Source organism: Erinaceus europaeus, chromosome 11 (genome assembly GCF_950295315.1).
Source record: "Erinaceus europaeus chromosome 11, mEriEur2.1, whole genome shotgun sequence".
Classification (NCBI taxonomy): domain Eukaryota; kingdom Metazoa; phylum Chordata; class Mammalia; order Eulipotyphla; family Erinaceidae; genus Erinaceus; species Erinaceus europaeus.
The window spans coordinates 64,879,866-65,168,223 of NC_080172.1; the positions used below are offsets into that span (position 1 = coordinate 64,879,866).

General features: G+C 44.4%; 1 protein-coding gene across 3 annotated transcripts; it reads left to right on the plus strand.

Annotated features, from left to right (window-relative positions):
- The first annotated feature begins 29,233 nt into the window (after positions 1-29,233).
- LOC132541384 (potassium voltage-gated channel subfamily D member 3-like) lies at positions 29,234-227,745 on the plus strand. 3 transcript variants are annotated; one of them, XM_060201883.1, is made up of 5 exons: positions 29,234-29,802; positions 34,356-34,409; positions 35,916-36,106; positions 36,634-37,811; positions 227,182-227,745. In XM_060201883.1, the coding sequence occupies exons 4-5, from the start codon at positions 36,706-36,708 to the stop codon at positions 227,369-227,371; spliced, it is 1,296 nt and encodes a 431-aa protein (XP_060057866.1). In that variant the 5' UTR covers positions 29,234-29,802; positions 34,356-34,409; positions 35,916-36,106; positions 36,634-36,705; the 3' UTR covers positions 227,372-227,745. The 3 variants fall into 3 exon arrangements, with proteins under 3 accessions (XP_060057866.1, XP_060057865.1, XP_060057867.1); XM_060201882.1 differs by lacking the exon at positions 35,916-36,106; XM_060201884.1 differs by lacking the exons at positions 34,356-34,409; positions 35,916-36,106.
- Positions 227,746-288,358: the final 60,613 nt, after the last annotated feature.

Sequence of the window (288,358 nt, forward strand, 5' to 3'; positions counted from 1 at the left end):
AGGAACCCTCTCCCGGGGTTCCTTGGGGCCGGGCCAAGCAGGCCCCCGAAATTAACAGGACTCATCCAATTCTCTTGGCGGGGGAGGGCTAGAACAAACCAATGTAAAGCATATGACACAGGGCCTTAGGGTAGGGTTGAATTCTCAGCAAGGAAGACCTAAGAGAACAAAATAAGACTTAGGCCCAGGTGCTCTCCAGGGGTGGAGAAGCCTAACCATGCCTGAGTCAAAGGACAAGCAGCCAGATTAACTAACTCCAAGTCGCCAAAATCAGCCTGGTTTACTGTATGGAAACAAAGGCCTATTTCTAGCACCAAGGAAAATATTCAGTGGAAGTATCTGGTATGTGTGTATGCGTGTGTAGAGAGACAGCACTTCAAAGACCACTTACATCCAGGCTCCTGAGGACATGATGACTTCAGATTGCTCCCAATAAGGATTTTCTATTCCAGGGCTGGGTGGTGGCACACCTGGTTAAGCACATGTATTGTAATGTGCAAGGACCCGGGCTCGAGCCCCCGGTCCCCACCTGCAGGGGGAAAGCTTCATGAGTGGTGAAGCAGGGCTGCAGGTGTCTCCTGTCTCTCTCCCTCTCTATCACCCCTTCCCTCTTGATTTCTGGCTGTCTCTTTCCAATAAATAAATATAATAAAAAATTATTTAAAATGGAAAAACAGATTTTCTATTCCATACCAAGTTACAGATTTCAAACCAATGGAGTCTCAGGAGAGAGGATAGAGAGTGGGGTTCCAACCCAAACTACACCCTGCCCCATCATGAGGCTAGGCCAAGTAGTATATCTTGCAGAAGAGGATACCACTTACAGAAGAGGGAAGTTCCTTCCTCCCAAACCTCCTCATACCGCTGTTAGGAAGAATATGAGTTGGTGAAGTTTCCTTGGAAAAAAATAAATTAGCAAGGCACTGTCAGCCATGTTTGCCTGGTGTGTGTAGTCTCTTACCTCTTACTTTCCAAAGTTGATTTGCCACTTTGAGGACTTTCTTATCCTTTTCCTCGATTATCCATTTCTTGTTTTTTCCTCCTTCACTACCTCCAGTGGGAACTTCTGTAATACCAAGATAATGAGACAGAGTGAAGGGAAAAACCACATCACTCAAGATTGCTTTATTGTTGAGGTCAGGCTCAGGAAAAAACTAGTATGGCCATGGGCCTTTTGGAATATAATTAAAATACGCCTAGTAGCTATCTTCAAAACAAAGACCCCAAATTTTCATCTTCATATTCCAGCCTTTAGGTTCATGATTAGTCAACAATTTGTTTGGCTTTATATGTTAACCCTTTTTTCAGCCACCAGGTTCCAGATGCTAACATGATGCCAACCAGAATTCCCTGGGCAGATGACCCTATCATGTGTCTTGGAGCCCTGCCTCCCCAGAGCCCTGCCCCACTAGGGGAAGAGAGAAACAGGCTGGGAGTATGGATTGACACCCATGTTCAGTGGGGAAGCAATTACAGAAACCAGACCTTCCACCTTATGTACCCCATAATGACCTTGGGTCCATACTCCCAGAGGGTTAAAGAATAAGAAAGTTATTGGGGAGGGGATACAGAGTTCTGGTGGTGGGAATTGTGTGGAGTTGTACCCCTCATATCCTATGGTTTTTGTCAGTTTCCTTTTTATAAATAAAAATTAAATATAAATAAATAAATAGATTACTCTGTTGTCATAGCATCTCCCAAATGGTGCCAGGGTTTGGCTCAGATCATGCCCATGGCAAGATGTGCATTCTACCCAGTGAGATATATCTCTGACCTTCATCAAAGGCTTGAGACTGGGTGCTGGTGCACCTGGTTGAGCCTACATGTTACTGTGCACAAGGACATAGGTTTAATCCCCGAACCGTACCTACAATGGGGAAGCTTTATATGTGGTCAAACAGGTCTTCAGGTTTCTTTCTCCTTCCCTCTCACCCCTTCCTCCTCTCAATTTCTATCTGCCTATATAATTAAAAAAGGAAAAGTGGCCACTGGGAGCAGTGGAGTTGTAGTGCTAGCACTGAGCTCCAGCAGTAACCCTGGTAGCAATAAAACTAAGCAGGCAAGAAAACAAATAAATGGACTTGAAATGGTAAAAAAGGACATTTTAAAAAGGGATATTTTTAGATCATATAGTGTTACTTTAAATGCATCCTTTTCTAGGAAGAAAAAGTTGATCCAGGAACCTCCCCATGTCCTCTCAATATCTCCTTATAGCTTGTTCTTATTTGTATGCTAAGTCCAAAGTGTTTTTTTCCTTGTCTCTCTACCCTTCTAAGTTCCTTAATGGTAGGGCCTGTGCCTTCTTAAAGCAGTATTCACAGTATTTATTATTGAATATGTGATGATATGAATTATACTATAATTTCGAAATTTATCTTATGTTTGTAAATATTCTTAATGTTCTTGAGTCCTTGAACTCATAAAGTCTCAAAGCAAGAACAAAAAAATTATGAGTATGGTCTTGGGAGCCCACCAAGTCAAGGAACCTAGTATAATATATGCCAACTTGGAGTTACTTGCTGATTTGATGCTGAATTTATGCATGAGGGTTATATTGATAAGTCAAAGCATTGTGAAATCATTAACCATTTTCCAAATAAAATATTCAGTTAATGTAAAAAAATTGTTTTCATCCTAGTTGTTTTATTTATATTATAGATTAATTTAGATAAGTTACTTGCTACTTGCTTTTTTCATAATTTTTTTATTGTCATCAAACATATTTTGGGGCTTGGTGTCTGCATGATGAACCCACCACTCCTGTTGCAAAAAAAAAAAAAATATATATATATATATACACACATACATACACAGAGAGAGAAAGAGATAAATTGGGAGGGGAGAGGGAAATAGAGGGAAAGAGAAAGATACACCTACAGCACTGCTTCACCACTTGTGAAGCTTTCCTTCTGTAGGTGAGTACCAGGGGCTTGAACCTTGGTCCTTGGACATGGTAATATGTATGCTCTGCTGTCCCCATCCTGTTTAAGCTCCCATTTTGGCACCTAAAAATGGGGAAGAGAGAAAATCTCTGGATGGCAGTTTTGGGTCAACAAAATAGCTCAGCTGGATACTGTGTCTGCTTTGTCTAGTGCATGACACCAACACCAGCACAGCACTAGGGTAAGTTTTGCTGCTGTGGCATCTTTCTCCCCCTCTCTTTCTCTATCTCTTTTCTATCTAGAAAAGATACCCTGGAGTGCTGAAGCTTCAGTAATGACAGAAATAAATACAATTTATAAATGGATAAAAACTTTAACTGAATAAGTCCTCTTCTAGATATGCATCTTCAGATATATCCTACAAATACACTTGCCTGAAAGTTATCTATTGCAGAATTATTAGTAAAAGTTAAAGACTGGAAAGACTTAAATTGACTTCTTTTTTTCTTTTTTTTAAATATTTATTTTATTTATTTATTCCCTTTTGTTGCCCTTGTTGTTTTATTGTTGTAGTTATTATTGTTGTTGTCATTGTTGGATAGGACAGAGAGAAATGGAGAGAGGAGGGGAAGACAGGGAGGAGGAGAGAAAGATAGACACCTGCAGACCTGCTTCACCGCTTGTGAAGCGACTCCCCTGCAGGTGGGGAGCTGGGGTTCGAACCGGGATCCTTATGCCAGTCCTTGTGCTTTGCGCCACCTGCGCTTAACCCGCTGCACTACAGCCCGACTCCCTTAAATTGACTTCGTAAGCAAAACTAATTAATATACTAGAATACCATTCAGTCACATGAAAAATGATGCAAGTATATACAATGATATCAAATAATCTCTAAAATATATTAAATAAAAAGGCAAGGTGAATAACAGCATATAAAGAAAAATTTCCTTGTAGACACAGGAGAGAGACAGCCTGCGTGTATGCATTTGCTTAGAAATGGAGTATAGATGTATATTTCTGGAAGTTTTCTCAAGGAATCCGTCATCTTTGGTTATACCAAGGAAAGAACTTGGATGGCTGGGGACAGAGAACTTTGTACCATATTGACTTTAGGACTTTTTGAAATTTCTTTTATTGCCACCAAAGTTATCACCAGGGCTCAGTGCCTGCATTACTCTGGTGGACATTTATTTATTTTTTATTTGATAGAACAGAGGGAAAATGAGAAAGGAGGAAGAGGAAGTGAGGGGAAAAAAAAGAGACACTTGCAGATCTGCTTTACTGCTTGTGACACTTCCTCCCTGTAGATGAGGACTGGAGGGCTTGAACCTGGATACTTATACATGGTAATGTGCACTCAACCAGATGCATCACTACACAGCCTCAACCTTCTGAAATTTAAATCTTGTGAAAAGAAATTTTTTAGAAGAATACTCAAAGGGGTGGGGGGAGAAATGGAATAACAGTCCCAACCCACACACTTACTGTTATGAGAACACACACAATGGTATCTATAAAAGTATATATCAGCTGTAGGCTGTGATGCCACAGGGAAATTTGATACCACACTCTGGCCTGTGTTCACCCCTCCTCTCTGCATTGGAAATAAATGGCCTTTTTCTTCCTAACTAAAAACCTGTTCTGATAACCCATAGCAGAATCACAGCACAGCTTAAATATTTTCACTTTCCATTGCCAGAAGTTTCTAGTGGGGGATTGAAGGGGGCAAGTTTCTCCCAGAAGGGTCCAGGATTGAGTTCAGAAGGCACCTGTCATTTGGATCTGAGACCTCAGGTCTGCAGAGCTCACTCTTCCCACCTCACAGAGACCATGCTTCATGTTTCAGCTCATACACAGTCTGTGCTGACTGGAAACCCAGTGGAGGGGGGGGGGGGTGGTGTAGGAAATATCATCTTTGCAGCTTGAAGAATTTCCTTGGTCTCCTTTATTCCCCTGTTGGTTCTCTTTCTGAGGTTTTTATTGCTTTAGAATAAGGAAGGAGATTCCACCCTAGGGAACATAATGGTGGGCTGCTGACCAGGGGTAGCAGTATTTCAAATAATGATCAGACTCAATATAAAGCACAGTGAAAAGAGCTGTGGACTCTAAATCTCTTCCCCAGAGACACCTAGAATCACACCACTAGCCATTTATGTGCCAGGCATGGCCATCAAGGTACAGATTCTTCCTGTAAATTTACGTTTTCCTAGGAAGGGAAAGAATTCTTTGGAAGAATTCACTTAATAGAGCATTTATTCAGTGGTTCAGTAATAATTGAATGTTTTTTTTCATGCCAGGCACTACTTGGATTTATAGACAAGTAAGATAATCATTGACCTTTATAATCAATATTATAGGAATAGTGATGAGGGTGATAGCTAACACTTTCTGAGTGTTCATCATGTGACAAGCTCTTTGCATACATTTGCATTGCATGCTAATAACAAATTCAGGGCAAAGGCAGGTATGTTACTTTCACTTGTTGGATGAGGACACTGAGGCACAAATGTTTTAAGTACTTTATTGTCTGAGACCTCAAAGAGGGTTATACATAATTTTATTACTATTATTATTTATTTACTTTTAATGAAAAAGAGTGTGAGATAAGAGCACTGCTCATCTCTAGTTTAAGGTGGTGCTGGAGATTGAGCCTAGGACTTCAGAACCTCAGGCATGGAAGTCTTTTGCACAACCATTATGCTGTCTCCCCAGCCCAAAACATAATTTTTTCTGTAACAAATACTTGTGTAGAAAGAGAGCAGACAGAAGTTGAAGATCTGTATGCTATGTCCCTGTGGGGCACAGAAAGGAAAAATAATCTAGAAGGAGGTGCTAGACTATTCTGTCCTGGGGATGATGGGCAGAATTCATGCCTACACTTGATTTAGAGGCCAAAAGCCACCAGTCAAGAGAGTGGTAAATAGTATAGAAATTGGCCAGAGTCACTCATGAACCAGGTAAACAGGAGAAGCCTGGGACCCAGGCATCGTGGAGAACAGGGGAAGTGAGATAAACAAATCCATCTTTGGAAGCAGTATGGATGTTGAGAGTGCCATCAAGAAAGGACAAAGGATCTGGCTATAGGAGTAGTCAGCCAATTTGGGAGTGAGACAAGAGCAACCCACAAAATCCTAATCCACACTCTGAATTGAGTCCAGCCAAAATGAATGGAATTGTACAAGATTTGGACCTGGTTGAGTGTCCCTAGTTGTACTAATTCCTGGCCAGAAGATGAATACAGCACACTACATTCAGCCGGGTCAAGGGACAAAGATCACCAGCCTCTCTCTCTCCTCGTGCTGACTCTGGCCATGAAAAGGAGACTGTCTCTTCTTCAAGTGCTCCCTGGGACATGGACTAGAGTCCTGAACAATAAATTCTTCTGCTTTCCAGCATCCCTGCCAGTTCTGCCTGACTGAAGAGGACACTTATGAGGAAGCCAGCCTCCTTCACTGTGGGCTGAATCTTCTAGGAACTGGGATGCCTGGAATTTTGAAGCAGGAAGAGGCTGAGGGTTGGGGCTAAACATGGGCACCCCTGTCACCAAGTCATAGTCAAAACCAGATTTGCAGCCTTATTCCTGAAACCCTCATTCAGGGTCTGGGAGAGGAATGGGGTACAAAGATGAGCTTTAGTCTATTTTAGAAGAAAATAGAGGCTGTTTTTTTCCTCCCCTGATTAGCATTTTTATTGTGTCCCTCCTATTTGCTTTGCCTGCTCATAATTAAATACTGCCCATGGTGTCTCGTCTATCTTAGTAATGTTCTCCTGGACACCAATGAATTGGATTTTCTTATGGACTCGCTCCACTGGCAAAGAATAAGGCCTGAGTTTTGCTTGCCCCCACCTCTGCCTTGGCAGGGTGGATAAGCCCCAGAAGCATGTCTAACACTGAGTTCAGGAGCCTTCTCACAATGTCTTAGAGCCTCTGATTTGACTGTGGGAGAAAAATGTAAAAGTACCAAGTTTTCTTATCCTCAGAGCAAAGCCCTTAAGAAATTAGGGTATGAAGTGGCTGCCTGTGTTCTGCTTGGAAAGCTGTGTGTGTGGGGGGGGGGGGGACCCAGGGCTTGTCAATAGCCCTAGAAGATTGGAAAAGAAGGAGAGGGAAAGTGAGGGGGAGGGGAGGGGGAGAAGAGAGGGAGAGGGAAAAGGAGGGGAGGGGGAGGGGGAGGGGGAGGGGGAGAGGGAGAGAGAGAGAGAGAGAGAGAGAGAGAGAGAGGAGTGAGGGTCTCCCAGATGAATATTTTGGCCATGACTTCAAATGAAACTCTGAGACTAGTTCTTCTAAGCTCTGTATTCCTCTCTTTTTAAGCCATCATCATCATCTTCTTCATGTAACCCATGGTCATGACCATAACTGGGACCCATCAGATCACCCCCCTCCCATTTCTACTCTCCCTCAGCCTGCCATCTCCTTGTCAACTTCCAGCTTCTCTTTATTACTATCCCTGCCACTTCAGAACATCCAACCATTCTATGTCCAAAGAGTTACATTACATTTCCAACTTTTCTTCCCCCTCTGCTCTTTAATCAAAGCCCAGTTTTCTTCTCTAGGCTCCCATTTGGGCCATGATAAGGAGTGGCTGAAGTTGACTTTAAAATGTATCAGGTGTGAATGTAGCAATGTAGACCATAGATTCAGAGTGTGGTACCTAGACCAGCATCATCAATTTACATTTGGGATCTTGTTAGAAATGCATATCCCCAGGCTCCACACCAGACCTGGTGAACTAGGGACTCCATGGGTGGAGCCCAGCAATCTGTGTTTTGAAAAGACCCTCCACAAGCACCCAATCACCTTGGAGAGTCACTGTGCTGGATAGACCAGCTTCCCAACACTTCTAGCAGTCTTAAGTCTGAAGCACAGGTATCTGTGTGCTCAGCTCCACCAGCCATGGACACCACTTCCCTTTCCCACTTTCCTGAAGGCCACCTGCCCCTGAGAACTCTCCCAAGAGGTGTGTTTGTCTCCTCTCCTGACCCTGCTGGGCCTTCCCCCACTGTTCTCTTTTCCCACAAAGTCAGCTGTCACCTCCAGGCTGATGATTCTTGTGAGTTCTTTTCTAAGGAAGAGCTCTCTCTCAAGTGCTAGAAATGTACTTTTCTTTTCAAGTGCAGGTATCTGACCTTGACTATACTAGACAACCTCCTTTCCCAACCCAGAGCTCTCCCAAGATGATGGCTCAGGCTCTTGGCTTTAGTCCATTCCCAAAACCAGCTCTTTGCACAGAGACCTTTCTGGCTCTTCCCTTGTCACCTACACACTCTGACCCCTACTGTACCCTCCCCTCCCCACCCCACCCCCACAGACAGCCAGTCTCCAGGCAACAGAATCTGGGTTCCCTTGCCTTGAATGGGTCATTCCTCACAGCTAGCTCAATAACCCTCAGCCCCAACTTTCCATTTCTATCTGCCTTTTTCGCTGATACCAGAGTTGATTTGCTAAAGCACACTTGAGACCATGGCCTTCATGGTGGAACTCCATGTACCCCTTCCATCACCTGGCCTTCCCCACTCAGCTTCCTGCCACAGTCCTCACCTAGTCTGCACTCCCACCACCAGGTTGCTCATTTTCACACCTCATTGCTTTTTCTCATGCTCCTGTCTTTACCCAAGAAGACTGCCTATCTCAAAAACTCCTCCTCACCCTAAGTAGTGACTCTGCATGCCTGCCTAGTGTGTACCCTTCCCAGATACCCCATCCCTCCTCTATCAGCTCTTATCTCTACTGAGCCCTGCTCTTGCCTTAAACACAGGACACACCCAGTGTGGTGCTTATTTGCCTGCCTTCTTGGGTTGTGAGGTTCACTGAGCCTCAAATCTGAGCACAGTTCCTGGCACACTGTTGCAGCTATTTTAAATATTCTCTTCTTGATTGCTTCATGCAGTTATTACATAAAAATCTGAGACCAGCAAACATGAAATCACCTCTAGTTGACTGGAAACATCTTTGTCCCTTTCCTCACCATCTGGGCAAAGTTCTGGGAGACCAGGGGAAGGTCTGTAACCCCACATGCCCCTCAGGCAGCTCTGTGACATTGATCTCCACCCTGGTCTTAGAGGTCAGTATTCCTCCTGCATTAGACTGGTGGCAGGAATGAGTATGGTCAGCCCCACGAGCCCCTTCTGAGGAGGGACCAGTCTGCTTTCAGCTCAGACTGGTGAACATTTCCCCAGCAAGAGGAAAGTCTATCATTGAATTACACAACCTCCACCCCAGACCTGGATCTGTGGGCCATTCTCATGAAATCTTAAACTGGGAGCCTTATGGAAATGTATTGACAGAGGCTTTTCCTGATGTGCTGGATGCCTAGGGAGACTCCTCTGTCCAGAGACAGCAGCAACACCTAGAATATAATCAGCACCCACTCTTCGCTGGAAGAGTGACATTGCTGAGGCATAAGGATGTTCAGCATGCCTCCCTTTCCCCACCTGTGTTCTTGCCTCTGTATGCTGATGGCTTCCAGAGTCACCAAAGAAAGGAGGAAGAAGTCAGAGAGTGAGATGGAGGGAGACTGGGAAGACATATTTCTCCATGGTTCTCCCCTCTGTTCGCCTCTGAGCGGACCCTTTGGCTTAGGAAAAACACACAGGCTTCCCAGGCCACCCAGATTTTCTCCTCAATGCCCTCAGACCTGTTCTCATGCCCTCCTAGACTGCAGGCAAAAAGAGGTAGACAGCCCAGCTAGGAAACAACTTTAAGTGAATTCAATTACCATAGCAACCAAAACCACCAGAATGGAGATTAGGCTCCAAGCAGCAGCCATTCAGACATCTGAGAGAGGCAGCAATCCAAAGGCCAGGGCTGAGGGCAGGGGGCCAGTTGTGGAGGTGGGGGCTAGGAGCATGCCTTGTTGATCTACCCAGTACCCATTGCACTCCCCTACACTTCCTGGAAATCTTCAGAGCTCTAAGTCACTAAAGAGCAGACATCTGTCCCTGCCAGGAGCTAGAGAGGCCCTGGAGAGGTGTGGAGGCTGGTCTTGAAATGGCTTCCCATTTCCTAGTGTCCTTTCATGCAAGGACAGCTGTTCTGCACACTCTGCAGACTAAGCATTAGGAGTAGGAGCTCTAGAGTCAGACTAATTTCAAATGCTAGCTATCAATCACATTACTGACTTTCCCATGCCTTTTTTTCCTTCTGCTACATGGGGAGGATGGTATCTATTTCATAGGAGAACTGTAAGCACTAAAAAAGAAGAATACTTATAAAGCCTGAGCAGAGTTTGTGGCACACACTGCATTCCAGGAAAGAGTTTGTTGTCATTTTATCCTTGCTGTTGATTTCATAAGGAGGAGGAGGACTCCAGACTCCACCCCTTACTTGCCCTTACCTATTTCTTTGCTGTGAGTACCACCTTTGCCAGGGAGGGTGCCTAACCTGAGCCATGGGCAGAGAAGAGTTTTAGAAAGCTAACAAGCTGGGGTATAGTAGTCAGTCCCTGTGGTACTCCACAATCCAGTCACAAGCCACGGGGACTTCACAGTCCACCCAGAAAAGCTTTCTGCAGCCTTCATCTGAGTCCACCAGCTGTGGTAAACCAGGTTGGACAGCCCAGGGTATCTCAGGATGGACAAAACATCAGATGGCTAGTGGACTCATACACTTACTCATTTTATCTTACAGATTCAAAATAAGACCTTTGGCACCCCTGACCCCAAAGCCAAAGTCTACCTTCCCTGAAGATAGGTCCTTCCTCTGTGAAATGGAGATAAAAATAATGGTCAACTGCAAAGAAGAATAGGCCTGCTCACAGAGAAGCTCACAGAACTGCAGGTCTTATTTCTAGTATGTCATGTGATTATCTGGAGGGTAAAGGTGGTTCTCCCTGGTGGCATAGAGACTTGGGACTGAGTCTAGGGGAGGGTGTATCTGGCCCACTTCTAAAGATGCACTCATTCACTCCACTAGCACTTTTTTTTTAAACATTAACATACCAGAGCTTGTGCAGCTACTGGGGAGGTCAAGGCAAATCATACTCAGGAGTTTATCTTGGTACTGAAAAAGACATAGGATAAAGACTACAAAAGGTGTTATTTGATGGGAGAATACTTGTGGGAAGGGGGCTTTCATCAGAGGGAACCAGCATCTGGATTGGACTAGAAGGAAAACTACATTCTGCTCCATGGGGAAGGAGGGACTTTGCAGGCAGAGAGAACAGCAGGTGCAAAGAGGGAGTGTGGAAGGGCCTGGTGTGTCTGGAGGAGGTGAGAAGTTGAAGGATGATTGTGTGTGTGTGTGTGTGTGTGTGTGTGTGTGTGTGTGTGCGCACGCACGTGCGCGCACATGTGTTTGCATGCTCCTTTATGCACGTTATAGATAACAAGAGAAAGAAGCATGGCAGGATATAAGACTTAAGAGTGAATCTTTCCTATTATATCTCAAGGAATCAGCAGGTTCTCTAAGCCTCTAGATACTGATCCCTGCAATGCTGGGCTTTGCTCAGCCATGTTTTATGAATTAATTCTTCTTTAAGGGGCAGAGTTGTTGAGCATGCTCTCAGGAAACCCTAGCCTGTTTCTGATGTTCTGAATTGTTCTCAAGTCTGAATTGGCCCTAGCTGATATTCTCTTCCAAGCAAACACAAGCAGTTCTGTCTGTGACAAAACCACAGAGAACTCCAGCCACCTTTCCCTCCTAGTAGAGCTACACCTGTTTGCCCAGCCAGCTCCACCTTGTACCTCCTGCTTTAGACTGGCAGGATATTCCAGCCAGGTGGCACAGCCTGACTTGGAGCCTTCTTGTACTGCTTCATATCCAACCAGTCAGAATCCTGATATATATATATATATATATATATATATATATATATATATATATATATATATATATATCTCCACAACATATTTCCCATTTACCTTCTCTCCTCCATCCCCAGTACCACACTGCCCTCACTAAGGCCTGCATTATCTCCAGGAATATTGCAGCAGCCTACTAATTGGTCCCCCTGCTTCCCATCTGGTCCACCTCAAACCCAGCCTCAACACTGCTGGGTTGGAGTGGATTTTTCCAACATAGATCTGACTATGCTAAGCATCTGCCTAGAGCCCATTTGTAGGTCCCTGTGGCCCACAGGGCAAAGTCTAGCTCCCTGACTTGGCTTTCCAGACTCTGCCCCTGTTGTACTTTGCCTCTCGCCTCCCATCCAGGCACATTCTGAATGCATCTGTGTCCTGCTAGCTCTGGTACCTGGTGTTCATGTCATCTCCAGCAGAGCATTTCCCCTGACCCCTTAGGCTGAACCAGGTGCCTCCCTCTGTGTTTTTCTGCCTCCACACAGACCCTCCTGTCACTCCACATCAGCTCTGCATGCTGCCTCTGCCCCTCTACTGAAAAATGGGAATTGAGAGAGCTCTACCCTTGAGTTTGTGTACATATAGCTTCTTTTCAGGCTTCTCTGATCCATAGATGAGGCTTATTAAGCCTCAACCTCTATACAGAGTGCACACCCATTGTCTGTCTGTCTGTCTGTCCTCTTTAAACAGCAAGCTCTTAGAAGCAGGGCCTGAGCCTATCTTGCTCACAACCACAAGTGCAGCAGAGCAGGTAGCAGGTGGTCAGTGAGTATGTTACATAGACAAACAGTTTGATAAGTGTTGAACTAATGTTAGAGGATGAAGATCTCCAAGTTCCATTATATGTACACTGAATGCTACACTCTAGAGAGGGCTCCCTGTTAATATTTAGGTGTGATGAGGGACAGAGAAGACAAAGTGTACCTGTGTGTCCTGAACAAAGCTATATCTGTAGCTGAATTTTCCATTCAACCCAGTAGCATTCACACAGGGTGAAACAGAATGTTAAATGCATCTTCTTAGAAGGAAACTATTCATAACTTTCCCCCTCTCATGTCCCTCATCACCATGCTACCTTTTCAAGTAGGACTGTAATTTACTAAGAATGTTTAATATCTCTTTTTGTCTACTTCAGGAATCTGCAGCACAGAATCTATTGACATTGAGCCTGCATTTGTAAATTCAACTCAGACATTAGTTTGTGATGCCATGAGCTTACCATTTTGGGAATTCCAGTCTGTCTGGGCTGCATAAGTGCCCCACAGAGACATTGAACAGTGTTTGCTCACTTAAAAATACTGAACAGAGAATAATCTAACTTCTAGTATGTGTTTGCATTTGTTGTTTTTTTTCCACACTGAGCCTGGCTGTCTCCAATCTTTATGACTCTGGACATGATTTAACACACACACTTAAAAATGAGAGAACAACTTCTTAAATTTGCAGTAAATGTATTGTTCAATAGATTTGATTTACTAGCCATGAGCCACAGAAAAGCCACCATGACGATTTATTGTGATGTCTCGGGAGTTGGCGTCCATTGCCTCTATCTACTCTGATCCCCCTAAAAGTAATCCACTGAAGGGAAGACCCATCTTGCATTTGGCATCAGCCTGGATTATGAGTGCCACATTCCCTATTCTATAGATAAGTTCTTACTTCCAGATGCAAGACCATAGGCAGGTGGGGGAGGGATACATGATCCATTAATTTGTTCTGAGGTTTGGTTAGGGGTCAGGGAGCAAAGGTCTCTAGGCATCTCTAGGCACAGTTTGTAAGAGATCTGTAGGGCTTCACTTGTTTCCATGATGACTTTGCAGAGAAATTGAATGGGCAGAAACCTCTCTCTCTTTCTCTCTCTCTCTATATATATATATATCTCTTTCTCTCTCTCTCTCTCTCTCTCTCTCTCTCTCTCTCTCTCTTTCTGTGTGTGTGTGTAGGAAGAGGAGGAGGGACCAAAACTCATAATTTAGGGGGATTCAAAGGATCAGTCTCTAGAAAAGAGCTCCACAAGATAGTCTCTGCTTGACTTCAGGTGTGGAATGACAACCCTTCAGCTTCATCACATCGGGTGAGACCTTTCCTTTCATAGTATTCTCTAATTCCATTCCAGGTGTTCCACTCCCCAATAAAGTCCCCAAACCTAGATATAGTCCAGGTCCCCTGAGATAGAGCATATGTTCACACGTGCCCATAAACCAGGGAAAAATATATACCTGAAAGCAGAAGTACACAAGAGTCTGCAGGGAATACGTCCCAACACTTCATCTGCACTATTCCAGTCTTTAGGTCCATGGTCGTTCAACAATTTGTTTGGCTTTGTATGTTAACTCTCTTTTCAGCCACCAGGTTCCCAATGCCAGCACGATGCCGTCCAGACTTCCCTGGACAGACGACCCCACCAATGTGTACTGGAGTTCCACTTCCCCTGGGACCCAGCTTACTAGGGAAAGAGAGAGGCAGACTGGGAGTATGGATCGACCAGTCAATGCCCATGTTCAGCAGGGAAGCAATAACAGAAGCCAGACCTTCCACCCTCTGCAACCCACAACGACCCTGGATCCATACTCCCAGAGAGATAGAGAATGGGAAGGCTATCAGTGGAGGGGATGGGATATGGAGATCGGATTATGGGAATTGTGTGGAACTGAAACCCTCTTATTCTATGGTTTTGTTAATGTCTCCTTTCTTATTTTTTTTAATATTTATTTTATTTATTTATTTATTTATTCCCTTTTGTTGCCCTTGTTGTTTTATTGTTGTAGTTATTATTGTTGTTGTTGTTGGATAGGACAGAGAGAAATGGAGAGAGGAGGGGAAGACAGAGAGGAGGAGAGAAAGATAGACACCTGCAGACCTGCTTCACCGCTTGTGAAGCGACTCCCCTGCAGGTGGGGAGCCGGGGTTCGAACCGGGATCCTTATGCCGGTCCTTGTGCTTTGCGCCACCTGCGCTAAACCCGCTGCGCTACAGCCCGACTCCCGATGTCTCCTTTCTTAAATAATAATAATAAAAAAAAAGATAGTCTCTGCTTTTGATTTCTGAAGCAACTGTTTTCATTAGCAGGGTGAAGGACCAAGGAAAATGTAGATGAAGGTGTGGGGGACTATCCCCAATTGAGGGGTAAATCAATTCTCCTGGGAGAAGTATTTCCAAGCTTATCCCTGCATGTAGACATAGCTAGGCAGAGGTGGAATGTAAGGCTAGAGTTCCTACAGAAGGAACAGTCTGAGAAACGTTCAGGGGAAAAAGAAAAGCTATGGTGTTTAGAGAGCTAGACATTTTGAATATGACATAAATAGAGGTTCATGGGACTCAGTAATAGAATATGGAAACACAGAAGTATGCAATGATTCAATAAGAACTGCAACACATTATGGCACTTCTAGTTAATTTTGAAGGCAGCGGAGATCTACAAGATTTCAACCAAGAACCAGTATGGTTGGATTTGCATACACACAATCATTTTTTTTTTTCAGAGCATTTTTCGGATCTAGATTATGGTGGTGCTGGGGATTGAACCTGGGAACTTCTGGCACTTCAGAAATGAGTATCTGTTGCAATAAGAATGTGCTATTTCCACAGTCTTCATGCTGCTTTAAAAAAATATGGCTTTGGTTATTATGTGGGAAAAGCACTAAAATCCTGGCTTCTTTCATTTGCCCTCCATTTTTGGAAAATTCCCTAGACCAGGAAGCACACCCCTGGGTCCTCTGCTCATTACTTGATGTCCCACGCTCAGAACAAGGTGAGATGAAAAGCTATCCTTGATCTCTGGAGACATCATCCAAGGAGACAGTGCAAAGATCCACTCAAGGACCTGGGTTCGAGCCCCCATTCCCCACCTGCAAGGGAGACACTTCACAAGTGATGAAGCAGGTCTACAGGTGTCTCTCTTTCTTCCCTCTATCTCCCTCTCCTTTCTCAATTTCTTTTTGTCCTATCGAATAAAATATAAAAAAAAAGGAAAAAGAAAAATGATGACTAGGAGTGGTAGATTCATAGTGGTAGATTAGTGCTGTTACCAATCTCCAGCACTAATCCTAGTGGAAAAAAAAAGAAAAAAAAAAGAAGGAAGGAAGGGAGGGAGGAACATGCAAGGCTGCTCTGCATTCTGTATACTTTCATGGGACTGGTCTCTATCACCTTAGTCAAAATTTAGTCACATGACCAAATGTAAAGAGGCTGAGAAATGTAATTTAACTATATACCCTTGTAAAAGAAGGGCTGAGTTTTATCGGTATCTAGTCAGTTTCTAACACAGGTACCTACTAGTTGTATGTTCTTAGCCCTTTACTTTCTTATCTGTAAGATGTGAATAAAGAAAGAACTGGTAAAAATTAAAATAAGAATTAGTAAAGGCAAATGAAATATAGCAAGTGAAGCACAAAATACAGTTGAAATTCATATCCATGACTTTTATTCTATTTTTTATTTCTATTTTCTTAATGGATAGAAGAGAAAGAAACTGAGAGGAGAGTGGAAGGCAGAGAGATAGACAGACAGACCTGCTGACTCACTTCATTGCTCCTAAAACTTCCCTCCGTCAGGTGGGAGTGGGTTCGAACCTGGGCCTTGCACATGGTAACATATATGCTTAACCTGGTGCACCAACACCCATCCCCACCTTTATTTCTTAAAAGCCATTTACTCTTTTATTGTTAAAGTCTTTTAAATGCACATAACATGACATTTACCGTCTTAGCCATTTTAATGTGGCATTAGACTCTTGTACATGAGCTATATCACCATCTCCCAGACATATTTATTTGTTTGTTTATTTATTTATTTATTTATTTATTTTAGAAAGACAGAGAGAGAGCAATGCAGATACCACAGTACCTGTCTACCATCTATGTAACTCATCAGTTCCCCAAGAGAACTGATGCTTCCATGTGGTATAATGTCTTCGTGCATAGTAGCACACATGCTCCACTAGGCGAACTACCTCCTGGCCCCATAACTATTTTCAAGTTTATATGCAATTTCATGATATTAGGTACATCCACATGTTTGTACAACCATTACCATATCCCTTTCCAGAATTCTTTTCACTTCAAAAATTTGAAATTATGTGCCCATTAGCCAACAAGTTTCCCATTTTTCCTCCCTTCAATGACTATGATTCTTCCCTTTTGATTTCTGTCTTACCTCAGTTATTTGGCAGCACTGTATAGCCTTTTATGCATGTTTATTTCTCCTCAAAGATAGAATAGACTTTGCCCAGAATTCAGTAAGTCCTTGAGCTTGCTTAACTTGGGAATTATATCCTCCTAGTCAAAAGTTCTCAACACCATGAGGGGAAAGATTTTTCACAGCAATATATAATTCTAAAAACATTTATAGATAGAAGTATATGATATTTGGCACATAGTTGAAATTATTGAGGGTAGTGGTGAGTAGGAGTATTGATAAAGCAGGACTGATACTGAATAGGTAACTATCAAAGCTAAGTTATACATACACAGGGGCTATACTATATAGTATAGTTTTCTTTTATTTTGTGTATGTTTGAAACTTCTCATGATAAAGAATTCTTAAGGACCAATAGGTGTATGGGAATACTACTCAAAACACTTCTGAGCTTGTCTGACCTTGGAAGCTATGGCCATGAAAATCTTTCTTTAAGGAAATTTTGCAGAGAATTCCAGTAACCTCATCTGACCCTGCAATATGGGAGCCATGACTGGACTGTCTTCATTTACTTGTTGACTCACAAATGCCATGAAACAGTTTCCAGCTGGATTTCTCACAAACCCAGTGAGACAGAAGCACCCAACCTCATCCTGGAGCTCTAAAGAAAAATGTACTTGATGGTTAGAAACAGAGATACACAGGGGCTAGAAGGAAGGAGCCTTGATACTCAATAACTGTCTGTTTACCAAGAAGAGGTTGTATTAAAGTATGGTACACAAATATTTTGCTGTTTTTCAAAGTCCAGAAAAATGGTTTTATTATTTTTTCTAAAGCACTGTTTACTTATGAATGAGGAGGAAAAGGAAAGAGAGAGAACCAGAGCACCACTGGCACATAAGATGCCAGTAATCAAACTTAGGACTTCATATTTAAGAGTCCAAGGCTTTATCCACTGTGCTTCCCAAGCAACATAGGTTTTATTGTCTATTTTCAGCCTTTCAAAAACATTGTTGCTTACAGTTTCAGCAGTGTGGCTAATGTTTGAGTGGAGAGTGATTCTGTGGAGTCAGAATCTCCTGTTGTCTGCTCAGTCTCCTCTATCACATTGATGGAGGCCTATGTCCCACCCCAATTGCCCACTCTATTGTACTGTTTTGGCTCAAGAACCTTTCCTGCTAAAATGCAAATGCCACATCTCAGAACAGCATAGTAACTTTTACATTAGTTGAAATGATTTAGGAGTGAAGCAGTGACACACATGGTTGAACACACATATTACCATGTGCAAGGATCCTACTTTGAGCTCCCCACCTGCAAGGGAGATACTTCACAAGCTATGAAGCAGGTCTTTCTCTCTAACCTCTCTATCTCTCCCTCCCTGTCAATTTCTTCTTCTTCTTATTATTATTATTTGTATTATCTTTATTTGTTGGATAGAGACAGTCAGAAATTGAGAGGGAAGGGGGTGGTATAGAGGGAGAGAGACTGAGAGATACCTGCAACACTGACTCTCCACTTGCAAAGCTTTCCCACTGATGCTGGGGACCAGGGTCTCGAACCTGGGTCTTTGCACATTGTAACATGTTCACTTAACCAGATGTGCCACCACCCACCACCCACCACCCACTCCCTGTCAATTTCTCTTTTTATTTTCAAACAAAATAGACAGAAAGAAAAGAAGAAAGGAGGGAAGGAAGGAAGGAAGGAAGGAAGGAAGGAAGGAAGGAAGGAAGGAAGGAAGGAAAGAAGGGGGAAAGATAGCTACGGGGAGCAGGAGATTTATAAATGTCAACACTAAGCCCCAGCGATAACCCTAGTGGCAATAAAAAAAATAAATACACATACCAACAAATAAATTATTTTTGTCAATTCTTGCTGATGAATATAGAATGGAGGGAAATAGGTAGTTGAAGTTCTAGATGGCAGAAAAAGGATGCTCCAAATTGGAGGGAGGAACCAATTAGAAAAAGTGTCTAGAGACAAACTTTTCTGATATTACACATGCCCACAAGATCTCCACTAAAAACAATTGCCACTAGTAAAGAATGTAAGTGACCTGTCTAAACTTCTTTGCAAGCACTACAGAGAAACTAGATAGAATTTGAAAGAACTACTTTTGAATACCTATAAAATCAGTTCCAATATCATTTTAAATGTTTTGTTATTAATAGCTTATTACAGATTGTAAGATTACAATGTATAGTTCCATACCACACCTACCCCAAAGTTCTGTACCCCCACCCCCACCAGTTTCAATATCATAACAATCAATGTATGTGTTTATAATTGTGTGTGAGCATGCTATACGCATTATTTAATGCACTTACAAACTCAATGAGTCGATGCCGTCTTTAATATATATATATATAATATTTAAAATATTTAAATATATTTGGATTATTCTCTTAATATGTTGGATTTGACTAGCCAAGATTTTGTTGAGGATCTTTGCATCAATGCTCATCAGGGATATAGATCTATAGTTTTCTTTTTTGGTGGGATCCTTCCTGGCTTTGGGGATCATGGTAATGTTAGCTTCATAGACTGTGTTTGGGAGTGTTCTGCCTTCTTCCATTTTCTGGAAGAGTTTGAGGAGGATGGGTATTAGCTCTTCCTTGAATGCTTTATAAAATTTATTAGTATAGCCATCCAGACCCAGGATTTTGTTCTTGGGGAGGCTTTTGATTACTGTTTAAATTCCTGCACTAGTGACTGGCCTGTTAAGTTTATTCACTTCCTCTGTGTCAAGGTTGGCAGTTAGTATGACTCTAATTTCTCCATTTGGAAGACTCCATTTCTTCTAAGTTGTCATGTCCATAATATTTTTGCATAATCCTTTGAATCTCTACCTCATCTGTTGTAATATCTCCTCTCATTTCTGAGCAATTTTACCATAACATTCTCTTTTACTCTTGGTGCGTGTAACTAGTGGTCTATTTTTTTTTAACCTTTCAAAGAACCAGCTCTTGGTTTCATTAATCTTCCTGATGGTCTTTTTGTTTTCTATTTCATTGATTTCTGCTTTGGTTTTGACTATTTCCAGTCTCCACCTGACTTCTAATTGGTTTAGTTGGGTTGTTAGATAGTTTACTAGATATTTATCTTTTTTATTAAAATGGGCTTGTATTGCTATGAACTTCCCTCTAAGGACTGCTTTTGTTGCATCCCACAGGATCTGGTAGCTGGTTTCTTCATTTTCATAATTCTTAATTTCTTTTTGAATCTCTGAAATGATCCATATATTGTTCAGAAGCATATTGTTTACTCTTTAAGCTTTGGGGTAATTTCTTTTCCTTTTTTGGTTGATTTCTAGTTTCATTATAATTTTGATATTTGCACAATTGTTTAGACTGTCTTCGTGGCCCAGAATATAGCTGATTCTTGTGAATGTTCTATATGTACTTGGAAAGAATATGTATTTACTACTTTTGGGATTAAAAGTTCTACATATATCTATTAGGTCCATTTCATCTATGGTTTCATTTAAGATCACTATTTTTCTATTAATTTTTTTTCATATGTTCTGTCTTTTGCTGTAAATAGTGTGTTAAAATCTCCTACTATTATTATGTTGTTGTCAATGTCTCCTTTAAGTTCAGTAAGTATTTGTTTTATATATTTAGGAGCACTTGAGTTTGGGGCATATGTATTTGAGATGATTATAGCTTTCTTTTTTTTAAGAAAGTATTTATTTATTTATTCCCTTTTGTTGCCCCTGTAGTTATTATTGTCGTCATTGTTGGATAGGACAGAGAGAAATGGAGAGAGGAGGGGAAGACAGAGATGGGGAGAGAAAGAAAGACATCTGCAGACCTGCTTCACAGCCTGTGAATCGACTCCCCTGCAGGTAGGGAGCCGGGGGCTTGAACCAGGATCCTTACACCAGTCCTTGCGCTTTGCGTCATGTGCGCTTAACCTGCTGCGCTACCGCCTGACTCCCGGTTAATCTTTTGGATTAATCCTTTAATGATTATGCAGTGTCCCTCTCTGTCTCTTATTACTTTCTTTACCTGAAAGTCTATTTTGTCAGAGTACAGAATAGCTGTCCTTGCCCTTTCTGTGAGTTTTTAGCTTGAACATCTTGCCACAGCCTCTTATATTCAGTTTCTGTTTGTCTTTGGATGTATGCTTCCTGAAGATATATAATGGATGGATCCTATTCTTTAATCCATTTAGGTACTCTGAATCTTATGACAAGTGAAATTAAGCCATTCACATTTAGGGTGGTTATTGATAAATTTGGTTTACATATGTCATCCTAATTTTTGTTTTGAGTTTGTTTTAAGCTCTTGATTCTTAATCCATTTTTTTCTGTCTTTTGTGGGGGTGAGTTTATGTGGTGACTTCCTCAGTGGTTTTTCTTGTGCTTTATGTAAGTCTCTGTTCCCTGATTTGTTTTGTGGTTACCATAAGTGTGATAAGTAGCATTCTGTATTTAGAGAAGTCTTTTTAAAGTTGATCTTTATTGACAAATATTTTATAGAGCTGTTTGTCCTTTAACTCCTCCCCTATTTGCTTTTTGTTCTTTCCTATTTTATTGTGTTCTTACTCTTAGCCTACTGCTGTTCACTTCACTTAGAATGTATATTCCTTTGCTTCTTTCTTATAAGGTGCAGTCAGTTGTAGAAAATTCCTTTAGTTTTTGAATATTTGAGAAAACTTTTATTTCTCCCTCATATTTGAAGGATAATTTTGCAGGATACAAAATTCATGGCTGGAATTATCTATCCTTTAGTACTTTGCATATGTCATTCCACTCGCTCCTTGCCTCTAGGGTTTGTGAAGAGAAATCTGATAAAAGGCTAATAACTGCATTTGTATGTAACAACTCCTTCTCCTTCTTATTCTCATTCTTATTCTCTTCCCCCTCCTTTTTCTTTACCATAGCGCTGATCAGCTCTGGTTTATGGTGGTGGAGGGAACTGAACATGGGTCTATATCCACAAGCATGAGAGTATATTTGCATAACCATTATGTTATGTACCCCTACCAAGTAACTTCTTTCCTTTCCCTAGCAGCCTGTAAATTTTTTTCCCTTGTCATTGAGTTTTGATAGTTTTACAATAATGTGCCTGGATGTTGGTCATTTTGAATTTATGAACTGGGTTATTGGTCTGCCTCTTGAATAAGTATGTTCTGAGGATTACCTAGGTGAGGGAAATTCTCACCTAAACTTTCTCTGAAAATTATCTCTGGTCCTTTGACCTGGTCTTCATCCTCAGATATCCCTATTACTCTTACATTCAACCTTTTAATGGAGTTTGCAATTTCATAGAGAGTTGCTTCATTCTTTCTAAATATTTCCTCTCCTTATCTTTGAATTGAATGAGTGGACTATCTTTTAGAATGGAACATTTTTCTTCTGCATATGTGAGTCTACTTCTTAAGCCATCTACCGGAGCATGCACTGCACTCAGAGTATCTTTCACTCCCTGAAGTTCTGCTTCAAGTTTTTCTTTCTTGTTTCCTAACTGCTTAATGAATTCTTAAAGTTCTTCTTTCAAACTTTGAAGTTTCTTAGTGAACTCTATTCTTAATTCTTCTCTTTTTGTGTCTTTATTCCATAGTAAAATGCTCTTTCAATTCTTACTTAGATTTTTGGAGAGTTTCCATAATGAGCTTTCTATAGTCTGTCTCTGATGGTCTTTCTCTATCTGTAATTTCTTGGAGTTCCTCTGTTTTGTTTCTATCTGTCCAAAGTGGCATACTTAGTTGCTTGTTTCTATTTCTTCGCTTACTATTGTACTGATTATTGCTGGCCAGCAGGTGGTGTTATTGTTGTGATCCCTAGCTTTCTCTTTGTTTATATATTGAGTGGCACAGGGGCTAGGGGCTGGGCATAAGTGTTATTTATTTATTTATTTATTTACTTTTGTGTTTTTTGTGTTGCCTCTATATAGTTACTCTGTATGATTTTGATCTGTAATCACACCTCTAGGGGTTGCTTCTGGGCTTTATTGTGCTCACATAAGCAGGACAAACAGCCCTTTAGCAGTTTGGCTATTGTCACTGGCAACTGCCACAAATTACCTTCCTTTAAGTTTAGGCAACCGACTGAACTTCTTATAGTGGTGGGTGTTCGTTCTCCTCCCCCTCCTCCTCCTCCTTCTTTCTTTTTGGCATGTTCTTGCCTGAAATTCAGAAGTCTATAACCCCTGAGTCAAGGATTACAATATAGCAAGCTGTTTTCTCTCACCACCAGCTTGCAGTTGCAGGTAGAGGCAAAAATGACACTGAGCTGTGTTGCCCAGAGCGAAAATGTACATGTTTGCCTACAAACCCACACCCCTTATCACTCCAGCTATTTGCACAAGCACCTACCTGTGGCTGCAGATGTCTCAGTTGTAGTTGCTGGCTTTGATGAGGTCTATTGTTGTAAATTTTGGGGGAGAGGGGGATCCTTTCTGTTCCACTATACTACATGCTCCATGGTCATGCCTCCCAGAAGTCTCCAGGTATGTTTTCCACTGACCAAATTCTGGCTGTTTCCACATATGTGATATTTTGGAGACATGGCAGACATTCTACCAGAAAGGAAAGAAAAGAATTCCCAGAAAGCCAGTCTGGTTCAAGAGTAGAACACTGGCAGGATCTTCAGGCAGCATGGAGTGAGGTTCACTTTGTAGATCCAAAAAGGCTCTTTTCATCTAGATCAGCCAAAAATTGAACACCCTTGTCCTTATTCTCTGTCATCAGACCACTGCTTAAGATCAGATAAGATCAGGAGATTGACCAGTTGACAAATACATTACTTGCAGTTGCACACAGTTAAGGGAGCCATATGACTGAAAGTTAAAATAAATTCTAAATGCAATTTTTTGAGTATCTGCAATGTGCACTGAAGTAGCTGAAATGGTTAGACAGGTGGTTGACTTTAATGTTTAATACCAGGCAGGAAGCCCCAAGTAAGCAACTATAAACTAAATCTGAGACTTGTACAAAGAACTAGGAGGAAAATCCTTGGAGTGAGGGAGGTATGGGGGTGGGTGTTATAATACTTATGTTACCTTTGGTCTAGGTCTTAAAGGCTAGGAGCTGAGCAGAAGTTTCCTAGTAAGACAGACTATAATGAAAAATGGCAGAGGGCCTTTCTAGAAGAGGCATATACATAGGTGTAAATATATGAGAGGCTATGATTTGGTCAGGTAACAGAGAAAATATCTATATGCTAGAAACAGAGATATGTGTGAGTTGGAGGAGGAAATGCCAGAAAAGAAGTGAGAGGTGACTTGACAGAATAGGATGTTTTAGAGGAAATGGTTTCTGCAGAAGATTGAAGAGGACAGTGAGATGAGGCAGAGGAATGCTAGTGTGCTAATATGGAGATGCACAGAGAACAGTCTAGGATCAGGGAGAGTACAGGAAAGTAATGTCTGTACCTGAGTGACTTTGAATCAGGTAGGCTATCACTAACTCTCCAGAGAAAAGGACAAAAGAGGAAGCAGAGAATACCAAGGACAGAGCCCTGGGAGGCATCATCAGTACATAAACAAAAGGAATCACCAGGGGAGAATGAAACAATCATTGCATCTACGAATGACTTTTTTTTTTTGTCACTGCAGTTACTACTGGGATCAGTGCCTGCACAATGAATCTACTGCTTCCAGTGGCTTTATTTATTTATTGGACAGAGAGAAATTGAGAGAGGAGGGAGATATAGAGAAAGTGAGAGTGACACATTTGTCGTTCTATTTCACTGCTCATGAAGCTCCCCCACCTGCAGGGGGGTGAAAAGCAGGAGTTTGAACCCTGTTCCTTGTGCATGGTAACTTGTGCTCTCAAATGGATGAGCCACCACCCAGCTCCACAATGAGTGGCATTTTGTCCTCTGCCCATTCTTCAAATTGTCTCTAGCTAAAAGCTGAATAAAAGATGACGATGATGATGATGATGATGAAAATTTTATTCCAGTACTTGTGGTTCCCACTCATTTACTTTTTGATTTCCTCTTTTTCTTCCCTCTTCTTTCACTTACATACTCCCTCTGAGGGATGTTTTGATGAACAGAAGGCTCTCTCCCCAAAGCAGTGCCCCCCCACCCCGGTCTGCATCAGTCAAAGCAGGCATCAGATTGGTAGTAAGTACCCTATGAGGACTTTCAGAAATTCCAGTGGAGTCCACCAACTTTGACAACTTCCCATTTGTCACAACTAGTCTAAGCATTTTTGACTAATGAGTTGACTACCTCAGCAGTTATTGACCTTTCATGTGGGGTTAAGGCTGTAGGGAGTGAAGGTTTCCCCAGTCCCCTTGGGAGAGACTCAAACTATCTGTTGGTTGTGAACTTTCAGGGTCATCACTTCTGGGTTATCCTTACCTGGCTAAATTTAACAGTGTGAGATGAGAACTAGCAGGTAGTGCCCTGGTCTTCTGGAAATGGGAGAAAGCTCCTCAATAGATGCAGCACCATCGCCTACTCATCTTGGAATACAAGGGAAAGACACTACCAAGCTCTGGTATTCCTCAGGAAGACTTCACTCTGAAGAAAACTCAGTAAGTACAACCCCAACCTGAACATGTTGGGCCCTTACTCCATAACCTATGTAAAGAAACCAAAGGTGAGTGGGGCCAACAGAGCTAGATAAAGAACATGTTCTCTCTGACTGCTGGAGCCATTCTACTCTAGGAGTGAAAAGCCAGCAGTCTGGTGGGAAGGGGGTGAGGGTTAGCAAGAAGAAAGACTCATATCTAAAACCTGAGATGCTTCTCCATGTACCAACTACTCTGAGTTTTCCTATCTAAAACAAGGCTTGAAATGTTTTGTTTCCTTTGGGTAGTCTTCTTATCCTTAGTCCTTAGACATGAGTCCTTATCCTTAGATATGAGCCCCTAGATGTGTGGCCTTGGAGGAGTCACTTCACCCTCTCTGTGCCTTAACTAAATGATAGAAGAACTCAAATGGCTGATAAACAAAAGTTCATATGACAAGTTATAGGAATTAATAAATAAATTAATAAATGATAAAATAAATTAATAAATGATAGGGATTAATGGTAGAGTCAAAGGAATAGGACCCCTAAGCCCAAGGGAAGACTTGAGGGAGAAAGTGGGGGGGTCACTCTGATTGAGTCTCTCACTGGAACCCAAGTTCCATAAATCCCAGCTTCACATGAACGAGTGAATAAAGGAAAGGAAGGTGTTGGGACTTATTCTTCCAGGTATAAATTCTGCCCCCCCCCACACACCACAAATGGTCCATGGGCTTCTAACATGATCCAGTACTTTCCTTTCCCCCATCTCTACAGCTTTTCCTTAATCTCTCATCAGACATTTTCCTTTTCTGAGGCTATAGGTATCAACTCTCACAGTGTGGCTGTGGCTTGGCATTTTTATTGTTACCTGCAAGGGTTTCTGTCTGTCTGTGTCTGTAAAATCCAGCCATTTTATCTTTCTTCCAGAGAGATTTCCTCACACTTCTTGATCACACCAATCATACCCTGAAAAAAACAACAATCAACAGCTATCTTGTACTTCCCATATTCCAGATACTGTTCTAAGTACTTTATCTACAATAATGATCCACATGATTTCTTGCCATTTTAAAAATGAGAAAAAATTAAGGCACAGAGAAGATAAGTTGGTTCCACAAGGTCACATATAGCTAGTGAACAGCAGGAACAGAACTTTTTGTGGCCAAGGTACATATCACACTAAATGCAAAAATCTTGCAACCCTGAGAAGTGTGGCTCTACCTTCCAAATGCCACCCTGCCATGGAGGTAAGTTGCTCACATGTGGGATCACAAGCAGGGAAGGAGGAAATAACCCTTGTACTTTTAGGTACGGTTGAAAAACCTGAGTCTCAGCAGAGCAGCCCCAGGAATTAGTTTTGCAGACACACCACACCAGCCTGGAATGTCATAGCCACAGGACTAAATAAGAACCTTCATGTGTGCACAGTTTGGAGAGGGAACACACACACACACACACACACACACACCAGTCTTCAATAAGCTCACCATCTTTAAACATAAAGGGTAGCATGAAATATACCAAGTGTATTCTCTCTCTTTCTCTCTCTCTCTCTCTCCACACACACACACACACACACACACACACACATACACACAGCAGAGTGGCTGAACAAATGTCTCTGCTGGTGACAAGTGGAGGAAATCGAGTGCCCTGGAAGCTCCTGACTTTCAGTTCCTATTTAAAATGTCTGAATTGGGAGCATCGACAAGCTCCCAAATTAGCTTTTTAAATAGAAGCTGAGAGTTAAAGAAAAAGCGGCCGTGTCATGGGGGAAAAGCAAGTGAAAATCCCGGCCAGGCCAGGCCAGAGGCAGAGGGGGGAGGGAAGGCCAGCTGATGCCTGAAAGATGCTCTGAAGGGCTGGGAGTGGGTGTGAGGGACGCCATGGCCAGAACAGTGGCGCCTGGAGCTGCCAAATCAATGAACTTTTTTCTTACTTTCTCTGATTTTCCAGGTCACCTGGGTCTGAGAAAGGCTGGTAAATAAAAATCACAATGGCAAGACTAGAAAAGCATACCTTTTTTATTTTCTTCTATATCTTATATAGAGAAGGCTGTATTCTAGAACATAGTCTCAGCTCCTTTACTGAGGTGTAGAGACATCCACTGGGGAGGCATGGTGCCATGTATAGGAGGATGTGATGAGGAAGGTTAAAATCAGTGTCCTGTCTTCAAACAGGTTTACAAGGCCCAGGAAGCCACAGCTGTCCCATGAAGTGGGACCTCCCTGGAAGAGGAAATTGCCTCCACCTTAGTGTCCCAGGAAGCCCCAGTCTCTGTGTCGATGCAAAACTGAAGTGGGGCTGCACAGGAGTTCAAACCCAGGCAGAAATAAAATGCTGGGTCTTAACTCTCCTGAGTCAGTCATTGGCTGGAGGACAGGAAGACAGGAGGACAGGAGGCAAACAGTTATCCCTGGACCTGGCACCCAGAGTCCAAGATCTCCCAGGGATCAAGTGAGTTGGGTTCATGTAATTGTGAGAAATTTAGCTCGTGTCCAGGAGAAAGGACAGAGAGAGGCAAGCAGGAGCAGTGCCAGGGCCTTCCCTGAATTCTTCCCTAGTCTGCCAGGGAGTGGCAGTGTTGTTAATCATTATTACTGTATGCAAATCAGTATGCAAATCTCACACTCTCTGGGACTTCTGGCAAAAGCCCACACCCACTTTGGGAAGGGCCAATTGTACACATTTCAGACTGACACACTGAAGGGGACTTTGGGGGTAGTGGGAGAAGGAAGGCCTTCAAGTTGCCAGAAAGGAGCCCACAGGGGTCTGCCCACAATTTCAGACTTCCACAGTGGGGTCTTCATCTGGGATTGAAGTCTCACTGGAGAAAGCCTGTACTCACTGGGAAAGCTCCCTACCCAGTCGTCTATAGCACTGCCCTTTCAGGCACACCCTCCCCTTCTACACACTGTGCTTTTCCCAGGTCTTTGTCACAGGCACATGCCTGCCTCCTCACACTCAAAACTGGGATCGCTCAAGCCCTGCCTTCCTGTCCCTGCTGAGGCGGGACCCACCTCCCCTCCAGGGTGCCAAGCCGAGCTCGCCTGTTGGTTCACGAGGCCAGAGACACAGGGAAAGCTGGAGCCGCCGGCCGGCATTGTCCACTTGTCGTACCCCAGAGTGCGAGATGTTCGGGGGCTCCATCCACCCTGCCCTGTGAACATTAAGGTCCGCTGGCTTCCCATCCTCGGCGGAGCCACAGGACAGAGGGCGTCCCTGGGCTTGGAGAGGGCTGGAGGACAGGGCGGGGCTGGATTTGAGTTCAGGTTCTCAAGTCCAGCCGGACTCACCCACCTGGGTACCGGCTACACGTGGCGGGACAGGAGGGTGACTCCTTACCTTGGGGTTGTGCCCCGCGCTCCAGGAGCTTGGCTCTTAACTGGGGGGTAAAGGCAGTGCACGCCCCCTCCCCCAACCCACACACCCACCCCCAATCTCCAGACCCTGCTCGAGGAGCTGAGAGCCCAGGAGCCGAGAAACTTGCGCGGCGGCGGGTTCCGCGCAAGTGGACAGTGAGGGAGACACACCCGGCGAGGTGTACGGGGCACCCCACGCTCGATCCCCGTGGTCGGGCACACACACACACACCTGAGTTCACGGTTGCGCCCTGGTCCCTGATCCGCCCCCGCGCCCCCAGCCCTGCTCGGCTGGTAGCTCACCCCCTGCCCACCCTCGCCGGCACACGCGCTTACACCCGCGTCCGCACACGCCGCCACCTCCAGGCACACCCTAGGATTCCTGCACTCGCCAGAGACGCTCCGGCTTTGCCTCGTCTCCCCGCCCCCAGGCCCGCTTGCTCGCGCCCCTCCGCGCGCGCACACACACACACACACACACACACACACACACACACACACACACACCACCCATCTCTCTCTCTCTCTCTCTCTCTCTCTCTCTCTCTCTCACACACACACACACACACACACACACACACACACACACACACACTGACACTCGCGCGCGGAGTCACTCCCCCTCGCAGCCCTCTCCCCGGGCCCCCTCCCGCCTCCTCCTCGCTCCCTCAGCTGCCAGGAGGCCGGCGGGCGCTCCTTGGCCTGGCCTGGAGCAGCTGGGCGCGCAGGGAGCTGAGGGCGCAGCCTCGCCGCCTCCCCCGACTCCGAGCTGCGCCCCGCCCGCGCCCCCGCCGCCCTCCCGGAGGGAGGGGAGCGCTCCAGGCAGCCGGGGGCCCGCGGGCTCCGCTCCGCGCGGCGCCGGCAGCGGCGGGGGCAGGGAGCGAGCGCGGAGCCCGCGAGGCGGGGAGGAACGCGCTGCCGAGCTGGGGCTTGAGCAGCGGCCGCGGCGGCGGTGGAGGGCGGGCTCAGCGGACAAACGGACGCAGAAAAGAACCAAGAGAGGCGGCTAGCGAGCAAGACTTGGCCGCCCAGGAGGAGCCGCTCTCCGCACTGCTGGGCGCTCGGAGCCTCCTCGGTCCCCGGCTCCGGGCCATAGTTGCCCTATGCGCGGGGCCCGGAGCCCGGAGCCCGGGGCTCGCCTCGCCGAAGGTAAGAGGGACGAGACCGAGACTCGCGGAGCCAGCAAGTGCGAGGAGCGCGGCTCCCACGCCTGTTGCTCCAACGACCCACGCGGCACCCTCCCACTCGCGCGTCCGGGTGGGTGGGCACTGGGGAGCCGGAAAGACTGGGGGTGGGGCTTGAGCCTCGGGGGAGCAGGCAGCCGGCCCGGGGGCGTCGGTTCCCTGAGGCTCCAGAGCCACCTCTGGAAGGCCAGGAGCTGTGAGGTTTGGGGGTGGGGGTGTGAACCTCTGCCCTCTTTCCATTGGCTTGCGTTCCTTAGGGGGTGCCAGAGGCTGCGCCCTCAGCTAAGGCGGCAGGTGGCGAAGGCTCTCTGGGTTCCCCTGGTTCTTTGTGAGGGAGGAGAGAAATGTCTGGGTGTTGCAGCAGTGAGCCGGCTGGGGCGCTTAGTAAAGTTCTCTGGCCCCTGACAGTCAGGGGTGTGCAGGATGTGCATAGCTGCGGTTGGGCAGTTGGGCTTGTCCCCACCCTGTGGGCTGGAGGGAAGGTCTCAAAGTGACACCTGAGACCAAGCATTCCGCCCTCTTCTAAGTGAGAGTGAGGTTGGCAGGGACAGAAGGAAAGGAGCAGAGAAGTTACCTGTAATCAACTAGAATTCCTGCAGTTGCTTAATGTTGACTTTTGAATCAAGATGCTCTGCCTATATTCCCCTGGCAGTCCTGATATGTCAGCAACAGGCTGGGATCTTAGACCTGGGATCTTAGAGCAAAGGCCCTGTTTCTTAAGTGAGGTCATCTCAACTTTCTTATGAACCTAGGTACAGTGTGATCTGTTTGCAAGACCAAATATGGATTGCTGTAAGGTGTCTGTCGCGTGCTGCATAAATAGATGTGATGGTTCTACTTATTCCTTGCTTATCATTACTTAAAAGGAATCTGAATGTTCCGTGTCTGCAGAAAGGGAGTCTGGGAGTGCATGATTCTGATGCAAAGCCTGGGTACATTTCCCCCATGTGAATGTGTTGGCACACAGAACATGATGTATTTATTTTTCCTTGTCTCTACTTGAATGCAACAGAATGCAAGTACACAAGGGACCCCCAGAGGAAGAAAGATTAGTAGCTTGTTCCCTCTTGCTGTTGAGGAGGCTGGAGAAAAAGAGAGTTCAGGAAAGTGCCCTGGCCAGCCTAGGAGTGGCACTGTGGGAGAAGCATATCTCTCCCTGTGTCCCAGGCCTCCGCCCTGAGGCTCCCCAACTGGGCATACTGTCTGATTCCTGTCAGCCCACACAGACCCTGTGGGCACAGAAGAAAGGCCTTGTACCACCAAGATGCTTCCCTGCCCCCAGGCTGGCCCGTTTTAAGCTAAGTGACAAGTTAGACTGGGAGAAGTAAGTTTCCTGAGAATGTACCCTGAACACTGCAGACCTTGATGGTGTGGCCCATGCCATTTCTTTATGCTGCCATGATCCCTGACATTTTTTGTTGCCACATGCCTGTGTTCAGATTAGTTGTCAACCCTCAGGACAGGCTCTCTACTCACTTTACCTACTTTTGGTTCTCATCTATTTAACTGGGATGACTGTTTATTTTATTTTATTTGTTTATTTATTTTGTCTATATAGCATGGGGAAATGTGTTTCCCTTTTCCAGGAATGTTTTTCGTCTGTCATTTCAGCACTCACCTGTTTACACTCTCTTTTTCAGACTTGCCCCCTCCAACCCCCATCTCTCCCACTGTTAAAACTCTTCTGCCAAAAACAAAAATAGCTTCAGAGTTTTCATTTGTAAGGCATCCACGTCCTAGTAAAACCTCAGCATTTGAGGCATGTGCAGTGCCATTGGCTGGAAATGGGGCCGCACTGTTGTGCTTGTTGTAGGAATCCATACCAGGCCAGCTGTAGGAGGCACTGGGGCCAATCAGGGGGCAGTGCTGCAGGAAAAGCCAGGTCACAGCTGCAGGGCTGTTAGGAGGGCATGACTGGGGTGGGGGGGATACAGCTGAGCTTGATACCTGGTGGAACACTTTTCTTCCCTTTCCAAACACACACACACACACACACACACACACACACACACACACCAGTGTAACTGCTCTTTTTGTTATCATTTATTGGTAGAAGGTGGGGAGAGAGGTTTTGAACCACCTGAGATAGCCCAGAGCTTGCTTGACCTTCTTTGTGAAAATTGTTCTGGATTAACGCCTAGATAAGCTTTCTTTTGCTTTGAGGGCAGAGGCTTTAGTGATAGAAAGTACTGATTTTTCCTTCCCCAGCTCACAGTTGTTCATCTGAAAGCAGTTTTAAAAATATACAACGTTCCTGGAGAAGTAGGTAGACCTAGGACAGAAGAATTAAAGTGGTGGCACTAGGTTTGGCAGGAGTGATTCCAGGCATCAAAGCTCAGGAGTCAGAGAGGAATGACAACAGGAAAATGGAAGGGGAAGGACATCATTTCTTGGGTTGTGGAACTGAATGTCTCACCCAGGTAGGGTGTGACAAGGTCACTCCTTTGCCACTGGAATCCTCCAGCGTCCTGAGTTCCATTTTGAGGAAAATCAGGGACATTAAGGGTCACAGGACCCCTGGCCTCCTCTACTCTCCAGTGTGCTGTGTGACCTAGCCTTGGACTGCCTTAAGTTCACAGTGATGCAGGTTCTATGTCTTGTCCTGGTTGAGAGTCCCACCAAGAACTTGCAGAACTCATTTTGCTAGAGGAAGAACAAACTAACTCCATCTACACAGCAAAAAACCTAGGTGCACAACTTTCTGCTTTGCATGGACAATGGTCATGAAGAAGCCCCAGTGAAACCTGAGCCCTTGAACACAGCTTTCTTGTCTAGTAGAAGCAAGGATTATTTCAACCAAGCAACTCCTTGCCACTTTCTTGTCCAGTTCCCTCATTTAGGAAATCAGGGTTCTAAGCTCTCGAGGAGGAGGTAGCTTGCTTCCACAAGCTCAAGAAAGGATTGGCACTGGCATGCAAGGCTTCTGGAACCCTGCTTTTGCTGTATGGGAAAGGAGTGGGAAGAATCATGCGAATCCTGCTCTGTGCTATGGGGCACACAAAGATCTGGCTGCACCTGGGTCAGGAGAGTCACTGGCTGAGGACTGACCAGTCTTCTGTGTGAAAATCATGAACTCCTCGAGATAGGTTTTGTCCCCTTATACAGTTGAAAACTGTGGTACAACTTAAAATTGACTCTCCATAGCTGACGTTTTCACATTTGTGAATTCAACCAACTGACAATCAAGCAAATAACTAAAAAAAAATAATAATCCACATGTAAGTGTGTAAGATCAAACCCACATTGTGCCAGGTTTAGACTTGAAATTTAGCCACATAGAAGGAAACTTTCAGAGTCTCAGCTGTTTTGTGGAGATTTTATAGGCGTTAATGTTCATGTCACATAATTTGGGGGGGGCTAAATTAAATACTTCTGCAAAAGTGCCTAAGACAGTGCCCAGAGCATTGCTAGTGCTCAGTAAGTAGTAACTATGTGCATTTGAGGAATCCTTGGCCATGTTTAGATAATGGGATTCTGTACCCCCACCCCTACTTCCCTTTATTCTTAGAAAACCTAGCCCAGTGTGTGCAGATTCTCCTGGAAACCCAGAGGGAGTATCATGAGTTATGAAAGTACATTTCTCAATATAAAATGCACAGGATGTGTTCCCAAACCTCCTCTCAGTAGCCTGTGGATTACACACTGCCATGGCTGTGCAACCCCCTGTTTTTTCTTCAGTTCCTGTAATCAAGAGCTCATCAGGCCTGTGCTTTTTTCTGTCTGGAGTGGTGACATTTATGAGGAATGTCATTGTGACTCCTGTGTCTTCTGTTAATCAGCTTTTTACAGGGTGGGGTGGGGATGGTAGAGGGGAAGAGGCACTACTCTACTTAATCCACAGAAGGGGAAACTGAGGTAGAAAGCAGCTCTTTGAGAGCTCAACTGAGAGCACAGTGAATTCAGGTCACTTAAGCTGAATGATTTTGATTTGGACATGTCTTCAGCAATTCTTGTCTAGTTGATAAAGAGAATTTCCACCCTTAAAAGCCCCTTAAAGATATCATCAAGACATGGAGTAGAATCAATTTCATGCAAATAATGGCTATAAAAATAGGATTCCCACTTTGAGCACCTCCAATTGTAGTGCACTGTGCTATCTCCAAGTCATATAAAAACTGAGACATCACAACCATATCTACCCTTAAGGAACTTAAGTAGAATGGGGGGCAGTTGTTTGGCTGTGTCCTTGAACTCACCCACATTTAGATTGCCTGGGTTTCAGTCTACTCACCTACTTTTCACTTCCTGTACACTCACACTTCATCTTCCTCACCTACGGCATAGGGACAATAGTGATGCATTGGTTGAGGTAGTTCATGTAAGCCTGTCATACTGTGCCCAGTACACAGTCAGACTTTAGAGAATATCACCTGCTATCCTTCTGTTAAGAAGAAGCTTGAGCAATAGTGTGGTGCAGTGCCCCAAGGCAGGTGGTATGGGCAGAGACTGCCTGAGGTGGGATCCCTGTGCTGCCCCTTTCTGACTGTCAGCCTGCTGATTTCATGCTCTTCTTCCTAGGGCTGCTGTGAGGATTACAGGAGATGATTCATTGGAGTCTGTGCCTGGCATAGAGTAAGTGCTCAATTACTGTTAGCCAGAATTATGAACAAACCACACAGAAAGTGTCTCTGATCCAGGCCAGAGGGTGGTAGGTGCTTGAGAAGAGGGAAAGCCTTCTGAGAGCCCAGAAGGGGTGGGGGGAGAGGAAGGTCATCCCAGAAAGAGTAAGGAACAGGTGGGAGTCTAATAGGAGGAATGAAGCAGAGCCCCAACAGAAAGAAGAGTGTCAGACAGGCCACCCACAAGGCATATGAAGAGCAGGTCTGAGGTCTTATTGCTAGAGGCAGACATGGGCTTATGAGATCCTGGAATGGTAAGATAGGACATATGGAATTTCTAGAATGATCAACCAAAGCCTTTGGACTTGCTTTTGTAGGCTGTGGGGAAATACTGCTTTAGGGAGATTGCTCTGAAGAGAATAGATTTGGGGGGACCAGGAGAAATGGTTTGGGAATTGAGTAGCTGAATTGAGTTCAGTGTGGGAACTGAACCTGAGGGAGTTAGCATCTTAGTGAGGAGAGTTAGAGTTGTGTGATTTCTACACTCTTTGGGTGGATTAATGAGGAAGACAGCCAAGCTGACATGCATGAGGAGGAAGATTAAGTTCATGTTTTTAAAGTACCTATTTCTGTTTTGGAAGGTGTGGAGGGAGAGCCAGAAAATCACTCTGTCATAGGCATTGCTGGAACTCAGGACTTCAACACTTTTTGGCTGCAGATTCATTTTAAATGTGTCCAGTTTCAGAGCATCTAAGTGGAAAAGTAGAGTGGTGGCTTGGGAGCAAAGGGAGGTAGAAATCTGAAAATGCAGAAAAATCTGGAATTTAGGAGAAAGAAGTAGGTTTGCAGAGAAAAATGAAGACCAAACTCATGGAAAAATGCATCTCTGCCTAGTTCATTTAAACCTAGACTCAAATCATCTGAATTGCAGATGGGTCCAAATATTCAGTAATTCAGAGTCAGGATTGGCTCTCTGTGATCAGTTCAAGATTTGTGAAAATGAACGTGTCAACCCCAAACAACTCCCCACCGCTATTACATGTGTTTCTGTGTCACCACATGTCTCCCCACAGATGGTATACATTCAGGGATTGCAGAGTCATTTCACTATCATCGTTAAAAAGCCAGATTTGGGAAGGTAAATCTGCTTCCCTGAGTTAAAAATACTTCCCCTCTCCTCTGTGTCATTGTTCTCTTCATCCCTGCAGGTGATTACACAGTGCTTACACAGCAGGTCCAGACTACTGTGGGGGAAGTGACAAGGTGGCCTGTCTCCCTGAGGAATTTCCCAGTGGTGGAGTGGGGCCAGGTGAAAGAGACAGGGCTGGGAATTGTTATGTAACTTAGGGAGTTCTGGCTGGTGGGCAGATGGAGGCAGGAGGCAAGGAATCTGGAGATGACTGTGAGCATGGATCAGCTCCCTCTGGGAAAGAGAGGGACAATGCATAGGAGGCAAGTGAACCAAGAATTCAGCAGCCCCTCTACAAGGTGAGCAGTGGCTTCTCCTGCCTCATTCTAGCATGGTGCCTCAGGACACAGTGGTGCATGAGGTGTCTGTGCTGGTGTCCCAAAGAAAGACTATTCCTCCAGAGACACCCTTCTTCACTGGAGTTTGGGACAGAACTCCACCAAGCCCAGGTCTGCTTATAGATACTTACCAACTCAGAGTCATATCCAGATGTGAGCAGCCCCCCAGCCTCCTACTCACTGGTGAGGAGGAGAAAAAGTGTGTTAGCCTGATCTCCTTTATTCCCACCCCATTCCTGATTACCCTGGTGGGTACAGCATGAAATAAAAATTAATGTGTTTATCCCACTTTTAAATTCGTTTAATGAGGACTCATTTATCCTCTCCCAATTTAAATTCGTAATAACGCCATAACCTTTCAGAGATGATGATTACCTGCCTCTCCCCAGACCTCTTTTGCTTCAGGAAGAAGCTTCTTTCCCTCCCAGTGTTCCTGAGCCCTTTTGGCATTTGACAGTTTGTCAGGCAGTCAGCAACATCTGGTAGATTCCACACTGATGCTCTGCCCCAGTGCCCAGTGCCCTCTCTACAAGGGGAGGACCTGAAAGTGTCAAGTTCCTTTTCTTTGGTGGTGATCTTGATTTAACCGATTTGCCTTCAAGTCTTTCATTGTTTTGTTCACCAGTAGACCTTCCCTGAATCCCTTTGGTTCCCTGGGCTTCAGCCCTGGGTTCACAAAGCTATCTATGCTCTCTCCTTCTGTCTCCTAGGGGCCACTGAACTAACTCCAAGCTGGTGTGCCAGGTGTGGGCACAGGGGCCAGCCCAGGAGCTGGAGTCACCATGGCGGCGGGAGTGGCAGCCTGGCTGCCTTTCGCACGGGCGGCAGCCATTGGCTGGATGCCTGTGGCCAACTGTCCCATGCCCTTGGCCCCGGCCGACAAGAACAAGCGGCAGGATGAGCTGATTGTCCTCAATGTGAGTGGCCGAAGGTTCCAGACTTGGCGGACCACGCTGGAGCGCTACCCGGACACCTTGCTGGGCAGCACAGAGAAGGAGTTCTTCTTCAACGAGGACACCAAGGAGTACTTCTTTGACCGAGACCCTGAGGTCTTCCGCTGTGTTCTCAACTTCTACCGCACAGGCAAGCTGCACTACCCACGTTACGAGTGCATCTCGGCCTATGATGATGAGCTGGCCTTCTATGGCATCCTCCCAGAGATCATCGGGGACTGCTGCTATGAGGAGTATAAGGACCGCAAACGGGAGAATGCCGAGCGCCTCATGGATGACAATGACTCTGAGAACAACCAAGAGTCCATGCCATCGCTCAGCTTCCGCCAGACCATGTGGCGGGCCTTTGAGAACCCGCACACCAGCACCCTGGCCCTGGTGTTCTACTACGTGACGGGCTTCTTCATCGCTGTGTCTGTCATCACCAACGTGGTAGAGACGGTGCCGTGTGGCACTGTGCCGGGGAGCAAGGAGCTGCCATGTGGTGAGCGGTACTCGGTGGCCTTCTTCTGCCTGGACACAGCCTGTGTCATGATCTTCACAGTGGAGTACCTGCTGCGGCTCTTCGCAGCCCCCAGCCGCTACCGATTCATCCGCAGCGTCATGAGCATCATCGATGTGGTGGCCATCATGCCATACTACATCGGCCTGGTCATGACCAACAATGAGGATGTGTCGGGCGCCTTCGTCACGCTCCGGGTCTTCCGTGTCTTCAGGATCTTCAAATTCTCTCGCCACTCCCAAGGCTTGCGAATCCTGGGCTACACTCTCAAGAGCTGTGCCTCAGAACTCGGCTTTCTCCTCTTCTCCCTCACCATGGCCATCATAATCTTTGCCACTGTGATGTTTTATGCCGAAAAAGGCTCCTCAGCCAGCAAGTTCACAAGCATCCCCGCCTCCTTTTGGTACACCATTGTCACCATGACCACCCTGGGGTAAGTCACTGCTTGCAGGCAGATGAGAACAGAGCAGAGGGCCAAGTGGGCATCAGGCTCTGGATGAAGTTAAGATGGAGCAGGGGAGGGCGGAATTGCTTACCAAGCTGGAGGAGCAGTGAGGATGTCTGGCCAGAAGAGGAAGGCACAAGAGTAATTGGGGGAGGGGGTATTTTCTCCAAATTGTCTTTTGAGGGCTGGAACATGCCTTTTATAAAACACAGTAAATGAAGTCACTGCTACTTTTCTCAGATGTGCACTGGGGGAGGTGGGTAGCATGGTGTGTAGTGATGCTGCAGTTTTGTATTTGTGCATGGGGAGGGATAGGGCAGTTACAGAGGAAGCAGCCTGCAAGAAGTTGTTATAAGGGGTGGGGAGTCCAGATTCCTATTAACTGAAGATACTTTTTGGGGATCCTTCTTTTATTTCTTCTTTGTGTTACATTTACCAGCCATATCTTCTACTGCCTTACTGTTTTTACTGTTCACCCTTGATGCTCATGGGTTCAGTGACTTAGAGCAGACTTGGTCTCAATTACTCTGAACTTGGATTTCCTGCAAATCAGTCACATGACTTATATTTTTCTAGCCAAAGGAGGAGCAACCTGGCTTTCTTGGCCTGCCTCTGTAATTGAATGGCCCAGCCTACCTGGATGATAAGGAGATGGTTTGAATGGTTTGTGTGGTCAGACACATAAGCAGCAATAGCATCAGAGGGAGGTAGAAGCACTCAGTGGGGGTTCATGGGCAATTCCCTTTCTTCCATCTCCCTGAAGTCCCCTCTCCAGTGGAGGTCACATAAATCTATTTATGATACTGGGATGTGAAGCATTCCCTCAGAGGAAGGGGACTTGGTTAGGAGATTATAGTCTTCACTGTAACAGGATTAGAGCCAACGAAGGCAACTTTATGGAGACACACATTTCTTAGGGGTTTCTGCTCCAGCCATCAGAAGTCACTGAGGCTAATGCAAAATCCCTTCACAATTCATCCACTGGCTTTATATTTGCTTATGCCAGGAAGCATTATATTGCTGATGGGGAATTCATGAAGCTTTTTATTTGGTCTTCAATTCAGTTGGTGTCATCCTGATGATTAGATTTTTCTCCTGGCCCAAACCCTGTGGTGCTGGTGTCAGTTTTCCCAGAGTGCTGTGTGCGCTTATTGGGAATGACTTGAAAAGGTGATGGGACATTTTAAAATGATTGCATTTGTCATTCTGCCATACCAGAGGGAGTAACAAGAAGAAGAGAGCACAAGGTGTCATTGTCCATTTGTGAAGGCCACGTTTGATGGGGGCATTCCCTTGACCTCTTATTTGTCTAAGAGAAGTTGCACTGCCCTTTCTGTACACATGCACACACACACTCACATGACAATCCCTCCCAGAGTGGGTTAGAATGTCTGACCATTTGACCTTGTCATTCAGATCTTATCTTTACTGGGTAAAGTCAGAGATGCTAACTTGGGGTATGCGGTGGGGGGATATATAGGGATAAAATAAACTGAGGAACTGTGCACTACTTTCAGAAGAAGATGTCACATTTTCCCCCCTTCACTTACCACAGTCAGGAGCCTCCTGGTCCCCAGGTCATGCTTCTGAATACCCAGTGCCCTCAGTACCCATGAACAGGACTCTTAACATCAGAGCAATGCCTCTGCACTGCCATGGGGAAAAAACTAGGCAGAGGGATGGGTGTTGGAAATAAAATGGGGTTGTTTCAGAGGAACTCAATGTAAACTCCAGTGGCCTCCTGCCCATTACTTTTTATTAGTACTATAATAGCATATGTTTGTGTCTACTATGTGTCAGCAGTGTGTTAAGCTCTCTAAGTCATTGCAACTGCTCTATAAGGTATGGAGAATGCTCTCCAACTTGAAAGTTTCAGAAGGCAAGACCCAGGGAGGGGCATTACATTTTTGCCTCCTTATAACTGAGAAGGAGCAGAGTTGATTTCTAAATACCAACCAGGCTATCTCCAGTGTTCTTTCTCATTCACTCATCACTCCACTTGTTCCCATGCCATCAGGGAACCACAGACCTTCAGAGTGATTTACTTCTCTTGTATTATGTCCTCAGGGTCTCATAGTCTAGACATATTGCTATTTGAGAGATCATCAAAACTATGGCTACTATATTCCAGACCCTGTACTAGGCATATAGGAGTTTTATAAATATTTCTTCCTTATGAGTTTAAATGAAGCCTTTGAAATTAATGGTTCTTTCATAGCAAAATTCAGTGTTTTTCTGTTGCTAGAAATATTAATGATTTCCTTTAGAATTCATCCTTTGGATCAAGGGGCAAGTATAAGAAACAGACTATCTTGACCTCACCTCTCCTTTTTTTTTTGCTTCTTTTTTTTTCCCATGGTTAGGGAGGGAGTGGCCAGAGCACTGCTCAGCTCTGGCTTATGGTGGGTACTGGGAATTGAACCTATAATGTTGGTGGCTCAGGCATGAGGGTATTACATAGTCCTTGTGCTCTTTTCCCAGCCCTCATACTTAATTTTCTTGGTGGAGAGCAACAGGATTTACCCAGAAAATGAAAGCTAAGAGGAAGGGAAAGATACCTGCAAAGTGGGGTGGAAGGTCCTATGAAGACTGTAGGTCCTGAGTAGGCTCCTCAGGCATCAGAACATCTAACTCCTGGGAAGAGAAACTAATGGGCAAGAAAAGAAGCCTTTAGTTGTAATCTCAGATAAATAACAGGAAAGCAGGCTTTTTATTCCCCTCCACCCTGACCAACGCTGGATTGGGTTTCTTTGACTTTGACCTGAGTTGGCACTTGGAACCATTACCAGGCTGATAGCTCAGCTATACATAGCAGATGCTTGGCAGAATGCCTTTTAATGGATGGGTCAGTGTGAATGGAATGATTCCTCCATTTGCTTCATCTGATATTCTTCTCAGGCCCTTCCAGACCTGCCTGTCCTCTCTCTTAGATATAGAATATGTGCTCTGTCCCAGCCATGGCCCTCTGGGAGAGAGGAGGGAAGCCTCCACTAGATGTCTGGTCCATTTCCTGGTGCTCTGGAGGATGGTGGGTTAGTCTCACTCTTGGTCTGGAAGTCTTACCAATTCAACCCTAGGAACCTTTATTTTCCCTTGGCTGGCTTCTGTCCTGAATATCCTCACTGGATCCTTGTAGACTTGCTGACCATTCTAGGAAACCCATTTTATTCTTCCTCTTCACTTGTATTTGAGCTCCAAGCCATAGAATATGATAGTCTGGCATGTTCTACATTCTATCTTCTTGCTACTAACAATTTCCAGCAGATACTGTGTTCTTATATCTCCAGACCCTCTTCACCTTCATCCTTCTCCGAATTCTCATTTCCAGTCTTGAGAGCTGGCCTTCTGCAACTTTGCAGAGCAGGGCTGGCAGGGAAGGCCCCCTTGCCCAACACCCCCTGCCCTAGTGACTATTGCTCTTCCAAGTGCACCTGTCACTGATTAACTTCTGAACTCACAACCGATGCTACAGATAAAATAGCCCTCAAGTATCTCACTAAATAGTGGGAAAGGATAACACAGAACTTCTAGTATTAAATAAGGTGAGCATATCTATTTTGGGGATGTACTTGTGTTGCAGACCTTTCCAAAGCAGATTTTGAGTCTAAGTTTTTGTATGACTTTGCCAGACATTGTGGTTGACCTAGACTGTTGGAGCCAGTCTGTGGGTGAGACTCAGGTGGGGTGTGGGGAAGAAGGAGCAGTCTGGAGGGAAATCTGGCTCATCAGTACCCACCAGCACTGTGGAGACCAGTTCTAGGTCTGGCTGGTATGAGACTCTTGGGTGTCTTAGGGAGGGGAAGTCGGGCTTGAGCAAAGTGCGGAGTCACAGAGCTCTGATGAGCTGGCCCGGCCCACCACTGCCTATTTGGCTGGGTTATGTAATTGAGACCGACAGCCTATCTGTCACCCAGTGCCCTGAGATGAGAGAGCTTTTGACAGTGTCCAAAAATCACTTTAACGAAAACAGAATCGATTTTTTACTTCTTCCAAGCACGAAACAACCTCCAGGTGATTTGCATTTCCCTATAAACCATAATCCTGGAAGCTGTCTGCCTGAGGTCTCCAGAGCTGAGAGCTGGCCTAGGAAATCAATAAAGACACACCACAGAATGGGACACTTGCTGGGGCTCCCTCAGTGTCAGAAGTGAAACCAGCTCTAGGTCTTTTTTGTTGCTGTTGTTAACCTTTCAGTTCCCAAAACTCAGTTCAGTGTCTATGAGGCACAGGCTGAATGAATTGAGACTCCCCAAACAAGAGACAGTGGGAGAGTGTCTATCAGAAAAGAGGTCTTTGCCCACAGTTTTTTTTTAAAGTTATTTATATCATTTATTACATTTATTAGAAAATTTTCATGAGACAGAGAAAAAGAGAGAAGCCAGAGCACCACTCAGGTACTTCACAAAGCTGAGGATCAAACTGGGAACCTCTGGCCTAAAAGTCTCATGCTCTACTAGTTGAACTATTTCCCCCAACTTGCATTCTTCCTGTAGTTCCAGAGACAGCCTCTTGCACTGCTCTGGTAGCTGCCAGCTCCCATTATCCTTGAGAATTCAGCTCCACACCATTTTGTCCCTGAAGAAACTGGGTGGCTCTCAACTCCTCTCTGTCTTGTCTATTCCTACCTTGGGTTAATGTTTTCTAGGTATGTGAGCACTTCAAGGACTGATCTCTCTCAAAGATCCTAGCATGACCCATGTCATTTCCATTTTATTATTTGCTAACCATCTCCTGGCCATTGTGAGAGACAACGAAAGTGCTGTGCAAATGTTAACTAAATTGTCCTGTCAGATAGGATATTTGTAGATAGGGCAGAAACAGACAGACCAAGCTGGGCAGTTTCTGGTTCTGACATCAGCCTTAACAGGCACCGTGTTTTCTTGCAAGGGATGTTGCAATTTTGGACTCCTGGGCTGTTCTCTCACTGCAGACTCTGAAGTCTGAGGAGCAGATAGGGAACCATAGATAAACTCCCAATTTTGATGTTTTCCTCCACTCAATTGTTTATTCAACAGATATTTGGATACTTCCTAGGCACTGGGAGTATAGCAAAAAGAAAACAGATAGGTTCTGATCTATAGAGCTGCTTGTGGAGAGGGCCAGACATCAAGTAGTTAAGCAGATACATTTTACCAGGCACTGATTCACACTTCAGAGAAAAGTACATCTAGAGGCACAGATATAGAGTGTGAGTTTGAGAGGGTAGTGGAGCAAGGGAGAGTTGCTGCTTTGTCTTAGTAGATCAGGATGGGCCTCTCAGGTGATATTCAGTGGAGACCTGAAGGCATGTGGAGAGATTAAGGAGGAGTATCCAGGCAGAGGGGTCAGCATATGCAGAGGCTACCAGGCAGGAGGAGACCTCAAAGTGTTAGTCTTGTGATAGCAAGAAGGTTCTGGTGGCTGAGCTACATGAGCAAGTACCAAATAAAGGACACAGAGAGGGAGTAGTTTGTACAGGGCCTTATGATCACCACAGGGACTCTGCACTTTGCCTTTATCTTCTTGGAATGGGAAGCCAATGGACGGTTTTGAGTACACTTTATTTATTTATTTATTTTTAATGGGTCCCTCTGGCTCTTAGGCAGTGAATACCTTGCAGGGGGAGAACCTACCATGATCATGATCATCTAGGTCATCGGTGATGGTGTCTAGGGCAGAGGATGGGGACAATCTGACATATTTGAAGGCAGAGGCAGTGGAGAGTATGAGCTGCCTGAAAGGCCTTCTCAACTGAAATTGTCACCAGTGCTTATAGCAGGGAACTGGCCTGGAAGGCAGTACTCAAGATCGCCTCCATTCTGGGAGAAATATTTCACATGTAAAGGCCTCTAGACCGTGAGGATCAGAACAATCCAGACCCAGGCATGGAATAAAAAAGCTCCAAAATCTGGCCATCTGAGAGCAGTGCTGGGCTGGCAGTGAGCAGGAGCACCTGCTTGGAGTTCCCAGATGGAGGCTCCCCTTCAGTATTTCCCAGCACCTGCCCAGGGTTGGGAACAACACACACCACTGTGGTGGGTAGGGGGTGGAGGGGTATAGGGGTCCTTGCTTCAGCTCAGAAGCTTGAAAAGAAAGGTGCCCTGAAAGTCAATGGTTTGGGTCGTTGCTTCAGGGAAGGAATGGGGTGCAACAGAAGGTATTATTATTTCTCTAGGGTGGAAGGAGTCTTTCAGGTACTTCCTACCCAGGGCATTGCATGCCTTCACTCTTAGGAGCCAACATTTCAGATTGCTGCAATTTTTGGCAAGGGATTTCCAGTCTATTGCCCATTTCACAATTCTCTTCTGGTATTTCTCAAAATTGATCTCAAAGCCCCCCTTCTCCTTCTGTTTGGTTTTGTTTGGATTTCCCTCTTCAAACACACCCGTAAACACAAACATGATTCTTCCTGAGGAACAGCAATTATTCTGCCTGAAAATTGTGTAAATAAAAGGCAGTCTGGCCCTCCCTCTCCTCAGGGAAGGACAGAGGCCCACAGCAACTTCTCACATATTTAATCTTTTCCCTTATCTCATCTGGGAGGAAAGAACCTCTGTTCTAAGCCACACAGGGCACTTTTCCGTATACCATCAGGCCTAGGAGCTCTTCTGGGGCAGGGGGAGGGGAAGCAGAGACTTTTGGCTGGGAGTCTTCCCACCCTCACCTCTTCTACTAGGACAGGTGGCCCTGAACACAGTTTATGCCTTCCAGAAAGCCAAAACTCTATTCATACAGCTTAAATGTCCACCCTCTGGTGATGGTTAAGTCAGTCTTTGTTTTTTGTTTTTAATTAGATAGAGACAGAGAGAAATTGAGAAGGGAGGGAGGAGACAGAAAGGGAAAGAGACAGAGAGACACCTGCTGACCTCCTTCACCACTTGTGAAGCTTTCCCCCTGCAGGTGGGGACCAAGGGCTTGAACCCTGGTCCTTGCTCTCCACAATGTGAACGTTTAACCAGGTGCGCCACCACTGGGCCCCAAGTCAGTCTTTCTGTTCTGACAGAAAGTGGCATCTCTTTTGAAAGTGCAGAAGAGGCCTCAGCTCAGTTCTAATGGGGACTTGATTATGCCAAGAAGGAAGGAGTTAGCATAAGGACTTTGAATATCCACAGTACTCATGCACAAGACTCAGATTTCAAGATCCGGAGCTCCAGTCGTGCAATCGGTTAGTGCGCGGTGCTTATACAGATTTCAAGATCTGCACCATGGACTCAGGTTGAGTCTCATGCCTCTGCCTCATGCCAGCCTACTTTTCTGGAGCCAGAACCCAGGGCTTTTCTCCCTAAACAACCCCCCCCCCCAGCTCAGCGTGAAAGCCGGGTGGGTGGGACGGTGGGGGCTGGGAAGGGAAGATAACTCAGCCATTGCTGACCATAGCTGGATGGGAGAGATTGCATCTAGCTCATATAATCATATTCCAGGTGTCAGAACTTGAATGAGTGTCATTAAACTGAATCAGAAAAAAAATCGTTTTAATACAAGTGCCACCTCACACACAAGCTAGTTGATGGAGAGATGGATGAGGCTTGGGATGCCTCCTTTGTAATGTGATGCTGTAAAATCCCATCACCTTCATTATTTCCCACTGAGCCAAGGCATCGTAATACCCATGAGTAGCAGAACAGCTTGAATTTAATATACAGAAAGTCCAATCAAACAATAAATGGATGGGACTATATAAAGAAACCATTTTCTGGGAGGCTGGCTTCATTCTCTGGGATTCAGCTCCCTGACACATGAAATGTGCATCAATTTTCTCCAACTAATGCAGCTGCCGAATCACCACGTGTGATATTTGTTTGCTTCCAAAGTAAGAGAGGGGAACTTTCCCTCTTACATTATCTGACTATCAATGCAAATTGCAAAGGCCCTTTTCTGTGATTTGCATCCAGTGGTTCCTGGTTCCTGATGCCAGTAAGTCTGGAAGCACAATCTTCCCCCACTCAGAACCTTCCTCAGTCTCAGTGACACTCTGTCATCAAGTTTAAACAAAAGCCAATTCTGGGGCCAAGGAGACAGACCTCTAGGTAGTGCACCACACTTTTATGTTCCAAAGTATAGAACTTCACTTCCTGGCACCACCATAATCCTAAGCTGAGCAATGCTCTGTTTTTAGTCAGTCTTTCTCTCTCTCTCTCTCTCTCTCTCTCTCTCTCTCTCTCTCTCTCTCTTTCCCTCCCTCCCTCAACCCCTCCCTCCTTCCCTCTCTCTTCTCTCTCCTCTCCTCTCCTCTTCTCTCTCTCTCTCTCTCCCTCTATCTCTCATTCATATATATGATTGAAAAGACCTACTATTCTGGACACCATACTGGCCTTTCAATAGGCTAGAATGACTCTACCCTTGCAGTCATTTGGGGAAAAAATGATGAACAGACAGCAGAGGCAGTGCTGGTACACTCTAAGGACCTACAAGGTGCTGATTGTCTTTTCTTACTCTTGAGGTCACACAGAACAGACCTTTCATACAAACTTGATTCCTACACCAGCACTGCCCTCTGACTCCCCTTCAGTTCCTGGTACTCAACCAGGTCTTGAGAGACTGACAACGCAAATAGCTATCTGATCAGCCACAAAGAATCTGGGGAAAAAAATCAGCTCCCTGAAAATTGCACAGTGCACATCAAGGAGTGGTAGAAATAACATTTTTAAACTTATGGTGTGGATCCTCTCTGCCATATTCTTCCCAAGGGCATGGATAACTGAGAATTAACCCTAGCAGTAGGCTTATAGCTGCTTAAAAGTATCATTAGTTTATTTTTACTTCTTTCTGGTCACACATACTTAAGCAGAAAAAATAAGAGAATTAAAACAAGTTAAATGATAGCAAAACCATGGGCAGCACAAATCTTGATTCAATTCAACACTTATTTTTGAGCACCTGGTATTTGTGAGGCTTCCCATGTGGATATGGAAATAATTTAGACCTGGGCCCCCTCCCTAAGCAGTTTACAATAGAGCAGGGGATTTGAGAATGTGTATGCGCACACCAGAGCAAATGGGACAGGTGCTGAAATGATAAGGAGGAAGTACTTGGCACAGACTGAATGCTTAGTAAATATTTGCTGATGAATGAATGATTTGCTTCATGGAAAAGGTGACATTTCAGCTAGACTGGCAACAGTGGGGAGGATTTTGAGATGCGGAAATGGGAAATCCAAGTAAATTGCAAAAGGGCATGGTGCTTAGAGAGTTTAACCAATATGCTGCCTTGCTAATGTTTGGGGTCTAGAAGGAGAAAAAGAAATGCCAAGAGATAATCAGGAACTAAAGGTATGTAAGAAAGGCAGAATATTAGGTTAAAATATTAGGTTAAAGCATTAGAGTACCTCTAAGGGCTATCCCAGTAGTACATTGATTGGAAAGACTTACTTGGCAGTCGGCTTCTGAATGAAAGTTAGAAGGAAGCCCTTGGACATGGAGGAGCCAACCAGGAGTCTGATCCAGGTAAGAGGTTATGAAGGGCTGCCCCCCAGAACAGTTGCAGTGGGAAAGGGGTGGGATAAGAGTGGGAAGATACCAGAAGTCACAAGTAAGTCTGGAATTGTAAGACTGATCGTTAGAAACCTAAAAAGCAAACATTAGAGGAGGAACAAGTGGCCAGAGATTGCAGGGAAAGGCAGAGACCATGAACCCGACTGTGGTGTTTAAGCTATCCCTTTGGAATGACCCATCCCAGATAGAAAGGTGTGTGAAACTTAGCAGAGAGAAGGGGACCCAGATGGCAGATTGTAAAATCATCAGATAAGCAGGCACAATTGAGCAGAAAACTGAGAAAAACGTGAAAGGAAGAAAAGGAGAAGACCTTGGGAAACAGGCCAGCCTCATGTCCATTTCTCTCTCCCTGCCTCACTTCAGCAGTGCTGGTATCACCGGTGAATGACTTTGCCTAAGCTTCCATTTGTTCTCTCTTATTGGCCTGCTGAAGTTCCCTTTCATTCTGTGAGTGCACCAAAGCTAAAAGGTTGTATTAGTTTTCTGAGTAAAACAAGGTCTTTGCTTTTTTTTTTTTTTCTTCAGTCTCCTACAAAGATAATTAAAAAAAACATCACTGACCCAGGAAAGCAAAATTTGCTTTGGGGCTTTGCTTTAGATAACAGATTCTATACATTGGCATGTAGCTAGGAAGTAGGTCTAAATAGTTACATTCCTGCAGCCATCTGTGCCCAAAAAGAATGAATTTGAGTGGCATTGTCTTGCTCCTAGCAGTGTGACCCTTGGGAAGAGCTCCCAGGTACTTAAGATACTGCTAGCTCCTCTCATGGCCTCTGCCCTATAGAGGAAGCTCACTGGGGTTATCTTCTGCTTGACTCTTCACGTTGGAGACTCCCCTCTGCGGTCCTCAAGCATGTGAGCAAATGGAGAAAGGGATGGTTTGACTGCTTGGCTGCATGGATCAAGCTGTGTCCTGTGAGGAGGACACAGGCTGCTGGAGGGGATGTAAAAGAGACTTCTCTGCTGGAGGGGGTGTAAAAGAGTCTTCTCCCTGAGTTCATAGTAATATCACTTGATTCAGACTGAGGGCCTCAAAATCTCTTAGCTCCCCTGCTTCATAAGAAGCCTCAGATCAGTAATAGAGATTCCCTGTGCATACAGCGATATTTCTGAGTTCAGTGAGGTAAGATGAGTAAGTGAAGGGCAGACAAGAGTGAGGGGAGGTTGGAGAAGACAGAAATCAGGGGTGATTTTCAGAGGAGATGGCAATCAATCATTCACCAGATGTGGGTCTAGTGCACCAAGCAGATTTCTGGGGGACTGAGGATGTATTTATGAACTGAACAAATTCTCTGGAACAGAGGAGCAGAAGACAACCCAGTGGATATATAAAAGGAGAAGGTTGAAGTAAAGCCTATTGTGTGGAGTTGTACCCCCTCCTACCCTATGGTTTTGTTAATTAATCCTTTCTTAAATAAAAAAAAAAATTTTTTAAAAAGAAAAGAAAAGTAGCTAAAGGTGGTCAGTCAGTGGAGAGTGAGGCATTTGCCTGTCATTGATAGTCACTCTAGCTTTCCCCTAGTGAGAGCACATTCACTGGTTAGGAGTCAAGAGGGAGAGTCTGGTGAAGTAGCTCATGTGGTTAGTGTGCTACTTTGTCATGCGCACCACTAAAGTTCAAGTCTGGGCCCTATTGCACTGAATGAAGCTTCAGTGCTGTGGTTTTGGCATCCCCCCACCCCACCCCCCGACACTGAGGTCCTACCATCCTCACAACAGCAGAACAATAGCAGCTCCCGTTATGGAGCTGTTATGATGCACAATGTATGTATTAACTCTATGTTATCCACAGGCAAGTCCTTATAGAACTCCCTCTCACCATATCAGAAAGATATCATTCTTTGTGTGTGTGTGTTAGCTGAGGAAACTTACTTCTGCTCAGTAGAGGAGCTGGGCTTCTCACTCAGTCAAGCTAGGAATTGACCTTAACCCATCAGCCACCACCCAGATTTCCACCACAGAGGCATTTCAGAGAAATCTCCTTCCACGGCCTCTGTCCCCAGATGCTGAGACCAAAGACTCTTGAGTCTATGGGAAAAGGTGAACCAGTGGACACAGGATGGTAGTGAGGGAAGACCCATCACAAAAGGCAAGGTGAGTTGGCTCAGAAGCTTGGGGACACAGGATGTCTGGGTGGACAGTGACATGAACAAGGTGACAGCAGGGAGGCAGGGAGTGGGTTTAGCTACAGGTGAAGCACCTGATGGACTAGAATGAAAGAAAACCAGAAGAATGGAAAGGAAGAGAAGGAGAAAGAATGTGAAACAGTCTAGTAGTAGAGTTTGTGTAAAAAAGAAAGAAAGAGAAGGAATGATAGTGTGTTGCTTGACCATGTACATGATCCAGGTTTGAGCCTGGTCCCTACTGCATTAAAGAAAGTGTTGGTGGGTGGTGTTTTCTCTCTCTCTCTCTCTCTCTCTCTCTCTCTCTCTCTCTCTCTCCAAAACAAAATCATAGGAGAGAAAGGAGGATCAACTTTATACTATGAAATTCTTCCTACTTAAATATTTTTCAGAACTTTTTATTATTATTGTTGTCACTGGGGCTTGACCACTCTAGGATGAGTTTATCAGATAGAGACGGAGATAGAGGAAGAGAGGAGAGAAAGACACCTCAGCACCAAACCCCCCCCCCCTGAAAAGCAGGAGCCAGAACCAAACCTTGGTCACACATCTGGCAAAACAGGCACCCTTCCATATGAGCTACCACGTAAATTTTGTAAATCTTATGCCAGGGGCATGTTACAGTGAACAAGGACCCAGGTTTAAGCCTCTGGTCCCCACCTGCAGAGGGGGAAGCTTCACAAGTGGTGAAACAGTGCTGCAGGTGTCTCTCTGTCTTTCACCCTTTCTATCTCCCCCTTCCCTCTTGATTTCTGGCTATTTCTATCCAATAAATAAATAAAGATAATAATAAAACCTTTTTAAAAAGACAAAAAATGTGCCATTTCTGTCTGCAGAGTCAGGGCCCTGACTTTCAGCTGGCCCCCTCCTTCCTTCTTTTCCCTGGCCTGCTTTTCTTCCAGAAACTGCTAGAGGTTCTTTTCAGATTTGTGTTTCCCAGGGCTGTGACTCCCTTCCACTCTCCTTCCCTCTCCAAGAGAAGCTTCCTTCTGGTCCAGCAAAGAGCACTGTGTTAATCAGATCTCTTCCTGTAGTCCGACTGGCATGCTTGTAGTAGTCTGAGGAGGGCTTGGGGGTTGTGGTGAAGTGCTGTGCCCACACTTGGCCCCTCACTCATCATATTTGGCTTTCTGAGTATTTTCATGTAAGGTCAGCTTCTCCTCCATGAAGCAGAGGCTGTGACACCCATGGCCTGAAGTGGTACCTCATGCTTGAGCTACCTCACATGGGCTATAGCTACTGTGGGGTCTTGGAAGACCAAAAAAAAGACCACTCGATTAGGAGCTGCAGGTTGTGGGGCTGTATGACCTTGGGCAAGTCACTTCCCCTTTCTGGGTTTCAACACCCCTTTTTGAGTGATAAGAAGTTGGATACAAAATTTTCTCACTGGAAGTCAGGTGATAGCTCAGCAGGTTAGGCGCAGGTGGCACAAAGTGCAAGGACCTGCGTAAGGATCTCGATTCCAGCCCTCGGCATCCCCACCTGCATGGGAGTTGTCTCACAAGTGGTGAAGCAGGTGTGCAGGTGTCTATCTTTCTCTCCCCCTCTCTGTCTCCCCTCCTCTCCATGTCTCTGTCCTATCCAACAACAACGACATCAATTACAACAATAACTACAACAATAAAATAAGGGCGACAAAAGGGAATAAATAAATAAATATTAAAAGAATAAATAAATGAAACTGTGATATTAAAAAAAAAGTCTCGGGAGTCGGGCGGTAGCACAGCGGGTTAAGCGCACATGGCGCAAGGCACAAGGACCGGCAGAAGGATCCCAGTTCGAGCCCCTGGCTCCCCACCTGCAGGAGAGTTGCTTCACAAGCGGTGAAGCAGGTCTGCATGTGTCTATCTTTCTCTTCCCCCTCTGTCTTCCCCTCTTCTCTCCATTTCTCTGTGTCCTGTCCAACAACAACAACATCAATAACCACAACAATAAAGCAATAAGGGCAACAAAAAGGAATAAATAAATAAATATTTTTTAAAAACTGAAAAAACAAAAGTCTCTCGCCCTCCAAATGAAAACTGATATTCACAACCTGGAGAGCCAGCCTATATATATACACATACGTTTTTCCTCATTTCTATTTCTTCACCTTTAAAGAGACAGAAATCAAGAGTCCTTGACTAACAGATGAGTAAAAGATAAGGAAAATGTAATATGCATATGCCATGAAATATTACTTGGCCATAGAAAGGACATCTTGCCATTTTCAGCTACATGAATGGATCTTGTGGATGTTATGCAAAGTTAAATGTCAGAAAAGATAGCTCTGTATGCTCGTTCTCACTTAGATGTGGAGTAAAAAAATTTTAAAGATGGCAGTTGGGTGGGCAGGTGGTGGTTCACATAGTACTAAGCACAAGGATATGTACAAGCCCCCACTCCCCACCTACAGTGGAGATGCTTCCCAAGTGGTGAAGTAGGTCTGCAGGTGTCTGTCTTTCTCCCTATCTACCTTCCCCTCCCCTCTTAATTTTTCTCTGTTCTATTGAATAATAATGGAATGAATTTAAAAAAGGAAAAAATGGCCACCAGGAGCAATGGATTCATAGTGCTTGCACCAAGCTCCAGCAGTAACGCTGGAGGCAAAAAAATAATGGTGGTTTCCACAGGCCAAGCAGGAGAAACCAAAGAAACAGGTTAAAAGGTATGAAGTATGAAATTCCAAGTATAACATCAGTAAGCTATCAGATATAATGTACAACATGATAACTATAGTTTGACAATACTATGTTGCATATTTGACAGTTGCTAAAGGAGTCAGTCTTAAACATTTTCATAGTGGGGCTTGTCAGTGGCACACCTGGTAGAGAACATATATTACAGTGCACAAGAACCCAGATTCAGGTCATTGATCCCCACTTAACAGGGGAGAAGCTTCATAAGTTGTGAAACAGTGCTGTAAGAGTCTCTCTTTCTTTCTTCCTTCCTTCTTTCCTTCCTTCATTCCTTTATTCCTTCCTTCCTTCTTTTCTTTTTTTCTTTATCTCTCTCTTTCTCTTTCTTTTCCCTCTTCGCTCTCAATTTCTGTCTCTGTCTAAAATTAATTAAAGAATTAATTAAAAAGTTTTCACATCAAGAAAAAAAGTGACCATGTGATGTTAACTGGACTTAAGTTAGAAACTATACAAATGTTCATTCAACCATACAAAAACCTCTGCAAGTATCATTATGTCCTATACCTGCAAATAATATAATATTTATACCAATTCAGTCTTGCTTTAAAAGGATAAAGAATCCTTGGCCAAAACAGTCACAGAAATTCTAGTCTGCAGAGTGGCTTGGAAGATACTGCTTGGAGACTTCCCTAGAGAGCTTCAAGATACCTAACAGATCAATATGACACAGGTCAGGGTCAGAGAAAGACAACCCTTGGTTACCCAGTACTGTTTGGAGAGAGTAGAGAACTGTGAATTCAGCTCCTTGGGCATGTCTAGAAAAGCTGGGTGAGAGAAAGCATAAGACATAAAGCATGGGACCTAGGGATTGTTAAAGTATGACACTAGGTAGTTGGTGGTTTTGTTTTGTTTTGTTGTTGGCTTTTTCTACATGATCACTGCTCAGTTCTGGTTTATGGTGGTGTGGGGGTTTTGAACCTTGAACTCTTGAGACTCAGGCGTGAATGTTTTTTTGCATAGCCATTGTACTATCTCCCCTGCCCTTACTTAGGTAGCTCTTTAAGTACTATGCATCCTAGATCTAGTGTCTGCTTTCCCCATAAGAACTGTAACAACCTCCTCAGTAAATAACAGGTTTTCATGGGCATTCAGGGGGCTGTGTCTCCTTTTATCTGCAGGTCACTTCATGCTTCGTAAGAGTTCATGAGCTCAACCCTCCTCTGTGTGTTGAACACCTTCTTGCTCCATATTCCAGGTGGACAATGACTTTTGAGAATCAGGAAACAGTTACAGGAGGCAAGTCTAATAATGGTCAGGAAAGTCAGTAGAGAGCCCAGTGACAACAAAGCCCTAGGGCACCTGTCCTGGCATAGTCTTGGGGTAAATAAGTCACAGCTGTGGCTGATCCAAGACCTTCAGAGAGGGGTGGCTTCCTGGGTGAGTTTGAGGGTCAGTAGAGTCCTCATCTCTCTCATGGCCTCCTTCCACACCACTTCTCCTGACACCCCCACTGAGGATTGACTTCCTTTTAAAAAAAATATTGTATTTATTTTAATGAGATAGATACAGTGAGACACATACAGATAGGGGGACCAGAACACCGCTCAGTTCTGGTTTATGTTGGTGCTGGGGATTGAACCAGGGAGCTCAGAGCTTTAGTCTTTTGCATAACCATTATGCTTCAGCCCCAGGGGTTGACTTCCTACTTGTCACACACTCAGACTTGATTTCTTTCTCTTCCCTTGTTGCGAATGGCCCTTCCCTTCTCCACTCCAATTAGTTTATTGCATGAGTTTCCCACATGAATGCAGGGGAATCTATTTATTGTCATTAAAATCCACATGTACAGCAATATCTTGAGTTATTTGGATGAAGCCAACCATTAAATGATCACAGAGGACCAAAGAGAGGGTGAATGAACATCTGAGCCATTAGCATCTCATAGACTTTCTTCTTAATGTGCAGAAAGGATGAGGAGTGGAGAGAGGACTGCAGGGTGGTGGCAATTCAAGGGGATGAGAACAATGGAAATGCAAGAAGGAAATAAGTCTTCTCTCTGGGTGGCTTTCTGCCTCCCATCTCCACCACTGAAAACCTTGGTTCAAATCCATTTGCATGAAGGAACTCCATGCTCTGTAGGGTCAGACCCTAGCAATTAGCAGAGAGCCTGGTATAGAACAGGAGCTTAACAGTCAGATACTTTCCCATCACTGACTAGACATGTCCTTCCAACTTACCTTAGATACAGGGAGAGTCACCTGTGTGGGTGGGCCAAAAAAAATGGAAGCTTAAAACTTTAGTGGTCCGGGAGGTGGAGCAGTGGATAAAACATGAGGTCCTGAGTTCAGTTCCTGGCAGTACATGCACCAGAGTGAAGTCTGGTTCTTTCTTTTTTTTTTTTTTCCTCCAGGGTTATTGCTGGGCTCGGTGCCTGCACCATGAATCCACCGCTCCTGGAGGCCATTTTTACCCCTTTTTGTTGCCCTAGTTGTTGCAGCCTCGTTGCGGTTATTATTGCCATTGTTGATGTTGCTTTGTTGTTGGATAGGACAGAGAGAAATGGAGAGAGGAGGGGAAGACAGAGATGGGGAGAGAAAGACAGACACCTGCAGACCTGCTTCACTGCCTGTGAAGTGACTCCCCTGCAGGTGGGGAGCCGGGGACTCGAACCGGGATCCCTACCCCGGTCCCTGCGCTTTGCGCCACATGCGCTTAACCCACTGTGCCACCGCCCGACCCCCAAGTCTGGTTCTTTCTCTCTCTCCTCCTATCTTTCTCATTAATAAATAAATAAAATATTTTTCTAAAAAAATTTAAACCCAAAAGGATCAGACAAGCTTGGTGTAAGGCTTATGTGTTTCATGATATGGGGTGAGTAAGGATATGCCCTAATCTGGAGCAGATTGTAGTACTAGTGCATTTCCTGCCCTTATAGGTCAGGGCCAATTGGGATATTGGATCTTCTCAAACTGGAGAAATCACAGGAGAAACAGACCTTCTAGGAGTGTGCAAATCCTACAAGAAGGATGGCTTGATAAGCCAAAGGGAAACTTTTCCAAATGAAAGCTGAAGGAGAGACTGGGAAACAGGTACCATGGTGTGTGTGTGTGTGTGTGTGTGTGTGTGTGTGTGTGTGTGTGTGTGTGTGTGTGCATTTGCATGTGTGTGAGAAGAAGTGTGGTGTGGGATAGGAAAAAAGTGTTCACATGGAATCCTACACCTTAGTGGACACTGAGAAACTTTTAGATCCTTGTTATTTTTGCCATCTAGAGTTCCTTCTATGTTTGAAAGTCTACTTCCTGGGAGGTAGTCCTTCCTCTTTTTCTTAATTTATTTATTTATTATTGAATAGAGAGAGAGAGAGAAACTGAGAGAGGAGGGGGAGATAAAGAGGGAGAGATACAGAGAGACACCTGCAGCCCTGCTTCACCACTTGTGAAGCTTTCCCCCTGTAGCTGGGGATCAGGGGCTTGAACCTGGGTCCTTGTGCACTGTAATGTGTGTGCTTAACTAGGTGTGCCAATGCCTGGCCCCTAGTCTTTCCTTTTTTACCAGGAGCTTCATTCTAGTTTAAGGATTAGGACTTTTGATCTTTAGATGAACTCCTCAAACATTCTTCTCACCCCCACCCCACCTTCTTTTTTCTGGAAAAGTACTCTGCTTGAAGTATCCAGAGAAGATTGATGGGGAGCTTGTCTCTGTGAATCTGACTTCTCTAGGGACCTTCTATGAATGAAGACCTAAGATCTTTTGCTTTTTAAGAACTGTGAAACATATCAAATATACGAAGAAAAAGATCTTGTCATCTTTCAAGCGACATCTGTAAAATCTCCTTACACCCATAGATGTGAATGCCTCTTACTATCATGGTAGTGCTACTAAACGAAACTGATGTTATAGGAGTGACTTTATTTTTATTTGGGGGAGGTGTGTGTGTGTATGGGGGAAGAACCTGTCTTGTGAATACACAAAGGTATATTTGTATACTTGCTCCATAAAGAAAACACAGTTCCGCTAAAACCCTTTTTTATTTGAGTTGTTTAAAATTAAACCAGAGATCAGTTGCTCAAAATTGGATTGGGAATCTTGATTATACAAAAACATCTTGAGAGGGGTAGGGTGACATAAGCCTGACTGTGGGTGCCCATCTGAATCCACTGTTGCCCATTTCCTTTATCCATTCAGCCAACATTCCTGTTGTGCCGACCATGTAAACCTGCTCTTAGGTTCACATGAAAAGCTCACCAGGTCACCAGGCACAGACAATGAATCACATGTACTAGAACAACACCAGTAATTATGCTTCATGATAGAGTTAAAGACTAGGCACCACAGGCAGAGGAGGAGAAATGTGAAGGAGACAGCTATCCTGTCATCATGGACTGCCAGACACCTCACCCAGTGGAAAACCCTATACACCTCCTTTCCCCAACTTTGCAGAGCAAGAGTTGATTCTGTTCTCCATCCTTGTGTCTACTTCCTCATAATAGTTGGCATTTTAAAATATAAACCTCAAGTCTACCTAAGAGCAACTTATTTGAATCTGCCTTTCCAGCTCCATGTCTGATGGCTGTCTCCTTCACATCCTCATTTCTCACAGTGTGCTCACCTGACCATGCTCCTCTTGCTCCTCTGAGGCTAGTCAGATGCTTGAGAAAGAAAGGTGCTACTGTCACATCTCCCACAGAGTCCTGGAGGCTGAGGCTTCTAAACCCCTGTGCATGCCTGAAACCCAGCTTCCCACCTATAGACTGTAGTGTCCCTGCTGTTATATTTCCCGACCTAGCTGCCCCCATTGTTATAACCAGGAGGCGATTTCAGAGGCCCTGAGTGGTGGGTAGGATCAAGCAGTGAGAGAAGGGATTTATTGTCCTTTTCCCCCTTTACACAGAAGACTCATTTCTTCCAGACCTTCTAGGGTAGCTTGATGATCTGAAGCCTTTTCAGTCTAGGCACTTTAACTTCAAAAGCCCCCCTAACCATTGCACTATACTGCTATTCTCATAGTCCCATTATTCTGGCACTTTCGTCAGTTCCCTTGTGGGCCTCTGTATCAGTTAGTTCTTACTGCATAACAAACCACTCTAAGAAACCAAAATGTCTTCTTTCCCAGGATTCTGTGGCTGGTTGGGTCATCTGTTGGGCTGAACTGACTCAGCTGATCTCTCGGGCTCACTGTGGCTTTGTTGGGGATGGATGGCCTTGGCATGGCCTCACTTCTGTATCTGACAGCTGGCTCGAGACCAGCTGGGGAAATGGGGATGGATGACTTGGCTTTTTCTCTCTCATCTTGCAGACTAGCCCAGACCTTTCCCACAGTGGCAGCCACAGAATCCCAGGAGCCATAGGAGAAGCTGAATCTCAAAGCACAAATACTTTTTAAGCCTCTGTGTATGTCATATCTGTGTCCCAACAGTCTAAGCAAGTCACATGGGCAGCCCAGATGAAAGGGCAGAGAAATCGATGTTACCTTTTGGTGTGAGGAACTGCAGTGTTGGATTCTGTGATGTTCTGTGATCATGCAGAATGAGAAGAACTGAAGGCCATTTTTGCTGGCATAAGGAACCTCACCATAGCTACATGGACTCAGTTTCCTAGTGCATGCAAATGGAAGAGGTATGGACAAGCGGGGAACCACATAAACCATTACCTACTCCAAAACTAGAGGAATAACTCACTGGTTAGGATGTCTGCTTTCCCACTCATGTGGCTCAGGTTCAAGTCCTGACACCCCATAGGAGTTTCATGGCACTGGGGAGTCTCTAGTTCTGTGTTGTCTCTTGATCTCTTTCTCTATCTCAATTAGTAAGTGACATGGGAGCACTGAAATCATACCCTAACTTCCCCCTAAATTATTTTCACATTGTTTCTACCATGCCAACATAATGTCAGAGGTTTCAACTCCCTGACGATGGCATATGAAGGAGTCTCATGAGTATTGACCTGTGGAAGACACTGAAGAGAATGAGTTTTCCTCTCTGTGGCACTTTCTCCTGTCCTGGAACCAAAAGAGAGGAAACTACAGGCTTTTTCATTCTGAGACTTAAGATCACTTCTGGAGGCCTGGCCTGGCTTCTCCAAAGTGATAAGTGTGAGTTTATGAGGGCATGGGCTCCAAATACAGGCCGGCGGGTTCATCCCCCACCTCTGCCACCTCCTTAGAGTGTGAACTAACTCAGATCCACTTATGAGTCTGCATTTCATCTTTGTGCAAATAAGAATTGCTGTGATACTTAGAATGAATGAAGTATATGAAGTGCGTAAGTCAACATCTGATATATGTGAGTATCTGACATTAGCCACTGTGCAGTTTGGGGTGAGGGGAACTCTTGGCCCTCAGACCCAGCCAGGCATGGCGAGATGAACAGAGCTGTCACTGGTAAATAACTCTTGGCTTGCCTAGCAGTACCAGATGGTGTGCCAACAACTTGGGCCAAGGGAGATCAGGGTAGAAACTGCAGGGATAACAGAAGTGGGACTCTGGCTGCCTAAGGGTTAGACTGTGGGAACCACTCACATTGGTAAGGAGGACTCTAGGTGAATCCCTGTATTATCCATAAGAAAGCTAAGATGGCAGCCCTTGGACTGAGACAAGCAACACCCATGGTCAGACCAGTACCGGTATCAACTCATTTTCCAGCTAATGCTTGTCTTTCTTTTCTGTATGATCCAGAATCTTTTGGTGTCTCCTTTAAAATATCCAGCTCCCTAGCCTACCACCCTGTTGGATCCCCACCCCGCCCCCATGCCAGGACTTAGTCAGCACAGAGGATCCTTTGAGCAGGGATCTTGGCACATACTGGAAGCTATCTGGCAAGAGATGGGCCTTCTGAGAGCAGCTGGTGATCCTGCACTACACAGAGGGCAGCCCTGGCTTCCAGACACCAAGGAAACAGGAAAAAGACTTGTCTGCAGCAAATCAACCTCTATCTTTCCTTTGCCTGGAGCCACCTGGAGTGAGTGAGGAAAGAATTGTCAGGGCACTAGTCAGGAAATTAGACACATCTAACAAAGACTAGGAAGTGTGGTGCCACCCAGGGCAGATGGGGGTGAGGTGGCTGCTCCAGCACAATGGCCTCACTGGCATCCACGTTAACTTTTGGAGGGATATCTGAAGACACTCCTGAATGTTTGATGAGAGTGGGTAGACAGGCCTTTGTATGGCCAGCAAGCACCCTGGCTGCTGTCCCCTGGCAGCAGCCAAGTAGGCCAGACTCTAACCCAGTTTCCCAGGCAGAGAAAGCTTCACTATCCATAGCTTCTCCTCCCTGGGAGGGTGACCTGGGGGTCTGATATCCATGCTTCCACTTAGCTCCAGGGTCTGATATCCATGCTCCCACTCAGCATCAGGGCCCACACCCTACTGAATTGGCAGGGAAGAGGGAATGCAAGACATGGCCCAGGGACCTTCCCTAGAGTGAAAAGTGGTTGGAGGGAGTTCCCCCAGTTACTCACTAACACCCCCCATCAAGGCCCCAGGCTCCCCTCAAGCTCCTCATTAAGAAATAGAAAGATAAGAGCTGATGAAAAAGTGCCTCACAGACAGTCTGTTCTGTTCTCTCCCCATGTCCCTGGAGATAACAGTTCCTTCTCATCTTAATACAAGAAGGGGGTAGAGAGGGTGTCTCCTCTGCAGTTGAGGCCGTTTTTGTACATGAAGTTATCTATACTCAGTCAAACCTCTCTCCCTATCTCAGCCGGGCTGGGGGTCCTGGGGGGGTTCCCCCTCAGCACCAGCATATCTATGCTTCCAGCTGTCCCCAAAGATCTTCCAGCATCTTGGACACTTTTTGGGCAGGCCAGGGAAGGGAGGTTCAGAGAGCCATGCTCTTGCTAAGCCTTCTGACTCAAAGGATGTTACAGTGAGGTGAAGAAGGAGCACCCTTCCCAGCTGGTCTTAGGTTCCTGCGATGTCTCACCCCCTGGAAGGCTGGTTTCTCCATCACGGTGGTGGCTGAGGACCAGGAACTATCCTCCTTAGGCTGCTAAGTAGGACTTTTTCAGGGACTGTGGGGATCAGCTTTCTTAGCAAGAAAGGATTGTTGGTTTGGGGGGTTATTTTCTTTGTGCCCAGACTTCAAGCCCCAAATAACTAAAGATTGGTAGAGCCCTGGAGAATTTGTTGGGGAAGGGTGTCTCTGTGAAGCCAGCTTACATAGAGGAGACAGATCCTAACAGCAGAGGAGAACAAGAGAGAAGCCACTAGGACTGTATGGTTGTGGAAATATAGAATCTTGGGAATCTGAGGAAGTGGCCCTCTCTTGGTGTTTGACTTTACACCTGCCATAGAGCCCTGTGCCCTGCACCTTCAGGCAGAAACAGCAAGGATGTAAATGATGCTTTTCATTTGTTCATTCATTCATTCATTCATTCATGCCTACCTCTTGAGCTTGTCACAATTCTCAACAATGGACAAGGGACCAGATGTTATTTCTGTCACTGCTGGTCTGAGAAAGTAGGTGTCAGTGAAGAAGAAGAAAGTATCTGTGGCTGTGTCCACAGAAGCCCCTGGAAATTTCCAACCCCTACCACCTTAAGGAATGGGAGAGAGCCTTTCCTGTTGAAGGCAGGAAGTGGTAAATGTTGGGAGTTAATAGGAGGACCCAGGGCAGTGGGAGGGTGCACTGCTCATCTCAGGTCCTCCTAGTGGAGGGTTTAAATGCGGAAGAATTGTGCTGTGTCTTCCTCCATGTTTACAGTTGCTGTGTGTTCCTGGAAAGATGCCTTCATCACTTGAGTAATTACAACTAAGAAGGCTGAGGGTTTTGTGGTGAGATTAGAGGGAGCATTGAGCATGTGAAAGTGCAGTCCACTACTGACCACTTCCCTTTGAGACACAGAGTCAATAGCAGGGAAGAAATGTATCACAGCCATAAAGATCTCTGAGCCTCCACTCAGCAGAGCCATCCTGTAGCCCAGCTTCCTCTGTGAGTGTGTGTGCAAGTGTGCTTCCCTTCTCCTGTATGGACCTGCCATGGGGTGATAAAATAGAACACAATGAGTATCATTCTAAAGCAATTACAAGCAAACTGCATAATGGCAGAGCTGGAGAACACGGCATATGGCTTCGAGCAGCCACTGTGTGAGAAATAATCAGGAGATTGCATCCTCCCCTCCTCCACTGTCCCAAAAACCTACATCAGCTTTATGTTGAGGAGGGAAAAGGCCATTAAAGCCCCCACAGCCCTCCAGGTGAATGCCAGAGGCTCTGGGGCAGAGATCAAGGATTGTTGGGTGACACTGGTTGCCAGAACAGGGCCAGACAGAGGGGCCTGCCAGGTGCAGAACCATAGGAGAATGGAGAGCAACAGGAGCACTCCAAAATCCCAAGCTGACCATCCCAAGTCTAAACAGCTTTGGGGAAACATGGAGACTAGAAGCTGAATGGTACTATGTTCTTATTTCATTTGTGCTAAATGCACTGAATAGCTCTATTTCTCACTCCCGTTCCAGCCTCTTCCTGCCCCCATATCCCTGCCAGCATGCTTCTCTAGGTATCTGATTGCTGAGTGAGGCTGGCAGGACCTCTGGTCTTTTAATGGCCAACTTCTATTGTTCCAGGGGACTGGCTCAGCTTGTGGGCACTGCTGATGGAGGCCCGAGGCTCTTACCTTGTACTATGTGTAATACCCAGTAGGTTATCTGGAGCAGTCTATCTTTGGCACCCTGGCAAGGTATAACATAGCCTGATCAGATTCAAAGCCTTTATGCAGGTTGGGTTAGGTAGGACCCTCCTGCTGTCACATGCTCAAGATAAAAATGGTTCCCTGGCTGAATTTGTACCTCTGTACACATGTGTGTTCTGTATGTAGGTGGTTTGGGGAATATCTACTGCAGGCTTTCAGGTCACTAGACAGAGCTCACCAGACCAAACGATCTTTATTCATGTCCTCACAAAAAGTCCCAGTGACCCCTGCTATCCCACCACATGTGGGAAGATGCCTAGGGCCACCTCAGCATGTTTACAATTCATAGGAGACTTCTTTACTTCATCCTCCCTGCCTACAGGTGTGCTCCAGCAGAAGTGGGCAAGCTGATTTTGCAAAGGACCAGAGGGTGAATATTACTATTTCAGGCTTTGTGAGCCACCATTTTCTGTTGCAGTTACTTGGATCTGTGGTTTTAACACAAAAGCAGCCACTGACAGACAGTAAATGAACCAGCAGGGCTGTGTTCCTGGTTTACTGAGAAAAACAAGCTATGGGACAGATTTGTTTCGAGTGGTGGCTTGTACCAGTTGTAGAGGACAAGAGTGACACCAGGATGTAACCTCTTTTTTTATTGTTGTTGTTTGTTTGTTTCTTTTTCTTCCAGAATTATTACTGGGGTTCTATACCATCACTACAAATCCACCACTCTTGTCGGCCATTTTTTCCATTTTGTTGAATAGGACAGAGAGAAATTTAGAGAGTAGGGGAAGGTAGAAAAGGAGAGAGAAAGACAGACACCTGCAGACCTGCTTCACTACTTGTGAAGTGTCCTCCCTGCAGGTGGGGAACTGAGGACTCAAACCTGGGTCCTTGTACGGGTCCTTGCACTTAGTACTATGTACACTTAGCTGGGTGCGCCATGCCTGGCCCCAACTTCTCCTCTTTGTAGAAGCCCTCTTTCTTTTTTTTTTTCTTTCAGAGTTTTTAAAAAATATTTATTTTTGATAGATACAGAGAGAAATTGAAAGGGAAGGGGGAGATAAAAAGGGAGAGAGCGAGCACTCATGAAGTTTTCCACTGCAGGTGGAGATCAAGGGCTTGAACCCGGGTCCTTGCACACTATCATGTGTGTGCTCAACCAGGTGAGCCACCACCGGCCCCAGAAGCACTCTTTCTCAAGAGATCCAAACAATGCCATGCTTTAAAGTGGAGTCTCAGCACCAATGTTCTGGAACCTGCCACTTCCTTGGACCGGTGTCCATGTACCCATTTTGCACTTGGAATCTTATCATGCAGAACTTGGGTCAGAAGTTCATTTCCTTCCACTCACTTCCTTTATAGATGAGAAATTCTAAGCCATGAGAACTGAGGCTATTTGCCAAGTCCAGTTTTACTCAGAACCTGGGGAGGTCAGGGCAGACCTCTCCTTTCTCCTTGCCAGTCCCTAGCCCACTGGGCTCCAGAGAATGGCTGAACAAACTGAACCCTGCAACAGGGAATCACAGACTGGGTTGAGCAGCAGAGTACCAGGTGTGGTCAGTGACTATGGGGTGAGGTATGGGGAAGGGCTCTGAGGAGTTGGGGAGAAGTCCTGGAGAAAGAATGCTGCCAATTTCTGCAAAAACCCAGTAGGTGTAAGGCTAATGGGGAAGAAACCCAGTAAGTGCTGGGCAGAAGAAGCATCATAGTTAATGTGCTTCCATCTGGATCTTCTGTCCTTATAATCCGAGGATTTGGGAGCCCAAGGTCACATGTCCAGTTCTCTCAGACCATATCTGAGTACAGCAAATTAAGGTGATCATAGCCACTTTACAGCTGTTAATTCATTTCTTTTCCAGGGAATCAAGGACCTGCCAGGTCCTCAGTTCCTCAGTTGTTAGGAAGGGCGAGGTCCCAATGCAGAAGGGCAGGGCATTGGCATGTCTTTATGGCAGAGAGAGGGGGCCAGGAGCAGGAAGCAGCTGCTCTATATCCTGAGGCCTCTGCCTACTCTCCCCCCAGGAAACCAAGCCACCCAGTGAGTCACCTTCAGCTTTGGTTGACATGGCAGTGTGGGTGGGGTAGTGCTGGGCACAGGAGCCGAACCCAGGCCTGGTGTCTGGCTGCACCTGCCCTTGAAATTAGGAATGCTGTGTGTCAGGAAGTGAGAGAAGTGGGGCTCGAGAGCCTGGGCCAGGCCTGGAAGGGCTCCCGGAGGATGCTGAGCTCACAGCCTAGACCCTCCAATCAATAGGGCATGGCTATTTATAGCCTCAGCCTGGGAGAAACTTAATTATGATCAAAAGGAGCTATTTAATATCGTGCTTGCTGAAGACGCAACCTCTTGTCAGTGGAAATTAATCAGCTGGCTGTCGTGGGCTCCTGCCCCTTTGGGTCCTAGGACTGAGGAGCTGCCTGGTGAAAGCTGGGATGGCGCTGTCCCAGAAACAAAATGGCTAATAGCATGAGCTCCCTCACAGAGCCTTCTGATGGGCAGGACCCACCCCCACTCCCTCAGGGCTCTGGATGCACAAGATCCTGTCTGTATTCCTCGGAGAAGGAAGAGAGGATAAGGTGAGAAGGATTCATGACCATATCTGAGTCTGGTTTCTCCTTCAGAGTAGTACCTAACTGCTCCAGGTACCAACTTTACTACCCTCTTCAGTGTTCCAGCATTTTCATTTTTCCCTAAGTGGTTTTGAAGATTTATAGATGGATGAATGGATGGAGAGAGGAAGAAAGGGAGGACAATGCACCCACACTTGCATATGCAGTGCCAGGGACCTCTTGCATCCAAGTTCTGTAACCTGCCCGTTGAGCAACCTCCCTGGCTACTATCCTACACATTTATACTATCTTTGAGGTTCTCAGTGCTACTTCTGACCTGGACAGAAATGGCACCTCCCACTGAGGTCACCTTTGTCAGTGCCTGACACAATGTAGAGGGCATTTAGCAAATGCTGGTTACTTATCCATTTGATTCAAAAGCTAAGGGAATGCTTTCCCTCCCTGATGATTGATACAGGGCCTTATGTGAAACTGAGATTAAAGAAGTCTACTGGGCAGGGGAAATAGCATTAGTATAGTAGTTATGCAAAGAAACTCTCATGCGTGAGACATTAGAGGTCCCAGTTCAATCCCCTCAGCCCCCACACACCACCAGCACAAGCCAGGGTTAAATAGTAAAAAAAAAAAAATCTAAAAATTTAAAAATACAATCTACCACCCACTTAGACCAGGTTAGTGATGCTGCAGTGGGGAAGCTTCATGTGTGGCAAAACAATGCTGCAGGTGTCTCTCTTTCTCTCACTTTTTAAAAAAATATTTTATTTATTTTATTTTTGGGAAAGATGCAGAGAGAGAGAAAGAGAGAACCAGAGCACTGATCAGCTCTGGCTTATGGTGGTGTGGAGGATTGAACCTGGGACTTTGGGGCCTCAGGCATGAATCTGTTTGTATAACCATTATGCTAAATAATTAAAATTATTATTATTGGTATTATCTTTATCTATTGAAAAGAGACAGCCAAAAATCTAGAGGGAAGAAGGCTATAAAGAGGGGGCAGAGATAGAGAAACACCTGCAGCCATGCTTCACCACTCGTGAAGCTTTTCCCCTTCAAGTAAGGACCAAGGACTCTAACCCAGGTCCTTGTACATTATAATATGTGCACTCATCCAGATGCACCGCCACCGGACCCCACTCTTTCTCTTTCCATGCCTGTCTCCTTCCCTCTCCATTTCTCTGTCATATCAAATAAAAAAAAAAGAGAGTGAGAGAGTGAACCTGTATTTATGGAGGAGACTTCCAGGGCAGCCTTGCCCTGCATGGATGCATGGGGAGAGGATGAGGACCCATTTACAAAGCAAAGACTCCTAGCTATGAGGCAAGCAGGCATCTCCCAGGAAGCTGCAGGAGGGTATGGTGTCCCCAGTCCAGTTAGGGAATAGCTCTCATCTCCTTTGTACCCCTGACCTCAGAAGCCAGAGATAGTGACTACACCTTTCCTGGACCAAATTGTGTTCTCCAAGAATGCCACAGTGTTTCAGGCCTGAGCTGCTCACCTGGAGGCAGGTGTGCCCTAGCTGACTACAGTGTTGGTCCAGCAGTGTCTGTCAATAACTTCAGCCTTCCCTAAGGATGTTCATACCTCCTAGCTTTCATGCTGTTCCTGAGCCCTGAAACATTCCACTCCTCCCTCTTGGATCCCCTGCTGTCTTTCTGGAGAGCCCTGTGCTCTTGAATAGGTTTTCTTTAACTTTTCTTCAGTTTCCTTCTTTCTGTCCTTAAGAACCATGGTTCCTGATGTCTCCTCCTTAAGATGCCTTCCCAGCCTGCATTAAATACAATAGCCTAACTCCAACCCTGCTTAATTTTTCTTATTAGCACTGATTATCCTCTGACATAATTGTAGATGTCTAATTTGATTGTCATCTGGCTTCCTCCTTGCTCGAGAATATGAACTCCACTGGGATAGGGAACTTTGTTTTGTTCTCTATTATGTCACCCAGGCCAGCATGTATCAGTCATACGTTAAAAGCAGTAAGTAAATTATTACTGAATGAATGAATGAATGTTCTACTTCCTCATCCTTGGACGTTCCTACATTTAAGGGTATCAAGACAGATACCTCTGCACCTTATCCTATCCATTTACCCTCTACTACCCTTATAAACTATTTTCATCTTGATTACAATTGATTCCCAGTTCTAAAGAAATTGGAGGGCTCATGCACAACTTCACCCCATAGAAACCTATGGGCAGGAGGTGGAGGTGAGAATGTGGTGCTGGGAAAGGCATGTGGACAGGTAGATTTGAAATCTGTTTAGACCATTCATCAGTTGTGTGGCCTTGGGAAGGCTAGACCTGTAGTTGTGAAGATTGGATGTATATAAAAGCTCTGATGTGGTACCTGCACATAGTAGGTGGTAAATATACACAAACTATCATAACTGTGGGGCTGGATCTAGGGGTGGAAGTGAGATAATGTGATGACATGCCTGTGCTGGTCTGGGGAGGTAGGGGTCACCCAGATGGAAGCAAGTGCAATGATGGAAGTGAGCAGAAGTCAGTGTTGTCAAATGGCGGGTCATCAATGCGTTAGTGGGTCATGAAATTAATTTAGTGGGTCACAGCCAACATTTAACAAAGCTTAAATAGAGCAGAATAGAAATATCACAGTGAAATCCAGGATTCACACTCATAAGGAGGGGCAAACATTCTTCCTTTGAAACTTTTGTTTCCAGTTTATATATCAATATATGGATATATGTGTGTGTAATAAACATGTGTTTTGTATTTTGGGTCATGGTGAAAATCTTTAGAAAACACTAAAATCAGGTTTGTAGGAACCTTTGTTCTTTGGAGTCAGGAAGAATTTCTGGGAGGGAATGACCAGGGAATGAAAGAGATAGGGAGATAGCATAATGATTATGTAAAAAAAACTTTCATGCCTGAGGCACTAAAGATCCCAAATTTAATTCCCAGCGCTACCATAAAGCAGATGAGTTCACAGAACTCTGAAATAATTAATAACAAAAATAATAGTAATAGCAAGTTATAGGCAGCAGGAATCACCTGGGATTGACAGGAAGAAAGAAAGGAAGAGAGAGCAATTAAAGGAACAAGAGAAATATTTTTTCACTATCCCCAAAATACGGCAAGTCTCGTCCTAATCCCTGCCTTTCTTGTGGTGTCCTCTTTTCTCTCTTTGTCAACCTCCCTTTTCTTTATTTTTTCTTTTCTTTTTCTTTTTATTTCTATTAGTGATTTAATAATGATTAACAAGATTGTAAGATAACAAGGGTACAATTCCATACAGTTCCCAACACCAGAACTCCATGTCCAATCCCCTCCCCTGGTAGCTTTCCTATTCTTTATCCCTCTGGGAGTATGGACTCTGGATCGTTATGGGGTGTAAAAGGTGGAAGGTCTGACTTCTGTAACTGCTTCTCCACTGGACATGAATGTTGGCAGGTCAATCTATGCTCCCAAACTGTTCCTATCTTTCCCTGTTGGGGTAGGGCTCTGCCTAAGGGAGGTTCCAGGACACATAGGTAAGGTTATCTGCCCAGGGAAGTCAGGATGGCATCATAGTAGCATCTGTAGCTTGGTAACTGAAAGGCAGTAAGCTATAAAGCAGGACAAATTGTTTAATAAACAGGAACCCAGAGGTAGGAATGGAAGAGATGAAACTAGGGGTCTTTATGTGGGAAGAAGCTAGGAAGTCTATTTTAGGTAAGTTCAAGAAGCTCATGGCTTTGGTAATTTTTGCCTAAGCTGGATAGTTAACATGCAGGTAGACTAAAAGTATTGTCTGGGAAAATGGTCAGGGTTTAGAATGAGGCTAGAAATCTGGATTAGGAAAAAGAGTAGCTCCTAAACATGAGGAAAGTATATTTATATCACCTTTCCAAGCCCAGCCCAGCCCAGCTCAAGGCTCTTCCACCAGGACTCCCCACTGGATGAGTGTCCTCAGAGCCTCAACATTCAGCCTTAATGTTCTTGTTCTCTGCATTTCTGTCTTAAGAGTTTTCACTTCATTTGTACTCATAGTGTCTCCTGTGAATGTCCTTATGATCACTCACTGATGGGTTTTGTATTATCTCCATTTCACAGAAGAGAAACTGAGGGTCAGGGAGAGTCAATGCAGGCCTAGAGTCACCTCTTTGTGCATGACAGAATCTGAACTGGCACAAGACATGCTGCTCCCAGACAAAAGCATTTTTATTAATGCCCAGTTGGCCCGTGAATACCAATACTTACACTGGCCCTTCTGCCCAGTTTTAACCTCCTGCTGCACAAAAACTGTGCTTTCATTGTGCATCTTTGTGCAGAGCTGGACACCTGGGTAAGACCTAAAAATGCCTGCTGTGGCTTTTCTGTCCACTTTGGAATAAGATGTTAGGCTCCAAGGAGAGGCACACTCTAGTGTCAACCCTTATACTTGTGCATTTGGTTGTTTTTGTTTGTTTTATTGCTTTTTTTTTTTTTTTGCCATCTGCACTTCCCTGTATGCCTGCCCCACCTCCTTCTCTTGCCTCCCATTGTCCTTCTCTGCACACTTTTCTTGAGTTCCTGTCTCAGCTCTCCTCTCCCCCTCCTTCCTCACCTCTTCTTCCTCCTGTCCTGGTCTTGTGGGGAAAACTTACCCAACCCTGGCCCCAGAAGGAGCACGGAGGGTTAAATGGGTCCAGTTCCCCTGAGGGAGACTAGTTCACTTGCAGAAGAGGGAATGTCAGAAGGACCCAAAGCACAGATTTATAGGTTTTTAAGTCTCTCTGGGGAAATGCCCTGTGTTGCTGGAATGGAAACTCTCCAACCTGGGGAAAAAAATAAAATAAAGTAAGTGGAAATGCTCAAAGAATTGCCCAAAGGCAGTGGGGAAGGGAAGAAATAAATTTTACCTTCCAGTGTGAACCAGAGTGCAGTGCTCCTCCTGGCATCTCCTGAGGCCACTACCTCCCTACACCTCAGGAGCTGGCTCTCTGCCCTGGTGAATCACCCATACTGGAGAGTGATCTATTTGCTGCTAAGCACTCTGCCTGTCTGTGGGTGCTTTTGCAGGAGCTGGAGTCATTTATAGATGGGAGAGGCACTCATCTCTGGCAGTGAAACTTTGTGCCCAGCACCAGCATTGAGATGGATCTTTCTGTAGATACCGAGCAGGTGAGGGGCCCAGAGCGCACCTGTGGCAGAGGCAGTCAGTCAAACCCTCCATCTGGTGGATGTGGTGGGACAGACAGTCTCTCCAGAGCAGGCAGACAGGGCTGACCTAATCCTCCTACCCCAAGGCAGGCACACAAGGAGCTCACAAATGCTTAAGGGAAGAATAGATGGTGAGCAAACAAGGCTTCTAGGAGGCCCAGCTGTCACCGTCTGCCCTTCCTTCTTGTCTGCTTACCCACCTTTCCCCTCTTATATAGACAGATACAGCCTCTACTATACTCAAAACAAGGACTCTAAAATGAAACAAAATCATGCAACCAAAAAATAGTCATAATCAAATAGGGCAATTCTTGAACAATTGGTCTACCACTATAGGTCACTCATTAAGAGAATATACAGTGACCCAGGAGGCTGTACAGTTGATATAAGCTTTGGACTCTCAGGTATGAGGTCCCAAGTTCAATCCCTGGCATTGTATGTGCCAGAGGGAATCTCTGGTTCTACCTTTTTCCTCACTCTCATAAAAAGAAATAAATAAACCTCAGTACACCCAATTTGGAAACCTCAGACAAGTGACAGAAAACTCCCATAGTGAATGCCCTTTCTCTTAGTTCTTCTGACAGTGCTATGATCTTGACAGCATTGCCTCAAGAGCACATGCTTTTATGTGTCCGAAGGCTGGGGTTTCAGTTCTGTTTTCCCTGATAGCTACCTCTCTAAATCTTAAATTCTTCAGCTATAATATGAAAATAGGGTCACTTTGATAGTGCACCTGCTTGTCCATGCACACAATCCAGATTGAAGTCCAGTCCCCTACCAAACACTGGAAGAAGCTTCAGTGCTGTGGTGTCTCTTTTCCTCTCTGCCTATCTGAAAAACTCAATTGGAATGGTCAAGCCCCTGTGATAACAAAAATTCATGAGCATAGGAACTAGCAAGATAGCTCACCTGGGAAGATGCCTGCTTTGCAAAGTGTGTGACCCAGGATTAAGTCCCCACCCCACCCCCACTGCACTAAAGGAAGCTTTGGTGCTGTGATATCTCTTCTTCTCTGTCTCTCCATGGCTAGCTGAAAAGATCAACTCCAAGCAGTGAAGTTCTAGTGACAGAAAATACATTTTAAAAGTAAAATTAAATGAGAATAACATAAATAACACAGGACTTAAATGGGAATGGAGATGGTGCTTGAGAAAGTATGTCCTATGCTGGAAAGCGCTATGTAGATGTTTTCTTTCTGCCTGTTTTGTCTCCCCTCCTGAAATGTATGTACTGTGAAGGCAGGAAGTTCTTTATGTCCCTTTCTGCCTTTCCAGCACCTAGAACAAGTTATGGCACATTTAAACCACTCACATGATGAATTAATTAATAGATGAATGGCTGGTCATCAAGAACACAGGAATCAGACAATGCACCTGATCTATGGACACCACCACCCAGTTTGCTCTGGGAGAGACGGACTCAGCTACACTCTACAGTGTATCTGCTGAGCTCGACAGTCTCTGACTCATACAGCCCTTCTTGCATACTTGTTATTGATTATTGACTGAATGTGCAGACTTTCTAGAAGGCCAGCTGTCTCTCTGGCTTTGCAAATCCGCCAGGCTTTTCTGCACAGGGTGGGGCATGGGGACAAAGAAAAGCTCTGACAGGTGGTTCATAAGCCCTTGGCAAACACAAAGAACAACATAACCTTACCAGTTCCCACTTCTCGGTATTTAATAATAATCAGCTGGGCTCTAGAAGAGAATTACAAGGAGGATGTGTTGTTCTCAGTTCAGTGAGGTTAAATAGGGAGGATTCAGACCATCACTAAGCCAAGGGAGTCTGGGGACTAGACTGAGCACCTGTAAGCCTTGGGCTGGAGACCCTGACCAGGCACCAGGGAAAGGCTATCTGCTCTTTTCTGATGATGGTAGGAAGCATCTCTCCCAACTTGCTTATTCACCAAGTAGACAGTGACCACCAGCTCTGCCCCCACCCTATGTTCACTCAGTGCACTGGTGATTTGGCACTCTGTGCAGTTTCTATCTAATGTTCCAGTCTCCTGTTCTTAGTCATCACATGAAGGCCAACTTAGAGGTGGGGGTTTATGACGCCCCCCAGGCCTTTCTCCCTCATACCTCCCCCCCTACACACATACACACAACCTGATCCTCCATTTCTCCTTGGTGCCCTCCTTGGTTTGAGCAGGGGTCCTCCATAATGTCCCTATGTTCTGACGCTGTTCCATGGGGCTGTTTATTCAGAGCGACAGAAGCCCTGTGCAGAGTTCTTTACTATGTGCTGAATCCTGGGCTTAGTGCTGTACACAGATGAGCAAATTCACTTCTCCCAACACCCAACAGGAGGGGTCATGGTCTCTTTTCTTAGATGAGTGAAACAATTTGTCCAAGGACAGGGGACCAGGAGGTGAAGTGATAGCATCAGGACTCCAGTTTAACTATCTAGCACCAGAACTCCTGCCCTTAGCACCATGTATTATGGGGCCAGCATTCCATGCTTTGGAGGACCTACCTGCAGTGCAGGGAGGAGGGTCCCTAGGAAATGTCATTATTTTTTTTATTTTTTAAAAATATATATATATTTTTTTTAAATATTTATTTATTTATTTTTGTTGGCCTTATTGTTTTATTGTTGTAGTTTTTTCATTTCTTTATTGGGGAATTAATGTTTTATATTCAACAGTAAATACAATAGTTTGTACATACATAACATTTCTCAGTTTTCCATATAACAATACAACCCCCACTAGGTCCTCTTTCACCCTGCTTGGACCTGTATTCTCCAACCCCACCCTAGAGTCTCTTACTTTGGTGCAATATGTCAATTCCAGTTCAGGTCCTACTTGTGTATTATTCTCTTATCATCTTGTTTTCCAACTTCTGCCTGAGAGTGAAATAATCCCATATTCATCCTTCTGTTTCTGACTTATTTCACTTGACATGAATTTTTCAAGGTCCATCCAAGATCAGCTGAAAACAGTGAAGTCACCATTTTTTATAGCTGAGTAGTATTCCATTATATATACCACAACTTGCCCAACCACTAATCTGTTGTTAGACACCTGGGTTTTTTCCGGGTTTTGGCTATTACAAATTGTGCTGCCAAGAACATATGTGTACACAGATCTTTTTGGATGGGTGTGTTGGGTTCCTTAGGATATATCCCCAGAAGAGGAATTACAGGATCATAGGGTAGGTCCATTTCTAGCCTTCTGAGAGTTCTCCAAACTGTTCTCCACAGAGGATGGACTAATTTACATTTTCACCAGATGCAGAAGGGTTCCTTTGCCCCTACAACCTCTCCAGCATTTGCTGCTATTACCTTTTCTGATGTATGACATTCTCATAGGAGTGAAATGGTATCTCATTGTTGTCTTGATTTGCATTTCTCTGACAATCAGAGACTTGGAGCATTTTTTTCATGTGTTTCTCAGCCTTTTGGGTCTTTTCTGTGGTGAATATTCTGTCCATGTCCTCTCCCCATTTTTGGATGGGGTTATTTGTTTTCTTTTTTTTTTCTTTTTTATTTATAAAAAGGAAACTGACAAAACCATAGGATAAGAGGGGTACAATTTCGCACAATTCCCACCACCATAACTCCATATCCCATCCATCCCCCTGATAGCTTTCCTATTCTTTAACCCTCTGGGAGTATGGACCCAAGATCACTGTGGGATGCAGAAGGTGGAAGGTCTGGCTTCTATAATTGCTTCCCCAATGAACATGGGTGTTGACAGGTCAATCATACTCCCAGTCTGTCTGTCTCTTTCCCTAATGGGGCAGGGCTCTGTGGAAGTGGAGCTTCAAGACAGATTGGTGGGGTTGTCTGTCTAGGGAAGTCTGGTCGGCATGCTAGCATCTGGAACCCTATCCAACGATAAGGTTGTTGTTGAGTTTGGAAAGCTCATTATATATTCTGGTTATTGGCCTCTTGTCTGATATATGACATGTAAAAATCTTCTCCCATTTTGTGAGGGGTCTCCTGGTCTGGGTAGTGGTTTCTTTTGCTGTGCAGAAGCTTTTTAATTTGATGTAGTCCCATAGGTTTATGCTTGCATTAGTCTTCTTTCTTACTGGATTCGTTTCATTGAAGATGTCTTTAAAATTGAAAAAAAGAGTTCTGCCTATATTTTCCTCTGATAGTTTCTGGTCTAACGTTCAAGTCCTTGTCCACTTGGAATTTACTTTTGTATTTGGTGAAATACAATGGTTCAGTTTCATTCTTTTGCATCTTTCTATCCATTTTTCCAACACCATTTGTTTAAGAGACTCTGTTTCCCCTATTTAATAGTCTGGGCACCTTTGTCAAAGATTAGATGTCCATAGGTGTGGGGACTTAGTTCTGGGTTCTCAATTCTATTTCATTGGTCAGTGCGTCTATTCATGTTCCAGTATCAAGCAGTTTTGATGACAACGGCCCTATAATGCAATTTGAGATCTGGGAGTGTGATGCCTCCAGTTCTGTTCTTTCTTCTCAAGATTGTTTTAGCAATTCTAGATCTTTTCTGGTTCCAGATAAACATTTGTAACATTTGTTCTATTCTCCTAAAAAATGTGTTTGGGATCTTGATGGGAATAGCTTTAAATTTGTATATGGCTCTGGGTAGTATATTCATTTTGATGATGTTAATTCATTTCTAACCCATGAGCATGGAATATCTTTCCACTTCTTTTTGTCTTTTTCAATTTCCTTGAGTAGTGCCTCATAATTTTCAGTATACAAGTCTTTCACTTCTTTGGTTAGGTTTATTCCTAGATATTTTATTGGTTTTGTTGCTATAGTAAAAGGAATTGATTTCTGGATTTCAACTTCTAACTTAGTGTTTGCATAGAGGAATGCCACTGACTTTTGAATCTTAATTTTGTAGCCTGACACCTTACTGTATTGCCTGATGATTTCCGAAAGCTTCTTACTGGATTCCTTGGGTTTTTTCTATGTATACTATCATGTCATCTGCAAATAGGGAGAGCTTGACTTCTTCTTTTCCAATCTGTATGCCTTTAATTCTTTGCTCCTGCCTGATTGCTATGGTAAGAACTTCCAATACTATGTTGAATAGTAATGGTGATAGTTGGCATCCCTGTCTAGTATCTGATCTGAGGGGAAATGCTTCCAATTTTTCACCATTGAATATGATGTTGGCTGCAGGTTTGCTATATATAGACTCCACTATCTTCAGGAATTTTTAATCTATTCCCACTTATTGTTGTAGTTATTTTTGTTGTTATTGATGTCATTGTTGTTGGATAGGACAAAGAGAAATGGAGAGAGGAGGGGAAGACAGAGGGGGAGAGAAAGATAGAAACCTGCAGACCTGCTTCATCTCTTGTGAAGCAACTCCCCTGCAGGTGGGGATCTGGGTGCTCGAACCGGGATCCTTAAGTCCCTGTGCTTTGTGCTATGTGTTAACCCCTATGCTACCACCCGACTCCCAGGAAATGCCATTCTAATTCCCCCAGCCTTCTGCTGCTGGGCTGCTCAAAGACTACAGAGGTTAGAGCCCCAGCAGCTCCCAGCTCTGCAATGGTGAGGAAAGGACAAGTTTGAGACCTGGTTGAAACCTGAATGGCTTTGGACTTCCCTAGGTCACCCAGTCTAGCTGCCAAGCTGTTCATTCCCTACCGCACCCCCCACCATGTGCTGTAATTCCAGCTTCAGGGTTTATGGGTTGTGACTCTTTTTTTTTTTTTCACCTCCTTTTTTTCACCTTTTCACCTCCTTCCAGCCTCTGAGAGCTTACCAGGGGGTGGGAGTGAGGGTGGTGGTTGATAACTGTTCCTGCCTCACAAGGTTGTTATGAGACTTCAAGGGAATTTTATGTGTATGCCAATTTCTTACTACAATATCATTGTTTTAGACAGACAGAGAGGCAGAAAGCAGAGAGAGGAAAAGCGACAACAGCATTTCAGATTTCTTCAAGGTGGTGTGGGCTGGAATCAAACCTGGGTCAAGCTTATGGCAATGCAGCACACTATCCAACTGAGCTATTTTGCTGGCCCCCAGTGCAACACTAAAGCTGATGGTGCTTCTTTGGTAAGAGGCAGCTGCGGAGGGATGTGCCCTTGATCTGGCAGGCTGAACCATGTGCCTTAGGCTGCTTCAGTGATCCAGGGTAATTCTATGTATGGTACCCCAGAAACCCCTCAATTGCTTCCCAAAACAGAGCAGATTCTGGTATGCCTTGCACAAGGGCATCAAGAGTGGGGTTAAGGGAGTCGGGAGGTAGCGCAGCGGGTTAAGTGCAGGTGGTGCAAAGTGCAAGGACTGGTGTAAGGATCCCGGTTCAAGCCCCCGGCTCCCTACTTGCAGGGGAATCACTTCACAAGCAGTGAAGCAAGTCTGCAGGTGTCTATCTTTCTCTCCCCCTCTCTGTCTTCCCCTCCAATCTCCATTTCTCTCTGTCCTATACAACAACAATGACAACAATAGTAACTGCAGCAACAATAAAACAACAAGGGCAACAAAAGGGAATAAATAAATAAATACTAAAAAATTTTTGAAAAAAAGAGTGGGGTTAAATCCAGTCAGGTGTCCACTCTGGTGGTGGGATCCTTGCTCCAACAGAAGGCCAGAAGTGGCCCTACTATAGCATCACTATCTTGTGTCATTGCCTATGCCCTCCTGTCTTACATCCATTCTCAGTCAAATCTTGTTCTCCTGAGAGCCCAGCATGTGCTAAGAGAAGTCTTGTGACTCAGAATCCAGCCCATGCCTGCCTGTCACAAAGCCTGTTGAGGACTCTGTGTCATACATGGTACTAGACCAGTCCCATTGCCCTGGTGCTTGTAGCCAAGTCGGGAGGTGAACTCACAGGCAGAAGGTACCATGTGTTGACATATGCCAAGAGTAAGGCAGGGTATGGCAAGGTGCTTCAGGGAGTGGATTGTGGTTTTCACCCCAGGCCACCCATCATGGTAATAGGCAAAATGCCCATATGTATTTTCACCTCCTTCCCCCTCAAAGTATAATAACCTTTATGGGACATATTCATGTTCAAGAAGGAATAATGGCTGAGGTCCTTATATACACCAACACCATAGGAGAGATGCAGTTCTCAGGAGCTTCCATGCAGGCAGCTGAGGGTGGTGGGGAGTCAACCATAAGCAGATGTCACAGAGGCTACCTGTAGGCCCAAGTGGTAGGCACAGAGTACCAAGGAGTGGCAGCTGGGGTTCATCCAGTGCCCAGGTCAGGGAGGCTGTGTCCACCCTTGGCAGACAGCAGTAGAAGGAGTGAGTCTCAGGTTTCCTGAATTTCTACTAAGTTGCTTCTCACACTGCTACAATTAAATTGAGCCCTTGGCCATCACAATAGCTCCACTGGCTAGAATGCCTGCTTTGCCATGTGTGTAACCCAGGTCTGAACCTGGCCCCCACCTCACTGGAGGAAGCTTAGATGCTATGGTCTCTTTCTTCCTTCCCATCATTCCCCTCCTCCTCCTTCTCTTTCTCCCTCCCTCCACCCCACCCCCCTCTCCATCTGAAAAAGTTAGTCCAGAGCAGAGAATCCCAGGCAAGGATAAAAAATGCCCTGATCTTTCACTCATTGAGAAGCCAGTAACAATAGCACAGTCTAATAATCAGCATGCAGAAGCTCTGTGTGGATATTATAGGGCCCACATCACATCTCCCACCCTCCACTTCTCAGGCTCCCACTGGATTAGGTCCCCAGGAGATACGGATGGACAGAGGGACAGAACCCCTCCACCTGCCATTGCACCGTCCCCTTCCACCTGCAGAGGCAGCCAACAGCTGGGTTTTAATAAGGCTCCCCCCTCCTCTTTTCTATTTACATAATAATAAGTCTAATAAATAGTTGTCGAGAAGATGGATGAGCGCCCTGTCTTTATGTTTTCCTGACAGATTTTGTCCTTTATGAAACCTGCCAAAGAGAGGCTTTGCAGAAGCTAATGAAAGGTAATCACTGTGAGGCCTGGCTGAGTTTAGTTTGGAGGAATTGGAAAGAACCTGAAGTGTGGAGTCAGAATTTCTGGGTTTGGATCCCAGCCATGCACTCCTGGCATGCTGGAGCTTTCTGAACCTTGGTTTTCTCCCGTAAATTAAGGTGAATGACACCTGCTCTGCTGGCCATACAGGGCCGAACGAAATGTGAGCAAGGGAGAACTTTGTCAATTCAAATACATCTGAGGGCCTGGAAGACACCTGGATGGCCCTGGCTCTCTCCATTCTCTTCCTCCAGGTTCTAGGCAGGCCAGGTGACACAAGAGACATGGGCTGGCACCAAGTGGAGGAAGGGAACGGGCATCACAAATCTGAGCAAGCATGGCATACCTGGGTTTGAGTCCTCACTCTACTCCTGTCTTGCTGTGTGTCTTTGGACTATAAGCTCCCCCTCTCTGGCCCTCAACCTCCTCTACTCTTGAGAAATGAGTTTTCATGGGTCAGTGGTCAGGTTTTCTCCAGCTGTGACTGCCTCCAGACGTTTCTTGGGGGATGAAGCGGTGCTCTGTGCCTGCAGTGCTGGTGTGGACCTGTGGGACAGGTGAGGCTGGGCATGGTGCTGTCTACATAAAGAAACAAGCAGTCATAGGTCGGGGCCTGATTTCCTCTGCTCCATGAGCAGCCTCCTCTGTCTGGGACTCAACTGGGGTCTGTGGCTACATCTGAATTCACACTAGGGGCACAGCTTTCTCCCTTCTCCTCTAGAAAACTTCCTCCAGCCAGCCTAAAACTTGCCCTCTGACTGTCTCCCATGCCCAACACTTACCTTTCTAGGATTTCCTCCTGGGCCCTGCTTCTTCCCAGCAGCCTGCTCCCTTCCTTCCTCAGAGCTCGATCATCTTCCCCATGAGTGCCCTCTTGTTTCATCCCAGCTTTTCCAACTATGTGACTGGCTAGAAGTGGCATCTGCCTCCACAGCAGAAAGGTAGCAGGGAGGCCGAGCTCCGGGACCCACTAGCTGACCTTGAGAACATCAAGTACTGGAAGCCCAGGCCTCCTCTAGGAAATTCTCCCTTGACTAAAAAGGAACCTTTGCTCCCTTCTTGCTGTATTTTCTTCCTAATGCCTTTCATCCTAGTTTGGGTTCTCTTGAAACAGAGCCTGAGACCAAGTCTTGGGTACCCAATGTATGCAGGTGATGAGATCAGGCCATGGGCAGGAGTAAGACAGGAAGAAAGGCCACTATTGAGTGGAGTAGGAAGGTTGGTGCTAGGGTCCTGGGGGCATTTGGGGCATAGCACCTCAAGAACCCTGAAGGACCTGTGTAGGTATACTCCAAAGTTGTCACCCCCAGGACACACAAGCCTGGAATCCTTGTCACCTGTCTCCCATCAGTAGTGTCCCTGCAGCTTGGTGTCAGAGAGAAAGCAGAGAAACAAAGGTATCCTACCAGTGTAGTGTTGCCTTCTACTACGAAGTGTTGAGCTGAGAGGACTTGGGGGATAGCGAGACAGTGTCCCATAGTCAGCAATACTAGAGGCTTTGCATATTTATCTTGCCAGTGTCTTCCTCCCTGGACCCTACACAAATAGAAACTACTCACTGCCATTTTGAGAACTGTGTCTAGAGCAGAGTAGACTCTGTAAATCTGTGTTTGAATGGATGACTATCCAGACAGGTTCAAAAGAAGAGTGCACATTCAGTTCTTAGCATATAACTTGGCTCACAGTAAATACCCAGTAAACCCTCGGTACTTCCATGAACACGATGAACAGCATAATTCACAACCTCCATGGCCCAGGTGGGCAAAGGGAAGAAATATTTTAACTCACACCTCCCAGTGCCCAGCACACATGGGTTGGCCCATACCCAAGTCTCTGAGAATTTAGAGATTGATGCCAGGCCAAATGGGCTGATGGGTACTGGCAGCTGATCTTGGCTCCTGTCTGGGGCCTGGGGTCTGTCTGGCCCTCCACCCACATGACCCCAAGTGGGCTCTCTGGTTCCACCCTAGGGAGCACTTGTCCTTGATAACTGTGTATCAAAGGAGAGCCGTTGCCCATGTCAACAGCATTTCTGATTTGTTGTCAGAAGCTGTAGACCATTTCCTCTCACAAACAGGGAGGCAGTGTGCTTAGAGGTCCCCATTCCTGGGGCTGGGGCATCCCCCAGGAGGACTGGGGGCTGACAGAGCCAGCCTGCCCCTGGTTGCCTGTCATCTGCTGGGGATTACAATGCCATTTGTTCTAATTCTTGTTGACATTTCATTTCACACGCTATTAAATGAACCTCTCCAGAAGGAATGGGAGAGAAGTTTGCTTTAGTGGAAGAGGAAAAGTAATGTGTACTCTAAGCTCAAACAAGGCCCTGATTTATTTCCATGATATAAACCCTAGTCAGTCTTAAACCAAGCCCCTCATCCCTGTATGGGAAGCTGGGATGAGGGTGGGGCCTGGGCACCCCTAGGTTATCTTGCTTGGAGGCTCTGTCTTGTATCACTGTATAAAGGGCTTCAAGCAAGAAGAGTCCCCACAGACAGTTCACGTCAGGCCTGATGCTTGCTTGCCCTTTATACCAGGTTATTTGATTTCCAGGGAGCCCATAGTTAGTGAGGTAGAGTGTGTGCCAGGCTTATGGGTGAACTTGGCTGGCAGTTCTGCATGAGCTCTTTCTCCTAATTCCCAAACCAACAGCAAGAATGCTTTTTTTTTCTCTCTCCTTTCTTTTTTTATTGGGAAGTTAGTGTTTAACAGTATAGTTGTTGGCACATGGGTTCAGTTTCTCATCTAACCAAAACACTGCAAACTACTCTCACCTCTAAATTAGACCCATCATTATGTATCAGGACCTGAAAGTCCCTGCTTCCCCTCTCCCTCTCCCTTTCTTTCTCCCTGCTTTCTGTCCCCAGAGTACTTTGCTTTAGTGCAATAAACCAAACCAGTCCAAGTTTTACTTTGTTTCTCCTTTCTATTCTTGTTTCTTAAGTTCTACCTATGAGTGAGATCATCCCATATTCATCCTTCTCTTTCTGGTTTATTTCACTTAACATGATCCCTTCAAGCTTCATCTAAGATGAGGCAAAGAAGGTATAGTACTTCTTTGTGTATATTTGCCACAACTTTCTCAGCCACTCGTCTGTTGTTGGACAGAATATTCACCAAAGAAGAGACCCAAAGGACCCAAAGGGCCAGCAGACATATAAAACACACACACACACACACACACACACACACACACACACACACACACACACACACACACACACACACCTCTGGTAAACTAACTAGTTGGAGAGACTCCCTGAATCAATCCAAGTGTCACTGTGATCTTGACGCATTGTAGAGTGTCTGTCTTTCCTTCCTTTGTTCAAGTCAGGTCATACCTCTCCTTTGCTTTGGAACTTGGTCTTGCTTAAAATGAAAGCCCATCCATAAACTAGGGCAAAATATATACTTGAAAGCAAAAGTACACAATAGTCTGCAGTGAGTAGCCTCTAACATCTGCACTATTCCAACATTTAGGTCCATGATTGCTCAACAATTTGTTTGGCTTTGCATGTTAACTCTCTTTTCAGCCACCAGGTTCCAGATGCTAGCATGATGCCGACCAGACTTCCCTGGACAATGAACCCCACCAATGTGTCCTGGAGCTCCGCTTGCCCAGAGGGAAAGAGAGAGAAAGGCCGGGAGTATGGGTCAACCAGTCAACACCCATATTCATCAGGGAAGCAATTACAGAAACCAGACCTTCCACCTTCTGCATCCCACAATGACCTTGGGTCCATACTCCCAGAGGGATAAAGAACAGGAAAGCTATCAGGGGAGGGGATGGGATATGGAGATCTGGTGGTGGGAATTGTGTGGAGTTGTAGTCCTCTTATCCTACGGTTTTGTTAATGTCTCCTTTTTTAAATAAAAAAAATGTAAAAAAAAAAAATGAAAGCCCATATCCCCTTTGTCTAGAAGTTCCTACTCTTTCTCCACCTCCCCACCAGCTAAGAAGCTCCTTGGCCAGGACCTTTGCTGTGCTGTCTCTTCTCCCTTCAGCACTCCTCCCCCAGGGACTCCTTCCTCTAGCCCACTTCTTAGTACTTCCCAGAACATCATTCATGAGTTTTGCTTCTTTGTCTTTTCTCTCTCCCTCCTTCCCTCCCTGCCTGTCTCCCCCTACCTCTGCCTGTTCTGCAGGGCACTCACAACTCTGACACAAGTTCTGAGTGTCATGCCTACACACCCTGACCCTTCGAATACAGAGACTGACCTATTGCTTGCTGTGCTATTCTGGATCCCAGCCTAAAGTTGCTGAATGAAAGGCAAGTCTCATGCTCTTACATGCATGTGAGAATGTCTGGCAGAAGACATGATTAACGGAGAGAGCTCACCCAGGAGGGCACCTGTGTGCCAACCACATAGGAGTACTTCAACACTGGGGGTAGCTTCCATGCTGTGGTGCCTCTCCTTTACATCGAAAGAAAGAAAGAAAGAAAGAAAGAAAGAAAGAAAGAAAGAAAGAAAGAAAGAGAAGGCAGAATGAGTCAACAAACAAACATATCTGAGACCCAGTCAGACCTGACATGAGGCAAACCACTCCCTTTCCATGGATAACCTTATCTGTAACAGAGTGTCCCTTCTACCCCTGACAACAGAACTGTGTTCTTTTGTGAGGTCTCAGTTCCTGTAAGAGCCCAACAGGCTGGAGTAAAATGGCCCAGTAGGTAGGGGTGTGGTGGGGACAGGAAGTGCACCTCTAATGTTGGGGAGGGGATGGGGCCAGACTAGAGGGACTTTGGACTCCATATTTTGGACTTTGGACTTCAGCTTCATTCCAAAGACCACAAGAGCCACTGAAGGTTGACCATGGAGCCAATGACATGAATGTAGGGCTCTGGTTAGAATGACATGAGTGTAGGGCTCTGGTTAGAATGACATGAGTGTAGGGCTCTGGTTAGAATGCCTGGGCAGGGGAAGCAGGCTGGAAGGGTGGGGAGGACTGTTAGTCTAGACTGCCCCCTCAGCTATCCATTCAGGCCTGCCCCAGGGCTTGGACAGGGAGGCTGGCCTGGTGGCTTTGGAGCTAGGAGTTGAGTCCCCTTTTTCTTTACTGATGCTGTGATGGGCTGGAGGGCAGAGGAGGCCTGCCCCATGCACTGTGGTTACCTCTTATTGTTGCACCTGTAGGTGGATATGCTGTCAGTCCCAGAGCCTGCCTCTAGTCACAGACTTGTTATAATAAGTGAAAAAGGCTCTGAAAGGGGTGAGCACTGGTGTGGAACAGCCAGCCTGCCTTCCGGGGCAGCTGCTTGCCTTCTATTTATACAGCAGATATCCTTTTCATCCTCCCAAAGCCAGTCTGCACTGCCTTCAGCAGGGAGAGGGGTGACCTGGGAAGGCCTGGAGGAGAGAAAAAGCACTGCCCCTTGGACAGCACTGCCTGGGGATGGAAGCCCAGGGGAGGATAGCCACAGGAGTGTCTGCCTTCAGGAACGGGATATCCTGAGTCTCTGAGAACTCAAACTTACCATGTCTATGATGTCCTTGTCCCATTCCTCCCCTTTCCACCTGCTCTTGCTTGGCAGATGAGTTGTTCAGGAGGGAAGCCCAGCTTGCCATTTACCCAGCCTGCCTCTGCCTCTCCCCCTATTTAGCCCCTTCAGTATTTGCCTAAGTCTGATTGTATCTCTAAACTAGGTTGGCCATCTTCACCCTCTGCTCTTCACTGCAGACCCTTATCTCTCAGCTCATGTTGATCTCCCAGCCTTCCTGTGGGTCTCCCCCTGCCTGTCAGCCCTTAGTGCACTCTGAGACTCAGTCACTAGTCATTCCTGCTTAGAGTGACTCAAACATACTAGGCACTTCATGAACTGGAAAGCCCATGTTGTGGGGAGAGCACTGGCTTCAAATCACATGGTAGTTCTCTAACTCATACCAGAATTAAAAGGTGCCATGATGATGGAAAAGGAAGAGGGCTGAGTGTTTGGCTCTTAGAGATCTGACCCAGTAGAGGCAAAAAGTGGGCAAGTTCTCCTTGGATAAAAGACATTTAGCAGGCCTAAAGAGTTGTCATGTACTAAGTAGTGACCATTATTTACACAGTGATTGAACTCCTTGGCAAGGTGGTCTCGTCATCCTTTTATTCTTAACTATTCCCTTACCACTCCACTCTCAGCTCTTTTTTTTATTATTGTTATTTATAAAAAGAAATCATTGATAAAACCATAGGATAGTAGGGGTATAACTCCACACAGTTCCCACCACCAGAACTCCATATCCATGCCCTCCCCTGAAAGCTTTCCTATTCTTTAACCCTCTGGGAGTATGGATCCAAGGTCATTGTGGGATGCAGAAGGTGGAAGGTCTGGCTTCTGTAATTGCTTCCCCACTGAACATGGGTGTTGACAGGTCGATCCATACTCCCAGCCTGTCTCTCTCTTTCCCTAATGGGGTGGGGCTCTGGGGAATCGGAGCTGCAGGACACATTGGTGGAGTTGTCTGTCCAGGGAAGTCTGGTCGGCATCATGCTAGCATCTGGAACCTGGTGGCTGAAAGGAGAGTTAACATATAAAGCCAAACAAATTGTTGATTAATAATGAACCTAAAGTCTGGAATAGTGCAGATGAAGAATTGGGGGGTCTCCATTTTGTAGATAGCTAGTAGGCATATTTTAGTTATATTCCAGAAGGCCTGTGGCTATACTAGTTTTTTTTTTTTCCCTGAGCCTGAAATCTGAAATGCAGGTGGATCCAAGTTATTGTCTGGGTAGATGATGTCATGGCTGCATAAAGAAACAGAAAGCTGGACCAGGGAAGAGAGTAACTCCCAGATATGGGAAAGGTGTATAGATATCATTGACTGTAAATCCCATCGATTTGATGTGATCTGGGGCCCATATTCAGCTTAGGAGCCTATGTGACCTCTGCATCCCTCTAGATCTGAGCTCACATTCTTTGGTCATGAGTAGGAACATTCCATGCTGCCCCAGTATCAACTCATCTTCCTCATGTGTAGCATAGAGTATGTTGTCCATCCTCCCTTCAGAGGATGGAACATTCTCTACCGTTATTGATCCAAGTTGAGGGCAAGGTCCTATGGGGGACCCAAAAAGGGGTCTGCTTTGTTGTTCCTGATAGAAATGACCAGTAACAATGGAGAGAGGGATTTATTTGAGATCTAGGCCCATCATGTCTGTTTGGGAAGCTCAAGACTCCCTGAATAGGGCCCCAGCTCTCAGCTCTTTTTATAAGATTAATTTTGGGGAGAGGGAGGAGAGAGCATAATGGTTATACAAAAAAAACTTTCATGCCTGAGACTATAAAGACCCAGGTTCAGTCTCCAGCACCACCATGAGCCAAAGCTGAACAATGGTCTGGACTGTCTATCTCTCTCTCATCAAAACAAATAAAATATTTTTAAAAGATTAACAGAAGAGAGAGGGGAGTAAAGAATAAGAATAGCACTCCTACACATGTGATACCAAATATCAAACTCTGGACCTTATGCTTTTAAATCCAACATTATAAGCATTTCACCAGTTCCCAGGCTGCCCAGCTCCAACTAATATCTTCCTCCTTCAAGACTGGGACCCCTCCTCCAGGAAGCCCATCCAGTCCTCCAACTCAACCTTGTAGTCACATCCAAGTTGTCATGTTTGTATATGTTCATGGGTCTGCTTCCTCCATTGGACCTTTATTCATCCTGTGAACCCTTTGTTTACCTGGTGTTAGCCTGTAACAAAGACTTGTCAAATATTATTACACTGAACAGCCTAGACCAAAAAGCACACCCAGGCTGTCCTAAAGTGGTCACTTGTCTTACCACACAGGCTCCCAGCCCTAAACTGACAGCAGCCCCAGGCCACAGACACTGTTCAGACAGCTTCTTCCCATCTCTTTATCATGATACTGCCATACAGTGTGTGTGTGTGTGTGTGTGTGTGTGTGTGTGTGTGTGTGTGTGTGTGTGTGTGTGTGTGCCTGTGTGTGTGTGCTTGTGTGTGTGTGTGTGCCTGTGTGTGTGTGTGTGTGTGTGTGTGTGTGTGTGTGTGTGTAATTGGCAAATTGAAGAAAGCCACAGAAAGCACAATTTATCAGGATAAGATGTTTCCATGTTTTCTGCATGAATTATACAGAGCAGGTCTGCACTGTGCATCTTGCTATTTTTATAAGACAGTCTTGCAGAGTTTATTTTCCTTGAGCACATTTGTTGGGATAATTACATAGGGGTGCATGTGTGAGTGCACAGATAATTGAAAAGTGGAGTGGGGGTGCTCAGAGCCAAAGACAGTCATTCCGTTTGCTCTGTGGTTTGGAATTTAGAAGGAACTGCTAAGACTATAGGTCTACAGTCAGACCTTGGGGAACCACTTGGTCCTTTTCCACACACCTGACCAGGGCAAGTTGGCTTATCAGTTTGCATCAAAAAAGTAGTGCTGCTTTTTTGAGGGACTTAGCACAATGCCAATTACACAGAAGTTTTCAGCACACAGAGCTGACACCAACTTCATTACTATCATTATCTTTGTTGCCATTTTAATTATTATTTAATATCTCAAGATTATTATCCTCAATTATTATCCTCAAGTTGTCTGCTCGTTGTGCCCATTATATTAAAGATTTGTATCTCCCAGGGGGAAAGGAAGGACATGTTCTCTCATTCTCTCTGAGCAATCACAATCAAATAGAGACATAATGTTAAAATGATTTCAGAGCCAGGGAGGTAGCTCAATATGTTAGAGCATGAAATTTATGTATCTGGGACCCAAGAGGTCCTAGGTTCAATTCCTAGCACCATCGTATGCTGGAGCTCAATGGTATTCTGATCTGTCTTCCTCTGTGTGCCTCTCCCTCTGTTTCATAAAAGTAAATAAGTCTTTAAAAGAAAATGTTTCATTCCTGTAGCTATCTCTTTACATAAATGAATAAAAGTAGGCAATTTAGTTCTCTGGGAGTAAAGGAAACAGGTGGTTGCACAAATAAGCCAAAAGCCAGCTCCTCAGTCGACTGAGAAATCTTCCTGCAATCAAGCTGGAGAGTGTGAGGTGGGCTGAGCTGGACCAGCTTAAAAGGCTTTGTTTGATGAAGTACCTGAAGGACCGTATTACAAGGTGGCTGCATGAATGAAAGGGTCCTGTTGGCATGGTCTCCACAGATGGCATTTCAATAAAGGTCCTTCTTGTGAATTTTAGAAATCTACTTATAGACCTAGGTTCTGTGTTTTTGCTGCCCTGATGATAAATGGATTTGGCTTTAAGTTTGGTGCCCTCCAGCAATTCCTTCATGTCTAAGTTTGAAATCATGAATAGGTAATACTTATCAGCCAGCTGTCCTGATACATAAGCAAAGAATAAGAGTGACAGGACTTGCTGGTGGCTCACCGAACCAAGTGCACACATCACCATGTGCAGGGTCTCAGGTTTGAACCCCCAGACCCTATATGCAGGGGGAAAGCTTCATCGGTGGTGGAACAGTGCTATAGATGTTTCCTCTTCTCTCTACCTCTTTCTGTCATGCAGGCGCCAAGACCTAATGATAGCCCTAGTGGACTATTTTTGTTTGCTTTGCCACCAGTGCCTGCATGACTCCACTCCTTCTAGTTGACATTCCTTTTCTTCCCTCTAGATAGATGGTGAGAGACAGAAGAGACAGAGAAGGAGAGAGAGGGGTACACAGAGAAATACTACAATATCACCCCATCACTCATGAAACTTTCCTTCTACAAGACCTCCCATGTAGTGGCTTGAGGCTTGAACCTGGGTTTTGCACATGGTAACATTGCACTCTGTCACATGAACTACCTGCTTGCCCTGCAAGAACTGTTAAGGGAACATATAGCATACACTCAGACTGAGTCCCATTTGGATCAGTTTATGCCTCTGGCTCAACCCTCCCCCATGGATGGAATGGGCTTGGTGTCCAGAGGGTGGTGGGAGTAGGCAGGCTTTGCTGCTCCAATAAAGCAGTTCCTCCCTCCTATGTCCCTTGTGACACTTTCAGATCATCCTCTTACCCCAGCAGTGGCCCAATTACAGGACTAGAAAACACTGATTACTGGGGAAGATAGCTATGATTATGCCATCCTTCTGCCAGGACAAAAGATAATGTCCACCTAGGGTCACAGAGCCAACAGGAGCTTGTGCACCAACTCACTCTTCTCAAAGCTTCCCAGCCCCTCTGGACAGCAGGGTGTGTGGCATGGGTGTGTGGGCTGTTATTTCCATCTAAGTCTAGATTGGCCAGTCCACATGCACCAGCTCCAAGGACCAGCCAGAACAGCACAGCCCTGACTCAGGATCTTGCTCTCCCCACTCACTCAGCCCTCATATGCTGGTTGCTACCTCTTTTTTGGCCCCAGCATTACTCTGCAACCCATTTAATCCTCACCAGTTCCCCCTCTCACCCAGGGCCATATGTGTTCAGAATGAAAACCCACCTTGGCAGCTGTCCTCAGAAGTATATAATTAAGAGGGCAGATCTATTTCTGAAAAGTCATAGGCATCATACTCATAAGAGCCAAACTAAAGGAGCTCTGAATGATCCCCACCCTCCAGGGACATGAACAATGAGAGTTGACTGCATTTGTCAGAACCAGGGATCCTTAACTCTGGAAAGTCAAAGCAGCTGCCACTCCCTACATGGAGAGGAGATTAACATGGAAGTCCTCAACACCATTAGTGCCCACCACTCCATTCTTCCTCTGTCTGCTGAGGCACTAAGCAACAGAGGACAAGTTGTATGCATGCCTAACTTAGTTTCTTCCTCTGCAATGTACTTATACCCCATGAGATTGTTGTGACATTGAATATAAAAATCAAGTGGTGGCTGCAAAATTGCAAACCCACAGAATTTACCAATAACAACTTTATTAGTTTTCTCCTCTTTTCTTTTCCTTTGTTTTCACTTTACTGCTCCAAGCCAACTTTTTCAGACAGAAAGAACCAGAGAAACGATACCACATCACTGAAGTCTCCCCTAGAGCAGTGGAAACCAGGTTTAAACCTGGGTTCTGCACATGGCTAACCAGGTACACTGTCCAGGGGAGCTATTTTGCAAGTTCAACTTTGTTTTATTTTCTGAGAGCAACTACAGAGATCAGTCTAGGCTTTGGGCACTATTTCCTTGAGTATAGGAGAGCTACTGAGACAAAGAAAACCTCAAAATATACTGGTGGATTCAGAATGAAGACTTGTCCATGTCATGTCTCACTTCCGTTATTGGAGAATGCATTAACCTAGTCCCCACTGGGTGAACTCTGTGCCCATGAAGACCTGCTGTGCATATGTAACAACAACAGGAACAGCAGCTAGCCTTGGTAAGCACACACCATGAGACAGCAACAACTTGTGTGTGTGTGTGTGTGTGTGTGTGTGTGTGTGTGTGTGTGCCACCAGACTATTGCTGGGACTCCATGCCTGCACAATTCCAGTACTCCTGATAGACTCTTTCTAGTTAGATAAAGGGTGAGAGACATAGAGAGATAGAGATAGGAGAGACACTGAGACCATGTTTCACTGCTTGTGAAGCCTCCTCAGTACAGGTGTTCCTGTGTGATGGCCAGGAGTCTGAACCCAAGTTTGAATGCACAAAGTGAAGTATGCATAATAATAAAGTAATAATCTCCTGGTCACCAACTGTCACTCTTTAGTGGACTTAGGTTCTTTCTTTTTATTTATTTAATATTTATTTACAAAATTACAAGATAATAGGAGTAAAACTCTGTACCATTCCCACCACCAGAGTTCTGAACCCTCAGTCCCTCTATTGTAAACTACAGCAGTTCTCCCAAGGTTGCAGTTGTGGGTTAACCACCACTTCTATAACTATCTGTCTATAGTTGACCCTTTTTTATTTTTTTATTTATTTATTATATATTATATTATTATATATTAATGACTTAATATTGATTTATAAAACTACAAGATAGCAGGAGTACAATTATATACTGTTCCCACCACCATACTTACCTTCTCTTTTTAAGGTCCCATATTCTATTCCAAGGTATACATACACCTATTACGACATCCAAATGCCCTTCCCTTTTTCCTCTTCTCTCTCTGAGTCCTGATGGCATTGGAATTCAGAGCCCCCTGGATATTTTCCCTGTTATTCCCCCACTCCCACTGCAAGTAGATCAAAATTATTTTGGGGGTGCAAAAGGTGGGAATTCTGGCTTCTGTAATTGCTTCTACACTGGACATGGGTGTTGGCAGGTTGATCCATACCACCAGCCTGCTTTTATCTTTTCCCAGTGAGGCAGGACTCTAGAGAGGTGAGGTTCCAGGACACATTGGTGCGATTATCTGCCTAGGAAAGTGAGGATGGAATCATGATAGTGTCTGCAACTTGTTGGCTGAAAGGCAGCAAGATATAAAGTGGGACAAAAATGATTAATGAACAAGAACTAGAAAGTAGAAACAGAAGAAATGACAATAGGGATCTTGGGGGGGGGGGAAGCTAAGAAGTCCATTTTAGGCATGTTCCTAGGGGCCCATGACTCTCATAGTTTTTGCTTGAGTTTGATAGCTAACGTGGAGTTGGATAAAAATATTATCTGAGAAGATGGTGTCATAGTAAAGGGCTAGAAAGTTGGGTTGGAGTCAAGAGTAGCTTCCATTCTTAAAAAAAACAAATCTATGAATAAAACTGTTTACCTTGTTCGTCTGACACAGGGCCCATTTATATATTTATGTTTATGTTTATGTTTAGCACAGGAACCTGTGTAACCTTTGAATCCCTGTTGGTCTGAGCTCTCAGTTCACGGCCACAGCTGAGAACATTGCAGGCTGCATTCACTTCAGGACCAGTCTTCCTCTAGTGGCAGGGCAGGATAACCCATTCTCCCTTCGGAGACTGGGACAGCATGACTTAGGTTCTTTACACATCATGCAGATAGATCCTGGGAGGCTGGTGCTATTGTTGCCCCCAGATTGTATGGAAAGAAACTGGACCGTGAAGAAATGTTCTGACTGGGGTCATGTGACTGGTGTATGCCAAAGCCTTGTGTTTGATCATATGTGTGTAACTCTAACTGCATCCTACTGAGGGGCTTTGAGGAAGTGAGAAAATGTACTTCTGAAACACTTGTAAACCAAAGTTACCTAAAAACTAAATAAAGTTGTTAATTTTTCAAAAGCTGGGTCATGGAGGCTACTCATGCTACTACACATGTGCAAAGCCCTCAGTTCATTCCCTGGTACCATGTTAAACTGAGGGGGGGGATATTCAGAGTTATCTATGTGAATCAAAGACATCCTGAAGGTCCTTAAAAGTGGTGGGAGGAGGCAGAAAAAGAGGGCAAAGTGAGAAGGACTTAACCTGCTGTTTCTGCCTTTAAAGATGGAGAAAGAGGGGGCTGGGTAGTAGCACACTCAGTTAAAAGTACATAGCACCATGCAGAAGAATCCCAGTTTGAGCCCCTGCTCCCCACCTGCAGGAAAGATGCTTCATGAGCAGTGAAGCAGGTCTTCAGTTGTCTATCTTTCTCTCTCCCTCTCTATCTCTCTTTCCCTCTCAATTTCTCTCTGTCCCGTCAAATAAAATTAAATAGAAAGAAAAGAATGGCCATCAGGAACTATGGATTTATAGTGCCAGCACTGAACCCCAGCAATAACCCTGGTGGCAATAAAAGGAAGAGGAGGAGGAAGAGGAAGGGGAGAAACGGAGAAAAGAGGAGAAAGAGACCACAGGTAAAGGATTTTAGCCCAAGAAGACCCATTTCATACTTCTGACTTCCAGAATATAAAATGAGCCAGTTGTGTTGTTGAAACCTTTAACTATATAGGCACTTGTTACAGCAGCAGTAGGAAACCAATACAGACCCTGAGCAGCCCTATTGGAGCCCAGCAGTTCCTGCCTCTATGGTACACCTGCCATGATCCTAAATCAGGTTCGCCCATTCTCATGTTTGGGGGGGAGTGCATCCTAGAGAAGAAGGAAACCTTTCTCCCATGAGACAGAAGATGGTTCAGTGCTGTTGCCCACAATCATCTAGTCCTAAAGTAATGACAGTCATAATAACAAACACTGACAGATCTCCATGTGCCAGGCAGTGCCTCAATCCTTCATATTGTACTACACCATAAACTCATAATATATGTGGTAGTTTGTCGTTTTACTTCATTCTGCAGATGGAAAACTAAAGTCCAGAGAAGTTAAGTGGCATATTCAAAGTCATTGCCTGGAAGTTCTATAGCTAGAATTTCATCCCAGGGTCTAAAATCTTAACACTGAGTATCTATGTTATGAAAATAATAAACCCTCATTTAAAAATTTTTTTAATATTTATTTATTCCCTTTTGTTGCCCTTGTTGTTTTATTGTTGTTGTTATTAATGTCATTGTTGTTGGATAAAACAGAGAAATCAAGAGAGGAGGGGAAGACAGAGAGGGAAAGAGAAAGATAGACACCTGCAGACCAGCTTCACCGCTTATGAAGCAACTCCCCTGCAGGTGGGGAGGTGGGGGCTTGAACCAGGATCCTTACACAGGTCCTTGAGCTTTGCGCCATTTGTGCTTAACCCATTGCGCTACCCACCCGACTCCCTAAACCCTCCTTTTTGTGGGACCCATTCTTGAAAAGGAAAGTCTGCATTCAGGAGGAACTCTATGTGGTTTAGGGGGCTTGGAAGAGTCTCCGTATGTCCTATTGATTTCTCTTGTTTATACTGGGATATATGAAGGCACTGTAAAGCATTACTGCAGCTGTAAGGTTCAAAGATATATATAAGGAATTGTCAGAAAACTGGGGAAGATAACTCAGTCTGTTAGCACCAACTTACATGCCTGAGATCCTAGATGTTGCAGGTTCAATCCCTAAAAGCACCTTATGCCTCCTCTCTCATCATAAGTGAATAAATCCTAAAAAGAATGAGGAGGAGGAGAAGAATTTTCAGAGAAGTATCTTTCTCTCCTCACTGCACCCAGTTCCCATTCCCCCCTTGTCCTTACCCCCTCCTACCTACCTTTTGCAGTTACCAGTCTCTTAAGTGTCTGGCTTATCCCTGCCTATATTCATTTTGTACATCCCTCTATCCTGTGCTTTCTCGTGTGAGGGGTAGCAGACTACTCTAGCACACCTTGCTGTTGAATGCAGTAGTACATACATTCGGGAAAGTTCTCTGACAACGTGTGGGACTCAGCTTCCACAGAGGTGGGGGCTGGAATGGGCCTTCTATAAAGAGCCCCCTACTTGCAAGTAACTCTCATTCTACTATAAAACAAAACAGATTTGTCAAAACATTCTGGATATGTGCCCCTGAGGGGCCCTCCTTTCAGATGTGTCTGTCCCTTTGAGAGCCTTAGTGCCAACCCAAAGACCAGAATCCTCATATTGGAGCAGATCGATTGATTGATTTCCAGAGGAGTTTTAAAGCCATTTGCTCAAAACTAAATAAATTAATTAATTAAAGATAAGTCCATTGATTCAGTTACACAATCATGCAGAGTTAAGCCAAGGCTCCTGCTTCTCTTGTTACACTGGGTGGTCAGTGGTGCTGTATGAGAAGTGTTTGCTGAGTAGAGCCAGAACTCCATGGGCATCAAGAGAGCTAAAGAAGCAGGCAAGTTTCCCAGGGGGGTTAAAGGATATAGCAGCCTGCTGACTCCTTTCCTGCTCCCTTGCTTGGTCACTGAGGTGTGTGTCCAGGTTTAATAATCCCAAGATTCACTGGCTAATGTTAGGGAGGTTTTGATGTTACTTGCCATCTGTTTTCTTGTTTTATTTTATTATTTAATTACTTTTAAACTTTTGCATTTTCTGAGAGCACTGCTCAGCACTTGCTGGATTTTGGTGGTGCTAGGGATTGAACCTGAGAGCTTTGGTGCCTCAGGCATGAAAGTCTCCCTATAACCATTATGCTATTTCCCTGACTTTCCATTTGCTGTGAATCCAAAACTCAAAGCCCAGAACAATTTATTGTTTGGGGAAAAAAAAGCTAAATGAATTTCATCCAATCACTTTGCTTTGTCCTGCATTCACCAACCTTTCTAAATCTGCCTACCTAATTAGCTTCTTCTCCTAACCCAAAATATGATTAAATCTATATTAAAAATATCTGTGCAGAGTAGCTTCAGACACACCTGAGCATTTTCTAAATTTATCAGAGGACAACAGGCCCCAGGTTACTTTAATTGGGTACGGGACGGTTGCAAGAAGACATTTTAATTTGGATTTCCAGAGCGTCTCCTACCTTTAAATTGCGTAGCAGAGGAAGGGGGAGCTTAGTGGGGCCCGTTCATAACTGCCCTCCCTGCTGACTGAGCTGGGAGCTGAATGAACAGTGTGTGTCTGCTGGAGGAGCAGCAGGGGCAGGAGGGGGTGCTCCCACTGGGCTCCAGCTCTCCTAGGGGGAGGGCCAAACTCTGCAGTAGGGCAGGTAAGGCAGTGTGGGCTACAGGCAGCTTCTTCCTCACCATCCCACTCATACTGGGAGTCCTTGATAGCTGGTTTGCTTTCCAACTCCTAGAGGTACTTGCTCAGAGCAGATTGTCAGGTGTGTCAGTCCCTTTGAGAGTCAGTGCCAGCCCAAAGACCAGAATCCTTGTATCTTAGCAGACTGATCAATTTAGTTCCAGAGGAGTTTTAAAGCCATTGGCTCAAAACTAAATAAATTAATTAAGAATAAATCCATTGATTCAGTTACACGATCATGCAGAGTCAAGCCAAGCCTCCTACTTCTCTTGTTACACTGGGTGCAGTCAGTGTGCCTTATGAGAGGGGTTTGCTGAGTGGAGCCAGCACTGAGTAAAGGAATGATTTAAACCTAGTAGGTTCCTCTTTACTGAGAGATACGATGTGTGTGTGTGTGTGTGTGTGTGTGTGTGTGTGTGTGTGTGTGTGTGTGTGTGTTGTGTGTGTGTTATTTATTGTTGCTGCTAGGGCCTCACTGCTCCAGGTTGAATTTTTCAGAGACAGAGAAGAAGAAAGACACCATAGCACTAACGCTTTCTCTACTGCAGTGGAGGTCGTCCTTGAACCTGGGTCATATGCATGGAAGAGCAAGTACACAATCCAAGTGAGCTGATTTACTAGTTTCTTACAAGGAGCTTCAACACCTTCATCCATTCTATCTAGCACTGGCAGAAGAAGGAAGCATATGGGAGTCGGGTGGTAGCACAGCGAGTTAAGCGCACATGGCGCAAAGCGCAAGGACCATTCAAGCCCCTGGCTCCCCATGTGCAGAGTAGTCGCTTCACAGGCTGTGAAGCCAGTCTGCAGGCATCTCTCTGTCTCTCTTCCTCTCTATCTCCCCCTTCTCTCTCAATTTCTCTCTGTCTCTATCCAATAACAAATAAATTTAAAAAAAAAAAAAAAGGAAGCATCTGGAAGCCACTGGAATACAGTCTGTCTTGCTGGATGGAGAGCAATTTACTGGGAAGAGGGAGGGGAGGGACCCAGTCGAGAACAATGGAAGCAGCCAGGCTGCACAGTGTACAAGGGTGGCAAGGCCTGGCTGGTGTGAGGCTGACTGGCTTTCCCTCAGGATTCTCCACTCACTGCTGGAATCCTTACACCAGGTGCTTGCCACTGATTTTCAATTTGCAAAGCAAAACAAATTTGCATTAAACGGAAAAATCCACAGGAAAGACTGTTTAGTTTTTGATGCAGCTGCTGCCTGTTCTGATTCCAAGTTTGTAGGAGGTTCTGTTAACCCTGGTGCCATCACAAACTTGTCCTCTCTCTTCTGAAATAAGGACCTGTCTACTCCTCTGGTTCCAGACCTTGTGCACCTCCCACCCCACCCCTACCTAACTGGAAGGGAAGCTGGAAAGTGCAGGAAAGGAAGACTGTTAGGCCCAATCTATAGTGGTATTGTTCCCATGTGCAGTTGTAGAGGAAGTTTATGATGACTGAGTGAGGCCTGCCCAAGGTCTTGAGGGCCAGGATACCAGGGGTCCCCTGTGACTCAGCACCACTCCCACTGGCCTCTGCCTGCTGCCTTCACCACCTCAGGGCTTATGCAAAATTCATTTTTAAAATCATTCTGTTGTGGAAATGATTTATTAAATATAAGACTGTCATTGTCACAGATGTATAGTTTTACATTTCCCCATGATAAGTTTCAGCACACACACAACCCCCCACCAACCTGTCCTCACCCTTCACCAGAGGAAACTGGGTCCCCACTCTTTTTTCACCCCCTCTTGCCTCCTCCCTTCAGAGTCTTCAGATGTCCTGCATTAGACCAGAGCCACTTTAAGTTTCACCTGTGTTTTTTAAAGATAGTGGCAGAGAAAGTAGAAAGGCAGAGCAAGTGGAAAAAGACCACAACACCAAAGCAAAGGACTTTAGGGAGGAAGAAAGGGAAAGGGACAGGATGAAGGGACCTTGGGATCTTGTTTTGTCTCCTAGGCACCAATCAAGAAGAAATGAAAGGCTATGCCTATCTGTTGAAGACTATCACTGTAAGTGATTAACATACCAATACATTTTTAAAAAGAGAGAGAAGGAAAGAAAGAGTGGGGGGAGATAGCATAAAAGTTATTCAAAGGGACTCATGCCAGGGGCTCCAAGGTGTCAGGTTCAATCCCCACACCACCATAAACCAGAGTTTAATTAAGGAGGAGGAGGAGAAGGAGAAGGGAAAGAAAGAAGAAAGAAAGAAAGAAAGAAAGAAAGAAAGAAAGAAAGAAAGAAAGAGGGAAGGAGGGGGATGGAGGGAGGGAGGAAGAAAGAGAGAGAGAGAGAGAGAAATAAAAAAGGGAAACCACAGCACCAAAGCTTCAGTGCAGTGGAAGGCGGGATCTAACCTGGGTCCCACACCAACCCTTCCTTGCTTTCTTTAAGTCCTACTTATGAGTGAGATCATCCGTGCAGTATTTACAAAATGGAATGCTGCTCAGCTGTAAGAAACTATTGCATCTTCTCTTTTGTTACCACTGTAAAGGGACTTGAAATATGTTAGGAACAGTTCATTTTGGTCTCAACTGGTGCTAATATAATAGGTGGTTCATGTGTCCCCATACCAACTAATGGTGTCTTCTGCAGCCCTTCTATAGCCTGGGCCCTGCTTTGGTGGCAGTGCACTGTGTCACTGACTCTACTGCTTTCCTTCACCAAGGACAGGGGAAGAACTGTCTGGGAGACCTTTAAGAGCAGGGCAACCCTCCCTGCCCAGGCTTGGGCAGGGGGAGCAGAACATCACTCCAGGGCCCACTTTCTTCTCTGCACTGTGTCCTCCTCCTCTTCCTGGTCACTCATGCACTTAGCAAGTATTTGTTAAGCTTTTAGTGATATATTATTCTAGTCATTGGGGTATAAAGCAATGAAATAAGTAGAGTAAAAGCTCTGCCTTCATGAAGCTTCTAGTCTACAGTGGCTTGGCAACCTAGAGAAGCTTAAGTTAAAAAGGAATCTGTCAAGGCTAGAGAGATAGCTGAGCCAGATGGTAGTGCACCTGGTTAAGTGCACACATTATAGTGCCCAAGGACCTAGGCTCAAGCCCCTGGTCCCCACATACAGGGGAAAAGCATGGTGGTGAAGCAGGGCTGCAGGTATCTCTCTGTCTCTTTCCCTCTATCTCTCCCTCCTTTCTCAATTGCTTTCTGTCTCTATCCAATAAATAAAAATAAAAAAAAATTAAAGAGAGAGATAGTTCACCAAGTAGGGCCTTGTCATGCATATAGCCAGGGTCAAGTCCCCAACACCACAAAGGAGTTGCTGTGGCACTAGAGGAAGCTCCAGTGCTATAGTGACTCTTCCTATCTCTTTCTCTTTGTCTCGATCTATCTGAATGAATTAAAAAGCAGCCCAAAGCAGTAAAAAGAGGCATCATATCAGGTGGTAATAAGTGCTGTCTGGGGGAAATTAACATAGGACCAAAGGTTGGGGAGTAACAGGCAGAAAGGCCTTTCATGTGACTGGCAGTGAAAATCATTCTGACAGGTGAGCTGCAGGAAAGAGAGAGATAGAGAGAGATGGCCATAAAGTGTCTGGAGGAAGAACAGGCAGAGGGAGCAGCAGTGTAGGCAGGTCCAGGGGTGTCTGAGGACCTTCTAGGAGGCCAATGAAGCAAAAAAAGGAAGAAGAAATGGGATCAGGAAGGTGAGAGAAGTTGAACTTGGTCACATGGCATCTTGGAGGCCACAGGTCCTAGGCCTGCCTTCTGGTCTCCAGAAGTAGTGGCCCTGCAGACCTGTTTCTGGGTCCTGTAGTTTCCATACTATTGGCAGTGCTCAGAGCTCTGGGATAGGAAGGAAGTCAGCTTTGGGCCACTTTTTGAGTTTTGGAGCTCAACACACTTGGGTGTTTGCTTTTGGCTACCTAGCAAAGAAAAATAAATGTCAGGCCAACCTGGCAGCCTGCAGACTGAAGATAGATTATGCTAAAAGAGCAGGTTTTAAATCAGAGAACCTTAGTTCTGGACCTGTGTGCTCCTGTCACCAGCCATGTGATTGGCTATGTCTCTTAACCTCTCTGGGATGCTAAGTCCTTGTCTAGCAAACAGAGGGTGGGAGGGGGGCTAGTGACTGTTTTCTACCTCAGAGATGTTTAGAGGCTTCTATAGGAAAAATTACACATAGTATAATAATCAGGCTGTCCTAAGTACTTATTAAGTCTTTGTCTTTTGAGGGGAGATTAAGGGAGTGAAGAGAGATACATATTTAGAAAAGAGTGTAGTCAGTAACACACTTGGTAGAGACCCATACATTCCCCGTGCACAAGGACCTGAGTTCAGGGCCCCAGCCTTTCACCTGTAGGGGGAAAGCTTTACTAGTGGTAGAGCAGTGCTACAGGTGTCTCTCCTTCTCTCTATTTCTTTCTGTTTCTCACCCTTTCAAAAAAAGTGGCCATGGGTAGGGGTTGAGTTGTAATGCACAGCAATAACTGGTGGCAAAAGAGAGAGAGTAGAAGTGGAGAGGGAGGAAAGAGGGAAAAAAGAAAGGGAGAAACAAAAGAAAAAGAAAGAATTGATTGGTAAACCACCAAGTGTTTTCCAAGGGGAACACTTCCCAAATCAAGTCAGCTTGCAAGAGTTAGAGTAAGTTATGTTCCTGACCAGGTGGCCGTCCAGCAGTGACTAGGGGGTACTTTGCTGCCTACTCTGCCCTGATGGGCAGGGATTCAGAAACATGACTTCTGTTTCAAGGAACATCCTTCTGAAGAAAGCCAAGCAGGGAGGACTGAGGTTTCACCCAGTCTGTCCAGGCTGGAAGGACCTGGGCAAGCCACATCCCCAATTTTTGGAGAGTGAGTGCAAGGGGCCACAAGGGGCCTGTCTTGTGTCTTTCTATGGGACAAGCACCACCACAGAGGTGCAGTAGAAAGGTCAAGTTACCTGTTACAAGGTTACCCTCCAGTTCCCAGCTGTGTGATCTGGGGTGTGTCCTTAGGTTCATACTTAGTAGCAGCAGGTCATGAGGCTTAAATGATGGGCTGTATATAAAGCACTTCACAGTGTCTGGTGTCCTGTATGTAATTTCTCTCTGGATTATAGCCTTTACAACCACTCCTACTGCTACTTCTGCTGTTGTCCTCATGTACCCTCTAAGAGCAGTGTGACCCACCTTAGTGTCCCCTCCAATTCTATCTAGGGATCTAATATGCTAGGGGAATCACAAACCACAGAGATTAATCACACATGAACCATGGAGTATTAAAGTTAAATAAAATTCACTGCAAAGTTGCCCAGCTACATTCCTAATGGTATGCATAATTGTCTCAGCACTGCACAATAATTAGGCATGAATGGTAAGCTAGGCATGTAAATGAAAATAATTAGTATATGTAATAATTAGGCAAAGAAGGCATTTTGGGGATCATCTGGGAGGCTGGAGGAGAGGCTGGAGCAGGGTAGGAAGGATTCCAGGGCCTATGTGACAATCGTGGCATCCCATCTGGGAAAACTACTTCCTTTCTCAGATGACACCAGGAACAGACCCCACCATCTGTCTGTCCTAGGTTCTAATATTAGGATCTCACAAATTACTTAGTTATTCTCCAAAGTCTGAGCCTGTAACAAGAGCATAAAAGATACATCTATCTTCCCATGGGGTCTGTGATATCCAGGTGGGAAATTCAGTGCCTAAATTAGGGTCTGGTCCATGAAAGGCTTCAATGTATATCTATTGAATGAATGAATGAATGAATGAATGAATGAATGAATGAATGAATGAATGAATCTACAAAATAACTTTGAGTATGTTATTTGTAACTGAGAGGCAGTGGGAGATAGGAATGTTTACAAGGGAAGAAGAGAGGAAGCTAGCAGAGTGTATAATTGACTTTTAAAAGTCCCTAGAACAAAATGGTTGGACTTTTTGAAACTAACTGCTTGAGTGTGATTCCCTGTACACTGAGCTATTCTGTCCCTCCATTTGTTGAGTGACATAAATTGAGACAGATTATTACAAAGACTGAATGAGTTAGTATCACTAATACATGTGATGAAATATGTAGCCCAGTATAAGGCACATTGTCAGTGCTCAGTAAAGTCATCTAATAGCCATCTTTATGACCTTTGATATAAACACTGTTGTCACTAACACCTAGTCACATTGCTTTCTGCAACTTAGCAACAGAGAGATGGGAAGATAGAAGGCAGCAGCCAGAGGCAGTTGTGACACAGAGTCCTTAGCAGAGGGCAGGACAGGGAGCTTGAATGCCTCTAATTCAGTCTTCCATCCCCAGAGAAAATGGTTGTGTTTACTGGATGCCATGTGTGCTGAAGCCTACCCCAGAGCTGGAGAACATGGCAGTGCACAAGAAAGACCAGGGCCTGACCCTCTTGGAGCTTACAGTACAGTGGGGGTGATGGTTTATTCATGCCAATGCCACACTCAAATGCTGAGTGACAGGCAGAAGGTAGTGGGGAGCAGAATAGAAAAACCAGGGATGGGGTGGACATCAGGAAAGCAAACTGATCAAAAAGAGAGTGGAAGGGTCTTAATCTTTGTATATTGTGTACATGCATGTGCATGTATACTCACTTTGTGACTTTTTTGTGATAACGTTTTTATTTATTTATTAACATGAGATGGGGGGAGGAAGGAAGGAAGGAAGGAAGGAAGGAAGGAAGGAAGGAAGGAAGGAAGGAAGTTTTTAAAAAATGAACTAGAGCACCACTCTGATGCATGTGCTACCAGGGACTCAGCTTGGGACTTCAAATTCTGAAGGCCAACAATCAAACTGCTATACCACCTCCCAGGTTGCCTGTAATGAAGTTTGAAATCCCAAGCCAGCCAGAAGCTTCTTTCTCCCTACCCATGCCTACCCTGGGCTTTCTCAGCACTTTTGATATTTTTGTGCTTTATAAATGGAAACAGGTGTGAAATGAACCACTCATAATCACATCACTAGGTAATCAACAGGTACTAGCCAAACACCTACATAAAACCAAGGCAACACTTTACGAAAGGATCATTGCTAGCATTTGGGGTGGGGGTGGAGGGTGGGAGGGATATTACCAGTGTAAGACTTTACTTAGTTTATTATTATATATACTTGCTTTAAATCAGGAGCTCTTAATCTCACTTTTCAGATTAAGCCAAGCAAACAAAACAATAAAACGAAACAAAAACAAACAATCAAACAAAAACTGAGATACAAACATTTAAATGACCTCTCCAAGGTCAAGCAGTTAGAATCCAGGTTTATTGTATCTGACTCCAGAGCCTGCCCTGTTCCCCACTAAAAAATGCTGATAAAAAATAAATAGAAAAAGAAATAGCTGTAATACTCTGAAAGTTAAATGAGGGATTTGAGTGAGTAATGCTGAAAGGCAAGAAAGCAGGCTCTAAATTCATGTTCCTAGGGTGTAACTCCTAGGGTCACTGGCTAGCTGAGTGACCTTGAACAAGCTCACTCTCTCTATGCCTTGAACAGTGGGGGCAGTAACAGTCACCCCTCCTAGCATTATTGTGAGTGTCCAGTGAGTGAGCCTTCTTAGAGCACAGTGCCTGCAGAGCAAGTCCCATTCATGCCAGCTGTTGTTCCCAAAAAACATGGTTACTGCCCTGTCAGCAAAGTCAGTTGACAGGGTAAAAGAATGTGGTATGAGCCTAGGCAGGGGTCAGGATCTGACTCCTGGAGTGTATGTAACCCCCAAAATCAGGTGGACCCTCTCCTTCTCAGCACCAGAATATGACTCAAACCTCAGCTCAAAGCATATCACTGAAAGAAAGAGATGATCTCATCCCTCAGAGAAATCCATAGATACAGCCAGGACACAGACCTCTGTGTGTCACTGCTTTTGTCCTCACCCCCTACCCCACCGCCATCTCCATGTAGGCACACATTCTGGGCTTTCTGAGTAACAGGACAGAGATGAAAGGGTTCACACAACAGGTGATACAAGTATGGGTGACACTAGGAGTGAGGAGAGAGACCTAGCTGCCCATCCTTTGGTCCACCCAGTTCCTTACTACCCAAAGGACTACAGAGAAGGGAAGCATTTGATGTAAACTTGTGCCATGACCAACAATCAAACTGCTGTGCCACCCCCAAGGTTGCCTATAATGAAGTTTGAAATCCCAAGCCAGCCAGAAGCTTCTTTCTCCCTACCCATGCCCTACCCTGGGCTTTCTCAGCACTTTTGACACTTTTGTGCTTTATAAATGGAAACAGGTGTGAAATGAACCACCCATAATCACATCACTAGTAATCAACAGGTACTAGCCAAACACCTACATAAAACCAGGTCTTCATGCTGGTCTGGGATGTGGGAAGAGGCCAATTAGCTGGAGACAAAGCCATGAAGACCCCGGTCTGAGCTGTCTCTCTAGCTCCCTACCCACCATGCTCCTTTGCTGAGCACATCTGTGCATGGGGTCTCCCTTCTCTCCCACAGTGAAGACTGTGGATAGGAAAGAGGGTGCCTTTGTCCTTCTCAGAATCAGAGCCAGAAGCAATATGCTTTCCCCTCCAGGGATATTAGAGTCAGGTGCCAGGGAGCCCTTGTCTGGAGGGAAGACAGGTCAGGCTGTTATTTCTCAAGTGCATCATGTCCTGAAATAGCCAGATTTGCAGAAGCCTTAAGTGCTTTGCTCCTCCTAAACTCAACCAGAGTGAGGGCCCTATGGTGCTGACTGTCCAGTCTGACAAAGTCTTCTAAACACAAGGTGCTTATGGCCATTCTGCAGGGATGGCCATACCACTGGGCAACCCCATTAACTTTAGTCAGCCTGTGGGTTAGTCTCCAGTCAGAACAGAAAATTCCCATCTGTATTGCAAACTAGAAAATGCTTTAGAACAGCCTCTGCAAGCCCGATAGAATCCTGGTCTCCAATTCTGAGCTGAGTGTTCAGCAGGACCTAATGTTCCCTGGAATTTCATGCTCCCTGAACATCCTGTTTATTACTTTATTGTAGCACTTAATGTACACTAGTGTAATTATTTGTTTATATGTCCACAATCCTCTACTGTGGGCTCTGCAGAGGGAAGGTATTTGTGCACTTTACCTATTTCTCCAGGAGCCTGAGAAGTGTATGTGTGAGTGAAGGGAGAAAGGCAAGTGTGTGGCCTTCTGTGCTGGTTTTGCTGCGGGTAGTCCCTGGCACATTACAAAGAGAAAGCTGGTTAGAACTGTGAGTGTGGCCCTTGCCACCCTTGAACACTTTTAACATCAGCAATCGTTCTTTTTTTTTTTTTTTTTTTTTTTTTTCCCTAGAGCACTGCTCAGATCTGGCTGCTGGTGGTGCAGGTGATTGTACCTGGTACTTTGGAGCCTCAGGCATGAGAGTCTTTTTGCATAACCATTATACTATCAATCCCTGCCCAGCATTCCTGTTCTTTATCCCTCTGGGTATGAACCAAAGACCTTTATGGGATGCCTGAAGGTGGGAGGTCTGGCTTCTGTAATTGCTTCTCCACTGGACATGGGCTGGGCGTTGGCAGGTCAATCCATACCCCCAGCTTGTTTTTATCTTCCCCTAGTTTTTTTTTTTTTTCTTTCTTTTTTTCCTTTAGGGTTGTCTCTGAGGCTCAGTGCCTGTACTACTAATCGACTTCTCCTGGCAGCCATCTTTTTTCCATTTTTGTTGTTGTTGTTGCTGTTATTGTTATTATTGTTGTTGGATAGGACAGAGAAAAATTGAGAGGAGGGGAAGACAGAGAGGGGAAGAGAAAATCAGACACTTGCAGACCTGCTTCACTGCTTGTGAATCAACCCCCCTGCAGGTGGGGAGTGGGGAAGGGGCTCGAACTGGGATCCTTGAGCCAGTCCTTGCTTGCACTTCACACTATGTGTGCTTAACCCGCTGCACTACCACCTGACCCCCCTCCCCCAGCAATGATTCTTGAATCACTCCATGACTTGGAATCTCAAGTTTGTGCCTCTGCTGAAGCACAGAGCCCCCACACTATCTATCCATTCCCCTCTGACTGGTGGTGTTGGTAGCAATGCTGCTACATCCCACTTCTGTCTTCAGGAGGAGTAAGGCAAGCAGAGGTCATTTACCTGTGTGACAAGCCCCTCCACCTCCACTGAGACACTCAGAGCCTCTGAGGAGGCAGACAGGTCCCTACAAGTTTTTCATTGACACAGAAGCATGTGCCTCCCTCTTAGCTAGATATACAGAAATACATTTCCAAGATGTTGACCCAGGTGTTATAAACCAGAGATTAAACTCCTGTAGATGAAAGTGAAAAGGTCACACACATACATGCAGAGAGAAGGGGGTGTGGGGTGGGAGAACTGGTTCATGCTGTTCCTCTCACAGGCCCTACTGCTCAGGTTTAGTCCCAGTTTAAGAAGCTAAGGTCCTAGACTGGGAGTCTTGATGGGTTAGAGATCTGAAGCTTGTTGGGGAACTAGAGAAAGTCAGTCATTTCTGTCAGGGAACTAGAGGATACCAGTCAGTTTTTGTCAGAGAACTAGAAGTCAGTCATTTCTGTCAGGGAACTAGAAGAAGTCAATCATTTTTATCAGGTAACTAGAGAGTCATCTTTTTAACAAGGAACTAGAGGAAGCTAGTCAATTTCTGTCTGGGAACTAGAGGAAGTTAGTCATCTTTGTCAGGGAACTAGAAGAAGCCACTTATTTCTGTCAAGGAACTAGAGGAAGTCAGTCATTTTGTTAGGAACCAAATTAAAGTCAAGACATCTTTGTCAGAGAACTAGAGAAAGTCAGTCATTTGGGAGAAAGTGGTGCAAAGGAAGAATAAGGAATGATCTGATAATTCATGTTTTTTTTTATTTATGCCTCCAGGGTTATTGCTGGGGCTTGGTACCTGTGCTGTGAATCTACTGCTTCTAGGGGTTATTTTTCCCTTTTTTGTTGCCCTTGTTGTTACCCTTGTTGTTGTCGTCATTTTTACTGTTATCATTGCTGTTGTTGTTGGATAGGACAGAGAGAAATTGAGAGAGGAGGGGAGACAGAGAGGAGGAGAGAAAGACAGACACCTGAAGACCTGCTTCACCACTTGTGAAGTTACCCCCATGCAGGTGGGGAGCAGGGGGCTGGAACCAGGATCTTTTATGCTGGTCCTTGCGCTTCCAGCCATGTGTGCTTAACCTGCTGTGCTATGTGCACTTAACCATGTGTGCTTAACCATGTGCGCTTAACCTGACCCCCGGAATTGATGTTGCTTTTTAGACTCAGTCGTGTACTGTATAATCAAATGGTACTAACTGCACTGACCAAGGGGAGTAGTGGGTAGCCTTCTTGGAACATACCCTGTGTCTACCACTATCTAAGCTTCCTGTTCCCCATATGTACTCCCATGAACCGCCCTCTCTCAACTCTCCCACAGTGCTTCTTGAGACCATATCTGAGTCAGAGGTTCAAAGAAACCCAAAGAATATTCTTTGGCTTTTAGGAAGACTAAGCTGTAAGTTACCTTAGAGATCATAATTTCATCCTGTTCTTCTAATAATGTGGAGACTGAAGTTGAGAAGTGAGGTAGTTTGTGTGTGGTCACTCAGCCAGTGAGTACAGAGCTAGGGGAGAAGCGAGCTTGTTGATTCATAATCCAGCATCCACAAGGACCCTGTGGGGATGACCAGGTCAGTGTGCGTGACTGGCTTATCTCCAGACAAGATGCCTAAGGTCAGGGACATTATCTGTTTCATTTATAGAGGCAACACTCAATAAATATTGATTGGCTACTTTCCATCTCCATTTCATCCATTCCCCACACAACTAGCACATAATGTAGGGACTAGAGTTGGCAAGAGCTCACCTGTACATTGCACTTACTTTCTCATGTGCACAACCCAGGTTCAGGCCTGCCTCCTCTACACTGGAGGAAGCTTTGCTGCTACAATGTCTTTCCCTCTCTCCCTCTGTCTCTCTGTCTCTGTTACTGTCTGAAATAGTTGGCTTTGAGTAGTGAAGCCCCAGCAAAAACAAAAAATAAAATAAAATAAAATAAAATAAAATAAGGAGTGTTCTATAGATGAGCAGACAGGCGTAAAGAGATCACATAACTTGCCTAAAGTTGGGACCAGGCAGTGGTGCTATATGCATAGCACAGTACACACTAACTTAGTTCTCCTATAAAGACATGCTTTTATTGTCCCCTTCATAAGGCATGGAAAACTTAAATTTCTTTCCCAAAGTCACATAGTCAGTAAGGAGCTGAGCCAAAATTTGAACCTAGATTTACTGGTTCAGAAAAATTCACTCTTTAAAAAAAATTTTTTTATCTTTATTTATTTATTGGATAGAGACAGTCAGAAATCAAGGGCAGGGGACAATAGTGAGAGAGACAGAGAGACACCTGCAGCCCTGCTTCACCACTTGTGAAGCTTTCCCCCTGCAGGTGAGGACCAGGGGCTTGAACCTGGGTCCCTGAGCATTGGAACATGTGTGCTCAACCAGGTGTGCCACTACTCGGCCCTGAAAATTCACTCTTATTACTATACTACACACATACAGTGAACATTTGTTGAATGAATGAATGAATGAATGAATGAATGAATGAATGAATGAATGAATGATAAGGAGTAAATGCTAGTAGATCTCTGGGTATGCCTTTAGCACATGATAGGCTGACCTGTAAGAAGTATTCCCCCTTCCACCCATGACTAAATCACCTTTCCTGAAAGTACAGTTTGAAAAATCACTTAGCTGTGCTGCCACTGGCTGGAATTTCAGTTTTACCTTGAATTCAAGGTGGAGAGTCAAGATAGTTCCTCTTAATATCTTCCTTCCTCCCTTTCTGCCAATGCTACCCTGCTCATGAATAAAAGATACCGGCTCTGGCCATGGGTTCATAATGGTCTCTCCTTCCTTTGTGTTCATCTTGGACAAATTAGACCTGCCTTGAAGCACTCTTGAGCTGCAAGGCAAAATAGCAGGAGACAGAAATGTCTACCAAGTGGGCTTTTTAGCTGCCTCAAGTAGAGAATACCTGTGACTACTAAAAGAACTTTATTATTATTTCTTTAATGATTACGGCTTACCCAGAAGCACTTCTTGGCTGTCATCACCACCATGATGCCTTAAATTTAGGTATTGGAACTGGAGATGATTATGCTGTGCAAAATAAGAGATGAAAGATAGCCACCAAATGGTTTCACTCATTATGTGGAATCTAGAAATCTGATTTAAATGAACTGGCCAAAAAAAAAGATCCAAACAAAACAAAATCAAGGAAACCGTAAGACTTATGAGAAGTATGGTGAGAAGTATGGTGGTTATCTCTGGGAGATGGATGGGTGGGGATACAGAACTTTGATGGTGGGTGTGGTGTGGAACTATACACTGTAATCTTACAATCTTGTAACACACTACTAGTAACAAATAAAAAATATTAAAAATAAAAGGAAAAAAATAGGCATCCACATTCTCTCTCCAGGAGCTCAGAAACCTGCTTTGTTTTGTTGATTTTTCTAACAGGTCTGAGAGAAGTGAGGCCAGGATGTTCCTGAAGTTCTAATTCAAGAAGGAAATGGTAGGCAAATGGGCAGTGGCTCACCTTGTTGAGTGCACATGTTATCACGCGCAAGGAGCTGAGTTCAAGTTCCTTGTCCCCTCCTACAGTGGGGAAGCTTCATGAGTATTAAAGCAGGGCTGCAGGTGTCTCTCATTCTCTCTTCCTCCACACCTCCCTCCCCCCTCTCAATAACACAAAATAGAAAAAGACAGTTAAAATGTTCACTGAGAGCAGTGGATCATTGTGCAGGCACCAATCCTCAGTGATAGCCCTAATGACAATTTAAAAATCATAACATAAAAAGAAGGAAAATCAACTATGAAAATAAATAGTGACTTCCCCAACAAGGCTTGGGAGGAATCATGGGTTTGGTGGCACTGGGAAGGGAAAATATCTTTGAAGGGAAAACATCTTTGGGAACAGTAGTGAGATGAGTACTTGAACCTTTTACTAGCTTTGCTCCTTGGGCAAGTCATGGAATCCTAGCTGTGCCATATATACTACCTGTATGGCCTTGGCCAGTATTCTGTAACTCATATTTTAAAATCCAAGTTCAAACAAGGGAAACAGGGAATTTCATGGAGAGAACTAATAACTAGGCAGTGAATTGTGAGGAACCAGATTGGGATCCATATGCAGGAAACCACCACTTGGGGGTTGAGGGTGGCTGCATTACAGGAGTCCTCCCCAGGGCATTACTCAGAAGAAGGTGGAGGGAATTATGGAGACTTGTCTGGAGAGGAACACCACATACCACAGAGAAGGGAGAGAGAAATGCTCAGGCTTTTCTTTTCCTCCTGCCCTCCAATTTTCTGCTTGCCCCTCTCATGGGTTGAATCCAGCTTGAAATCTATTGGTACATGAGCCACTTGGTTAACCACGCGTGTTAAGGAAACAAAGATATGACTCTAAGGCCCAAGAGTATTAGGGCTAGTCCACTAGTCCTTGCCTGGGTTTCTTCATCTGTAAAATGAGAATGAGAGTGACTTTCCCACCACGTTATTGGAATAATTATATGAGCTAATATGTGCAAGTCTGTCTGTGCATGTTGTATTGCAACTGTTAAATGATGAGAACACTTAGTTTCTTTTTAGCACTGATCAGCTCTGGTTAGTGGTAGTGTGGGGGATTGAAACTGGTACTTCAGAGCCTCAGGCATGAGAATCTCTTTGCATAACCATTATATTGCCTACCCCTCTCTTTCACCTACCCCCTCCGCCCACTGAGGACTCTTAGTTTCTAAGACCCTCTGATTCTTTCCTGTATAATTGTATAATTAACTAAGTGTGCATTGGATGTATGACCAGGTGTGTGTGTGTGTGTGTGTGTGTGTGTGTGTGTGTTAAATGCTGTACTTCCCATGGATAGAGGCTGTATTCTCAGGAACAAGTGAGGAAACAAAGTATAGCAGGCCTTGGCATTCATTAAAGAAACCATAAATATCATAAACTAACAGATATTGTTGCGGGTAGGCACAAGGAATACGAGATGCAGAAAAATGTGAGCGAGGCATAGACTGATGACTAAATGCTAGATTTTTCAGTTAAGTAATTTTTGAAATAATTTGTAAATGACTAGCAAGATTAAAGATTTTGCTCAAAGAGATGTAGACCAGACTTTTTAACCAGCAATCCTGTTTCCCTTCTTTCTCATTCCCCTCCTTTCTCTTCCTTATCTCCACCCTGCTTTAATGAGTTCTGAGTATCAGTGTGATTGGGACTTGTACTTCCATATTCTGGTCATTCTGATTATTTCTAGAAACCCATTTCCCAGCCCTCTCTCCTATTCTGTGTCACGGGCTGCATCTCCCATACTCCCTGGCTGCCTAGTACCCAATTAGGTTACTGGCAGAAACCCCTTCCCTCCCATTTCAGTAAATGGTATTTCCATCAGAGCTTCTTGGACCAGCAGAGATGGGGGTCTTTGAACTATCTGGCCCACTAACCTCTGAAGCATAAGTTCTATGAGCTGATGATGTGGTTTAGTGACTGTTCTAAGAACTTTTGTGCCACAGGGTGGTGAAATCATATTCCAGTGAAGGCTTTTTCAGCTGCAGCCTTATGGCAAGTCCTCAACCTTTGTGAGCCTTTTTCCCTCAGTTTGGTTTACCAAAATGATGAGAATGACAAATGATAAGACTATTACAATGGGGTGAGGGGGAATCCCTACACTGTTGGGGGGACAGTTATTGTAGTGGCTGAACAAGAAATAAAAGAGCACCATGTGAAGAGCACTTAGCAGTGTGGCATATACTAGGCATTTAATTGTGTTCATTTTCCTGGTGCTTGCAGGACACAGATCCTTCTGGGATTCTCAAGGCTGGATATGTCAGCAGAGGGCCTGACAAAGACAGCATCACAGATAGGCAGGGCTTGGAATTGAAGGGGCTGAGTAAGAAGGATATTTTGCAAAATCTCCCTCCTGAGGCTGAGAGAAGGATGGGGTCAGAGTGTTATGATAGCCCCAGTGGCAATGACCTGTCTCCCCGGAAAGGAGCCCTGGAAGAGGGCTGTGAAAATAGCCCCAACATAGTCACAGAGAGGAAGGGCCTTCTGTTAGCACATGCTGGGACACACACATGTACACATACCACCCCCATCTAGGTGATGTGACACAGGGGATCTTCTGTGTGAGGGCTGGAGTGGCAGAGGACAGGCAGGTGGAAGTGAATGGAGTGGGAGGAACCCAGGTCCAGCAGAACACATTAGCCATAGGTCAGAGGCACCGGGCGGGGGCGGGGTGGGTTCCAGATACCCTCCTAGCTCACTTTTGGTGTGGAGTGTTCAGCAGCAAGAGCCAGCTTCAGAAACAGAAGAGGGAAAGAGGGGAAAGCACCCAGCTTGGGGAGGTTCAAGTGCTGCCAAGCAAGCTGGTACTGGAATTATTTGCAGTCCATATGCCAATTTGCTTTGTCATTGCCTGGCTATTTTTAGAAGCCACTGGCGTATCTAGGAAACCAGAATCTGTTGACTATGTTTCTTGGGTGTGGGGAGTGTGATTTTTTTTTTTTTTCTCAGAGATGCTGAAGGAATGTGTGAGGTCGGGCTGTGTGAAGGCAACCTCGTCCTCTTCGTGGCTGGACTTCTGTGTGGATGGCGCCCACTTGGCCTGGTTGCCCACTGGCCTGCTTTCTGCACACTTGGCTCTGTGTCCATGGTCTGGCTGACCTTTCCCAGATGGAACATCAGCAGGGAGTAACAGCCTCCATTTTAGCTACCAGCGTGAGGGGCTGGTGGAGTCCCTCCCTCCCTCATGGTAGGCATTTGCCCACTGGCCTGGGGGCTAAAATGTCCTCTGTTTTCTGTCCCCAAGAGGACATGGAAATAGGAGAGGGAACAGTACAGTAGTAGTAAATGGCAACCTGGGCATATAGTTCATCTCTCTGCATCCAGGTAGACTCCGTCAAGGTCACTGTCATTCATTCTGAATGTAAGAAAGCAAGAGCCAAGTGGCACTGGTGCCAAATCAGGTCTGATGGTTCAGCAATGCCATCTCGAAAGGGAGAAAGATGGCTGTTGCTTTCAAGTTCTTTGATAAGACCGTGGCTGAAAGCTTTCCAGCATGGGCTTGACTGGAATTTACACTGTGTGGTTTTTGTGTTTGTTATGTGTGTTAATCTGCCTAGCCTGCTTCAGAGGTGTCACTGTCCAATTGGGATTAGAGACATCTTGGTAAAGGGCAAAGTGAGGCAATTAGATAAGATCCACACCCTTCACTTAGGCCTTCCAGACCTTATCCATGAAAGCCCTGCCTACATTTCTCCTTTGATTCATTCAGAGCATCTAACACTACCTATGTTTATCTTATTCTTGATTTGAATATGTATTTACATCCTGATTCTCCATGTAGAATATTGTAGTATATTGAAGACAAGGAATCTGTCTTGTTTACTGCTAGCTATATCTCTTATATCTAGCATAGTTCCCGGCACATGGAAGGTGCTTTAGAACCTTTGCTGATTGATTGAATAAATGGATGAAAGGGACAAGGAGGTATCACAATGATTATTCAAAAGACTTTCATGCCTTTCATGCTGGAGACTCTGATATCTCAGGTTTAATCCTTAGCATAACCAAAAGCTAAGGCTGAGTAGTGCTCTGGTTAAATAAATAAATAAATAAATAAATAAATAAAATGAATGAGCGAGTAAGTGAGTGAGTGAGTAAGTGAGTAAATGAGTGAGTGTGTGAGTGAGTGAGTGAGTGAGTAAGTGAGTAAATGAGTGAGTGTGTGAGTGAGTGAGTGAGTGAGTGAGTGAGTGAGTGAGTGAGTGAGTGAATGGGGTCTGGTAGTCAAAGGAATCCCCAAGCACAGCCTCTTGGGACTAGTGTAACTTCACACTGGTAGGTACTCTCTACTGATTTTATCTTCTCTTCCCTACTCCCCCCATCACCCCCCAACACACACAGACACATATATACCCCAGATTTTGGCTCTACTCTTACTTAGCTGCCTCTCTCCACAGTGTCTTCTATGGAAAACCTCTTAAAAGGGAGAAGTAGTTTCAATGCTAGGTAAAATCTTCAGGGCCTTACCCATCTAGAGAAATCATCTCCTGACTCCAAAAAGTTGGCCTATCCCCTCCAAGTGTGGTTCACCATTCACTGGCTCCAGCCTGGATAAGCAACCCCTCTTAGTTCCTTTCAGCAGCAAGGAACTGCTAATGTTGGTTAATGTTGGTTGCTATGCCTGGGCCCTGTTGGACCACACAGTTTCTTCTGAAAACTACTTTCTGTCACTCTATGCTGATTTGGTAGCAGCTTCCCTCTGCCCTCCCCAGAATTCCTGTGAACCCCACTCCAAGCACCTAGGACTTAACCAACCCCCACAGCACTTACATTGATGTATTGGAAGTTTCTATTAGTCATTCACCCACCCTCTGCTTCTTAGTGGTGGAGGTGTGTGTGTGTGTGTGTGTGTGTATGTGTGTGTGTGTGTGTGTGTGTGTGTGTGTGTGTGTGTGTTGTGTTTCTCTCTACCTAGCACTTAGCTTGCTGGGGCTCACATGGAGTGGCTCCAACTGGGGGACGGGGGGAGGTAAGCCTCTGAACCTCCCTCATCAGCTCTAGTGGCTGCGTAAATTAGAAAGAGACATCAGGGAACATTCTGGTATGAACATTCGTTTATGTGGAGAAGGGTACAGGCCTTTATACTGAGTAAAACAAAGAACATTTTTTTTTAATTTTTTTCTTTTTTTTAATCTTTTTTTTAATATTTATTTTATTTATTTATTCCCTTTTGTTGCCCTTGTTGTTTTATTGTTGTAGTTATTATTGTTGTTGTCATTGTTGGATAGGACAGAGAGAAATGGAGAGAGGAGGGGAAGACAGAGAGGAGGAGAGAAAGATAGACACCTGCAGACCTGCTTCACCGCCTGTGAAGCGACTCCCCTGCAGGTGGGGAGCCGGGGTTCGAACCGGGATCCTTATGCCGGTCCTTGTGCTTTGCGCCACCTGCGCTTAACCCGCTGCGCTACAGCCCGACTCCCTAACAAAGAACATTTTTCATGTATGACAGACATTACAGGTTTCTTAAAGGTCAGCTTGCCCCTATGGTAGGGGTCTTGTATGACAAGAATTAATGAAATACATAAAGGTCAAAACGATTAGTCTCCATGATACAGGCGAGTTAATTATCCAAAGGTATTTGAGAGAAGCATAGGGGTTAAACCAGTAAGGTGAGGTAGAGAAGAAAAACAAAGCTTGATGTTAATCACAGATATCAAAGCGCACAAGGAAATACAATATGGGGACTCACTGCCTGTTATTGGCGGGGGTGTATGATAGAGTGTATTCTCCTTTATTATCAAAAGGTGAAATGGATGTGTGAACTTTGAGTGAACCCTCAAGCAGGCAACCATTTGGCCTGCTAGCAGGGGGAACTAAGTGTGAGAGGCTTGTAGGCTTTCTGTGAGCTTGAGAAACTAACAAGGAGAAACTGAGTCTGGAAGACCTTTCCCTCTTGGCTCATCTCATAAGGAGAGAGGCTAAGAAGTGGGGTGTCTTTCCAGACCTCCATCCAAAAATGGGAGAGCTCCCCTAAGCTCTACCAAGCTTTCGCATAGTCCCACATTAGCTCAGTGCCTATAAGTCTGTAACAGGCTAGAGAAATTTCCTTCTCTCCCCAAGACCCATTCACATCATTCCATTTATATCATGCTTTTTAAACCCTATGTTTTTAAAAGTTTGTAATCTCCTTCCAACAGTCACCCAGATCACTGATCTCTCAGATTTTCTTTTTCTGGTCTCATTGTTTTCTCAGACAATTGCTACCATCAGATGGACATTTGTACAGCAGTTTCCACTTTGCAAATTGGTCTTCTTTTGCATAATAATTTCATCAGATCTACTCCACCTGTTTTTCCTCTGGGCTCCAATCAAGTTGGAGTCTCTGAACATTGACTGAGCATTTTTTAAGTGCCATGATTGGATTTGGGTATTATATGTTTTTGTTTTCTGAACCTCATTGTGGGAACCCTGCCAAATGTATGCAGTAGGATAAACTTACAAATTAGAGGAGGCAAGTCTCCAGGGTCCATATTCCCAGTGCCATAGTGTGCCATCCATATTTCAGTCCACTCATATGCCCACCTAGAGTGACAAGACTCAAGTACCCTCTGCAGCAACAGGATAACACCTTCTATTACTGCTTGTCAAATGGGAAAGGAGGAAGGTGTAGTGGTCTGGGTTAGACCCCTCAGGACTAGATCTCTTCTTCTACCTCAGGTCCCCTATCCTTTCCAGGTTCAATAAAAGGTGATCTAAATTTTTGACTAACAAAGGTCTCTTTGGGGAGAAATGTAGATGTGGCTCATTTCCTCCTGTCCTGCAATGGCCAGCAGACTTCTCCACACAAACACTACAGCCAGAAGAGAATAGCAAGGTATCTATCAAGTGCTCAATGAGAAAGGCATTCAGCCAAGACTAGCTGTAAGTGGGATTTAAGTTTTGTTGATTTCTCAACTCAGATTAACTCAATAACCACAATTTCCCTATGGCAGCTATCCTTTAAAGAAGTTGCACAATATTTCCACAGATGAGCGTAGAATCTTTAGGTAAAGACTATATAGTGACTTCTTCATTTCAAATCCATTTGTTTTGTTTCTTTTCCTTGCCTTTCTGTACAGGCTAAGACTTTCAGTACATTCTTGAATAAAATGTTAGATAGACATGCTGAAAGCAAACATCCTTGCCTTGTTAGCAGTCTAAAGACATTGAATCTTTCATAATTAAGTAAGATGTCAGCTATAGGCCTTTAATAATTGCCTTTTATCGAGTTAACAAGGTTTGTTGAAAGTTGTTTTTTTAGCTGTAAGTGGGATTTATGTTTTGTTAAAAGCTCCTTATATGAGTGGTGGGAGTGGTCCTTTGTGACTCCACACACACACACACACACACACACACACATTCTATGGTGAGGGTCCTTCTGAGTCTGTGGGTGGCTGCCTACCTACCAAGGGGATCATTGCCAAGGAGATGCTCCAATGTGTCTCCTGCATAGAATTCTGCTGGATCACTTGGATAATACATGTAAAAACCACTGATTATAAAAATAAGCTGGCACTCTCCCCAGTCAACTAGGAATACCAAGGGAGACCACCTGGCACTGCAAGAAGACAGTACTGGAGTGACTTCACAAACCCACCAGATCACCGGTGAGTGCAAACACGTGTGGCTTGTGGACAGAGAGGAGCCAAGGGAGACATTGTGTGGTTGGTGGCAGTCTGGCTATTTACCAGTTGTGACACAACCTCCAGTCTGCTTTGCCAACAGGGAGACAGATGAAGGGAGCAAAGGACTCCCCTGAGACTCACCAAATCCATTTGGACTGCTGTTCTCTGGCATCACCCACAAGATGGCACGACTACAGCATCCCCCAAAAAACCAATAATGTGACCTGGCACGATCTGAAGAACCTGATTCACAGACTCCAAAGGACAGAACTTTCCTACTTCCCTTCTCTCACTCATCACTCTCTGCCCTTCCTGCTTCTGCTTCACATGTCACCTTTTGGTGGTTTCAGTTCACTTTCTACAGAAAAGCAAAATTCTGTTGGCTGTCTTCCCTCATCAAGATAAGATATATGGTGTTTCTTCCCCTGGTCACTGGCATTGGACTGATGCTTCTATCGGACTTGCTGGTACACCTCTTGGACACTCCCTTTATACTACTGGACTTCTAGAGGACTTACTGTAGCAGTCCATGGACTTTGCAGCCAGCTGTCTTGGGACTCTGAAACTCCAGATCAGCCCTCTCGACCCTTGGCCTATCAGGCCCCAACTCCTCCACCTATCAGGCAGGGCCCCCTTCCACCTATGAGGCAGCCCCACTCCACCTACCAGGCCTCTCTTCAGTCTCCTGCTGTCCCTTGCTACTCTTACTTATCGCTCCCTATCTTATTCCTGTTCTTTTAAAACACCTGCACGATATCATTCAGGTTTCTGCCCCAAAGGTCTCTGTTCACCCCTACACTACTATTCCCCTGACAGAAATGGAGTCTTTTACAGACATTGACCCATTTAACTATGGCCATTAGATAATAGTAAGAGGGAGATGTTGGGAAATTGTGAGGATATGGTTTAGCTTGGCAGGTCTTGAACCTGAGGGGTGCATCTATCCTGTTAGTCTCTCTCACTACAGAGAGGTTGAGCAAGGAGGGACATTAGTAACCCCAAAGGTGTGCTTCATCCTAACAGACACCCTGCCTCACAAAGCAGCCCACATTCCTGATACTATGGCCATTAGATAAAAAGAAAGGGGGAGATGTCGGGCATTAAGCCAACCCCCCCATCCTGCATTGCTGATAGTATGACCTATTTACATAATCATTGTTTTGCCTGATCTACCTTCTTTCTACCTTGAGATCCGCCCTGCCTGCAGGGCAACATTAATCCCACCTGCTAAAACCCTCGCAACAGTTGCTAAGAAAGTGTCCACCTTCCCAGCGTGCTTTTGCCTTTCTCCACCCCCTTTCCTAGCCATTTCCATTTCTGACTTGCAACTTCCGGTTTTATCCTATAAAAGCCACTTCTGTTTCTGGTTTCTCTCTCTTCCACATCCCGACCTAGAAGAGGGCAAGTGTGCAGGGAGAGGCAGACGCCGGCCGTTGAGGTTTTTGGCTCCACGTGGCTTAACCCACTGCACTCACACCCAACTCTGGGACTCCCACATGAATAAAGATTTGTATTGCTACCACCACAAGCTTGGTTCCTGGATCATCTCTGCCACCTGCGAAGCTATCCCGGCTAGATGGAGGTATGAAAAGCTTCTTAGAAAAGCAACAGTTGAAAGAATCAACTATCACCAACCCTGCCCTGAAAGGAGTTCTGAAAGGTCTCCTATAAACAGTCAGACCACCATAAATAGGCCATATATCAGAAATCTCTAAAACTCTACAAGAATGGCATTAAAATATCTTCAGTCTTTGATATCAATAAATGTCAAAGGCCTGAATTCACCTATTAAAAGTCACAGAGTAGGAAGATGGATCAGAAAACACAACCCAACAATATGCTGTCTATAGGAAACCCACCTAACTCAATAAGACAAACACAGACTCAAAAAAAAAGGATGGAAAACTATCAAACAAGCCAATGGCCCACAAAAAAGAGCAGGAACAGCTATTCTCTTATCTGATATTATAAGCTTTAAAATAAATAAAATTTAAAAAGATAAGGGTGGACACTACTTAATGCTCATTGGATAAGTCAATCAAGAGGACTTCATAATAATTAACATATATGCACACAATGAGGAGCCATCTTAATACATCAAACGTCTACTGAAAGAGCTACAGCAATATATTAACAGCAACACAGTCATAGTAGGGGACTTCAGCACCTCACTCTCTCAACTTGACAGATCATCCAGGCAGAAAATCAATAAAGACATGAGGGAGCTAAATGAGAAGATAGATTAACTAGAACTATTGGACATTTTCAGAGTCATTCATCCGAAGAAACTGGAATAAGCATTTTACTCAAGTCCACATGGGTCATTCTCAAGGATCGACCATAGGTTAGGCCACAAAGACAGCATCAACAAATTTAAGAGCACTGAAATCATCCCAAGCATCTTCTCAGACCACAGTGGAATTAAACTAACACTTAACAATCAACAAAAGATTAGTAACAGTCCCAAAATGTGGAAGCTCAACAGTACACTTCTTAACAACTACTGGGTCAAAGAGGAAATAAAGGAAGAAATCAAAATGTTTCGAAAGTTCAATGAAAATGAAGACACAAACTATCAAAATATTTGGGGCACTGCTAAGGCAGTACTGAGAGGGAAATTCATAGCCATACAAGGAAACATTATGAAACAAGAAAAGCACAAATAAACAGCCTGGTTGCACATCTTAAAGACCTAGAAGGAGAATAATCAAGGAAAACTAAGGCAACCAGAAGGACAGAAATCACTAAAGTTAGGGCAGAAATCAATAACATTGAAAATAAGAAAACCATACAAAAGATCAACGAAAGTAAATGTTGGTTCTTCTTAAGAGTGAACAAAATCAACAAAACTTTAGCCAGACTCACAAAACAAAAAAGGGAGATGACCCAAATAAATCAGATAATAAATGAAAGTGGAGATATCACAACAGACACCACAGAAATTCAACATATCATGCAAGGCTTCTATGAACAACTATATGGCACCAAGCTAGAGAACCTGGAAGAAATGGATGATTTCCTAGATACCTACCAACTTCCAAAATTATGTAAAAAGGAACTAGATAAAATGAACAGGTCTATCACAGCTAGTGAAATTGAAAGAGTTATCAAAAATCTTCCCAAAAATAAAATTCCTAGACCAGATTGTTTTACAAATGAATCCTACAAAACCTTCAAAGAAGAACTAATACCTCTACTTTACAAAGTCTTCCGGGAGATTGAAGACTCTAGAATACTTCCTTCCAGCTTCTATGAAGCCAATATCACTTTGATACCAAAAGCAGACAGGGAAACAACCAAAAAAGAAAACTACAGACCAGTATCTCTGATAAACATAGATGCTAAAATACTGAACAAAATTCTAGCCAACTGGATACAGCAGTATATTAAAAAGATTGTTCATCATGTCCAAGTGGTGTTTATCCCAGGCATGAAAGGTTGGTTTAATATATTTAAATCAATCAACGTGATCCACCACATCAACAAAAGTAAGACCAGAAACCAAATGGTCATATCAATAGATGCAGAGAAAGCCATTGACAAAATACAACATCCATTTATGATCAAACCACTACAAAAAATGGGAATAGATGGAAAATTCCTGAAGATAGTGGAGCCTATATATAGCAAACCTACATCCAACATCATATTCAAAGGTGAAAAACTGGAAGCATTTCCCTTCAGATCAGGTACTAGACAGCGCTGCCTATTTTCACCATTACTATTCAACATAGTGTTGGAAGTTCTTGCCATAGCAATCAGGCAGGAGCAAGGAATTAAAGGGATACAGATTGGAAGAGAAGTCAAACTCTCCCTATTTGCAGATGACATGATAGTATACCAAGGAATCCAGCAAGAAGCTTTTAGAAATCATCAGGCAATACAGTAAGGTGTCAGGCTACAAAATTAACATTCAAAAGTCATTCCTCTATGCAAACACTAAGATAGAAGAAGCTGAAATCCAGAAATCAATTCCTTTTACTATAGCAATAAAACCAATAAAATATCTAGGAATAAACCTAACCAAAGAAGTGGAAGACTTGTATACTGAAAATTATGAGGCACTACTCATGGAAATTAAAAAAGACACAAAGAAGTGGAAAGATATTCCATGTTCATGGGTTGGAAATGAATTAACATCAAAATGAATATACTACCCAGAGCCATCTACAAATTTAATGCTATCCCCATCAAGATCCCAAGCACATTTTTTAGGAGAATAGAACAAATGCTACAGATGTTTATCTGGAACCAGAAAAGACCTAGAATTGCCAAAACAGTCTTGAGAAGAAAGAACAGAACTGGAGGCATCACACTACCAGAACTCAAATTGTATTATAGAGCCTTTGTCATCAAAACTGCTTTGTACTGGAACATGAATAGACACACTGACCAGTGGAATAGAATTGAGAGCCCAGAACTAAGCCTTCATACCTATGGAAATCTAATCTTTGACAAATCCGCCCAGAATATTAAATGGGGAAAGCAGAGTCTCTTCAACAAAAGGTGTTGGAAAAAGTGGGTAGAAATGCCCCGACCAGCAGGGCGGTGAACAGGGGCTAGGAACCCAATGAGACCTGAAATGATAGGGACAAGAGACACGAAGGAGAGCAAGTCAAGTTTCTGATCAAGCTCTAAAATTTTATTGAGAATACAGGCATTATAAGGCTTTGGGGAAGGAGAGGGAATGCTGGAGGAGGGGAAGGGGGAGCAAACTTCAAAGCGGAATGTTCCTTGCAACAAATGGCAGGAACCAAACTGTGTGTTGACTCACTTGTGTTGACTCACTTGATTACTGATAAATGGTTTACCTAAGGGGAAATGGCCTGCCCAGGGGGGAATTAACATTTGTCTTGAGGGGTTCCGTTGTCTAAAAGCTTATCATCTATAAAGCAGAGAAATGGCTCCTGGCATAGAAACATGCAGAAGAATGAAAGTGAACCAGTATATTTCACCAAACAAAAAAGTAAATCCCAAGTGGATCAAAAACTTGGATGTTTGACCAGAAACTATCAGATACTTAGAAGAAAATATTAGCAGAACTCTTTTCCGCATAAACTTTAAAGTCATCTTCAATGAAACAAATCCAATTAGAAAGAAGACTAACACAAGCATAAACCTATGGGACTACATCAAATTAAAAAGCTTCTGCACAGCAAAAGAAACCTTTACCCAAACCAAGAGACCTTTCACAGAATGGGAGATCTTTACATGCCATACATCAGACAAGAGGCTAAAAACCAGAATATATAAAGAACTTGCTAAACTCAACAAACAAATAACCCCATGCAAAAATGGGGGGGGGGGACATGGACTGACTGAGCAAATTGTGGTATATATACACAATGGAATACTACTCGGCTATTAAAAACAGTGACTTCACCGTGTTCAGTTCATCTTGGATGGAGCTTGAAAAATTCACGTTAAGTGAAATAAATCAGGAAAAAAAGATGGATATGGGATGATCTCACTCTCAGGCAGAAGTTGAAAAACAAGATCAGAAGAGAAAACACAAGGAGAACCTGAACTGGAATTGGTGTTTTTGCACCAAAGTAAAAGACTCTGGGGGAGGGGGGAATACAGGTCCAAGAAGGATGACATAGGACCTAGTGTGGGTTGTATTTTTATATGGAAAACTGAGAAATGTTATGCATGTACAAACTATTGTATTTACTGTCGAATGTAAAACATTAATTCCCCAAAAAAGAAATGAAAAAAAAAAAGCTCCTTATATACATCTGGTGATATAATAATGTGGACTTTCTTTCTCAGTCACTTGATATAACAAATTACACTGTAGAGTATGTATACAGTTGGTACTATTTCTTCCCTAATAATTTGGAGAGTTTAGTAGTGAAGTAATCTGTACCTGAATTTTAAATATAGAAAGACTTATAACTAAGAATTTAATTGATTTGTTAGACATAGTCTTTCAACGTTATCTGTTTCTTCTGAGTGAGCTGTTCTAGTTCCCAAGTTTGATGTCTTTAAAGAATTTTTTTGTCTACATTTTGAATTTATTGGCATGAATTTGCTTATAACATTCTCATTTATTTTTTGAAGTGTACAGAAACTTCAGTGAAGTTCACTCTTTCTTGTCTGATATTAGTGATTCTTTTTCTTGATCAACCTGGCAGTTTTCAATAATTCTCATCTTTTTAAAGAAAAAGCTTTTGGCTCCATTAATCTATCCTTGCTTTTTTGTTTTCTACTTTTGATTTTTTTATCTGTATTACTTCTTTCCCTTTCCCTCCATTGCTTCTATTTTTTCTAGTTCCTTAAGGTTGAAACTTCAGTAATTAATTTGAAACTTTGTATTTTTAGTATGAGTATTTACTGCTATGAATTTCTCTCTAACTACTAGCTTTAGCTGCTAATTTTTCTATGTGATCTTCATTTCTACTCAGTTCAAAATATTTTCCTATTTCTCTTGTGACCTTTTTTCTTTTTCATTTTATTTATAAAATGGAAATATTGAGAAAACCACAGAATATGGGTTACATTTCCACAGAATACCTACCCCCAGAGCTCCATATTCAACCCCCTCCCTTGATAGCTTCCCTATTCTCTATCCCTCTGGGAGTATGGACCCAGGATCATTGTGGGTTGCAGAAGGTGGAAGGTCTGGCTTCTATAATTGCTTCTCCATTGAACATGGGCATTGGCAGGTCAATTCATACTCACAGCCTGTCTCTCTCTTTCCCTAGTGTGGCAGGGATCTAGGGAGGTGGGGTTCCAGGACACATTGGTGGGGTCATCTGCCAGAAAGTCAGGTTAGCATCATGGTATCATCTGGAAACTGGTAGCTGAAAAAGAGTTAAGATATAATGCAGAAGAAATTATTGGCTAATCATGAACCTAAAGGCAAGAATATTGCAGATGAAGATTTAGGGGCCTCCATTTTGGAAAAAGCTAGTAGATCTATGTTACGTATATTCCAAAGAGCCCATGACTTTATTAATTTTTGCCTGAGCCTGACAGCTAATACGCAGGTGGACCTAGGCTGTCGTCTGGGGATATGGTGTCATACTTGTAAAAAGCACTAGAAAGCTGGATCAGGGAAGAGAGTAGCTCCTCAATATGGGGAAAGTATATAAATATTGTTAACTATAAACCCCACCAATTTGATCTGGGGCCCATATTCAGTGCAGGAGCCTATGTAACCTCTGAGCTTACATTCTGTGGCCATAGCTAGGAACATTCCAGGCTGCACTAATTTCAGGACCCATCTTCCCTGGATAGTAGGTAGAGTATGCTGTCCAACCTCCCTTCAGAGAATGGAACATTCCCTACCATTGTTGAACCACATTGAGGACAAGGTCCTATAGGGGCCCACAAAGGGGTCCATTAATTTGTTTCTGATGGAGATGATCAGTAACAGTGGCTAGATGACGGGCATTAAACCAGCTCCCCCTGCTCCATGCTGCATTGCTGATAGTATAGTCTATTACATAATCATTGTTTTGCCTGAGACCCGCCCTGCCTGCAGGGTATTGGCTAATCCCACTGGTTAGAGCCTTTGCAACAGTTGCTATGGGAGCTTTCTACCTTCATGCTCTTTTCTCCAGCCCCTCTCCTAGCCATTTCCTTTTCCTACTTGCCACTTCTGGTTAAAGATATATATAAAGGTATTGTCTCTGATCAATAAAGGCATTGCATTGCATTCCCACTCTGCCACAAGTCCCTGGTTCCTCTCCCACATCACTGAGTAAGCAGCAGCCCAGGTTAGCTCAGGTTGAGTTCTCTCCAACCCAGAGAGCATGGGCCTAGGAAGAAACACCCTCACACTAGCCCAGCATTCTGGCTTTAAAAAAACCTTTTGATTATCCTGGTAATACAGAACATCTGCTTTGGGGTGTGGCTATACCAAGTATTATCTCACAGATGGAGAGAGAAGTGGAGATGGTCATAATCCCTTTTGTGGAGGTATTTTTTAGTAAGGAGAATAAAATGAAATTATAATGATAGTATAATGATACTGGTTTAATGCCCGACAGCTAGAGGGATCTGTTAGAGGTCTAGGCCCATCATGTCTGTGTGGGAATCCCAGGACTCCCTGAGTAGGGCCCCAGGTGATGGCGTGGCCTTGTAGTGACTAAAGAATAATCATTAAAGCATGCCAGTCTCTTGCCCTTATTTAGCTTTTGTAGTCCTTACTTTGTCTGACAAGGTTAGCTTTGGAATGATTGGGGGATGTGTAATAGAAGGTAGGTGAGGAGGGTATCTAGGTCTAAGTAGAAACTGTGGCATTAGGTACTTTAAGGTGTCTTTTTAGTCTTTGTACTTGCTTGCTTCATTTATTGGCTCACTGCAAACTATTGTGCACTTTTGCTTTAAGGTATATATTTCTTCCTAACTTATGGATACATGTATGTATGCCCTATCTCATGGACCCTGGTCTATATCTAGGTTTTGAGGTTTTGTTAAGAAGTATACCACCTGAAATGGAATTGAGGAGTCCTGTGAGAAAGGAAAGGTCTCACCAGAGTAATGAAGCTGAAGGGTTGTCATTTCATGTCTGACGTCTCTGGAGGACATGGTCCAAACTGAAGCATGCCAAGGTGGTATTGGTTGCATTGGTTAGGCCGGGATGAGCAGATGTAGTATCAATTGGTATGAAATGAAAGAAGCATGCAGGAAAGTGAGCCCAGACCTAGAGGTTCCAGGACTGGGAGATGTATGGGCTTTATAAAGAAAAGGGAAGGTTCGGGAGTCAGGTGGTAGCTCAGTGGTTAAACACAAGTGGCACAAAGCACAAGGACTGATGTAAGGATCCCGGTTCAAGCCCCCAGCTCCCCACCTGCAGAGGAGTAACTTCACAAGCGGCGAAGCAGATCTGCAGGTGTCTGTCTTTCTCTCCCCTTCTGTCTCCCCCTCCTCTCTCCATTTTTCTCTGTCCTATCCAAGAATGAAGACATCAATAACAACAATAATAATAACCACAACAATAAAACAAGGACAACAAAAAGGGAAAATGAATAAACAAATATTAAAAAAACGAAAGGGGAAGGTTCCTGCTGTCTTAGGGTTTAAGAAGGGAATAGATAGTTATTGCTATAACCAAATTATTTGGCAACTGGGTTAACTTTGAAAATCCATTGTTAGGATTTGCTATATCATACAAGACCTCACCATAATTTATGTCCTTTTATGCTATTTACATATAGTTGTATCTTATAAAGTAACCACCAGTTGCTTCTGTTTTCCCTGGTGTAAGCTTTTAGGAAATTCAATATTTCAAAGAACAAGTCATTATTAGAAATGTATTGACAATTTGCACCCACTGTTAAAATTCAATCTGATTACCAATTTGAATTCTTAAGTGCTTAGATTGAAGGAACATATACTCAGCCTATGGTCTATGCATCAAAAAGTTTGAGGCATTCAATTCGTTTTTGCCCTCTCATATTAATTAAATACTTATTTGTGAGACTCTAAGCTAATAGAAGTGTATATTAACACCATCGCCACCACCAAAGGTCTTTGTCCCTCCCCCCCTACTCACACACAGACCCTTACCCCAAGTGAAGCTGAACTTCTACCCTCACCTTCCACCCAGAGATTTTTACTTTGATGCCCTACTCCAAACTCAGCCATCTCCTGTTTTAGTCACTTTCATATCTTGTATTCATTGCATCATTTGATCATTTGAGTCATTTACTATTAATTTTTCTTCTATTTATTAGCCCTTTTATTCATCTTACCATTTTTTATTTTAATGTATTTATTTACAAAATGGAAACACTGAAAAAAACCTTAGGCTAAGAGGGGTACAATTCCCACCACCAGAGCTCCATATCCCATCCCCTCCCCTGATAGCTTCCTATTCTTTAACCCTCTGGGAGTATGGACCCAGGGTCATTATGGGGTGCAGAAGGTGGGAGGGAGGTCTGGCTTCTGTAATTGCTTCCCCACTGAACATGGGTATTGAAAGGTCAATCCATACTCCCAGCCTGCCTCTCTCTTTCCCTGGTGGGGCAGGGCTCTGAAAAAGTAGAGCTCCAGGACACATTGGTGGGGTCATCTGTCCAGGGAAGTCCAGTTGGCATCATTGTAGCATCTGGAACCCCAGGCAAGACTGAGGCCCTCTTACCATTTTTTTAAATTAGTGATTTAATAATGATTGACAGGATTGTGGGATAACAGGGGTACAATTCCATGCAATTCCCACCACCAGAGTTCCATATTCCCTCCTCTCCATTTTCTATTCTTTATCCCTCTAGAAGTATGGACTAAATATCTTTATGGGGAGTAGAAAATGGCAGGTTTGGCTTCTCCACTAAACATGGGTGCTGACAGGTCAATCCATTCCCCCACCCTGGTTTTTTCTTTTCTTTTTTTTTTTTTTTTTCCTTTCCCAGTGAGGTTGGGCTCTGGGAAGTTGGTGTTCTAGGACACATTGGTGAGGTCATCTGCCTGGGGAAATCAGGTTGTGTCATGGTAGAATCTGTGCCGGGGGCCAGCCCGAGCATGTTATTAGGGTCCCTGAAAGATGAAGGTCATTGGCAGAATGAGGTGGGAGACACGTCAACTGTTTCAGGAGGAGGAGAGAGGCATCTCCAATTTCTCTTCTACAGGGCTTTATTACTTATACATTTTCACCAGGATACAACATGTGTCAATTCATTATTTTTGCAGAATTCTTTACACAATTGTTTACCATAAAATTCATTTCTTATTTTAACAGTTAACTTATTTTTCTTGAGCAAGCTTCTTGGAATATCATGAGTTTTCTGTAAAGCATCTATTGTTTCTAAAAGGTCAGTTTCTGTGAAAAAAATTATCTTGTTTAGCTTGTCTTTGTTTCCTGGCAAACACACACCTGGGGGGGGGGGGGGACTTGACCTTGCTAGTTTCTTTTTAGATGGTAACTTATTAACCTCAACCTGCTTGCCTTTAGTGTAAACCACATGACCAAGGTATTCATCATAGATACTCATAAATGGAAGAGGGGGGTCAGTAGGTGGAGGTAATTGGTATGGGCCCTTCCACTTTGGGGGAGACTACAATCTATCACCTATTCTGTAAGCTACCCAAGATGGCCCTTGTGCTGTGGGAATAACCCAAGGTTCTTGTTCTCTTGTATCTATTTAGCCAGTTTGGTTCTGTAGTAGCCACAGGCTGGGGAATAAACAGCTCTTCCTCTGTGAGCTTTTTGATGAGTGCAGTAGATTCTGCTTCTAGTCCATTTTTGGTCTTATTATACTCACTGCTGTAATTATTATTATTATGTACTTCCCTTGTAAGGTTCTTATGATTAAAGTAGCCAATAAGTCCCCAAATTATCATTGTGATCATAAGCAAAAGGATGAGTAGCTTCAATTTTGTCCAAGATTTCCCACTTTGCAGGCAGCCTTAGTCTACCCAGACTTTGTCAAGCAGTAGACTTGACTTTGCCTCTGCCACATCTGCAGTTGGGTGGCTGAAAAGCATTAAAATATAAAACAGAACAAATTGTTTCATAATCATATAGCAGATGAAATTTGGGATCTTCATGTTAAAGAGGAGCTAGGAAGTCTATTTTAGGTATATTTCAAGGGGCCCATGACTTTACTGATTTTTGCTTGAGACAGACAGCTAATATGCAGGTGGGCTAACACTATTATTTGGGAAGATGGCATCAGAGTTGAGGATAGGAATAGAAAGCTGGATCAAGGCAGAGAGAAACTCCCAAATGTTTGGAAAAGTATATAAATTCTGTCAACTATAAACCCCATTGATCTGATGGGGTTTGATCTAGAACTCATATCTATTCATATTTAGCACAGGAGCCTGTGTAACCTCTGCATCCCTGTCAATCTGAGCTCTTATTCCACTTACCATTATTATTTTTTAATATTTATTATTTATTCCATTTTGTTGCCCTTGTTTTATTATAGTTATTATTGTTCTTGTTATAGATGTCATTGTTGGATAGGACAGAGAAAAATAGAGAGAGGAGGAGAAGACAGAGAGGGGGAGAGAAAGATAGACACCTTCAGATCTGCCTCACCACTTGTGAAGCGACTCCCCTGCAGGTAGGGAGGCAGGGGCTCGAACCAGGATTCTTACACTGGTCCTTGCGCTTTGTGCCACCTGCGCTTAACCCGCTGCACTACCGCCCAACTCCCCACTTACCATTATTTTTATTATTATATGCCAGACCTGTAAGTTTTACTTTCCAGGATGCTGAATTCCTTCCTTCCTTCCTTCCTTCCTTCCTTCCTTCCTTCCTTCCTTCCTTTCTTTCTTTACCTCTTTCTTTCTTTCTTTCGTATATTGTTAAATAGTGTTGAACTTTGTTCTCATATACAGTTAGGTTACTTAGGATCAGTCTGCTCCTTTAAAGCTTGTATTTAAGCTTTTCGGGGGGAGGGGGTGTCTGGAGCTGCCTTTTAGAGCTGCTACTAACAAGATATCTTTCTGAGGATCCACCTGAGACTTTGTACACCTACTATAAAGTCTGTTCATGGAAACACAAGCTCTTCCAAGACCCATTTCAACTCTGGGAATTGTTTAACCTAATTCATTCTGCTGGGTTCCCCTCCCCCACCTCACTGCATTGTATTCATTGTCTATATAAATCAGTATTTAGCCAAAGATTTAAGGACACCCCTTTCAGATATCTAGAACTCTTTCCCATGTTCTGTCCTAAACATGCTAGGTAACTCATCACCTTGAACTCTGAAGAGACTGGCCTCCAGATTCTTTGAACTACAGACTGAAAACCAGTTCTAGAACCAACAAATAGCTCACTTGGATAGTGGTTGCTTTGCCATGTGTGTTACCAGGTTCAAGGCCAGCCCTCACTGCACTGAAGGAAGCTTCAGTACTATGGTCTCTCTCTCTCTCTCTGTCTCTCTCTCTCTTTCTCTCTCTCTTTCTCTATCTCTTTTTAAAATAAAGAAGAGAGAGAGATAGAAGAGAAGAGTAGGAAAGGGAAGAGGAGAGAAGGGAAATGAAGGGAAATTTAGCTGCAGGTGGAAAGGTAGAAAAGTGAAGGGTTCCCCCTTATTTGAAACTCTTCTCTCCAAGATCATAGTGCTGTCCAATGTCTGGAATTGCTAGTTTTTCATACTTGATATGATTTTCAACTTAGCTAAGTGATAAGGGGGGGGGGGGCAGGTGGTAGCGCAGAGGGTTAAGCGCACATGGCGTGAAGTGCAAGGACCAACGTAAGGATCCCAGTTTAAGCCCCTGGCTCCCCACCTGTAGGTAGGGTCGCCTCACAAGCGGTGAAGCAGGTCTGCAGGTGTCTATCTTTCTCTCCCTCTCTCTGTCTTCTCCTCCTCTCTCCATCTCTCTCTGTCCTATCCAACAGTGACAGCAATAAAAATAATGACAACAATAACGATCAACAACAAGGGCAACAAAGAGGAAAAAATAGCTTCCAGGTGTAGTGGATTCATGGTTCAGGCACTGAGCCCCAGCATAAACCCAGGCAAGAGAGAGAAAGACAGAGAGAGAGAGACAGAGAGAGAGAGAGAAGGGTAAGCCCAGTTCCTATAGCTCTACCATGATGGGGAGCAGAAGTGGAAGTATGTGCTTTTATTTTTGTTCAGTTTTTAGTTCTCATCTGCCATCTATAGTAGATTACCCCATCCTTAAAATCAAGGGTAATCAAGGGTCTTGCCTGTCTTGCCTGTCTTGCTCCCTTCTATACACTAGGTAGCTAGCACCTGGTCTACAGAGTTGGTACTCACTAAGTACTATGGAATAAATGAATAAATAAGTGATTGACTAATCTTAGACTGAATGGAGCTCTTGCCAATAAGGAAAGAGAAGGCATTCAGTCTCTCTTATAGTATTCCCAGCTTGTATTTATATAATCTCACCTGACTGGTAGCAAGTCTTGGGGTCTCCAAGCTCTCCCAAATAATTCTCTTTTTTATAATTTTTTAAATTTCTTTATCCAAATAATTCTCTATCTACCTACCCTTGCCTATATCCTGCATATATTCTGCACCTTTCATGCACTCTCATGTGTGAATACCAGATGCAACTTTTTTTTTAATATCTTTATTGGGGAAATAAAGATGACAGTAAAATACATAATTTGTACATGAGTAGTATTTCTCAGTTTTCTGCGTAACAGTTCAACCCCCGCTAGGTCCTCCTCTGCCACCGTGATCCAGGACTGGAACCAATTCCAGTCCAAGTGCTGCTTAGTGTTTTCCCTTTTGATTTTGTTTTCCAACTTCTGTCTGTGAGTGAGATTATCCTTTTGTTTATGACTTATCTCACTTAATGTGATTTCTTCAAGCTTCATTTACAATAGGGTAAAGAAGGCGAATTCACTGTTGTTAATAGCTGAGTAGTATTCCATTGTGTATATATACCACAACTTGCTCAGCCACTCATCTGTTATTGGACACTTGAGTTGCTTCCAGGTTTTGGCTATTACAAATTGTGCTGCTATAAACATAGGTATACACAAATCTTTTTGGATGGGTGTGCTGGGTTCCTTAGGATATATACCCAGGAGAGGAATTGCAAGATCATAGGGTAGGTCCATTTCTAGCTTTCTAAGATTCTCCAGACTGCTCTCCAAAGGGACAGTTGCAACTTTGTAATACCCAGTCTGCTGTCAGACTTCTGCACTGAAACATACCATTTTAATCCTGCACTTTCAAACTAGGAAGCCAATACATTATAGAAGTCAATTCCTTTCCTCTGGCAGTCATGCAAAAGACTTGATCTCCTTTTACTTTAACCCAGGATGGAAGTAGGAAACTGTCTGGTCTGAGTTAGGGCCATGCAGAAAGAGGAGAAGGGGGTTAGGAAGCCTAGAACTTGCATAGAGAGGTGCCAGGTTTGATCACTGGCACCGATAGATAGCCAGAGCTGAGCACTGCTGAGAGAGAAGGGGAAGGGGGAGAATCATCATCAGCTGGCATATTACAATTTCCTGTAACCTCCATGATCCCTGCTCTATATTTGTGGGGATAATATAATGGTGGAAAGAGAGCCAGAATTCTCTCTCCATGGTCCCCTTACAAAGAATCACAGGTCTATTTTACATGATAACAGGGGAATTGATTGAAAATGATGTTCATGTCCACATATACATAATTTTAAATATTTATCTTAATGGCCAAATAAACTAATTTGGATTCTCTCACTCCCCCCCCCCCCACTTTTTTGATGGAGCATAAAGATCTTGCTCAATGTAGAAAAAATGGCCAGTTCTTTAGGTCTCTATCTCTGCAAGATAAAAGGGTCCTTCTCAGGAGCTCCCTAGGCTGATCCTAGTCATCTTTTAGAATTCATTCTTTTCAATACTAGAATTCATTCCACAAGCATGGCACCATACACTTGGTGACATCTAGGTCAGCTAAAGCCTGTGGCTTCCTGGGATATGCCGAGGAAGTGGAGATGATGGCGGACTGCTTATCAGAAGGGTTTCAGGCCGACAGGTTGTCTAGCCACCCTGCAGGAGAACGTCTCCCCTGGGACTAAACTGCTGTCATTTCAGGTAATTGGATTCCTGCTCCCCAGCAGGATAGACTCCTGTAACCTTTAGGATTAATTGCTCCAGTCAACCTCAGCTGCCTTCTCTGGCTGGCTGTCTTCCTCGGTCTTGATCAGAAAGCTTCAGGGGCTCAGAGTCAGGCACTGGGCATTAGGCATTGGGACAGACCTTATACTTAAGGCAGAGATTTCTTGATCTGAGCCCTGAGAGATTTCCCATGAGCTCTTGCAGAAGCACAGTGGCAGGTGCTGCATTTCACCTTCAAGGAAAGACTTATTCTGGGTTATCAGTCTCCCTCAGGTGCAGTGCCAGGAGCTTTTTACCAGACAGTGGCCAAAATCAACAGCTATTTGAAGGAGGAATGCCAAGTGTCCACCTCATGTCTTCCCATGAGAGAGTGATAATGCCTCTCTTCTACCTAAAGGTAAAAAAAAAAAAGGGGGGGGGTTAAAAGTCAATGATCACAAGAGGCCCCAGTGAAAAGTCATCCAGAGCACAGGACCTGAATGCGAGGAATAGGGTGACACTGCAATAGCACCATCTTTGATAGTATTGAGCATCTGTGGTTACCTGTAATAATCAGAGCAAACATCTGCTGAGTACGTACCATGAAGCAAGTTCTTAGCCCATATAATCCTTACAACAAGCTCATGGATAAAGGATGTGGTTTTATGATCCCTCAGCTCATAAAGGAAAAAGCCAGGCCTAAGAGACGTGAATGACAGAGCAGTCACAAACATGCTAATTTACAGGTTCCTTCTAAGCATAATGTGTCTGTTACCAGAGCCAGGGTTTCCCCACTCAGGTCTCTGAAGGTCTTGCCAATACAACTTTTCTATTTCTTTCTGGGCTGGGGCTGGGGCAGTGACATTGGTACCACTAAGGTTCTGGAATCTTCCACATATCTTTGCACAGAGAAGATTTACCCTCTGTAACTTTATGAGAATCAAGTGACAATTACAACATTGATAGACCTTTTGCTCTACCTTCTCATGTAGATCAATAGTACATCCACCAGCAAATACACATTAACATGGACTCTGTACCTCAGTCGATGGGGCCCACCACTGTGCTCCCTTAATAGGATCATCCTCTTCCACTAACCTTTTTTCCATGAGACTCTGGCTGTTGGCAGTGAGCAGTGCGTCATTATGAGACTTTCCTGGAAAGCCTGATTGGCCACTCATTTGTTTCCGCTGCCACCTCCCCACCCCCCCAGATGGCAGTGGATGTTTCCATGACAACGTAATGGGAAGCAATCACACCTATTGTGGGGCAGGAATGTTGACTTGCATGAAAGAGCATGTGTGGGGCTGGGGAGGAGAGGAGAGAAAAATAAACCTTCTTGTGCCTGGGAAGAAAGGAAGTTAATTCAGAATCAGGAGCTTGCCTTTTGAATTTTAAGTCTGCCTCCTATGCAAACTTTATTTGTGTGATCTGGGAGGTGGTGCAGTAAATAAAGTATTGAACTGTCTCAAGCATGAAGTCCTGAGTTCAGTCCCTGGCAGCATGTGTACAAGAGTGATGTCTGGTTCTTTCCTTCTCTCTTCTTAGCTGTTTCACTAATAAATAAAATCTTTAAAAAAAAAAAAAACTTTGTTACTTATTATGTCACATTATTTTCCTACTGACACAGTCTTGAAAAAAAAAAAAGTGTGGTGTCCAGAGAGCTTTCTAGGCAGGTAGAGCATCAGACTTGTATGCCTACAGTTCCTAGTTTGATCCCTGGTGCTGAATGCACCAACCAGAATGGTGAACTAGTTTGTCTCTCTCTTATGGGGAAACTGTCTCTCATATGTAACAGATAAATAGATAAAATAAATCTTTAACAACAACAACAAAAAAAACTAAATAAGGTCAGAGATATATCACAGTGGTTTGTACACCAGACTTTTATTTCTGAGGTCCCAAATTCAGTTACTGATACCCATATAAGCTAAACTGAGCAGTACTCTGATCTCTCTCTCTCTATCTATCTATCTATCTATCTCACTAAGATCAATTAAAAATAAATATTTTAAATAAATACATTTTTAAAATTTAAAAACACAGAACTTTTTAAGCAAAATTTAGCCTCAGAAATGAGGAACTCCTGCTAGCTTTAATTTATTATTGTCATTGTCATTTTTCCCACCCTTCCAACTTCTCCCTTTTTATCATGCATAGCAGCAAATCTATAAAAAAAGGTTGGAGAAGGCAGTGGATGGCATTTCCATGATAACCAAGGAGAAGAGCTCTAATTTCTTTCTTTCTTTTTCTTTTCTTTTTTTTTTTTTGAGGCTAATAACAATAATAAAGTGTTGAATTAAGTCAAAGACTTAAGCTGTTGCTCCATTAAATTGAAAAGTTGCTAGGACAGTGCTGAATAGAATCTGGATCAATGCTGGGGACTTTGGCAGGGAAGGGTAGCTAGCAAGGAGCAGGAAGAAGCTCCAAGGACTTGGAACTGGAGCCCTGAGCAGGGCCAGGAGACTTTGCCATGGTGAAGTTCAGTTCTGCTGCCACCACTGTTGAGTGTGGGGAAGTGTCAGAGTTCAAGATCCAGCTCCCAGCTTCTCTTTCTGGCTCTGGCACTTATAAGTATAAACTTGAGCAAGTGATTAGCCTGATGATATATTGCCTCAGTCTGCATAGGAAATTATTAAAAATGCTCCCTGTTAGCTGGTTTTTTCTTCAGCCCCCAAATACTACTGTTAACCTGAGTTTTAGATCTATTTTTGATAAACAGTGATTTACAAAATTGTAAGATATCAGAGATACTTTTTCACATCCGTGTGTGTGTGTGTGTGTGTGTGTGTGTGTGTGTGTGTGTGTGTAAATTGTCACACCCTCCACTGAAGCTCTGCACTCATCCCTAGAAACACTGTAATTCTCACAAAATCTAGTTGATAGGTTGCTTATTTTATTTATTTATTTTTGCTCATTCATCACTATAGTTATCTGCAGTCCAGGTACAGTTAAAATCAACTAGTAGTTGTCTTTTGCCTATTATTTCATTCAGCATAATCACCTCTACTTCTAACAATTTTGTCCTAAATGACACAGTATCATCTTTTTAAATTGCAGAGTATTATTCCACTGTGTATATAGTTCCCATAACTTCTTTATTTTCTGTGGCTTAATAATGACTTACAAGATTATAAGATTACAGAGGTATAGTTCTACACTGCACCCACCACCAAAGTTCTGTGCCTTTAGCCCAACAGTAACCACTATAGTTCTTACAGAATTTTAGAGATGGTTTATCTTCTCCTCCTTCTTCCTTTTGAAAGTTTATTTCAGTTCTCCGTATTCTGCATACAAGCAAAACCATTTTATAGTTGTCCTTCACTGCTTTACTGACTTCACTAAACATAATCACCTCCAGTTCCATCCATTTTGTCTTGAAGGACACAATATCCTCTTTTATAATAGCCTGAAGTTCTTTTATTTTAACATTTTATTCTTTTATTAATGAGAAAGATAGGAGGAGAGAGAGAAAGAACCAGACATCTTTCTGGTACATGTGCTGCCAGTGATCAAACTCAGGACCTCATGCTTGAGAGTCCAATACTCCATCCACTACACCACCTCCTGGACCACACCTGAAGTTCTTTATCCAGTCCTCTTTCAATGGGTTGTTTCCGTTCCTCTCTGGCTGCTGTGAATAGTGCATCTGTGAACATAAGGGTGCAATAAAAGTGGTTCTTCACTTTGGCTATTCACTAGAATCACTCAGGAATCTGGGGTGCCACCTTGAGGGACACCTATGTAGAATTGAGCATTGCTGGTCCTGCACACTGACTGTGGGTTCTGACAGCTGCTGGACCACAAGTTCCTGAGGCATTTGAAGCACTGCATGTGTAACTTCCTGAAAGCCAGTCACCACAGTCACCTCTGACTGCCTAATATGCCTCTCCAACCCCCTGACACAAAATCTGTGAATCAGAGCAACCCCCAGTGTCTCCCTGCTGTCACTCATGTCACAGGTTCTCTGTCCAGCATCTGGGGAGCTTTGGGTGTCCTCACCCAGTATGGGATCTAGGAAACTTGATGTGTCTGTCCTTTCTGTCACTGACTGGAGAGTCCTTCCTCCTACAGGACTCTGAGCTCCTGCATCTGTGTATGAAATCAGAGGAAAAGTATTTCCTGCCAGGCTTGTGACAATCAACTCAGATGCTGGCATAAATGGTCCTGTGGTTTTTCTTCTTTTCCTGCTGTCCAAGCATTCAGGATCTGAGTCTCTCTCTGTACATGCTACTCTGTGCCTGCTCAGGTACGGCACCCAGCGCTGTGTGCTGTGGTCATAGATGCTTATTCAAAGGGTGTGGATAGAGATAATGAAGACCTGGGCCTGCTCTGGAACGTGCCTCAGAAAGCCACTCAAAGAACAAGACCACGCAGTTTCTAAATCAGTCACTGGGGCTGGTTTAGCATGAAAGGCTCTGATGAGCTGGGACTGATTCATCCATTCTTGGTATTCTAGGGAGACTCTCAGGAGAGGTCCCAGAGAATGTTGTGGACTTCCGGCATGAATAACACAGCCTGCTTCCCCCTCTGCCACCCACAGGGTGCCCAACTCTGCAGGGGGTCTGGACAGGAAGCCACCAGCCAAAGGGACAAGCCTGCAAGAGTGGACCAAGTGTATGTCTGTGTCTGCCTCCCTGCAGTCAAGCTCCTGTGCCCTCCACACTGGGTTGTGTGAGGTCGCCATGGTGACTTCCTGTCCCATCCCACCCCCCCAGGATGTCAGGGCACTATCAGAGCCTATCAGCAGCGGCAGGTGCAGATAAGGGCTTTGGAACAGGGGTGGCTGTCATGTGCAGCCTGCGGCATTGATTCTTGCCTATGCTCATGCCCAGGGAGGATGAAGGAAGCTGGGGGAGGAGGGAGCCCTTTCTATATTTAGCTGCTGCACTGGTACATCCCAATGGACAGCTTTGAAAGAGGCTAACTTCCAGCCCAGCATGGGAAGGCTTAGCATCCCCCAATTAGGTACAGCCTTCATGGAGTTGTTCTGCCCATAGTGAGGGTTTTAAAATAGGTAAAAAATAAAATAAAAGGAATGCAAAAGGCAAAGTATAACAAGGCTAAATTGATTTATAGCAATGAGGGAGCATGCCCCTAAACAGATCTTCTGCCTGGCACCTCAAACCCCATCTTTGAAAGGAACTGGCCTGGAAGGGCATTGTAACTGGAGCATCAGAGAATAGGGTTCTCTTGATGATGCAATGGTCGGTTTGTTCCCTGAGATGCTGCCCAGAGAGACAAAGCCTGTGGGCAATGGACTATTTGCCCCTGAGATCTTAGATAATGACACTTAGGAGAGGCTTCACCTTTGGGAAGGGAGCAGGAGGTACTGGGGTCAGTGGAGATTCAGGTTAATGGCCTTCCCACCTGGGGATTTGTTCTGAGTCTTCCCCCACCACAGCCCTACCAGGACAAACCGATAGGGAGCCAGCACACCAGGGAAGCCAGGAGGCCAACATTATTTTTGTGCCTGAATTCACCAGATAATTGTTTGTCCCTCACTTTGCTTCTGCTGCCCAGGCTGTGACCCATCCAGTGGTCTGGACCAAGTTCCATTAGCCCCAGGGATCTTACAGAGAATAAGCACAGGAGAAGTAGAAGCTCTGGTCTTCCAATGTACTGAACTCTGAGGAACAGCATCATGAAAAGGAGACCAGACAGAAGCAGAGATGACCATGCAAAGGAGCATCATGGGAGCTGGCATAGAGGTTGCACAGTGAACAGTCAGTGGGTTTAGGGAACCATGTTTAAAGGCAGAGTAGCCCCCTGGTTCAGGACTTGCACCCCCCGCCCCAGCCAGTCTGTGTGGGCAATATCTAGTCAACTTGACATTCTTCGAGGATTTCAGCAATAACAAGTATGGAGTTCAGTGCCAAGTTCACAGTCACAGTTCAGGCTTTGCTCTAATATGGCAGTAGATATGAATTGCCCTGCTGTCAAATGAGCAAGTTAAATCTTTGACATTGTCTTCCCTGATGCCTTCCCTCTTCCATTCTGAGCCTGAGGAGAGAAGTAGTCTTGAACTGATTGGAAGTTTCTCAGGATGCAGTGAAGAGCTGCAGTATCAGATTAAAGAAGCTGGAACATTTGCAACAGCTTCGCACTCTTGAGATGTCTATGTTCTTGTTCATGACCTACCCCTCTCACCTGTTATGTGTTCAGTTATAACTTTTACCTTGTGGAATTAGGTAGGCACCCAAGAAGACCATAGGAAACAGCCAGGAGCTAAAAATAGCACTTCTTTTCTGTTGTCTGATGGTTACTGAGTTCTAAGGACAATGAGCAATATAGAGTATATGTCACAAATTGAAGCCAAAGAAAAAGCATCCTACCATCCTCTGGATATCCCAGCCCTCCTCCAAAAAACATTGGGTGCAAGAATCCCTTCTGGCGTTTATCCATCTTTTGTGAGTTTCTGTATTTTGTATCCATATTCCTGCTGATATGTAAATATGTTTTAAAATATTTGTCAAGTAGGCCTGCAAGATAGGTTACCTGGAATAAACGTGTCCACTTTGCTATACTCAGCCCAGGTTTGAGCTTGGTCCCCACCACACTGGAGGAAGCTTTGGTGCTTGTGGCCTCTCTCTCTCTCTCTCTCTTCATCTGAAAAATGTCAGCTTTGAGCATTGACTACAAAATAAAATTTATGGAGTATCTGCTCAAAGCTCTGCACTATGCAGCTTTCTAAAGTGTGTGAACAATGGGCAGGAAAGTATATGAAGACAATAGTCCTATTTTTTTGTATCATGTATCACTGGGAGATTCCCAAACCCTTGAGCATTTTAATGCTTGAGAAACTCTAGCACCAGCTGGGGTATGAGGATTGATACTGGGCTTTATCACTGCCTAGTGGAGTGGTTTGAGGCACTTAGCTCCACTTCCATTTAGAGGGTCTTTAAGTCCCCCTCCAGTGATGACAGATGATTCTCATAGAACATGGGGACCAGGCAGATAAGAACCAAAATGGAAGGGATTAGGCAGTGGAGCACCTAGTAGAGTGCATAGGCGGCAGCAAGCATGAACTCTGGGGTTTAAGGCCCCCAATTCCCACCTATAGGGAGGAAGCTTCACAAAAAGTGAGACAGTGCTACAGGTGTCTCTCTCTTTTTCTTTTCTTTTTTAAATATGTATTTATTCTCTTTTGTTGCCCTTGTTGTTTTATTATTGTTGTTGTTGGATAGGACAGCAAGAAATGGAGAGCAGAAGAGAAGTCATTAGAGAGGGGGAAAGAAAGATAGACACCTGCAGATCTGCTTCTCCACTTGTGAAGCGACTCCCCTGCAGGTGGGGAGCTGAGGGCTCGAACCGGGATCCTTATGCCGGTCCTTGTGCTTTGCACCAGATGCGCTTAACCTGCTGCGCTACCACCCAACTCCCGTCTCTCTCTTTTTCTCTCCCTTTATATCTCCCCCTTCCTTCCCAATCTTTCTATGTCCTATAAAACAAAAGAAAGAAAGAAAGAAGAACAAAGGGAAAGAGAAAGAAAGAAAGAAAGAAAGAAAGAAAGAAAGAAAGAAAGAAAGAAAGAAAGAAAGGAAGAAAGAAAGAGTGGGAGAAAATGGCCACCAGAAGCATGGATTTATCCTGCAAGTACTCGCTGAGCCCCAGTGATCACCTTGGTGGGAAAAAAAAAAAAAAAAAAACAGCAGGAGATACTGCTCACAGGTCAAGAAATGAGGTGTAGTTGAACAGCCTGATCCTCCAACACCCAAGGGTCCCAGTCAAGAGGAAGTTCAGCCTGGGTCTATATAAAGCCATCTCCTAGAGAAGAGGAAGCCTTTTTCCTCACCTCTTCTCCTGGAAATATTGTGAATGAGCCTCCCTCCCTGCTCTCTGAATTTGCTGATCCCTTTTAGCATTTATTTTCCTGACCCATTTTTATTAGATATCTTTCTCCAGTTTGGGACCAGCTCCACTAATTCACCATATTTATCTCAGTATCCCCAGTGCCTAGCTAGGGGCTTGTCACTGCAAAGCAAGTTGGCTAGGGATATTTGTTGAAGAAATAAATGGAAGTTTGGGGCTGGCCTTTAGAATGCAATCTGGGTCTTCAGCTCAAGCCTGAAGGCTTTTATGCTAATGAGTGTTGATCTTGCCTCTCCAACTAGAACTCCTTTAGGAGGGTTTCTTGACTTCTGCATCTTGCATACAATCTCTTCCCTTTCTGGCACAAATGAGTGCTTAATATATAGTTAAAGGCAATGGAATGGAATACAACATATCACCCTTGGGCCTCCAGGGGCAACTGCTTAGATTCTTTGGGGCTTGTCACTATTTAGCCTTAATTACCTGATTTTATATTAGCTCTGGGAACCAGTCTGACTGAATGATAAGATTTTGCTCCAGGATAATAGCTAACAATAATAACTTCTTTATTTTGAATGCTTAATATGTGACATCGCCATGATAAATGCTTTACTCTCCTCATCTCATTTAATCCCACTAACAATCCTTCTGTATTCAGCTGTGCCTCCTTTCAGCCAATATTTTTGAGCAACCTCTGTCGGCCAGGCATAGGGCACATAGTGGTGCACAAAATAAGCACAGTTTTGTTTTCCTCATTTCACAGCTGAGGAAATGGATTCAGGGAAAATTTCAGTATCGTGTCGGTGACCACAAAGCTTGCAAGTGGCAAAACTGCAGGGGCATCATCTTTTTCTCTCCACTGCATCAGAGAAATGGCGCCCACTCTGCAAGCTCAGACTTGCTGGTAGTTTGCAGGGTGGAGGTTGCTATTCCATCCTTCTAGAAAGTGATAGCACTTTGCACAAATAGCCTTGTGGCTGGTGGACTTCCTTGTCAGCAGTCCCTGAGATGCTCTGTTAGTAGGTAGACAAAAGTACGGATGTGCTCCTGTACCCTTTCTTCAGAAACAGTATCATCCAGGCTTTCAGGAGAGAAATTAAGAAGTTTTCTTCCTGCCAGAGGTGGCATGGGGAAGCAGGAGGCTGTCAGGGGAGGGCAGAGGAGGATCGGTCTGGAAGAACTTGGAGGAGATCTAGCTTAAGTGACCAGCTGCAAAGTCAGAGACTTTGATGACTCCCTGCTCTGGGTCTGTTTGGACAGAGTCCCTGGGACTCACAGGAACTTCGAACGGGGCCCAGGTCAGTTCTCTGCGCCATTCTTCCCACTACTGAAACAAACTCCACTGAAGTGATGTTTCTCCACCCATGAAGTCAGGCAGCTGATACAGACTATCTGGCTCTTCTGGTTCCCTCTACCCTCCTTTGCCACCCTCCACTCCCCACACCCAGCTCAGGTCTGACATCACCAACCCAGGTTGTGATACTGGAACAGCTTATTGCAGCTTGGCCTCCCATGCCAATTACATGTGCTAGACCTGCTGTGGTGGGCCTAGGTGGGCAAGAAGACTTTCTGAGGCAGGGAGTGTGCTCTTTGTGGTCATTTAGGAACTCAGTAGCTCTTTCTGTGAGCATACAACTCCTGTCACTTGCTGTGATGGGCAAAGGGCTGGGCCACTCTGTCCTCCCATACCCCAGGCCCAAGTCCAGGCCAAAAAGTAGAACATAAATTCTTTTTCAGTTCATCAGACTAAAGAAAAGGAGACAGAGGATGGATGGAGAGTAGCTGGAAGGCGGTGGCTAATGTTTGGCAAGGGCTTCCAGTGGCCTTGATCCTGTGCCCCAATATGCTTGCTTTACTTAGTCCTTCAAATGAACTGTCTCACCATCATATAGATGATGCTCCCTGACACCCTGTTGCTGGGGAGTTTGGAGAGGAGAGGAAAGTATTCCTGCCTTTTGGGAGGAAGATTATGACAGGCACTCTCATTGGTCACAGGTGACGGAACCTGGGGATCCTTGTGCTTAAACTAAGAAGCTGAAGGATTGTACTTTGTGGGCAGGGGAGGAGAGGAAGTGGTCCCACAACCCCAAGGGCTGGAGGCAGCTGTGGGCATTCATGGGGAGAGTGTTGCCTGGAGCTTTGTAACATGCCCCTGCATTCACCTACATTGTGGCCTCAGCTGCTTCTGGTGTCTGCCTGTCCCCTTTGGCCCTTCCCTGGGAGCTCTTGAAGAACAGGACCTGGGCTTGGTTCACCCCCAAAAGCCCATACTCAGTGAGAATTTGACTAAACTCACACATACACTGGTCATAGTACCACTCTACTCCCGAGTCCAAATCACAGGACACAAGTCACCTTGGGCAATACCCCATGCCAGTGACAAATAAACTGTCCTGGTGCTCAAAAAACTCACAGCCCCCAGAGCATATTCACACACACACACACACACACCTCCCACTGCTGCCCTCTACTGGTCCCTTCTGCCCATGATCATGAATGGCAGCACATGTCCAGCACTTCATGTGTGCCAGGCAAGGGGAGCCACCCGCTAGGATATGGAGAGGTGATGAAGGAGCAGTTAACTGCCTGGTAGATCCAAAGAAACCTTATCCAAGCAGGTGGTTTGGGCTTTTCTGGAATTCATTCATTTTTTTTTTATTCCCTTTTGTTGCCCTTGTTGTTTTTATTGTTGTAGTTATTATTGTTGTTGTCATCATTCTTGGATAGGACAGAGAGAAACGGAGAGAGGAGGGGAAGACAAAGAGGGGGAGAGAAAGACAGACACCTGCAGACCTGCTTCACCGCCTGTGAAGCGACTCCCCTGCAGGTGGGGAGCTGGGGTTCGAACCAGGATCCTTATGCCGGTCCTTGTGCTTTGTGCCACCTGCGCTTAACCTGCTGCGCTACAGCCCGACTCCCGAATTCATTCATCTTTATGTCCTGCCCCCCAGTGTGTAATCAAACTAAGGAATGACTAAGATAATGAGAGTTAAGATGACTGGAGTCCTCTCTAGAGTCCAGTCCACACAGATTAATTTATGGGTCCTCACAGCACACAAAGAGCAGGCTTGTGGACTCTGTATAGTAGATGAAGAAACCGAGTCACAGAGGATAAATAAAGGCTCTTGGTGTCATTGTCATGTGTCCCAGCAGGCTGGGACATAAATGTAGGCAGTCATGTCTCTATGGCAGATCTCTCAGGATACCTGAGGAATCTAGAGGCTGACAAGGGAGGTATAGAGAGATGTCTTATGGAGGAAGCAAGGCTATGTTCAGAGATAGGGACCACTGAGACCCCAGTGTATCTGGTAAACTGAGACACGCTTGGAAATAGGAAGTTTTTCCCTCACACTGTCTTGTGTTTAGCCACCCTTCAGATTCCACTAGGAAATGCAATACTGAAGTGCCTTTCTCTGTCTTGGGACCTGGTAACTGGGCCTCAGGGCTCTTTGCATTCCTGCCACCTCGCCTCTAGAAGCATACATAAACCCATAGACCTGCACCTATCCTCACCTCCCTCTCCCACTTGCAGATTATCTGTCCTGGTCCCATACCCCAGACACCTCCCCCCAGACCCATCTGCCTCCCTCCCAGCTCAGCACACACCTTCCAGATCTGCAGGCAGTGCCCCACACACATTTTCCCTGATCCCCATGTTTCACCCCTGTAACCTCCAGCTATTCCTTCCCTATCTACTCAGGCACATGTCCAAGTCTCTCCCACATGCCAACCCTCCTGTGCACGCACAGATGAGGCCTGTATACCACTACTTTGCAGGCATACTCCCCAGAACCACCCCATTGCATTCTTTGGGAGCAGTAAGAAGAGGCCAAGGCAGGATCCAAATGGACATTTGGGGCTGTGGTCTGGGCATTCTTCCAAGGACTTAGGGTCACAAGTTTTCTGGGGAGAGGAGACTTTGGAGAGAGCATATTGTGGAGGGGAGAAGACCCTTTCATTCTCTAGATGAGAAACACCAGGGTGGGCAGCCAGCCTTGAGGTAGTGATTCAAGCCAGAGGGGCTAATTGGTTGTCACAGCTGAGACGGTGTTCACCCCAAGACACTGCTTAATCCTCCTGCACTTGCTAAGTATGGAGCATGTGCCAGAGTGCTGTCTGGTGGGAAGTCACAGTGTGTTGATGGGGGCAATGATAGTAGTTACTAGTCCTTTTAAAAATATGCAGAGATATATTAGTGAAAGAAAAGAGTGGGGAGAGAGAACCATCACTATCACATGTAAATCTTGGGGCTCGAACTCAGGACCTCATGCCTCCCAAGCTACAGTAGTCACTGATCCTGTGTGCCTGAATCCTATCACCCTCACACTTGAAACATATTCAGTCTCTAAAGGACCCAAGAGTGAGGTGTCAGCAGTGTTCCTCCTCCACCCACATTTGCACAGCCAGGAGGAGCCAGTATTTAGGTCCAGGCAGTTGGGGAACCCCTGTGAGCTGCTACTATATGATGAAACCTAAAGGGAAGTTTACCTCCTCCCATCTTGACAAGACATGTTAGAGTTTACAGAGTTTACAGAGCATCTCAAAGTCACAGTATATTTAACACACACACACACACACACACACACACACACACACACACACACACACACACACACACACCCATGAACCTGGCAGGCAGCTGAAGCACACACTTCACAGTCCCATACAGACAAGGAACAGGGCGGCACTTCTGAACTCAGTGCATTTCCTTGACAGGAAGAAAAGGCAATGGGAGTACTCAGGCCCCACTACAAGGCCAGCAGCACAGCTGTGGTTTCTGTTAGCACTGCTTCTGCTAGCCTAGTCTTTCTGGGTCTCAGTTTGCCCATCTGTAAAGCAAAGAAGAACCCTGTCTACTCCTGGGGATGGCCAGAGAATCGGTGACATGGCATTGAAAGGACAGGATCTGAAGTAGGAGTTGAGAGCTGTGACCTTTCTGTCCCTTCCAGGAGCCCCTGTTACTTCTCACCCAGCCTGCCTGAAGAGAGGGCTCTATACCTACATGTGCCACTCAGAAAGGGACACCCAGGCTACTTTGACCCACCTTCTCCAGGGAAACCTCCTTGTCCCCCTGAGCCCATGTCTCTCCAATGTCACAGGCAGGGACACCTGCTTCCCAGGCCTGTTATGAGGAGCAAGGAAGGAACATGCAAGGTGCATCTGTCCACACAAGGCACTGAGTCCAGGTAGACACTTCAAATGCTCCCTCATTTTTATCTTTAGTCCTGAAGTGTTGGTGCCTGAGAGGAAGACAGAGATGCTTCCTGAACTTCCTCCTCCTGGCAGGGGACCAAGCTTTCTTCGAAGAAATGCTTTCTACTCGAGCTGTGGCCCCAGATGGAGACTAGTCAGAGCCTTGCCCCTGGGAATCCCTGGGAGGGAGGTGAGGACACAGCCAGGATCCTCCACTCCAGCCAACTCTGGGCTGGGGGAGCTGGCAACCTGGCCTCGTCTCCCCAGCACTCAGGGCTGCTTCATATTCAGCCCAGGGCCCTGCACCCCCTCCCAGGAAAGACTGAGGAAGGCACCAGAGCATATGGAAGAGGGGTGATGGCAGACCCCACTGAATAATCCAGGAAGGTGACTGATTCAGGGAACATGCCAATTCACTCCTGGGGCCTGATCACTGGAACGTAGCTCCCTGGGGATGAGAAAATGAAAAATATGACTAAACTGTCCTCCCACACAGGCTGTCATTAAAACAGTGCTCGGTATGTCAAAGATATTTTTGCTTCATCTCCAAATAATTTGTTCTTCCAACTTAACAAAAAAAATTTTTTATTTAATTTTTATTACCCATCTCTCCACTTCCCATTGGGTGTGCACTTTGCTCCTAGAGACCAGGGGAAGTCAAGCTGTGTCTCCTCCCTGCCCTGGCCCTGGCCCAGGAGCCCCATGGCCCAGGTAGAAGCTCCCTTTCCTCTGCACTCTTCCTCCCCACCCTCTAAATCCCTCCTCCCTTGTTCTCCTCCTCCTCCTTCCTCATCCTTGATCATGTTTTCTCCTCCTCCCTTGTCCTCCCCTTCTGCCCTCAGTTTCCCACATCTTCCTACTTTCTTCTTCCTTCCAATCTCTCCTCTCCTTCCTCTGCCTTACCCCCTCTTCCCCTCTTCTCTTCCTCCCTTTTCCCTTCCCTTTATTTCTCACTCTGCTTCCCTCTCCTCTCACCCTCTCTCCTCCTCTCCCACTTTTCCTCTCCCTTCCTCCTTCTCTCCTCTCTTTTTTCCTCCTCCTCCTCTGCCTTCTCCATCTTCTCCTCCTCCTCCATCTGTTCTGACCCTGGTTCCTGCTCCAGGAGCCACTGGAACACATCATAAAGGAAGGACATGAGAGCACCACAGCACTGCCACCACCCTGTGCAGACTGTACTGCTCTGCTGTGCTGTTGAGGCATATATCAAGGCCATGGTTTAGGAGAAAGAACTGTCAAGCGATCACAAGTCCTGTCTCTTAGCCAGGGACTATCTTTTTTCCCCATGCACTTAGATGAATGCAGGCCTGATGACCCTGAGCCAAGCCTCCACCATGTCATCTCAGCCACTCCAGCTAGTAGTTTCTCACATTGCACCTGCACAGGCCTGTCTGATCACCCTTATTTCTAGGGAAAGTAGACAGAAGAGCACATGATGATTAAGATGAGCTGTGAAGGAGGCAGAGCAGCACAGGGTGGAGAGTAAACATCATGGTGAATGGGGGCTGGAGTCCTAAGGCAAAGGCATGTTTGTTCTTCAGAGAGCTGGGCAGAGAGAGAAGACAGCCACACAAAGTCTGAGAATGAGCTGGGCACATCTGAGACAGAAGGCTGCCTGGAGGCAGTGCCGAATGAACGAATGGGGCAGAAAAGGGGAAGCTTTCCATGGACTCTGGGCCTTGGCTCACTGTTAGGCCAACGAAGAAGGTAAATGTTCAATATAGTGGCAAATTGTACCGAAAAACAGACAAGATAAGAGTTTTAGATGAAGTTATTGAGGAGTCAAATTGAGAACTCCAGCCCAGAAGGGAAGCAGACCTGGGAACAGGCCTCACCTTGCTCCAAGAAAACTCTCCCAGTGATTGGATTCTTGTATAAGTCTGATGAGAGATGGCCCAGTAGATAGGAGTGTTGGACTTATAAGCGTGAGGTCCTAGGTTCAATCCCTGGCAGCACATGTGCCAGAGTGGTGCTCTATTTCTCTTTCCTTCTCTCACTCCTTCTCATGAATAAGTGAATAGATAGAAGATGGATTTTAAGTACCCCTCTTATCCTATGGTTTTGTCAGTGTTTCCTTTTTATAAATAAATAATAAAAAAGTGATTCATACATGTGAAAGAACTCCAACTCCAATACAAAAGAAAATTTTAATTAAAAAGAGAAGGAGGAGGAGGAGGAGGAGGGAGGAGGAGGAGGAAGAAGAAGAAGAAGAAGAAGAAGAAGACAGATTTTATATAGTTATGGGTAAGGGGGGCTTATATAGTATTTTTAGGAACTCAACAAGGTAGAGTATGCCAGACAACAGCACACGTCCTTTCCTGGCACTGTCCATACATGAGGCAACCAAGCAAGATCATTAATGTTTTCTGTCTACCTGTTTACCTGTTTACTGTTTTAGGAGCCAGGGGTTGAGTGTCACAGGTCTCAGGGTCAAGCATCATGAACTGGCTGATCCTTGTGTGTCCTCAAGGCTGAGGAAGACCATGTCTCAGGTCACTGTGCCCCTGCTCCTTCACTGATTCAGGAAGTTGGGGTGCAGACTCTTCACAGAGCCAGAACACTTAAGTTCTGGCTTTTAACTCACACACCAAGAAAGATGGTGATTTCAGTCTGATGTCTTTGACAATGCATAACCCCCTTTACAGAGCCAGTGGAGGATTGAAAGTAGCAGTATGATCTGACTTTGCTTATGTTCAGAAGCTAACTCTGGCTGCTGTGTGAAGTGTGGATTGTGTGAAGCATGAGTGGAGCAGGAGGCCCAATGAGAAGGCTGATCACAGAAGCCTAGTGATGGTACTTACAGCTTTCCCCCTCTCTCCTGTTCTGCTCCCTCCTTTAAACTGCAGGCTCCTCACACCCATGTCCAGAAGCAAGCAGTTGATTCTCATCTACCCAAGTCCAACCTGACCACCCAAGTCAGTGTACCACCATTTTGCCACCTGTGCAAAGGTAGAAACCTGTTAAAAGGTGGTCCACCTCCCATGATAGCTTCACCTCCAAGCATATCTGAAATCTGCCCCTGTCTCTCTGTGGCTTTGGTAAACCAGACTACAGTCCCTCGGCCCTGAGTTATTCCCTCTGATGAAGTGAGGCTGGCATGAGTATGCTAGCCTTAGACTGGTTTTTGCCAGAGAAGAGATGGGCACAGCATATGGGCACAATGCACTCTCTGGGACTTCTAGCTTACCTTGGCTGTGAAGGAGACTTCATTTACTTGGGACCTTCTTTAAGACTTAAAGTATTTTACACCAGAAAGTGGTAGAGTGGATAAGGTACTGGACTCTTAATCGTGAGGTCCAGAGTTAATTCCCTGCATTGCATGTGCCAGAATAATGCTCTGGTTCTCTCGCTCTCTCTCTCTCTCTCTCTCTCTCTCTCTCCCTCCCTCCCTCCCATCTTGGGGTCAGGCAGTAGCACACCTGGTTGAGCACACACACTGCAATGCACAAGGACCCAAGTTCAATCCTCGGGTCTCTACCTGCCAGGGGGAAGCTTCACTAGTGGTAAAGTTGTGCTGCAGGTATCTCTTTTTCTCTCTATCTCACCTTCCCCTCTCAATTTACCTCTGTCCTATCAAATAAATGATTTTTAAAAATATTTAAGATATTTTTTAAAATATCACATTGCTTCCTTCATACCAGCTCCCCACCAATGTACACCTAAATTTTTTCAGCTTATCCTCCAAGATCTGCCTCCCAAGAACCCCCAGTTCAAACATCCCGTGGGAAGTGGGTCAAGCCTTCCTACTTGTTCCACCCCCTCACAACACCTCCTGAACACCTTCTCCCCTTGTTGTTGTCAAACTCTTGGTTATCTTTCAGCATAAATGTCAGCTGCTCAGCAAAGTGTCACCGGAACCTGTGTCCTGGGTAGAGCTCATGGTTCCAGCTCACACTGCACTGCCATACTTGCTTTACTGGCCTGTTGGCCTCTGATTCACCTCCACTCCTCTAGGACATGGTAGATGCTCAGAAAGTTAGTGTATAGTCAGTGAAGACAGAAACTAATCTATCCTGGTGGACAAGGCACTCCCTGGAACAGGTGCCAATTCATTTGTTTATTCAGCAAGTCTGTGGGGAGAGCTTTCTGTGAAGTGGGCTCTGTCTTCAGTTCTGGAGGTACAACTGTCAGTCTGCAAGACAACGTTTCCTGTATTCAGAGAGCTGGCCTGCAGGTTGGGGGAACAGGTAGGACACGGATAGGCAACTCAATCAGTAAGTGAAGAGATGACAGACATGATAAGGAACAATAAAGTAGGAGGTGAGCAGGGTTCTGAAGTGCAACAGTTCAGGGGTTAGGGTGAGCCAGAAGGAGTCAGGAGGCAAGAGAGGTTTTGGAGGGAGTCTGATATATTTGGTCCCATCTCTCTTTCCTGCAGGACTTCACTCCAGCCAGTCTCCCTTCTCTCTCCTGTAATGCTTGATTCTCTTCTTCTAACGGACCATTCTCATCTGTTTTGACATCCTGTTATTCCTTCCTGAAATGCCACCCCTCTCCCCAACATCCTAGCTCACAGATCTCCACTTTTTTGCTTCTTTTTGCAGGAAAGCTCCTTGAATGAAAAGTCTGATTCATTTCCTCCCATCCTTTTCCTTTAGAAGTTGACAAACATTTATTGTGTTGCCCATGGCCCTTTGCAGAATAGTCATGATTTAATTCTTATAACAGGTCTGTGAAGTAGGTGGTCTCACTTAGGAGCTGGAGGGAAAGAGGTTAAATAAAAGTCACATAACTTGTAAGTGACAAAGCTGGGATGCGAACCCTGGCTGACTGTTGCTTGGACATGAATTCTCAATCACTGTGCTATGTGAACTGGGTCGGTCCTTCATCCTTTCCCCCAGATACACTGACACCCCTGTCATCAGACCTTATCTCCCAGCTTCAAATGCTCTGTACATGGAGATGCCCCTATGCATAATTCTCTGCAGGTCTCTCTCTATCCAAACTCCAGATTTATCTATCCATTTTAGTTCATCTTCTCTTCTCTAGTTGGGTCTGAAATTCCCTTCCTGCTAGATTTGCTTTATCTATATGTTTATTTTTTCTTTATTTACTTATTTGCCATCAGGGTTATCCCTAGGATTTACTTTCTGCACAATTTTGTCACTGCTTGCAAGTCATTTTTGGTAGAGGGTAAGAGTCAGGGAGAGGGAGAGAGAGACTGTATTTCTCGTGGAGCTGGGAAACAGGGACTTGAACCTAGGTCTTCACATATGGTAACTTGTGCATTCTGCCAGGTGAGCCACTACCCACTCCTCCTGACTATCCATATTTTCAGTGGAGGGGAGGATTTATCCTCTCAGGTGCTAAAGGCAAAAGCCTCAGAGTCATCTTTGGCCCCTCTGCCTTACACTCCACACCTCATCTGTCAGGCAGCCTTGCTGAGCCTTTCTCCTGTGCAAATGCAGAGCCTTACCACATCCCTTCATTAGGAGAAGCCACTGCCATCCCCAGATGCTGTAATATCCTCCTAACTTCTCTCTCCACTGCACCCTTGATCCCAACTACTCCATCACAGTGGTCAATGTCCCCTTTTAGAACTTACATCAGACCCTGCTCTCCTCTTCTCAAATCCCCGTATTATCCCCGGAGACAAAGCCAAGGTCTGCACTGTGAACTCCAGAGTCACCCCCAAGCTGTTGCAGCAGCCTTTCCAGTGCACACAACTCCCTCCAGGTCCATCCCACTGGGGGATTTTGCCCTCAACTCTCTCTGCTGCCTGAGGGGTTCACTCCTGAGTGCCCTCTCAGACTCAGGAAGGAGCCTGCGCTCTCAATCTTCTACTCCCTCTTCTTTAGCTGCTCTTTTCTCCATAGCATCATCATCTTCTAATACATAGTGTGGTTTCACCTATTTAAGTCAACCACTCTTTCCTCGAATGTGGGTTCTATAGGAGAAGGGAGCACCATTTTAAGCTCTGAGAAACATCTCAGAACCTAATAGATTCTTGCTCCATAGATGCCTAGTGAACAATTATCTAGGTGCAGGCCTTCCAGACAGGGGAACCTGGAGGTTCTGGGGTCCCGTTTTCTTTCCTGTCTACCCAAGTCCACTCAGGGTCTTTGAGTCCATCATGAGGCTGGCATTTCCAGGATAGTGCCAAGTTCATTATGACAAGCCTGTCCTAGCCCATGCTGAACAGAGTGGGCTGCAGCTGCAGCCACACTGCTTACCCAGACAGGCTCCTCGCTGCCCTGACCTAGAAAGGTGATGGACTGGACTTTGAAAACACAACCAGGACACACCCAGCATCAGCCAATCCTCTGCCAGTGATGGAGAGATGGGTTATGAGGGGACCTGAGACAGCTGAAGGGATTCTGTTCTCCAGATCCCATGGAGCATCCATCTGTCTGTCTCTTTAATGTGCTTTACCTCTGCTGTGCTGCTTTTCCTCTCTTAAACCCACATGGAGCTTTCTGTATCTCTGTCTTTGAGTTTCTCTGCATATGGGGCTCTGTCTTATTGCTATGGCTTTTTCTCTGGTCCCCTCTGTTAGTCTCTTTGCTGTGGCTCTAATCTCTACCCTTCCTCCTCCTTTCCAACTCGCCTTTTTGTCCTCTTTCTGTCTTCCTCTTCCTCCTATTTCTCCCCTTCCTCTACTATACTTACCTCCTCCAGACCCCAGTCTGGCTTCTTTTCTTGGCTCCAGCATCTAGAGGTCTGACCTCTCTGTCACCTGGGAAATCTCACATATCTCCCTGTTCATGCCAGTTAGAACTTTTACCCATAACATAATTGGCTTCTGGCCTGAGCAGAACCCACTGACAGTCCTGCCCTCCCCACCTCTCCCCTCTCTGGAGCTTTCTCAGTTGATGCCTCTGACTGACCCAGCAGCCTGTCCCACCTTATGGCTCACAGCCTTTACCAGGACCTGGAACACTTATCCATTCTCTGGGGCTGACCCTGAAGTTGGGTCTATAGTTCAAGATCATTCTTCAAGTCTTCTTCCTGCTATTCTAAGTTCCTTGTAAACAATTTCCTTAGGAGCCCCCATCCCCACCCCTAAGTTATAAATCAGTTCCTTCCCACTGAGCATGAGTTTTGCTCATCTTTCTCTTTTACAACCAGCATGTCAGATAACTTTATAAAACTTAACACCAGACACTGGTTTATTTGCTTCAATTCGGGCAGCTTTAAATTTGTCTTGCTGACTCTTTCTCTTCCCAACCAGTAAATGTTCACCCCCTGCTACTCCCTGAGAGAGAAAACATAGGGTGCTTGAGGGATCTGTTGCCCAGAAGGAGGAGAGCCATTGTTTAATTTGGAAATACTGTTAAGTACTTGAAGGCATCAAAGCAAGTCTGGCTGGGCCTCTGATGAGCTTGAGAAAGGGGGTATATTGATTTTGCTCAATGCTCTCTCCCCACCTCCTTTCTTCTCTAGAATGACAACCACTGTTTCATCCTCTATTTTTGTCATTCTCCCTTCCTATCTCTGGAAACATTCTTTCTTTTCCATCTTACTCCCATTGGCCAGAAAATACTTTTTTCTTTTTCTGCTACCAGGGTTATCACTAGGGTAGGGCTCAGTGCTGTACAACAAATCTACTGCTTTCCAAGTGCATATATATATATATATATATATATATATATATATATATATATATCAGAGAGAAATTGAAATAGGAGGGGATGGTGGCATGCCCAGTTGAGTGCACAAGTTATCCTATGCAATAACCGTAGTCCAGGCCTCCCACCACTATCAGCTGGGGGTGGGGTGGAGGAAAAAGTTTTGTGAATAGTGAAGCAGGCCTGCAAATGTCTCTCTTCCTCTCTCCTCCTCTCTCTCCTCTGCTTTCAGTTTCTCTGTATCTGGAATAAATAGTAAGTAAATAAATTTTAAAATGATAGAGAGGAGGGGGAGATAGAGAGGGAGAGAAAGACAGCTGCATACCTCATTAACCATTCATTAAGCTTTTCCCTACAGGTGGGGACTGGGGAGTTGAACCCAGGTCCTCACACAGAGACCATACTTTCTTAGAGGGCTGTTGAGCACTTAACTATGAGCATGTTCATGTGAGCTGGAGATCCTAAGAACATGCTGCTTTGGCCTCCATGCACAAAAGGAGCCCACTTCAGTCCTTCCCACTGACTCACTTCCCTGTCTGCTGGTACCACCCACCTCTGCAAAGTCCAGCTTTGTCCCTGGTAAAAAGCAAGTAGGAGCCAGCTTGCCATCTTCCCCCATTCTGGTCCCACTCCCTAACACTGTCATATACACAGGGTTTACCTTCTTAGAAGACTTCCATGCATTAGGCATTCGACGAGCCTCCTCAGCTTGCTACAGGAAATTTTCAAAGCATCATGGCCAGACAGTATCTAGTCTCAGTTGCCTGTGATGGATAGCTTACTATCTTGAGTAGTTTACTGGTCAAGAATATGTGTTTGGGGGCAGGGAGGGTTGTCCTGCTGATCCACCAATACTGGTATTGTCACCTTCAGGCATATTTGAGTAACCTCCAGAAGTCTCAGATTTCCCCTTTTTAAAATGACAATGAAAAAAAAAAAAGCTGCTGTTAGAGTGTTGTGAAAAGTCAGGGAAATGGTAGGGGAAGGTGCTTATCACAGTGCTAGATGCTTTGTAAGTGCTCAGTAAGTATTAGCTGTTTTATTATTATCTCACAGGCAGCCCTTGCTTGGCTCCAAACTGAAACTGGCCTCCCAGTAAATTGAAGAGAGGCTGGTACTATATTCTGGAGCGACATAAAAAGCACCTAATCTCTCTTGCATAGCACAAAGCTTTGAGTGTTTGAAAACAGTTTTTGTGTTTCTCCTAAATCTCTCTTCTCCAACTTCAGGATCACTCCTTTCCTGACCTATTCCTCATATTTTCCTCCAGTTCCTTTGGCTTCTGGCTCACTGTCCCTTGTATACTCTTGTCACTAGCTTCCCCAAAATGCTGTGTGCAAAAGTGAAGGTATAGCTGTGATTTTGGCCTGATGTGTCCAGAGTACAAATGGGATTGTATTGCCCCTGGCCTAGATGCTATAAGTAGCCAGTGTCTTCCTTCATGCCTGCTGGTGTGTCTTTGGTGACTTGGTGACCTGTGAAAAACTAATAACTCCTAAATTTGCATAAACCTGTTGATCCCAAGGCAGCAAGATAGCTCACCTGGAAGGGTGCCTGCTTTGCGAGGCATGCTACCCAGGTTCAAGTCCTAGCCTCCATGGCATCAGGGGAAGCTTCAGTTCTGTGTGTGTCTCTCACTGTTCCTCTGTCTCTGTTTTCTACTATCTGAAAAAGAGGAGTAAAGATCTGACAGCAACAAAAGGTAATAATAATAATAATAGAAAATACTTTAAGTCTCCATCTTTTCATACTCACTAGATTTAATTTTTTTTAACTAGTGCAGCTGTGTCTGTTCAAGGCATTATATTTGACCTCTACTGTAGGTTGAAGATCTGTTTTTACCATCATTATTTGAATAGATAATACACACCAAATTTAGGAGAAAAGATGTAACAGGGTAAACTGTGAAGAGTACCCACGCCATCCTTGTTCTCCATCTGCCCAACCTTCCTATGTTGGGAGTGACCAGGCTCTTGGTTTCTCATGTTGTCCTTACAGAGTTCCTTTATGCAGATACAGACCAATTTCAATAATGACTCTTACATTTCACCTACTTTTTTATGCAAACAATAGTAAATGGCACTTATTGCTCTAACTCTTGCTTTTTTCACCTGATGACACCTGAGATCTGTTTGGATTTTAGTCTCTTCATCTGTATATTTTCAGGTCTACAAGACCTGTGACATTTGCACATAAAGTCAGCCATGTCATCAGTGTCTTTAACAAGTCTTTTATCTTTAACTCCAGGTTGTTTACAGCAACTTCTGGAAGCCTGTCACCACAGACATGTCCCAGGTTGATGTCCATCCATGAATGGACATTGTTATGCACTGTTCTACCAGCTACGGGACTGACTGACTAGCTTGAATCCTAGCCCATTTTACTCCTTCTGCTGAAAGAAAATGGGCAATTTGTCAAATACCTCACTAAAGAATTGGGTATATTTAAGCTTCCTGATTTATCAGTCTAGAACAGTGGTTCTCAGCTAGGGAAGATTTTTTTCCCCTAGGGGGACATTTGACAATGTCTAGAGACATTTCTGGTTGTCATAACTAAGTGTATGTGTGGTGGAAGTGGAGGGAAATGTTACTGGCATCTAGTGGGAAGAGTCCAGGGTGCAGCTAAGCATCCTATAGTACATAGGGTAACCCTCTCACATCCTCTCTCTCTCTATCTCTCTCTCTCTGCGTGTGTGTTGCACACATGGACACACACACACACTCAAGAAACATTATCAGAGTTGTCAATAATACCAAGGTTCAGATTGATGGGGTTTACAGTCAACAATATTTATACACTTTTCCCATATTTGGGAGCTACTCTCTTCCCTGATCCAGCTTTCTGTTCCTTCTTCCAGCCATATCATCTCCCTAGATAATAGCACGGGTCCACCTGCATATCAGATGTCAAGCTCAGAAAGAAAAAAAAAAACACTAATATAGTCATGGGCCCTTTGGAATAAAACTAAAATAGGCCTACTAACTATCTATAAAGCGGAGACCCCCCCCCCCCAAATCTTCATCTGCACTATTCCATCCTTTAGGTTCATGATTAGTCAACAATTTGTTTGGCTTTATGTTAACTTTTCTTTCAGCCACCAGGTTCCAGATGCTACCGTGATGTCAACCGAACTTCCCCGGGCAGACAACCCCACCACTGTATCCTGGAGCCCCACTTCCCCAGAGCCCTGTGTCGTATGCTTTACATTGGCTTGTTCTAGCCCTCCCCCTCCAAGAGAATTGGATGAGTCCTGTTAATTTCGCGGGCCTGCTTGGCCCCGCCCCAAGGGACCCCGGGAGAGGGTTCCGGAGTCCGAGAGTTCCTGAGTTCCCCAGTGACAGAGTTCCTGAGTTCCTGAGTTCGAGAGTTTCAGGGTTACAGAGTAAGAGAGAGTTCCAGTGTGCCAGAGTTTCAGAGGGTTCCCGAGTACGAGAGTTGGAAAGTTCCTGAGTTCGAGAGTAAGAGAGTGCTTGTGCCGCCGCAATGAGACAGCAGAGTTCTGTTTGGTGATTAGTTTGTCTTAGTTTATGAATCGTTGTTCCTGAATAAAGAAATACATACTCCCAGCCGTTGTCTCCGCGTCTCTGTTACCCGCCGTGAAGCCAACCTGCCCAGCTAGAGCCTACGAATTTTAACAACAGCCCTGCCCCACCAGGAAAAGAGAGAGACAGGCTGGGAGTATGGATCAACCTGTCAACACCCATGTTCAGCAGGGAAGCAATTGCAGAAGCCAGACCTTCCACCTTCTGCACCCCATAATGACCCTTAGTCCATGCTCTTGGAGGGATAAAGAATACGAAAGCTATCAGGGGAAGGGATGGGATACAGAGTTCTGGTGGTGGGAATTGTGTGTACCCCTCTTATCCTGTGGTTTTTGTCAGTGTTTCCGTTTTATAAATAAAAATTATTTTTAAAAAGTAATGCCAAGGTTGAGAATCTCTGATCCACAATTTTACCAAAATAAATAAATAAAATCAATGTGATTTTTTTTCTTTGCCATTATGGTTATAGCTGGGATTCAATGCCTACATGACTCCACTGCTCCCAGCAACCATCTTTTTCACTTTATTCAAGATAGAAGGTGAGACATAGATGGGGAGGGGATATACCACAGCATAGCTCCACTGCTCATGAAGCTTCCCCCCACAAATGCTCCCATATGGCTGTCCAAGGTTCAAACCCAGGTTCTCATACATGGTGATGTGTGCACTCTACCAGCTGAGCCACAGGGCATCATAATAGTTGTTAATAATCATCACATTTTTAAAGTTACAGTAGCTTATAATTCTCCTTTTGTCTAGAGATTCCTTTGACTACATGTAATCAGGATTTTTTAAAAATTTACTTACAAAATAAAAATATCTACGAGGATAAGAGGAGTATAATTCTACACAATTTCCACTACCAGCGTTCTGTATCCCATACCTTCGCCTGATAGCTTTCCTATTCTTTATCCCTCTGGTAGTATGGACCCAGGGTCATCATGGGGTGCAGAAGGTGGAAGGCCTGGCTTCTGTAATTGCTTCTCTGCTGAACATGGGCACTAACAGGTCGATCCATGACCCCAGCTTATTTCTATCTTTCTCTAGTGCGGTAGGGCTCTGGGAAGTTGCAGTTCCAGGGCACATTAGTGAGGTCATCTGCCTAGGGAAGTCAGGTTGTTGTCATGGTAGCATCTGCATCTTGGTGGCTGAAAAAATTAAGATATAAAGCAGAACAAATTAATCAGGAAGCTAAAGGTAAAAGTATAACAGATGAAATTTGGGGTCTTCATGTTAGAAGGAGCTAAGAAGTCTATTTTAAGTATATTCCAAGGGGCCCACGACTTTACTAACTTTTGTCTGAACCCAACAGCTAACATGCAGGTAGACCAAAGGTATTGTCTGGGGAGATGGTGTCAGAGTTAGAAACAGGACTAGAAAATTGGATCAGGGAAGAGAGTAGGTCCCAAATATGGAAATTACATATGTAAATATTGTTAACTGTAAACCCATTAAGGAATCAGGGTTTTTTTTTCCCTGCAGTCCCCAGATGGTAGGGAATGACCTTATGGGGTATAATTTCCTCCAGGGATGCCCTGTTCTGTAAAGTTATCTTAGTATGAGTGTCTCCTCTATAGTATGTCTTCTCTTGTTTGCCAAGATGGCTCACACTCCTGTGATGGCTTCTTTCCTTCCAGTGCCCCCCCCCCCCCCCAAGCCAGCCATGGCACAGAATCTAAGGAAGTAAGGAAGTCTCACAGAAATGTCCCTGAAACCTGTGTAAGAGAGCAGCTCTTCTCCACTTAATTATTTAATTTTTAAAGCATTTTACCTATTTACTAGTGAGAAAAAGAGACAGATTGAGGAGATAAGAGATAGAGAGAGAGGGAGAAAATCATTGTTGGGGTACATGTACTGCTGAGGATTGAACTCAGAACTTCATGTTTGAGAACCAAATGCTTTATCCACTGAGCCACCTTCTCCTCCTTTTAAAGGTCCCCATTTTCCAAAAAGGATGGGGTCATTTTTCTCAATTGAGCACCTCAGAAACCTTGACAAACAGGGAGAAAGAAATTCCCCATATTTCTGTAGAAGTTTCTTTATGTTTTACTTATTTAATTATTTATTTATAAGATAGAGACAAAATTGAAAGAGAAGGAAAATGGGGAGGGAGAGAGAAAAACACCTGCAGCACTGTGAAGCACCAAGTTCAGTCCCACAGAATGGTGTTCTGGTCTTGCTCTATTTACTTTATCTACCTATCTGCCTACCTACCTATCTATCTCTTTCTCTGTGTGTGTCACATAAAATAAATAACATTTAAAGAAGAATTTTGGTGTTCATCAGAGCCCAGAGTCCTATATTTCTGTCACCATATACACAAAAACCCTGCTATGTTCAAAGTGCTATTAGACCTTACTTATTCAGGGATAGATAAATTATGAAGAATTTACATGAAGCAGCCTATACAGTGGGGAAAGCACGAGCTTGGGACAGCTCTGCATCTGAATCCCAGGGAGATGGTGAAACTGCTAATTGGACACGATACTTAATGCTTGACATGTCAGTTTTTCATTTGTAAAGATGGAGATATCAATAACTATCTCATGGCTGTGAAAACAAAATGAGAATAAGCATCTGAAATGCCTTGTGTAGAGTAAGAAGTCAATATTGCATTTATTATTAAGTACTCCAATATCCTTGTGCAGATGTTAGACATGCAGAATCTGATAAGCACTAAATAAAGGCACAAACAAAGGCCTGAAGGATCAAAAAGAGTTACTGAGGCAGCTAAAAGTATCTGTTAGAACACTAAACTTGGAGAATCAGTGGAAGGCCAGTCCTAGACTCCCTCCTCCATTACTCAGTAACTGTATAAATGCAGATACTTTGCTTCTTTTCTTCACATCTATCTTTTCCATCTATAAAATGGAAATAATAAGACCTGCCCAAATGACAGTACATATCACAAAAATTCTTGTGTGCAGGTTAGTGTCAACCAAGGAGACTTCTTGAAACTTGGAGCCAAACCCTGAGGAATGAGGAGGATGTTCACAAGGGCACCATAAAAGGGCCAAGAAGCCCTCTTTGGTTGAAGTAAGAGCAGAGAATCATGAGTGTGTGTAGAATTCTCCGTGAGGTTAAGAATAATTTGTGTATCATACAACCCTTCATCAAGTAATCTGACTTCTGTAACCTCAATCTCTTCTGTAACCACCTGTGAGGAATCACTTGCAAGGTAGATGTGAGTATTTGATGAAGTAATGCATGAAAACATTTTTTCAGTGGCTAACATGTACATCTCAGGTTCCTAGAGGGCACCGACTGTTAGTATTGAGGCTGGAAGTTCCACTGGGCTTGTGATTGAGGGCCTTGTATACCAGACCAGGGAGGAGGCCAGTTATTTGTGCAATGAGACTCCATTACCAGCGTTGCACTCAAGCTATTTCAGGCTAACTCTTGCCAATAACACACAAGCTAGACTAGCAAGGAGTGTGCCTAGAGTCAGAGAGACTAGTTGTCCCAGAAAGCTGGGATGCAGTTCAGCTTTGACCATTTATTATATTTGCTTTGGACTCTGGCACACACAACAGAGGTTGTGTGTGGCCTCGGGCTTAACAGCTGGGCTGGGCAGAGGCCCTAGATGGAAATGAAGTATCCCCGGGCCCCTCCCTGCTGCACTCTCTTCCACCACCCTCACCAGCCTCCCTATGACAGCTGCGGTTCCCACCCCCAGTCCCTGTTTGGAGCAGTGATTAATACAGGTTTAAAATAATCTTTTCTTCTCCCTTTGTCCGCCCCCAGCACAGCCGCTGTTCTCCCCTCCCCCACTCCCCTTGCTGGCCACACCTCAGTAACCGCTTCAGGGCAGCTTGGGGCCTGGGCACCACCAGGGCTCAGCACTGAGGATCCTGCAAATGCCATCATCCCATGAAGGCCCCAGACCCAGAGCAGACAGCATTTTGGGACCTGCAGGCCCTTAGTGTTGGACTCTGCAGCAGGCTCCTCCACAGAGGTCTGGGTGCAGAGACTCTCCTCACTCACACTGGCCCCCAGAAATTCAATGGGCCCCAAACTGACACAAAAGGCCTGTCTCCAGTGTGGCAAACATGGCTTTATATATGGACTCATTTGAAAGCACCCCATGCCTCAGTTTCCTACCTGGCCCTCTAGCTTCTTTTTCTTCCCAAAGAACTGTTTTTCATTTCCTCATGCATGAGTCCTACAGGGGGGACTTAGACTATGCCATTTGCGTTAAACAGAAGAGAAAAATGAAGAGCAGAAGTGCCCGGTGGCTTCCCTGAAGGTCAGAGCCTGAAGCTGAAGACAGGAGCCAGCCCCCAAAGCAGCAGCCATTCTGTCCTGAAGGCAATGCCCATCCATCTGCCGCACCCCCCCCCCAAGGCTATCATTCTCACTCTTTCTGATACTCAGGGCACTAACATCATTCCTCACTCCTCCTCCTACAATAACCCTCAAATAGTGCTCCCCCACAGACCCCTGAGGCTCTAAACCTCATCCTCTGTTTTTGTCTGGTTCCAGCATTGTATATTTGTCCTGGAGGTGGGGAGGGGGGACATCTGAACACAAATAAGACAAAGTAACAGGTAAAAGATCATAGTGGAGAACATTGCAATGCCAAGTGTAGCTGAAAGGGATTCAAAGATATGTGACCTAACTATCTTATTTATAGATGGAGAAACTGAGGCCCTGAGAAGGAGAGAGGCCTGTAGAGCTACCACACATCAGTGTAACATTGGACTGACTAGGGTCTCCTGCTCCTGTCTTGGGCCCCACCAGGTCACATGAGGTGCAAAGGCTGCCACCATGGTTTCATGGCTTCTCCCCTCTCAGTGACTTTGGAGATGGCATAGCACAGAGAGAATTTATTTCATCAGCCCACAGTATGCAAACTCATGGGTGAATAGTTCACTTGGATAGTGCACTGCTTTACCATGTGCACAAACTAGGTTTGAGCCCAACACCTTCCACATTAATGGAAGCTTCAGTGTTGTGGTCTCTTTCACTCTTTCTCCTTCTGCCTTCTCTGTCTCTAAATGAAAAATAAAATAATAATAATAATAATAAAGGAGGAGGGTTACTCAGGAAAGAAAGAAACATATAGGTGATGGGGCAGTTGGCCCAGAGTTTAACACAAGGCAAGCCCCAGGTGGGTAGGTATTTTGTTGGGGACTAAGGGTACTTGATCCCTTGTGGCTTAGTCAGATGGTGGGGGAGGGCAGGAAGGCAGGAACCCAGGAATCTGCTCCTCAGGAGAAGGAGACAGGGGAGGTGGCAGCCAGGGGCCAGTGCAGAAGGAGGCTGTGGAGCAGAGGGGCTGGGACCACATGAGAGCTAGCTCTTCTTATTAAAAAAAAAAATAGCGGTTCATTCTTTACATTTGGAATAAAAAAAAACCTATTGTAATTACTTAGCAGTGGGAAAGCAATTTCCAAGCAGCTTTATTGTTCTGCTCCCCAACCAAATGTGCAAGGAAACATCCACCTGGGAATAGCAGGAGCGAAGACACACGGCCGTAACTATGATATTTAAATGTTTCCACAGTAGAAATTTCAATAAGGCTTAAATGAACCATAAGTTGATTTCTCTCAGGATTCTTTTTCCCTCCTCCTTCTTTATTACTTAAGACTTTGTGCTCCTACCCGGCGTTTATATGGCACCAGCAAAGGAGTCCCAGCAGGAAACTTCAAAACTTTATTTGTTGCCATTCAGAGTGCCTCTTCCCTCCATCTACCTGAGACATCAGCAGGGTGGCCCAGAGGCCCCTGGGTTCTCACCTCAGATCCCCAAAATGCCTGGGTAGATTCTACCCAGACTGGCTTAGCTCATCTTGACCTCATAATCTCACTTTCTCCTTTTGCAGTGTTAGTTTTCATTTATAACATAGTGAGAGTGGGTTAAGTTTCTGTCACTCGATTTATAAGCCCTTGATGAAAAAAATCATGTTTCAAGTAGCCTCCTGCTAAGTCTAGGTTGAGTTGAGGCCTTGTCGTGGATAATGTCTGAAATCAGAATGACTCACATCTTCCTATATTATCTTCACATGTATAATTTTTAGAGTTATAAAGCAAGGTGGGGTGAACAGTAGCACACCAGGTTGAGTGCACATGTTGCCATATTCAAGGGCCTGGGTTCAAGCCCCCATTCCCACCTGCAGAGAAGAAGCTTCACAAGCAGTGAAGCAGTGCCGCTGCTGTTTCTCTCTCATTCTGTTTCCCTCTCTATCTCCTCTTTTCTCTCAATTTCTCTCTGTCTCTATCTAATAAGTAATAATAAAATTTTTTTTAATAATTGAAATATTTATAAACTTCTTGATTCAAGGACACTAGAATAAATGAATGAGGGGTAGCTTGTAGTGGTAATTTAGAGATCAAAAAGACAGTTTTTTTTTTTTTTTTTTTTGCAGTGCACTGCTCAGCTCTAGCTTATGGTGGGCCAGGGCCTTTAGAACCTCAGGCATGAGAGTCTCTTTGCATCACCATTATGCTATCTACCCCACCCCAGAGACAGTTGTTTTTTTTTAATAGGAAACTGGTCAAGACAGCCCCCTTGGAGTGAACCATGGTCTTCTCTGGACCATATTTGCATCTGATCACATGTGTATCAGCTTCACTCTGCAAGGCTGAGCTCAAGCATGTTTGACCTCTCACACCATCTGTTTCTTTTCAGCTCTGCAGCTTATGCAGAGCTGGGAGAGATCAGAGCTCTGCACATGGACTTTAATTTCAAGTTTTGAAAAGCAAGCCATATCTAGGAGTGTCTGGCCAGAGAAGTACCTTCTTTCTGAGTTTCTGCTCAAGACTTCATTTCAGAGGCCATTAGAGTAATCCCTGGGAGCTGAGAAGTAAGGATGTAAGTGTACTGATGCAGAATCTTTGGTTATATGCAGAAACCCAACTCATCCATCTCTGAACCAGGTCCCCACCAATGCATATTTATGGTATTTCTATTAGAGTTCTCCAGAGAAACAGCACCAATAGGATATTTATTTTATAAGGAATTGTCTCACACAACTATAGAGACTGAGAAATCTCAAGCTCTTTAGTAGGCAAGCTAGAGATTCAACAAAACCAACGTGTAATACCAGCCTGATTCTAGAAGCTCAAGAACCAGGAAAGCTGATGGTATAAGGCCAAGAAGGCCTTGAGTGTGAAGAATAGAAAGAACTCCTGTTTCAGCTCAAGCCATCAGACACAGGACATTTCCCTATAATGTTTGGAAGGGTCAGCCTGGTTTGTTCTACTTAATTGGATAAGGACCACTCACATTGGGAAGGGCACAGTGCTTTACTCATTCTACCAACTCAGATATTCATCTCATCCAGAAACACCATCACAGACCCAGCCAGAAGAATGTAGCCAAATACCTGGACAGTCTATGCCCAGATAAGGTGATCCATCACAGTGCCCCTGCCTGTGTGCAGCCAACTGCATTCCCTAACCCTTGACCCCCAGCTGTTATTCTAGGAAGCAGGACTGTGAGGAGAGTGTTTACAGCCTCCCATTAACTCCACTAATGAGACTGCCCTTTCTATGGACCTCCCACATCTGTCATCCTTGGCAGCCAGCTGTGCAAGTGAAAGCAGCAGTAGATGACAGTGGGAGAGCCTCTGTCTACTCCTCACCCCCTTCTTCTTCTCCTTAGACTTCACACTATTAGAGTTATGGAATAGAAACATCAGAGGTAGACAGAAGAGTCCTACCTTGTCAGTAACCTTGGACTTAGTGCTCAGGACAATGGTAGAGTGGAAGTGGAGTCCTCCAGTCTCCCATTTGCTCAGCAAGAGAGCTTATGCTGACTAGAAACCTTGTGTCTTATTAGGCATAATAAGGCCATATTGTGGCTGGCAGGAGGGAAGCTCATTTCACACTCTAGGAAATGGGATTCGGCAGAGAGACAGGAAAAGGTTTCACGTGCATGCTTCTCTGCCTGCTAGTTTGAAAGTTGGCAGTGGCAACAAGCCAGAGGAGCTTAGTGCTAGCTTCCCTTTCTAGAAACTGAGCAGTAAAGTAGCCCTGAGGCTTAGATGGGGCCTTTTGTCCCAGAGTCTCCTCAAGTGACTTTTGGGAAGTCGCTCAATCTCCTTCCATGCCTTATCTTCCATTCCTCACTGAGTACCATTTACTCCCCCAGTTACTAAAGGTAATTCAGAGTGACTTTGTTTTGATTCCCCACCCCCTAGGAATACCACCTGTCTGGTGTGTGTTCATTGGTCCACATGAACTAAAAGTATTACTGAGCACTGGTTTGATGGGTTTTCAATCCTTTGTGGCTATAGGAAAGCTTGAAGCCCAGTAAAGTCCTCATCCCAAACCCACTGAAGATCACTGGCACTTTAAAGAAGGACATGTAAGCCTAACACAGTGCCTGACACGTTGTAAGGGCTTTTCTAAAGGTGTTTGATTTAGTGATGGCTCTGAGACAGGATCTTATTTGTCCAAGTAGATGTGGAGACATACTAACTGAAGATAGACCAGTAGGGCAGATCCCTGGGAACCAGGCCTAATGGAGTGAGGACAGGGCGTGGTCTCACTTTTCCCACCTCCCTTGCTCTAGGCAGAGAGGCTCAGTTCCATAGTCCCCTTTATTCCCCTCTACAAATTTTCTTTTGCTCTCTCTTTCCTTTCCACTTCTCACCTTGTCTCCCTTGTCAAGAAGAGAGTCAAAAGAGGGAGAACAAAACTTGTCTCTTTACCTACCCCTGATTTGTCTGAAAACAGTCACTAACTCTCAAATCACTTAAAAAAAAAAAAAAAAAAAAAAAAACCTCAAAATAAGGCCAATGACTGCCTTGGAGCAAGGTGACTCTGCCTGGTTTATTTTTACTTAGATCAGAGTTAAATCCACTCCTAACTCCTGGGTCCCACCAGCTAAAATCAGGATAGGCAGCCTGAAGTAAAAGTATCAGATAGGTGAGGTTGTAAGATAGAAAACAAACTTGATGCAAAGAGGGCCCAGGGAGTGAACTGGCCACACTGAAGCAGGCCCTGAGGGAACAACTATCTCATAATGGGACATTCACAGTCATGGTTTGATCATACTGGAGCTTATCTTAAATCCAGTTCCTTGGGATTACAGACTGCCTTAGCTGAAAAGGACCATTTTACAGATGTGGAAACAGAGGCTTAGTCGGGAAAAGAGACTTGCCAATGGCGCAGCACAAATCAAGAGAAAAGGTCTGAGCAGCTGACACACCCAGAAATGCCAGCTGAGTTGGACTTAGCCTGTGGGTCATCTGGTTGATGTAAGGAAGAAACATTGAGGACTAGTTCCTCACTGGTGGGACAATGATCCCTGACTGCTCTATCTCCATCAGAGAAGGCAAACAGCAGACAAGCTCACTTGCCCTGTTTTTCCTGCTCCCTCCACAAACATCCATCAGCCAGAATTTCATGTTGAATGGGGCTGTGAGGAACTTCAAGGCCAGGATTATTACATTTTGTTCATTACACTTCTGCCAGAGAGCTAAAAATACCCTCCTGGTGGTTGCTAAGTGCAAATCTAATGGTTTTCCTTAGAGGAAAGAATGGGATTCCGGTTTTTCTGAATCTGGAAGCTCCATGTCCAGGGAAATTGAGACAGAGAAATTGTTGGAGCTGGTTGTATAGCACCTTCTGGGGAGGAGAAGCTGGGGATAACCCAAGAGATACTCCCCCCGCCCCCACCCCCATGGCAGAGAAATCACCAGGGATGGTGCACTCAGGGGTTATGGCTACAGATGAACTGGAACCTCTGCAGAAAATTGTCCCCAAGCTGCAGGCTCTCCTTGCCTGATGTCTGGCTTTTGAAACTTTCATTCTTGAAAATCTCTTTCTTTCACTTTGCTTTTGCACAAGGTAGAAAAATCTCCATAAACAGGACCTACAGCCTAGATATTCTAAAGGGAAAGAGAAGGGTTGAGGGAAATTGAGCAGGCCCTAAGGAACAGCATACCTGCCTCCCTGGAGACTGACAATGGCCTGATATCTGGTGTCTCTCAAATGATATGATAAATTACAAACAAACATTGTGAAACAGAGCCACCCAGCATGGAGGAGGTCTACTCCTCTTACCTGGCCCAATACTCCTGACTGAAAACAGAAACATTGGATTTTTGGTTTTGGCTTTTTGCCAATACATCAGAATTCCTAGATCCCACTAGGAGACTTGGTTTCCCCTGAAAGGCTTTTGTGTGTGTGTGTGTGTGTGTGTGTGTGTGTGTGTGTGTGTGTGTGTAGGGGGGGCCAAGTGGTGGAACAACAAATTGAGAGCATACATTACCATGTGCAAGAACCTAAGTTCAAACCCCCCACACCCCACCTGCAGGAAGGGAAAATTTCACGAGTGGTGAAGAGCAAGTGTTTCCCTTTTCTATCCCTAGCTACCTTTCCTTCTCTCAATTTCCCTCTATCCTATTACATAAAATAAAAAGAGCTGAGGAGAAGCATAATGGCTATGCAAAAAGACTTTCATGTCTGGGTATCCAAAGTCCTAGGTTCAATTCTCAGCACCACCATAAGCCAGAGCTGAGCAGTGCTCTGAGCAGTGCTGAGCAGTGCTCTGGTCTCTCTCTCTCTCTCTCTCTCTCTATCTCTATCTCTCTCTCTTTCATTAAAAATAAATAAGCTTAACTTAAAAAAAAAAGAAGCAGGAGCTGAGCAGTAGCATAGCAGGTTAAGTGCACATGGAACAAAGTGCAAGGATTGGCATAAAGATCCTGGTTCGAGCCCCTGGCTCCCCACCTGCTGCAGGGTTGTTTGCAAGTGGTGAAGCAAGTCTGCAGGTGTCTATCTTTCTCTCCCCCTCTCTGTCTTCCCCTCTATATATTTCTCTCTGTCCAATCCAACAACAACAACAGCTATGACAACAATAACAACTACAACAAGGGCAACAAAAAAAGGGGCGAATGGCCTCCAGGAGCAATGGATTCATAGTGTAGACACTGAGCTGCAGCAATAACACTGGAGGCAAAGAAGAAGAAGGAAGAGGAGGAGGAGGAGGAGGAGAAGGAGAAGAAGTAGAAGTAGAAATAGAAGAAGAAGAAAGAAGAAAAAGAGGAAGAAGAAGCTACTTAGGGAGGTCCAGATCTATAGCTTTTGTCATTTCCTGGAATATCTCTGATGCCCTGACTTTGGGACATGTAAGCCCACATTGCCCTTAGCAACTGAAGTGTTTTCTAGGGACATTTGATTCATACCTGGGTGCTACTTCCTTGGTTCCATCCTTTGGATCACCTTGGACATTGACAGTCAGAAGAATGTGCCTCCCTAGCTGATAAAGGGCCCTTTGAGATGAGCTAAGAGTTGGGTTGGGTAACAAGGGAAGCTGGCCTGGAGCAAGGTATTTGAAGCAGTGTTTCAGCAACTCACACAGAGGGCCCCTGGGGGTCTAGTTAAATTGATTAGATGTTGTGCCCCAGTGTGATCCATGGAACTGGGGAGTTGGGGGGTCCTCTTGTTCATTCTGTTCAGAAAGTACTAAAGAGCTCACTCCCTTGCTCAGGCAATGCTCACCAATGCAAAACCCATAGTAAACCACTTTCTTGGAAATCAAGAAGTTTGAAAACAAATCATCATGTGTAAAAACTATAATATGGTACTCAACTCACTACATTTGCCTCCAGAATGCTGTTTCCTGCCATTGTAAATCAATCCTGCCTCCCCAAGGTGGAGACTGGCCTCCTAGGTGGAAAACAGGCATTTGCAAAAGAGTGAACAGTCTCCCCCTACCCACATCCCCTGTCCCCCCAAAGAACTTCTAGAAGTGTCTCAAGCCAGGCAGCAGCTCAGTCTCAAGGTGACTATTTTGAAAAAACAACACACTTGAACATGTGTGCTCTAGGACGTTTGTTACGACAGCATGTGGCCCACAGCTCCTTCTCATTGGTCCACACTGAGCAGAGGAGTGATTAATTCCAAACAGGATATCACCACAAAGTTCAGTGTTGTCTGACTTCCAGTGTGCATATGATATATAGATATTGTCCATATCTCACAGCCTGTTTGCCTTCCTAATTATGCTTTGCTTGAGCCGGTATGGAAATGAGCTGGCCGGCTGTGCATGCACACCAATTAATGGCTGGGTCAGGTTTCTTGGAAGCTGTTTGAGTCTGTGGAGCAGTGGGGGAATTTCTCACAGGATTTCACATTTTCTACAGACAGCATGCCCAGTGTGTAATCCACCTGGGTATGTATAACTGAGTGTTGGCTACAATCAGTCTCGTTAGCCACCCAAGAAAGAACCCTACTTCCACCTCCCCATCCCAGCCTGTCCTCTCATTTTCCATTATCCCCTGCTTGTGCCAAATATTTCATGAATCCTGAGTACCCAGCACCAGCAGCTGCCAAGCAGGCAGCTTTGCACCAGTGGCAAGGGGGCAAATCTATATTCACATATTAACCATACTGCCCAGTGAATTTCAATAACTTGGAAATGGGCGTTCAGCAGCTGGGAAAGAGAAGGCATGCTAAATGCTCAGAACAAGTCTATAATAAGCAGCTGGTTAAAAGATAGCCTCTCCAGCCAGATGCCCTGTGTCTGATTGAGGCCCTGGGCTAAGACTGCAGCTGCCCATGAAAATACATTGGAGCCTGTCTCCCCAGGTAGGCAGGGCAGTGTATTTCTTTTTCTGTGGAATGGATCAGGCCCAAGCAGACAGTCTCTTACTCATACATAGAATGTCCAAGCCAGACTTCCTTCTGCCTCTAATCCTCTACTCCCAAGGATGTGTGTAGGGCTCTGGCTTGAGACTCTTTTCTTCGGAAGTCTTTACCCATTAATTCCTCCCACTTGTCACATAGGCATACATACCTAGTTTATATGCTGTTTTACAGACGGCCTAAGGAAACCTGTGCCTACTCTGTCCTGGTTAGGTTTGTCTCTTTGAGGGCAGTATCTGATTTTTATCTGAGTGTTCTCATTCTTTGCATCACCAATCCCTAGCCCCAATTGACATACCTACCAGACAGGGCACAGGGAAAGTTCAAGGCAGGACAGGCCAGGACACATCCCAAGGGGACATTGTCTTGAATGGATGGTCCAGGGCTTGATCATTATGCTTTCTCACAGCCTCCTAGGTACTGGGAGCCAAAGAGACATATGCCATAGCCAGAAACTGATCTTCCAACTCCAGAAAAACAAACACAACTTCAAGGGCAGGAGCAATCAGAACAGAAACAAAATCTGGGCTGAAGGACCCCAAAAGTATGAAGAGATAGTTTCCACCAAGTAAGAGCAGTGCCTAACACTGTACCCAAGCCAGAGTAAGTCCAATGTGAATGAATGAATGAGTGGGGAAGAGGATTCACAATAACCAGATTGTTCCCTGAAACCAAGGGAGCATCTGCCTTTATAAAACCAGCGATCCATACTCAGTGGATATGTGAGAACAGACAGGACTACTTGGAGCCTCAAGAGCAATCAATGCATTGGTAATTATTTGCCCTCTCATGGTCATTTTTCGAAGAATCTTGACTAAAAACACTAAAAAAAAAAATGTGTTGTTGATTTTTCTGGCACTGATTCCTTGTCTCCTGTTATGTCTTCCCTTACTTCCTTTCATTCACCCTGAAGTTGTGCAACCCTCTTCCTAAAAAGACAAACACCCTTCCTTCTCAGAAAGGAAGACCCAGAGGGTTGGGTGGTAGCACAGTGGGTTAAGTGCAGGTGGCGTGAAGCGCAACGACTGACATAAGGATCCTAGTTCGAGCCCCCAGCTCCCCACCTGCAGAGGAGTCGATTCACAGGTGGTGAAGCAGGTCTGCAGGTGTCTGTCTTTCTCTCCCCCTCTCTGTCTTTCCCTCCTCTCTCCATTTCTCTGTCCTATCCAACAACGATGACATCAATAACAACAACAATAATAACTACAACAACAATAAAACAATAAGGACAAAAAAAGGGGGGGAAGCAAATTTTAAAAAAAGATGACCCAGAGCTCCACAAGACCCTGTATTTCTGTCTCACTTGTATAGTTCTCTATGTTTCTGTCCATAACCTTATGAGCATTTTCACCTCAGCAGTTCCAAAGCTTGCCTTATTGAGCATAATTCCATTAAATGATAGTAGTAAAAAGGTTTACAGTTCCAATAATTTTAGAAAACAATTATACTACTAGACTGGTAGGGGCTGGGTGGTATCACACCCAGTTGAGTGAACATGTTACACTACACAAGGAACCAGGTTCGAGTCCTCGGTCCCCACCTGTAGGAGGAAAGCTTCACAAGTGGTAAAGCAGTGCTGCAGGTATCTTTCTGTCTCTCTTCCTCTGTATCTGTCCTTCCCCTCTCAATTTCTGGTTGCCTCTATCCAGTAAATAAAAATATTTCTTTTAAAAAAGAAAGTCGGGCTGTAGCGCAGCGGGTTAAGCGCAGGTGGCACAAAGCACAAGGACCGGCATAAGGATCCCGGTTCGAACCCCGGCTCCCCACCTGCAGGGGAGTCACTTCACAGGTGGTGAAGCAGGTCTGCAGGTGTCTATCATTCTCTCCTCCTCTCTGTCTTCCCCTCCTCTCTCCATTTCTCTCTGTCCTATCCAACAACGACAACAACAATAATAACTACAACAATAAAACAACAAGGGCAACAAAAGGGAATAAATAAATAAAATAAATATAAAAAAGAGCTCAACAAAACAAAACAAAAAATAATAATAATTAGACTGGTCTTCAATGCAGAGCTTCCTGATCTTTGAGATACTAATCTGCACTCCTAAAAGGGCAAAGACCACAGTTAGCCTCAGAGACTTCTCGGTTCGGTGCTTCTTGCTGAATCAAGGTCCTACTGAATGCAGCTAGACAGTCAGTTTTATCCCTGAAGTCTGATCACTTCTCAGGTGCCAGATCCAACACTGATGCTCAAGTGCTAGCCCTTTCTCAGGCGGAAGTGATACTCCAGATCAGGTGCCAGGCCCTTTCTTACCCTGCTCTTCTGAGCCTCTGGGCATAATTCTGTTCCAACATTCCCATTTTCTTGATGCTTTGCCCTTCCTCTTTTGGTCTTGCCCTTCCTCTTTTGGTCTCTCTCTCTCTCTCTCTCTCTCTTTCTCTCTCTCTCTGAGTGTGTGTGTGTGTCTCACTCCCTCCCTCCCTCTCCCACTCCCTTTCTGTTACTTGTCTCCTGTTGCACTACAGCTCCTCTGCCCATTGCACCTCTGGTTCTTCCTTTCTCTCACACATCATGAATTTAGATTGTATCCAGAAATCACTCCTAGGCTCTGTTTTGGCTCTCTCCCAATACTCTTTTCTTAGAAAATCATATCCATTTTCAGAGATTTATTTAGTAACCTCGGGCAAGGCAGAAGGCACTCAAATTAATTTATCATCTCTCACTTCTCTTCTGGACACCATACTATCCTCCTTTCCAATCAGATACTGGACATTCAGCCTTCATTCCCATGGCCCCTCAGAATCTCTGTATCCAAGGCAGTCCTCACAGGCTGAGACCTTTACTCTCGGTCTCATGTTCCCTGGTTTGGACAGTGACCTTTCCCCAGCTCAGATTGATTCCTTCCACTTCTCTTTTCACTTTTCTCTATCTCCCTCCCTCCCTTTCCCTCTCTCCCTCTCTCCTCTCTTAATCTAAGCAGGTAAAATCTTGCTTTGTTGAATAACTGATCAATCAGTTACAAAGGTCACCATGCATGCACAGACAAAAGAGGAAAGCTTTGCTCACTGACCTTATCTTCCTTCTTGGCCAGGAGCCACACTTCACAGTGTTGTGTGCTTCCCTGGTTTCAGGCCTGCAGGTATCAGCCTGACCTTCCAGGAGCTTCTTGAAAGCTATATGTAATTTCAGTTTGTGTATGAGTTCCTTGAGAGTCTGCTTGATTTTTAATCTTTTCCCTTTTATTCCCTTTTATATAGAGTCCAATGCATGTAGTGGTCAGTTTTCATAGATCCATCACTTACATCTTCTGAAAAGCTGGTACAGAATTCTCACCCTAAGCATCCAGCTTGCCTTCTTGGGTTATAAGCTGGCATAGCCTTTTGCTTACTGATACTTATGTGTTTGCCCTTTCTCAGGCCAAAGTTATGCTCCAGAATCAAACTTGGGGATCAAACTTTGATGAGCTTCCAAGTCTGTTGCTGGGAATTGGTGGTGGTGAATTTCTTAGCCTCCTTCAAATTTAACCTGACATTTTTATTACAGTGCAGGGTGCTGGCAGTGAGCCCCTTCTGAAGCCTGAGCACACACACATGGCTGTGGCCACACTGGTGACCGGCCCTTCTCACTTCTTGCCAGGTTCTGCCAGCGCTGTTACACTCTTGCTTTGAACTATATTTCCTTGTCTGTTTATTTTCTTCCTTTTCCATGATTCTCTCCTATTTGTTATGCCTTCACTGCCTAGACCCCTACAGCAATTCCTTTTTTGTAAGGTGTATTTATTTAGTGAAAAAGAAAGAAAGACTAGAATAGTGTTCTCTCATATGCAGTTTATGGACTCAAACTAGATTCACACTGAGCAAGGAATGTATTCTACTTTCTGGGCTACCTCCCCAGCCCATTATAACATTTTTGGGGTGGTGTTATTATTTTAAGGTGGTGGTGGGAGGTCAGGACTTCATGCATGAGTGACTTTACTGCTCCCAGAACAAGTTTTTTTTCTTTTAGATAGAGAGGGGGGAGAGAAACCCATAGAGACATCAGAGCACTAGAATTACCCAATACAGTGGCACAACCATGTGATGCCAAGGCTTAAACAGGGCACACTCCCTACCTGGTGAGCTATCTCTCCAGCATGGAGAGATAGGTTGGTGTCATGGTAGCATCTGCAACTTGGTGTCTAGAAAGCATTAAGATATAAAGCAGAACAAATTGTTTCATAGTCAAGAACCTAAAGTTAAGAGTATAGCAGATGAAATTTGGGGTCTTCATGTTAGGAGGAGCTTGGAAGTCTATTTTAAGTATATTCCAAAGGGTCCATGACTTTACTAATTTTTGACTGAACCCAACAGCTAACATGCAAGTGGGCTGGGAATATTGTCTGGGAAGATGATGAGAGTTGTGGATAGATTACAACCATTCTTTTTTATTTATTTATTTATAAAATGGAAACACTGACAAGACCATAGGATAAGAGGAGTACTATTCCCACCACCAGAGCTTCATATCCCATCCGTGCCCCCTCCCCCATAGCTTTAACCCTCTGGGATTGTGGACCCAGGGTCATTATGGAGTGCAGGAGGTGGAAGGTATGGCTTCTGTAATTGCTTCACCATTGAACACGACATTGGGAGGTACATCATACTCCCAGCCTGTCTCTCTCTCTCCTAGGGGCAGGGCTCTGGGGAAGCGGAACTCCAGGACATATTGGTGGGGTCATCTGTCCAGGGAAGTCCAGTTGGCATCATGGTAGCATCTGGAACCTGAAAAAGAGTTCATATATAAAGCCATACAAATTACTGATTAATTATGAACCTAAAGGCTGGGATATTGCAGATGAAGATCTGGGGTCTCCATTTTTGGCAATAGCTAGTAGGTCTATTTTAGGTATATCCCAAAGGGCTCATGACTTTATTAGTTTTTGCCTGAGCCTGACATCTGATATGCAGGTGGACCCAAGTTATTGTCTGGTGAGATGGTGTCATGGCTGGGAAAAGGGCTAAAAAGCTGGATCAGGGAAGAGAGCAGCTACCAAGTATGGGAAAATCATATAAATATTGTTGACTGTAAACCCCATTGATTTGACCTGGGGCCCATATTCAGCGTAGGAACCTATGTAACTTTTATATCCCTGTAGTTCCAAACTTGCATTATGTGGTTATTAGTAGGAACATTCCGAGTTGCAGATTACAACAATTCTTAACTGGCATCCCAACCACAGCACATCTTACTCTATGCTTTTAGAATACTTTCTCAAAAACAACTTTTTCTCATCAAAACTTGTTTGCAAACATTTCTCCCTTCCATTTGCTAAACAAAGTTGAATCTCATGAACTTTTAATGATACAGTCTCAGTTATATTTCTGAATTGCCATCCAGGGCTCTCTTCACGGTTGCCCACTGACCTTCTCAGTGAGCTCCATACATACCCTGCCTTTTCTTCCCCATCTCAATTGCTTTTTCCTTCACAGAGTCTCAGTTCCTTATGCCAGAGCTTTCTGTTCCCTCCTCTGGTCTCTCCTACTGTAGTTATATTCCTTCAGATTGGGACCCATGTCTGACTCATCTCTGATATTCTATCTCTCATATGATTTCCATGAGGTAGGAATTTAATAGCTGTTGGTTAAATGAGTGAATAAATTGATGGATAGGCTAATGGTCACCTCCTTCCTCTTTTAGTATTTTGCTTTCTTTCATCAAGTATAGTGCCATATACCATCTTAGACAAGATGTGGCACCCTGTGGCACAGTTCTCACTGACTTACTTGACTGCTATTCCAGTTCTTGGACTCGGTATTACTCCTCTCCTGAGAAAGCTCATAGGACAATGCTTGGTACATAGCAGATGCTCAATAAATGTTACCCATTATTCTTCCACTCATACACAGCTAGATTAATATCTTTATGTCAAAGCATCCTTAACATGCTTAATGCCCATGTCTTCAAAATGGTACCAATATCAACCGGTCTTCTAATTAATGTCATAAGCCTTTATTATCCCCCATTAATTTCCTTCAGTGTCAAAGTGACCACCTGCCCTCCTTTTTTAAAAAAATTTATTGGGAGATTAATGTTTTATAGTCAACAGTAAATATACAGTTTGTACATGCATAACATTTCCCAGTTTTCCACATAACAATACAACCCCCACTAGGTCCTCTACCATCATGTTCCAGGACCTGAACCCTCCCCCTGACCCACCCCAGAGTCTTTTACTTTAGTGCAATACACCAACTCCAGTCTAAATTCTGCTTAATGTTTTCTCTTCTAAACTTGTTTTTCAACTTCTGGATATGAGTGAGATCATCCCATATTCATCCTTTTGTTCCTGACTTGTTTCACTTAACATGATTTTCTTTAAGCTCCGTCCAAGATGGGCTGAAAATAGTTAAATTACCATTTTTAGTAGTTGTGTAGTATTCCATTGTGTGTATATATACCACAAGTTGTTCAGTCACTTATCTATTGTTAGACACCAGGGTTGCTTTCAGGTTTTGACTATTAATTGTACTGCTATGAACATAGGTATACACAAATCTTTTTAGATGGGTATGTTTGGTCCCTTAGGATATATCCCCCGGAGAGGAATTGCAGGATCATAGGATAAGTCTATTTCTAGCCTTATGAGAGTTCTCCAGACTGCTCTCCACAGGGATTGGACCAATTTGCATTCCCACCAGCAGAGCAGGAGTGTTCCTTTGCCCCCAAAAACTCTCCAGCATTTGTAGCTGCAACCTTTTCTGATGTACAACATTCTCACAGGAGTAAAGTGGTATCTCATTGTTGTCTTTATTTGCATTTCTCTGACAACCAATGACTGGGATGGTTTTTTCATATATTTGTCAGCCTTGCAGATCTCTTCTATGTTGAATATTCTGTTCATATCCTCTCCCCATCTGCCCTCTTAATTCAGCCTCTGTCTGACTCTGTGGCAGTGACTCTGAAGTCTGAGGTCAGAATGCCAGCTTTCAATATTTCTGCCCATTGCCCCCACACAAGGTTCATACAGCTGAAATCTTCACAGTGAAACCTGTGCCCATAATCTTCCAGAGAATTATGAACCTTATTTGTGACAAGTGAATTTAGTATCTGGGAAGAAATATAAATTCATAAGAGTAACTTCTCCTGGGATATAAAATTCCCACGGGCTCTGAAAAATAAAACAGACAGTGGCTAAGAGAATGGACTTTGGAAAATAGGCAACTGGATCAAACTATATCATAATCAGGAACAAATCACAACAAGGAAAAATTAAAGATACCCTAGATACTTTAATATCTGAGATTTAATATAGTTGTTACATAGAGGATTAGAAAGCTGGAAGAACAAAGCCAGAAACAATAAATTCAGAAGCAGCAAACATGACTAGGACAGGAATAAGGAAAGGAACTTTTCAAGGCCTAGAACTCAGCAGTGCATGTGCACAACCCTTGGGACAGGAGTACGTCTGGATGCTGCTTGTCCTCCCAGGAATATAGATACTGGTGCCAGAATGTCGCAGAGAGTCAGTGGCTAGAGCCAAGAGCCTCTGTGAGAGCCACACTATCAGGAACAGGTCAAAACATGATGGGAGGCCCTATAGAGTGCAGTTCAGAACAGAAAGTGGAAGGAAATGTAACAGTGAGGAAATTACAGGCACAACCATTTGTTAAGTTTGTCCAAACCTAGGTCCACCACTGGCTGGCTATGCATTAATCTGTAGGAATTCCAGTTCCCTCATCAGTAAAATCAGCCTAACACCACCTCATTGTAATGTCATTAAAAGACACAATGCATCTAACACTCCTTGACATAGGGTCCCAGACATAGTGGCTATTCACTATGTTAGTATCACTTCTCTCTTCTTCCCTGACTGGGCACTTAAGATCACGAGTTGCTTGGAACCTGAGGTGTGAGCTTCTAGTTTGTTGCATGCAGATGTGATCTGGAGTGCAGATGGAGAGCAGAGATGAGTGAGAGCTTGGAATAACCCAAGGCAAGATCTGGTTCAGCCAGATTTGAACTCTGATCCCATCTCTGCTTCCTGACTATTCAATGGCCTTTGTTCAGTTCTACTCTTGGTTTCCTCTATTTTCAGTCATAAACACGAACTTCCAGATCTCTGGAAGACTATGTGGACTAGGACATATGGTCACATACTAAGCATCCTATAGTGACGTGGTAATAGAAGTCTTTGTGACAGAAGTGGTTGGTAATGCTGTGACAAAAGTTGAGAGTTCAGGCTGCTAGAAAATCTGGAGTGAAGACTTAGAAGAGTCCATTCCTAGGATTCTTGGGGGTTCTGCAGGCTGGAGCAAGGGAACTCTATGAACTCTGCTTTTATGTCTGATAATTCTATTTGTATATTTACAAATATACAAATGAGCTCATTGTATAGGGCTCTAGTCTATGAATGGCAAGACAACTTTTCAAGTGATTGATATTAAGGCTTCTGATTTTAATCAAGTACTTCTGGCGTCCCTGCTGTGAGAGTCCTAGGGTAGAACATGTGAATTTCAGAAGGGTGTCTAACCTGGGGCTTTTGCGTCAAGGTATCCCAGGTTCCAATCCTTCCCACCACACCCTCAAACCATCTAAGTTGCCTAGCCTCAGTGTTCTCAACTATAAAGTGAAAATAGTGCCTCCAAGGGTTGTTGCTGAGTTTAAATAAAATAGCATGTGAAAAAAATGCTTTTATAGCATGTTTTGCATGTGGTAACCACTCCATAAATGGTAGTTATTATTGCGGTCAGCCACTTAGAATAATAATAGGGATTGCTTATTGGTAGTTTTGTGTGCCCAGCACTTTGCTAAGTACTTTGCATACCTTATTTCATTTTCATCTTGTAATGGCCCATTGAGGTATGTATGTGCTAGATTTGTGCTTATGTGACAGATGAAATGACATAGCTTAAAGCAATAAGTAGCTTCCTCAAGGTCAGTTTGTGTATGTTGGTCAGAGAACTAAAAGAGAGCTGACATGATAGCTGGTTCTTTTATTTACTAAAGCAGTGTCTTATGTGAATTTAGGGTTTTAGCTGAGTTCAGAGAAGGGTTCCTTCAAGTTTTCTTACAAAGTATCCATAATTCTCCTCTTCACTTTCACTAAGTTGTCTGCAATGCTTTCTCTGAAAATATGCTCTTTGAGTTTTTAAAGCATTCACTCTTAGAAGTGCATATAACTGTAGAGTATGAGAGAGGGAATTAAGTCTCAAAAATGTAATGCTTTAGCAAAATATGCTTCTCAATTTGGAAAAAGCTATCCAGTTAAAAGCATAGACCCCTGTCCCTCCAGTACCCCACTGCCTGGAAATGGCATGTGGAGGGGGCCTCCCTTGGGAGAAAGGGGCATTCTGAAGCCTTCTAAGACTCACATCCCTCCAGCTTCACAGTCTTACCCTTTTATTATCGAAGATTGGGATGCTCTGCATATTTGGAAAATATCCAAAGAATTTTTATCTCAAAATCTATCCAAGAGAGTTTTCTATTTTCAGTAAACTCTTGTGCAAGACCTTCTAATTCCTAGAGGGACTATATTCAGTTCTAGTTAGATCAATAGCCACATATTGAGCACAGATCTGAGGACCAAACTAGATAACATACATTAACTCACTGTGTTTCTGTCCTGTGGATGAATCTACCAGATGAAGGACAGAAACATATACTATAGGGTGGTTGAGAGTGGCCATTGAATGCATTGCCTATTATGGATTGAACATTGTTGTTTACACATTTTGCTTAATCAGCTCAATAGTAACAATCGCTATCCCCTTTCTACAGATGAAGGAACAGAGGCAAAGAGAAGTTAGGTGACTTATGCAAGGCTACACAGGCAAGTAAGTGATAGAGCCAGGATATTACAGCAAGATTTTTTAAAACAATCAAGCCCACATAGGAATCTTTCCATGATTTTCATGTAAATGATAGCAGTGCCCTTCAAGAGACTTCCTTGGGAGGCCACACACTTAATTGAATGGTGCTGGCATTGCTGATTTGTTGTTGAATGCCTTTCTGGAAATGGCTATTAGGGTTGGTCTAGGAATTAACTAGGAAAGTCAGCCTTAATATATTACAGTCATACCTTGTTTTTGACCCAAAATAACGTTGCTCAGCTTCTCAGCCACAGTGAGTGTGTGTGTATATGCATGTGTGTATTTAAGGAAACAAATAAAATCAGAGAAATAATGCAGAAAAATAAAATGGCATTTTCTTAGTTTTTGCTACAAACATAAAACTACCATAAAAATAAAACCTATTGCAATTTTAAATATAAAAATAATAAACATATTTCATTTCAGAAACAATGCATACCAGAGCCAGCAAAATAGCTCACTTAGATATTTCAGTGCTTTGTCATATGTGCAATCCAGGTTTGACACCAGCCCCACCACATTGAACAAAGCACTAATGCTATTCTCTCTCTCTCTCTCTCTGCCTCTCTATCACTATAAAAAAAAAGTGTATTCACATGGTCCAGGTGGTGGGGCACCTGGTTTAGCACACTTGTTACCATGCGCAAGGACCCAAGTTCAAGTCCCTGGTCCCCAGCTGCAAGTGTGAAATGCTTCATGAGTACTAAGACAGTGCTGTAAGTGTCTCACTCTCCCACTCTTTCTCCCTCTCACCTCTCAATTTCTCTCTGTCCCTACCAAAAAATAAATAAATAAAATATTTTAAAAGTATACTCACCAAATGATTGTTATTAAAAACATAATAAGTGTCTTTGAAGAAACTCCCTTCCCCCAAAATTCCCAAACTATTTTGTATAGTAACAACATAATCAGAAAGCACTAAAGCTTCTAGTCTCTACTATGGGCATGGGATCTTGGTTTAAGATAGGTGTGGGGGAGGGGAAAACCCCAGGGGAGCAATGTCTTGCAGACATCTAGCCAGCTATCATGGGGAGATATGAGGTTTTACCTATGTGCCAACAACTGTACTATAAACAATGAACCCTCCAATAAAGGGGGGATCTTTTGGAAGTATCATCTCTATGTATCTTTAAAGATTCTAATTTAGGGGGCCAGGTGGTGGCGTACCTGGTTGAACGCACATGTTACAATGCACAAAGACCCAGGTTCGAGCCCCCAGGCCCCACCTGCAGGGGGAAAGCTTCACAAGCAGTGAAGCAGTGCTGCAGGTGTTTCTGTCTCTCAGCCCTCTCTGTCCCTCCTTTCCCTCTTGATTTCTGACTGTGTCTATCCAATAAGTAAATAAATAAAAACAATTTAAATTTTTTTAAAAAGAAAAAAGATTCTAATTTAGTCATATCTAGGATTACTTGGGCCATGTCCTATTAGCAAGAACTTGCAGTATTTTAGTTGATCGTGATTCTACAAATATATCTTTTGGATCATTCTCTGTGTAGCCTGATTCCTTTTATAATCATTTAACTGTAACCAGAGCATAGATTTCTCCCCCAACTCTTGCCCTATTTTAAGATACTTAGAATAAAATAAGATACTCTAATCAGTACCCATTCCCAACTATGGTTTGGCTTGAGTAACATGAGGCAAGATATTGGCAGCTCTTTGAACTATTGTATTAGGAAGTTATTAAGTGTGATTAAATAAGAAAATCTGTGTTTAAAAAAATAAAAGAAGAGGACTGAGCAGTAGCACAGCGGGTTAAGTGCACATGGTGCAAAGCACAAAAAACGGTTCAAGGATCCCGGTTGGAGCCCCCAGCTCCCCACCTGCAGGGGATAGCTTTATGGGAAGTAAAGCATGCCTGCAGGTGTCTGTCTTTCTCTCCTCCTCTCTATCTTCCCGTCCTCTCTCAATTTCTCTCTGTCTTATCCAGTAACAATGACAGCAATAACAACAATAATAATAACAACAATAAACAACAAGGGCAAAAAAAAAAAAGGGAAAAAATGGCCTCCAGGAGCAGTGGATTCATAGTGTAGGCACCAAGCCCCAACAATAACCCTGATGGCAAAAAAAAAAAAAAAAAAAAGATTAAAAAAAAAGAAAAGAAAACATGTTTTATATGCATTAATCTCTTTGAAATCAGAACTCAAGGGTTATATCTTTACTCACTCTACCAGTCTCAGCTCATTCAGCATCTCCTGAATACCATTAATTATATGAAGTCAAAGATGACAAATACCAACTCTGTGAAGAAGCTTTAAAAATGTCATCTCCAAGACCAGCATACATATTTTATATGGTCCTGGGATATGTTATCACTGTTACTGAAGCTTACCTTTCTCTTCTTTAAAGTTATCCCTGTGGTAGAGACGTTGCTTAGCACATAGGGAATGCACTTTGCCATCTAAGAGCCGCTGTGAATCTTTCTTGAAAACCATTGTTTTGAAAACAACTTGACCTTGCTGAGTTAGGAGTTCCTCCTGAGATGCTTTTGTGGTACCATGGACTGTCATTGGAAGGCAAATACAACAGCAGCCAGAACTGACTAGAATCTGGAGAGAAGATAGGTGTATTAGGAAAGTCTTTTCAAGCTATTTGAAAGGGAAGCATGATTATATTAAAGGAAACTCTCCATTTGTTCATCATGTTTATGGTGCTTTCTTTAGCCTTATAAAACCAAATAGCTGGGTCCTAGCATGACCATCAAAATTTAAATTTTCTAAAACCAAAAAAAAAAAAAAAAAAGAAGAAAGAAGAAAATTTTCAAAGCAAGTTGTATACACCATTCATATTTGTAAGATAGGGAAATTCATACCTGTGGCTTCTCCACTGGCCCTTCTACTCCAAGGTCCTTCCAAAGTAGAAGATAGAAGCTATCCTACAGACAGAAACCTTAGGGGTATGTTCCACTTGCTCCTCCCAAGTTTGTTCTCTGGGTCTAATGAATATGCTATTTCTGAACTCTTTTAAGTGAGTGTCACATGGGATTGAGAGAAGATTTTGTGTCCCTCTTCTCAGCCCAGCCATCCAGAAATCCACCACTAGCCCTCATACTATCCAGCCTCGCCACATCAAGATGGAACTCATTCTCTGAAACCCTGCCCTGCTTCTTCTAGTCCCCAAATTAATTGAGGTTCTATCCCCTCATCTTATCATCTAAGGCTAAAGCCATCTAGACTTCATTCTGTCCTCCCCACATACACCTCTAATTCCAATCATAAGCAAATCCAGCCTAGCCTCAAGATTATCTCTTCAGTATTTCTCAAATCAATTTCCCCTCCCTATTCCCACTGGCATTTTTAGTTACTTTTCATAACTTCTCCCCCAGATCATTTCAGTTGTCTTTGAGATACTCTCCCAGCTTCCTACCTCATTCACTTTCTAGTGAAACCTTTTTAAAAAAAAAAAAATCTTTAATGCAATTGAATTCTGTTTTTCCCCACTTAATATCTCCCCATTATTAGCAGAATTTCAAGTTCAGTTTCATCATGACCCATCAGGGCCTCCGTGAACCCCCTTCAACCTGCCTCCTCAATCTTATTGTCCTGACCCTTCCCCTTGCAACCTTCCAGAACAAATGAATGACTGTTCGCTAAAGCACATGCTATTTACTGCCTCAGGTGTTTGCATTTGGTGACTTCTCCTTGGAAAGCCTTTCCCTTTGTCCTTCCAATAGACTCCCACTCATCCTTCAGGACTCAGCTGGGAACATCCTCCTTGAGGAAACTTCCTGCTTCCTAAACTCTTCTTTTAAATCTGACCTTAATGACTAATTTCTCATCTTTCCTATCTCAACTATGAATTGACTGCATCTCAAATAAACACAGTATTCACTATCTAACACATAATTGGTGGAAAAAAATTGACAAAAGGATGAGCTTGTAGTTAAATAGTCTGGGTGACTTTGAACACATCACATAACCTTTCCAAGGCTTAATTTTCATTGTCTATATAATAAGCATAATAATGCTTACCTTACAGGCTTGTTCTGTGGATTTTGTGAGATTAGATATGGAAAGCACCTAGACCTGCCCAGCTTACTGCAGCAGCTCAATAAATGTAGTCTTCTCCTTGTTCTTTCTCTTCCACTTTCTTTTCAATATGATTCCATTCTAATCAAAATAGGCAAATGCAGAGGAAAATCTCAGATCCCCAATGCCTGAATAGAGGTGGTCACCTTTTGTCTATGAGGTAGGAACTGTATCCTCATATGTCAGTTTCTTACTTTACCCAAGATCAGCCACCCCCTCACCAGCATTTAGAGAACAAAGGTCTGGTCACAGTGTACAGTGAAGACTTAGTGTGAGCCAGGCACTCTTCTATCTAATATATATATTCAACTGCACAATGGCTCAGAGGGTGAGCTGTCAGTATCCCCATCTTGCAGATGATGAAACTAAGACAAGTGAGGTTAAGGCCATCCAGCTGGTACAGCTTACAGCCAGCATGGAAGACCTCAGCACCTTTTCTCTGAACTCCTATGTAATGTGCCCAACACTAACTGTGGATGCTATGAGAAGTCTCAGTCCCAGATTCATTGAGCAGCAGATCCCTTGGTTCCTGGGATATAGTAATATGGCTTATAAACCTCCTATGCTAGTATTTATGATAAGCTCCAGTGGCCCCATTTCTTAGTTTATCTGTTTGTATGAACTATTATCATTTTTAGTTCTTATATTTATCTTTGCCTTATTTTCCCAAGTCATTTTTGTTTGTTTAGTTGGTTGATTTTTGTTTTCATTTTTTATTTGTGGTTAGCAGTGGGCTACAAGATTGTAAAATTATAAGTTACGGTTCCATACCACACCCACCACCAAAGGTCTGATGATAACTGCCATAGTTTTCACAAAGTCTCAGCGACAGTTTTTTTACTTCTGGGAGGGGGGACTATTGTTATTGTTTGTACTTTTATGTGTTCCATATGTGTAGAGATTTAAAACATGTCATTGTCATTCTTTGTTTATTATTAAGATGGTGAAGGGTCTCCAAAATTATCAAGGATTTGGAGCCATTATTATTCAGCCCAGATGCTCTGAGTTTGATTTGGTTTGGTTTGGTTTGGGGTGTTTTTTCCAGATCAAGTTTTGAGATAGCAAAATAGCTTACTTAGATAGTATGTTGATTTGCTATGTGCATGACCCAGGCTCAAGTCCAGCCCCACCTTATTGAAAGAAGCTTCAATGCTGTGGTCTCTTTCACTCTAACTCTGCTTCTCTGTCTCTATCTTAAAAAAAAAGTTTTATAGAAACATAACTACTGTCCTCCACCTACGTAGTTATTACCTGTGGTTAGAACTCCTGCTCTATAGAAGGAGTTCTTTTTAAAATATATTTTTTTTTATTTAATTTTATAAGACAGAGAGAAGTTGAGAGGGAAGTGGGGGTAGAGAGGGAGAGAAAGAAAGACAGAGAGAGACCTACAGTGCTGCTGCACCACTTAAGACCCTGCTCCTGTAGGTAGGGACTGGGAGGCTTGAACCTGGGCCCTTGTGCACTTAACCAGATGCACATGCACCTGGTCCTAGGGGGAATTCTGGGTAGTCATATCAGAGGCTTCATGGCCTACATATCTGAAATAACTACTGTCTTATTCTTCCTACAAAAAGTTGGCCAAGCCTTTCAGCTAGTAGTGCTTGTAGCTAACACCCTCTCCTCAAAGCTGATTGGGAAGATCCCAGTGACCCCTGGGGTTGAACTTCTTCCTTCTCAGCCAGTGCTCATACCAGCAAAATCTACTCTTTCCATTCCCAGCAGGCCCAAAGGAAATACAGCACCTCCTTCTGGCATGTCTATAGGTAGGTGCAGTATGCAAGGCACCAACTCTATGGAGCTCTTTGAGCTTAATTCTTTCCACTGGTTTGGTGGTCTCTGGTCTGACTTAAGCTACAGGAGCCCAGATAAAGTGGCAGAGAAGCACCATCAAGACAAATTTCCTGACCCCACAGAGGCTGCCAGAGGCGGCCAGCTGATGAATGGCAGAGGTAGAATTTCTCAGTTGCCATCTAATCTATGCCTAGGAAATAAATTGCTCTTGTCACTGGTGTCTGCCCCAGCCCTGCAGGGCCCTCTTCCCTGCAGAGCCCTCTCTGTCCCCAACCCCTTGCCAGCCTAGAAATGCTGCCTCAGGACAGGGAGAAGGATGAGTGAGGAAGAGAGAGGAACAGCATGTTCTGTCTGGTCCCTGTCCTATAGGCAGCCTCTCTCTAAGATCAGAGCAGGAGTGAGCAGCATGCAAACTGGGACCAGCTGGGAATCTGGGACCATTCTTGGGACCTGGGTTTTTTAATCTATCAAAATGAGAAGGCTTTAAAAGACATCTCAGAACCCTTACTCCAAGTTCCTGAGGTTGTCATAAAGAAGAGAAAGGGAAAAGATTTGCACAGTTGAAGGCTGGAAGAATCCCGAAATCGAGAGTACCTCTGTGTGCCAAAATATCTGATCTAGGAGTTGTAACTCATCTTCATTGTTCCTCAGAGTATGGACTCAAGTCTGGGGTTACTTAGGAACCCTCATCAATAAAGGAAGCTTCTCCTCAAAAAAGGAAGCTCCATTATTAAGTGCTGCCAACACCCACCCTTCTTCTCCACCCTTCTCCCCCACAGCAGTTCACAATGCACTCTTGCTTGACTAGAGCCAGAGCACCCATCAAAGAACTGACGGGTTTATTCCATGAAGCACTTTGGAAATGAACAATGGTGATATCAGAAGAACTTTTCTCAGGAATAATAGGGAGACTTTTTTATTAGGACCTAAACCCTCACAGAGATGTCCAATAATAGTTGAAGAAGTCAAGGACAGGTGATGGTGGTGGAGCACACATGTTACCATGCACAAAGACCTGGGTTCAAGCCCCAGTTCCCCACCTGCTGGGTAGAAGCTTCACAAGAGGTGAGGCAATTCTGAGGTATCTCTATCTTCCTCTCTCCCTCTTTATGTCCCCCTCCCCTTCTCAATTTGTGTCCCATCAAAATAAAAAGAAAACAATCAAGAAAAAAAAGAAGATGAGGACAAATGTTGACTGAGATAAGGACCTACAACCTTCTCTGCATGCATGGAAGGAACTGCTTCCACTATCAGCCAACATCTTGTCAATCCTGGAAGACTTAGTGGAGGAGTTGGTATTTTAGAGGTACCTGAATGAGAAAGGAAGCCTCATTTGTCTCAAGGCAAGAGCAAAGAATGGGTCACGTCCCTGCTGAGGCAGACATAATCACAGACTCATCCTAGAAACTAAACTGGAGCTGTCACTACAATTTCACAGCTGTGACTTGAAGGTGATGGGGTTGGGGAGGAAACTCAAGAGCATAGGTCATCCATTAGCAGCGTGGATAGTACTAAAACCCAAGCCAGGAAGGGGAGTAGGACAGACCTAGAAGCTGTGTCTGTGCTCCAGATTCCTCTCCCACTCCCAGATGCCTCTTCCCCAAAGAGCTAGATGCACAGTTAGTGATTTAGACCACAAATAGTGCTGTTGGAAGCCCCAGTGTCCATTAACTGCCTAACAAGTATCAATCCAGGACCTCAGTTGCTAGAAGCAGATAAACTACTTCTCTCTGAGTTACTATTCCCTCATTTACTAGATGGGATTCACAATAGCTACTACTTAGGGGCTGTGTGTGATTTAAACAAGACATCGTGTTCAAATTAGCTTCTGGCACTAAGTAAATGCTCGGTAAATTCATTGATTTGTTGGGTATTTTTTTTTAAATGCCACCTTATTGCTGGTGCCATTCTGGTAAATATGGCTGATAAAACCTAGGACTAAAAGCAGTGTCAACCCCAGCTGAATGTAAAACAGAATGGCACCAACAATCTCCAGGATTTCCCTTGGCCATCCTGGTGGATGAAAGGCTTTCCTTCACCGAAGAGGCTGAGGGGAAAGACTGCCCCACCTCCTACCACCCTAAAATTGCCAAGTGAAGGGCAGAGGTGCCCCAAACTCTCAGCTGACCTAATAGCGCTGATTCCAGGGCTGCTATGAGGAGTGAGTGTCTTTCTGCATGTAGAGCACTAAGGGCAGCAGCTGGCATGTAAAGATTTGATAAGCAGACACTCCTATTGTTTAAGAAGGGCCCAGCTTTCATGCAAAGAAAGGGCTTTGTGGTGCCAAGGTTTCTGTGTCCCTATTTCCATTAAAGCATGAAGTTGCCATGCATGCAAGGAAGAATGCCTAGCTGTATCTACAAATTCCCTTTTCCAGAAAGCACTATCCACTGCGAATGTCCATGTCCAATGGAGAAGTAATCACAGAAGCCAGAACTCCTACCCAAAATCAATTTTGATCCATACTCTCAGTGGGGGAGAAGTGACAGGAGGAAGAGGGAAAGAAGGCTCTGAACTTCTGCTCCATCAGGTCCCAAAGAGAGAGGAGGAAAAAGAAGGGACATTTGGATATAGTAATAGGGTTATGTGTGGTTTGGAAGGGAAGAGATGACTGGACTTGGAAGGAAAAGGGGGAAATTATGTACAAATGTAGACAGATAGTTGTAGAAATAACAGTTAATCCATGTCTGCAACCTTAGGAGAACTGCTGTGGCTTGCAATGGAGGGACTTGGGATTCAGAACTCTGGTGGTAAGAATGGTATGGAATTATACACCTGTTGACATGTAAATTTGTAAATCAATATTAAATCACTAATAATTATTTAAACATTAAAAAAAGACATGGGAGTCAGGCGGTAGCGCAGCAGGTTAAGCGCACATGGTACAAAGCTCAAGGACCAGCGTAAGGATCCCGGTTTGAGCCCCCTGCTCCCCACCTGCAGGGGAGTCACTTCACAGGCAGTGAAGCAGGTTTGCAGATGCCTATCTTTCTTTCTCTCCCCCTCTCTGTCTTCCCTTCCTCTTTCCATTTCTCTCCTGAGGAGCCTGAGGTGTTTTATCAGGGCCCCTAGGGAGTTTAGAGCCTGTAACAGCAGCGAGTCCCAAGGAATGATTTTTAAACCAGAGACAGATGTGATCAATTTGTTTTCTATTGGGAAGTGGGCTGTCAGCTCTGGTGGTTATAGCAGGTGACACTAATAAGTGCCAGTTGAACAAAGACCTGAATGGAGTTAGCCATGTTAGTACCAGGCAGAGGGAGGGGTAAAATGCAAAGGTTGTAAGGCAGAAGTGTGCCTGACTTGAAAAAGAGCAGCAGGGAAATCTGTGTGTCTGTGGTAGAACTAGCCAAGGGAAGGAGTAAGTGGGACTCAGAGTATTATTCAGCAATAAAAAGAATAAAAAAGGAAAACTGGGAAATGTTATGCATGTACAAACTATTATATTTACTGTTGGATGTAAAACATTAATCCCCCAATAAAGAAATTTTAAAAAAGGATGATAGTGTGTCCTTTGGGATAAAGTGGACAAAAATGCAGAAAACTGTGATTAGTGAAGCAAGTAAGGAAGTAAAGAAGAGCTACAGTATGGTTTCACTCATATGCAGAATGTAGAGAATTGAGTATAAATATGTGAAAAAATTGCCAGCCTATATCTAAGACTGACAAGAACTATAGTAGTTATCTATGGAGGTGAGGATGGGGACACTGATGGGAGTGGTAAAAAAAAAAAAAAAAGAACTATAGTGGTTATCTGGAAGGTTGGAGTGTGGGGATACAGAACTTTGGTGGTGGGTGTGGCATGGAACTATACATTGTAATCTTACAATCTTGTAACAAACTATGAATAACAAAAAAATGTTTTAAAGGAGTAAGCAGGGAGGTCAGGAGGTCAAGGGGAAGTAGATCAAAAGGGGTTTGTTGCAGAAAAAACAGTCATTCTAGTTTGCCTAGTGCTGACAGGATCCTGGAATGCATGACTTTAAGTGCTGAAACCAATAGGACCAACCTATCAGTCAGGGCAGACACAATCCTTAGGACCCACCCTGTATCCTCAGGCCCAATAAAATATTTCCGTTTTATTTGGGTAATTTTTTAAATTTTTTGTTGTCAATAGGGCATAACTGCTCCCAGCCACTTAGAGAGAGAGAGAGAGAGAGAGAGAGAGAGAGAGAGGCGCCACAGTATAGAAGCTTCCTTAAGTGTCCTTAAGTGTAGTAGGGGACTGGGTTCAAACCTGGGTCATGCTCATGTCAAAGCAACACACTATCCAACTGAGCTATCTTGCCAGACAGATTTTTTATTCAGAAGAAAAACAAGCATGATAATAATTAATCTATAATAAATCCAATTTGAATTTGTCCTTACATTGACACTGCTATAAAGTTTACCCTTTTTTTCAGTATTTTTTAATATATATTTTGTTTCTTTATTGGGTGGAGAAAGAGGAAAATCAAGAAGCAAGGTGGTGATAGAGAGGGAGAAAGACATCCGCAACACTGTTTCATCACTCATGAAGATAGTGGTGGAGGAGGTAGAGGAGAAGAAGGAGAAGGAGAAAAAAAATAAATCTTGTAACTGGAGGGGGTTCTTCTAAGTGAAATAAGTCAGGAGAGAGGCAAATACTGGATGAGTTCATTCATCTGTGGGCGATAAAGATACAAAGCAAGGGAACCAAGTGGAACTCCAATAAAGCCTCAGGTTCAGAGTAGAGAGGCAGCAGGCCTGTGCTGAGGGCATTGGCTCATTGGTCATGGGTGTGTTGTGGTGACATAGGTCTGAAGAAGTATTAAACTGTATTCTTGATAGATGTGCATTGTTGTGAGTCCATGCTCCCTCAGTAGGGAAGCGGGCAAGAGGGTAGGGTGAGAGAAAAGAAGAGGGAGTTGGGAGGGGGGAAGGCTGCATAAGAAGATGAAGAATTGGGGGTCGGGTGGTAGCACAGCGGGTTAAGCACACATAGCGCAAAGCGCAAGGACCAGCATAAGGATACCAGTTCAAGCCCCCAGCTCCTCACCTGCAGGGGAGTCGCTTCACAGGCAGTGAAGCAGGTCTGCAGGTATCTATCTCTCTCTCCCCCTCCTCTCTCGATTTCTCTCTGCCCTATCCAACAACGAACGACATCAACAACAACAATAATAACCACAACAAGGCTACAACAACAAGGACAACAAAAGGAAAAAAAAAGGCCTCTAGGAGCAGTGGATTCATGGTGCAGGCACTGAGCCCCAGCAGTAACCCTGGAGGCAAAAAAAAAAAAAGATGGATTATTGTGGAGGATAGTCAGAGTACGCCTGTGTGGACAGGTATGTCCACCTCAGCTGAGGAGAGTAACCTTTACCTGGGAACGGGATCATGCTGAGAGTTCTGAGGTAACCCACTGGAAAACAGGATGAAGAAGGTAGCTGGGGCCCCTGGAGGCTTGGACCAAGTGGTTGAAAGAGGTTGAGTTGGCAACAACACCACAATGTTCATCCAACAGAGGGTTGCCAGCCCCCCCCACACACACACTCCCTCTCTCCATAAATGCTGGATATTTACTTCTTCCTGCTGTCCTGTTGGCAAAAAGGAGTCCCTGGAGTGCAGCCAGGAGAAAAGGAGGCAGACAGCTCACCCTGAGTTGGGCCTGGCATCAGCCCCAGGAACACTCTGTCTCCTGCAGGCCCCCAGGGCCAGGCCCCCAGCCCCAAACATTCAGAGAGCCCAGGCATAGTAGTGCCTGCTCCTCTGCTCCTCAGCCCTTCTTCCAACTAGACACCTCCAAGTCCAAGGGATGCCCCCTCCTCTGTGCTGAGCTGTGGAGTCACCAGGGAACAATTGTAAAATGAAAATGATGGAAACCACAGAAATCATACAGGGCTGCTGTGAATTTTGACCAAGAAATGGATGTAGGGAATGCTATGTTCATCTGCAATTTGCAGAGGAGTTGGAGAGAGGCACCCAGGAGCTGGGTGGAGGCAGAGAAAGTTAAAGAAGGGAGAGAGTGGTTGCACAGTAACAGGAGACCTTGGCCCTACAGCCGTGAAAGGTGCATGAATAAGCATGACCACCCTCGGACTCCTAACTGCCTCAATTGTGCTCTGGTTAACAAGGTAGACAGGCCCCACCCTGCTTACACACTCATCCATGGTGCCCTGGACTGGTCTTGTCCTCTCCTGCCCCTGCCTGGCCCACATCCCCTTGCTCCTAATCTTGACAAGCCACTTGGGGCATGGAGCAAGCCCATATAGCCAGCACACATAGCAAGGATTACATTGAGTGTTTCCCCTGTCATCCTGTGTGACCTCCACAGATACCCCACTTCAGGGGCAGCACAGTGTCTGGGAGGACGAGAGCAATCTCACACACAGATGTCCAGGTCTGCAGAAGTCTGGGATCAACTTGTGTGGGTCTCATTTCTGAAACTACAACTTCTTCCTCTTCCTCCTTCTCCTTCTCCTTCTCTTTCTTCTTCTCCTCCTCCTTTTCCACCTCTTTCCCTCTTTCTTCTCCTCCTCCTTCCCTTCCTCCTTCTCTTCCTTCCCATCCTTCTTCTCCTCCTCCTTTTTCTTCACTCATCTTCCTCTTCCTCACTCCTGACCTCCGCCTCCTTCTTTCCCTTCTTTCCCTTCTTCTTCTTCTTCTTCTTCTTCTTCTTCTTCTTCTTCTTCTTCTTCTTCTTCTTCTTCTTCTTCTTCTTCTTCTCCTCCTTCTCCTCCTTCTCCTTCTTCTTCTTCTTCTTCTTCTTCTTCCTCTTTTTCTTCCTCTAGCTCCTCCTACTCTTCTTCCTTTCTTCCCTTCCTCCTCCTTCTCATCCCCCTCTTCTTTTTATTATGGCTATAGGTGCCTGCATGATTCCACCACTCCTAGACACCCCCCTTTTTTCTTTCCTCTATATCAGAATTAAGAACTATTCAGCCCTCAAGCCATATACAACTCACAAAATCATTTGATAAATTCCAGTTTTTTAGTGATAATTTTGTATTTTCTTAAAATGATGTTGTAAATAAGCAAATGGCCATTGGAAGGAAAAAGTTTTCCTATCCCAGCTCTAGATAGAGGATGAGAGGCAGAGAAGGAGAGAGAAGAAACACCACACTACTACTCCACCACCCATGAAGCTTTCCTCCATGCAGGTGCTTCCATGAAATGGCCTGGAGGGGAGTCGGGCGGTAGTGCAGCAGGTTAAGTGCACATGGCGCAAAGTGCAAGGACTGGCTTAAGGATCCTGGTTCAAGCCCCCGGCTCCCCACCTACAAGGGAATCGCTTCACAGGCAGTGAAGCAGGTCTGCAGGTGTCTCTCTTTCTCTCTTCCTCTCTATCTCCCCCTTCTCTCTCAATTTCTCTCTATCTCTATCCAATAACAGATAAATAAATAAATAAAGTTAAAAAATAAAAGATTAATAAAAGAAAAGAAAAAAAAAAGAAATGGCCTGGAGTTTGAATCCTTGTCCTTATAACACATGAGTGCACTACTGGGTCAGTTATCTGTCATTCCCCTTATTTCTGGAACTTAAAAACATCTGTCTGCATTAATCAGTATCAGAATGGACTGTGGAAGCCATCTGCCATCTGACTTCTGTTTCTGAGAGGTAGACATTGACTCCCCTAATTCCAGCAATCTGCTAAGAGGTCCCAGGAGCTTCTTCTCTGTTGTGTGAACCTTCTCAGGCCCTCCCAGCTCAGCCCAACTGGGTAGCCATTAGCTTAAGACACAGACTCTTGCCTCAAAGAAAATCATTAGAATGCAGCTAGGGTGTGGAAAGTAATTATGGGCTGGTGATTGGAGTCACCCTGAAGTCTCCATGCTCAAACCTGCCTTCCTTTGATCCTTAATGGGTGGGTGAAGTTGGATCATGAGTACCAAAGACTGTCATTAAGGGTGGAGACATTAAGGGTAGATTTGCCCCAGTGAGGGGGATGGAGTAGCTTGGGTAATGGGAGTGGGGAGGGGGGTAACACATGGTGTCCTGCAGCACAGCAAGAGTGAGGATCAGCCCCAACTTGGAGACCTTCACAAAAAAAAAAAAAAAAATATATATATATATATATATATATATATATATAGAGAGAGAGAGAGAGAGAGAGAGAGACAGCAGAGGGAAAAGCAGTGGTCTCCCTGTGTGTGTGTGTGTGTGTGTGTGTGTGTGTGTGTGTGTGTGTGTGTGTGTGTGTGTGTGTGTTGGGGAGAGGGGTGGTCCAAGGTTTCAGTTTGGGGCTGACCTCAGCCTGGTTTCCCCCAGTGGCCTCAGAACCTTGACTTTACATGGTGTACCCCAAAGATGGTAAGAGCAGCCCATCAGGCTGGCCCAGAGACTAGGGAAATAAGGAGAGGAGTAGAAACCAAGGATGCAAGCAGACAGTTTTGCCTGCTACATAGCACCAAGGGGCAGAACAGTCCCCCAGAGATGTGAGCAGGAGTGGGGGGTGGGGTGACCAGGTCTCCAGGTGCAGTAGAGTATGCTCAGTGCACAGTGTGGCTTAGATTCTCCCCTCAAACAGAAGGTCAGGGTCACAGCTAACCAGCTGGGCAAGCCAGTCAGTATCTTAAGTGATAGTTTGAGGCCTTAGTTATCTCCAAGTGGAGGAGGCAACACCAACCTGGAGATTAATAAATGATGGCATTGTAAATGGAGAATCATTTATGTCTGTCTTTGTCACAGGGGGACACCTCTTTCTGTCATTCCATACCCAGCCCCCAGACCCAGCCTCTGTGGGGGCAGAGTTATTACTAGACCCCTTCTGCCTTTCTCTCTGCCTCTGAGTTCAGCACAGCTGCTTGCTAAGCACCCCTCATTGCAGCCCAGGAGGAGACCTAGTCATGACAGAGAGCATCCCCTGAGAGCCTCTATCTTCTCAGGGGGCCTTGAAAGCCCACCTCCAGTGAGGAATGCCACATGGAGCAAGCAAAAATATAGGGCAATGATTGTTTTTTCCCAGTGTAAGTGTATCTCAAATACTTCATGGGTCATGCTTTTGCTAAAAAAAAATAATAATTCATGTCTATCTAGAATTCAGGTTTAACTCGACATCTTGTAGTTTCCCTCACAACCCTGCTTCCAGCTGAGAAGATAGAGGCTCCCAATAGCAACCTGATACCTCCTCTGGCAGGTGCAGCCATGCATGCTCAGTTATGATCTTCTGTGAGCTGTAGCTGTTCTGTTGTGTAGGAAGCATCTAGGACCTCGTGTTCTCACAGACCTTCTTTGAGTCTCAAGAGCCTTTAAGCAATGATCCACTAGATAGATGTTTAGTGAGCATCTATCTTGTACCTGGCACTGTCCCCAGCTCTAGAGTTAACTGTGGTGAATGTCAGGCTCTGTGCTCAACTCTAGAAGCTAACTGTGTAATCTTCTCAAAAACCCCAGAGAGTTCTGTCTTACAGAAGAGGAAATTGAGGCTTGTGAAGGTCAACCATTCACTCACTCCATCACCAAATATTTACAAGCATGTGCCAGGTGCCAGGCACTGTTCCAGATGTGAGGAGCTACAAGCAAGACAGATTAATTGTGCTGAGCTCATGGAGTTCCTACTCCAGCCGAGAGGAGAGGCAGAAGACATAGTAAACTCCACATGATGTACACAGCTATGCATTACTGAACAGCAGATGTAACCAACAGTGTTACACCAGATGATTTTATCCTTGCACAAACATGACTTTGTCATAATAGAAGTGTTATGGAGTTATACAAGGCTAGATGGTATAACCTACAACATGTTTAGGCTGCCTGGTGTCACCTATTGAGACCACTATCATAGACGTGGTGGCTGTAGTGTATGTGAAAAGGTAAGTATGGCTAGGGAGATATCTTGACAGCAGAGCTTAGGACTTGCATGCACAAGGCCCCAGGTTCAATCCCCCATACCATGCAAACCAGAGCTGGGAGGAGCTTTGTGCCAGTGCATCTCTCTCTCTCTCTCTCTCTGTCATAAAAAATAAATAGAAAAAGGATAAAAATAGAAAAGAAAATTTAAGGATAAGTGTTATTTTTTTAATTTATTTTTTATTTAAGAAAGGATAAATTAACAAAACCATAGGGTAGGAGGGGTACAACTCCACACAATTCCCACCACCCAGTCTCCATATCCCATCCCCTCCCCTGATAGCTTTCCCATTCTCTATCCCTCTGGGAACATGGACCCAGGGTCATTGTGGGTTGCAGAAGGTGGAAAGTCTGGCTTCTGTAATTGCTTCCCCGCTGAACATGGACGTTGACTGGTCAATCCATACTCCCAGTCTGCCTCTCTCTTTCCCTAATAGGGTGGGTCTCTGGGGAAGTGGAGCTCCAGGACACATTGGTGGGATCTTCAGTCCAGGGAAGCCTAGCCGGCATCCTGATGGCATCTGGAACCTGGTGACTGAAAAGAGAGTTAACATACAAAGCCAAACAAATTGTTGAGCAATCATGGACCCAAAGCTTGGAATAGTTGAGAGGAAGTGTTAGGGAGCTACTCACTGCAAACTCTAGTGTACTTCTGCTTTCAAGTATGTATTTTGCACTAGTTTATGGATACATGTGAACATATGCTGTCTCTCACAGAACCTGGTCTGTATCTAGGTTTTGGGACTTTGTTAGAAAGTGAACCACCTGGGATGGAATTAGAGAATACTATGAAAGGAAAGGTCTCACCCAAGTAATGAAGCTGAAGAGTTGTCATTCCACACCTGAAGTCTCTGGACACAGTCTGAACTGAAGCATGTTGAGGTGGCAATCATTGCATTGATTAGGTTGCGATCGGCAGATGCAATATTATTTGATATGGATTGGGAGAGGCATGCAGGAAAGTGGGCCCTATCCTAAGGTTCCAGGACTGGGGAAAATATAGGCTCTATAGTGGAGATGTGAGGTTCCTGCAGTCTTAGGGTTCAAAAAGACAATGGATAGTTAATGTTATCATCACATTATTTGGTAATTGGGTTAACTTTGAAAAGTCCTTTTGTTAGGGTTTGCTATATAGTACCCAGTATCTTGTATATAACTGTGCCATTGGTTGCTTCTGATCTACTTGGTCTAGGCTTTTGAGAGAGTCTGCATATCAAATACACAGCCTATATATTAAAAAGACTCAGTCTGTGTTTTAAAAACTTCGAGACGTACAATTAATTTTCCCCCTCTCATATTAATTAACTAGTGATTTATATGACTACACTTTACTAGGAGTGTACATAAACACCATTCCCACCACCAAAAGACTGTGTCCCATCCCACCCACCCACCCCCCACCCCCCACCCCCATCGGTCCAGGAAGCTGCATGTCTACCCCTCACCACAGGACTTTTACTTTGGTGCCCTACTTTCAATTTAGTCAGATCCTGCTTTTAGTTTCCCTTTCAATTCTTCTTTCTCAACTTCTGTTGCTGAGTGGGATCATCCCATACTCATCTTTGTCTTTCTGACTTAGCTCACTTAACATAATTCCTTCTATCTCTGTCCAAGATGGGTCAGAGAAGGTGGGTTCATTGTTCTTGATAGCTGTATAGTATTCCATTGTGTATATATACCACAGCTTTCTCAGCCACTCATCTGTTGTTGCTTCCAGGCTTTAGCTATTATGAATTGTTCTGCTATGAACATAAGAGTACACACCTCTTTTTGGTTGGGTGTTATGAAGTGTTATTTTTTTTAAAGTAGCAAATGAGGCTAAGGTGTACCAGTGCTGGGAGTGATGATCCTAGTTAGGATGATCAGGCTGGCAAGATAGTTCACCTAGATAGTATGCCTGCTTTGTCATGTGTGTAAACCAGGTTCAAGCCCAACCCCCAATGCACTGAAGAAATGTTCAGTGTCATGGTGTCTCCTCTCCTATGTCTCTCTGTCTCTGTCTCACTCCATCTGATAAAGTTGACTTGGATTGGTGAAACCCCAGTGATGATAAATAGTAAAGCAAAGGTCAGTAAACAGTAAACAGTAAAGCAGAAGTCAGAGAAACTTCCTACCAAGGATCTTGAACAAAGATATGAAGGAAGTAAGAACAGGACAGGAGAGGCAGCTCCATGGTTGTTAAGTCTAGCAGCTGGGCTCCTAATCACCACGTATTTCATATATTTATATATAATTTATTTATTTATAAAAAGGAAACACTGACAAAACCATAGGATAAGAAGGGTACAATTCCACACAATTCCCACCACCAGAACTCCATATCCCATCCCCTCTCTTGATAGCTTTCCTATTCTTTATCCCTCTGGGAGTATGGATCCAAGGTCATTGTGGGGTGCAGAAGGTGGAAGGTCCGGCTTCTGTAACTGCTTCCCCACTGAACATGGGCATTGACAGGTCGATTCATACTCCCAGCCTGCCTCTCTCTTTGCCTAGTAGGGCAGAGTTCTGGGGAATCGGATCGCCAGGACACATTGGTGGGGTTGTCTGTCCAGGGAAGTCTAGTTGGCATATTTCTGCCCATAGTCCTAGATTGAGGACCTTCATGCTCCCTGCCCCTCTCACATACATTTACCCTGAAGGTAAATGTCACTATCACACACTTCCATAGAGGAAAAATGAAATGATTCCCAAAGCTGAAATGTCTTGGCTAATATACAATGCTGTGTCTCCCCTGACCTGGTCTACCAAGTATTATTAGAAGCATGCCCATCCCAACATCTGCATGGTCATGCAAAGCTTATTCAGCTTTTTGAGCCTCAGTTTCCCCATCTGAGTAGGGTCTGTGGTAGGACCTGCCTCATAGTATTACTAGGATTAATCAGTGAACAGTTTCTCCCCCCACCCATTTTTTAAGTTTATTTTTATTTTCTTAATTTATTTTATAAAGAAGATGTTGGTTTTCAATTTATTTTCATTAATTTCATGTTAGAGAGTTTCAGAGAGAGAGAGAGAGAGATGTCAGAGCACCATTCTAGTACATACAGCACCAGGTCTTGAACCAGGAGCCTCAGGCATGAGAGTCCTTTGTTCTACCAATTAAGATATTTCCCAACCCTGGTAGTGCAATCTTAATGCTGGGCTGATTTAGCCCCCTCCACAGGGGCCCCAAGGCTGAGCAGCAGAGTGCACAGGACCTGGGGAAGGAAAGGATGCCCTGGGGAGCAGGATGGGATGAGGCGGAAGCCATGTAGAGAAAGCCTCACCACAGGCAAGGCCACCTGTGAAGGATGGGATGAGTGCAGGTCGCTTAAGCCTAAGTGGTGCGACTCTGTGATTGTAATTACACTGGTTTGAGGGTATGACTGAAGCAATTTCATGTTTCCTTCAGAAGCACCAGCTTATTCTTTATGCACGCACAGCAGCTAATTGCATCCCAGAGAGTGCTCTCCGCCTGCTGGTCTGGAGGTGCGCTGCCATATGCTTGGCGTGTGCGTAATTAACCCAGTGCAGCTGCACTCCCCTCTGTCTCTACTATGGATGCATCTTCACTTCCACTCACAGGCAAGAGTCCTGCAATTCATATTTATTAGGATGATCATGCCTAAAAGAGGTGTTGAGGACAGAGCCTGGCAGCAGTCCTCTGGGCTGGCCTCTGCAGACATGGTCCCCTTCTGTCTCTCAGCCTTCAGGGCATGATGCAGAACTGTGGGCTGCCTCAAAAGTGTGGAAGCTGTCTTCCTGGCATCTGTAATTCACTGAACCTGAACTTGCTTGGCTGCCTTAGCCTACACCTTATCCCTTCCCCCACCCCGCCACCCCCAGTACACTTCCTCCCCCATGAGAGCGATGAAGATACTTATTTCTAGCACCAGAAACAAGGACTGGGACACAGTGGGCACCTGACTAATATTGGCCAAAGATTATTGGGATGGAGAACCAACAAGATAGTCCACTTGCAGAGTGCACTTGCTTTGCCCTGCAAGTGGCCCAGGTTCAAGCAACTGCGCTGGGAAAAAGCTTCAGTGCTGTGATTTCTTTCCCACTGTCTCTATCTGAAAGTTGACACAGAGTAGTGAAACCTCAGCAATAACCAGAAAAAATTAAGGGAGGAGGGAGAAGATGAGGAAGGAAAAGAAGGAAGGGAGGGAGGAAGGAGCCTAGGGAGACAGCATAATGGTTATGCAAGAGGCTTTCATGCCTGTGGATCTGAAGTCCCAGGTTCAATGCTCAACACCATCGTAAGCCAGAGTTGAGCAGTGCTCTTGCCTACCTTCCTCTCTCTTCCCCCTCTCTCTCTCAAGTAAAAAAATAAGAAAGAAATATAGAAAGAGATGGCAGGTGTGGATGGGAAGAGGACAAGGACAAAGAATGCTCCATTTATCCTCTGGGGTAGAAACCCATGCCTGTGATCCACATGCCCCAGGATCCCCACAAATAGTCACTTATCCAGAAGAAGACAGCTACAGTGACTGATGGGGCAGGCACTGTTGAAGGAATAGAGACAGAAACAAGAGAAAGCTATGAGGAGCCACACCTAGAAGCTCCTCATCTCTCTAAACTTCCCTGGCACTTCACTGTCTTGGGCAAATAGGCAGTTACTCTTGGTAAAGCTATACTGTGAGAATTCAGTCACCTTATCTCACAGCAAGGTCTCCACTGAGCTGTGAGCCATATTTTGACCCCCAGCCAAAGCCCCCTCCTGGTGATGATTCACTCCATATGCAGACAGTGAGCATAGTGTGATGCCAGGTGCCCTGTTGGATGCTAGGATAGGAAATACAAAGACAAATGGGAAACACACTCAGTCCCTAAGGTATGCATGTCTACTGGGGAAGACAGAAACATAAACAGTTGCAATACAGAGGGGTAAATACCACACTGCAGGCATATTGACAGAGATTTGAATGCAGAGATGGGGGTGACTCAGTTTGTCAGGAGTTGGTGGCAAGTTTGTTGAAATTCTTTTTGAATACAGATGAGTTTGTCAAGAACCATAACCATAACATTTCCTTCATGGCACAGTGCTATTTGCTCCCTTCTATATTAAACATTATACTGATTCTAGCTGACTCCTGGCTCTAGACCCAAGGGCCCTGCCCTCTAGGAGGAAAAACTCACATTGCACCCATTTACCCAACAGACATTTATTGAGCACCTTCTGAATACCATGTTGGACCCAAAAAAGTACAAAAATGATTAGACAGGGCCAATAGTTTGCCCCTGCAGGATGATAGACAAAGAAAATGTATTATAAATCAGTGGAATATGTCTGTCATAAGGAAAATATCTGAAAGGTGTAGCGCCAGCAAGATAACTCACTTTTATAGTGCACCTGCCTTGTCATGAACATGACCCAGGTTGGAGCCCAGGCCTGGTGCACTAGAGGAAGCTTCAGTGCTATATTGTCTTTCCTTCTCTCCTTTTGTCTCTGCCTATCTATCTATCTATCTATCTATCTATCTATCTATCTGTCTGTCTGTCTATTCTATCTTAAAAAAAACCAGTTAGCCTGTATCAATGAAACCCCAGCAACAACCAACAATTTTTAATAAGTAAGAAAAATAAAGATATAAAGAGGAAGAAACAATTAATTATGTGGAGTATGAAGACTAGCAGCTCATGGAAGGCTCTTTGGGGATGATTTTGTCCAACATGGGTTAAAAAGAATGATTGGGAGTTCCCAAGTCAAAATGGTATATTATAAGGTCAGAGGTATAATTATAAAGACAGTGGTTGGGCAGAGCAGCAGCTTGGCAGCAGTACAAATTAGAGCTACACAGAGCATCCCAGTATGGACCACAGGTCTTCTCCATGCCAGATGACTGTCCTAGAGAATAAACCCTCACAGGTTGCAACACATGAGAAAAGTGTACTGAGCTCAGTCTTAGAGACTGTGTCTTGAGTTCTCTGTGGAAATATGGAGGCAGCAAGCCTCCAGCTCTCATAGAGCCTCTAGCCCAGTCTCTGGGCTTCCTATGAGTTGAAAACAAGCATAGAAAGGGCTGAGTGGTCCTTATTCAATGGAGAGCGCATATTACTGTGTTCAAAAGTCCAAGATCAAACCCCTCGTCTCCATCTGCAAGGGGGATGAGCTGTGGAGCAGTGCTGCAAGTATCTTTTTCTCTTCATCTCTCTCTCACCATCTTTGTCTGTCTATCTCTCTGTCTCTCGTTCTCTATAAAAAAATGGTTGCTGGGAGTGGTAAAATCATGCAGGCACTGAGCCTCAATGAGAACCCTATTTGGAGGGGGGGGAAGACAGATAAACAGGGGAAGCTAAATTCATTTGGTGTGTTGACTCCCACTGAACCAGCCACATCAGAATCAACTGAGGGTCCTCCTAGCACACAGTTCCATGCCACAAAGAAGAGCCTGTCTATTCTATGGGGAAGTGAGGCTGTGGGTCAGCTATGAGGGAGTTCTGACAGTGCTCAGCCTCCATGGATTCCTGAGGAAGTTGGGGCTCAGGATCTATGTGCCCAGCACACTGGGCAGTAGGGAAAGGGCTTGCTATTTTCAGATGGTTTAGGTACTGATGATGCTATTCTTAGTGCTCAGGCAATTTGGAATTCTCTAATTAGGGAGCAGGGGACAAGCCTTCATAGAATGATAGGGGACTTGAAATTCTACACAGAGCCTGTCAGGATTGTGTAGGGAATGATAGCATTCCTGGGAAGTGTGTGCTTGGAGGAAAATCAGACATTTTGCAGTCCTTCAGAGAAAAGGACAGAAGGGCTAAGAAAAGGGGAAAAGGGCTAAGAGTCAGTAGGAAGGGACATGGGGAGATGGCAGAGGTGTTGTGGAGTTCACTGGTTGATTATAAAGACTAACACTGGTGGGGGAGACAACACAATGTTATGCCAAAGATTTTCATGCCTGAGATTTTGAGATCCCAGGTTCAATCTCCAGCACTACCAGAAGCCAGAACTAAGCAGTACTGGGGGGAAATAAATAAATAAGAGGAAGAAGAATAGGAGCAGAGGTAAAGAAAGAAGAGGGGGAAGAAGAAGAGAAAAGGGCAGTATTGAGTTGGGTACAGTGGCAGCTACTGGGGAGGTTTCTTGGCAGACATGGAGGATCCACAGAGGGAAACCATCAGGAATCCTGTAACAAGGAGACAAGAGAACCAGACAGAAAGCATGACCTCCAAAAAGATAGAGAGATCAAAGAGGAAACCCAGAAGAAATGAAAGCAAGTGAGAATGCAGGTCAGAAGGTTCTGAGGAGAATCAACACAAAGAGGCTGTGGACTGAACAGGACCCAGCAAAGTCAAAAGACATCTCCAAATGTCTTTGGACCCACTCACCCCCTGAAATTCAGTGGTCAGGCCATGCAACCCCCTCTGTCAAGTCCTGAGCTTGGGAGCACATGGCCTGGAGTATGAATATCTCAACAACTGACCTTGGAATCCTCCAATCCCCCTGCCTAGAAATAGGACACTTCCCAGAGTTTGGCTGGGGCTGTCTGTACAGATGGCACAACCCAAAGAAGGAGAGGGACTGAGAGGCATGAGGCCAGGCCTGAAGCCACAAGTGTCCTACTCAAAAGCCAGGATTCCTTGAGTCTTCAGGGGACAAGAGCCCCACAAGGAGCAGGAGGGCAGGAAAACAAGTCCTTATGGCTCCAGTTGTTGGTGTCTCTTTGCAGGTGCAGCAGCTTAGCCAGCAGCTGGCCAGCCAACAGCCTCTGTCTTCTGCAAAGGTTCAACCAAGGGGACTCCTCCCCCCCCAACACTGAAGGGTACAGATTACAGACCAAGGGGTGCCTTGTCTCAAGCAGCTCACACACAGCTCACTCCTCAGTAAGTCAGCAAGTGATTGTAATGTGCACTCGCTCAAGAGGTTTGCTGCTTCTAGACAGTGTTCACACCCGATCAATATGATGCCAGTCTTCAGGTCACCTCACTGGCCAGGAATAGACATGGGCAGGGCCACAATCACCCTTTTGTGTCCTTCCTATGGATTATTCTCAGAGAGACTGGGAATGGGAGGAGAAGCAGGAAAGAGCAAGGTGTTGAGGACAGCCTGCAGCTAGGCTGGGGTAGCCAGCACTTCCATGGGAGGCTTGTTCTGCATCCTGGGCTGCATTTAGTGTTTATGTGGCTCAGCTCATGTCACCCTGGTCACCTACCCTCCTGGTAGGAACTTAGACTCTGGGTCTCACAGACGGGACTGTGGAGAGATAGAGTCACTTTCCTTGTTTCTCAGGAGAAAGGGGAAGCAGGACTTCTGAGGACTAGGCTGACCACAGAAGCCATACCTGTGAAGTGAACCCATGGGGGCTTCTGGGGCACAATGTCTAGGGAACAGAATCCAGGGTTTCTATGCCCTCTGTGTCTGACTTGACCATATGAGATCCTGGTATTTTGTAGCTCTTCCAATAGCCACCTTAGAGTTAAGTCAAAGGCCAACAACTAGGCAAAAGAGGATAGGAAGGAATCTGGATGTGGAGAAAGAGGTGTCTAGCCTACAAAACTTTTCTCTGTGAAGTTTCACTTACTGGAATGTAGAAGGTTTCATTGAGAAGTCAGGCAGTAGTGCAGCGGGTTAAGCACACGTGGTGCAAAGCACAAGGACCAGCATAAGAAACCCGGTTCCAGCCCCCAGCTCCCCACCTGCAGGGGAGTTGCTTCACAGGAGGTGAAGCAGGTCTGTAGGTGTCTATCTTTCTCTCCTCCTCTGTCTTCCTCTCCTCTCTCCATTTCTCTCTGTCCTATCCAACAACAATAAAACAAGAGCAACAAAAGGGAATAAATAAATATATATATATATATATTTTTTTTTTTTTTTTAAAAAGGATTCATTGATACCACCATTGCCACTACTACGCCCATCACAACTTGCTGAGGATACTCAGTGCCTTGGGTCAGGAGACCCACAATTTATTTATTTATTTATTATTTATTTATTGCTACCAGGGTTATTGCTTTGATTCAGTGCCTGCATGGAATGCTTCCACCATCCTCATAATTTTTTTTTCACTTTTCCTTTTTGCTAGAGAATGAGAAACTTAAAGAGAGAGGAGAAAGAGAAAGAGGAAAGACAACTGCAGCACTGCTCTGCCACTTATGAAGCTCCCTTCTGCAGGTGGGGATTAGGAACTTGAACCCAGGTCCTTACACATTAGGGCTACTGGAAAACAGGAAGGCTGGTCAAGGGAGTTGTCACAGATACAGCAAGGCTGTGTGAATGCCAGGGCATCAGCCCAAGTCAATCTGGGGCAAATCATGTGAGCTTCTCCTCACCTAAATTTACCATAGCTCTCCCCTTTGTTGCCCTGGAGCTCCTGCTTGCAGTTTCAGGACATGCTGCCCTGCTTGAGGGAATCTGGAGGACTCTGCTTCCTCTGTGCTCCCTCCCCAGCTGCTCCAACAATTAAGCCCAGGACAGCCATTAACTAGTAGTGAAGGGCCTGTATTGATTAAGGATAATTATATTTACTCTTGAGCAGTGTGAGGCCTGGTAGGAATATTTTTTTGTTAATTTGCTGCTGCTTGGCTTCAGGAAAGAGAACTGATATGCCAACCCTCACTTAGGTCACCCCCTGCACACACACACACACACACACACACACACACACACGCACACACACACACACACGCACACACACACGCACATACACTTATGCACGCATGCACATGCATGCCCTCATTGCTGTTCAGTTTTTGCAAATGCTCATCAAAGGCCCACAATATTCTGGAATGTCCTTCCTACCTCTTTTATTCTATACAAGAATGTAAAAATGGTTGAAGGAGGTTTATTTTGTTTTTACCAGAACACTGTTCAGCTCCGGCTTATGATGGTGAAAGGGGATTGAACCTGGAACTTTGGAGCCTCAGGCATGAGAGTCTCTTTGCATAATCATTGTGCTATCTGTCCCCACCCCTGGCTATTTTTATCTTGGCTAAAGAGGCACAGTGGAGAGCAAAATACAATCCAACAAAAACATGCACAAACCAAAAACAAAACAAAACAAAACCGCTGACAATCCATTTCCTTTGGTAATAAATATATTTTTAAAAATAACCTGAATTCGGGGGCCAAGTGGTAGCACAGCAGGTTAAGCACACATGGCACGAAGCACAAGGACCAGCATCAAGGATCCTAGTTCAAGCCCCCAGCTCCCCACCTGCAGGTAAGGAGTTCTGCAGGTCTGCAGGTGTCTATATTTCTCCCCTCCTCTCTCGATTTCTCTCTGTACTATCCAACAACAATAACAACAACAACAACAACAATAACAACAATAATAACAACAACAATAAACAACAAGGGCAACAAAATGGAAAAAATGGCCTCCAGAAGCAGTGGATTCATAGGGCAAGCACCAAGCCCCATTGATAACCCTGGAGGCAAAAAAATTAAAAATAAAATTGAAAAATAACCTGAATTCTGGTAGCTGGCCAGGTGGCTCCATAGGTAAAGGGCTTACATGCATGGGCTCTAAGTTCAGTCTCTAGTACCACATTTTCTGGAGTGGTATACTCATGCTCTCAAAAAAAAAAATTTATAATAAATAAATATTTTTTTAAATATTTTTTAAAATATTATTTTTTAAAATAAAGATCTGAATTTTAACAGAAAGGCATGCAAAGATGTCTCTCCTTCCATCTCTGTGAAATAAGACACCTGAACCCTGAACATTTGGCCCTGACCTCCCATCACCAGATGGAGGGTAACCACCTCCTGGTTCCCGGGGCCCTCTGGCCCTGCCCCTAACAGTGATTTTGTCATTTTTCATTTTTCTATGGCCTAGAACATGCCTGCTTCTTGTCACCTGGCTGTCAGCGCCTGCCTTCAGTGAGGCCACACATGCTGGACTGTCCCAAAGCTGGCCACAGCTGACGGTACAGAGGCAAGAGGTGGCATCCATGACCTCAGATAGCTCCCATTCTGGCGAGGGAGATTAGAAAGAACACCACAGATACCACCCAGGCTGTGGGTCCAACTGCCTCATTTCTGAGAACAAGGACTCCTTGAAGACTCAGTTTTCCCTTGTCGAGGTTCAGATGACAATAATGCCTACTTTCCTCTTGTGATAGACAGCGTATGTGAGTGCTCCCCGGTGCCTAGCATGTAGCAAAGGCTCAGGAAGTGATCGATCGTAGCTGTGCTTGCTGAAAGTAGACACTCCCATAGAATCCTCCTAAGAAGCTTAGGAGGGAACGGAAGCATGAGAGCACATCACTTAGCTGAGGGCACACATAAATTGAGATCCAACCTCAGGGGAGAGGGGAGTTCTTGCCCAGATACTTACCCACTCTGCTTCTGTCACCCATGTGGCCTCAAGTGACATTAGCTCCCATTCTTTGATGACAGAAGCAAAGAGCATTATGGATGCAGAGAAGAATGGTGCTTTATATAATTTAAGGGGATATGACATTGAGGAAGGATTCCTGAAGAAGGACAAATGGCATTTTACTGGTCAAAGGAATGATGTGTTCAGATGCTCAGAGAGAACAAACGCCATGTGTTCAGTGAACAGCAGATATTTCTATTTGCCTGGATGATAGTGAGCATGACCATATACCCCAGTTTGCCTGGGACTGTCCTGGTTTACACCTACTGGCCCAGCTTAGTTATAAATAGTCCCTTGTGCACATTCAGACAATCCCCGTTAGGGTGACAAGTTACAGGGTCACGTTATCCTGAGGTGCTTGGAAGTAGCAGGCAAGGCAAGGAAGTGCTGGGGAGCAAAAACAGGGCTTTGCTAAACCTCCCCTTCCCTACCCCAAGGATTCTAGTTTCTTTTTCTTTTTAGTTTTTATTTTATTATTTGATAAAACAGATAGAAAGAGACAGAGAGAGAGAGAGAGACCTGAAGACCCCTTTTACTGCTCATGAAGCTTCCCCTCTGCAGGTGGGGACTGGGGGGCTTGCACTAGGATCTTTGCACTTGGTGACTATGTTCTCTACCAGGTGTGCCACACTCAGCCCCTCTTTTTCTTAATTTGCCTTAGTGATTTAATAGTGGTTTATAAAACTGTAAAATTATATGGAAATAGATAGTTCCATACCATACCCAGCACCAAAGTTCTATATGGAGAATTCTCAACAATTCAAAATAAAAATACCGTATTACCCTCTCCAACATGTCTTAGAATCTCACCTCTCCAGAGCCCTGCCCCACTAGGGAAAGATAGAAATAGAATGGGGGTATGAATCGACCTGCCAATGTCTATGTCCAAAGGAGAAGCAGTTACAGAAACCAGAAATCCCACCTTCTGAACCCCAAACAGAATTTTAGCCCATACTCCCAGAAGGGGAGAAATGTTAGGGGAAATAACTAGAGGGCTTTGAGCTCCAATTCCATTAGGACCTGGAAAAAAGAGAGGAAAAAAGGAAGAACATTTGAAGGTAGCAATAGGTGTAAGTGTGACTTAGAAAGGAAGGAAAGGCAGGAAAAAAATGGGCAAATATATATAAATATAGATATAGATAGTTACAGAAATAACAGTAAACCCATGTTTGTGACCTTGAAAGAACTACTACAATTTCTTTTTTTTTAATTTTTTATTTAAGAAAGGATTAATGAACAAAAACATAAGGTAGGAGGGGTACAACTCCACACAATTCCCACCACCCAATCCCCATAACCCACCCCCTCCCATGATAGCTTTCCCATTCTCTAGCCCTCTCAGAGCATGGACCCAGGGTCGTTGAGGGTTGCAGAAGGTAGAAGGTCTGGCTTCTGTAATTGCTTCCCCGCTTCTAATGGAAGGAATGGGGACACGGAACACTGATGGTGGGGATGGTGTGAAACTATACCCCTATTATCTCATAATTTTATATATCAATATTAAGTCACTAATAAAATTTTTTAAAAAGAAAGAAATACCGGGGCAGGGTGGTGGCACACCTGGTTGAGAGCACATGTTGCAATGCTCACCTGCATGAGGAAAGTTTTGCTAGTGGTGAAGCAGGGTTGCAGGTGTCTCTCTGTCTCTTGCCCCTTTCCCTCTAGATTTCTGGATGTCTCTATATAATAAATAAATAAATATTTAAAAAAAAGAAATACCTATGATCCAGAAGTACTTCTCCTAAGTATTTATTCAAAAGACATGGAAACATTAATTCCAGAGGGACAAATGCACCCCTATGCTTATAGCTGCATTATTCACAATAGCCAAAGAGTAGAAGAGGCCTAAATGATAATCAACAGATGACTGGATAAAGAAGCTGTGGAATATATATTCAGTTGAAACTTATTCTGCAATTTAAAAAATAAACACATGCTATTGTGTCCTTTGGTATAAAATGAGTGGAATTGGAAGTGATTGTGCTTGTGAAATAAGTTTGAAGGTGAAAGACAACTACCAAACAGTCTCACTTACATGCAGAATATATACAACAAAAATGAGCTTGCAAAAAGAGACAAAAAGAAAGCCAAACTGCAACCTATGTTTAAGACTGTGTGAGAACTACAGTGGCTGGAAGGATGGAAAACAGAGCCAAGGGCTCTGGTGTCATTCTGAAGGACATAAGGAGCCAGTGAGGCATGGATTATAGAGATACAAGGCTGAGGCCACCCACACCTTCAGGATGAAGGTCCAGGAGGAAGATGATGCTGATGCTTAAAGAATGGTATCAAAGGTTTTGCTTACAGAAAGGTGATGGATTTAGTAGGGAAGAGCGTGAACTCCAGCACTCAGCTCTGGGTTCAAATTATAGGCTGGCCACTTAGTTATATAACTATGGGTAAATGCTCTTATCTCTCTGTATCCCACTGTCTTCATCTCTGAAGAAGGTACAATAGCAGAACCACCTTACAGGGTGATCCTGAGCATCCTACAGCATTAGTCTTCAGAGAGACAGTTGGAGCAGCATGTGGTGGGCAGTGACAAGACCAGAATGACTTGGTCTCTGACTTTGGTCACCCTAGAGGCACCCCTTGAAAACATGGGATGGCAATCCTTGTGTTGTACCTTGCATCACCTGTTCCTGAGTAATGCTGCCAAGTTCTGGCTTTGAGAGGTGATACCAAAAACATGACCAGACCTACCAAAGCCCACATTCATATTGTGCATGAAGCTAGGGGTGGCTAGGGCAGGAGAGAAGTACCCTGAGGACTGGGGAACCTATAAGTTGCAGTGGCCAAAAGGAGTCCATGAGGCAATCTCATCATAAAGGAGAAAAACTAGATGAGAATTGTTTCCTAGAAGCCAAAAGAAAATTGCATTCCAAAAGATAAGAAAAGACCAGAGAGACAGATCACCAGGTAGGAAGCCTGCTTGTCATGCCCACAGCCTAGGCATCAACCTCAGTACCAGACAGGAGGTGCTACAACAGCAGAGGAAGCTTCAGTGCCATGTGTCTGTCCATCTCTCTGTCTCTCTGACTAGAAATGCATCCCAGGGAGGTGAAATCAAGCCCCTCAAAAAGTAAATAAATAAATGAAAAGGAGGGAGTTAAACTCCTCAGCAGTGTGCATTGCAGTAAGGCTTGGAGGTTCAGAGGTAGCCAGCGACCGCAGGATTTATCTGTGGAGTCACTGGTGAGCCCGGGTGGCTGCTGACAACAGAGTGAGTGGAAGCCAGGAAGGGGAGAGGACCATTTAGAGATTGCTTTAAAAAGCTCAGCTGCAAAGGAAAAAAAGTGGGGGGAGGCAATGGCAAGGAGGGGGGGTCCAGTGCCCAGAGAGGCATGTTTGTCTTTAAGGAGCTCAAGAGAGAAGAATGGAGATGGAGAGGTTGGAGATGTCAGATAAAGGGATAATTGATGGAGCAACGTCCTTGGGGAGACAGGCAGGGATGAGGTGCTGAGAGGACGAGCGGGATTAGCTCTGACAGGAAGAAGTCTTCCTTCTCTCTCTCTCTGAGATGGAGAGAGCGAGATAAGGATGAGTGGGGACATAGATAACTTTGGGGGAGGGAGTTGCTGAGCAGGGAGAGGCCCATGGCACCATCTTCTCTAGGACATTACAGACTTGTTTGAAGCAAAAGGATGAGGGAAGAAGGCTTGAGGGTAGAAAAATATTTGGAAAAGCTGTGTGCTGGTGAAAAGTGTTTCTTGAAGACAGGTAGCAGGCACTCAGAGGCTGGAAAGAATGCTATTGTTAGGTGTCCCACTAAGACCCCATTGTCTCCAGAAATGAAGACAGGGCTTGGAATAGAGTAAGATCAGATGCTGGGGTTTTCAGTGAGCAGCAAGTTGAGAGATGAGAGATTAGCAAAAGTGGCAGAAGTATGCAGCTAGCTTTCAAGAAACAAGATGCTTCTTAGAGGGCCAGGTTGTAGTGCACCTGGGTGCTCTATTGAGCACCCATATTACCATGTACAAATCCCTATGGCGACTAATCCCTAGCACTGCAAAAACGGTATCATCTGTTTTCCATCTACACCATGCCTCAGCCTCGCGTGAGCTTAATGTGCAGCTTGGTGGTACGAGAATCCGGCATGAAGCCCAGCCAGTCTATCTTGGCGTTACTCTCGATCGCACTCTGTCATTTCACTCTCATAAAAACTGCAGCAAAGGTGGGCGCGAGGAATAACATCATTGCAAGACTGGCCAGCTCCTCATGGGGCGCGAGTGCTTCCACACTACTATCATCATCTCTGGCATTATGCTATTCCACTGCAGAATACTGTGCCCCAGTATGGTTCTGTAGCCCCCATGTCCACATGGTCGATTCCAAATTATATTCCTCCATGAGGATAATTTCTGGAACCATCCGTTCCAACCCGGTTCCATGGCTGCCAGTTCTTAGCAACATCGCCCCGCCAGATATTCGTCGGGATGCGGCATCATCTACGTTGATTTCCCACGTCTACACTCGACCGGACCTGCCAATATATGTGGATATCTTCACCCACCCTGTCCAACGCTTGACGTCTCGTCACCCAATCTGGTCCCCTATGCCTACACTGAACTTCTCTGTTCCAGTCTCTTGGAAACAGAGTTGGCAGTCAGCTGAGATAAAGAACAAACACCTCATCACAGACCCCTGCAAGCGTCAACCCGGCTTTGACCTAGCACGTTATGATTGGGCCCTCCTCAATCGCTATCGAACAGGCCATGGCCGGTGCGCCGCTATGTTCCATCGCTGGGGAGCCAGAGACGACCTGAATTGCCCCTGCGGCTACAGACAGACTATGACCCACATAGTCAATGACTGCCACCTCTCCAGATTCAAAGGAGGTCTCGAAACTTTACATCAGGCTCAACCTGATGCTGTTGACTGGCTACGGAAGAAGGGCAAACGCTAGAAGAAGAAGAACCATGTACAAGGACCCAGGTTCAAGCTCCTGGTCCACACCTGTAGAGGGGATGCTTCATAAGCAGTAAAGCAGTGCTGCAGAGGTCACTTTTGCTCTCTCCCTATCCCCTCTTCCCTCTTGATCTCTCTATGTATATGTCCAGTAAATAAATAAATATTTTTAAAGATACAGAGCATTATTTAAAAAACAGACAATGGGGGTGGATTTTGGCATGGTTTTGGCTGTCCTAGGAACAGGAGCTCCTCCTAGAAGGGTCTTCAGGGATACAGTAAACTTAAAGGCAAAGCCTGTGCCCAGTCTGCCTTCACCTCATTCTCCTGCCCATCTGGCAGGTTTCATGGGTCATTTCAAAATCTTTGCTAGCTGGCTGGCTGGCTGGCTGGATGGATGGATGGATGGATGGATGGATGGACATCCCCATACTGAATGACACTCCCACCTGCATCTGTGCTTCTTGCTCTGTCTCTTGCATCTCTTTTCCTTATGTGATGCTGCCAATCCTCTGTGGATGCCAACCACATCCCTTCTCAGAGCTGAAAGATGAGTGGGAGAGGAGGGCTCTGCCACTCTAAGAGCATAAACTTCTCAATGGGATTCACCTCACCCCTTAACTGTCTTCATCCTTATTTCCCAGATGAGCACCAATGGCTTGGTTAGGGAACCATGAGATGCAGATGAGAGGTTCTTCCCTGGTCCCTGAGGGCAGAATGAAACAAGATGCCCACTCATGCAAAGAGGCCCCAGTTCTTCTGTCCTCCACATTCACCCAGACTCCCACAAGGGCCAGAAACAGATTGGCTTTATTTTTAACTCTCCTATAGGCCCCTGAGCCCTGTCCCACTTCCTGAAAACAGAGCTTGGGGCACGTACCATCTGGCCATATTGGAGGATCTGGGAAGGCCTTGCCTTATCAAACCACCACTCATGTTGAGGAACCATAGGAATGACCCCTCTCCCTGGCCACTTTTCCAGGCCAGGAAGTTTTTGTGGTGGAGCTTCTGGTAGGAGTGGAGTCTCCTGGAACTACACTTGGCCTGTGTCCTGTGTCCTGTGTCCTGTGCCCTGTGCCCTGTGCCCTGTGCCCTGTGCCCAGTACTCAGGATCTTATGGGATCTTCAAGGGCTTTTTGCTCTGCAAGCCCCAAACTCCATGTTATTGAGGGCTGCTCTAACTCAACAGTCCAGTCCCCAAGACCCTAGCTAGCATTTTTCTCAGCTCAACTTGAGTTTTCATAGCTCAAATCTATAATTTGAGGGTAAAGGACAGTGAAAGTAATAAAGATGCTCCCAGTTGAGCTCAACTCAAACAATAAAGAATGTCATTTATTCATTCACTGAGTAAAAGGTTTTGCTTGCACCTATATAGACGCTAAAGGTGCCCAAAATGAACATACATAGCCTTTGCCCTCAAGATGCTATACTGTTACAGTTCTCTGTCCCATAATTGTTCCTGGAGACCCCTGAGGTCTAAGGACCAAAAGCAGAGGAGGTAAGAAGTAAGGCTAGAAAAACTGATATTCTCCCAGAGATGAATCTCTGGGCTTACAGTTTTTGTTTTTGATTTTCCTCCTCTCTGGCAGTGCCCCTGAGCTCAAACTCTCTCACACACTCCAGTAACCTAAAGGGGACCATCCTAGCAGATACAGTCCCGCAGGTGGTGGTGGGTGCCACTCACCTCAGCAGTTTCCAGCACTAACCGGCTGCTCAATAGGGCCCTTGATGGTCTCCACCCAGAAGAAAGTTTCTCTCCAAAACCATTTTCTTCCCCTGCTATCTAGTCTCCAAGGCTTAGGGAAAATTTTTCTTTTTTCAGTTCCTCCAAACTTAGCTAAGTCCTTTCTGCACAATTTACTCCCTGGCCAGAGCCTTACAGGACCTCCCAAGGAAATGGCACCCTGCTCCTTACTCTTGGGCCTTGACAACTCCAGCCCTCTGACTGTCCCTCAGGTGGGCACTAGAGTGGGGCAAGGTAACTGAGGGAGAAGCAGTCATTTACCAAAGTGGACAGCTCATTATGAGTGTGGCAGCTGGACACCTGAAGTTGACTGGGGACCCAGAACTCAGGCACTCTCACCATGGTACCTCTGCCAGGAATTATTGTGTCCCTTGGACACTCAGTCCATCAATAGCATTCACAAACGTGGGGCTTCTAGTTTCCTTTTTGGCTGGCATAAGGGACCTGGTAGATATGACCTCTCAGATGCTTTGCTCCCCTTTTCTATGCTGCAAAGTCTTGTGTGCTCCAATTTAACTAATCAGAGACTATAGACATTGCCTATCTGGGCAGTCATCCTGAATACTAGGACCTGCACTCACTGGGAATTTGGAATATCCTCCTCTCCATCAGCCATCCCAACCATTTTAGGGCATTCTTCCAAGTTCTTCCTTTGTTCATGAAGAGTTCCAAGCAAACAGACACTGGAATAAGGTTTTGAAGAGAAAATGTATGAAGTGCAATACATAAAAAGGGTGAATTCCTTGGGGGAGACAAGCACAATGGTCAGAAATGCCAGGAGATGGGCTCATGACCTTGTGGGGGAGTCTCCCTTGGCATCTGGCTGTGACTAATTTCTTTTTTTACTAGTGATTTAATAATTATTAAGGATTGTAAGATAAGAGGGATACAATTCCATATAAACCCAACCACCAAAGTTCCATAATCCATGCCCTCCATTGGAAGGTTCCCTATTCTTTATCTCTCTGGGAGTTTGGACCAAAGACCTTTATGGGGTGCAGAAGGTAGAAGGTCTGGCTTCTATAATTGCTTCTTTGATGGACATGGGCAATGGCAGATCAATCCATACCCCAGCTTGTTCTTTTCTTTCCCTAGTGGGGTAGGGCTCTGGGGAGGTAGGGTTCCAGGACACATTGGTGAGGTTGTCTGCACAGGTTGGTGTCATGGTAGCATCTGCAACTTGATAGCTCTATATGTCCCTCTCCTTTTCCTTCTCTCTCTCTGGGTGCTGATGGAGCTGGAGTTCAGAGCCCTTTTATCTTCATCCTATCACTTCTCCCCCACTGGGGGTGTGGATCAAGGATGTTTTTGGGGAGCAGAAGGTAGGAGTTCTGTCTTCTGTAGCTGCTTCTCATCTGAGCATGGGCATTGACAGGTCGATCCATATCTGTAGCCTGTTTCTATCTCTCCCTAGTGGGCCACAGCTCTAGAGATGCAAGGGTCCAGGACACACTGGTGAGGTCTTCTGGCCAGAGAAGTTGGGATGGAGTCATGGTAGCATCTGTAACTTGGTGTCTGGAAGGTGACATGACCTAAGTTGAGACAAAATTTTTAATGAACAGGAACCAAAAAGTAGGATTAGAAAAGATGAGATTAGGGATTTTAGGGTAGAAGAAAGCTAGGAATACCATTTTAGACATGTTCCTGGAGGCACATAACTATGGTAGTTTTGCTTGAGTTTGGTAGCTAGTCTGAGGTTGGATAAGAATATTGTCTGAGAAAATGGTGTCAGAGTAGAGAAAAAGAGCTAGAAAGTTGGATTAGGGCAGGGAGTTTCTCCCGTTCTTGAACAAAAATGAATTCTTTGGCTAAAATTAACTATTTACCTCCATCCACCTGCTCCAGGGCCCATATATATTTAGCACTAGAGCCCGCATAACCTCTAGGTCCCTAGTGGTCTGAGCTTATAGCTTCTGCTCACATCTGAGGAACATTGCTGGCTGCACTTGTTTCAGAATCAGTCTCTTTCGAGTGACAGGGTGGGATACCCCAGCCTCCCTTCACAGACTGGAGCTATCCGTGTCATTTCTTTATGGTGAGGACAAGGTCCTGAGAGGGACTGTGTCTATTTTCCATAGTTTCATTGGCCCTTCACATCAGTCCCATGAGAAATGTCTGCTCATCATTGTTGCTGAAGGGAAGAAACCAACTAACCCAAAGTCATCAAAGAGAGCTGGGGTCCTCGTCACTGATTCTGGAGGGACAAAACTGTTCCAGAAGAGTTTCCAAGGAAATAGCATGAGCAGTTAGGTTCTTGGGTATTAGTTCATTCATCTGTGGTCTTGTGGGTCCTCTTGTTTGTTGGAGGGACTCAGGCTTGACCCATACAGAAAGGAAACTCTAATCATATAAGGAGAGATATGTATCTGGATCCTGAAGCCAGAGGGCCTTGCCCAGGTGAAGACTCAAGAGGGAACACTCCCCCTGCCATCTGTCTGCAGATGAGGCCCAGGGACAAAGCCCCAAAACCACAGGACAGAAAGGAACATTGATGGAGCCTCTGAGTAATTAGATGACTACAAATATCCTTCTGCTAAAAGCAGAGGAGCTAATAAATTTTTTACTTGGCCTACTAATAACTTCATCCCTTAAGAGGTAGAATAGGCAAATAGGGGAGCTGAGTCTATACTTAACTTTGATTCCCAGAACCTGTGGTTGCTGTGAAGAATGTGGCTCCCTGAGAGCAAGGATTCTATCTGGTCTGTTCATTGAAATGTCCCACCTGCCTGAACCACTGGAGTGGTGGAAGTATTAATACTATGAACAAAAAAGAACAGGAACAGGGACTTGGTGGGGACAGCCACATTATCGTGGTACATCTGGTAGCCAGAGGACTGGACGTTACATTTTCAGACATAAGCCTGAGGTGCCACAAAGGGAGAGTGAACAAAAGCAGTGATTTCAGTTCCATCATTAGAGGTGACAGAAGGGAATATAGCATAGGAGGGCCTGGGAGATTAGAAAATGAAATGTCTGCCATTCCTGGCTAAGGACAAAATAGAGGCATCCGAAGCAGTGACTTACATGCTTTTGAATGAGGAGGTGGATAATAAATCACTTTGAGAATCTGATGTAAACTATAGGCCCTTCTCCAAAAAAAAAAAAAAAAAAAAAAACACATCTCTACAACACTAGTATGTGATTTTTTTGAGGAATTGGAGACATTGTGACAAGTTCTGAATAGAAGCTAAGGCAATAGCTCACTGGTACAGCACACACATTGCTACGTATGAAGGCTTGAATTTTAGCCTCAGGCCACTACATGGCAGCTCATGTATGGAGGATGCTTTAGGAACAGGGGGGCAGTGTCATGGTGTCCATAACATCTCTCCTCTCTCTACCTCTTTTTCTCTCCTTCTTCCTCTCCCTCACTCCCTTCTTTCCCTCTCTGCCTCTCACCTTCCATGTCAGCAAGCAAACAAAATTTAAAGTCTGCTGGAAGTGGAGTAATAGTGCACAAAGTCCCAACTATAACCCTGGTGGCCAAATGAAAAAATAAAATAGGGGCCAGGCAGTGGTTAAGCTCTGGCTAAGCACTCATATTACAGTGCACAAGGAACCAGGTTCAAGCTCCTGTTCCCCACCTGCAAGGGGAAAGCTTCACAAATGGTGAAACAGGGCTGAAAGTGTCTCACTGTCTCTCTCCCTCTCTATCTCCTCTCCTCTCTCAATTTCTGTCTCTATCCAATAATAAATAAAAATATAATTTAAAAAAATAAAATATAGGGAGTCGGGCTGTAGCGCAGTGGGTTAAGCACAGGTGGTGCAAAGCACAAGGACCGGCATAAGGATCCCGGTTCGAACCCTGGCTCCCCACCTGCAGGGGAGTCGCTTCACAGGCGGTGAAGCAGGTCTGCAGGTGTCTATCTTTCTCTCCCCCTCTCTGTCTTCCCCTCCTCTCTCCATTTCTCTCTGTCCTATCCAACAATGACAACAACAATAATAATTACAACAATAAAACAACAAGGGCAACAAAAGGGAATAAATAAATAAAATAAATATTTTTTTAAAAAAAGAAAATATAAAATAAAAGTTCTAACATAAAGGAGCCAGTGTGGGTGCAAAGAATCCCTCTGGGCAGTGGCACACCTGGTGAAATGCACATGATACCAAGCACAAGGATGTGGGTTCCATCCCTGCTCCCCACTGGCAGTGGGGAAGTTTTATGAGCAGTGAAGCAGTGCTGCAGATGTCTCTCTTTCCCTCTCTATCCTTTCCCCCTTCCACTGTCAAATTTTCTTTGTCCTATCAAATAAAGTGGGGAGGGAAATGGTCACCAGGAGTGGTAGATTTGTCATGCAGATACTGAATCCCAGTGATAACACTGGTGACAGTTACAATAAAAAAGAAGAATCTTTCTAAGGAACTCCTGTTTCAAAAGGGTGGGTGTCCCATGGGAAAAGGGTTTCATGAGAACATGGGAGACTATCTAACAAGGAGGGGCATCAGGGCACCACCCTGAGAAAGAGCTATACCTGGAAATCTAAACCTAAAAAAAATAATAATAAATATTTTTTTTTAATCCTAGTCTTTTTGTTTTGGTTTGGTTGGTTGCCACCAGGGTTATACTATACTACAAATACACCAATCCCAGTAGTCTTTCTTTTCTTTCTTTCTCTCTTTCTTTCTTTCTTTCTTTCCTTCTTTATCTTTTCTTCCTTTCTTATCTTTTGATATAGGGTGAAAGACAGAGAGCAGGAAAAGGAGATACAGAGAAGAAAAGATACCTGCAGCATTGATCCACCTCTCATGAACCTTCCATTTTGCAAGTTGAGATTAGGGCCTTGGACCCCAGTCCTTATATGTGGTAATGTGTGACTTTTCGTATTTTCAGCAATTGTTGCTAAGAGCAAGGATTTGGGGATTAACCCATCTGATTGATTGACTGACTGACTGACTGACTGACTGACTGACTGACTGACTGGCTGATTTTTATTTGTCACGGGAGCTTCACTGCTCCAAGATGACTTTTCCAGATAGATAGATAGATAGATAGATAGATAGATAGATAGATAGATGATAGATAAACGATAGATAGATAGATAGATAGATAGATAGATAGATAGATAGATAGATAGACAGACAGATGGGGGATGATACAGAAAGACCACAGCACCAAAGAAGTAGGAACCAGGCTCAAATTTGAATTTCACACATGGCAAAGCAGCACACTATCCAGTTGAGTTAATTTTCCAGCCCCAAATCCACCTGTTTTGAATCTCAGCTTTGTGACCTTAGACATGATCTTTAAACCTTGTCTAGTCTCAGTTTCCTGGTCTATAAAATGGGGGTGATATCTGTTCCCAAAGGGTTATTGTAAACCATGAATCCAGTAATGCATGTTAAGTGCTTGGTGCTTGGTGCCTGGTGCATTTGGTTCAATACATCTTAACTCTCATCATTATTATTGCTATTCTGTGTTTGTAATGCCCTTGCTTTTTTTTCTACTACCAAACCTTTCCATAAAGGTTAGCTTTTAGTGGTTTTGTTATTTTTAAGTAATGCTGGAAGCTAGGAAAATGAGCAAGATAAAGAACTACTCCTTCAGGAAGATAATGTAACATTAACTCTGTTCAAAAGAAATATCTAGCAAGAGAGAATTGGGGTAGCACCAAAGAGCAGGGGAAGAATAAGCATATACACCTGTGTTGAGAGTCATGCCCCTAGAAAAGAGAGAAAAATAGATGCCTCTTTTTTCCTCCCGTCTTTCTCATCAAAGGGAACGTTTTTTTATCATGAAGAGAATATCTATCATCCTTAAATGAGGTCAAACTCCAGACCCAGATGCTTCATGTCCCAGGAGGAAAAGAATTCGCAGATACAGCTGTTGAAACATTGCTAGTAATTGTTTAGAAATCACATGGAACAGAAGGGATTCTCAGCAACCTGGGGTGAGGGAGGGAGTAGGGAAATCTTGGTTTTCAAAAAGCAAAATTCTCAGTGTTCCAGAGTAGTGTGTCTCAGACCAAACTAATGAATTTCCAGATAGATAGAGTGGCAAATAGATTGCTTGTGTGCACTTAGAAAAAGAACCAGAAAGGACCCAAGAGCAGAAGAGGTTCACAAAAAATATATCGTGCAAAATTAGAATTAATTTAAGTAGATATTTTATAGAATAGCAATGTAATATAACCAGTATATATCAATAGTTAGACTTCTTCAAGAAAACATTTAACAATGTGGATAAAATAGAGAAATGTAATTGGAATAATAGTAAAGGATGACTTCAACAGTGTTCTCCCAAACTGTCAGCTATCTTCCCCAAGTGTCAGGAGAATTTCTTCTATTTTTTTTTTTACTTTACTGGGGAAATTAGTGGTTTATAGTCAACAGTAAAATACAGTAATTGCTATATATGTAACATTTCTCAGTTTTCCATGTAACACTCTAACCCCCACCAAGGTCCTCCTTCACCATCATGTCCCAGGACCTGAACACCCTTTCTGCCCCAAAGTCCTTTACTTTGGGACAATACACCATCAAGAGAAAATTTTAAGTTGTGTTTACTTATTAGCATAAGACAGAGAATCATAGCATTACTCTAACACATGAGATGCCAGGGATTGAACTGAAGGACCTCATGCTGGAGAGTCCAATACCTATGCACTGTGCCTGTGCACAGGCCTCTGCCCTTGACTTGTCTATTCAAAGCTTCCATCGAATGGCACATAAGTCATAATAAGAAATGTACTGGTTCCATCCTATCTGAATAAAGCAGGCCTCAGTCACCTGAAAAGATGGGTTTACAACCAGTAAGATGTAAGATGTAATAAGAACATGAAAAAGAATTATCATTGACTTCTACAAGTATCCTACCCTCATGGAGAAAGGGCATAACTCACTATTTACGTGGGGGCTGTGCATAGTGATTTTCTTTCACACAGAACAGAATACGCAGGTGCAGAGAGAGTAGTTTTTGCTTTACATCAGAGAATCTCACCAATATTCCCTCAACCAGTTGGTGAAGGTCAACACCAACAGCATGTGTTGATCGCGTATGCCCTTAATGCAGCACAGTGAGAATGGCAGCTTACCCCTGTGGCCTTCTTTTCAAATACCTCTCACCCCAATCTCATTATGAGAAAAATATTAGATAAATCCCAGCTGAGGGGCAGTCTGCAAAATAGCTGACCAGTACTCTTCAAAACTGTCAAGGTCATCAAAAACAAAGAAAATCTAAAAAACTTTCTCAGTCTAGAGAAGTCCAAGAGGAAATGATAACTAGATGCAATGGAATGGGAAAATTTAAGTGAAATTCTAGATTTAAAATATATATATCTGGGGGACAGGCAGTGGCATACCCCATTAAGCACACATAGTACTATCCACAGGAAACCTCACAAGGATCTGAGTTCAAGCCCCTGCTCCCCACCTGCAGAGGTGACGCTTCACAAGCAGTGAAGCAGGCCTGCCAGTATCTATCATTTTCTCTCCCTTTCTATATTACCTTCCCCTCTCAATAATGGGATGGGGGGTTGGCCACCAGGAGCAGTGTATTTTGTAGTATTGTTACTGAGCTAGCAATAACCCTGGAAGCAAATATATATTATTAACTGTAGATAATAATAATAATATATTATATATTATTTGATAAATAATAATATATATTATTAACTGTATATAATAATGGTTCATGAGTTGTAAAATGTATATATATATATATATATATATATATATATATATCATGCTGTAACATGATGCTAATAATCAGGGCAACTAGCTGTGGAATATATGGGAGCACTATGTGCTGTCTTCATAATTTTTCTGAAAATCTAAAACTATTCTCAGAGTAAGAGCCTCATGTTCTACCAACTGAGTTAGCTGGGTGGTATATTATTCTCTTTTTTTTAACTTTAATGAAGCAATGCAGTGCATTAAGTATAAACTCTTGGATTTAGCAGGAAAAATGTTAACTGTATCTTGGGGGAACATCCAAAGTAAACACAGCTTATGGGGAAGGTATTCAGAACCTCAATGCACAGCACTGGGCAACATGGTTGTAAAAGGAAGTATAGGGGGTCAGGCAGTAGCATAGTGGGTTAAGCGTACATGGCACAAAGACAAGCATAAGGATCCCAGTTCAAGCCCCCAGCTCCCCACCTGCAAGGGGAAGTCACTTCACAAGCGGGGAAGCAGGTCTGCAGGTATCTATCTTTCTCACCCCTCTCTGTCTTCCCCTCCTCTCTCCATTTCTCTCTGTCCTATCTAGCAACAATGACCACAATAAGAACAACAATAATAACAGCAACAATAATAAACAACAAGGGCAACCAAAGGGAAAAAAATGTCTCCAGGAGCAGAGGATTCATAGTGCAGGCACCAAGCCCAGCAATAACCCTGGAGACAAAAGAAGAAGAAGAAGAAGGAGGAGGAGGAGGAGGAGGAGGAGGAGGAGGAGGAGGAGGAGGAGGAGGAGGAGGAGGAGGAGGAGGAGGAGAAGAAGAAGAAGGAGAAGGAGAAGGAGAAGGAGAAGGAGAAGGAGAAGGAGAAGGAGAAGAAGAAGAAGAAGAAGAAGAAGAAGAAGAAGAAGAAGAAGAAGAAGAAGAAGAAGAAGAAGAAGAAGAAGAAGAAGGGGAAGAAGGGGAAGAAGAAGAAGGAGATGTATAATCCTTTGTTCCAACAATGCCTCAGAATCCAGGCCAGGCATCTTCACAGAATTTTACCTACCACTGGCCGAGATCAGCAGTCTCAGCTCTAAAGGTCAAACTTCCTGGGCTCAATCCCAGGCTCTGAGACCACCTACTGCTAGTGAACAGCAACCTAATCAAGCCACATAACCTCTCTAATTCTCAGTTTTCTCATCTGCAAACTGGGATGATTGTGATAACCACCCCTTGGACCCATCAGGCAGAACCAATTCCTGGTGTATAAGAAGCACTCAGTGGGTAGATCTCTAGAGACAACAAATCTAAGATTAGACCCTACATCTGACTTTTTTGGAGTAAGCCTGATTCAGAGGGTGTTCAATATCACTGAGAACAGTACCAGATGAGGGAATAATGAGGAACTCCTGGGATCTACCTGGAAGGAATGACTGGGTTGGGCCAGTGAGTGATTCTAAAGGGGACAAGGGGTGGGGGGAACAGACAGAAAGCTGGAGCCGCAGTCATTGTCACTGATTTACTGAAGCCCTATGTATGTCCCTAAACCTCCTAGATCTTTGTATGAGTATCTTCAAAATACAGATAAAGAAACCTTTCAGTCCCTTTTGCAAGGTGACCGAGAGGATGAAAGCACACTGAATAAAAAGCAAGTGTTGTTAATATGTGTCTGGTGAGAGGAAAATGATCTTCAACATCTATCTCCCATCACGTCAATTCACAGGAGCTAAGGGAAGAGGATGAGAGAATGCTGTGTGAAATGTTTGCTCTTTAAAACTGAAAAGCCATCAGGCCATGTGAAAGGCACATGCTTTTCTCCAGAGATGGAGCCTGGGGATAGAAGCATATGGGGGAGTAGGATCCAGACTGAAGAAAATGAACAGGTCTTCAAATGGGAGGAAACCTGGGACACTCATGCAGCTTCCTTGAACCTCAGTGTCTTCATCTGTATGGTGAAGAATGGGAGCTCAATCTGTCAGTTTCACAGGGGTGCTGAGGGCTCATGTGTGTGAAAAGGCCAACACACAGCCCCCACATAGTAGTGGGTGTTATTAGAATCCATTCCCCCCCAGCAACAATGGAGAAGTGCTGGTTTTCTGAGTACCCTGTCCACTGTGACTGAGCAGGGAAATAACTGTTGCTCTAGGAAATTCCTGGAGTCAGAGAAAGCTCTTTGTCACCAGAGACAAAGTAGTTAAGATGCTATGTTAATATTTTTGTTTATCATTTTTGTATTTTATTCATTAACACAAGAAAATAGATGATAGATAGATAAGATGGATAGATGGATGATAGGTAGGATGAGCCAAAAGACACTAGGGATCAAACTGAGGACCTTGTGCTTCTGTGTTCAGTGCCCTACTCACTGAGCCACCTCCCAGGGTGGCTAGTAACAAACTAAAAGAAACAGAAAACAACCTGTAGAACAAAAATTAGAGTTCACATTATTGAGGGATAGACTGAGTGAGATCTACACTCTATTTCAGACACCTTTAGGAAAAAAAAAACTTTTATATGGAGCCTTCCCTCACCACTCAAGGAGGTGTTGGGTAAAGTCAAATCCCAGGAAAACTCAGATTATTGAGAAGGCAAGAGTGGTGGGGAGTTACTGAAAAGCCACCAACATGAACTATGACTTAGTAGGAAGCAAGAGAAGCCCAAGATGCTAAACCAGCAGTGTCCAGTCCCAGAGGCGGCATGAGACTGGGCACTGCACAGAAATTCTAAGTGACTTGGTCCATCAAGACCTGTGTTGATTTGCCACATATTTCAGATGAAGAGACTCTCTCATCTGGCATCTTCCTGTGTGATTGTCACATAGTTCTGGGCATTGAGCTGTACTTTATGTCAAAATCTCCTAATACCAGAGATGTATAAAGGTTTGTCATGTCTTTGGAGAACAACAATGCATTCAAGAAAAAAATATATTGATTTAATAATGATCAACAAGACTGTAGGATAAGAGGGGTACAATTCCACACAGTTCTCACCACTAGAGTTCCATATCCCATCCCCTCTACTGAAAGCTCTCCTATTCTTTATCCCTCTGGGAGTATGGACCCAGGATCATTATGAGGTGCAGAAGGTGGAAGGTCTGGCTTCTGTAATTGCTTCTCTGCTGAGTGCTGGCAGGTTGATCCATACTCCCATCAGGTTTCTGTCTTTCCCTAATGGACCAGGGATCTGGAGAGGTGGGATTCTAGGACACATTGATAAGGTTGTCTGCCCAGGGAAGTCAGGTTAGCATCATGGTAGCATCTGCAACTTGGTGGCTGAAAAGCAGGCTGGGATTATGGATTGACCTGTCAACGCCCATGTTCATCAGGGAAGCAATTACAGAAGCCAGACCTTCCACCTTCTGCATCCCATAATGACCCTGGATACATACTCCCAGAGGGATAAAGAAAAAGAAAGCTATCACGGGGAGAGGATGGGATACAGAGTTCTGGTGGTGGGAATTGTGTGGAATTGCACGCCTCTAATCCTGTGGATTTTGTCAGTGTTTCCTTTTATAAATAAAAAATTTTTTAAAAAAAAGAAAAAAGTTATAAGGCAGAATAAATTGTTTAATAGTCAGGAAACTAAAGGTAAGAATAGATCAGATGATATTTGTGGTCTCCATTTTGGTAAAAGCTAAGAACTCTATTTTAGATATATTCAAAGGGGCCCATGACTTTACTAATTTTTGCCTGAGCCTGACAGCTAATATGCAGGTGAGCTAAAGATATTATATGGGGAGATGGTGTCGGAGTTGGAAATAGGGCTAGAAAGCTGAGTCAGGGAAGAGAGTAACTCCCAAATATTGGAAAAGTATGTAAATACTGTTAACTACAAACTCCATCAATCTGACCTGAGGGCCATATTCATAGAGGAGCCTGTGTAACCTCTGCATGCCTGTAGGTCTGAGCTTGAATTCTATGGTTGTAACTAGGAACATTCTAGGCTGCACTTATTTTAGGATGTCTTCCTGGAGTGGCAGAGTATGCTGACCCAGCCTCAAAATGATAGTGATGGATGAGTCTGGATTTACATAAAATCATCATAGCCCCAGGCAATGTTGCACCTGGTAGATCGCATATGTTGCCAAGTGTGAGCATCCAGGTTCAGTCAATCCCCTGGACTCCATCTACAGAGGAGAAGTCTCACAGGGGTTCTGCATGTGTGTCTTTCTCCCTCGCATTCTCTCCTCCTTTATTTCTCTCCATCTCTATAAGAAAGAAAAAGAAAGAAGGAAGGAAGGGGAATGAATGGAAGGAGAGAGAAAGAGAAGAAAGGGAGAGATAAAGAAAGCAACCACGCCACCGGCAGCAGTAGAGTCACTCATTATGCAGGCACTGAATCAGAATGATAACCCTGATGGAAAAATAAATAAATAGGGGACCAGGTGATGGCACACCTGGTTGAGCACACATGTTACAATGCACAAGAATCCAGGTTCAAGCTTCCAGTCTCCACCTGCTTGGGTGGGGGGAGCTTGGAGAGTGGTAAAGCAAGGCTGCAGGGGTCTCTCCCTCTCTATCACCCCTTCCCTCCCAATTTCTGGCTGATTCTATTCAATAAATAAAATAAAGATAATAATAAAAATTAATTTTTATTTATGAAGAGAAAACACTGACAAAAACCACAGGATAAGAGGGGTACAACTCCACACAATTCCCACCACCAGAACTCTGTATCCCATCCATTCCCCTGATAGCTTTCCTATTCTTTTTCCCTCTGGAAATTTATAAAGACAGATTTTTCTGAATATTTTTGGTAAAATCAGCAATAAATAAAGTGTATCACCCCCCCAGCACCCACCCATCCTATTACTACCCAGCACTCGCTCTCCCAGTGAGACCCACACAAAGATGAAAAGACAGAGTGCCCAGATCAAGAATTAAACCTTCACTTGGTCTAGTTGACCCCCCTACCCCCACATCCTTCACCCCTGCTGTCTCCACCTCTGCATTCTTGGAAAGATAGCTGCTCTTACAGACAGTTTGAGCAGAGCTCTTTGGCTGCCCAACCTGTAAGCCACCAAGATTCATCTCATTGCCTGTCCCTCCACTTTACTCTGAGCTCAGTGGCTGCAGATGAGTCTTCTCTGTAGTTGGCACAGGGCACGGGTAAGAAAGATATTGACAAACTGGAGCATGTCCACAGTTGGACATCCTGACTGGCCAGAAGCCTAGCTCCTGTCCTGCCAGGAGCATTGAAAGCAGGCATAGAGGAGACTGCTTGTCGCCATCAAACACTATAGAGTTGTCATATTTAAAAAAAAAAAAAAAATGTAATGGAACAAAAAGGTAGCTCACCAGATAGGGCACATGCCTGGCTGTGTATGTGGTCTGGGTTTGAACACCAGCACCACAAGAGAGCTGCTACAGCACTGGATGAAGTGCTGATGCTATGGTATCTCTCCTATCTCTGTGTCTCAGTATATGAATGACAGAGTGTTAAAATCATGCATGTGCGAGGCCCCAGGTCTGCAAAAATGAATTAATCAGTTTAAACTTCCTCAGCCATAGGGAGTATGGATCGACCTGCTAATGCCCAGATCCAGTGGAGAAGCAATTACAGAAGCCAGACCTCCCACTTTCTGCACCCCATAGAGATCTTTTGTCCATATTCCCAGAAGGATAAAGAATAGGGAAATTTCGGGGGTCGGGAGGTAGCGCAGCAGGTTAAGCGCACATGGCACTAAGCACAAGGACCTGCGTAAGGGTCCCAGTTCAAGCCACCTGCTCCCCACCTGCAGGGGAGTTGCTTCACAGGCGGTGAAGCAGGTCTGCAGGTGTCTATCTTTCTCTCAACCTTTCTGTCTTCCCCTCCTCTCTCCATTTCTCTCTGTCCTATCCAACAATGATGACAACAGTAACAACAACAACAAAGAAAAAAATAAAAACTTCCTCAGCCATGGAGATGCCTCAGTTGATCAGAACACCAACTTGCCTACCTATGAACCCAGAATCTGCAGGTTTAATCCCCAGCATTACCTTATGCCACAGCTGAGCAGTGCTCTAGTTTTCTGTCTCCCTGTCTCTTATTCTCTATCTCTCATAATAAAAAGATAAAGCAAATTTTTTTTTCACATTCCAAACTGTTTTTAATGGCACCTGAGCTATTTCTCCCTCTTACTGTTTCCAGTCTTTCATCGTCTAGAAATTTAAAATGAACCCGTGTAAGAGAAAAAGGCTAGAGCACAGTCTAACACGGGATCAGAACACATTCAGGAGATTCTGAATGTAGGTACTTCTTTCAGCATTCAGTTTTATAGGTCACTGGGCATTCTGAACTATGATGTCCTCTCAGGCTGGACATTGCCTCCCCTTAAATATCTGCTCATGCTGCAATATTTTACACTGACACTTTTCATTACTCGTAGTGGGTCCACCTGTTAGCAACCCCACCACCACCACCACCCCTGCCCCCCCCCACACACACACATAAGTAGTCTTAGGATCCAGTTAGGAAACATCACATATTTTTTATATATATAAAAAGGAAACACTGACAAAACCATAGGATAGGGGCCGGTGGTGGCGCACCTGGTTGAGTGCACATGTTACAATGTGCAAGGACCCAGGTTCGAGCCCCTGGTCCCTACCTGCAGGAGGAAAGCTTTGCAAGTGGTGAAGTAGTGCTGCAGGTATCTCTCTGTCTCTCTCCCTCTCTATCACCCTCTTGATTTCTGGCTGTCTCTATCCAATAAATAAAAATAATTTAAAATAAAAAAAAATAGGATAAGAGGAGTACAACTCTACATAATTCCCACCACCAGAACTCTGTATCCCATCCCCTCCCCTGAGAGCTTTCCTATTCTTTAACCCTCTAGGAGTATGGACCCAAGGTCATTGTGGGATGCAGAAGGTAGAAGGTCTGGCTTCTGTAATTGCTTCCCCTCTGAACATGGGCGTTGACAGGTCAATATATACTCCCAGCCTGCTTCTCTCTTTCCCTAGTGGGGGTGGGGTTCTGGGGAATCAGAGGTCCAGGACACATTAGTGGAGCTGTCTGTCCAGGGAAGTCTAGTTGGCATCATGACAGCATTTGGAACCTGGTGACTAAAAAGAGAGTTAACATATAAAGCCAAACAAGTTGTTGATTAATCATGAACTGGAGTAGTGCAGATAAAGAGTTGGGGGAGGGTGGTTCTCCATTATGTAGATAGCTAGTAGACATATTTTAGTTATATTCCAAAGGGACTGTGGCTATACTAGTTGTTTTTTTTTTTCCTGAGCCTGAAATCTGATATGCAGGTGTATCCTAGTTATTGTCTGGGGAGATGATGTCATGGCTAGAAAAAGGACCAGAAAGCTGGATCTGGGAAGAGAGTAGCTCCCAAATATGGGAAAGGTGTATAAATATTGTTGACTGTAACCCCGATCAATTTGATCTGATCTGGGGCCTATATTCAGATTAGGAGCCTATGTGACCTCTGCATTCCTGTAGATCAGACCTCACATTCTGTAGTCATCAGTTGGAACATTCCAAGCTTCCCCAATATCAGGATCCATCTTCCTCAGGTGTAGCATAGAGTATGTTGTCCAGCCTCCCTTAGGAGGATGGAACATTCTCTATCCTTGTTGATCCAAGTTGAGGGCAAGGTCATATGGGGGTCTACAAAGGGGTCTGTTTTGTTGTTTCTGATAGAGATGACCAGTAACAATGGAGAGAGGGATTTATTTGAGGTCTAGGCCCATCATGTCTGTTTGGGAATCTCAGGACTCCCCAAATAGGGCCCAAGCTGATGGGGTGGCCTGATAGTGACTAAAGAGACATCGTTAAAGTGTACCAGTCTGTTGCCCTTATTCAGCCTTTGCAGTCCTTGGCTTTGCTAAGGTTAGCTTTGGAGTGAGTGAGAGAACTGTAATAGAAAGTAGGTGAGGAGGGTATCTAAGTCTAAGTAGACACTATTTCATTATGAACTTTATACTGACTCACTTCAGATTATTGTGTACTTTTGCTTTCAGGTATATATTTTGCCCTAATTTATGGATACATGTGAACATATGCTCTATCTCACGGTACCTGGTCTATATCTGGGTTTTGGGACTTTGTTAGGAAGTGAACCACCTGGAATGGAATTAGAGAATCCTAAGAAAGGAAAGGTCTCACCCAAGTAATGAGGCTGAAGCGTTGACATTCCATGCCTGAGGTTTCTGGACACAGTATGAAGTGAAACATACCGAGGTGGTACTTGTTGGGTTAATTAGGTTGGGATCAGCAGGTGTGATATCACTTCGTATGAATTGAGAGAAGCATGCAGGAAAGTGAGCCCCATCTTAGAGGTTCCAGGACTGGGAAATATAGGTTCTATAGAGGAAGCTGAAGGTTCCTGCTGTCTTAGGGTTTAAGAAGGCAATAGTTATTGCTCTAATCATATTATTTGGCAATTGGGTTAACTTTGAAAAATCCCTTTGATAGGATTTGATGTATCATACACAACATCACCATAATTTATGTCCTTTGATATTATTTGTATATAGCTGTGCCCTGGTCTAAGCTTTTGAGAGAGTCAACATATCAAAGACTCAGCCTATGGTCTGTGCATTAAAAAGTTTGAGACATTCAATCAATTTTTACCCCTCATGTTAATTAAATAGTGATTTATATGATTACAAATTAATAGGCGTGTACATAAGCACCATTCCCACCACCAAAAGACTGTGTCCCATCCCATCCTCCCCCACACACCTCCAACCCCCAGTGAAGCCCAACCCTTGCCCTCAACCCAGAGATTTTTACTTTTGTGCCCAACTCCAATGATCACAACTTTTTAAAGTCTAGACTAGTTGTCCATCTATCTCACATATTTTATTCTGACATCATTATCTTTTAAAAACAAAAGATGCGAACACTCACACACCTGAGTGCCTATTCCCTCCAGATGTGGCTCAGTGGCTGATTTTTTAACTCTTCTCACCCAGAAGTGAGGTCTGGTTTCAGCCTTTGCTGTGCCAGCTTCAGAAGGTGCCTCCTCAGATGAGTACCCCATGGCACTGTCTCCACTCAGACACATTTCTTCCAGGACACATGCAACAGACACAACACAAAACAAGACTTCAGTTTGGGGGTTCTCTCTTTCTCTCCTTTTTCTTTCTGGGTGTGATTCCTACTTCTCATTCATCTTTGAGTATATTGCACAATATTCTATTATTTTAAAAAAGGTTTTTATGCCTCAGGAAAAATGTTTATCTCCTTCCCTTGGGAAATGTTAATGTGTGTTGTTTTCAAGAAGAGGTAAGTGGTTGTCTGTGTGACATTTCTCAAAGGGGACAGACCTGACAAATTTATTGGAGCCAAGTCAGAAACGGCAGCAGATGAGCTCGACTATAAACTTTCCAATTCTTTGTAGCATGCCTATTGTTGAGAAGATGCCTCCAACAATGCTGCAGAGTCTCACGAAGAACTGCCAGAAGGGCACGTGCTCCTCCATCACCGTCACCATGAGAGAACTGAGGTCATACTTGATAAAGATGCTGGAGACACTACGGCTGCCCGCTGTGTGGTTGATGACACGCTCCCTTTCTGTAACAGAAAACTGATGGGTGTCTGCTGAAATTTTATATGTGTGTAGTTTTGTTGGCACAACTGTAAATAAAATATTGGAACACCTGGTTGTGATCTACAGCTATTTTTTCAGTTCCTTCTAATGGACTGATAATTCTTGGAACAAGCTCTCCAAAAGACAAGTGATCTATTCTGTGAGAAAAGATTCGTGATTGACAAGTGCCACCAGGTGAGCATGGCCTCAGGGGTGTGGGATGGCCTTGCCCACAGTTATGTGGAAGTTCCCTGTGACTTTGTTGGTGTACAGATGACCGTGGATCCTGCAGGTGTCGGGGGCTCTGATTGGTCATCCTCCCTAGGTGGCAGTACTGTTGATGAGCTTTTAAATGTTCTTCTTGCAGCCTACTCTGAATCAGCTGTAGCATCTTCTGCCACTCTATCTGCTATGGTAAAAAAATCAAACAATATTGGCTCATAAACTAGATCATCTGCAGATGCAACCACTGTTTCTGCTAAATCCAGTACATCTGCCCCAATATACTGGCAATTCATGGCAACAATAATATCTATATATATCCTCAATTTGCTAGAAAAGTCTTTGTCTACTTCATATTCATACTTCATCCATGTATCTTGATACACCGAAATTTCCATGATGGTTAATAAAGCCATGGTGCTAAGTGATATTAAAGAAATTGTACCCCCACTGGCCAAGGTCTCTACATAGCTTTCAGAAACCTTCAGAAAGGTGTCCAACTCTGTTACCAAACTTAAGGTTTTTTTCCAATTCAGTTGCCTCTGCCTTCATATAGTCATGCTTGGTGTCTCCCCCAGTCAGCCGCCATGTTTCTCAGAGACCCAGGCCTCCTGGATTCCCATCTCCCCAGAAATATCATAAGAAAATAAGCCAGATAAAGCAAATTTAAGCTTCCTCAATGTACCATGAGAACCCAGATGTCCCAGTTAGAGGGAGGCAGGTTTGGTTCCTCCTGAGGGAGAAGAGCCACCTGTCTACTCACCGTAAGTGTCTCTGATAAGCTGATTGCAGAGACATCATCATGGCAAGTGGTCAAAGACTGGATGAAGAACTCTTGTCATGACTGCTGTTAGAAAGCATGACCTAGGAGTCAGTAGCACAGCGGGTTAAGCGAAGATAGCACAAAGCACAAGGACTGGCCTAAGGACCCTGGTTCCAGCCCCCTGCTCCCCACCTGCAGGGGAGTTGCTTCACAAGTGATGAAGCAGGTCTTCAGGTGTCTTTCTCTCCCCTTCTCTGTCTTCCCCTCTTCTCTCCATTTCTCTCTGTCCTATCGAACAATGAAGACATCAATAACAACAATAATAACTAAAACAAAAAAAGCAACAAAAGGAAATAAATAAATAATTTTTAAATGTTTTTTAAAAAGGCACCGCCTTCAGAAAAAAAAAACTAGTATAGTCATGCACCCTATGGAATATAAATAAAATAGGCCTACTAACTATCTACAAAACAGAGACCCCTTCAACTCATCATCTGAACTATTCCAGCCTTTAGGTTCATGATTAGTTAACAATTTGTTTGGCTTTATATGTTAACTGTTTTTTTTTTTTAGCCACCAGGTTCCAGATGCTAACATGATGCCAAACAGACTTCCCTGGGGAGACGACCCCACCAATGTGTCCTGGAGCCCCGCTGCCCCAGAGCCCTGCCCCACTAGGGAAACAGAAAGATAGGCTCGGAGTATGGATTGACCTGCCAATGCCCATATTCAGCAGGGAAGCATTTACAGAAGCCAGAACTTCCGCCTTCTGCACCCAATAATGATCCTGGGACCATACTCCCAGAGGGATAAAGAATAGGAGGGAGGAGATGGGATACAGAGTTCTGGTGGTAGGAATTATGCGGAGTTGTACCCCCCTTATCCTGTGGTTTTTGTCAGTGTTTCCTTCCTATAATTTTTTTTTAAAAAAAAGACACCACCTTAGAAGGACTGGATGAAAAAAAATCTACATGTTCTTCTCATGTTTCTTTTCAAGTTACATTCTACTTTTCAAGTTTCAGATGCTATGTGACTGTGTTCTCTAAGGAAATCAGACAGTGAAGGTCATCATTCTGACTGAAATACCCATGATGGTGGCTGGGCAGTGGCACATCCAGTTGAACAAACACATCACTACCCACAATGACCAGGATTCAATACCTTGGTTCCCACCCACAGGGGGAGGGTTCACAAGTGGTGAAGCAGATCTACAGGTGTCTCTCTCTCTCCCTCTCTATTCCCCACCCCTTCTCATTTTTTCTCCATCTACCAAATAAAATAAGTAATGTCTTCTAAAAGGGAGTATGTAGAGCTTAGGGGAAAACAAAAATATATAAGATTAGTAAGCCTCGTGCTCTTGTGTTTTGTTTTACTGGTTCTTTGTAACAGAAAGAACAGTAAACCTGGGTCTAAGCCCCAGATTAAACCTCATCTGTTTGTGCATTTGAAGATCCCTGCTCTTCACAGGAAGACTTTCTCTAAATTCCAGTAGATGTCAGTGACTGCCTTCATTCCCTTACTCTATTTTCTATCTTTAATATAGTCAAAGAGCTAACCCTTTCCATCCATACAATCATTAATCTGACCTCCTAATCTAAAAGAGCAGGGTAGATCAATGGATAAGACTCACCCAACTGGCTACCTCACATGACTCAGAACACTGCATCCTACCTGCTGAGGATGTGTCCATTCCTGTGGATAATCCATCATCCACCCACTCCCAGTCTGCCCACTTCCCATCTGTTCTTTGGATGGCCCATTTCCCTCCTGAAATAAGCCCTATTCACATTTGCCTCCTGAAATAAGCCCTGTTCACTGTTGTGTTTTCTTTTTCTTTTTTTTTTTTCCTTGTTTGGCTTCTTGAGTAAGATGAGCTTTTTTTTTAAAAGGTTTTCAACCGCCACTACCATCTTCCCTGAACACCTACCTCCACTCCACTTCTCAAACATCTATCTGGGGAGACACATCCCCATCAGATTTAAGAAGTTAACGAATGATACTGAGAGGATCTATTTCTGACTCTTATCCTTCGTGGATGGGCAGCAGAAGGCAGAGTAATTGTGCCAGAAATCAGCACCACCAACATTTGGACAGCACTCCCCTTAATTTGTTCTCTTTTCCACCTCCAACAAATTCTGACTGGCTTGCTACTCTTTCCCTGACCTGTCTGTATTTCTTATTTGAGCCTGATTCCTAAGGAACTGAGGACATGTTACAATCTTGAAAGATCATTTCAAACAAGTCGCCTTTCCTTTTTGAGCCTCAAGGTCCCTGTCACTGAGTCTTTGATTGACCCAGTGGGTTGAGTTGGGAAAGGTCACTCATTAAGAATACATGGGATACCAACGAAACAGGTGTAAGGGTATCAAGTTTCTTGCAAGCCAGGGAAAGGTCTGCCCTAATCATCCCAGAGTCTAAAAGGTTCCCAGCATCTGTCAAGCTCCAAATGTAAACCAGGTGCCATAATTGGGTCCAAGTCTCACTGGGAAGCTTCCTTGACATCCACAGAGCAGTGGATGGATCAGACATGGTGTCAAGTGGTGAGCCTATTAGTGTGTCAAGCAGAAAAGTGTCAAGACTGGTAAACACAAACAAACAAACAAACAAAAGCCCCCTTTCTCTTCAGTCACTGCAAAGAAACAAGTGAATATGATGCTCTGCTGTCACTGGGAAGAGGGACCCAAGGGCAGTTTGAAAACATTGCCAGTCCTCCTGCTCTCCTGGCTGTCTCCACCCTTTGTCTCCCATCCAACCCTGAAACTTTAACCACCTCCCAGACCCAGTGTGATGCCTGCATGCTGATGACTGAGGGCGGGTGACAAGGTAGCTCCTATAAAAACAGAAAAGTCCTGCAGCCTTCTCAGCACTCCTGGGGGACAGAGTAAAATATTTTAATTATGGAGACATCTTGATTTATCAATGGTGTATTTTTCCATTAGAATTTTACTTCCCTCTGACCTGGTTATCTCTGGCACCACATGAGAAAGGGATGGGAAGCACAGAGAAAGATTATCAAAATTGAAGGTCAGGGTTTTTAGGGTAGTTATGTGTCAAAGTGAAAAGCAGTAAGAAGGAGCTGGGATCCCTCCTGGGTCTCCTTACCCTCTGCTGGTCTTGGGAATTGTTCTGGTTTCCCTCCCCTTTAGGGGAGGGAAAAGGGGGTGAACTTACACACATTTTTTGGAAAGATGAAATGGGTTCAGGAAATGAAGAAAAAAAGAGAATAGAGAAATATAAAACTATAGAAGAATTAATTGATGTATTACATTAACTTTTATTAGGGATGCATTTGAGTCTCAGTACTCTCCCTGGAAGCTTTTCTCCAAAAGATAAATTACCAAGGGAAAGATAGCTCACTTGGATAGTGTGCTGATTTGTGAACCAGGTTTGAGTTCAGTCCCCACCACATTGAAGGAAGCTTCAATACTGTGTTTGTTCTCTCTCTCTCTCTCTCTCTCTCTCTCTCTCTCTCACACACACACACACACACACACACACACACACACACACACACACACAATAGAGCTACCAGCTCTAGTCCACACTGTTCCTTAGCACCCTAGGCAAGTATCAGAGTTAAAGCTGTGGTTCTTCCTCTTTCTCTCAGTGTGCTTTTGTACGTTCACAAGTGTGTCATCCTTGAGAAAAAACCACATAGTCCCCACCTTGCTTTTCTCTCCCTAGGTACCTGAATCAGGTACAAGCTCAATGTGAGTGAAGGCAGAGTCTGCTGTGTCTGTATCTTTGGTGCCCCATTGCTTCCTGGAGGAGATGGTATCAGGATAGGAGATGAAAATAGGAGTATCCCTTGTGATGGCTCATTAGGATTCAGCCACCGCACTTTGACCCTGAGCACTGCTCTATGCTCATTGTTCTGGGGTACATAAAGGGAGGAGACATCCCAATGCTTGTGCCCTAGGATATCACAGACTTAATAACAGAAAAAGAGAAAAATAAAGTTTGAAGCAGTGTTACTTACATACTCAATAGCAATAAGAGGTAGAAGTAGATGTAGGGGGCTCCTAGAGAAACTTGTAAGTATGTGCATCCCTGGAAGCTGTGAACCAGAGTCTCAAGTGAGAGTTTGGACTCAAGAGATCCTATGTTCTAACTGCTTCCTCTATAGACTGCAAAGGAGTCTTGGAGGCCAGCTTGGGGGCTACCTGAATCTATCTACTGAAATTCCGCTGAACTCCTAGTCAAAATTCATTCATGCCATGTTTATTTTAACAGGAAAAAAAATGCTTCCCTACATTTTTCAGCCTAATAGCACAGTTCTCAAACTTTCTAGTGTCAGAAAAATTGCTATGGATCCCAAAGGGCTTTTATTTAACTGGGGATATATAATGTATTAGAAATTGAAATCCTGGCATTGATGAAATATTTAGAATGTGTAGCCATAAAAAATTCATTTCACATTAACATATATTCTATGAAAAAGAGCTGTGGTTTTCCTTAAAATAGGAAAAAATGGTGAGGAGAGTGGCATTGTTTTATGTTTTTGAAAATCTCCTGAAGGTCTGGCTTAATAGAAGACAGCTGGATTCTTGCAGCCACCTCTGCATTCAGCCTGCTGCTCTTTGGGTTAAAGTATGTGAAGAGAAATCAGACCCTCATAGCCAGGCCTTAAGTAGCATGGAATCAGCAGGGCACCTAGGAGACAAAATTTAAGGAGGCATCTTCTGTCAGGACCATAGTTGTGCAGGATGAGCCCTGACAATAAATGCCACCTTAAATTTTGCTCCAGGGACTTTGCTTACCCTGCTGTCACACTCCTCCAGTGACAGAGCTGGTGAAGAAGGTAGTATTTTAATATCCCTGTCAGATAATGGTGCATAGTACTCTTTTTTGACAGGAAACTAAGACACAACAAGTAGCAGGTTTGTTGCGTTATGGCATCTGAACCATTTCCATCTACATGCTGTGCTTATGTTAAAATCTACTGCTTCTTCTTACACTTGCCATGACTCATATTCACTCACCCCTTGAAAGGGTCTCCATACACCCTGATCTCCACAGATCATACCTTGGAAATGGCCAACTGGGGCCAATAAAACAGTTCACTTGGGCAGTGTGCTACTTTGCGCTGTGCATGACCCAGGTTTGAGCCTGGCCCCCATAATATTGAAAGAAGCTTTGGTGCTGTGAACTCCTCCACTTTACCTCTCTCTCTCTGCTTCTGTTTCTATCCTTTTAAAAGTAATAATAAATGGTGAACTGAAGAGATGCATCAGAAACTTCAAGGGGGGTGACCATGGCTGAAATGTTGACAGAGATACAAACAGTACTGAGCTCAAGAGGCTTAAGAATTGAGCTAGGCAGGGGTCGGGTGATAGCGCAGCGGATTAAGCGCACATGGCGCGAATGCAAGGACCCGCGCCAGGATCCCGGTTCGAACTCCCAGCCCCCCAACTGCAGGGGAGCCACCTCACAGGCAGTGAAGCAGGTCTGCAGGTGTCTCTCTGGCTTCCCCTTCTCTCTTTATTTCTCTCTGTCCAATCCAACAACGACCACATCAGCAACAACAATAGTAACTACAGCAAAAAAAAAGGGCAACAAAAGGGAAAATAAATAATAATAATAATAATAAAATTTAAAGATTTGAGCTAGGGCCCCACCAAGCAAGGCTTCCATGCTTGATGTTAAGAAACTAGCCTGTGTTTAGAAGTATGGGAGAAGCAACGAAAGAGTCTTAAGCAAAGCGTGGAGCAGTATTGAATAGAGTCAGATTTACACTTTTAGATTCATTCATTACTTTGTTCAGCTGACATTTTTTATTTTTTTATCTTTTTTTTTTACTATTTATTTATTCCCTTTTGTTGCCCTTGTTGTTTTATTGTTGTAGTTATTATTGTTGCTGTCGTTGTTGGATAGGACAGAGAGAAATGGAGAGAGGAGGGGAAGACAGAGAGGGGGAGAGAAAGGTAGACACCTGCAGACCTGCTTCACTGCCCGTGAAGCAACGACCCTGCAGATGGGGAGCCGGGGCTCGAACCGGGATCCTTACGCTGGTCCTCACGCCTTCCGCCACACGCGCTTAACCCGCTGCGCTACATCCCGAATCCCAGCTGACATTTATTGAATGCCTAGTGTGTTCTAGACACAGTGGGCAACGGTGATCAGAGTTTCTGCTGCCATGAAGCATTCAGTCTAGTGAGAAAAAAATAAATATTTATCAAGACTGGTGAAATATCTCACTTGGATAACATGCTTCTTTGCCATGTGTGCTACCCAGGTTCAAACCCAGCCCCCACCATGTTGAAGGAAACTGGTGCTGTGGTCTCTGTCTTTATCTTAAAAAAAAAAAAAAAAAGGTATGTAGCTTCACCTTCTTGGCAATAGCATCAGACTGAGAGAAAAAGAGTTAAAAATAGCTGTAGTTACATGCAGGAAGAGATGATGGTGACAAGGGAGTGTCTGTGGCACTAAATAGGAGAGATCATCCACGAAAGGGAGCATGAGGTAAGGGGTCAGGCAGTCAGGATGGTACCCATCTTGCTATCTCAAGCCACAGACTGTGTTGTTCTCTGACAGGTGTAAACACAAGGGACAGGATGCATTGGATGTGGACAATCAATCAGCTCAATTATCAAATGCTGAGGTTTTAGGTTATTTGAATGGAGATGTCCTGCAAGTTATTGGATTACATGGGTTTGAGTCTCAGGATGGGGGATCAAGGATGGAGATATGAGTCATGACTTAGTCAGCTGGTGAGTGGATAATATCACCCCAGAGCAATGTTCAACAAGAGGAAAGGGCAGGGCCAAATGATACTGAAATCTGTCCAGCTATTCCTGCCTCGTGTTCAGTATGACTAAGGTCAGCTGTGTTGTCTCCTTTACCCTGAAGATGACTGTCCATCTTAGTTAATGACACCCACAACCATGTCACAATTGTCACCCAGACATCCCCCTTTGTTCTGCCCTCACTCACCATGACCTCATGGTCAACCCAGATCTCCCTTTCTCACCTTCTATACACTTAAAAGTGCTTTCTTCCTTCTGTTCTTTGTCTGGAAATCCCATTTATACTGTCCACTATGTCAGAAACTTGCCCACCAAGAGAACTCTATCTCTTCCTTTAAGACTCTCTTAGACATCCCTTTCTTTTAGACTCCTCCCACCACTCTACATAGCTCTGACCAAACACAGTGACATGCCAGCAGACGTGACTGGTTCTCTCCTCCCAATCTACTTCACTGTGACTCTATTCCAGCACTCAGGATCACTGTAGCTTAACCCTTGGTTCACTTACTATAATGGTAGCCCTGGTTTCTGGGGTAGTTCCTGAGATACCTAGTGGGTCTCATGGAGAAGGAAGAACACCAGCACCAGGGCTAGAAAATTATTACTACCCGGTTAGTCTACTAAACATTGCAGGACAGGGAATCCAATCTGGGGTTATGAACATAGCTCTAGAAGGCTGTAAACAGGTCAAAATAATTTCTTGGTTCCAAACACCTCATTTGTTCGGAGAAAAAACTTAGCAGTGGCTGGTATGGCAAAGGAGGAGAGGGGGTGACAGCAGCAAATGTGACCATGTGAGAGCATAAATACTGAGCGCAGTTTGTGAATGGGCTCTCTCCAGAATCCAGCACACCAGACTGTGGCACACAGCAACCAGAAGACACCCAAGAGCATGATGGTTCCATGTGGTGGTGGACCCAACCTGGGTGTTCCTGAGCCTTCTTGGAGCTTACCTAAATGAACACTCCAAGCCTTCCAACCAGAGGACTTGCCAGAGCAGCAAGTGATAGAACTCCAGGTACACAGATGGCATCTATTGCTTCGAGAGACAGTGGGAGAGCTGGTCCAGCCTGGGCAGAGGGCTTAAGATGGTGGCTAATGGGAGATGGGGTTAAATTGTATAAAGGCACTCTGTTTTGTCTCTCTAGACAAGAGCAGCTAAAAGCCTAGACAGGAATCCATAAAGCGAAACAATTATTGGGAGACAGCCTTAGGTGGACAGAAGTAAAAGCTAGGTCCCATCATTGTTCACAGAGTCACAGGAAAATTGTATGGATGCCAAGTACAATGCAAAAAATAAACAAAAGCCTTTGTCTAGTCTTCTGACATTTCTGCCAGCATTGGATGCAGCCCTGAACCCATAAATGTGGCTTCAACTACGCTTACATCATAGTGGGGCCAGGGAGGTAGTACTGGGAGCAGAGGTGACTTTGATTTTACTCCCCTCCCAGATATGTTCCTATCTAGGCATGCTGGGTGAACCTCAAGTTCCAAGATACTCCTTTGCAATGCTGCTTTCAGTAGCCCCTGAGAAGAAGACAGGTGCCCCCCTTTTCAGAAGTCCTTAGAAGGTCTCAATTTCATAAGTGGAAAGGAGATGCAATAAAACAGCTGGGACATGGTAAGTATTTTCTCTGACTTACTCTCTGACCCAGAACTGTAGGATCAGTCCCCTGCTGGATCCACTGGAGTCCATTTCTTTATTGTCACTTGACCAGGACTGATCATCAGGCATCCTGGAGAAGAAGAGAGAGGGGAGCTTGATGGCCACCCACCTGGGAAAGACAGTCACAGGAGGAAGTGGACTTGAGTCATTCAAGTTCTGCTAGTTAGAGTGGGGCCAACTCTTGGGCTTCAGTTTCCTCATTTACAAGTTGGATATATTAATAGTACCAGCATCACAAGGTTGTGATACAGGACACATATACTATGTATGCAAAGGTCATAGCCCAGTGCTAGATGTGGACTAAGTGCTCATTCCAAGTTAGTTATGGACATGATGATTGTCCCCTGTCCTCACTGGGTTTTGGAATCCCAGCACTTCACTTGCAGTGCAGGCAAGTATCAATGCCATCTGCTAAGTGTCCCGAGGACCCAGGACAGAGTACTGAGAGCTGTGCACACTGGATTCCTACAGTATGACTCCACTCCAGCCAAGAAAGCAAATGAAGCCTCAAGCGGCAATGGGTGTTCTGTGAAGAGACCAAAGGGTCTCACCCAGGGTAGTGTTGGCTGTCTGCTTCCAGGCCTGTCCCTGTTCCTGCCTCTGTCCTCATTCACTCCTGGAAGTTCCCAATGTCATCTGCACAACCCCGTTTGTTCTTTTAGTAGAAAACCCTGTATACCTGTCCCCCAGCTCTGCTCATACTTGGGTAAAGTGCTTATCCATTGTGTGCCTTTGTTTTCTCCTTCAAAGTGCTAGGAATAATAATATTACAAGCCTCACTGAGTAACTCACAGGAAGCACTTAGAACAGCAACTGGCAATTTTTTTTAAATATTTTATTTACTGAATTTTAATGAAAGAGAGAAAGAGAGACTAAAGCACTGCTCAACTGTCATTTGTGGTAGTGCTGGGGAGTGAGCCTGGGAGCAGGAAAGTCTTCTCTATAGTCGTTATGGTATCTCCCCAGTCCTGACTGGCAGATTTTAAGTGATCATTCCATTTTAACTGTGATTATTTTGGCCATTATTTTTATTCTAGAAACATCCTGTGTCTCTGGTGGGTAGGAATATTGCTCTGAGGTGTTATTGCTCTAAGAAAATCCTGAATGAATTCTTTAGCCTTGGGAACCTTTCAGAAAATCTGAATTCATTAACATAATAAACTACCAGTGAGCGACCTTCTGACTCAACTTGGATAAAAAATAGAAAGAAGTCCTGAACTATACCTGAAGTCCTGAGGCCTGAATGATTCCTCTCTGTGTCTGTGATGACACTTGATGAGGGCTGGGGCGAGGGAGCATGGAGGGGTGCAAACAAGAAAGAACAAGTTGAATGGCAGCAGATGCATAGCCTTCACATGTTTTCTGCTTGGCTGAAGCCAAAAGTTATTATGCTGTAGTTATATTGCTGCAGATGCTAAGAGAAAGCATAGCTTACAAAGAATGAAACCCTATAAAAATGAAATAACAATAATCCCATATAATTTCAACAAAGAGGAATATGAGATACCCAAAGAAACCAGTAGGAACCCAGATTTTTTTCAGTTTATTTATAAAATGGAAATATTGGCAAGACCATAGGATAAGAATGGTACAATTACACACATTTCCTACCACCTGAGTTCCATATCTCATCCCCTCCCTTGAAAGCTTTCCTGTACTTTATCTCTCTAGGAGTATGGACCCAGGATCATTATAAGGTACAGAAGGTGGAAGGTCTGGTTTCTGTAATTGCTTCTCCACTGAACATGGGCATTAGCGAGTTGATCCATACTCCCAGTCTGTCTCTCTCTCTTTCCCTAGTGGGGTAGGGGTCTGGGGAGGTGGGGCTCCAGGATATACTGGTGGGGTCATCTGCCCAGGGAAGTCAGTTTATCATCATGGTAGCAACTGCAACTTGTTGGCTGAAAAAGAATTAAGATATAAGGCAGAACAAATTGTTAAATAATCAGTAACCTAAAGGCAAGAATATAGTAGATGATATTTGGGGGTCTCCATTTTGGAAAAAGCTAGTAGGTCTAATTTAAATATATTCTAAGGGGCCCATGATTTTACTAGTTTTTGCCTGAGCCTGACACCTAACATGCAGGTGGACCCAAGGTATTGTCTGAGATGGTATCAGAGTTGGGAAAAGGACTAGAAAGCTGGATCAGGGCTGGAGTAGCTCCCAAATAAGGGGAAAGTATTTAAATATTGTTAACTGTAAACCCCACCAGTTTGATCTGGGGCCCATATTTGTTGCAGAAGCCTGTGTAACCTCTGCATCCCTGTAGGTTTAAGCTGGCATTCTGTGGTCATTGCTAGGAATATTCTAGGCTGCACTAAGTTCAGCACCCATCTTCCTCGAGAGTATATTACCCAACCTCCCTTAGGAGAAAGGGGCTGGTCCTACCATTATTAATTCACATTGAGGGCAGGGTCCTATTATGGATCCACAAAGAGGTACATTGTTGGTATGCATGAGACCCCTTCTGTTTCATTTGGTTTAAATCCCCCCTGCTTAACACTATTCTATTTACATAACCACTTCATTCTATTTATATAACCGCTGTTAACAAGCACCTCCCTCCAGGGCATTGGTTCAATCCCCACTGTTTCATGATATGTTTTTGCTCCACCCCCCTCCTTGTCACACCCTGATCCTCTCCTTGTCACACTCTGATTGTCACCAGTCACTTTTCTCTCCACCCTCTCTATGTCACACCCTGTTTCCACCCTACTTGGCAAGTATATATAAAGACAGCATTGTGAGTTTTAGAGTACTTTACCTTGAGTTTAGCTTAGCTCGTCTTAGATTGTGCTGCGTCCTGCATGAATAAAGAGATACTGCCTACAGCTCAACTATGAGTCCCTGGTCGTCTGTTACCTGCCCGTGAAGCCAGCCCGGCGAAAACAACCTAACCCGTCGAAAACAACAGTACATTATGTTGTTCCTGATGGAGATGACCAGTGATAGTGTTGAGAGGGATCTATTAGAGGTCTAGGCCCATCATGTCAGCATGAGAACTCTTTGACTAGGGCCCTGGGTGATGGGGTAGCCTAGTAGTGACCAAAGAGCCATCATTAAAGTATGTTGGTCTCTTGCCCTTATCCATATTTTGTAGTCCTTACTTTGTCTGACAAGGTTAGCCTTGGATTGAGGAAAGTGAAATAGGAAGTAGGTGAGGAGAGAATCTAGATTTTAAAAATTAAGCTGAGGGAACTTCAGAGGACGTCACTTGTGTGGTAGCAGCAGCCATGTTTTGCTTTCCCTGATCAACTAGGAAAAGCAACAAAAATCACCTGAAAACTCAACAAAATGTGAGAAATGGTTAGGTCTTCTCTTCAAAATAACATGAATACTGTTTAGTACAAAAACTCTTTTTATAAATTGTTATCTATGACCACCTGTGCCCAGTAGTTTTGTATTCTTTTTAAATTTTTAAAAATATTTATTTATTCCTTTTTGTTGCCCTTGTTTTATTGTTGTGGTTATTATTGTTGTTGCTACTGTCATTGTTGTTGGATAGGACAGAGAGATATGGAGAGAGGATGGGAAGACAGAGACGGGGAGAGAAAGATAGACACCTGCAGATCTGCTTCACCACCTGTGAAGCGACTCACCTGCAGGTGGGGAGTCAGGGGCTGGAACAGGGATCCTCATGCTGGTCCTTGAGCTTTGCGCCACGTGCGCTTAACCTGCTGCGTTAGTGCCAGACTCCCAGTAGTTTTGTATTCTTTAGGTCAGCTCCTTGCAGTGATTGCTAATCCTCTAGCAGAGACCCTCAGACTCTCTTCCTCCTTTCCTTATTTAGGCAACCGGGAGATTGTGAGCTCTGAAGCCCAGCCCAGGGATGAAGGAGACAGTTCTGGGTCAGGTATAAAAGATGGGAAAAGGCTGACGGGGGCGCGCTGCTACTTGATGGCCACTTTTGGCAGCACATCCTATAGCAAAAGAATAAATGCCTTGCTTCAATTCTTTATTTTGCTTTGACAAGTAATTTTAATTGGACATCATTTACAATAAAAATGTAATCAGGATCTCTTCAAAACCTCACCAAGCCATTGGTGAGTATAAACACATGTGGCTTGTGGACTGAAAGGGGGTGATGGAACAATTCCCAGGACTAAAAGGCCATACTCAGGGACAGCTAGTGCCAGACTAGGAGTTGGGCAGTGAGGCTCACCACTTTCAGGTTTGAGTCTGAAAAGAATGGAAGGAAGGAAGGAAGGAAGGAAGGAAGGAAGGAAGGAAGGAAGGAAAGAAGGAAGGAGCTCACCTAAGCCATAGATGAGTACAAACACATGTGGCTTGAGGATGGAAAGGGGGTACATGATTGATTGATTCCCAGGACTAAAACCTGGTGCTCAGAGGCATCAGGACCAAGTTAGATTGGTGGCTGAGACACTACTTTTGGATTCAAGTTTTAGCAGCAAAAAGATTGTTAAAAAGAAAACAAACAAAAAAAAACACCTAAAAACTCACCAACTTGCAGCTGTGACTTCTTGAGTCTCCATTGCTTTTGCCCCATAGAGGCTGGAATATCAGCAAGGAGACCCTATATTAACATCAAGGTCACAGAACTAGTCTGGTAACTCAGGATAAAATCTCCCCTCCCATACCAAGATACATAAACAGGGAAATCAAACACTTCCTGCTAGCACAACAACAAAATCCACACTAAATAGCAAAATGAAGAAATATACAGACAGCAGTGACAGAAACTCCAAATGACCAGACAGGCACATATCTAGAAAAAAATGACAGAGATAGAATTCAGAAAACTCATTATGAAACCAATTCAAGAACTAAGTGATCATTTTACCAAGAATTTCAAAGTACGGGGCGGGGGGGCGGGGGGGAATCTCCAACAGAACTCCAAGGCCTAAAGGACACCTTGAATGCAGTTCAGGTTAAAGTAAGAAGTCTTAAAAGTAGACTGAATCAGGTAGAGGAGAGAACATCAACAATAGAAGACACAAACACTTGGGAGTCGGGCGGTAGCGCAATGGGTTAAGCACAGGTGGTGCAAAGCACAAGGACAAGCATAAGCTCCCCACCTGTAGGGGAGTCACTTCACAAGCAGTGAAGCAGGTCTGCAGGTGTCTGTCTTTCTCTCCCCCTCTCTGTCTTCCCCTCCCCTCTCCATTTCTCTCTGTCCTATCCAATAACGACAACATCAATAATTACAACAATTTTTTTAAAGAGCAACAAAAGGAAATAAATAAATATTTTTTAAAAAGACACAACCACCACACTCTGTGAACTTAAAATTATTGGAGAGAAAAGGTTTAGGAAAAATGAATCACTTCTCAATGAAATAGCAGACTCCATCACAAAGACATCAGAGTTATTGGGATCCCTAAGGAAGAAAAGAGAGAAAGAGCAGTAGAGAACATATTCAAAGAAATTTTAAGAGAGAATTTTCCATTACTGAGCAATGTTCAAAATATAGAAATCCAAGAATATGAACACACACACATAAATTTTTGAATCCAGAATAACACACACCAGAACACATTATTGTAAAACTATCCAAAACCAGGGACAAGGAAAAAATACTGCAGGCTGGGAAGGAAAGGAAAAAAGTCACATACAAAGGCAAAACCATCAGGTTTTCATCAGATTTCTCATCAGAAACCCTAGAAACAAGGAGGGAGTAGAATGGCATATTCAAAGTATTAAAAGATCAGAACTGATAACCACAAATGCTATATCCTGCTAAATTATCCTTCAAATATGAAGGAGAAATAAAGATCTTTTCAAACATACAGAAACTGAAGGAATTTGCCACTACCTTTCAAAAATTTCTGAGAGTAATCCAACATGAAAAGAAGAGGCAAAGGAATCCAAGCTTTTTTTTTCTATTTTATTTACTTATTTTTATTTATTTATTTATAAAAAAGAAACACTGGGGAGTCAGACGGTGGTGCAGCGGGTTAGGCACACATGGTGCAAAGCCTAAGGACCAGCTTAAGGATCCTGGTTCGAGCCCCCGGCTCCCCACCTGCAGGGAAGTCGCTTCACAGGCGGTGAAGCAGGTCTGCAGGTGTCTGTCTTTCTCTCCCCCTGTCTGTCTTCCCCTCCTCTCTCCATTTCTCTCTGTCCTATCTAACAACTTCAGCATCAATAACAATAATAATAACTACAACAATGTTAAACAACAAGAGCAACAAAAGGGAAAAATAAATATAAATATAATAATAATATAAACAAATATAAAAAAATGAAACACTAACAGTAACACTACCATAGGATAAAAGGGGTATAACTCCACATAATTCCCACCACCAGAACTCCATAGCCCATCCCCTCCCTTGATAGATTTTCTATTCTTTAACCCTCTGGGAGTATAGACCCAAGGTCATTTTGGGATGAAGAAGCTGGAAGGTCTGGCTTCTGTAATTGCTTCTGCACTGAACATGGGTGTTGACAGGTCAACCCATACTCCCAGCCTGCCTCTCTCTTTCCCTAGGGAGGTAGGGTTCTGGGGTTCTGGGGAATCTGAGCTGCAGGACACATGGGTGGGGTCGTCTGTCCAGGGAAGTCTGGTTGGCATCATGTTAGCATCTGGAACTTGGTGGCTGAAAAGAGAGTTAACATATAAAGCCAAACAAGTTATTGACTAATCATGAACTTAAAGGCTAGAATAGTGCATATGAAGAGCTGGGTGGTCTCCATTCTGTAGATAGCTAGTAGGCATATTTTAGTTATATTCCAAAGGATCTGTGGCTATACAACTTTTAATGTGATGATTAGTATTAGAATAGAACCAGAAACACAACAGCTGGAAAAGCCAGAGACAGGAAAGGGGAGAGTAAAATAGACCAACACAGTCCAATGTTGGTGAATCAAGGCCAACTTGAAAAAGACTCTTGTAGATAGATCTACAAAAGAAGCAAAATAAAAAAATGGGCCAAAGAACTAAACAGATAGTTTTCTAAAGAAGAGCTACACATGGCCCACAGACACATGAAGAAATACTCCACTTCACTTATGATTAGAGAAATAAGAATTAAAACTACACTGAGATACCATCTCACACCTGAGAGAAAGGCTTATATCAACAGACCAGAAAAAGACAGGTATTCGAGAGGATGTGGAGAAAAGGGAGCTCCCTGCAGGGGGGAATTCAAACTGGTACAGCCCCTTTGGAAGACTGTATGGGTAGGCCCTAAACATATAAAAATGAAATTGCCTATGACCCAGCAATGCCACTCTTAGGTATTTATCCAGTGAGAACTCAAGCACTAATTCAAAGGGACATATGCACCCCTATGTTTATAGCTGCACTATTCTCAATAGCCAAAAAGTGGAAGCAGTCTAGATACCCAACATCAGAAGAATGGCTAAAAAAGTTATGGGATACATTTTCATAGAATACTACTCTGCAATCAAAATCCATGATATTGTGTCCTTTGAGACAAAAATGGATCAAACTAGAGGTGATTGTACTCAGTGAAATAAGTAAAGATATGAAAGATTCCACATTCATATGTGGAATCTAGAGATCTAATTTACATGAACTCCTCCCCAAAAAAAATCCAAACAAAACAGAAGTAAGCAAACTGTTTGTAATACTTATGAGAACTATGGTGGTTATCTTTGGGAGCCAGGAGGGTGGGGATACAGAACTTCAGTGGTGGGTGTGATGGGTGTAATCTTACAATCTTACAATCTTGTAACAAACTATTAATAACAAAAAAAATCAAAAAATGAAATAACTGTATGACCTGGGAATCCCACTCTCAGGCATTTACCCAATGAACATACACACACTTATGCAAAAGGACTTATGCAGCCCCATATTCATAGCAGCATTAATGACAGTGGCCAAAGAGTGAAAAAAGCCTTAGTGTCCATGAATAGACGGCTGCCTGAAAAAGCAGAATATATGGGACATATATTCTACTGAGTGCTATTCAGCAATCAAAAGATAGTATTGTGTCCTTTGGAACAAAATGGATGAAACTGGAGGTAATTATAAAATAAACAGAGATGAATAGTAACAACCAGATGGTTTCACTCAAATGTGGAGTCTAGAGAACTGATAAACATGAACTTGAAAACACAAAGAAAAACCCAACAAACCAACCAAACAAGCAAAACAAAGCAAGCAAACTGTTTCTGAGAGTTGTGCAAACTATGGTTGTTATCTTTGGGAGTTTAGAGAGTGGAAACACAGAAATTTAATTGTATGTGATATGGAACTATACCCTGTAATCCTATAATATTTTATCCTGTTATAATCACAAATGAAAAATAGCTTGAAACATTTTTGTTGTTTAAAAAAGACTAAAAGACTGCAAAGTACTAATGGTGGTATTTTTGGGGTGATGGAACAATAGATAGTTCTTTCTGCATTTCTGCATGGTGATTTGGTCATCTGCAGTGAGTTTGCATTACTTTGATTATAAGAAAATTAAACTTTATTTATAAAAATCTGGAGAGACGAAAACACTAGAAGAGGGCTCAAATAATAAAGATAAAGATCATCAAGGACAAATACAGCAAACAAGTGCAATTCTGTGCCCCAGTAGTAGAAATCTTTTTTCTAATATTTATTTATTTATTCCCTTTTATTGCCCTTGTTGTTTTATTGTTGTTGTAGTTATTTTTGTTGTTGTTGATGATGTTGTCATTGTTGCATAAGACAGAGAGAAATGGAGGAGGGGAAGACAGAGAAGAGGAGAGAAAGATAGACACCTGCAGACCTGCTTCACCTCTTGTGAAGCGACTCCCCTGCAAGTAGGGAGCTGGGGGCTCGAACCAGGATCCTCATGCTGGTCCTTGCACTTTGTGCCATGTGCGCTTAACCCACTGTGCTACGGCCCAACTCCCCAGTAATAGAAATCTTAAAGCATCACCTGAGTATGGCTTGTGGGCAATGCTGGGACCAACCAAAGGAACTCTCATTGTGTTCTCCCAAACACTTGAATATACTGGCGATAGATAGGTTGCCTGAGGAGTATATGCAGAGTTGATGGGAAAATCTGAGAGTAACAGATGGTAGTGTACTAGAAAGTGAGAAAAAAACTTTGACCAAGACCTATACATCAGAATATCAGAACTTCAGGGCCAGGCAGTGGCGCACCCAGTTAAGCTTATTACCATACTCAAGCACCAGGGTTTGAGCCCATGCTCCACACCTGCCAGGAAACACTTCATGAGTAGTGAAGCAGATCTGCAAGTGTCTTTTTCTCTCCTTCTCTATCTCCTGTTCCCCTCTCAATTTCCCTCTGCCCTATCAAAAGGAAGAAAGAAAAAAAAAAAAAAAGGAAAAGTGGTCTCCTGGAGTATTGGGTTTATAGTGGTGTCATTGAGCCCCAGCAATAACCCTAGTGGCAATAAAAAAAAAAAATCAGAACATTGATGAAGCATGGCCAATCCACTGACCCTTTTCCCACAGTGTGGACCTAGGCCCATGATGGTCTTCTCAATGACTCTACATAAATATTGAGGCAATTTAGATTGTGTATATACATGGAATTTTTTTCCCTTTATTGGGGGGATTAATGGTTTACAGTCCACAGTAAAATAACAGTAGTTAGTACATATGTAACATTTCTTGGCTTTCTACATAACACTCTAACCTCCCACCTAGGTCCTCCTCTGCCATTATGTTCTAGGACCTGAATACGGCCCCCAACCCGCCACCCCAGAGTCCTTAACTTTGGTGTAATATACCAAATCCAGCAGCCATAGAAATTTTTTTTTCAAACCCTGGTCCTTGAGCACTGTAATGTGTGTTCTCTACCAAGTGTGCCACCACCCAGCCCCCATCTTTTTTTCTTAAAGGTGTATGTGCACACATAAGTATATATGTGTATGTGTATTATAGAGGTAGATAAATAATGTTTCAGATGAGACAAGTCAAAACAGCACTGTGGAATAATGGTGCTGGTGATTGAACTAGGTACCTGAGGCATGCAAACCTAATGCTTTCCCAACTGAGCCATTTCCGAATCTGCAACTTCCATCTTTGCCCCAGAATTTTTAATGATGTATTTACTTATTAACGTGAGAGAAAACCTGGGCATCGCTCTGGCACATGAGGACCTCATGCCAGTAAGTCCAGCATTCTAGCCTCTGTGCCATCTCCCGGGCTAGGAGATCTTTTTAGAGCATTTTCTTTTTCAATTTTCTTTTTTATCTTTCCAGTCTTCTGAAACTCTTAGTTTGATGTGAGGATATCTTTAGCATCCCTGTAAGCCTTGATAATCTCCCTTTCTAATAAAACATGAACAAGATTCATACTACCTTAAGCGGGCAGCAGCATCTGGCTGGAATTTTACAATGTGGGTGGTGTGCGGACATGGCAGAATTGGCAGAGCAGGAAAAGGATGAGTGTGGTGCAGTAAACAGGGTCCAGAGTCTTGGGCATCTGGAACATGACAGGTATAGAAGGGGGCAGGCTTTCTGTGGGTCTCCCATGCCAATGGCAGACAGGCCTATAACCCCCTTTCAGCTCAAGGTCCTCTTTCCCAGGCTCTCCTGCTGGTTTCCCAAGGTTAGTAGTTCATTTCCCTTTAGAGCCACAAATTTTTCCTGTTGTTTTATAATTTTACTGGAGGGGGGGGTGTTAATAGTTTATAGTACAGTTGTTGACACATGGGTAAAATTTCTCATCTCCCCATGATAGGGCTTGCAAAACACTCACCCCCAACTTAGGTCCTGCTCCACCATCATGTAACCAGAACCCTAAAGTGTCCTCATTCCCCATAGCCCTTTGTTTTGGTGCAATACACCAAACCCAGTCCAAATTTTACTTTGTGTTTCCCCTTTCTGTTCTTGATTCACAGGTTCCACTGGTGAGTTAGATCACCCATCACCCTGTATTCATCCTTCTTCTTCTTCTTTTTTTTTTTTTTTTGGCTTATCTCACTTAGCATGATTCCTTCAACTTCTATCCACTGTTATTTCTTTATTGCTTTGTTATATTTGTCATTTGGATTTTTGTTGTTATTTTTTAATAGAGGAGGGCATTGGGCTGAGCTATGAGCCCCACAGAAAATGTTTCCTATCTGTCTCTGCACTTTTCACAAGTTTCAGCTCCTCCTAAAAAGCCATCCATCTCTAGGGACTACACTTCCCCCTCAGTGCTTGGCTTTGTCTGTTTACAACTAAAGCAGCCCTTTTATTCTGTTTTGGTTTGGGATTTTAAATATGAACTTCTTAGAGAGTTCCCATTGTGGTCACATTACTGTCTTTAGATGCTGCTGATTGGGACTATTTGTGCTTACGTAGTCAGACTCTCCCTTAAGCATCTCTGGCCATGAGTTCATTCCTCAAGTCTTGACGGGGCTGCTAACTAGCCAAGGGACCTTGTGCAAGTCATTCAACCTTGCTGAACAGGTAATAACTCTGCCCTACTTACTCTCAGCATTGCTATGAGGGCCAAATGAGCTGGTAGTCACAAAATGCTTTGCAGGGCATAATGCACCCCATGATGAAATATGGTATTCAGCTCCTATTTTCCTTTTGCTTTTTCCCATCAAGGAAAAAGATTTTAGGCTTCAGAATGGAAAACATAAAACCAGCACCATTAAAAAGAGAACAAATGCTCAAAATAGGAGCAAAGAGAAAGAGTAGTTAATTCTTTAAATGAGCTCCATCCTTAGATGCCTTAGAACCCTCCACCTGATCTACAGGCTGTGGTGAGATGTGTCAAGGTACACCATGTTGGGGAATGTAGTTGGCTCAATGGGGGGATAACAGGAGAGACAACAAAGGTTTGGACCACTGTCACATGTGAGAAACTATAAAAAGAAACAGAAATTTTAGATCAAACCCAAAGGGTGATACACTTGCCATTGTCTGCTCAGAATTAGGACTTCCTCCAAGAACCTCCCAAATGTGGAATACATATCTTCACCTCCAAACTCCTACACACATACACACACCACCCACCCATAGCCTCCCCAGTACACACTCAGACAAATCTTTGAAGGAAGTTCACCATCTCTACAACTGTCTCTTTGGAGACACTGGGGAAGAAATAGGCCACAAAGTATAAAACAACACACACACACACACACACACACACACACACACACACACACACACTTCCATAAGTCCACCTTTAGTTCAGTCACCTTCCTCACCCAACACTCATTTTGGTTCACGTGTAGTGCACCTGATTAAGCACACATATTACATTGGGTTCAAGCCCCCACTCCCCACCTGCAGGGGGAAGCTTCACAAGCAGTAAAGTAGGTCTGCAGGTGTCTTTTTCTCTCCCTATCTCCCCCCTTCCCCTCTCAATTTCTCTCTGTCCTATAAAAATAGAGAGAAAAAAGCATAAATTACATCTCACTCATAGACTTGCTATAAAGTCAAATGATGTAAAATTCTTACCACATAGTAGATGGTCAAGAAATGTCAGTTTTTCTCCCTTCTCTGCTTCTCATTTCCCTATTTCTGATTATAAAACAAAGACTGTATACACACACACACACACACACACACACACCATGTAATCTGTATGATCCAACATTTCCATTGCTGGGTATAAAGTCAAAATAATTGAAAGCAGACTCAGACAGAAGCTTGCACACCAATGTTCATAACAGCATTACTCCCAGTAGTAAGAAGCAGAAGCTCAAATGTCCACTGACAGATGACTGCATTGATCAGCTGTGGTACACATATATAATGGAATGTTATTAAAAACCTTAAAAAAGAAAGCAGATTCTGGGACACACTACAATCTGGATAAATCTTGAAGGCATCATATTGAGTGAAATAAAGGAGAAATATTCTACTGTTACGAAGTACCAGAGCAATCAAATTCACAGAACAGAAACAAAGCAGAATGGCAGGAGCCAGGGGCTAGAGGCAAGGAGAGTTGCTATTGCTTTCTTGATTTTCTTTCTGTTTTACTTGACAGGACAGACAGAAATTGAGAGGGGATGTGGAGAAATAAAGGAAGAGAGAAAGACACCTGCTGACCTGCTTCACTACTTGTGAAACATCCCCCCTGTAGATGGGGAGCAGTGGGGGGGGGGGGTTGAACCCAGGTCGCTGCACATGGTAATGTGTGTACTCAACTGGGTACACCACCTCTGAGAGTTGCTGTTTTAATGAGTAAGGAGTTTCAGTATGAGAAAATGAAAAAATTCTGGGGATAGATGATGGTGATGGTAGCACATTATAAATGTACAGAATGTCACTGGACCGTAACCCTAAAAAAATGGTTAAAATGGCAAATGTTATATATTCTACCACAATAAAAAGAAATTGCTTACATAACAAAAAAGCAGCACACCTTTATTTTTGGTCATGACACAATTTCAGAAACATTAAAATGTGAAAATCCTGTAAATCTGAGATGCAAGAGAATGCAATTTTTCACACCATAAAAAAAGAGAGAGAGAAGACTGTGCTCCCATACAAACCACACAAAGAGAGGAATAGAAATATAGTCTGTCATGGTTCATTGTCAAGGACATAAAGCAACCAACCAGGTCATTGAGGGGACATCTCAGAGTGCTGCTGAAAAGAACCCTCCCCCCATTCATAATTCTGGGCACAAGGTAAACAACACTGGAGATGAACCCCACTTCCTGACTTATATAATGTCAACACACATATTTGATTCTGCAGATATCAGTGTCCCTCTCCTTAGTAACAGGGGGCTACTGAGTACTTCTTCTCTCAGGACCTGCTCCCAGTGTCATGCCAGGAGAGGCAAGAGCCAGAATCTGGCTGGCCCTCCAGTCATCAGAGGAATCCAAGTCACCACTGAGTGCTTCCAGAAGGTGTCCTAAGCCCCACAACCTCTGAAAAAGACTACATCCCAGAATGACCATGAGGCGTAGGACTGGGGCTGGGCTTCCTGCTCAGAAGAGCAACCAGCACTCCCAAGTTCTCTAGCCAACACACCATTGCATCTCAAATGCCTAGCAACAAAATGTGATATCTGCTCCCAGCCCCAGGACTTCTGCAGGCAGAAAAGGGACACCTTCACTCCATCACAAGTGTCTACCAGGCATCTGTCATATCAAGAGAGTGGGCCAGTCTGCAAAGAGTCATGAGGACTGTCACAACAGATCCACCATGGCAAACTGTATCCATCTTCTGCTGGAAGCTAACAGGCAGAAATTACAGTTTCAGACAGATTGGTCTTGCAGGGTTTCTGGGGGGGAAACCTGCCCCCAGCCTCTCTCCTTACTTTGGATGGCTGCTCATCATCTTTGGTTTGTGGGTACTCCAACTTATCCTCCTAGCTTCACCCTCCCTATTTGCATCTATATCTCCCTCTTCTTTCAAGAGCATCTATCACTGAATCAGGAGATACCCCCTCCCATGCAGTATGTCCTTGTCTGACAAGGGGGGGGGGGGGCGGGGAGGTAGGCTGGGTGTTAGCACAGTGGGTTAAACACACATGAAACAAAAACTCTGTCACATATTAGGACACAATCACAGACACAGTCACAGATTCCAGGGCCTAGAACTTCTATATTTCTTGTTGAACCACACAGTTCAACTCAGGAAGCTTCTAAAAGTAAGAGTGAAACAAGGTAGTAAAGGAGAATGGGCAAAAACTGGAGAGCCAGATAAAATTATTTTCTTTAGCCTCTACCAGAACCTCAATGTTTTCAACTATGAAATGAATCATAGAGGGGCTGGGTGGGCAGTGGTACAACCAGTAAAGGACACAAGTTACCATGTGTGAGTCTCCAGTCCACACCAGCAGAAGGGAAGTTTCATGAGTGGTGGAACAGTACTACTAGAGTGGGTATCTTTCTATCTTTCCCTCCTCTCTATTTTTCTACATCTCTAGCATATTAAAAAAATTAATTGGGGACAGTACCATGGCAGGTTAAGTGCACATGGTACAAAGTACAAGGACCAGTGCAAGGATCCCAGTTCGAGCCCCCAGCTATCCATCTGCAGGGGGGGTTGCTTCACAAGTGGTGAAGCAGGTCTGCAGGTGTCTATCTTTGTCTTCCCCTCTGTTTTCCCCTCCTCTCTCGACTTCTCTGTCCTACCCAATAACAACAACAATGGCAACAAGAACAAAAAAAATGGGGGGGGTGGGAAATGGCCTCCAGGAACAGTGGATTCATAGTGCAGGCACTGAGCTTCTGCAATAACCCTGGAGGCAAAAAAAATAATTAATTAATCTTTAAAAAGATAAAGTGTTCCAGAGTGATGAAATCATTTATTCTCTCTCTCTCATACACATACACATACACACACACACACACACACACACACACACACACACACACAGAGAGAGAGAGAGAGAGAGAGAAAGAATCATACTATCTACTATTATCTCTCATGTATGGCACAGGGTATAAAATATTCAAGGAACTGACACATAGTAGGCACTCAATAAGTAAAACTGATATTGTTGTAGCTATTATTATTATCATCATTATATTATTAGCTAGACAGCAAGAGGTAACAACTGTAGCTGAGACAGATTCAAGTAAAATGCCCTAGAGGGATATTACAGTGGATTGTGGGAAACAAAATTAGTTTAATGGAAGAGATGACATTTGAAACAGGCCTTGGAAAGATGAATAGAATTTTGACAGGTACAACCAACAGGGGAGGAAATTCCAGGAAGCAGAAGCTACACAAACATGCCTTAGAGGCAAGAAAGAGTAAAGCATGTTTGGAGAAGAGTTCCAAGTCCCATTTGGCTGGAATATTGGGAAATAAATAAAGAGTAATGGTAATTAAGGTTGTAAAGGAGCATTTGGACCACAGAACATGAGGACTTTGCACTTAATTCATAGTCAATGGGGAGCCAATGAATGTTTTTTGGAAGGAGTGACGCTATTAAACCTGCATTTAAGGAAATGAGTCTGGCTGCAGTGTGTGAGATCCAAGTGCCCTGGAGCAGGGAGAGATCAGAGCCAGAGCCAGAGCCAGAGGAGGTCAGCAGAGAGATGGGAGTGCTCTCCATCCTGGCTAAATGCTGCAGGTGGGAAAGTGTTCCAGGACAGTCTGGATGCGGGGCTCTACCCTCTGTGGCTATGGTTACCCCATTATAAGATGGCAGGGGGCAGGGCAGGTGGTGGCACACCTGGTTAAGCACTCACATTATACATCACAGTGCGCAAGGACCCAGGTTCAAGCACCTGCAAGGGGAAAGCCTTACGAAATAGAAGTGCAGATGTCTCTCTGTCTCTCTCCCTCTCTTTCTCTTCTTCCACTTTCAATTTCTCTCTGTCCTTATCTAATAATAAATAAATAGCTATTAAAAAGATGGGGTACCTCTGAGATAAGCTAAACAGAAATCCAAATACTGTATGATGTATCACCTATAAGTGAAGTCAAATGAGGATGCAGGAGAAGCTGGAGAGATAGTTCACTGGGTAGGGTGCCTGCCTTGCCATAAATGAGTCCCAGATTCAAATTCCCACAATACATGGGAGGTGCTATGTCATAGGAGGATGTTGTAGTCTGGATCTCTCTCAATCTCTCTCTCTTTCTCTTTTTATCTCTATCTCTCATCTCTTATCTCTCAATTTATCTCTTTCTCTGAATGAAAAAACTACCCAGAAAATTGGAGTCATGCAGAAGACACTGATGAGAGGAAGGAAGGAAGGGAAAGAGGGAGAAAAGGAGAAAGGGAGGGAGCAAGTGAGGGATGGACTCATAAAAACCAAGATTAGACTAGTGGTTGTCAGGAGCTGGGGTGGGGAGTGGTTATCTGGGAAAGAAGAGGGAGAGGTAGGTCCAAGGGTGCAGATTTTCAACTGTGAAATGAAAAAGATCTGAGGATGAAGTTTAAAGCATGATGACGTTAGTCAACAACACCAGATTGCATAATGAAATTTGCTAGGCGTGTAGAACCTATATATTCTCACCAATACATATATAAAAATGGATGTGAGGTGATGCATGTGTTAATTCAATGCAGGGAGTCTTTTCACAACGCGTCCACGTACTACTATGTGCACTTAACCCAGTGTGCCACAGCCCAGTGCGTCCATGTATATATGCAAATCATCACCATGTACACCTTACGCACTTTGCAATATTATATTATACTTCAATAAAGCTGAAATAAAAGGGGGGAAGTGGATCCTACTGATGAGTACTAGAGATCTTCAAGATCCAAGGCCACTCCTCCCCATAGCTACTATTTCTCAGTCTCAGAAGACAGCAGCCAAGGCAAGGAGCTGCTTTTGCAGGAGCACTGAGAAGCAGCCAGGAGTGTTCCACTCAGGCCTTTGCCATTGCCCCTGCCTTCCTCTCCTGACCCTAGGGAATATTCCAGATCTCTGTTCTGGGGAGGCCAGCATCTGGTCAGGCTGCTCAAGAGCTGTGAGGAGTCTTAATTGTTGCACATTAACTTAACTTCCACCTCGATCTTACTTCAGAATCCTGTGAATATTTATGAGCGAGCTCTTACTTAATGAGTAGGGGAGCGGAGACATTAATGAGCTTTCTTTCCCAGTTGGGTCTGGGGACTCTTTTTGTTTCATATCTCTCATCTAAATTCCAGCAGTGCTGTACCTTTTTCCTCTGCTTCCTCTGAGACCAGAAGACCCCCTGTATACATTTCACTAGAGCCATATAAGCAGATTCCCTGAGGAGAGAGGGAGGGAGAGAGAATGAGAGACTGTGTGTGTACCCATATGGCTACAAGGGAGGGCATGTCTGTGCTCTCAGAAAGAAACAAAGCGGAATGGGTTCAAATTCCACCTGGAAGTTGCTTCTCATTCTGCTTTAGGGCTTTTAGAAATGAGAGAAAAATATGGCAAGGTCTCTTTCTTTTCTTGGGTGTCTCCTTTGCAGGAGGTGTTGTCTATGATGGAACCTGCTCTGGTGTTTATGTCTCAGGAACCTGCTGCAGGATTTTCTCAAAACAGGACAGAACCTGAGAATTACCCACCAGCCAATGTAAGGTGGAGAGGACTCTGCAGAAAGTGAGGTCCAGCTCTTCCTGGTGACCAATAGCAAAAGCTAAAAAGACCCCCTTGAAACAACCAATCCAGTGTTTGGAGCAGGAAGGGAAACTTGGGAAGACAAAATATAGTCTTGCCTCACCTGCACTCAGGAAGTTGAGAGAACATGGGAGTCCCTTCATTCACATCTTTTGCCCTGGAATCTTAGTCTAGTCCTGGGGAGATTGGGGGGGGAGGCTGTGAAAATGTCCATCAGTTGCAAATCCATAAGAAAAAAGCAGCAGAGAAGCTCAGCAAACAAAAGTCCCTCCCTAGTGAAATGTCAGGCTGTTTCTCCCAGACCTTCCCTTCCCTTCCCTCAAACCCACAGCCCCTAGGGCCTCTCCAGTTCTATCTGCCTGACTCATCTGCTTCTAGCCTCTTCTTCTTCTAGCATTTGCCCTTCTTCTGTAGCCAGTCAACAGCGTCAGGTTGAGCCTGATATAAAGTTTCGAGACCTCCTAGCCTCTAATCTGACATTAGTCACACTGCAGTTGCTCTTCAGTATACATCTGGCCAAAACCAGTGGGAATTGGTTCTCCTGCTGGAGGGGAGCAACTCTTCCATCAGCAAAGTCCTGCTTCTCCTCGTACCCTTACCCCTTTATTTCACACAGAGACACTAACTAGCCCCAAACAGCCTCCCCATCCAAACTGCATTTTTCCATCTGCTTTAGATGCCTGAAACCATCAGCAGGAGAGAGAGAGAGAGAGAGAGAGAGAGAGAGAGAGAGAGAGAGAGAGAGAGAGAGAGAGAGAGAGAGAAACTCAAGTTAGGCAAGACAATACACTGGAGTGGTGGTGCACCCAGTTTCCAGTATACATTACCATACAGAAGGACCTGGGTTCAGGCCCCACCTGCAGGAGGGAAGCAGTACTGCAGTGGTCTTTCTTTCTCCCTCTCTGTCCCCCACACCGTTCTCTTTTCTCTCCGCCCTACTAAAGAAATTTTTTAAAAAGGGAAAAAGGGCCCCCAGTAACAGTGGATTCTTCATGTAGGCACTGAACCCCAATTAAAAAAAAACTTTTTATAGTGTATTGCACCAAAATAAAAGACTCTGGGCTTGGGGGAGGGTTCAGGTCCCAGAACATGATGACAGAGGAGGCCCTAGTGGGGGTTGTATTGCTTTGTGGAAATGTACAAACTATTGTATTTTACTGTAGACTATAAACCATTAATCCCCCAATAAATAAACTTTAAAAAAAACCTTTTTAAAAGACAGTTGTCTCATAATAATAGTGTGTGTGTTGTGTGTGTGTGTGTGTGTGTGTGTGTGTGTGTGTGTGTGTGTGTGTGTATTTGGCTTAATCAACTGTCCCAATGAGGTTGGCAAATGCTAGAGAACTAGCTACTAAGAGAAAAACTAAACACTGGTTGTGTGTTCTAAAAGCCAAACTCATCACTGCTCTCTCCACACACTCCTTGCTCTCTGTGCCCAATCACGTGGTTTCTGTTGTGTTTTGCCTGATTACAGTACTAAGTCCTACTTCCCTATACTTAGCTTTCTCTCTCTCAGTGGTGTGATCTGCTCCCTACTTCTTTCATGTCAAGTTCACCTTTATGGAAAGTAGGAGGCATGCTATTTTTTTTAATTAAACAAAATTAAGTGGGCAATATAGTAAGAAAATAAGCCGTAATTTCTGATCACCCAGATCCAGCCACTGTGTCTTTTTTGCTTGTTTGTTTTTATTGATTTAATAATGATCGACATGACTGTAAGATAAGAGGGGGTACAATTTCACACAGTTCCCACCACCAGAGTTCAGTATCCCCTTCCTTCCATTGGAAGCTTTCCTATTGTTTATGCCCCTGGGAGTATGGACCAAAAATCCTTATGAGATGCAGAAGGTAGAAGGTCTGGCTTCTGTAATTGCTTCTTGGATGGACATGGTCATTGGCAGGTCAATCCATACTCCCAACCTGTTTCTATCTTTCCCTAGTGGGGCAGGGGTCTGGAGAGGTGGGGCTCCAGGGTACATTGGTGAGGTCATCTGTCCAGTGAAGTCAGGTTGGCATCATGGTAGCACTTGAAACTTGGTGGCTGAAAAAGCATTAAAATATAAAGCAGGACAAATTGTTTAATAATCAGGAACCTAAAGGTAAGAATAGAACAGATGAGATTTGTGGTCTCCATTTTGGTAAAAGCTAGAAAGTCTATTTTAGGTGTATTCCAAGAGGCCCATGACATTACTAATTTTTGCCTGAGCCTGACAGCTAACATGCAGGTGAACTAAAGGTATTAGCTCTGGAGAGATGGTGTTAAAGTTGGAAATAGGACTAGAAAGCTGGATGTGGGAAGAGAGTGGCTCCCAAATATGGGGAAAGTATATAAATACCACTAACTATAAACCCCATCGATTTTATCTGGGTACCATATTTAGTATAGGAGCCTGTGTAACCTCTGCATCCCTGTAGGTCTGAGCTTGAATTCTGTGATTGTAGCTAGAAACATTCTAGGCTGCACTCATTTCAGGACCTGTCTTCCTGGAGTGGTAGGGTATGTTGACCCAGCCTCCCTTTGGAGAGTGGAGCAGTCCCTACCATTGTTGTTTCCTGTCTAGGGCAACATCCTATAGAGGCCCACAGGAAGGTCTATGATGCTGTTCCTGACACTGTGGCTTTGTTGACACTATTGGCTTTTGACCATCCACTCTGAGTGATTTAATTGGCTAGACCCTTAGTGTAAGTCATTGAGGTCAGTATCAAGTTTGTGTTATCACAAACAGTGCCATATTGAGCTTTTTTATGCATTTACTTTTTTAAATATTTTATTTATTTATCTATTTTGCAAAGAAACAGAGAAATTGAGAGTGAAAGAAAAGATATAGACAGACAGACCTGAAAGCACTGTTTATCACTCATGAAGCTTCCCAGCAAAAGGGGACTGGGAACTTGACTTTTTTCCACCTGGGTTATCACTGAGAAACAGTGCTCCACGACACCACAGCTGTCAGTGGCTTCTTTTTCTTTCTTTGTTGATAGAAGGCAATAGAGACAGAGAGAAGGAGCACTTGGAGCACTGTTCCACCACTTATGGAGCTTCCTTTCTGCAGGTGAGGACTGGGGACTTAAACTTAAGTCCTTGCACATGGTAATGTGTGCGGTCTACCTGGTAAGCCACCTCTAGGCTGCATTTACCTCAGAATGACACTTCTTCTTCTTCTAGCATTTGCCCTTCTTCCATAGCCAGTTAACAGCGTCAGGTTGAGCCTGATGTAAAGTTTCGAGACCTCCTTTGAATCTGGAGAGGTGGCAGTCGTTGACTATGTGGGTCATAGTCTGTCTGTAGCCGCAGGGGCAGTTCAGGTTGTCTCTGGCTCCCCAGCAGTGGAGGGATTTACTGGGTCACTGGTCCAAGACACATTTAAATCTCTAGATGGACATTTCCAGGTCATTTTTCAAGAGAGTTGTATCATTCAGGTGACTCACTGGTAGAGTACATGCATTAAACTCTCAGCATTACATATGACAGAACAGTTCTTTGCTATTTCTCTCTCTGTCATCCTCATTGAAATTTTTGAACTGTACCAATCAGCCACATACCAGACTACCTATTTGAAAGCCTTCTAATAAGAATCCTATTTTCCCCTTGCATTTGCTAGTTTCAAGGGCTAAAATGACAATACTTTCTTGCTGCCTTAATTCATATTTTAAGATAGAATAAAGTTGAACGTTTTCCTATTTATTGATTGATTAGTTGCAGTGTTCACAGCATTTAAAAGTTATGAGAAGAAAGCATTGATTTGCTCACAGGTGCTTATGGGAAAGGGAGCTGTGTGTGTGTGTGTGTGTGTGTGTGTGTGTGTGTGTGTGTGCGTGCACGCACTCATCTGAGAAATCAGATGATTCCATTTTTAAGTTTGTAGGTGTGAGTGCATGTAGTTGTATGTAGTTATTTTCACTTTCACGTGGGAGAAGGGAAGTGAAGAAGGAAGAATGAAATCTTCAGATTTTTTGAGGCTCAGATGTTACCAAGCCAGTATTTGTCTGAGTTGGAATTGGTCATCTGTGCTTGCTCCTAAAGTCTTTTTGTCTCTTCATATCTGTGATGTGGGGTTAGGGCAAATTGTCCATGAACTAATGGAGACACACCAGAAGTCCCCCCACCCTAGACACACACACACACACACATAAACATACACACCCCTTGCATATATAAGAACTCCCCTTGTCTTTCCCCAGTCTGACATATAAAATGGGCATGTTTGAACAGTCACCAGTTACTGGTGACTATACAGTCAATAGTGACACAAGCCTCCTCTCTGTCCTCTAATCACTAGTGAAGAACCTGATTCATTTTTTCAGGTTCTGCGAGTATTTATGGAGCCAGTGGCTCAGCATCTATTCAAATACAAGAGGGTCTGAGTTAATTCCACTCTCTGCAGCCTCCCCTGCCCAGGGGTCCTGAAAGCATGCCTAGTCTGGGGTGACCTTTTTCAACCTTACATATCCTTCCATGAATTAAACCAGTGCTTTTGAGAGAAGGGAGGAGCCTGGCCTGGCAGGAGATTGTGTGGGATAATTTTGCCAGAGCTCCACAAGGATGAGGGACACTCAGACCCTCAGTAGAGGGTGAGGAGTTCTAGTACTCATACCCTTCCAAGGGAGGTCTCTGGGGCCAAAGAGACTCCTTCCCTGGCTCCACTCTTCCAAGCTAGTTAAACTCGTAGGCTATGAAGTAGGGGTCATGAGGATTCAGGGGAATGATTCATGACAGGCTCCTACTGCCTAGCACAGTGGTGGGTACTATTTTCCCCACTGTCACCCCAGATCCCCAGGGTCATGGAATGGCTCCTAGCAGAAGTGGGACTGGGGAGCATCCATGTTTTCACCCATATGGGAACATCCAATACCACCCTGTCTTCCATCTTAAGCTCTCTGAGGAGTGATGCTATAAGCCACAAGTATCGTGAAACAAAAAGGATTAGGGAAGAGTGGACATCATCATCAGTGCTAGCTGATTCTTCTTCTTCTAGCATTTGCCCTTCTTCCATAGCCAGTCAACAGGTCAGGTTGAAAGCTGTCAGGAGCTGCTTGTTGCTGGCTTTGAAAGTGACTGGGATCCATGTGGATTCAGTCGGCTAGGAAGGATCGTCAGTTTCCCCAATGAATGGGTACTCACGGGATGCACCACGAGTGCTAGCTGATGAGTGGAATTTACAATGGGACAGGCTAAAAGTCAAATCAAGTAGAAATAACTTGATTCCAGACCAGATTTTCGTGGGCTGCAGAATGGTTCCCTCATTGTGCTCTACTGAAAATCAGCCCTTACCACAAGGATTTAAGCAACAACAATAAGTGAAAATATGGCTGGGGAGATAGCACAATAGTTTGTGCAAGAAATTTTCATGCTTGAAAGTCTGAGGTCCCAGGTCCAATCCACAGCATCACCATAAACCAGAACTGAGCAGTGCTCTGGTCAAAACTCGACTAATTAATTAATTAATTAAAACTGGGGTCAAGCAATGGCACACATGGTACCATGTACAAGGACAGGTGTTCAAACCCCTGGTACTCACCTGCAGGGGGAAAGATTCATGATCAGTGAAGCAATATTTCCCCTTCCATCTCTATGTCCCCCTTCACTCTCAATTCTGTCTCCATCCAAAATAGATAAATAAAATAAAAACATTTAAAATATATATTTATATGTGAAAGTCAATTTAGTCACAGAACTTGGTGAGATAGCATACAGAATGTTTTCCTAAATGAACTCTAGATACCCCAGTCTCTTATATCCTCATCCAGGTTCTGCCAGCAAAGTCTGAGTAGTTCAGAACCATATCTAGGTCTCCAGCTGTCCCTTCTATCAAAAACAGAGAATTGGTCATTCTTCTCCAAAGGAGTAGGAAGTTAAAACTGACCTGAAGCCTGCCTTTGTGTTGCTTTGTGTTCTTTGGAAGACAGGCACTGGTGTGAATGAAGATACAAAAATAGCCAGGAATTCCACTATTTGATTTAAAAATAAATAAATTAAATAGGACACTGGCCTTCCTGACTTGGCTGCACAGGCAAACACCGCCTAGGGATGCAGGCAGAGAAGATAACTAAGCCTGGCTCTCAGACAGCAGTGCCACAGCTGGGGGAGAAAGAACCAGGAGAGGAAAGTTGGCCACCATCTTGGCAGTGGGGCCTGTATCCCCAAAACTTGTAGAACAGCTGAAGAAACTTGGGGACTTGCTGGTGGTAGTGTCAGCTCTCTGTCAAGAACCCCCATATTCCTAAACCTGAGCTTTATCCCAGCAGCAGGAGTTTCTCTAGTAATAAATTCTCTGCTTTAAGCATTGGTTAAAACCCACTTAATCTGAGAGATAAGGAAATAAGAAGATGGAGGTACCTCAATTACTCACTGCTCAGCTAGTCCCTTGCCCAGCACCCACTGTTTGCACAATTCATGCTGGATCATGCCAGGCACAGATCTGGGCCCCTGATTCTCCTCCATATCTTGTTCACGTAGGTGTGCAGAATGGATGCTCAAGAAATGTTTTCTCTTATCATAATGTGGAATTAGCAATGTTTTCCCCAGTGTCCTTGCAAACTTGGGAGTTACCTCCTCCAAACTCTATTTCTGTTTGCTGCTACCTTTATCGTGTAGCATACTGGGCTGGCATTTCAGGATCCTTCACTGTTTCAGAGCCTTCCCAATATAAACGCCATGACTTTCTGTGCCTGATGTCTAGACAATGCCTAGCACATAACAACTGTGAATAAATAGCCTATTGATGGAGCCTAGAAGTTAGCACAGGGGTTTCAAAGCCTGAGACTTTGAGGTCCCAGGTTCAGTCCTTGGCACAATCATAAGCCAGAGATAAGCAATGCTCTGATTAAAAACTAAAAAAGGTGTTTTTTTAACTAATAAAAAACTGTTTGATGTTAGATAACTTCATATGTAGATGGTGTGGTTCCCAAGGCCACTTAAGTTATCTCTTGTCCTGGAGATCTATCCCCTAGGATGAAGCACATAAGTAAGTACCTTCCATCCAAGAAAATGTATTCAATGTATTCACTGAATAAACTATAAATGTCAGGAAGATAACCTACATGTAGCTGGGAGAGAGCTCCTGAACAAAGGATTGGGGGCATGGAGGAGTATTCAGCATAGTGTTTGGCAAATAAATAAATATAAATAAAATTTTAAATATAAATAAATAAAATTTTTAATTTTAATTAATAAATAAATGGGAAACCATGTGGTGGTGCACCTGGTTAAGCACACACAGTACCATGCTTAAGGACCCAGGTTCAAGCCCACTATGCCCCTGAGCCCCCAATCTCCCCCCAAAAGCGGTTAAGCAGTTCTACAGGTACCTTTCTCCCTCTCTGTCTCCCCCTAGCCTTTCAATTTCACTCTTTCCTATTAAATAAAATAGAAAGGAGGGAAATGGCCCCCCAGGGTTCATAGTGCTAGGACCAAGTCCCAGCAACATCCGTGGGGGCAACAAAAAATAAAATTAGTTAATTAATTAAAAGTGCTTACTCAATACTAATACTGTTCCCTGGAGCTCTCTGATAAATATCTGGAGACCTCCATTTCTTCATCTGTACAATGGGAGAGCATCCTAGATGCTACAGGAGTTTTCAGAAAGCCTGTTTTCCCAAAAACACTCTCCCCTACCTACCTACTGAGATTCTTCTAGTTCAAGTTCTGTCACAAAGATCTGGGGAATTCAAAGACACATCTAGACCTCTGTTGTCCCTTCTATCAGAGACACAGAACTGATTGACTGGGGCTCCTGAAAGGAGCCAGTTCAGTGCCAGCTGAACCCATCAGCGCCCTTTGAGCCAGCTCCAAGGCCAGGGAGAGTCCCCTGGCACCCAAGCCTGGGCCTCCCCACCTTCAGTGTGGCTGAGCAAGTCTGGGACTAGAGTCTCAGGCCATTTACCCTGGCCAGCACCACTGGTCACCTCTGCTGATCCCTGTGTCTAGAACAGATATCACCATTTTGCAAATATGCTCTGATGTGAAGGCAGTAGAGAAGGGGGAGTGTCCTGACCTAGAAACCCAGCCATCCCAACTGGGAGAAAAGGTTCGGGCCTCAGTTTGGTGCACTGCCTCCTTGTTGCCATGGCTCCTTTCTGACTCTTCATTTATTTTTTTAAACACACGTAATTTCCTAAAGGGAAATTAAATTGGATTGTGCATTAATGTGAAGGACTATAGTCTGAGAGGGTTGGTACCATAATCACTGGTTTCCCAGCCACATTTAGGTGTGGAGGAGGTCTGTGGGACCTGTGACCCCTGTGTGACCTCTGCCCCCACTGAAAGACTTATCCCTCACCAAAAGTCACTTAGCAGAGTTGTCCCCATCTTCACCCCCCACTTCCACAAGCACCCCACCTGACCAGCTGTCTCCTCTCCTGCTGCAGGTAACAAACACTGTCCTGTATTGAGAGGGGGCAGAAGGGTAGGAGGACTCCTTTCTGGATACGCCAAGGATTAAACAGAAGGAATTCACAGGACAGGGGGTGGTGTGTGTGTGTGTGTGTGTGTGTGTGTGTGTGTGTGTGTGTGTAGACAAAGAAACAGAGAGCTTCCTTCAATGCAGTGGGGGTCAGACTCAAACCTGGGTTGAACACATGGCAAAGCAACACACTGTCCAAGTGAGCTATTTCACTGGCCCAATCTGGAGCTTTCACTCAGACACTGATGTGAGGAGGTTTGATTCTTGGGCCATTTCTACTGTCCACAAATCCAGTGGGCTTCATGAAGTCATGGAAGATGAGTCTCAATCTTGTTATCTGTGAAGTGGAAGTGATAAGAGAACGTACTTCATTAAGACCTTGGAAAACACCCAAGTAAAGAAAGGGCCTGACATAAAGTAAATGCTTCATAAATGTGCATACCCCCCCTTTTTCCCCCTGGGCTATCACTGGGGCTTAGTGTTAGCACTATGAATCCACTGCTCCTGGAGGCTATTTTTTACATTTTTATTGGATAAAATAAAAGAAATTGAGAGGGAGTGGGCGATAGATTAGGGAGAAAGAAGGAACTGCTTTGCAGCCTGCAAAGCTTCCCCCCTTCAGGTGGGAAGCCCAAAGCTTGAGCCCTGATTCTTGTGTGAGTCCTTGTGCTTAGTACCATACTTAGTTCTTAACAAGGTGTGCCACCATCATCCCCCCTCACGAGCCCTTATTTTTTTGTTATCTTTATTTATTTATTGCATATAGATAGGTATAAATTGAGATAAATTGGGAGATAGAGAGGAAGAGAGATAAGAGAGACACCTGCAGCCCAGCTTCGCCACTCTTGGAAGTTTTCCCCATGCAGGTGGGGCTTGAACCTGGGTCCTGTGCATTATAACATATGTACTCAGCCAGGTTCACCACAACCACCATCCCTTATTTTCCTACTATGTGCCATGATGCTGCCACTACTAGCCCTGGAGGCAAACTATATTTTGAGGTTTGTCTTAAATATTTTTAATAGAGACAGAGAGGGTGAAAGAGACCACAGAACCAATGCTTCCTTCAATGCAGTGGCAGCCAGGTTTGAACCTGTGATATCATGGCAAAGCAGTGAGCTATTTTGCAAGCTCTTCATTGTTACTTTTACTATTTTTATTTATTTATTATTGGATAGAGACACTGAGAAATTGAGAAGGAAGGGGGAGAAAGAGAGGGAGAGAGATAGAGACACCTGCAGCCCTGCTTAATCACTTGCAAAGCTTTCCCCCTACAGATAGGGTTCATTGGTTTGAACCTGGGTCCTTGCACACTGTAATGTGAGTGCTTAACCAAGTGTGCCACCACCTGGCCCCTTATTTTTTTTTATTTATTTATGTATTTGTTGTTGCGGCGGTCTGGTGTCGGGCTGCACCATGGAGAAGAGAGCGGACGTCCAGAGCAAAGGGGTACACAATTCTTTATTATAGGATGGGGGGGGAGGTTTGGTTCAGACCACGTGGAGCCAGCCGGCAATGGCCGACCACAGGAGGAGAGCAGGGAGCGAGACCTCAGAGAGGGAGAGCCGAGAGCCCAGAGAGAGCGAGGGGAGGGGTGAGGGGGCTTTTTATTGGGTGACAACCAGGGGTGACGTGTAGGGCCAGGATTGGTTGAAAGGGGGCACTCTAGGATTTAGCGGGGCATAGAAAAACCTGGGGGCGGAGCCAGGATTGGTTGAAAGGGGGCACTCTAGGATTTAGTGGGGCATAGAAAAACCTGGGGGCGGAGACTGCATCAGAATAAGTCCTCAGCAACATCTCCTCCTATCCCTTTATATCTAAATGGACACAGTAAAGAAAAATGGAGCAGGCTTAAATGTTTTAGAGGAATGCCATGCTCAGGTGGGAAGATGTAGGACTTTCTGTGGAGGAGGGAAGGCTTAAATGGCTGCCAACCTTGTGAGATTTATGCGTCCTCCTGTGCTCAACCCCTCTTTAGAGAGAGAGACTTACCTGGAGAGACTCATCTCATAGGTTTAAGCGCAGCCTGCTCAACCATCTCTTCACAATATCTCTACATCTTTTCTATCTTTCTATCTAGTAATTGCATAAGATGTACAAAGTCTATAAAAGACTATCATGGGGCAGAAACCTTTTGGGCATAAGCCTAAATGATATAACAAAATAGGAAGGGACAAGTAGGGGAGAAGTAAAAGCCAGTGTGGTGTGAAGGGAAGGATTGGTGTGTAAAGGAGCATTCCCTGTTTGGGTGGGGAAAGGGGCAAGGGTACATAATGAGGGGGAGGCGGGAGGCATGACCCACCAAACAGAGGGGCTATTTGGCATTGTATAGTCCTCAAGGCAACAGTCTGTAAAGTCTATGAATTACTCAAGATCAGTCTATGAAAAACCAGCAGCGTGAAGGGAAATAAGCTGCTTCAAAATTGTGTAAAATGTATATAGGGTATGTCAGAAAGTCCGATACAAGTCTCAGTCCGAAGTAGATGGCTAGGGGAAGAATTGGCAGGGGATACAATGCTGCATGAGGGAGGTCAGCCGCTGGAATGTTGCTCTTTTGTAGATAGCTAGCTGGAACTGCCAACACATAACAAGCAGGTCAGAAGCAGGAACGGTAACCAGGCATGAGGAAAGTTCTGTCCTTGGAGTTTGTGTATCAGGTTCTTCAGATCGCGTTGAGTGACATCTAAGGTTTCGGGGGGTGTGCCACGGTAGTCGTGCCATCTGGTGAGTGACGTCAGGGTGTGCAGGGGTTCAGATGGTTTTTCCGGGATTCCTGTGAAAGAAACACAAACAATCTGCTTCTCGTGGTTAATTTGAACTTGTAACAAGTTATAGGTTTGTTATAGTTGATACCTCGATGATTATAATTGGTTTAGAATCTCTTTATGATTTTATTTAAAGGTCATCTAATGTGACCTCCTGTAGCAGCCTCTACCGCAGGATCTTGAGACCAATTTTAGCTAAAATATGTATTTTAAACAGACTCAAATTGCTTAGAGAGTTAACGCATATGTGGGAACGAAGGTGTTGAATATACAGTGGTTGGGTTCGAGAACAGAGCATAGAGGCGATTTGAATCAAGAGAGGGGAAAGTGGGTTGTCATCAATTTTCACATACGAATGAGCAAGCCATGGAAGTAAGTTAACAGTATACACACTGTCAGAAAAAAGGTTGAAGGATTCTGGTACAGCTTTTAGTGCAAGAAAAACAGCATAAAGTTCTTTGTACTGAGGGGAATTATCAGGAAGCTCAGTAAAGAGAGGTTTAGGAGATTGTTTGTCTGGGTAATATATAAGGGCAGCAGCTCCCCTTTTTCCACCATCAGTAAAGATTGTAGGAGCAGAGGGAATGGGATCCCGAGAGAAAAGTTTAGGTGCTAGTAGAGGCAGAAGAGGTAAAGAAGCTATCAATTTATTAGAATGAAAATGGTTATCTATTTGTCCTGGAAACCCCACGAAGCTTATGGCAAAGCGGGAATGATGGCGTATAAGCCACTCTGTATCTGTGAGAGAAAAGGGCAGAATGATTAAATCCGGTTCTTTCCCTAAGACCTGCACAGACCTATTTCTCCCTTACCGAACCATGAATGCTAATGCATCTATCTCAGTGAGGAGTCTTGGAGCTCCTCCTACTGGTGTGTGAAGCCATTCGAGAACCCCATGGTCTTGCCACAGTGCCCCTACTACTGTGGGGGTGGAGTTGAAGATTAGAAGGTTTACCGGAGAGGAGGGGGAGAATGGAACAAGGTGCATGTCCTGGAGGGCCTGGTTAACCCTTTCCAGTGCCAAGGAGGCCTCAGGAGTTAACTTACGTTTTGAAGAGGGCTGTTTGTTTCCTTTCAACAGGTCAAACAGTGGTTGGAGGCAGCTTGTGGGCAGATAGAGATACTGCCTAAGCCAATTTAAATTTCCTAGAAAACTTTGTAAAGAAGCAAGAGTAAGGTTAGAAGGGAAGGTAACATTAGGTTTTAAGGGACGAATTTGTGTTAGAGAAATCTCTGAACCTAGGAAGGATATTGGAGGGATTAGCTGTATCTTCTCAGGGGCTACATTAAGGCCACTTTTCTTTAATGCAGGAATGAGAAAATCACGTAAGGCATAGAGATCTGTATCTGATTTTCCCCATATTAAAATATCATCTGTATAATGAAAAATATTAAGGCCCTTATGAATATATGGGACAAGGGCAGATTTAACAGCCTCCTGACAAATTGTAGGACTATTGGCCATACCCTGGGGCAGCACCATCCATTCAAATCTATCAGCAGGGCTGGCATTATTAATAGACGGAACAGAGAAGGCAAAACATTTACAATCTCGCGGATGCAAGGGGATAGAGAAAAAACAATCTTGTATATCAATAGCTATGATTGGAATTCCCGTGGGAATTGCAGAAGCAAGAGGCAAACCCCTTTGGGGGGAGCCCCAGACCTGCATGGTTTTATTTACTGCACGGAGATCTTGAAGGAGGCGCCATTTTCCCAAGCGCTTTTTAATCACAAAGACAGGAGTATTCCATGGGCTTCAAGAATGACGAATGTGTCCCAAGGACAACTGCTCTCGGACGAGCTCTTTTAAAATTTTTAGCTTATCCCTAGGTAAAGGCCACTGTTCCACCCAGACAGGCTCATTAGAAAGCCAACTTAAGTGGGGTGTTTGGCTATGAACAGTGGCATTTAGTATTGGGGGTGCTGAATAGACCTGGTATCACAGGAATGAGTTTTACGCTCTGCAGAGGCATCTGTGGATATCCTAATATCAAGACATTCCAGAAGATCCCTGCCCAGCAAGTTGGTGCTAATATTAGCTACCAAAGGGAGGAAGTGTCCAGTAGAACCTTCTGGGTCTTCCCACATAAGCGAGTCTCGTGTGCAAAATGCTCTCGTCATCCCTCCTATTCCATGTAAACTGGGTCCAGGGATGAGTTCCCAATCTTGGGGAACCTCTTCTTGCCTTAAAATCATCTTTGCTGCCCCCGTGTCAATCAAAAATTTAAAAGGAATATTGCCAATCTTTACTGTCATAGAAGGGTGACCTTGTTCTAAAACAGGAGTGGTCCACAAAATCTCAGGCCCCGAATTTGTACCATTCAGAGGCGAACCATCTTTATGAAATTGGGACCGACAAACTCTCTTCCAATGAAACCCCTTACGACATTTTGGACAAACAGTACGTGGTCTCTGGCTCCCTGACTGAAAGCGGGGTTGCTCTGGCTGGAGGTGTGGTTTCCCTGACTGGAGGCGTGGTCGCAACTTATCAGGACATTGGTTACGCCAATGTCCTTGGCGACCGCAATGAAAGCAGGCCCCGTTTTGCTTACGTGGGGCAACTGCATAGACCTGCGTCGTAGCGGGTGCCCCATAATTGCCTGATGTAAGTTCCTGTGTCGCTAGAATCCAATTATCTGGGTGTAGGTGTTTAAGATTAAGGCATACCTGATGGAATTGTGGTGTCATGCCTTCCCAGACAATAGAGCGCAGGAGTAGTTTGCGGACGTCAGGATTATAAACCTTTCTCTCTAAGTTTCTCTTCACCCTTGAGATGAAGCTCGCCAATGACTCATCAGAGCCTTGGTGAAAAGAGTTAATGGGAGCTGATGGATCTACATCAGGTGTGGTCACCCTTTCCCATGCTTGTGTTGCACAGATGCGTACCTGTTCAAAATAACCGGTTGGAAACCTGGCTTCTGCCTGCTGAGCTCCAGATTCATAAGCTCCTGCTCCAAACAAAGCATCAGAATTCCATTCTACCTGTTTGTTACTATTTTCCTGCGATTGCCTAGAGCACTCATTGCGGAAACATGCCTGCCACTGAAGATAGAGTGGGTCTGGGAGTGCAGCACGAGCCAGTTCTTTCCAGTCTTGTGGTGTATTTAAATGCTGGTAAAAGCTTCTCAAGACGGACTTGGTCCATGGAGAATGCATTCCATCCTCCCTGACTGCTTCTCTGAGTGTTCCAAATTATTTAGAGGAATATGGCTGCCACAGCTGAGGGTTTTGTTTAGAAGGGGCCAAGTTTACCGGGAATGTGTGGATTTGGTCCGATGGCATGGGAGAGGGAGCTACAGAAGTGGAAAGTTCAGTAGAAACTGCTGTAGTGGCTGCAGGGGAGACTAAACGCATATCTACGGGGACGGAGCTCCCGGGATGGACTGCACATGGTTTAAAATCCTTAAATGCTGAAAAAATATCCTTTAGCTCTCGTATCTCAGCCACTAGGTCCCTTAATGGTGACGTATCAGCAGGGGGCGGGGTCAGGGACGAGGAAGCTTCAGGTGGAGCTGAAACCGTGGCAGCAGGGGCCGGGGGTGGGGTCAGGAAAACGGAAGCTGCAGGCAGAGCTGAAACTGGAATGGCAGGGGCAGTTGCGGGGTTCAGGAATGCAGAAGCTGCAGGCGGAGCTGAAACCGAGGGGCCGGGGGCAGAGCTGAAACCGGGAAGGCAGGGGCAGGGGCGGGGTTCAGAAACGCAGAAGCTGCAGGCGGAGCTGAAACCGCAGCGGCAGGGGCCGGGGGCGGGGTCAGGAAAATGGAAGCTGCAGGCGGAGCTGAAACCGGAATGGCAGGGGAAGGGGCTAGAGAACCGGAAGCCTCAGGGGAAGCAGGGGGTGGGGCCAGAGAAGCAGAAGGAACTGAACACGTGTCTGCCACAGAAGGGATCGAACACTTGTCTGCAGAAGGAGCCGAACACGTGTCTGTGGGGACAGCTAGGGGAGGGGTCAAAGGAGCGGCCAAACACGTGTCTTCAGGGGCAGTGGGGGGAGGGGTCGTGGAAGCGGAAGCTGCCGCAGGAGAAACCAAACACGTGTCTCCGGAGGCAGCGGTTTTGGGGCTGACTGCAGATTGCTTAGGGTGTTTAAGTCCTAAGCAAATATCCTTTAACTCCTGTATCTCAGCCTCAAGTTCACTTAACCTTTTGGCAGGAGGCCTTGTACATATCCTGAAAATAGTAAATATAGCCATGAGAACCCATGGTGTAGCAAAAATTAAAGCATCTCTGAGATCGAAAGCCTGTCCCAGGAGAGAAGGATAGGATGTCTGGGACACCTCCTCATAAAACGGAAAAAATCCCATGGTGGAGGGAAACGCGGGGCCACAGAAGTGGGCGGATGCCACTTACCTGTGTCTGGGCGGTTTCGGAGATCTCAGGCCGGGCGTGGTGTGGGTACGGAACACGATGGGTGCCAGATGTTGTTGCGGCGGTCTGGTGTCAGGCTGCACCACAGAGAGCGGACGTCCAGAGCAAAGGGATATACAAATCTTTATTATAGGATGGGGGGAGAGGTTTGGTTCAGACCACATGGAGCCAGCCGGCAATGGCCGACCACGGGGGGAGAGCAGGGAGCGAGACCTCAGAGAGGGAAAGCCGACAGCCCAGAGAGAGAGGGGGAGGGGTGAGGGGGCTTTTTATTGGGCGACAACCAGGGGTGACGTGTATGGCCAGGATTGGTTGAAAGGGGGCACTCTAGGATTTAGCGGGGCATAGAAAAACCTGGGGGCGGAGACTGCATCAGAATAACTTCTCAGCAACATGTATTAGCATAAAAGAAATAAAGAGAGCCATAGCATTTCTCTGGCACATGCAATGTCAAACTCAAGACCTCATGCTTGTAAATTTAGGCACCTCCCAGGCATCCACATTGTGACTTGATCATTTCTTAAAAAAAAAAAATTATTTATTATACCATTCCTGTCACCAAAGGTCTGTGTCCCCATACCCATACCAAAAGATAACCACTATAGTTCTCCCACAGCCTTGAAAATTGGTTGTCTTTTTTTATATTTGTCTATGAGTAAAGCTGTTTTGTAGTTGTCTTTCACCTCCTTACTTGCTTCACTGAGCATAATCTTCTCCAGTTCCATCCATTTTAGCCCAAAGGACACAAAATCATCCATTTTTATTGCTATATAATAGTCTATTGAGTATATCTCCCATAACTTTCTTATCCAGTCATCTATCGAAGGACATTTCAGTTGTTTCCAGGTTTTTGTTATTGTGAGTAAGCCATTATAAATATTGGGGGTGCATTTATCCCTTCAAATCAGTGTTAATATATCTTTTGGGTATATAACTAGTAGTGGGATTGCTGGGTCATACGGCAGCTCCAATTGTATTAGTTTAGGGATTCTCTATACTATTCTCCAGAGTAGTTGTACCTGATTTTATCACTCCTTAGTGCTGATTCTCAACACTTAAGTCCCATGTTGCACAGTTATGGAGCCCAGGGCCCCCTGTCATTTCTGCATTTACCCACTGCTCAGTGCAAGGTATATAGAGGCCAAGCCAGCAAAGTAGCTGACCCTCAGGATGTGAAAACCAGTTAGTCCAAAGCCCCCAGCACAGCCAGGGAGATATGCCAAGTGTTTTCCAGTACCCACACAAGCATCTCCCTATCCAAGAACTATCATCACCCCCCTATTTTCAGATGAGAGAATGGTGTGCCCCCCATGCCACTGCCAGTAACAGCTGGCACCCTTCCTGCCTGTCACTCAGCTGCCAGCTGTCAGCCCCTTGGAGTTCTCTGGCATGGGCCCTGGAAGCAGGCAGGTGGGGGGGGAGGCAAAGAGCCATCTAAGCCTAAATTCTCCAAGCCCTAGAGTCTCCATTAAAAATGCCCATGTGTGGTCTGGGTGGTGGCACAGTGGTAAAGCTTTGGACTCTCAAGCATGAGGTCCCAAGTTCAATCCCCAGCAGCACATGTGCCAGAGTAATGTCTGGTTCTTTCTTTCTCATCCTATCTTCCTCATAAATAAATAAAATCTTTAAAAAAAAAAAAAAAGAAAGAAAGAAAGAAAGAAAGAAAGAAAGAAAGAAAGAAAACGAAAAATTCCCATGTTACTCACCTATTCCCAGTGGTGAGTAACATCTCCCTGGGGGAGTTTAAAATGGACCGTAGCCATGCTTTACTGCAGCCAACTGACTTCTACAGAGAATCAGGCCTCAGTCCTTTGCAGCCAGGGTTGATGATTGGGTGACAATAAAAGGGACAGGGGAACTGATGATTCAGGGACCAAACCCTATGAATAGCTCACCCTCCCTGCCTTTCCACTCCCAGCCCTGGGCAACTCCCTTAACCTAGCCCAGTCCCCAGTGAAGGGTAGATCAGCACCTCACAGAAAGCTAGGGTTCCCTCAGTGTATTTTCTAGCACATTTAGCACATGCCAGGTGCAGTCAAGGTTACCCGGTTGGAGGAGAAAAGAGTAAAATCTATCAGCTCCCAGATTTGCATAATATCTTCTGGTTTTAATCTATAATCATCCTTGGTAACACATCCCAATTGATGGACCCCATAACGCTGTCATCTGTGATCATGCATATGAAACACCTGGCCCCAGACATGGCACACAGTGGTCCCCACCGAGGGAACACAAATGTCACATCTCCCTGTGTCCAGCTGGCACAGGTGTCACCTAGCTGACTGAGCCAGTGGGGAAGGTCAGGTGCTGAGAGCAAGCAGGGCTGGCTAAAAACGCACATTTCAGCAAAGGGATGGAGCCAGGACCTGCCCACAAATCATGCTGTCCTGATCCCTTCCCCTTTCCCTCAACACTATACACAGATAGGATCTGATTAAATTGAATATTGATTGTGGTGTCAGGAAGGTGTTACAGCCCAGCCTGTGTGTGAGTCAGCCTGCCCCAAGGCCCACGCAGCTGCAGGGAATGACAGGCGGAGGCCCGGGGGAGTGGACAAACTGAGACCAATTACTTTAGTCTTCCCCACCCCCCTGCTTATTAGTCTGCCTCCTTTTATGGCTGCCATAGGCCTTTGCAACAAAGACCCCAGTTAGTCAGACCCCAGAGACAGTTCCTATTTCACACACACACACACACACACACACACACACACACACACACACACACACACGCACACACACTGGGAAAGACATGATCAAGTTTTTCTATTATTTTAAGCTATTTGGTAGGCTGTTCCTTTGCCTGTTCTGTGATTTAAGCCTGGGGTTGACAGCCTGGGGTTGCAGGGCCCTGGGAGGCCACACTATCCTCACACTTCACAGAGATGCCTACAAGCACCCCTGAATTTGCCACCTGCTCTAGGGCTACAGGGAGGCATTTTTCACCTTCCTGGGCCCAGCTAATTGGCTGTAGATCATCTTTGAAAAGAGGAAGGACAGTTTTCAGACACCTGCTATCTCTCCAGTCAAAACAGAGAGCCATTCAAGACATGTCAGCTTGTTCCTGGTATAGACCTTTGAATACAACCTTTGGGCAAAGTGGATGATTCAAATCCCAGAGTGGTATTCCCAAGGGTGCCTGGGAAGCCAAGATGTGGTCTCAGCTTCCTCCTTCCACAGGCTAATAACAGTCCACTCTAAGACTGGAGCCAGACACCTAATCTAGACCCTGAATAAGAAAACAAAATACCATCCAGAGGGGAGCAAGAGACACTCGACTCATCCAGACAGAGTCACAAAAAGGTAACACAATGGGTAAAACATTGGACTCTCAAGTATGATGTCCTTAGTTTTATCCCTAGCATCACATGTGCCAGAGTTCTTGTTCACTCTCTTATTCTCTTTCTCATTAATAAATTAATACATTAAAAAAAAGGACAAAGACTTGTGTCCACTATGGAGGCCTCTGATCTCTGTTCCATTGGTTATCTCCTGCTCTGCCTTCTTGGCAGAGGGCAGAGGTCCTGAGAGCTCATCTGTCCTAGACCTCAGTAATATCCTGTGCACAGAGCTGATGCCAGGCCAGGAAGCAACTTCTTGCTTGAAATATCCGGTGCTGCCCATGCAGCTTGGGAGGGGCTAAGAGAAACATCCTGGCCATAGCAGACACCAGTGAATGAAGAAAACTGGCATAGCCAGGAGTCTTTCAGAGTGCCTGTTTGTTCCTGGAGCCATGAATGTCCCCAGAGCAGAATGGGGACCCTGTTTCCATCATTCTTGAATACTCAGATCTCAGTTCAGCACTTGACACACAAAGGCCATCCATCAGTACTATTTACACTGATATGTGGCAATTTGGTTTTGGAGAATCCTTGATCAAGTGAGTACATCAGTGCATGTGCACTTGAATAACACATACAGGAGCAAAAATATGACACAATTTTCTAAGGACTGGAGAAAATTTTCTAGATACAGGAGAGATAGCATAATGGTTATGCAAGAAAGACTTTCATACCCACAGTGTTGAAGTCCCACATTCAATCCCTAGCACTACCATAAACCAGTGCTGAGGCATGTTTTGTTCAAATAATAATGTCTTGTTTAAAAAAAATCTTTCTGGACTTTGAGGATTAAAAGTGGGTCTCATATCACTTTTGATCCTCAAAGCCCCTGGCCATCTAGGACTACAGAACAGAAATACAGGTTGATGGTTGACAGTGTCTGCTTTGGGTTGGTGATTCTCTTGGTCCTGGTAATGGAAATATCCTGGTAATGGAAATATATAATCAGTACTATGCACAAACTTTGAACATTAGAATTTCCAGGATGAGCTTTGACTTATTTTACTTTATGTTATTGTCATTTTTAAGGTTCCATTTGTCCAGGCTGACTTTTTCAAATAGAAAGAAAGAAAGAGACAGAGAGGGTGGGGTATGGGGTGGGGAGGAGACACCACACACCAAAGCTTCCTCCAGCACAGGAAGCTGAGCTCAAACCTGGATCATGTTTATGGCAAAGCAGGTGCACTATCTAGGTGAAACAACTAAGCACCGACTGGGGAACAATCAAAATTCAGACTAGGTGGGACATGCACAAGGACTGGAGTTCAAGCCCCTTCCTCCCACCTATAAGGGAGGAAGCCGCATATGTGGTAGAAGAGTGTTGCAGGTATCTCTCCTTTGTCAATCTCTCCTTCTCTTTCTCTCTTTATCTCTCTCTCTTTCTCTGTCTCTCAAAAAAAAAGCCGCTGGGAGCAATGGAATTGTACAAGCACCAAGCCACAGCGATAATCCTATTTAAAAAAAAAAAAAAAGCAGACCATATTCTAAAATTTAACTCACCCCTTGCTCTTGAAGCAATATCTCTAACAAGAGGGACTTTGACTTTATGCATCTTATGACAAAGAGGAACAATGGACTGTTGACCAGCAAACATTTAACCAAGAGACAAAAGTTTGGGGAGTGTTTTCAGTTATTGCATTCATTAATCTTAAAAGAGAAAAGAGAAATAAATTCCTATCAATGGGAATAAACAAGAACAAAGATGCTGAGAAATTTCAGAATAATGCATAGCTGTCAGACAAAATGAATCAAGAAAGGCTTCCTGAAACAATGAATTTTTTAGTGCCTGAAAGAGAAAAAGGAAAGCAACTAAAATTTGTTGAGTTCCTACCTGTTCCTAAGACTACATTTTGCATGGTTCCATCTAGTCTGTAATGAACTGATTTCCTGTTTAGCTGCATTTTGGTCTTCCAAGTTAATTTTGTTTGTAACTGTTCTTACAGTTGGAGGTGTTTTGTTTAGTTTTTTTTTTTTTAGTTCTAGAATTTTACATTTGAGTTTCTTCAGAAGTGCTAGACCATATTTTAGTTTCCATTTCCTAACAAAACTTTCCAACTTGTCTTTTGCTTCTTTGATAGTAGTCATAGCTGCCTGTGATAATTTCCATATTGCATGTCTCTGTGGCTATTTTGTTATCTATTATGTCTTCTGGCTTTCACTCAGGGTATCATCATCCCCTATGACGTGGTTGGTTATATTTTACTCTGCTAGTCAACACATTTGAGCCTTATCTGAAGGAAGATTCCGTGATTTAGAACTGAGAGTATTCTTCCTCCTGAGAGGATTTCAGTTAGCTTCTACCAGAAGCCTGGGAATGTTGCCAGTCCAGAACCTTAATCTGAATTTCTTAACCCAAAATCAAGGCTACAAGTTCATAAGAGGGAATATTTACTTCCAGCTCATCTTTACTCTGAAAATGAATCCTTGCAGAATCCCAGTTTTGAATGAGGGAGAGAATATTTATTCAGGCTTCCCAACCTGAAGTAGTGAGCAGAAGTTGTCTGCAAAAACCACAGCTCTTTATTGTTACCATGACTTCTGGATTAATTTATTTTTCAATCAAGGGTGAGTGTCAAGTACTGCATACACTTGTCTGATGGCTCACTTCCTCAGAGATGATAGCCCTGTGATCACTCATTACATTGTTACCTCTTCCAGGATCTTAAGAAAATGTTATATTTCACCCAGCTCCATATTTGTCCTCAGCAGACAGGTTTATTAAAATTGTTTAGCTTCCATTGTGTAGTTTTATTTTTCCTGTAACTGTGTGAGATAAGTAGATGTGAATCTTGCCTCTCTACAGATGAGAAAATATGGGTTAGAAACTTTGTCCGTGGAGCTGGGGAGATAGCATAATGTTTATGCAAAAAGACTTTCCATGCCTGAGGCACTAACAGTCCCAGGTTCAAACCTCAACACCATCAAATGCCAGCGCTGAGCAGTGCCCTGGTTAAATAAAATTAGATCAAATTAAATTAAATTATTTTTTTAAAAAGCCTGTCCATGTCAAGAGGCCCTCAGGTAAACTAAAGATTTAAATCAAGATTCAGGTTTTTATCTTTATTTAGTTATTGGAAAGAGACGGCCAGAAATTGAGAGAGAATGAGGTGACATGAAGGAAGAAAGACAGAGAGACACCTGCAGACCTGCTTTACCACTTGCAAAGCTTTCCCACTGCAGGTGGGAACCAGGGTTTTGAACCCAGGTCCTTGTGCACTGTAGCATGTGCGCTCAACTAGGTGCACCACCGCCCGGCCCCAAGATTCAGTTTTTGAGGGGAGCAGGAGATAGCTTACCTGGTAGAGCATACACAAATTCAAGTTCCCAGTTACCACATGGGAGCAAGGGGAAGCTTCACAAACAGTGGAGGAGTGCTATGGTGTCTCTCCTTCTCTCTACTCTCTCCCTCTCTGTCTCTCAGCTTCTAATATATATATGCAAGAACAATAGAATTATGCAGGCACAGAGCCCCAGAAATAAATCCCTGATGGCAAAATATAAAAATTTTTCTGAGCCAAAATCTATAATTTTCCCATTATACCACACTTGGGAATGGGAAAGAGGAGCAGAAAAGTTAAAGCATCCATGAAAGGCACATAAACATTGAGAGGAAAATAAGAGAGCTGGGCAGTAAGCTCTATAAACTACCATGCCATGGAACAGATCTTCCATATCTAGAGGAAATCCTCAAGTGGGCTGTGGCCAGCCCAGCCTAGCTGATGTCCCGTCTGAAACAGCTGTGCCCTCCCCAGTGGCCCTGTGCTTAGGCAGACAAATGTTCAGTTCAGAGAAGCAGACCAATGTTATGGCAGCTGTAGCTGCAGCTGGAGCAGATGTGCTCCCTCCACAGAGCCATATCTGGCTGGTGACATCACTTTGTCTCTTGTTATAAGGTCCTGGGAGGAAGGCCAGACAGAGGATTTAGGATTGGTGCTGATGGAAGAAACAAAGAAGCTCTTTCTAGATCATTGTCTGTCTGTCTGTCTCTCTCACTCTCAGATTTACTCATTTGTTTAACGAGCGAGGGAGAGAGAGAGAGAGAGAGAGAGAGAGATGGAACCAGAGCAACACTTTGGTACATGTGATGCCAGGGATTAAACTCAGTACTTTAAACTTGAGATTCCAGTGTTTTCATGCAGTGTACCACCTCCTGGGCCACTCATTCACAATGTCTCTCTTCTCTTCCTGCCTCTCTTCTCCTCTTTTTGCCACCAGAAGTCACCCAGCTGCCTCTCTAGAGCACCTTGATCACAGGCCTCTTTGTTTATAAAAAACATAAACATATTCTATAATGAAACTCCCCCAGTCACCCCCTCCACCACTACCCCACATCACACATGTGCAGGGGCTGCCTTTGAAAGACAGATGGTGGAGCTTTGTCATAGCCTGGCCCCACTGTGCACCTCTGCTCTGGGCACACATCCTACCTCCCCAAGAAGATCTTAAGAAAGCTCAGAGACATAAGCGCTGGGGGCAGGACTCCAGGATCAAATTCTAGCATTACTGTTTAGTGCTTGTGTGACTCAGGGATTATCACCTCTTTTCAGCCCCCTGGTTTCCTAATCGGCAAAATGGGGTTCTGCATCCTGTCTCTTGAAGTTGTTGGGAGAATTAAATAAGCAAATGCACAATACAAGGATTTGGGGCTGGCTCATAATGAGCACTGGGGTCCGAAATGGGCAGAGACTGAAAGAGAATCAAATAAATAGGACTTTTTCATAGAATCTTTAAGTAACCTCTCAACCTGGCAGATGTTGTGCAGGTAGGCATTGAGAGTCACCTGAAGCCCTGCTTCACCACTCATGAAGCTATCCCCCTGCAGGTGAGGATGACCAGGGGCTTGAACCTGGGTCCTTGCACACTGTAATATGTGTGCTTAACCAAGTGCACCACTGCCTGGCCTCTTCTTTCCTTCTCTATGTTATGTTAATAAGTTAATAAAATGTGCTGGGGAGATAGCATAATTGTTATGCAAAAGACTTTCTTACCTGTGGCTCTGAGATCTCCAGTTCAATCCCCAGCACTAGAGCTGAGGAGTGCTCTGGTCTGTCTAACTTTCTGTCTGTATTTCTCTCATTAAAAAATAAATAAAATATTTATTTTATTATTTAATAAATAAAATATTTTAAATATGATAAGAGGAAAAATGAAATTTTTTAGAGGAAAGGAAAAAAATGAAGTCAGGATTTACCATTGCCTCAGATGTAGACTTCAGCCAGCATTCTACCTGCGCAGGAAGTACCCGGGAGTAAAGGCCCATGTCACCAAGTCAGTGTCCCCATCTGGTGTGGAGCCACCTCATATTGCCCAGGCCTGCCCCTGAGTAGCTTCCTGCCTTGTGGGTGGAAAGGCATTAGTCACAGAGTTGTGTAAATTCTTGAGAGGATCTGGGGATGAATGGTGTCATTCCCTGCAAAGTGATGTTATCCCTGGTTTTCCAGCCGGGGTTCTGGGTCCAGAGAACTGAGTCACTGGCCAGAAGTTTGGAGCTCTGGGTGTATCCTTCCAAAGCCCCTGGTCTCTACCTGACACAACATTTCATCAAAATAAGGGGATGGTAATGTAGGATCTGGGGCTGACAGCATGGGGCCAAATGAGATGTGGATCCTTGGGAGCTCTGAGGAGGACTGGATGGTGGGTAGATGGATAGAGGTTCTCTGGGGTTTCGCAGGGCAGAACCAGGACTGACAAGAGCAAGTTACAGTAAGCTGTCAATATGAGAGGCTGAACTGTAACCCAGGTTGGTTCATTCAGGAGAACCACTAAGCTCTAGTTATAACTGAGTTAGAGCTAGTTATTTATGGCTATGAAGTTATAAATATACATATAGCTATGATATACATCACTGTAACTAATTTTTTTCTGCCAGGGTTATTGCTGGGACTCTGCATCTGAACAAATCTTCAGCTCCCAGCAAATCAAATTCTTTAATGGAGGGCAAAAGAAAGAGAGAGAGAGAAGGAGAGACACAGCAGCACTGCTCTATGCTCATGAAGCTTCCCCCTTGCAGGTGCTCCCATGTGGTGGCCAGGTGCTTGAACCTGGGTTCCTGTATATAGTAAAGCATGTGCTCTACCATTTACCAAACTAGCTCTAGAGAGAGATCCTCCAGGTGAATTATCTCCCAACCATCAACTATTGCTAATTTTATTTATACATATATACTCACACAGAGAAAAAACTGGCTGTTGCTAAGCTCACCTCACCCAGTGCTCTCACAGACATGACTTTCTTCACCCTGTGAGCTAGGTCATTGCTGCACCAACTTTCGGAGAAAGCTGAGGCCTAGGAAGTACCATTACCTTAGCTGAGTAGAAGAAGCAAGAACATTAGCACAGACAGGTCTGTGGATCCAAAGGCAGGATAGCCCCTCTATAAGGATAGATCTGTCACGTCAATGAGAGGCTGAAACTCCAGACAGCCAGGCCTTGGGTGCAGTGCAGATAAAGTTTAATGCAGGAGGGAGAGTGACTCTTGGTCCTTTGGGGGTGAGTGAGTGGGGAGAGGATGAGGGAAGGCAGTACTGGACCAGTAGAGGGTAAAGGGAAGGAGGGTTGGATAAACTCTGGAAAGGATAGTGGAGCCAGAGTAAGCATGCCTAGTGACAGTGTTTAGGGCCAAATGACCAATTTCCTCAGCACTTCTCTCCTGGCCTTCCCCTCAGCCTTACTATCCTTGCCTCCTGCTCATCTCTTCTCCCAACTTCTCAACTATAATTGTAGAGGAAATAACTAGAGGAAGAGCTCACAAGATAGTTCACCTGGACTGTGCCCCTGCTCTGTCATGCACACAAATTAGGTTCAATCCCAGCCCCACTGCACAGGAGGAAGTTCTGGTACTGTGGTGTCTTTCCCTCTCTGTGTCTGTCTTTCTATTTGAAAATGTTGATCCAGAGTAGTGAAGACTCAGTAACAACCAGAGACAAAAGATTCAGAAGTGTACTAGTTATCAAGGCAAGACCTGCAGACAATCAGTTCTCAATCCAATAACTGTGTCTAGGGCTGGCAAAATAGCTCACTTGATTAGTGCACTGCTTTGCCATATGTATGACCCAGGTTCAAACCAGGCCCCTACTGTATTAAAGGAAGCTTTTCTCTTCTTTGACTCCCTCTCTCTCCTCCCCTCTTTCCCTATCCATCCATCTATCTATCTATCTATCTAAAAATAATGATTATAATAATTTTTAAAATAATTTAGCAGCCAGGTGGTGGTACACCTGGTTAAGCACACACATTACAGTGTGCAAGGACCCAGGTTCAAGTCCCTGGTCCCCACCTACAGGAGGAGAGCTTCACAAGTGGTGAAGCAGGGCTGCAGGCATCTCTCTGTCTCTCTTCCTATGTCCCTCTCAATTTCTGTCTCTGTCTAATAATAAATAAATAAAAATATTTAAAAATAATAAATTTATTTATTTAAAAAATTTAAGAGTGTGCTGACTCACCCCATACCCATCCCACTTCTTTTTTAAAACTTTTTATTTATAAAAATTAAACACTGACAAAAACCATAGGATTAGAGGGGTACAACTCCACACAATTCCCACCACCAGAACTCTGTATCCCATCCCCTCCCCTGATAGCTTTCCTACTCTTTATCCCTCTGAGAGTATGCACCTAGGATCATTATGATATGCAGAAGATGGAAGGTCTGGCTTCTGTAACTGCTTCCCCATTGAACATGGGTGTTGACAGGTCAATCAATTCTCCCAGCCTGTCTCTCTCTTTCCCTAGTGGGGCAGGGGTCTGGGGCAGTGGAGCTCCAGGACACATTGGTGGGGTCGTCTTCCCAGGGAAGTCCAGTTGGTATCACGGTAGCATCTGAAACCTCCCACCCCACTTCTAATTCCAGCTTCTGGTCGCTCTGTGAATGCTGACCTCAGGGTCTATCCTCTATGGAAGTGCCACCCATGTCTAGTTGACTCCCCATTCTGCCAATAGACTTTTTGGGGCCCTTCCCACTCTCCCCCAAGAGCCCGTTGGCCTCCTGCAGAGAGTCTGCTCTATGCAGAGGCTTTGTCCTGTCCAGTGCCCCTCTGTCACAGCAGCATTTCATCACTGTCCTGAAGTGTATAGCAGCCCAGGATGGCAGAAGGCAGAGTGGCTGCCCCAGGGAGCAGGACTGTTGTAATGAACATATGGAGAGAGAGAGAGACAGAGACAGCGACAGAGACAGAGAGAGAGATGCAGATGGCACCAGCCCATAGGGCAGGGGTTCCCAGGGGGCACTGAGGTCTGAGCAGACACGTGTATGGCTCATTGTGACTTACCTCTGTCAACTCCACTCCTGAGAGAATGGAGGTGAGAATGGGGACAAATCTCCTGGGGACACCTGAGAAAGGCCCAACTTCCAGGACAGCATGCCTGAACACACTGTGGCTGAGACTCTGCACTTGCCAACAGGACTCCCAACCCACAAAGTCTCCAGGCCAGGGCCTGAGCCCTCACCTGAGCTGACCACACCCTCCTCTGGGGCTGAATAATTTCCCTGTCTGGGGGCCTCTGCTTCTCCACTTCTTCCTTACAGAGGATGAACAAATGGGAAAACTCACCTGGGAGGATGCCAGCTCTGTCATGCTCACAACCCAAGTTCAAGTCTGGCCTCCATTTCACTGGAAGCTTTGGCACTATGATCTTGATTTCTCTTTCTTTCTGTCTGTCTGTCTACCTATTGCTGTGTGAAAGCATCAACCCAGAGCAGTGAATCCCTAACAACTACAGAAATGAAGTAATAAATATCTTTGTAGATTGCACTCAAAGCACGAGGAGTAGCTGCCTGGGTATCTAGGAAATATCACCAAAAACAACAAAATCACCCACAATATTTGAGTATTTTCCCATTGGCAGGAGAGCAATAGTGAGTGTACTGCTTCACCTTTCCTGATCTGTATACACAGGAGACTGCTTGTCTGACACCACTCCTGTCTAGCTGTGACACTAGCTTCTGACTTTATTCGGCTATCTGTTCACCTTCTCTCTGCCCATCCACATCAGTACACCCTCAACAGGAGCCTTTTAAGCAGAAGGGGTAGTGTCTCTGCAGGAACCCAGCTTTAAGCATAGCCTAACATGTCATAGTGATGACAGTAGTCTCTTTCAGTGACAAGGCTGGTGCATGTACTTTTGGTCCTCATTGCCCTTCCAGTGGATTCAGGTCCAGGGACTTTGTGGACCAAGTAATGACATGAGGCTTCTCAATGTTTAGTTTGGAAAGAGGAGGCATGGTGAAGAAGCTTTATTCATTGAAGATAGCCAGTTGCCACTTGGTCTAAAGCCTTAGGTTCTGTCATGATTAATTCTGACACTGAATTTTGCACTTCCAGAAACTCCGTTTGGCTCTTCTTCATATCTGCCTGGTTCCTGATGCTGTTCTTTTACTAATTCTCCTGTGACTCCATCTTTTAAGTTCTTAAGTGAGAGGGTGTCTAAATCTATTGTTTCTTTCTCTCTCTATTTATTCTCTGTTGATTGCTTCCATATGGAGTACTGTGGGAGCAGCAAGGGAGGAGCTCATATTTCCTTGATCTGAATCTGCAGGCATCTTGAAGTCTGAGTTAAGGCTGTTCTCCTCTGAACAGGATTTAAACTTGGTGTGTTCACAAGCCAGGTAGTACTACCATCCTGGGAGCATGTTAGCCCCCAGGCAGGCCCTGGTCGCTCTTGAAAACTCTCTATTTTCCGTTTGCTGTTGGCCTAAGGTTCAGTTTTCCCTCAACATGTCACAGACCACCAGACTGTTGTTGACACATGCCCTCAAAACCAGTGTTTCTCCCTCAACTTCCAACCACTTCCTTCAAGCTGGGATTTTCTCTGAAGTTTTCCCCATACTCTAAGAAAGGCCAGCACTGCATCAAAAGATACATTTTACTTAGGATGCTTCACACCAGAACATTTCCCTGATAATCTGGTCTGCTAGAGTCAGTAGCTCCATTCATAACCTGTTTAAAGTTTATTCATTCACCCAACAAATATCCCACATACCCATCATGTATCCAGCATGGTTCTAGATACTGAGGATGCAACCGCTGACCTCCAGGGACTTGCAGCTGACTGCAGGAGTCTGTCCCAGGGGTCACTTCAGTTTAAGGCAGACGTATGGGATGCTGGAGAGTTGGATAAGGCTGCTCTCTTCCTTGTGAAATACTGTGTCCCTATGATGATAGGACATACAGACGCCAGAGATGCAAAACAGACAGTCCGGTGTTCATATTCTGTTTGTCCAGCAGGGAAAAGACATCTCAGAAGGTGTCAGGGCAGCAAGCAGCTCTGGTGAAGATGGAGAGACACAGAAGAGAATGATACTCTGCCTGTGAGGGGTGGGGAGAAGCTGAGGGAGACAGCTTTGGACAGCATCTGGAAAGATGAGTGGTTGTTGTCTGGCAGAGAGAAAGAGAAAGAAGGCCATTCAAGAAAAGAGAATCATTTAGCTAATGCTTTGGGGTCATGGAAGAACCCAGAAAATCTAGTAGCAAAGAGGGTACAGCATGCAGGAGTGTGGGCAGCAGGAGGAAGGGGAGGGTGGGAGCCTACCTGAGATGTAGAGGCTGCCCCATCTCCCAACCTGCATGCCACCCCATGTTCCTTGCCTCTACACCAACACTGAGTCAGTTACCAAGGCCAGCAGATTCTGCTTCCTAAACAGTACAAACTGAACCAGAAGATAGTTCCTTGAGGTAGCACCAGGGGGAGTGCTAGGAGAGCCCCCATGGTGATGGAGTGGGGCTGAGGTGTCTCTCCTCTCCCCACACCTCTCTCCAAATAAGAACAATGAAAATTGGCACCAGGAGGCCACTCAGTAGTATTGTGGGCAAGCAAAAAAAAGATCTGAGCCCATCTACTGCCACCCATTAAAAAAAAAACAAGGTGACCAGGGAAATGGCTGGGTCACTGAGTACCAGATTTTCATGCATGAGACTCCAAGTTCTGTCCCTAGCACTGCATGTGTCAGAGTGGAGTTCTAGTGTCCCTCGCTGTTTATTTTCATAAAAATTAATAAATATTTTAATATGAACTATTAGATATCTTCTTCCTCCTCCTCCTCTTCTCTTTTGCCTCCAGAGTTATCTCTGGGGTTCGGTGCCTACACTACAAATACACCACTCTTGGCAGCCATATTTTTTCCATTAGTGTTGCTGCTGTTATTGTTGGATAGGACAGAGAAATTGAAAGAGGAGGGGAAGACAGAAAGGGGGAGAGAAAGATAGACACTTACAGACCTGCTTCACTGGTTGTGAAGCGACCTCCCTGCAGGTGGGGAGCCAAAGGCTCAAACCAGGATCTCTGTGCTTTGCACTATGTGCACTTAACCAATGTGCTACCACCCGGGCCCCATCTTCCTTCTTTTTGTCTGCCAGGCCTTCATCACTACCAGCCATTTTTCAGATGGGGGTTGGGGGGAGAAAACAACAGCACCCAAACTCCCCCAGCGCCATAGTACCCATGTGGTGTATCGATACGCAAACCTGGGTCATACACATGACAAATCAGGCAGCCTCCCAGGTGAGTGATCCCACCAGCCCCTACATAGTACATTTATATCTGTCCTTCCCATCCCCACAGCCACTGTCATGGTTTTAGCTCATCATTTCTCACCTGGACTGGTACAGTAGCTTCTTAACTGGTTTCCCTACCTCTACCTCCATCCCCAGCCCCATCAAGCTCCCATAGTGACCTTATGACAGTGGTATGGTGATGATGATGATGGTGATGATGTTTGCCCCCTGCTTAAAATCCTTCAAGGCTCCCATAATTGTAAGAAATTTCAGATTACGAGGATTAAACCAGGACCTTCATGGTACCACATCCCATCGTCATTTACCACTTACCCTTTCCTGCATCCAACTGTTGTGATCTCTCAGTGGATGCCTTCTGCTTCCCTCCTGGGCAGGCTGCCTGTGTTATTGCCTCTAGGAAATGCTCTGGCCCTGCTTGACAGGGGCCTCACCTTCATGCTCACATAGGACCCCGTGTCTGCCCTTCCCATTGCACTGTGACACTAGACTGCCATGATTTACTCATCTGTCTTCCTGTGAAGACCTGTCTACTTAACTTTGTAAATGGTGAAATATTGGGGGAAGGCAAAATTACTCACTTGGTTATTGAGGTTTAAGCCCACCCCCTATTGCAAAGAGGGAAGCTTCGATACTGTGGTCTCTTTCTCTCTGTCTCTCTGTCTTTGTCTATCTGAAAAACAAAGTGGGACATGTGAACCTGAAGCAGTGAACCCCTAGTAATAATAGTAAGAAGAAAGATGATTGGACTGGAAGATTAGTCACGCAGTAGAGCACACACTTTACCATGAGCAAGTATTTGGATTCAAGTCCCTGGCATCACATGGAAGCACTATGCTTGGCATCAGAGGAAGCACAAGACTAAAGTTATTCATGAGAACCCCACTAGGCTGTTGTCCTTGATTTATTTCAATTCTGAAGTCTCCCCCTCCCCACAAGCTCTCTAACAGGATCACCACATTCCATGTGGTTTCTCAGGTCCCATGGCTGTAGACCTTGTGAGTTAGCAATTGTGTGCAGGGACCTGAGGACCAAGAAACCAGGTCCTGCAACTGCCTAGACAAGTGACCTCCGGCACATCATCCCAACACTCTGTGCCTTTGTTTCCCAATCTGTAAAATTAAGACAACACTGGATCTCCTTATGATTGTTGTGAACAGCTTGGTCACTAGAACAGAGTTGAATGTGCTTGGTCACACCCCACAGCATGGGGGGCAGGGGGAGCAAAAAGAGGAGGGGAAGAAGACAAACAAGAGGGAGGAGGAAAAGGAAAAGGAGGAGGAGGCCAGGGGTGGGGAAGAGGAGTGAGGAGGGAGAAAAAGTGTTTTTTCTGTTGCTTGACAGGAGAGAATTTGAAGACACACACACACAAGAGGAAAAGAGGCTGCTGGGCCTTTGTCAAGGGATGACATCAGCTAGGCTACTGTTGTGTGTGTCCTCCAGGGTGGTCTGTCACTGCCCACTGGCCCTGCACAAGGCAGCAGCCACAGGGTGCTGAGTCCCTAGAACACTCAGTGGAAGAACATCTCTCCCCACTTTGGCCATACCCAGGCCCCATCCCCTTAACACTCACACACAGTCCCAAGGGATCCAGGCTCAGAGGGGTTTGAGGGGCAAGTTCAATGGCTCTCAGCAGAAAGTGTAGTCTTAAGACTGAAGCATCCTCCTTGCAAAAGCTCAAGGACAATAACTACTCATCTTCTAGGTGGGCCCAGAGTGGGCAACGCCCCTGGCCCCTGCTAAGAAGGAACAGACTCCCCGCCAAATAAGCAGACTCACCCCTGCCAGAGAGGCAGGCAGGAACAGACAGGGGAGCTTGGCTTGCACTTATCTCTAGGCACCTGGAGGAGGAAATGAAGGCAGCAATTAATTGTACGAGGCGGGTGATTTGTGCAGCTTAAATTCAGATAAAAAGTTTAATTATCCCTAAACCCTAATACAAATTAATTAGCCTTCCATATTAGGGGGGTAAGCTTCCTTGTTCTTGCCACAGCCCAGACATCACTGTGGATTGCCAAGGAAGTGAGGGAGAGAGGTGGGCACAGGAGCACAGAGGCCCTGGAGGCCCTTATCAGGGACAAACCACTGCCTATATGTGGATGCTAAGTCTGGGGTGACCCCCACAGCTCATCTGTGCCTGAAGTATAACCTCTAGGAGGGACTTCACTCCCCCCTCCTCATAGAGCCAAGGTGGAGATGGGGGAGGGGAGTCCTATTTGCCTGAGAAGAGGAAGGCAAGAAGGAAACAAGGCTATAGCTTTAATTTTTTTCTAGGCCATAACATTTTCTGTTTTTCCTTTTCTTGCCCCTCTTTCCTCAAAATTCCAACAAGAAAGTAGGCCATAGATGCCACTTAGCCTCAAAGAATTACCATCCAATCACTCTCCAAGGCTCCCAGCATGATGGGGGCAGGGAGGGAACATGGACCAGAGGGCACTGCCCACAGGTCACGGTCGTTGCCATCATCTTTAGCAGCTGCTATGTAGTGAATCTCAGGCATATATTTCTGCAACAGCATTGCAGGAGAACCTTGAATCACAGGTCCCACCAATATATATTGGCACACTCCTGCAGGAGAATGACATGCTTGGATTTGCATTTGGAGAACAAGCTGCTTTGTGAATTAAAAGGGAACAAAAAAAGACCAGGTGGTGGCACACCTGGCTAAGTGCACAAGGAACTGGGTCAAGCCCCTGGTCCCCACCTGCAGGGAGAGTGTCACAAACAGTGAAGCAATGTGGCAGGTCTCTCTCTCACTCTCTCCATCTCTCTCTCTCTCTCTCTCTCTCTCTCTCTCTTTCTCTCTCTCCTCTCTCTCTCTCTTCTCTTCTCTTTCTCCTCTCTCTCTCTCACTCTTCTCTATTCTCCCTCTTTCTTCTCAGTTTTTCTGTCAAGCATTTGCAGAAGTTCATTCTAGAAACAATAGCGATCTGAGCCCAGGATTTACTTGATAAATGACAGAAAGTGCTTTCTTTGTGCCAGAATTGAGCCCTTGTATACATGAAAGCCCTGACCACAACCTTATATTTGTAACAAGTAGTTATAATCCTTTTATCAAAGGCAAGAAACCAAGGAGAGAGAGTTAAGTGACAAGTCTAGAGATGCATAGCAGACAGATAACAGAGTTGAAATTGCCCCTGGAATTCCAACATTCAGAGTCCAAAAAAAATTTTAAATGTATTTTATTTGTTTTATGTGAAATAGAGTTTCACACAGGAAAATAAGAGAAGTAAGAACATGACTCTGGGTATGAGGTGCCAGTGCTCAAACTGGGATCTTCAGGCATGCAAGTCACTTGCTCAACCACACTCCACACTT

Bases quoted from the DNA above. Each gene is read 5' to 3' on its own strand.
- LOC132541384 (XM_060201883.1), top strand. From the start codon at position 36,706: ATGGCGGCGGGAGTGGCAGCCTGGCTGCCTTTCGCACGGGCGGCAGCC. The intron at 37,812-227,181 runs GTAAGTCACTGC...AATTCTTTGTAG, and splicing joins GTCACCATGACCACCCTGGG to CATGCCTATTGTTGAGAAGA.